The following is a 288358-nucleotide window of genomic DNA, read 5'->3' as shown; positions in this document are numbered from 1 at the left end:
TCTGTATGTGTCTGTATGTGTCTGTGTGGGGTCTGTGTGGGGTCTGTGTGCGCGGGTGTCAGCAGGCAGACATAGGCCGATGTGACACTACTACTCCCATCGGCCTATGTCTGTCCCCCGTCCACTCCTGCCAGCAGGATCAGCTCGATGGGAGCAGTAGTTCCCATCAGACTGATCCTGCTGTAAAATGTGCCCCAAAATTAAATTTAATAGCCCCCATATGTGCCTCCATATATTATTGACCCTATCCCCCCCCCCCTATTTTTTTTTTTGGGGGGGGGGTGCTATCATTATTAAAGTTTTTTGTTTATTGGCCCCAATAATATGTAATCTACTGCCCCCTTTTTTTTTCATTGGTGGCCAGTGGTTACCTAAAATAAATTAGTTCATACATTACCTGTCCCTGCCGATCGCCACCTAAAATAAAGTAAAAAATAAAAAAATACACCTATACTCACCTAGACACCTAATTCCCCGAAGCCATCGATCTCCTGTAATAAAATATAAAATAATAAACCACAACCTTATCCTTACCCCTCCATAGCAGTCCACGAGTGTCCCACGAAGATCTCCAGTTCAGAGCAGCCACATAGAATGTGACCGCTCTGAACCGCTGCCGCCGCTAGAATGAACGGGTTCGCCGGAGTTCAGGCAGCGCTGCTCCGGTGATCTGCTTTACGGCCCCGCTGTATCGTGAGAAATTCCCACGGTACAACAGGGCTGTAAAGGAGGTCACCGGAGCAGCGCTGACTGAATGCACTCCGGTGACCTCAGTCAGGGGCTCATGCTGCTGGGAGCGGACGTGTTCCCGGCAGTGTGAGCTTACAGCAGCCATGACAGCTGTCAGCGCAGGAACGTGGACAGGTAACTATTTTTTTTTTTTTAGTAAAATTAGAATTAAATAAAATTGTGTTTTATTTCAAATAAATTATTTTTTTCTGGGTGTTTGTCTTTTTTCTTTTTAACACTTTGTAGGTTAGTAATGGGGGTGTCTTATTGACGCCCATCATTACTAACCTGGGCTTCATGTCAGCTGGCGCTGACATGAACCCCACCACTATTACCCCCTGCCACCGCACCAGGGCAGCGTGGAAGAGCGAGGCTAAGTGCCAGATTTGGCGCACAAATATGATGCGCCAAATCTGGGGCAGCTGAGGGCTGATATTATAGCCTGGGAGGGGGCCTATAACCATGGCCCCTTTCTAGGCTATTAATATCAGGTCGCAGCTGTCCGCCTAGCCTTTGCTGGCTACAATTTATAGGGGGACCCCATGTCATTTTTTTTGGGGGGGTCTTCATAAATAGTAGCCAGAAAAGGCAAAGTGGCTAGCCTTTGCTGGCTACAATTTATAGGGGGACCCCATGTCATTTTTTTGGGGGGGGTCTTCTTATATAGTGGCCAGAAAAGGCAAAGCGGCTAGCCTTTGCTGGCTACAATTTATAGGGGGACCCCATGTCATTTTTTTTGGGGGGGGTCTTCATAAATAGTAGCCAGAAAAGGCAAAGTGGCTAGCCTTTGCTGGCTACAATTTATAGGGGGACCCCATGTCATTTTTTTTGGGGGGGTCTTCTTATATAGTGGCCAGAAAAGGCAAAGCGGCTAGCCTTTGCTGGCTACAATTTATAGGGGGACCCCATGTCACTTTTTTTTGGGGGGGGTCTTCATAAATAGTAGCCAGAAAAGGCAAAGTGGCTAGCCTTTGCTGGCTACAATTTATAGGGGGACCCCATGTCATTTTTTTGGGGGGGGTCTTCTTATATAGTGGCCAGAAAAGGCAAAGCGGCTAGCCTTTGCTGGCTACAATTTATAGGGGGACCCCATGTCACTTTTTTTTGGGGGGGGTCTTCATAAATAGTAGCCAGAAAAGGCAAAGTGGCTAGCCTTTGCTGGCTACAATTTATAGGGGGACCCCATGTCATTTTTTTGGGGGGGGGTCTTCTTATATAGTGGCCAGAAAAGGCAAAGCGGCTAGCCTTTGCTGGCTACAATTTATAGGGGGACCCCATGTCATTTTTTTGGGGGGGGGGTCTTCATAAATAGTAGCCAGAAAAGGCAAAGTGGCTAGCCTTTGCTGACTACAATTTATAGGGGGACCCCATGTCATTTTTTTGGGGGGGGTCTTCTTATATAGTGTCCAGAAAAGGCAAAGCGGCTAGCCTTTGCTGGCTACAATTTATAGGGGGACCCCATGTCATTTTTTTTGGGGGGGGTCTTCATAAATAGTAGCCAGAAAAGGCAAAGTGGCTAGCCTTTGCTGGCTACAATTTATAGGGGGACCCCATGTCATTTTTTTGGGGGGGGTCTTCTTATATAGTGGCCAGAAAAGGCAAAGCGGCTAGCCTTTGCTGGCTACAATTTATAGGGGGACCCCATGTCATTTTTTTTGGGGGGGTCTTCATAAATAGTAGCCAGAAAAGGCAAAGTGGCTAGCCTTTGCTGGCTACAATTTATAGGGGGACCCCATGTCATTTTTTTGGGGGGGGTCTTCTTATATAGTGGCCAGAAAAGGCAAAGCGGCTAGCCTTTGCTGGCTACAATTTATAGGGGGACCCCATGTCACTTTTTTTTTGGGGGGGTCTTCATAAATAGTAGCCAGAAAAGGCAAAGTGGCTAGCCTTTGCTGGCTACAATTTATAGGGGGACCCCATGTCATTTTTTTGGGGGGGGGTCTTCTTATATAGTGGCCAGAAAAGGCAAAGCGGCTAGCCTTTGCTGGCTACAATTTATAGGGGGACCCCATGTCACTTTTTTTTGGGGGGGGTCTTCATAAATAGTAGCCAGAAAAGGCAAAGTGGCTAGCCTTTGCTGGCTACAATTTATAGGGGGACCCCATGTCATTTTTTTGGGGGGGGGTCTTCTTATATAGTGGCCAGAAAAGGCAAAGCGGCTAGCCTTTGCTGGCTACAATTTATAGGGGGACCCCATGTCACTTTTTTTTGGGGGGGGGTCTTCATAAATAGTAGCCAGAAAAGGCAAAGTGGCTAGCCTTTGCTGGCTACAATTTATAGGGGGACCCTATGTCACTTTTTTTTGGGGGGGGGCTTCCTATATAGTAGCCAGTAAAGGCTAAGCTAACTGCTGCGGCCTGGTATTAATAGCAAAGGAAGGGTCCATGGTTATTGGCTACTTCACAGACTATAACATCAGCCAACAACCGTCTGCTTTCCCTTTGCTATTTATTAAAGCTATGCGTGAGCCCACTTATTTTTTTTGGTTAAAAGATTTTATTAAAGTGAAAGATTATTGTACAGTGTATGTAGGTTCATTAACTGAAAGCTCCTGCATACGCTGTAAGGTTGATTTCTCACGTCCATATATCCACGTTAGTACAGATAAGTGTGACCGAGCATGCTTTGCAATGGGTCTGTGTGTGGGTCTCCGCTGTGTGTGGAAAATGGCATCAACACTCGTCCCGGAGATTGACGTGTGAAAGAACCGTACAATATAGGTGAGGGGTTAGTGTTGGTGTGTGTGCGTACATATCTCCATATGTTTATTTAATTTTTTTTTTGGGGTTAATCTTTTATTCCTCCATTTTGTTTTTAAAATAATATTCACACACGTTATTATTCACTGTAGATTGAAAAATATCCCGAAATATGGGACCGAGCTAGTCCTGACTACAAAGACAAGCAGAAGAAAAAAGACGCCTGGGCCTCTGTGTTGAGCCAAATGTATCCCCAGTGGGTGAATGCGGAACGTGATGCCCAAGAGGAAATTAGTAAGTTTTGATTTTTACACTTATTTTTATATCTATTTATAATTGCACTTTTTGGTGTGAAAGCAGTTCATAAATTGTTTTGGTTGTGTCATTGCAGTGTATGATATTAAAAATCGGTGGAGATCGGTCACCGACCGGCTGGTGAAGTATCACCAGTCGGTGCAAAGTGGCTCATCACCCAAAAAAAGAAAATTTCCTTTTGCGGACGAGCTGGCCTTCATACTAACCAGTAGGAGTTTGCGGAGGTAAATTCCCAAAACATATTAATTGAAATGTTTCCAAAAATGTTGTATTTACATTGGGATTTACCTTTTATTATATACAGAACTGAAGGAAACATCATGGCCCCAACAGCAGAAGAGGACACAAACACAGAGCAAGCAGAGGAGGAATCCGAGGACTTTTTCCAGCTTTCCTCACCGGATCCATCTGCTTCGGCATCTTCAGCATCTGGTTGTCCCTCACATTCTTTGTCCAATCCAGCGGACATCGGGACGGGTTTGGTGACTGATTCTCCTGCTCCTGCTCCAAGTGACGCTGGAAGCTCTGCTGGTGATGTGTTGAGGCCCACTGGGAGGGGGTCTGGTTCTGCTCATCTCGTGGCATCGAGAAGGGCGGGCAAAAAAAAGGCCAAAAGCCACGGGGGTGGGACTATTGTGCTTGAAGCACTCACAAATCGAACCCTCAGCCTTGTGGAAAGGGCATCCCAGGAAGATGCCATCGATAAATTTTGCTCAGCCCAAGCTGCCCGCATCAGATCTCTGCCACGAGATAGGCAGAACATGTACATGACTGCAGCAGGCGCTATGGTCATGGCAATTGAAGAGGCAGCAGTTATGCCCTCGCCCCCAGCCGTAGTATGCGGAATATTTAATTGTTTCAAACCCAGTGTGCCTCCACCACGACCAACAGCTGCAACCCAGCGTTTTGGGCAGGTTGCTGCAGCATACCGTCCAGAAGATATGCAACCAAGTTATGGTCGGCAAATGGCTCATGGTGCATCATCATTTGTCAGAGGACCATCCCCCAACTCTACTTTTTCTCAAGAAATGTTTCCTGGGTACAGCTTTGAAGAAGACCTTCAAAACTTGTAGTTAAAAATTTTTACCCCTCCCTGTCAGCATTTTTGGACCCTAGCAAATACAGACAGCACCTGTAGGTCGATAGATACACAATGTTTTAGAGAATCAGACAATTAACAAAGACCTTTCCTTATGGTCACCTATACCAGGCATCAGGCGTAGGGGACTGTAAGAAAAGGTCTTTCTTTTTATATAATTAAACAACCTACAGGTGCTGCCCGTATTTTAGGGCCCAAAACTGATTACAGGACAGGTGTGCTGTACACAGTGTGTAATTTCTTCCCAAGTTTTGGGCAATGTTTGTCCGATTAAATTTTCTAGAAGTTTGTTGTTTTCTGTTTTTAAAAAGTTTTTTACAGTTATTCTATATTACGTATTAAAAAAATTATTTAAACTATCTGTTAATTTTTCTTTTCAAGTGTATATGTGGTTGGATTGGGTTGTAATGAAAAAGTGTTCCCCTGATCTGCGCTCACCATAGCGCAGGTCAGAGGAACTCTACATTTTTGAAATTTGTTCAAACTAATCTACGTATGTGGTCGGCTGTATACAGTGGTTTTTAAATTAGAAATATACTTTGATATTTTGGACCACAACTATTTTTTGGATGAATACTACTCTCAACACTGTTATTTGCTAGTTCTGTTCTTAGCGCAAGCAAATAACAATGGTGAGGGTTGACTTTAGCAGACAGTACTTGGGAATAGCGCTCTAGGTAGTAATGCCAATTTACAGGCTCTGGTCTTTGTGGGTTGTTCACTTTTGCGTTGACGTATTGTCGAAAAACAAAATGTAGAAGGTTGCAATTCAAGAAATATTTTAGACAAATTTAAGTTTAACCAAAATTTATTTTTTTTAAAAACATTTTTTTTTACATTTTTATTTAAAAAAAAAGGAGGAAGTTCTTCTTTTATTGTTCATCAGATCTTCTCTGCTGGTCAGGCTGCTCAACACCAGCACAGGAGTATTGCCAGTGCACGGCACCTTCAGGACTCATGAAGTAGTCAGCGAAGGTTTCTCGCACCCTGGCACCAGAGTTGGATGGCCTTCCCTGACCGGAGTTGACAACTGGAATTAATTCAGATAGCTGTGACTCCTCATCTTGCTCGGTGCTGTACTCACGAGCATAGTTGTGGAGTACACAGCATGCCTTAATTACAGTGTCAACGGTCTCCGTATCCAACTGGATGGCAGTGTGAAAGATCCTCCACTGACTACACATGATTCCGAAGGTGCATTCCACATATCTGCGTGCACGACTCAGCCGATAATTGAAAATCCTCCGCCGGGCATTCAGTGCCCTTCGTGGGTATGGGCGCAGCAGGTTGGTCTGTAGGGAAATGCCTCATCCGATACCATCACAAAAGGAACTGGGTGTGTGGAACCCGGCAAAGGTCTTGGGGCTGGGAGCGTTACGCCATCTTGAAGAATTTGCAGCCCAATCTGTGATGATCTAAACACCCGAGAGTCCCCAGTACTGCCATAAGCACCAACGTCAATGGCAACAAATTTGAAATGTGCATCAGCAACCGCCATCAGGACCACAGAAAAAAATTTCTTATAATTAAAGAAGCGTGATCCTGATCGTGGTGGCTGCTGAACTCTCACATGTTTGCCATCGACAGCACCAATGCAGTTTGGGAAATTGGCCACAGTTTGAAAGCCTGCTGCGACCTGCAGCCAAGTCTCCTCGGTTGGAGAAGGCATCACGATGGGCTGCAACTTCTGCCAGATGACGGTACATGTGCACCTCACAATTCTGGAAATGGTGGATTTACCAACCCTAAATTGGAGGTGCAGTGATGTATAGCTCTCTCCTGTGGCCAAAAATCTGAAAAGGAAAAATAGATAATTAGAAAAGCCATAAAAAGAAATACAAGCCAACAGTAATTATCCATTATTAATTCATCTTTTAAAAAATTAAGGTCTTTATTACAAAAAACTATTCCAACAATGGGCTCGTTTTTTTTGGGGGGGGGGGGGCTCCACATTTTCAATCTTTTTTGGTCATCTTTTGTTTTCTCTTGAGTTCACACATATCAATTTATAATGTGTTTTGACTTTGTGTCTGTGTTTGCCTACGATGTTTGCTCTAGAGTTTACACATCAGTGACCTTTTCAATCTGATCTCTGTGCATGGTGATCTCATGGTCAAGCCAAAAATATGTACACAAAGACAGACACAGTGGAGCCATCACCACAGGGTAACAAAACCAGGTACACCAGCCATCACCGCAGGGTGGCGAACAAAACCAGGTACATATAAATCAACATTCAACTTACCGCAAGGTGATGAGCAGCCTTTCCTCAGCAGAGATGGCCCTTCGCATTACAGTGTCTTGGAAGTCCAGGTCAGGAGACATAAGGCTCAGCAGCCGATCAAATGCAATAATGTTCAGACGGCAGAACTGTTTAAATTTTTCAGGAAAACTATAGTAAACAGAGAAAAAAAAATTATTAAAAGATAATTTTGTAACATAGTATACAAACAAAACCTTAAAAAAACAGCATAGACGGATGACATTATACTTTCTTCACATATATCTTACCTCCTTAAATCCTGGTAGAGAACATTAAAGTGGCCCTTGTCCGTCTGCTCCTGCAAGATAGGGTGCACCCAAATTTTTTTTGGTCGTCTTCTCCTCCTTAAACGCTCCTATAGAACAATAATAGGTTAGTACACACACTACATAAAAATAATGTACCCCAAAAAAACTTAGTTTATATTACCTGCTCAACGTTGTAGTGCAGGAGATTTAAGCAAGTCATTAGCAGAAGGTTTAGGCATGGTCTGCTGACCCGCAGGGGCTGCAATTCCTGTGGCATACTGTCTTTTGTAAAAAACAAAATGGTGAAGAGGGGTTGAACTAGGAAATGACATCAGGATTTCCATCTTTTTTTTTTTTTTTTTCAATAACTTTATTTGTGCTCAAAAACGTATGAAATAAGCTTACAAAAACGCATGTAAAATCCGCATACAAAAACGCGTCAAAAACGCGTCAAAAACGCGACCAAAAAACGCACGCGATTTTCTGGCAAGGGACATGCAGAAATGTTGCAGAAATTTTCTGCTTCATAAATGCAACGTGGGCACATAGCCTTATATATACTCCTGGCCAGAGCCCGTCAAGTGGGCGTGGCCTTGCTCATACACTTGTATTTAGCGAGTCCAGCCCACAAGACGGCCACGCCCAATGGACAGCCGTGTCTGTAGATGGCGTGCGGCCTCGCTCAATACAAGTGCATGGAGCGAGGCCACGTCCACTGGATGGGCTCTGGCCGGGAGCAGTGCATGCTAAGACTCAAATGAGTTGTCATCGAAAGTATGAAAAAAATCATAGGCAGGAAGTTAGATATAGAGGAAACAGTAGGGAATTATTAGTTCACGTACATCAGAAAAGTGGTTAGTTTGTTAAAGAACCTGCCTTTTCATGTAACAACGCTATAACCTGCAGATATGGAGTTAGGGCTTTTTCACACGTCAGTGTGTCCGGTATATGTGGTGACAGTTTCCATACGTACTGCAGACACTGACACACGTTCAAATAAATGGGTCTGTGTGTTTTTTTTACCCTCTGCACGGGCCGCAAAATGTCCCACGCTGATGACACACGAATGACATCCGTGTGTCATTAGTGTGACACATACCCGCGCCTGGGAATCATCGGTACAGTTAGCACTGTTCCCAAGCACCAGGTGCTGATCGCTGCCCTCATCATTGTCCCCTGCCGGAGCTGCGATCAGCACCAGCAGGGGATCATGATGAGGGTGGTAGTGTCTGCTCCCGCTGTCTCCAACTGTAAAAATAAGAATAAAATTAAAAATTCTTATATTCACCTGTCCTAAGAGTCCCCCGCTGTAGTCCACCCGATCGCTGCAGCGAGTAAGACCTGGAGCTGCACTCAGCGAGCGTGTCCTGTCACTCACTGAGCTCAGCGCAGCTTCGGCATTTGTTCACTGTTATTCCTCCTGGCAGCCTCGCTCTTTCAGTCATGGGGGCGCCACCGGCACTGTTTCAGTCACCGCTCAGTCAGTGAATAGAGAGCCGCGGCTATAACTGCACCTCCGGCACTGACTGACAGTGGCCTCTAGTACTGAGGTGCTGTCAGTCAGTGCAGGGGGCGCAGTTACAGCCACCGCTCTCTATGCTCTGACTGAGCAGGGACTGAAACAGTGCCAGTGGCGCCCCCATGACCGAAAGAGCGAGGCTTTCGGGAGGAATAGAGTTCATTAACCGGCGGATTAACCCCATATCTGCAGGTTAATAGCATTATTTTACATGACAGGTCCCTTTAAATTAGTTACACATATGGTATGAAATTCACTGTTAGTTCAGGACAACCCCTTTTAATGACTTTGTTCAGCCTACGTATGGAAATGATGAACATAAGAACCAGTTTGGCACCACCAGATAATTATCCCTGTCTTTGTGCAACTATATCTAGAAGAATTGATGTAATTTTGAAGGCAAAGAGAATCACACAAAATACTGATTTGATTTAGATTTCTCTTTTATTCATTTACATTGCATTTTGTTAACTGATAAAAATAGTTTTGAAATCTAACTTTGCAGCATTTTCCCTCACCTGTTTAAAACTTTTGCACAGTTCTGTTCTGTTCTACCTAGGAAGAGAGGAATTTATTTGGATGTATATAGCATACAAATATTAGTACACCACATATGCATTCTGTCTCTGTAGGAGTTTGTGAAATATTCATTTCAAAAATGCTATTCAGGAAGATTTCTGCGGATGTGTCTGGGGAGAGTCCAAAAGTGCGCCCTTTGTCCGGAGTACCCTGGACCGTGCCTGCATCATCACCAGTAAAGGTACTGAAGCTTACCCCCGTGTGAGTGTCCGTCTTTCCTCCGGGACCGTCCTGCTGTCTCTCCCCAGCATCCACCATCTACCGCTACACTGCCCTGGAACTAGCTCTACCTGTGGAGAGCCACACCATCCCTGCTGCCATAACACCAGCTCCAGAGGACTGCTCCGCAGCAGCGGCTCCCTTTAGCCGCATTCCAAAGGTGGAGTCACAAACTTTCCAAATCCCCTATAAATATCCCCCTTTTTACTGACCGCCCTGGGTCACGGACCGGGCCAGCCACAGTGATATCCCCCATCGGCATCCACAGAGGTCCGGCTGCCGAGTACCCCACGGCCCAGGGGGCGCGTCAGCTCTGGCGTCACGAACAGGATTCCAACCAGTTGCCACCGGATACTGTGCGCCTTAAAAAGGACTGTAATACTCACTGTGGTGAAGGTTTCCCGCCATTACAGAGATTTCCCGCCATTGTCCGCCATCTTCCTGTCGCCGCGCGGGAAGAAGAGGGGCGTAACCCCGGGAATCGGAGAGGCGTAACCGCTGGAAGCGCGTGAAGCCTAGGAAACGCCCCGCCCCGGACGCAGCACCAGGAAGCGTCAGGTCCTGGAAGGAGTCCAGAGGATGCTCTGACGTCAGACGCGAGCGACGCAAGGTCCTGGAAGAAGACTGTCGCCCGCTGAGCTGCAGCTTACCTGAAAAAGAAAGAGAAGAAGGTAGGCTCCGGTTCGCTAGGGGGGCGCAACCATGGCCGACGACCAGCAAGCCGCCGGAGCACCAGTTAACGCTCCTGATGCCCAACCTGCGCCCGGCGCTGCACAGGCCGGAGCGACCTCTCCACCAGCAGTGGTCGTGACTCCGTTGATACCCATGGCCCTGCCGTATATCCCTGGAGCGAAATGGCTTCCCCAGTATAATGGCAAACCAGACACCCTGTCCGGATTCAAGAGAAAAATATGTGGTGTGCTAGACATGTATTCTCTGACTGGCAAACAGAGAACTGCTGTTGTGCTGGGACAATTGACTGGTGCCGGAGAGCGGGAAGTTGAAACTTGGCCAGCCGCAGACCAGGAATCAGTATCCATCATCTTTAAGAGACTGCAAACTGTGTTTGAAAATCGCACTGAGACGGATCTCCGGATGAGGTTCTACCACTATGTCCAGAAACCTGAGGACAGTGTCCGGGACTACGCCTGGCGCGGACAGGAAGCCCTGCGGGCCCTGAAACAGGTTAGTCCAGCCAGCATACAAAATGAAAATAAAATGCTGACGGAACAGTTCATCCGGAGGTGGAGGTCCCAGGAGGAGAGCAGAACTGTACGGTGGTGGGCCTTAGACCATCCAGATGCCACCTTTGACACCCTTAAGGACATGGCTATAAAGGGCCTGCAGTCCCTGGAAACAACAGATACTGCTATCCAGCGTTACCAGGGTGGGGCCACCCCAGTGCCTGCAGCACCCACTTCTCCTTCATTAACGGCTGAAACAAAAATGCAAACAGTGCCTCCTAGCGAGCTGGACAGCCTACGCTCTGAAGTGCGCTAGTTAAGTAAAACCCTGGCCACTGTCCTGAGCACCCTGCAACTACAGACAGAGCCTGAGCCGGAAGGAAGGATCCTACTGGCTGACAGCCCTGAGGACGTCCCCTGGATGAGGAGAAAAAGGAGGACAACGCCACCCCGTAGGAGGACAACGCCGCCCCGGCGGAGGACACCGGCACACCCCGTGGGAGGACCAATGTCACCCTCCAGGAGAATTCATCTGCTACCGCTGCCAGAAGGCAGGCCACACAGCACGGAACTATCCTTTAAACGAGCAAACCCTGGGGCCGAGGGCCGACACCCAGGAGTAAATCAAGCAGGCCCATCAAGCTGGTACCATCGGTTCGTGGGAGGAAGACCTTTCCGGCCCATTGTGCTGGATGTCATCGCGACACCTGCCCTGCTGGACACTGGATCTCAGGTAACCATCATACCTGATGTCCTCTACAAAAGGTACTGGTCCATAGATGAACTCCAGCCGCCAGCCCCGAACCTCTCCATGTATGTCTCTAACGGCCTTCCTCTTAACCTAGTAGGGGTTAAGGATGTGACAGTGAAGGTGGGGAGAGCGGAACTAAAGGACCAAGGACTGATTGTAGTGGAGTCTAACCCTGGTGATACAGACTTGTATATAATACTTGGTACAAATATTGTCGGTAACTGTTTGGGAGAAGTGTTGTTTTTGCTCCAACAGATTGCTGACACCGCCAAACCAGGGCAGAGGAAGGTGCTCCAGAGGGAGATACGAGCCCTCCTGTACCAGCAACAGGTAAAGCTAACAGGTGGTGAAATTGGTAATGTACGGGTGACAGACCCGATACCCATTGTGATTCCCCGGATGAGTGAAATGCTGATTTGGTGTAGGGCAGCAATAGGTCTCAAGGGACAGAACTACCAGGTGGTAGTGGAGCCCATTAGCTCAGAGCACAGACCTACACTCTTAACTGCCGGAGGGGTGGTTGATGTAAGCAATGGGAGGGTACCCGTACGTCTCCTAAATTGTGGGGAGGATGAAGTTAAATTACCAAGATACACCTGAGATTTGTAAGGGACTACACCAAGAAGGCAGCGCCTTTGCAAGATCTCCTGGTAGGACAGTCCAACAGAGGCAAGAACCCCCCCTTCCAGTGGGGTAAAGAGCAGGCTGAATCCTTTGCAGTGATGAAAGAGATCCTGACTGGCGAAGATATCCTGGCCTACCCTGACTACAGCCAACTTTTCCTGCTGTACACTGATGCCAGCAACGAGGAACTAGGAGCTGTGTTGAGTCAGAAGCAGTATTGCAAAGAGAAGGTGCCTATGCTAGCAGGAAGCTTCGTCCTACCAGGAGGAATCCAGAAAATTATAGCTCCTTCAAGTTGGAGCTCCTGGCCTTGGTCTGGGCCATCACTGAACGATTCAAGCACTACTTGGCCTCCAGTAAGTTCACGGCTTACACTGACAACAACCCCTTGACACATCTAGAGACAGCCAAGTTGGGAGCCATAGAACAGCGTTGGATGGCCCGGCTGTCAAACTATCAGTTCACCATCAAGTACCGGGCAGGTCACAAGAATGCCAAAGCCGATGCCCTATCCAGAATGCCTCACCAGTCGGACACTGAAGAAGAAGTGGATGACCTGGAGGAGGTTGAGCTACCTGCCTTCCATAGAAATGGGATGGTCACGAGCAGCGCACCTCCAGGAGGTATCGTGGTAAGACACTAAACCCTTCACCTCACCACAGTTGGAAGGAGACCCAGGACAGCGACCCGGTTGTCAGCCGTATCAAAGAACTGATAACCCAGGAAGGTTCCTCCCTGGAGTAGGACGCTTCTCCACAAGCCAAGCAACTGTGGAATGAGAGAAGACGGCTGTTCATCTATAGAGAGAAGCTGTGCCGGAGGTATGTTAACCCCAGGACCCATGAGATGGTATGGCAGATCGTAGTGCCCAGAACAGACATCCAGATGGTATTGGAGGCCTACCACGATCAAGCAGGGCACTTGGCTGGAAGAAGCTGGAAACTCCTGAAGAATCGGTTTTATTGGGTTGGAATGCGGAGCTCCATAGAGAGGTGGTGCCGGGATTGTGGACCCTGTAGCCTCAGAAGAAAAGACTACAGCAGCCAGAAGGCACCCCTGCAGTCCATCAAGACAACCCAGCCCCTGGAGATCGTCGCTCTGGACCACGTCAAGCTGTCACCCAGCAGGTCAGACTACTCGTATGCCCTGACCATGGTGGATCACTACTCCCGGTTCCTGGTGGTAGCCCCCGTCAAGGATCTGACGGCAGAAACTGCAGCATGGACGTTGCAAGCCTACTTCTGCAGGCCCCATGGATACCCGGATAAGGTGCTGACGGATCAGGGCCCGGCCTTTGAAGCCGAGCTGTTCAAAGAGTTTTGCCATCTGTACGGGTGTAAGAAGATCCGGACTACACCGTACCACCCCCAAACCAATGGGTTATGTGAAAAGATGAATAACATAATCATCGACCGGTTGAAGACCTTACCCATAGAAGAAAGAAACCAGTGGCCAGACAAACTACCTGACCTGGTAGATCTGTACAATCACATACCTGTGAGTTCCACCAATTGTACTCCAGCGTACCTCATGAGAGCAAGACCCGGAAAGTTGCCCATGGACCTGGAGCTTGGAGTGGTAGAGCCAGAAGCAGATATGTCCACTGAAGACTGGGATACGACCCGACAGGAGCAATACAAAAGAGTACAGGCCTGTGTCGAAGACAGTCTAAATAGGATGAGAGATAAGCAGGAAGCACAGTACAACAAGAGTGCACCAGCCGAACCCTTGACACCTGGAGAAGTTGTGCTGAAACGAAAGAGAAGAAGCCACAAGCTTGACGACCAGTGGGAAAGGGAACCTTACACTGTGTTGAATTCCAGATTCGACAATAGGAAAACCTGTCTAATTAGCAAAGATGGAGGAAGAACAACTGCAACGGCATCAAGAGACCATCTGAAGTTGTGCCCAAGTCCGCTGAAGCCCCAGGAGGAAGTGCCTCTCACCGTACCGGAGGAGCCTAAAGAAGAAGTACTCCATACTGTCTTAGGAGATTTCCCGGCAGATTGGCCTCAACTGGATGGAGCGGTAATAATACCTGTGATACACTTCTACCAACAGCCAGAAGACTCTCCACTGCAAGTAAGACCTGTAAGTGCCCCAGAAGAGCCTGCTCAGGAAGAATCACCGGTAGAAGCAGAGTCAGTAGGCCCAGTAACCAGTGTACTTGCCAGTCCTGTACTTGCCAGTCCCGTAGAGAGGTTAAGGCAGTCTTGCAGTCCACCAACACATAGAGCGGAAAATAGCGCAAGCATCCACACTACACGCATCCCCACTACACGCACCCCCGTACTACGTAGGTCATCAGGTAGCACAAAAGGCCAGACCCCTGTCAGGTATAGAGAGTGAATAGAGAAACACTGACAGTATAAATAGTTACCTCGTAGGGTATATTCTTGCAATAATTTCATGTATTTATTTATTGATTTATTTTGCCTTGTTAATGGACAATTAATGTGACACGGACACTTCTCATTGCATTTAGTTACCCATAAGGGTATATATAAAGGACTCGGTGGCTGAAGACAGTGAGCAGCCCAAAAACTATCATGTACATAGTTGCACTCCCTGGAGTGCCCCTTAAGTGACCACGGAACAAAAACCCGTTTGGCGTGGCCGAAGACATGGTCCAGCACCTGGATCACCTATGCCCTGTAGCCACGCCCAGGGCCTATGTTGAGGGTTCTCAGGCGGGTCCCTCATATTCCTTCATCGGTGAAATGGACACCAGGTTACGGGACTTACTGTGACTTAATTAATGTTATTCATAATTGTTATTATTGTATTATAATGTTACCTGTAACGTTCAAGAAAAGTGCCTCCCAAAAAGGGAAGAAATGTTATTGTCTAACCTGTTTTGAAAAAAATGCTTCAGTCCAGGAGTACTGAGTTTTACTAGGGGGGGATGTGGCGCCCTGCTGCGCATTGGTGCCACAGAACCCAGAAGGGTGCATGGATGGACCTCTCCACAAAAAGGCCCTCACACATTCACACACCTCCACCCTACCAACTCAGACCAGCAGAGGGAGCCCGAAAGGGATATATATATATATATATATATATATATATATATAGAGGGTGGAGCCAGGCAGCTCAGTTAGAGTTTAGTGTTCAGTCAGAAGTGAGTTAAAGTTTAGAGTCAGACAGAGAGAGTCTGAGAGCGTGCTGACGCTCAGAGAGCAGCGAAGAGGTAGCACGCTGGCTGCTGTGCTTTGGCGAGCCAAGGCCTACAGCACGTGTGAGGGCCCTGAGTGTGGCCGAAGGTGAGACAAGAAGGAAGAAGTAGCGAGGGGGCAGAGGAGCATACCAGGCTCACCCCGAGCTATATACTGGACACCGGGTCCGCGCCTACAGGGACCCTTTATACCCAGTAGGGACCACCGGAACCCCTGGAGCATTACAGGTCCCAGGTTTACCAAATGCTGACTACAGTACCAGGGCTAGGAGTCATGGAGGCCCCAGCAACCAGTGAGAGTGATCTCCAAGAGAAGGCCCTACCACCAGGTCGGCAGGTGCAAGGAAGAGAGAGACAGTAACCAAGCTAGGTCTAGTTCCAGGCAGGCCAGAGCTTAACGAGTAAAGCCACGGATCAGGAGGCCCTATACCCGCTCACTGGGGAGAGTCCAAAAGTGTGCCCTTCGTCCGGAGTACCCTGGACCGTGCCTGCATCATCACCAGTAAAGGTACTGAAGCTTACCCCCGTGTGAGTGTCCGTCTTTCCTCCGGGACCATCCTGCCGTCTCTCCCCAGCATCCACCATCTACCCCTACACTGCCCTGGAGCTAGCTCTACCTGTGGAGAGCCACACCATCCCTGCTGGCGTAACACCAGCTCCAGAGGACTGCTCCGCAGCGGCGGCTCCCTTTAGCCGCATTCCACAGGTGGCGTCACGAACTTTCCAAATCCCCTATAAATATCCCCCTTTTTACTGACCGCCCTGGGTCACGGACCGGGCCAGCCACCGTGATATCCCCCACCGGCATCCACAGAGGCCCGGCTGCCGAGTACCCCACGGCCCAGGGGGCGCGTCAAGGGTACGTGCACACGATCAGTAAACGCTGCGGATTGGAAGCAGCGCACTTGCGCTGTGTGCTAACCGCAGCGTTCTACATTACAAGCAAAGTGGATGGGATTTCAAGAAATCCCATGCCCACTATGTGTCTCTGTGCTCCTGCAGAGCACCCGCGGACATGGACAAGCAGCGCGTCTTTCCAGGCCGTAACATGTCAATTTCTCTTGCGAAGTTGCTAGTCTCTGCAAGAGAAATTAGATCAGTGCAATGTATTGAATGCGGTGAATCCGCATGGTTCAATGAACACAATGCGGATTCACCTGCGTGCAGCGCTATAGACACAGCATAAAGTATACTGCGTTCAAAGCGTTGACAGTACGGATAGTCTGCACATATCCTCACTGTTGCCTAATTGTGCATTCAAAACCAGTATTCCCCAACTCCAGTCCTTAAGGCCCACCATCAGATAATTTTTTCAGGATTCCCTTAACGATGGCAGATATGCATTAACATGGCGGGCATTAAGGGCCTTAATTCTGATCGCCGTTTTAAAACCGAGATCAAGAATAAGTAAATAGCTCCCACACAGATGAAATTCCTGCAGGTGACAGCTGTATATGACATCTGACACCCTACAGCATTGGCCCCGACCAGTTTTGTAACCGATTGGGCCAATTAGCCCCTTAAATACAGCTGTCAATTGCGACAATGGCATCTAAGTGGTTAAAAGGGGGTTAAAAGACCCCCTGTGACAGGATTGACCCCCTGTTTTTGTGTAAATCCCCAAAACCACGATTCAGACAAAACCCCCGAAGGAACCATTCACTATCATGAAGCAGATGGAGACACTTTGGACTCGTTCTGGTCTCTGTTCCGGCGTTGTCCAATCATTTAAGACGTTTTTCTAGCGCACAAGTGTGGGCCACCACAGTTCTGTGCATACCTGAAAAGTTGGATATCACCAAAGCAGATGCCAAAGGGAGTCTAAAGAATCTCCATCTCCCTCATTATGGTGGGTGGTTCCGTCGGGGGGTTTGTCTGAATCGCATTTTTGTGAGATTTACACAGAAACCCCGATGTAGGAGCTCAGCGTAGAACACAAGAATGTGATCCCAGCCTTATAACGAAAGCTTTCAAAAAATGTTATGTACCCCAAAATGTTCCCAATAAAACCCTAATTTATCCCGCACAAAACCAGCCCCCACTCAGGCCCGTCATTGATTGCTGGAACTATAGGGTTTCCCACGTTACTGATAGAACAAAGGCTCTGGAAAAGCGACAGCTCTCACCCCCTCAAATAGAATCCAGTGAAATCTGCGCTCCCAAATTTAAATGCCCCTTTCCTTCTGAGCCCCGCTGTGCCTAAACCACAGTAAGTGGCCACATTTTTTCCATTATTGTAGCAGGGAGAGCCCAACTAAGAATTTACAGAGTGCTTGTCACCACAAGATCAAGCTGGGCACAATATACGGGGGTGCTACAATATATGGGGGCTCTACACTGTATAGAGGAACAATGTATGGGCACTAAACTGGCATATTTGCAATTATTAAGCCTGGCGTGGATGTTTCACAAAATAGTCGCTGCAGCTGTAGATGAATTCATTGAGAAGCGCAATTTCTACAATGTACAATAGGGTCACTTTTGGCTTTTTTTTGCTGTTTTGGCACTTTTAGGGGTCTGCAAATTTCGCCAGCAAACTATTCTACAAAATCTGTGCTCCAAAAGTCAAATAGCGCTCCTTCCTTCTCAGCTCTTATGTGTGGCCAAATAGTTTCTGACAACATATGGGGCATCACTGCGGTGAGGATAAATTGTGCAATAAATTGTGGTGTCCAGTTTCCCCTAGTAACCCTTGTGTAACTAGCAAATTTGCAGCTAATAAAAAAATTACATTTTACGACTAAAATGTTATATTTCCAGCTCCCATTGTTATAAAATTCTGCGAGGCAACGGTGGGTTTAAAATACTCACTACACTCCGAGATGAATTCCTTAAGCAGTGAAGTTTCCAGTATGGGGTCACATGGGGGGTTTCTGCTGATCTGGCACCTCAGGAGCTCGGCTAATGGAGCACAAAATCAATTCAAATGGAATCTGGGTTCTTAAAGCCAAGTAGAGCTCCTTCCCATCCAATCCCTGTCGTGTGCTCATACAGTAGTGAACAACTACATATGGGTTAATGCCATGTTCAGTAACAATTGCATAACGAATTATGGGGTCCATTTTCTACTATTACCCTTCATGTAAATTATAAATTTGGTGCTAAAACAGTATTTTAGTAGAAAAAATACATTTTATGTTTTCACATCTAAATGTTATAAAGTTTTGTGTATCACCTGCAGGTTAAAATGCTCAGTACACCAATAGATGAATTCCTTGAGAGGCTTAGTTTCCAAAATGGGGTCACTTGTGTTTCTGCTGTTTTGGAATGTCAGGGGCTCTTCAAATGTGACATGGCATTCAAAATCTATTTCAGACAAATTTACACTGCAAAAATTAAATAGCACTCTTTCCTTTCCGAGTCCTGCCATGCGCCCAAACAGCAGTTTTTGACCACATATGGGGTATTATCACATTCTGAAGAAATTTCGTAACAAATTATGGGGTCTGTTCTCTCCTATTATCCATCGTGAAAATGACAAATTTGGGGCTAAAACAACATTTTAGTGGAAAAAAAACTATTTTCTTTTCCACATCCACATGTTAAAAAGTTCCGTGAAGCACCTACGGGTTAAACAAGCTCAACACAGCCGTAGATGAATTCCTTGATGGGTCTAGTTTCCAAACTGTGGTCGCTTGTGGGGGTTTCTGCTGTTTTGGTATGTCAGGGGCTCTGCAAATGAGACATGGTATCTGCAATCTATTTCAGCCAAATTTACATTCCAAATTCCAAATATCGCTTCTTCCCTTGCCGAGCGTCCAAACAGAACTTTTTGACTACATGAGGTTTTGCCGCCATTAGAAGAAAGTGGACAACCAACTGTGGGGTCCACTTTTTCTTATTTTCTCTTGCAAAAGTTAAAAATTTGGGGATAAAGCAACATTTTCAATATGACTACCTAATGGTATCAAATTTTGTGTGGTACCTTTGGGTTCAAAATACTCACTATACCCCTGGATAAAATCCTTGAGAGATGTCGCTTCCTAAATGGGGTCACTTGTGGGGGGATTCTGCTCTATAGGCACTTTAGGGACTCTGCAAATGTGACATGGCACCCTTAATCAATTTCAGTCAAATTTGTATTCCAAAATCCAAATGGTGCTCCTTCCCTTACAAGCCCCGCTGGTTGTCCAAACAGGTTTTTGACCACATTTGGGGTATCAGCACATTCAGATCAAACTGGGTAACAAATTGTGGGTACAGTTTTCTCGTGTTATACCTTGTAAAAGTGAAAACATTTGGAATAAAGCAACATTTTTGAGGAAAAATCAAAATTAAATTTACCAATTTTTTTTCACTCCACATTGCAGTAATTATTGTGTAGCACATGAAGGGTTAAACATTTTCCTGACAGCGGTTTTGAATTATTTGAGTGGTGTAGTTTTTAAAATGGTATCATTTTTGGGTAGATTCTAATATATAGGCCCTTCAAAATCCATTTCAATCTGTATTTCATAGGTTTTGTAAATTTCTTGAAAAAAATGAGAAATTGCTGCTAAACTTTTAACCCTTCGAACATCCTAACAAAATAAAATGACATTTGAAAAATGATGCAAATATAAAGTAGACATATGGGAAATGTTATTTATTAATTATTTTGTACAGCATGACTCAATGATTTAACCTTTTTACCCCCCAAGCCTGTTTTCACCTTCAAGACCAGGCCAAATTTTACAATTCTGACCAGTGTCACTTTCTGAGGTAATAACTCTGGAACGCTTCAACAGATCCCAGTGATTCTGTGAATGTTTTTTCATAACATATTGTACTTCGTGATAGTGGTAAAATTTCTTCGATATGATTTGTGTTTATTTGTGAAAAAAACAGAAATTTGGGGAAAATTTTGAAAATTTTGCAATTTTCAAACTTTTCATTTTTATTACCTTAAATCACAGAGTTATGTCACACACATTAGTTAATAAATAACATTTCCCACATGTCTACTTTACATCAACACAATTTTTGAAACATAATTTTTTTGTTAGGAAGTTATAAGGTTTAAAAGTTGACCAGCGATTTCTCAGTTTTACAACAAAATTTACAATACCATTTTTTTAGGGACCACATCACATTTGAAGTGACTTTGAAGGGCCTATATGACAGAAAATACCCAAAAGTGACACCATTCTAAAAACTGCACCCTTCAAGGGGCTCAAAATCACATTCAAAAAGTTTATTAACCCTCCACGTGCTTCACAGGAATTTTTGAAATGTGGAAGGAAAAAATGAACATTTAACTTTTTTTTCACAAAAATTTTACTTTAGACCCAAACTATTTTATTTTTTTCAAAGGTAACAGGAAAAAATGGACCCCAAAATTTGTTGTGAAATTTCTCCTGACCCCATTTTGGAAACTGGACCCCTCAGGGAACTTATCTAGATGTGTGGTGAGCACCTTGAATCCCCAGGTGCTCCACAGAAGTTTATAACGTTGAGACGTGAAAATAAAAAAAATCAAATTTTTCCCACAAAAATGTTTTGAGCCCCAAATTTTGCATTTTCACAAGGGTAACAGAAGAATTTGCACCATACAATTTGTTGTGCAATTTCTCCTGAGTACGCCAATACTCCATATGCGGAAGAAAACAACTGTTTGGGCGCATGGCAGGATTCGGACGGTAAGGAGCGGCATTTGACTTTTTGAATGTAAAATTTGCTGGAATAATTAGACGTCATGTCGCGTTTGGAGGGCCCTTGATGTGCCTAAACATTGGAAACTGCCTAGAAATGACACCATTTTGGAAACTAGACCCCTCAGGGAATTTATCTATATGTGTGGTGAGTACTTTGAACCCCCAAGTGCTTCACAGAAGTTTATAACATTGAGCCATGAAAATAAAAAAAATCACATTTTTTCGCACCAAAATTTTAGCCCCAATTTTTTTATTTTCACAAGGGTAACAGGAGAAAATGAACCCAAAATTTGTTGTTCAACTTCTCCTGAGTAAGCAGATACCCTACATGTGGGGGTAAACTACTGTTGGGTACACGGTAAACCTTTAGAATGCAGACTTTGATGGAATGGTCTGCGGGCATCATGTAGTGTTTGGAAAGCCCCTGATGTGCCTAAACAGTGGAAAACCCTCAAGTGACCCCATTTTGGAAACTAGACCCTTCAGGGAATTTATCTAGATGTGTAGTGAGCACATTGAACCCACAGGTGCTTCACAGAATAGTACAACGCTGATCTGTGAAAATGAAAAAAAAAACTTTTCCCACAAAGATGTTGTTTTAGACCCAAATTTTTTCATTTTCGCAAGGATAGCAGGAGAAAATGGACCCCAAAATTTGTTGTGCAATTTCTCCTGACTATGCAGATACCCCATATGTGGTCAAAAACTACTTTTTAGACACAGGGGAAAGTTTAGAGGGAAGGAGCGCCATATTGGAGTTCAGATTTTGCTGGACTGGTTTGACGGTGCCATGTCACATTGGCAGAGTCCCTGAGGTGCCAGAACAGCAGAACACCCCATAAGTGACCTCATTTTACACACTACACCTGCCAATGAATTCATCTAGGGGTGCAGCGAGCATGTTGACACCACATGTGCCTCACAGAGTTTTATACTATTGGGTGGTGAAGAAAGAATAATTACATTTTTACCACCAAAATATTTTTTAGCCCCAGATTTTACATTTTCACACTGGGAAATGGGCAAAAATGGCACCAAAATTTTTGCTGAATGTAGAAATACCCAATATGTGGCTGTACAGTACTGTTTAGCCACACGGCAAGACTCAGAGGGGACGGAGCACTATTTTCCTCCTGGAGAGCAGATTTTCCTAGAATAGTTTGCGGACTCCATATACAGAGCCCCTAAGTGCTAGAAGTGACCCCATTTTGGAAACTATACCCCTTTGTGAATTTTTCGACAGGTGTAAAGATGATTTTGACTACATGGGTGGCTTCCAGAAACAAGCAGCAGTGGATATTGTTGAGTGAAAATTGCAAACTGCCTCTGTAGTGACCAGTACGTTGTAGTGTCCATACATTGTGCCCAGCTCATGCTTTTGGAGACACGCACCCGTGAATTAGGCGTGCTCTCATCGCTACAGACATGCCTAACATGTGGACGCTAAATGTGGTTTAGATACAGTGGAGCGCAGAAGGGAGGGGGGCATTTGGATTTGGGAGCACAGAATTTGATGAATTTCTTTTGGGGGTCAAGGGCCATTTTGCTTTTCCAAAGCCTTTGTGCTACCAGTAACGTGGAAGCCCCTATATTTCCATTGACAGATGATGGACCTGAGTGGAGACTTGCTTTTTTTGTGGATTGAGCTGAAGCTTTTATTGGGAACATTTTACATAACGTTTGAGATCACATTTATCCGTCACTCTAGCTAAACTCTTATATAGGGGTTTCCATCTAAATCTCAGAGTGCCATATTTCAGACAGCAAAGTTACTTTGGATTCCGTCTGGTCTCTGTTCAACGTTGTTCTTTTCAGAATTGCACAAAACTGTGGCAAACTGTGCTTTTATGAATATCTAAAAAGATGGACACCACCGGATCACAGGTCACAGTGGCCACAGTGCCTCCATCTGCCTCATTATAGGCCATGGTTTCCATCTGAATCACATATTTCAGAGATTTACACGGAAGTCCCAGTGTAAGCGCTCAGCGCAGAGTGCAGGACAAATGTGCGCCGATCCTTACTGCGATCTTTGGGAGGCTGAATAAACAAATCAACAGCAGGTGAAGAATTGATTTTATTTATTTTTTATGCCATTCCTCAAGTGGTATAAGTGATTAGGCGACTTTATTTTTCGGGTCGGTGCGATTACAGTGCGATACCAGATTTATATCAGGTTTTTATGTTTGGCTTCTGTCACACACTAAAAGATGCTTTTTTTTTCAAAAACAGTTTTTCGCATCACTGTTGAGTGCTATAATTTTTCCATATTTCGGCCGACAGAGTCGTGTGAGGGCTTGTTTTTTGCAGGACGAGTTGACCTTTTTATTGGTACATTTTTCGGGCACATGAAAATTTTTTATTGCTTGCTATTCCGATTTTTGGGAGGCAGAATGAACAAAAAATCAAAAATTCATGAATTGTTTTTATTTTTTTATATGTCGTTCCATGTTCAACGTTGTTCTTTTCATAATTGCACAAAACTGTGGCAAACTGTGCTTTTATGCATATCTAAAAAGATGGACACCACCGGATCACAGGTCACACAGTGGCCACAGTGCCTCCATCTGCCTCATTATAGGCCATGGTTTCCATCTGAATCACATATTTCAGAGATTTACACGGAAGTCCCAGTGTAAGCACTCAGCGCAGAGTGCAGGACAAATGTGCGCCGAGCCTTACTGCGATCTTTGGGAGGCTGAATAAACAAATCAACAGCAGGTGAAGAATTGATTTTATCTATTTTTTTTTCTATTCCTCAAGTGGTATAAGTGATTAGGCGACTTTATTTTTCGGGTCGGTGCGATTACAGTGCGATACCAGATTTATATCAGGTTTTTATGTTTGGCTTCTGTAAAATTAATAAGGCAGCGTTATTTTTTGAGTCAGTACAATTACAGCGATTCCACATTTATATAGTTTTTTTATGTTTTGGCGCTTTTACACAATTAATATATTTTATACAAGAATTATTTTTTTTGCATTGCTTTATTCTGAGAGTTTATTCTGAGAGTTATAACTTTTTTATTTTTCCGCTGATGGAGCAGTATGGCAGCTTGTTCTTTGTGGGACAAGATGGTGTTTTCAGAGATACCAATTTTTATTTACACTCGTCATTTGGATCGCATTTTATTTCACTTTTTGTTCAACGGTATGATGATAAAGCATAATTTTTTGCCTCATTTTTTTTAAGGTGTTCACTGAAGTGGTTAACTACTGGAACAGTTTTATAGTTCCGGCCGGAAGCAGCAATATCATACTTGTATTTTTGTGGGTTTTTTCATAAAAATATTTGTACAACTTTTTTCTACTTTTTTACTTAGTCCCACTATGGGACTTTCACTTTGTCAGCTCTGATCGCAGTTATGAAGCATGCTGCTATGCTTCACAACTGTCAGTGCTGCACTGACACAAGTTAGTTAGATAATGCACTGCGCATCATCTAAGCAACTAGCTAGTGCCTGGTGAGCCGGATGTCGTCATGATGACATCGGATCACCATGGCAACGATCGCCCCAACGGGCACTGATTGGAATGCAGAGGGGGCTTCATCCCTCTGTATGCCTGCTAAATGCTGATATCAATATAGATAGCAGCTTTTAGGGGGTGAAAGTGCCGGGAGTGTTGCAGGCACTTTCGCCCCTAGCAAAATTCTGCTATTTTCACAAATAAATGAAAAACATATCAACCTAAATTTATGACTACCATAAAGTACAATGTGTCACGAAAAAACTTTCTCAGAATCACTGCGATACGTTTAAGCGTTCCAGAGTCATTACCACATGAAGTGACACTGGTCAGATTTAAAAAATTTGGCCTGGTCATTAAGGTCAAAATTGGCTTGGTCACTAAGGGGTTAATATTGCACAGGTATAATTCCAATACCTGTGCAATACTAAGCAAATCCTGAAAACATGATCTGTTGTTGGTCCTGGAGGGCTTGAGTTGGGGCACCATGTTCTAAACCATTGACAGTGAGAATTCTCTCTCACTCACAGTAATTTTTATTCTTATGTTTTAGTGCCTCAAGGATTAAAGATCTTTCAATTCAATAAAATGGTGATCATTGTATGATTGTTGGCAGAATATTCTATATTTTATATGTTTATATCACTTTGTAAACAGCTGTGTTTATTTGTTAAAGAGAAGTTATCTTTCTGTTTAGATTTATAAAGTGCTATATTTTTTCAATGTTGTTTTTGACATAAAGTAAAGAAACAATTACATAGAATATAGATGCCAAACAGGCCTATTTTATCTCCAAACACCAGCTTTATGCTGTCAGCACCAGTCAGACAGCACCTCTGGAGACAAGCTCAGTGTGGGGCATAAGGAAGGTATAACAGTGTTTTAGTAGCGAGCTGCAGCCGCAGAGGCTCAGTGCTACATACTAAGCAAATCATCATCTTTACATTAATATTTGTGGCAGGAGAATGTATTTACACAGAATATTTAACAATTCCTATGTAAGCATATCCTTTTTACACATAGTATTTTTCTAATTAAGGGTATGTGCACACGATGCAGAAATGAAGCAGAAAATTTCTGCAGCATTTCTGCATCTCCCTGGCAGAAAAAACGCATGCAGATTGTGCATGCGTTTTTCCTGCAGAATACATGCGGATCCACATGCAGATTCACATGCGTTTCCGCATGCAGATTGACAAGCGCTTTCCAGGCGATAGCATCACTTGGAAAGTGCTTGATAACTAGGTCACACTATATAAATCCATGCAAACAGCATGGATTTATACAGTGTGAACCGAGAGCGTGTATATACTTACCTCTGATGGCCCGCGCTGTCCTGCTCACTCCGTTCTCCCGGCTGCCGGCAACTTTGAATTGAAAGACCTGCCGACGTCAGCGTCACGTGACCCGTCACATGACTCTGACGTCACCGCAGGTCCTACAACTCACTGCAAGTGCCGGGAACCAAGCGGGAGCGCTGCGCGGGCCGACAGAAGGTAAGAATACATTTATTTTTTATTTTATTCTTCTTTTTACAGCTTTTTTAATGGTACCTGGGTGTGGATGAGACTCTCCTCTCCTCCACACCCGGGTACCATCCGCACATTAGAACGCACCAATTACGCAAGTACAAATGCTGTCTTGCGGAATTGGCGCGTTCTAATGCAAGTCAATGGCGGCGAAATCGCCGCGTTTCCGCAAAATTAATTGACATGCTGCGGATTTTTGACCGCAGCGTTAACGCTGCGGAAAAATCCGCATCATGGGCACAGCACATGCGGATTTCCATTGGGGAACATTGCTGCCTTTCTACCATGCGTTTTTCATGCGTTTCCGCGGCGTTTACGCAACTGCAAAAACGCCGCGGAAACGCATGAAATACGCATCGTGTGAACACAGCCTAAGTCCATGTAATGTTACACATAGGGCTGCAGTGCTTAGCGCTGACATTTGGCATCACTGGAACATTGCGTTTCAATCTCACAGGACACATTTTGTATGAAGTTTGGAAATTCTTTCTAGGTTTCAATTTTCAGTTTATTATCATTTTCTCATACTTAACAAGGATTAAATAAAAATAAATAATACTTTCACCATTTCCTCCCCTACTGGAATTAATAGGGCTTGTACGCACATAGCAGTTTTGATACACTTTTTGATGTTTTTTGGGGGGAGGACCAGGATGGTGTATTAATTTCTTGTCATCTTCATACTTTACCTATGTAAAAAAAAAAAATTTGTGCTTATTCTTGATATAACCTGTTTTTCCTACTACCTTGCCCTTTTAACACTCTTTTTAGTGGCTTGCAATACTACATGCAGATTACAATTAGAAATCATTTCACTTACAGTGTCTTGAAAAAGTATTCATACCCCATGAACTTTTCTACATTTTTTTACATTACACCCACAAATGTAAATGCATTTTATTGGGATTTTATGTGATATACCAACACAAAGTAGTAAGTATTTGTGAATTGTAAAGGAAATGATACACGGTTTTCCAAATATTTTGAATCTAAATCTGAAAATTGTGACGTGCATTTGTATTCAGCCCTCTAGAGTCAATACTTTGTAGGACCAACTTTCGCTGCAATTACTGCTGCAAGACTTTTGGGGGTATGTCTCCACCTGGGCCGGCGTCAGCACCCGGCGCACCCGGGCAAGTGCCGGGGCCCTGAGCAGGCTGAGGGGCCCACTGCCATTGGGCACCCACCGCGCTATGGGACCCGTGAGCGGTGCGGTGCCGGTGTCAGCGCCCGCCACCCCCCCCCCCCCACTTGCTCAGGGCCCCGGCAGCCGGCACAATACTTACCACTCCCCGTGCCTCCGCAACGTCTTTCGCGTCCTCTGACTGTGACGTCTCAGGTCAGAGGGCGCGGTGATGTCTTTACACTGCTCGCGCTCTCTCCTGACCTGTCACAGTGCAGTGCGGGAAGACGCGGGTGACGCTGGAGTCCGGAGCAGCGCCAGCAGCAGGTAAGAAGTGAGGTGAGTATTGCATTTTTTTCATGTATGGGGGCATGGGCATTATATGGTGGGGGTATGTGTGACATCCTGCATGGAGCATTATAAGGGAGGGGGTGTGTGTGACATCCTGCATGGGGCATTATAAAGGAGGGGGTGTGTGTGACATCCTGCATGGGGCATTATAAGGTGTGGGGGGGGGTGACATCCTGCATGGGGCATTATAAGAGGGAGGAGAGGTGACATCCTGCATGGGGCATTATAAGGAGGGTGGGTATGTGACATACTGCATAGGGCATTATAAGAAGGGTGGGTGTGTGACATGCTGCATGGGGCATTATAAGGGAGGGGGTGATCTGACATCCTGCATGGGGCATTAAAGGGGGGGAAGTGACATCCTGCAAGGGGCATTATATGGGGGAGGGGGGGGGGAGAGGTGACATCCTGCATGGGACATTATATGGAGGGGGGAGAGGTGACATCCTGCATAGGGCATTAAAAGGGTGTGTGTGACATCTTGCATGGGGCATTATAAGGTTGGTGACATCCTGTATGGGGCATTATAAGGGGGGAACAGCCTGCATGGAGTGTTATATGGGGGCCAGTATTCTGTATGTAGGGTTATATGGGGGCCAGTATCCTGTATGGAGCGTTATATGGGGACCAGTATCCTGTATGGAGCGTTATATGGGGACCAGTATCCTGTATGGAGCGTTATATGGAGACCAGCATCCTGTATGGAGCATTTTATGGGGGCCAGTATTCTGTATGGAGCATTTTATGGGGGCCAGTATTCTGTATGGAGCATTTTATGGGGACCAGTATCCTGTATGGAGCATTTTATGGGGGTCAGTATCCTGTATGGAGCATTATATGGGGGCTAGTATCCTGTATGGAGCGTTATATGGAGACCAGCATCCTGTATGGAGCTTTATATGGGGACTAGTATCCTGTATGGAGCATTTTATGGGGGCCAGTATTCTGTATGGAGCATTATATGGGGACCAGTATCCTGTATGGAGCATTTTATGGGGGTCAGTATCCTGTATGGAGCATTATATGGGGGCTAGTATCCTGTATGGAGCATTATATGGGGACCAGTATCCTGTATGGAGCATTTTATGGGGGTCAGTATCCTGTATGGAGCATTATATGGGGTCCATTATACTGTATGGAGGACTATACTGTCCGGTCTGCACTGTGCGCTGCGAGGATTCGCCGGTTTCTGAGCTATTGTAGAATTTACAATAGATATCACTCATGTAATGTAGTAAGTGAAATCTTTGCATTGTACTATATATATATATATATATATATATATATATATATATATATATATATTTCTCTGTGGTATCTGTGCATCATGAATCATGGTATGTGCTAAAGGGGCCCACTGAAACTCTTTCGCCCAGGGCAAACTTGCTCAAGCTCAGTAAGAGTGGATCGAGAGCGTCTGTGAACAGCAATTTTCAAGTCTTGCCACAGATTGTCAATAAGATTAAGTCTGAACTGTGACTGAATATGTTTTGATCTAAGCCATTCTACTGTAGCTCTGGCAATATGTTTAGAGTCGTTGTCCTGCAGGAAGGTGAACCTACACCCTACACCCTAGTCTCAAGTCTTTTTCAGCCTCTAGCTGGTTTTCCTCCATGATTGCCCTGTATTTAGCTCCATCCTTCTTCCCATAAACTCTGACATCTCCACAGCATGATGCTGCTGCCACCACCATGTTTAACGGCGGGGATGGTGTTTTCATGGTGATGTGCAGTGTTAGTTTTCCATCACACATAGCACTTAAAATTTAATCCAAAAAATTCTACTTTGGTCTCATCTGACCAGAGCACCTTTTTCCACATACTATGTAGGGGACACAGCAGATGGGAGTCACTGGGTCACACTGGTTGTTGCCAGTTCTGAGCTAATTGTCTTACATTTTCTGCATTAACTTTTTTTTGGTCAACCACTGCATCTACAGTCCTCAACGTTGCCCATTTCTAGGAGCTTCTTCAAAAGAACTTGAAACCCCAGTCTGCTTTGTAATCTTTGTCTGGGGGAGACATTGCTGATGCAGAAAAACTACCTTGTGTCTTGTTGTTGTGCACAGTCTTGCCATGTTGAATGATCTGTTATATCAAACTGTCTTCCACATCCTAACCTTTGTAGCAGAGCTTGGCAGTTATTCACCCAGTTTTATGTCTCCAACTTTCTGTTTCTGTTAATGACGGTGTTTCAACCTACATATGAAAAGGATGATTATTATTCCCTGTTTGGTATAATTTGCTACTTATACACCTGACTATAATCCTACAAAATTCCTGACCTTGTGTAATTGTACCTAAAAGAATTGATGTTATTTTGACGGTAACGAGTGGTAACACCACAAATTGAATTGATTTAGATTTCTCTTTTATGCATTCACTTTGCATTTTGTTAAGTGATAAAAGTAAACCATAAAGGCTATGTGCCCACGTTGCGGACCTGAAGCATATTTTTTACGCTTCTCCCTGGCGGGAAAATCGCATGCGGATATTACATGCGGTTTTCCCGCCAGGTAGAAGCGTTTGTGAGGCGTCTTTGCATGCATTTCCGCATGCGGGTTATCAAGCACTTCTCCAAGCATCACTTGGAAAAGTGCTTGACAACTTGTTCAGAATGGTAAAAAATAAAAAAATAAACTTTATACTCACCTTCAGATGCATTCTCTGCCCCGTCCGGAGGCTTGAGCGGCTCACGCTGTTGTGTGCAGGAACTGCGGTGACGTCATTGAGTCATGTGGTGGGTCACATGACTCAATGACGTGGCAGGTCCTTCAGACAACAGCGCGACGGAGGGAAAACATCATAAGATAAGTATAAACTTTATTTTATTCTTTTTTTTACAGGTTCTTTGGTACCCAGGTCTGGAGGAGAGTCTCCTCTCCTCCAGACTTGGGTACCATCCGCACATTGATTCCGCTGCGCTTCCGCAAAATTAATGAACATGCTGCGGATTTTTGACTGCAGCATATACGCTGCGGAAAAATCCGCAGCATGGGCATTGACATTGCGGAATGCCATTGGGGACCATGGGGTGCGGATCTACATGCGTTTTTCAAGCGTTTACGCTGCGGAAATTCCGCAGCATATACGCTTGAAAAACGCTACGTGGGCACACAGCCTAACACTTCTGGTTTTGAATTTTGATTCCTTCTTTGAAGCATTTTTTCCACACCTGCCTTAAACTTTTGTAGAGTACTGTAAAATGAGCAATTAAACAAGCAGAAGTTCAAGTTCTCTACGGGGTCTGTAAATAAAGTGTAAAGTAAAAATAACGTTTTAAAAAATAAAAAACATATAAAAATTGAAATCAACTTGTTTGTTTTTCTCCAGTTAAAAATAAAGTACTGTAATTGAAAACAATGAGCATATACTGTATTCTCTATCTCTGTATCAATAAAAGTCAGATCTATCAAAATATATATATTTTTTAATGTTTAAAGTAAATACCATAAAGAAAATGAAATTGACACTCCAGCATTTCTGTTTTTCTGTTGCCACACCTCTGCTAAAAAATGCTATAAAAAGAGATCAAAACATTGTATGTACCCCTCCAAAAAAAAATGAAAAGCCACAGCTTGGCACACAAAAACAAGCTTTCTCATAGCTTCAGCAATGGAAAAAAATTATACGTTTTAGAAGATGGTGGTGACACAAACCAATTTTTTTTTACAAAGATTAGAATTTTTTTTTAACCAACTAAAATACTAAAGAAATTATACAAGTTTGGTGTCTCCATAATTATAGTGATTTTGAAAATGATGTTGATAGGTAAATTTTGCCACACAATTAACGTCATAAAAATGAAACCGAAAAACAATGACGGAATTCTGTCTTTTTCACCTTATGAAATTCATTCCTGTTTTTCAGTACATTACATGATAAAGTGAAAGGTGTAATTCAAACTACAACTCTTTCCACAAAAATAAGTCCCCATATGGTTATGTCGATGTAAAATGAAAAAAGGTATGTCTCTTACAAGAAGAGGAAGAAAAACTTAAGATGCAAAAAGGAAAGAGGCTGCATCATTACAACTTAAAGGGAACCTGCCATGTGAAAAAACGCTATTACCCTGCAGATATGGGGTTAATCTGCAGGTTAATAGTGCTTTGAAGCCATGTGGCCACCATGCTGAAAGCCCGGCTATTGGAAGGGAATTAACTTTATTCCTCCCGGAAGCCTCCGCATTGAGTTAAAGAGGCGCGACCAATGCAGCTTCAGTCACCACCCAGTGCATAGTGAGCAGCTGCTGTAACCACACCCCGGCACTGACTGACAGCAGCTCTACAGTGCATCAGTGCTAAGCCAGCTGTCAGTCAGTGTTGAGGTGTGGTTACAGCCGCCGCTCATTGTGCACTGTGACTGAAGCCGCGTTGGCAGCACTGCCATAACTGAAAGCCCGAGGATTAATTTTATTTTCTCCTGGCAGCCCAGCTTTCAGTGTGGCAGCTGCACAGCTTCAAAAGGCCATTAACTTGCAGATTAACCCCATTCCTGCAGGTTTATAGCATTTTTTCACATGACAGTTTCTCTTTAAAGGGTGCAGCACAAAATGACAGTTCAAACCAATCATACGTGCTAAGTCCACCCTTGTCATGGCTATGCAATTCAGTGCACCTTTTCACCTATTTTTTTTCTATCTCTTTCTGCATTTCTTTGGCTCTTGTGAGGCCAGAGCTGTCAATCAAGCAAGAGGAGGGCAGAGATACAGTGGGGAAATAGGTATTTGATACACTGCCAATTTTGCAAGTTTTCCCACCTACAAAGAATGGAGAGGTCTGTAATTTTTATCGTAGAGAGAGAAACTGGAGAGGAGACAAAGCGCAGATAGGGTCTTATCTAGGTAACAATATAGAAGGATATGCAGGATTGCGCTCACCTGGATGAGTTGTGTACACACAACCATTTATAAGGCTTAAGGCTGCTGCAGACCCACGGGGAGATAAATGCATAGAACTGGAGAAACAAATGGGTTATTCTGCACTGCCGTGGAGAAAATGAAGGATGCCAATCCAAATTGAGGTGGTTTTATTTAGCAACGTATTTCAAAGTATGTAGCTTCTTCATTAGGACAAACCACGATGGTTTGTCCTGATGAAGAAGCTATATACTTTGAAACACATTGACGAATAAACCACCTGAAATTGGATTGGCATCCTTCATTTTTACTCCACGGCAGTGCAGAATAACCCATTTGTTTCTCCAGTTCTATATAATTTTTTATCATACACTTCAACTGTGAGAGACAGAATCTAAAAAAATCCAGAAAATCACATTGTATGATTTTTAAATAATTAATTTGCATTTTATTGCATGAAATAAGTATTTGATGCAATAAAAAAACAGAACTTAATATTTGGTACAGGAACTTTTGTTTGCAATTACAGAGGTCAGATGTTTCTGGTAGTTTGCACACTCTACAGCAGGGATTTTGGACCACATCCCTATACAGATCTTCTCCGGATCTTTCAGGTTTCGGGGCTGTTGATGGGCAAAATTGAGTTTCAGCTCCCTCCAAAGATTTTCTATTGGGTTCAGGTCTGGAGGCTGGCTAGGCCACTCCTGGACCTTGAAATGCTTCTTACAGAGCCACTCCTTAGTTGCCCTGGCTGTGTGTTTTGGGTCATTGTCATGCTGGAAAACCCAGCCACGACCCATCTTTAATGCTTTTACTGAGGGAAGGAGGTTGTTGACCAAAATCTTGTGATACATGACTCATGCATCCTCCCTTCAATACGGTGCAGTCACTCTGTCCCCTTTGCAGAAAAGCACCCCCAAAGTATGATGTTTCCCCCACCATGCTTCACAGTTGGGATGGTATTCTTGGGGTCATACTCATCCTTCGTCTTCCTCCTAATACGGCGAGTGGAATTGATACCAAAAAGTTCTATTTGGTCTCATCTGACCCCATGAGCTTTTCACATGCCTCCTCTGGATCATCCAGATGGTCATTGCCAAACTTCAAATGGGTCTGGACATGTGCTGGAGTGAGCAGGGGGACCTTGCGTGCCCTGCAGGATTTTAATCCATGACGGCGTACTGTGTTACTAATGGTAATGTTTGAGATTGTGGTCCCAGCTCTCTACAGGTCATTGACTAGTTCCTCCCGTGTAGTTCTGGGCTGATTCCTGACCTTTCTCAGAATCTTCCTTACCTCACGAGGTGAGATCTTGCATGGAGCCCCAGACTGGGAAAGATTGACAGTCATCTTGTGTTTCTTCCATTTTCTAATAATTGTGGCAACAGTTGTTGCCTTCTCACCAAGCTGCTTGCTTATTGTCCTGTAGCCCATTCTAGCCTTGTGCAGGTCAACAATTTTGTCCCTGGTGTCCTTAGATAGCTCTTTGGTCTAGGCCATGGTGGAGAGGTTGGAGAGTGATAATTGAGTGTATGAACAGGTGTCTTTTATACAGGTAACGAGTTCAAACAGGTGCAATTAATACAGGTAATGAGTGCAGAGTAGGAAGGCTTCTTAAAGAAAAACCAACAGGGCTGTGAGAGCCAGAATTCTTGCTGGTTGGTAGATGATCAAATACTTATTTCATGCAATAAAATGCAATTTAATTATTTAAAAATCATACAATGTTATTTTCTGTTTTTTATTTTTAGATTCTGCTTCTCACAGGTGAAGTGTACCTACAATAAGAATTACAGACCTCTCCATTGTTTGTAGGTGTGAAAACTTGCAAAATCGGCAGTGTATAAAATACAGTACTACAATTGGGAAAATAACATGTACTTAGGAAGGTGCACTCGGTCATACCAGGAGTGCACCAAGCGCCTGCGATTGGTTTGAACAGTCATTTTGTGCTGTGTGACTCCCTTAGAATATGTGCATTTTGCACTTAGCACAATCTCTACCCCTTATAAGGTCAAATGATCAGAGATGTTTCGCACTGTGTCTTGCTACTGATGTGTTTGATACTTTTAAAAGGGAATCTGTCACCCCGGGCACTTATCTGACCTGTAATATGGGCATACAGGTGATAGAAATGAAAATCTATACCTAGCTGTATACCTAATATTAGAGGCCTGGTTGCTGTGAAATGTCTTTTTATTCCTACAAGTTTCTGATGTGTTCCAGTCCTGGGAACTGGAAGAAATCCCCCCTCCCCTGCATGTCACAGTGTCTTGTAATGTGCAGTTGCAGCAGCCAAATCCAGGCACTGTGACATGTAGGGGAGGGGGGCAACATTGTAATTCACACAGGAGGCTGGGATTTCTTCCAGTCCGGGGGCCCGGAAACATCAGAAACTTGATTGAATAAAAAGACATTTCACAGCAACCAGGCCTCTAATATTAGGTTTACAGCTAGGTATAGATTTACATTTCTATCACCTGTATGTCCATATTAGAGGTCAGATAAGTGCCAGGGGTGACAGATTCCCTTTAAGGAAGGAAAAGTAAGGAAGTTTAAAAGATAAGGACGTTTATGTAATTTCACAGAGTAAATACTTAACTGCAGTCTGGGTGCAAAGTCTATATTGCCTGGATAATGAAATATTGTATAATTGTAAAAGAATTTTACATGCAAAATTTAATTTGTTAAATTAAACTTTTTTTTTACATAATTATTAGCTTTTATGTGTTTTCAACTGTTATCCTATATAATATAAAGTATATTATAGCCTTTGCTTTTTTTCTTCATTGTCTATGACATTGCTTTGTATTAATCTGATACCACAGAAGTACAATCAGCAATGTACAGGGTAGTTTGTTGTCAATCAACCAAAGTCTCCCAAACTTGCAGCTGACCTTGCAAAGCTCATCAATGATGTTAAATTCTGAATGTAATGAAAGCATTTTGCTATATACATCCAAATCCATATTTTCTTCTTTTTTCTTCTGCCAGCTCATTTTGGTCATAAGAGCTCAATAAATTACTAATTCGAATAGGCTTAAGGGGAGTTCTTATGTCTATTCTTATTCATCAAAAGGGAAAAATGATCCCAGTCCAAGGTAGGAAGGAAATATTCACTTTTTTTAATATGAATTTTTTCTGTTATCCTTTTGTAAGCAGAAGATGAGTCTGACATACTGGTAGCATTAAAGAGCTTATGCCAGTTTTCTAGCTAATGATGTTTGATGTCAGCATGGTGGCAGCATCGCATCTGAGATATCATGGCAGTGCTTGCTAAATTAATATGTGGGTAGGTTATTTCATTGACATTCCAGATAAAAAGTATAAATGGACCAAAACAGATTGTATGCAGTGGACACATTATGTATTTAAAGATAATCTGTCACCAGGTTGTGTCACCTTATCTGAATGCAGCATAATGTAGGGAAAGAGATCCTGAATCCAATGATGTATCACTGGGTGTAGCAGTTCTGACACAATCAATGTTATGAGATGTAGCATAGCTCAGAAAGGTGACCCATCCCACACCACAACTTTCTGTATACACTGTCTATTGACAGTGAGCTGCTTATCAGAAGATGGGGCGTGGTCAGACCAGGGCTTATGGGAGCTGTAGTCCAGGCAGTGATAATCTCCTGGCGAGAAAACATTCATTGTATGGGCAGCACGGTGGCTCAGTGGTTAGCACTGCAGCTTTGCAGCGCTGGGGTCCTGGATTCAAATCCCACCAACGACAACATCTGCAAGGAGTTTCTATGTTCTCCCCATGTTTGTGTGGGTTTTCTCCGGGTTCTATGGTTTCCTCCCACACTCCAAAGACATACTGATAGGGAATGTAGATTGTGAGCCCCAACAGGGACAGTGCCGATATTGTGTGTGAAACGCTGTGGAATTAATGGCGTTATATAAGTGCAGCTCACATAATGAATAACAAATTTTCTACTGGTGACATATGTGAAGTTATAATTGTTCTACCTGTTTGTTAAATAGTTCCTGTCTGCTACATTTGCTTTAACCCCTTCATGACCTTGCGATTTTCTGTTTTTGCGCCATAGTTTTTTCCTCCTCTTATTCTAAAAGTCACAACTTTTCCATCGCCATAGCCGTATGAGGGCTTGTTTTTTTGCGGGACGAGTTATATTTTCTTTCTGCCCTGAGCTGATGTTTTTATTGATACGATGTTTTCGTTGCCTCTTGTTGCATTTTATTGCAATGTTGTGGCGGCAAAAAAACGTAATTTGGGCTTTTTTTACTTTTTTCTTGTTACTCCATTTACCAATCGGATGAATTTATTTTATATTTTGATAGATTGGACATTTTTGAATGCAGCAATAGCAAACATATATTGTTTTATTTTTAATGGGAAAAAAGTAGGTGATTTGAACTTTTGTGTTTATTTTTTTTTTTCATATTTTTTAAAACTTTTTTTACTTTTTACTTTATTTAATAGTCCCCTTAGGATACTTGAAGCTGCGATCAAACGATCGTCTGTGCTATATATCAGCGTTCACGGGAGTATCGTAATGACAGGCACGGGGTCATTAGCAGACCCTTGGCTGTCATGACAACCCATCGGTGCCCCGCGAACACGTGACAGGCTTCTGTCCGGCATGTGTTTAACTGGTTAACAGCCGCAGGCGGAGAGCCGCACCACCCTGATTAAATCAGTCATCATGTGTGGGGAAAGGCAGGGACACGACTTGACGGAATTATATGTCAAAGGTCGTGAAGGGGTTAAAGGATTATTTCTATTTTTATAGATGAATATGGTTGGATAGTGCTTGTAAAATAAATCACTTTTGCTATTTACTATTTATTAAAATTTGCAGCTGTTCATGAGATATTAACACATTTCTTTACAGGTTGTTGTAAGCACTGTGCTGAAGCTGGGTGGGATTAGGAGGTAACAGCGCGCTCCAGCAATCCTGACCAGCTTCAAAACTGTACATACTCAATAGAAAAGAGCTTGTAAGCGCTGCACATGTTCTGCTGTATAGCAGAGGTGGCCTGTTTCCAAGGTAACAAGCTGTAAACAAAAGAAAACATTGTTAATATCTTAAGAATGGCAGAAATATTTAATAATCAGTAAATAGTAAAATTGTTTTTTATAACCACTATCAGACTCACTCTTAGAATTCTATGAAAAAGAATGTTTTCCTTACAGAAAGTCATTTACTTATGTGTGTAGATCTATTTTCTAAAACATTTTTTGTCATACTTATCAGTCCGCCATCCCCCCCCTTCAATTTTGTTTAGCATGTGTACGGAATCTTGTGATGGGCTTAGAATTACTGAGGGTGATATGGTTGTCCTGTATAATTGCTGTGACTAGTTAAAGGGAAGTAGTCGGCAGGTGTTTTACCATGTAATCAGAGACCAGCATGATTTAGCGGTAGAGATCCCGATTCCAGTGATGTTTTACTTACAAGGTTGTGTGTTGTTGTTTTACTAAAATCAGTCTTTTATCAGCAGAAGATTATCACTACATGACTAGCTGTCTCTGCCATTTAGTCCTCCTGCTCTGCTCTGTGTAACCCTGTACCCACCACTGATTGGCAGCTTTCTGGCTTTGCACAGTGTACATATAAATATGCCAATCAGTGATTTGGGTGGGGTTATACAAAACTCAGCAGTCAGAGGACTAGTAGATCTGCAGCAGATAAAACAATGATTTTATCAAAATGACAGCAAGTAGCTCAGTAAGTCATACATCATTAGAATCAGAGTCTCTGCCCCTACATTATGCTGCTCTCAGATTACATAATAAAAACTTGGTGACAGATTCCCTTTAACGTGATATCTGTTAAATAAATGGTGAATTTTTCAAAAGTTGCAGTAAACTTTAGATTTTATTAATACATGACACAAGGGATTTCATATGTAGCACTTATTATTTCATTTAGATATTGAGTTTATAGAGTTAATCTCCCCGATTGATACATCTGAACTGCACTGACTGCATAATGTGATTACTACAGGACATCATTGATTATTTGATTTAATACCTCATGCTTTGGTCGTTATACCTTTCATAGCCTCCTAGATGAAATATTTTCATGTAAGTAGATTCTCCGCTGGCTGACGAGCCAACTCTCTCGCATGCTAAGTAACCAGCAATGTTTCTTAGCAACACTACTGTCATTTCCTCTAATTTAGAGTCGGGTTCTGGAAACCTGCAAGACTGAAAGGATAATGAAATTACCAGTTAAAATACATGGCATACTTTCCTTTTACAGAAGAAGTACAAATTACTTACCTTGTTCAGAGGTGTATCTAGGCCTTCTGGCACCCAGGGCAAGAGTTCAGTTTGGCGCCCCCTCCCCCAGGCACATATGAGATTTGTACACTTAGTCTCGTGCCCACGAGCTGCTCTTCCTAATTCTCTCAATGTTCAGTGAAAAACTGAGAGAAGCAGAAAGAGAATCTCGTTGTCAGATGACCGTCAGTATGAAAATCGCATATGAGTGAGGTATCCATGTGATGACTGCTGGAACCTGCAAGTGACGCGCCCCCTGGGGCTGTGGGGTACTCGGTAGCCGGGCTGGTCGGTTCCTTTTGGGGTAGTCACAGTGGCAGTGACCCGCTCCGTGGCCCAGGGCAGTCAATCAGAAAAGTCAATTGGGGAAATAATGTTTTGTGACGCTACCCGTGGTATGTGGCTATAGGTAGCCGCCGCTGGTGTTCAGATCCACTGGGGCTGTTGGTGACGCAGCAGAGATGGTTCAGCTCTCCACGGGTAGAGCTAGGCCCCAGGGCAGTTAAATAGGAGATGTTGGTGGTGTAGTGCAAAGCAGGTGACGCAGCAATTAAATCTAGGACACAGCAGGGTGCCGTCTTCAAGTGTTTACTCACAGTTCTTATGATGTTCCAGGTTACAACTGCCAGCAGGTTATAACAGCCCACCGAGTCCAGTGTCCTCCGGGGAAGTGATCCAGCCAACTCTCAGATAACTTGGGTGCACTTGATTGGGACCCCCTTCTTGTGTACCTTCCCGGGTCGTCTCTCGCCCTCCTGCCCTGCACCTCACACACAGTGTCCCCAGCCAGTGGCCGCGGGCCTTGTCGGGCGACGTCCTCTCTGTCCCCTTGGTCCTATATGGCCACCTTTTCAGCGAATGTATGTGGTTTTTGGCTACGGTACTTGAAGATACTGCAACCTCTGGTTTGCTACCTGAGTCTTGCAGTCCTCCACTAGTCTGGGGCCGGTCACCTATTGCGACCTGATCTCTTCACGGTCGGCGTGAACTAGGGCACACAGGTGGACTCTGCACTTCCCGTGTCCCTAAGATCCTTTCTCTCTCTGGAGCCCTTCTCACTGCTCCAGTTTTCTCTCCTCACTCTCCTACTGGGCCCCTCTGACTGGGCCCTCACTCCGCCTGGACCCTACTCCTCAACGGTCCTCACTTACTGGCTGCTTCTAGATCTTTCTACCTGTCTTTTATATTCTCTGTCATGTGACCTACGTCACTAACTGTCACTCTATGTGGTCCCTTCTACCTTCAGTCCTTCCTTTAGTGCTCCCCTAAACTACTTGCTCCACCCACCCCATCTACTTAGTTCCATCCTCCAGACAGGGATCGGGTCTGTGCTCTCCCTTAGGAGCAATCTTGCCCTTCCCTGAAGGAGTGGTGTAGTGTTGTATGTGAGTGTGTGGGTCCCGGGTAGTGCTCCCTCCTTACCCGAGAGTGGGGTACCACACCTGTGGCTGAGATGCAGTACCTCTGTGGCAACTGGACCCGCAGGGGTGCCACACAAGCAGAGCTGAATCCTGACAGCGAGTATATTGCACACTATTAGGATTGGCTACAATGCTTCATTTTATAATTAAAAGGCTTGTCCAGGCTTGAGATTAAAGTCTGCAGTCACTCTATATGACTGCAGGCTTCTGAATTCTCACAGCGCATGCACTGCACATTTTAGGATTCTCCATTGCACAAGTATGTGATTTGTATACTTCTGGCCACATTCCAAATAGACGTGTTCGGTCTCGCTCAATTTATTGCCATTGAGAGAGACCACGCATGTCTAGTCAGCATGTGACCGCAAGTATACAAATCGCTGGCACCCGAGAATCCTAACAGCGTGCAGTGCGCACTGTGAGAATTCAGAAGTCTGCAGTCACATAGAATGACTGCAGACGCATCACAAACTTAAACAACCCCTTTAACGCTCCTAACATAAATAAAAGTATGAGAATTAGTATCACAAAAAACATTTACATCCAGGTACCTGATAGATGATGTTGTCTCTGGAGTCGTTCTCTTTCTTTTCTTCATCTTGTCCAGATGCTATAATGACTTTTCTCATCCACAGCTCGTCTCTGCAGACTTCCATCTTCTCCGGTCTTCTGTAGCATATCCCCACACGATGCCCTTAAAGACAGCAGTGTCAGTATAATGCTCCTGAAAAAAAATATCTGCCCTACGCTGAGCCGCTAAATAAATAATTGCCTCTCACTATATTCCCTGCACAAAATATGACCCCCACACTGGACCCCATCTTCACACTGTCCTTTCACACTGTGTCCCCCCCTATAGGGCCCATTCTCTATACAGTGACTCCTCATCACACTCCCCCTCCTTGGCTTACTGTCCCCTCCTGGCTGTGCCCTTACACTGTCACCCCATGCCAACCCCCCCCCCCACCACACACACACACACACACTGCTCAGTCTCTATTCTGTGCCCACTTGCACTTTTCTCCCATCATTATTTCCCCCTCCCCTCCTCCTCCTCATACTGTCTCTTCTCACATCCCCCTTCTAACCATACTGTCTCCTCATATATTTACCCTCACACATCCCCCCCAATTACCCATACTGTGTCTGCACACATCACATCACCCTCACTCCCCATACTGTGTCCGGATACATTCCCCTCCTTCGCACCCCATATTGTATATGCACCCATTCTCCCCATTCTGTGTCCGCACCAATCACCCACACACAAAATCTCCCCATACAATAAATCTCCCCGCACACTAAATCTTCCCCCAACCATACAATAAATCTCCCCCAGCAATATAATAAATCTTCCTCAGCCATACAATAAATCCCCCCCATAGTAAATCTTCCCCAGCCATACCATAAATCACCCCCAGCCACACAATAAATCTCCCCCCATAAACACAATAAATCTCCCCCTATAGTAAATCACCCCCAGCCATACCATAAATCACCCCCGTAGTAAATCACCCTCTTGTCATAACATAAATCACCCCCCATAGTAAATCACCCCCAGCCACACAATAAATCTCCCCCCATAAACACAATAAATCTCCCCCTATAGTAAATCTCCTCCCAGCCATACCATAAATCACCCCCCGCATTACAATAAATCACCCCCTATAGTAAATCACCCCCAAACCATACCATAAATGACCCCAATAGTAAATAACCCCCCCAGCCATAGCATAAATCACCCCCACAGTAAATCACCCCCATCCCCCCAGCAATGCAATAAATCACCCCCCACAATGAATCTTCACCTCCATCTTCGGTGTCTTCAGCTCTGGAGCACAGAGCACTTTCCACCAATGTATGCCTCTGCAGCTGCAGCGCCGGTGAGTGACGTCAGCAGCGTGATCACATGACCCGATCACGCTGCTGGCGTCGCTTGAATGCTTCAGCTTGACACCCTGCTCAGAGAACTGCTTATTCCCAGTCCGGGGGGTGGCAGAACGCAGCCGCTGGGGGAGACACATCGGACCGCCGCATTAGGCAGCCCGACTGCCCCCCTCTAGATATGCCCCTGCTTTGTTTTTAATTCGCATTGTGTACTAAGTGTAAAGAGTACAGTTAAGCAAAAAGATTCATATTATCTTACTATCCTGCAGTTACTATTAGAGATGAGCGTTGTTCTACTCGAACTGTTCGCCAATCTCAAATTCGAGCTGTTTTGGGCGGTGTTCGAGCCGTTCGGCGAACACGAACAATTTGAGAAAAATTCGGCTGTTCGAGGTTATGTTCGATAACTGTTCGTGCACCAAAATCATAACTGGATTTTTTCTCAGTAATGATGAAAATTAATGTTAATACGCAGTTTGAGTGTACAGCGGGGTGGGGGGAGGGGCAGGGGATGGATCTCTGCAGGAACAATGAAGATCTCCATTTTTTTTTCTCTTTCCCGCATTTGCAGTGGGGAGGTGCAATCTGTCAGCCTATCAGCAGCGCACACACGGAGCGAAGTGCTTTTTTTCACACAAGCAAGGGCATGTGTCATTGGCAGTGTATGTCACATGTCCTTGCCCTAGAAGACCAAGCCATTTTCCCCGTCGCCACCATTTTCTCACTGCTGCAGCTGCGTGTTAGACGGCACCGCTGTTGCTGTGTGCGCTATACCTTGTTAATTTCAAGCCAATTTTCGCACAAATATACAGATAGCTTGGGAGTAGGGAATAGTTGTGATTGCAGTCCTTTTAAGGACTAGGTTACAGCATTTCCTACGACTTTTATCAGGGAGGTCTGTGCTCTTAAATAGATAGGTTGTGGGAGTAAAGACTAATTGTAATTGGAGTCCTTTTCAGGACTAGGTTACATGAGTTCCTATCAGTTTTTGCCAGGCAGGTCTGTGCCAGTGCTGTGCAAGTTTTTTTCACAGCATTTGGCTGAATCTAGCAAAGCTAATCCTTTTTGGCCTATTGCAGAGTGTGTTAGTCAGTGGAGTAGCCTATCTGTGTTGCAAGATATAACACCTGTGTATAGAATACCAATTTTTTTACTGCACCTAGTGAAGTAAAATCTTTTGGGCATAGCATCATTCTATTAGTCCATCTATACTGACCTCCATCAGGTTGCAAACTGAATATAATTTTTTTCTTCATTTAGCTCTGAAAAAATATTTGGGCTTCTAGCAGTGTGTGGGACTTGTTCTATTAGTCCTTCTATACTGACCTCCAGCAGGTTGCAAATTGAATATAATTTTTTTCTGCATCTAGCTCTGAAAAAATAGTTGGGCTTCTAGCGGTGTGTGGGACTTGGTCTATTAGTCCATCTATACTGACCTCCATCAGGTTGCAAATTAAAAATAATTTTTTTCTGCATCTAGCTCTGAAAAAATATTTGGGCTTCTAGCAGTGTGTGGGACTTGGTCTATTAGTCCATCTATACTGACCTCCATCAGGTTGCAAATTAAAAATAATTTTTTTCTTCATTTAGCTCTGAAAAAATATTTGGGCTTCTAGCAGTGTGTGGGACTTGTTCTATTAGTCCTTCTATACTGACCTCCAGCAGGTTGCAAATTGAATATAATTTTTTTCTGCATCTAACCCAGCCAATAGTTTTGGCCTAATACCACAGTTTGGCCACTCAGCTCTGCTCGGTTACCATCCATTGTTTTTTTGTGCAAACAACTCCAGAGTTGTGAATTAGTTAACCACCAAAATGAGTGGAAAAAGGCCTGCTGCTGGTGGAAAGGGGAATAGGCGTGTTGGGAAGGGGAAAAAAGGTTGTGTCCGTGGGGTAGGTGTTAAAGCAACAGTAACATCTGCAGAAGAAAGACCATCTTCCAGCCAAACTAAAATGTCTACTTCTTTTAGCGGACAATGTGATAAGATCCCTTTCTTACGGCCACGCCAATCGCTACAAATTCCAGATGAGGCACAAAAACAGCAGGTGCTTCAACGGATATCAAGTGCTCCTTTAAGTGGGCTCTCCTCCACATCAACTTCAACATCACAAATACTCCAGTCCTCAAAGGTGTCACCCAAATCGCACTTGCTTCCTCACAGCTCCCAAATCTCCAGCTGCCCGTCTGAGTATGAGGTAGAACAGATGGTTGAGTCTGCAGAGCTGTTTACTCATACTATAGACTGGGAATCAGAGGTCGAGTCCAGCGCTTCTGTGAATCCAGACGAGGAAATGATCTGCACTGATGCCCAGAATCTTTATGAGTCGGATCCAGGACCAGACGCAGAAGGTTCTGACCATAATGTAGACCCTCATTCGCAAACTGTAACTCCTGTTGGTGGAGACAATGAGGAAGACGATGATAAGACTCAAATACCTGATTGGAGCGACAACTTTAGTTTTTTGTCAGGGCAGGAACAGGTTGGCTCTGAGGACGACGGGTGTGATAACGCACAGGGTGATGATGATGAGGTCGGAGATCCCACTTACTGTCAACCCACAGTCAGCCAAGAGATGAGGTCAGCAGAGGAGGTGGAGGAAGATGCTAGTGACGACGAGGTCAGGTTGCGCCTTCCTGGACAGAGACGTAGTACTGGAAGCACGTCAACAACTGCATCCTCAAACACAACTCTGCCTCTCACCACAAGTCGTGGTGGCTCTTCAGGTCGCATGGGTGCTAAGCCTTGCATAGCCTGGGCATTTTTTCAGATCGATAAAGATGACCCAACTCGTGTTATCTGTAACATTTGTCAGCAAAAGCTAAGTAGAGGCCAAAAAATACATAGTTTGAGTACTTCATGCATGAACCGGCACATGGACATGAAGCATAAGTTGCAGTGGGAAGCTCAGTGTGCTACAATGCGGCCTAGCCGGCCGGGCCAATCACCGTCTGCCATATCTTGTGCATCCGCGGCCTCTTCATCCTCTGTGACTGGGGGGACAGCAGTCACACCTGTTTTGGGGCGCAGACCTGCCACCTCTTTACCCGCAACAGCCAGCGTGATTGGCAGGTCATCATTTTCTTTGGAGGTGGTAACACCAGCTGGTGTTGAGCGCTGTCCGACATCGATAGCACCACCTTTGGATCAAGGCAACCTAACATGTCCGCCTGCATCTTCCTCACAGACCGGCAGTTTGCCGGGGACACCCTTATCAACCCCGTCTAAGCACAATAGCCAGCCCTCGGTCCCTCAGATGTGGACAAGTAAAAGACCATTTCCTCCTAGCCATGAGAAAGCTAAGAGGTTGAATTTCACCATCTGCAAGCTCTTGGCTACAGAAATGCTGCCTTTCCGCCTGGTGGACACAGAGGATTTTCGAGACCTTATGTCCGTCGCAGTGCCCCTGTACCAGATGCCCAGTCGGCACTACTTCTCAAAGAAAGGTGTGCCTGCGCTCCACCAGCATGTCGCACACAACATCACCGCTTCTTTGAGAAACTCTGTGTGTGACAGGGTGCATTTCACCACAGACACTTGGACGAGTAGGCATGGACAGGGGCGTTACATGTCGCTGACTGGGCACTGGGTAACTATGGTGACAGCAGGACAAGGGGCTGCTGTCCAAGTCTTGCCGTCCCCACGAGTTGTGCGTCAATCCTCTTTATGTCAAAGTTCCTCCACTGCTTCTGCCTCCTCAACCTCCTCTCGGTCTTCCACCTGCACCCAAAGCCTGTCTGGTCATGCCACAAGCTTTCTAACTGCGCAGAAGGGATCCTGCACACCTCCTTACTATGCTGGCAGTAGGGCTCAACGTCATCAGGCGGTTTTTACATTGAAATGTCTGGGAAATGTGAGTCACACAGCTGAGGAGTTGTGGTCAGCTCTGGAGAACCAATTTCATGAATGGTTGTCTCCACTGGACCTGAAACCAGGGAAGGCCGTGTGCGACAATGCTGCAAACCTGGGTGCGGCCCTTCGCCGGGGCAATGTCACACACGTGCCTTGTATGGCTCACGTGTTGAACCTGGTTGTCCAGCAATTTTTAGCCCACTCTCCCAGACTAGATGGCCTTCTGCAGAGGGCACGGTCGCTGTGTGCTCACTTCCGCCGTTCGCATCCCGCAGCTCAGCGACTTACATCTCTACAGAAGTCGTTGGGCCTGCCACTTCACCGGCTAAAATGCGATGTGCCTACCCGGTGGAATTCAACTCTGCACATGTTGCAGCGACTGTGGCAGCACCGACAAGCCCTGGTGCAATACGTTCTGACGTATAGCCTGGGCCAACGAGATTCAGAGGTGGGGCAAATCACGCTGGAGGAGTGGTCTCAGATCAGGGACCTATGCACCCTTCTGCACAGTTTTGAAATGGCGACGAAGATGTTTAGTGCTGACGATGCCATTATCAGCATGACTATTTCGGTGATTTACATGCTGGAGCACATGTTAAACAGAATTCGGAGTCAGCTGGTGGCACAAGAGGAGGTGGAGGAAGTAGAGGAGGAGGAGTTGTATGCGGAAGGGCTAACATCTGCAAGGTCCAGACGGTCGGCAGCACCAAGGCGGCAGGCATGTGAGGGTGGGGGAGATGGTTTTACCAGGGCGCATGGTAGCAGCCAAACTAGTGAGGAAGGTGCAGGAGCCCAGGAAGAAGTGGAGGACGAACTGATGGAAGACTCATCAGATGAGGGAGACCTTGATCACATTTCTGTTGTGCGAGGTTGGGGGGAGAGGACAGAGGAAGGAAGCATGATTGTTACCTCGCCACCAACACAACAGGGACTTGGTGCTCCTGGATGCGCAACACACATGAGTGCCTTCTTGCTGCACTACCTGCAACATGACCCTCGAATTGTGAGAATTAGAAATAATCCTGACTACTGGGTTGCCACACTGTTAGATCCCCGGTACAAAAGTAAATTTGCAGAAATTATTCCTGCCATAGAAAGGGATGCACGCATGCAGGAGTATCAGCAGAGACTGTTGCAGAATCTTACATGTGCTTTTCCACAAAATACCAGTGGTGCACGTAGTGAATCTCACAGTTCCAACTTGCCAACCGTGGGACCGTCAAGTGTTCAGCACTCAAACCGTGACAGAACCACAGTATCTGCTGGTAACATCAATTTTGCGGAATCATTTCACCACTTTTTTAGCCCATCCTTTGCAAGGCCACAGGAGACAAGAAGTCTGACACATAGTCAACGCCTAGAGACGATGGTACAGGAGTATCTCCAAGTAAACATTGAAGCCACGACTGTGTCACTGGACCCTTGCTCTTTTTGGGCTTCCAATCTGGATAAATGGCCGGAGCTAGCCACTTACGCCTTGGAGATCTTGTCATGCCCCGCAGCCAGCGTTCTGTCTGAACGTGTGTTCAGCGCTGCTGGTGGTGTGCTGACAGATAAGCGCACGCGGCTCTCACGTTCATAAAGATGAACAAATCATGGATCCGAAACGACTTTTCTACCCCTGTGTCATCCTGGGGAGAGTAAAAGCTTGATGATTGGTTAAAATCACCCTACCAACCGTTTTAAGCTTTCAAATTACTAATCATGTTTATCTGTATCTTGACTGGAAAATAATTTGGGCTTTGTAGCAGTGTGCAGCACTGATCCTATTAGGCCATCTATAATAAGCTCCACCAGATTTAAAATTAAAAATAATTTTTAGCTGCATCTAGCCCGGAAAATAATTTTGGGGCTCCGAGATGCGCAAGGCACATAAGTGCCTTCTTGCTGCACTACCTGCAGCATGACCCTCATATTGTCAGAATTCGAAGTAATCATGACTACTGGGTTGCCACACTCATAGATCCCCCAAACTTTTCGATCAACCTTTTCATTTTAATAAAGACCAAAAAAATGGTCATTTTTGAAATTATAAGCATTAGCAGGTTGTTAGAAACTGAAATCAAACAGTTTTCAACTCAAAACTTTTTTCTAGGTGATGTTACATTTTCACATAGGACCCCTTGTTCGAAAGGAGCTTCTGAACTCTCTCGTCCATTGAATTTGTCAGGTTTTGGATGGTTTCTGCTTCAATTGTTTTGCATGAGGACAGAATACCCTCCCAGAGCTGTTGCTTAGATGTGAACTGCCTCCCGCCATCATAGACACTCCTTTTAATGATGCTCCAAAGGTTCTGAATGGGGTAGAGGTCAGGGGAGCATGGGGGTCACACCATAAGTTTGTCCCCTTTTATGCCCATATCAGCCAGAGATGCAGATGTTTTATGTGCAGCATGAGATGGTGCATTATCATGCAGAAAAATGATCTTGCTGTGAAATACACGGTTCTTCTTCTTGAACCATGGCAGGAAGTGCTGTTTGAGAAAATCCACATACATTATGGAGTTCATCTTTAGCGCCTTCAGGGATCCTAAAGGGGCCGACAATCTCTCTCCCCATGATTCCAGCCCAAAACATTACTCCACCTCCTCCTTGTTGGCGCTGTAGCCGTGTTTGCGTGGGGTGTCCATCAACCAGCCATCCTCCACTCCATCCATCTGGACCATCGAGCGCTGCACGGCACTCATCCGTGAACAAAACAGTTTTGAAATCAGTCTTCATGTAATGTTTGGCCCACTGGAGCCGTTTCTGCTTGTGTGAAGTGGATAGAGGAGGTCGACAGGATGGCGCATGCACAGCTGCAAACCTCTGAAGGACCCTGCATCTTGTTGTTCGGGGGACGTTGGAGGCACAAGCAGCTTCAAAAACTTGTCTGCTGCTATGACAAGGCTTTTTTGCCGCTGCTCTTTCAACCTGACGTAATTGCCTGTAGGAAAGAGTCCTCAATTTGCCCTTATCAGCACGCACACGTGTGTACTGTGAATCAGCTACATACTTCTTGATTGCCAAGACACTTCATCCTGATCATCGCACAATGTTGATTGTAGTCATGCCTTGACCTAAACACTCCACAATTTGTTGCTTCTCAGCAGCCGACACATCCTTTTTCTTTCCCATTTTGGCAGAAAATGTAGGCTGCTTAATAATGTGAGAGAGCCTTCTTAAGTAGTCTTGCCTTTCATTGGACACACCTGCCAAACTAATTAGCACAGGTGTCTGCAATTGCTTACAGTGATATAAAGAGCCCTGACACACATCACCATCAATGAGTTTAACTGACAAACAAACAAATTCTTCCCTTATCACTCCTAAACACTTTTTGCATAATAATTTGGAACGCAGTGTACATGTGCTTTTCCACAAAACACCAGTGGTTCACGTAGTGAATCTTACAGTTCTAACTTGCCAACCGTGGTCTGTATGGAGTTGTTCAATAAAGGGCCCAAAATTAAGATAACATAGATGGGAGAGGTCTCTATGAATAGGAATTCCTAAGTATTTGATACCCTGTGAGGGCCAGGCAAAGGGAAAGTTGGACTGGATGGAATCCTATATGGATTTGGGGAGGGAGACATCGAGGGCCTCAGACTTCGCTGCATTGATTTTAAAATTTTACCATGTAACAAAGTGATCTATTTCAGCCATAACAGCATGGATGGATATATGTGATTGAGTGATATATACTAGGACATCATCAGCAAATAGAGAGCACTTGTACTCGGTGCCTCCCACCTCAATCCACCTAATATTGGGGTTATGGCGAATTGATGAGAGCAGGTGCTCCGTCACTAGGATGTATAAGAGAGGGGACAGAGGACATCACTGCCTTGTCCCATTGGTGATTGTGAAAGGTGATGAAAATGTTCTGACGCACCCCCTGGGCCTTGGGACACCCGGAGCCGGACCCTTTTTGGTGGATGCTGGTGGTTGTAGTCTTCGTGGCGGCGACCCAGTTCCGTGGCTCAGGGCAGTCAAACCAGTGGCGGAACTATTTATGTGGTTTTCATGTTTAAATGTCCGACTACGCCACCCGTGGATTGCGGTCAGAGTGAACCGCCGCTACAGGGCAGACCACTGAGGCTGGTGTTGTGGGTGCAGCAGAGCGTAGCATAACTCCCCACGGGAGGAGTATAGCCTCAGGGCAGTGTATGCGGAGGATGGGGGTGATGGTGCAGGACAGCAGCAGTAACGACACGGAGTCAGTGATGCAGTCCAGGGCCTTTACTCACAGTTCTTATTATCCAGACCACGTCTGCAGGTAACGGCTGCCCACGTCGTACTGTGCTCACCAGGTGAGGGGCTCAGACAACTCCCAGATAACTTTGGAGCACTTCACAGGACCCCCTTTGTGTGTCCTTTGTCTGGCCTTTCTTACCAACACTTCTGTCCGGCTGCCTCGGGCCTCCTCTTGGTAAACTTGGCGCCAGTTTCCCTGACCCTATGTGGTGCCTTCCTAGCGGGTGTAGCGAGGGGCTGCGCCACATAAAATGTCAGAGCCTCCGGTTTCTAGCTGAGGGTCGTTTCCTGCCTCCACTAGTTCGGGGACCGGTCTCCCCCTTTGGCCTGACCCCTCCACGCAGGTGGATTCGGGCGTGCGGTGGCGACTCGCCCGTCCGCACCCCTGGGATCCCTTCATTCCTCGTTCCTGGAGCCTTCTCCGCTCCTCTTCCTTCCTTCTCCCTCTTCCAGGCCTGGGCCTCTGTTACTAGGCCCGCCTCCGGAGCAGAGCTCATGCAGAGCCCCTGCTCCCTGCCACTTCTGCTCAGACTTCTCTGCACTGAACTAAGATGGTGCCCACCTTTTATACTCCCTTCTCAATGCACCCAGGAACTGCTTCCTCCCTGCTCCTGCACTACAGGGTTCCCCTTCCTCAGTGTTCCCTCCCCCCACTCCAGCCAGGGACAGGGACTGTCGTGCCCATCTCAGGGGCATATTGGTCGCCCTGCCCCACGGCAATGTGGTGTAATGCATGCAGGTGTCGGGTCCTGATCCACACTCCATCCTTACCTGAGAGCGAGATATCACACCTCTGGGTGAGGTGCAATACGTCTGTAGCAACCGAGCCCTCAGGGTGCTACAGTTCCATTTATCTTCAGCCTAGGTGACGTATTGCGATACAGGGCCGTGATTTTGGCTATAAAAGGGTCCCCTAGACCCCTACCCCAAGCTTTTTAAGAGAATCATATATGGCGTGCCAGGAGACTCTATGGAATGCTTTCTCAGCATCCAACGAGAGTATCTAATTACAAATTTTTAACTGCATCTAGCCCAGGAAATACTTTGTGCCTAGTAGCAGTGTCTGCTAGTGAGCGGATTATCCCGGCTGTTAAGCAAGCTGCACCACCTGTAGTTTAGACACTTAATTTTTTCAAAGGAAATGCTTCGGGACCATGGGATACTTAGTGAAGAGCATCAGGAGGCACCCCAAGGCATAGGGGCTGGGACTGGCAGTAGGATGCCTTGCGGTGGACAGCCGAGCTCGATCCTTATAAAAGCTTTTTAACTGCAGCAGCTTTAGTGGACGCTACTGGAGCTGGAATTACCGCGGCTGCTGGCATGAGACTTGCCCTCCAATAGATCCTTGTAAATGGATTTAAAGTGTATTCATTCAAATTAGAGAGACAATTTAAATTAAAAAGCTTAGAGCTGCCTCCACCACAGGGGGGCTCGCTCGACCCACCAGCGGACAGGCACCAGTATTGGGAGAGGGGGGCTGGCCGTCAGGGTTCACCGCGGCTCTGGCACAAACCCGGCGACACGGAGGTGGCACGGGCAGGAGCGGACTGGCCGTGTCGGCTTCTCACTTTTTGGATTTTAGAAGGGCATGACATGCCTATATCTGTGTCTCCCCCTCCTTTTACTCCTCCACCTCTTTTATTTTCGCATGACTATATGTACTTGTCACTTTTCCATGTGTTAGTTATGTCTTCTGAGCAGTTTGTCAGCTTTTGGACACCTTTGAAGGTGTTTTCTATGTGTTTCTATGTGTTTTTGTTTGCCTGCCATTGGTTTTAACGATGTTCGAAGGTGTTCGACGAACAGTTCGGCGAACACACGGGTGTTCGACGAACCGAACCGAACTCGAACACTACGGGGGTGGCTCAACACTAGTTACTATGCCGGTATTCTGTAGCCACCAGACCAGAGCCCTGGAAGCCTCCTCCTACCTGCCGACATTCCCAGCACCTCTTCTTATTAGTAGACCTGGTGCAACATCATGCGTGCATCACGCTACGATGAGGATGGCCACAAACTGCTGACATGGCCTCTGGACCAGGGTTCTGAAAATCTTTTTGTTCATTTCAAGTAAGGAAGATACATGAAACACCGATTTGTTACCGATTATGGATTGATTATGTGTCTTTTTTGTTTCATGCTATTTTAAGGATTAAAGTAAACCTACACCTTTAAAAGTTTTAGTATATGTTGTTGTACATTAAATGTCTTGCAGATCAGTGGGGACTCCAGGTCCTAAGACCCCCAGTGATTGCTCTAAATACTATTGAGAAGCACTCACTCTGGCTTGAAGGCACTTTGTGGTGTACTGTCTCTAGTAAGTCTATGAGCCTATACACCATTCAGTGTTTGCGCTCATGCAGGACTCAGAGCACAGCACTTCAGAATAGCATTTTAAGTGATTGGTGTGGGAGTTTCAGGGCATGAACCCAGCTAATAGCTCAAACTACTATTCAGAAGCACTCACTTCAGAATGCAGATGCGCTCATCTCTTCCATGAATGCACACTTCATGATGTATGGTCTCTATCAAATCTACAAGCTCTTACATTGCACTATGTTTACACTCTTGCAGTAGCACAGTGCTTCAGAATAATATTTTGAGTGATTGGTGTGGGAGTTTCAGAAGGGAAGGTGGGGGGGGGGGCGACGGCGGTGGAGCGAGGTCACGGAAGGCAGGGTCGCTGCTGCAGGAAACCGGCGACAAGAATGGGGAGATGCTGTGGGCTCTGGGCTGCTAGGAGGGGGTGGTGTCTTGGCAATACAAGGCGGTGGGCTCTAGGCTTCAAGAAAATGTAGGCGGTGAGGCAGTAGCGTCGTCATTGAGCCAAGATCTAAATCTGTATGCGCCACCTGCGGCAGCCATTTTCCTCAAGTACACCACCGGGAAATCAATGTACAGAGCGGGGACTCCACTCCTGCCTCACAGTCGATATTTCCTTGAAGCCCAGGGCCCACAGCCTCGCACCGCCGGGACACCACCCTCCTACCAGCCCGCAGTCCAACTGCTGCCTCTGACGCGCCCCCAGGGCAATGGGGTACTCGGCAGCCGGGCCTATGGATGCTGGGGGGGGGGGTATGTCACAGTGGCTGGCCCACTCCGTGGCCCAGGGCGGTCAACCAAAAAGGGGGATTGTAGCTTGGATACAAATAAATAAATAGTTCATGACGCCACCTGTGGTACCTGGTAAGGATTATCAGCGCTGCTGCAGACCTCCGGGGGGTGATGGGATGGCAGCTGGGATGTTCTGCTCCCCACAGGTGGAGCGGGCCCCCGGGGCAGTGTGGAGTTTGGTGGGTGGTGATGCTGGGGCTTGTAGTGCAGACGGAGTGATGGCGCAGCTGAAATAATGGAAGGAGGCAGTGCAGTCATCCGAGTCCTTACTCACAGTTCTCATGTACGTTCCACTAATACACTGCGCGGGTGCCAGCCTCCCACATCGCGCTGCGTTCACCAGACCGGGGGTTCAGCTCTTCCTCAGGTAGGTTAGGAGCACCTGACGGAACCCCGCTTTCTTATGTTCCTCTCTAGACCGACTTCACGCTGGGTCTTCTCCCTCCTGCCTGGCGCTTCCCCACTCACAGTCCCTCTCGGGTGCTCTGAAGTCCCTCTGGGCAACTTGGAGTTCCCGGACCTGCTTGACCCTCACGGTGACTAGGATGAGGCTTTGGCAACTGCACTATAAAAGCCAGAAGCCTCTGGTTTTTCCAGCCGAGACCTGGAGTGTCACGGCTGGTCCAGGGGCCGGTCCCCTTCTTGCGGCCTGATCCCTCTGTCTTCTGACAGATTCGGGGCGTACGGGTGCCGTCCTGCACTCGCCGTACCCCCTGGGATCCCCTCAATAGAACGGAGCCTTCCTCCTCTGCTCCCCTCCTGGGCCTCTAGCACTAGGCCCTACTTGTGGTGCAGAGCTCCTAAAGAGACTCTTCTCCCAGACTGTCTTCACTCTCTCCTCTCACTGACTGCTCATTCTGTTCTGCCACCCTAAGATGGCTTCCCTTTATATACCTCCTTCTATGGTGCTCCCCTACTCTACTTTCTCCACCCACACCCACTACTGGTTCCCCCTACCTTTGGTTCCCCCCACTCCAGCCAGGGACGGGGCTCAGCAGGTACATAATGCATCTTGCCTTTCCAGCCGGCCTGGAGTAGTGTAGTGTTGAATGTGGGTGTTGGGGTTCCGGGCAGCACTCCCTCCTTACCTGAGAGAAGGAGATACCACACCTCTGGGTGAGGTGCAGTACCTCTGTGGCGACTGAACCCTCAGGGGCGCCACACCTCCATCGGCTTCCTGCAGCAGTGACCATGCCTCCTGTCACCTCGCTCTACTTCTGCCGTTCTCCCTCGGTAAGCTACATTCAGACTAAAAGACGCACCCCTATTTTCCTCCCAAACTTGGAGGGAAAATAAGTGCATCTTCTATTATGAAAAATACAGTAAATTTTTATTTATGATACGGACTATTTCTCATCAGTAATGTTGTTCCTGTATGGTCTGCAGTATGATAATGATTGATAACAACTCCCAGCATTTCCTTATGATTGTTAAAGACATGCTGAGAATTGAAGGTTCATGCGATACAATTGTATATGGGGCTGACCTGACATTACAATTAATCTCTGAAGTAATATTGCCGCTGTATTCATGTACTGATTGTATTTCTGGTGATGTATTAATGCACTCATGGTAGTTCTGGTGATGTATTCATGTATTGATGGTGGTTCTAGTGATGTATTCATGCACTAATGAGGGCTGTGATGTTGTGTTTCTCTACTGATGGTGGTTCTGGTGATGTATTCATGTACTGATGGTGATTTGGGTGATGCATTTCTGTACTGATGGTGGTTCTGGTGCGGTATTTCTACACTGATGGTGGTTATGGTGCTGAATTCCTGTCCTGATAGTGGTTCTGGTCATGTTCTTCTGTTTTAGTAATGTGTATTCCGGTGCTGTTATTGGTTCTGATCCTATACACATGTAACAATTGTTACACTTATAGGTGGTGCACGTAGTTCGTAAACCCACTGTGCCACGTACCGGGCTTACCCTGGAGGGGTGTAACTAATCAGCTATCTTGGTTTTCATGGGAGTCTCTAGTGGTGAGGTCAGGCTTGTGCGTCAGGTAGCTGCCATGTGCCAATCCAGAGCGGCGTCCAGCAGTAGCAGTTGACCCCAAGGGGCAGAGACGTCAATTCAGATTCCTAGACAGGGCAGGTTGGCCACTTGGGACCCTGGCCTGGATGCCACAAAATGTAATAAAGCTGTGTCTGAGAGCAAGGGGGAGGTTCTCTAGTCAGGGGAACATTAGCATGCAGTACCTCCTGTCTCAGGCCAGTAGGGGGAGCAGGCTGCCCCTATAAAAGCGGGTACTGGGGGCAGGGTTAGAGAGAGCTGGACGACCTGTCTCAGGATTCAGGTCCCAGAGCAGAGAGGGACAGTTGTATTGCACCTAAGAGGAAGTGTGGCAGTAGGAGAGCCACAAGCCAGAGACAAGAGGCGAAGAGAGCCTGTCTTGGCAGATAACGGACTTAGTTTACCAGACTTTGGTGTCTGAGGCTGGGAGGATTCCACATCCTACAGCAGATAACCAGTCCGCAGGGGACTGTATATTCCTTGGCCTAAGAAGCCTGGAGGCTCTGCCACAACAGAAGGGACAAGCACAGCCGTACCAGGCTGGGAGCAGAAAGGAACCCACGTCGCAGGCCATACAGGTGAGAATACACGGAAAGCTCGGAAACGTGGGCTGTTACCCTATAACGAGGAGATAGCCAGAAGGAGCGCAGAAAGCACGGTAGGCCTACACCCTCACCCTGACCAGGGCCAATTTCCCCGTTGCTCTCAGACATCCAGGTCCCCTCCTAGCTGGGACTGTTTATGGGTCAGTTTACCTGTTCTAGTAAAGACCCTGGACTGCAACCTGTTGTCTGCGTGCTCCTTGCTCCTCCAGCACTGGGACTCTCACTACCATCACTCCCACCATCCACTACACTGCCCTGGGGCCGCACTCTTCCCGTGGGGAGTCACACCATCCCAGCTGCATACATCATCAGCCCCAGCGGTCTGCCTTGCAGCGGCGGTTCCTAATGACCGCAAATCCACGGGTGGCGTAGTCGGACATAATCAACAGCACATAACGGACTACCACTGGCCTGACCACCCTGAGCCACGGAACCGGGTTGCCACTACTACTCCCATCGTTCCCCTACTGCCCGGATCCGAGTGCCCCACGGCCCAGGGGGCGAGTCACAGACAAGATGGCCACTGGGACAGGTTCAGACAGGATGGCCACTGGGACAGGTTCAGACAGGATGGCCTCTGGGACAGGTTCAGACAGTACAGACAGGGCGACCATTGGGACAGGTTCAGATTGTGCAGACATGACGGCCACTGGGACAGGTTCAGACTGTGCAGACAGGACGGCCACTAGGACAAGTTCAAACTGTGCAGACAGGATGGCTACTGGGACAGGTTCAGACAGGACGGCCACTGGGACAGGTTCAGACTGTGCAGACAGGACGGCCACTGGGACTGGTTCAGATTGTGCAGATAGCATGGCCACTGGTACAGGTTCAGATTGTGCAGACAGGATTGCCACTGGGACAGGTTCAGACACACTGGTTTCGGGATAGCAAACAGGCACCGCCGATGTGGTTTCAGGATTCGGACACCACCAAAGCAGTCACCGGAACATGGACAAACTATACTTGACTAACGGAACACAGGATACGGGAATTACTTTAACAGATTAGGGGCGGGGGATGTGGCAACATACAGTTGCACACACCAAACCACCTAACAGTAACTAGAGGGGTTGTTCAGACACCTTCCTATTGGGGAGGGTGCCTTATATACAAGATGCATCCCAGCTATTGGGTGGGAGACACCTTGCAGGTGAACACATTAACTAAATGCCTTCAATCTGTTAGCAGGGGGCATTTACCATGTGCTTGCGCTGCCCCTTTAAGAACAGGAGAGTGCACGCACGCATACACTAGGCACGCTGCGAAGACACAGTGCGGCGTGCACAGCAGAAGGCAGGAGCACGCCTGGGGTCACGCTAAGGACCGGGGCAGTGAGTAAGCCAGCGTCTCTGCCTGGAGGGAGAAGGGGACACCATGCAGTGCCACTGGCAGTAGCGCTAAAACAATCAATAACTTTTAAGATTATATGGTATATAACCATGTTAATAAAGTATTGTGCTGTCTGACAAGTTAAGGGTTACTATATGTGTATTTATGTTAGGAGCATTAAAGGAGTTGTCTAGGTTTGTGATGACAGTCTGCAGTCATTCTATGCGCACTGCACACTGTCAGGATTCTCTGGGGCCGGCAGTGGGGGCAGGAGGTAACGTAATCACAAGTATGTTCACAATTTACTCTTATTGAGCAAGGCCGCACACATCCAGTGGGAATGTGACCGGAAGTATCTGAATCCCATACTTGTGGTCACATGACCACCCGCGCCCTCATGGGAGAACCCTGACAGCTTCTAGTGAGCAAACTGAGAGAATTAAGAAGTCTGCAGTCACAGAGTGACTACAGACTTTAATCACAAACCGGGATGACCAATGAAGCAGGGGCTGTAGTTTTTCACTGAGCATTGAAAGAATCTTGAACAGTAGCTTGTTGGCACATGAGTAAGTGTGAAAATTGGATATGAACAGTCACATGACGACTACTCAAACAGCTTAAGCTGTGTATAGGAGAGGGTCGCCAAACTGAATTCTTGTCCAGGGTGCCAGAAAATCTAGATCCTCTGGAGTAAGATTAATTTAGGTCACCTAAATATTAGCAGTGGTCTGTGGGGAAATAAAAAAAAATCACAATCCAGTCGATTTTGCTTATAAAAGGTTGCTCAACGTGTTAGGGAGGTGCATGGAGGTAACACTATATAAGCAACGGTTCGGCAAACATACAACCCCAATTCCAAAAAAAGTTGGGATGCTGTGAAAAATCTAAAGAAAACAAGGATGCAATCATTTGAAAATCTTATAGTCAGATTGGTGAACATCTGACCATATTTGCTTCTGAGAGAGTCTGACTCCAACATGCTATTTTTATACTCAGTCAAGTGACTTAGCTACAAATTGACCCTCCAGATTTTTTACCATTTTCTTCTCCAGCCTTTTGTTAACAATGTCCTGACTTTTTTGAGATGTGTTGCTGCCATATATTTCTAAATTAGTTATTTTTTTCAAATGAAATGGAGAAATGTGTAACTTTCACCTTCTGATCTGTATTCTATGTTCTGTTGTGATTGAAATATAGTGGTAAGAGATTCCCAAATCATTCCATTCTTATTTCTTTACATTTTACACTGCGTCACAACTTTTGTGGAATCGTGGTTGTATGTGTCATACTTTAAAGCTACCAAGTTTTATTTAATCAAGTTTAAAACATGCTAATACAGTGCTGAGACATGCAATTCAAACCCAAAGTGGCAGAAACCATCACCCGTTTGAACCACTGTGATTGCAGTTGTGTTTAGCAAAACTGAACTGGTGGACTTCATTTGGTCTCCAATGGTCTTCTTCCCCAAAAAGGGTTGTCTGGGCTGAAATGAAAAGTCTACAGTTACTCGATGTGACTGAAGACTGAGAAATCGGGGCAGCATACAATGCATTCACTGTCACATGCTCCACGTATGCCCCGTACAACTTGGTGGTCACATCACCGCATATGTACGATTTGCATACTTGTGGGTACATGCTGACTAGACTCCTACAATTCTATCAATTCTCTTCTATTGAGAGAAGCTGAAGAGAATCTAGTTGGCATGTGACCACTGTGCTTGATTGGCCAGCAAACTCGCCTGACCTTAACCCCATAGAGAATCTACGGGGTATTGTCAAGAGGAAGATGAGAGACACCAGACCCAACAATGCAGACGAGCTGAAGGCTGCTATCAAAGCAACCTGGGCTTCCATAACACCTCAGCAGTGCCACAGGCTGAACGCCTCCATGCTACATCGCATTGATGCAGTAATGGATGCAAAAAGAGCCCCGACCAAGTATTGATTGCATTTTACTGAACGTACATTTCAGTAGGCCAACATTTCGGATTTTAAAATCATTTTTCAAGCTGTTGTTATAAAGTATTCTAATTTACTGAGATAGTGACTTTCGTGTTTTCATTGGCTGTAAGCCATAATGATCCAAATTAACAGAAATAAACACTTGAAAATAGATCACTCTGTTTGTAATGACTCTATATAATGTATGAATTTTACTTTTTGTATTGAAGAACTGAAATAAATTAACTTTTTGATGATATTCTAATTTAGTGCGATGCACGTGTGTGTATGTGTGTATATATATATATATATATATATATATTATATATATATATATATATACACACATACATATACACACACACAGTACAGACCAAAAGTTTGGACACACCCACAGACACGTGATAACCTGATTAGTGTGGAGAAAATTAGTCATCCACTAATTATCATATCGCCAACATAGTTATAAAATTGATTTTAGGCTTACAGTACAGACCAAAAGTTTGGACACACTTTCTCATTTAAAGATTTTTCTGTATTTTCATGACTATGAAAATTGTACATTCACACTGAAGGCATCAAAACTATGAATTAACACATGTGGAATTATATACTTAACAAAAAAGTGTGAAACAACTGAAAATATGTCTTCTATTCTAGGTTCTTCAAAGTAGCCACCTTTTGCTTTGATGACTGCTTTGCACACTCTTGGCATTCTCTTGATGAGCTTCAAGAGGTAGTCACCAGAAATGGTTTTCACTTCACAGGTGTGCCCTGTCAGGTTTAATAAGTGGGATTTCTTGCTTTATAAATGGGGTTGGGACCATCAGTTGTGTTGTGCAGAAGTCTGGTGGATACACAGCTGATAGTCCTACTGAATAGACTGTTAGAATTTGTATTATGGCAAGAAAAAAGCAGCTAAGTAAAGAAAAACGAGTGGTCATCATTACTTTAAGAAATAAAGGTTAGTCAGTCCGAAAAATTGGGAAAACTTTGAAAGTGTCCCCAAGTGCAGTTGCAAAAACCATCAAGCGCTACAAAGAAACTGGCTCACATGAGGACCGCCCCAGGAAAGGAAGACCAAGAGTCACCTCTGCTTCTGAGGATAAGTTTATCCGAGTCACCAGCCTCAGAAATCGCAGGTTAATAGCAGCTCAGATTAGAGACCAGGTCAATGCCACACAGAGTTCTAGCAGCAGACACATCTCTACAACAACTGTTAAGAGGAGACTTTGTGCAGCAGGCTTTCATGGTAAAATAGCTGTTAGGAAACCGCTGCTAAGGACAGGCAACAAGCAAAAGAGACTTGTTTGGGCTAAAGAACACAAGGAATGGACATTAGACCAGTGGAAATCTCTGCTTTGGTCTGATGAGTCCATATTTGAGATCTTTGGTTCCAACCACTGTGTCTTTGTGCGACGCAGAAAAGGTGAACTGATGGACTCTACATGCCTGGTTCCCACCGTGAAGTATGGAGGAGGAGGTGTGATGGTGTGGGGTGCTTTGCTGGTGACACTGTTGGGGATTTATTCAAAATTGAAGGCATACTGAACCAGCATGGCTACCACAGCATCTTGCAGCGGCATGCTATTCCATCCGGTTTGCGTTTAGTTGGACCATCATTTATTTTTCAACAGGATAATGACCCCAAACACACCTCCAGCCTGTGTAAGGGCTATTTAACCAAGGAAGATAGTGATGGGGTGCTATGCAAGATGACCTGGCCTCCACAGTCACCAGACCTGAACCCAATCGAGATGGTTTGGGTGAGCTGGACCACAGAGTGAAGGCAAAAGGGCCAACAAGTGCTAAGCATCTCTGGGAACTCCTTCAAGATTGTTGGAAGACCATTTCTGGTGACTACCTCTTGAAGCTCATCAAGAGAATGCCAAGAGTGCACAAAGCAGGCAAAGCAAAAGGTGGCTACTTTGAAGAACCTAGAATATAAGACATATTTTCAGTTGTTTCACACTTTTTTGTTAAGTATATAATTCCACATGTGTTAATTCATAGGTTTGATGCCTTCAGTGTGAACGTACAATTTTCAAAGTCATGAAAATACAGAAAAATCTTTAAATGAGAAGGTGTGTCCAAACTTTTGGTCTGAACTGTAATTATATATATATATATATATATTTTAGAACATCACAAGATATGCAATGATAAAACCTGATGGGCAAAGATAGCCCTACCACAATTGGATTCAGAACAGTCAGTCTCCAAAACATATCATGTAATGGAAAGCTGATAAATATATATATGATCCAATAGTAAACACTAGAAACACCGACAAAATTAATATTAAAAGCTACTTTATATATTTTTCAAAAATTGGTTCCTTAGTTTTCTTTATAGGTTTTGTATGTTTGTTTAGCAGCTATTGAATATATTGTGAGGTTTCTTTTTAGGTGTTTGTTATGACTACCCGAGTAGAAAACATAACAATTGCTACCCAGGGGTCCATTTAGAGCAGGGATGGGGAACCTCAGGCCTACGAGCCTCAATTACCTTTTAACCGGGCCCCAAGCAGATTCCCGGGGACCACAATGCTTGGTTCGGCAGCTGTATTATGACGGCCGCCGGCCCATTAATTTCTTCTTGCTCTGTGACCGGGTGTACGCATTGTTCACTACTAAACACTGAGGCGTGTGCAATGAAAGATTATATACTGACACCAGTGCCAGCGTCAGGACGCACTTTTTGGGCGGAGTTAATGCACAATTTGTACAGCCCCCGAAGGATGGTATAGATATCCAAATGGCCCTTGGCAGAAAAAAGATTCCCCACCTCTGATTTAGAGGTAAGGTATAGTGTTGAGCGAGCACTAAAATGCTCGGGTGCTCGAAGCTCGGGCCGAGCTCGTCTTGATACTCGGGTGCTCGACCCGAGCAACGAGCCCAATGTTAGTCTATGGGAGACTCGAGCATTTTTGCGGTGGCACCCACAGCAGTCTTTTAAAAGCCTAACAAGTGCCCAAAACGATAGTGACAGTGATCAAATGACATGGGGACAGCATGGGGATCGCCCCAGGAAGCATTTCTGACCCCCAGGTCACTGCTGTCAACAACGTGGTCAGAGGTATTAAGCCACTTTTACGGGCTCACAATAAAACGTTCAAAAACTAAAGTGAAACTTTTTTCCTGTGAAATATGTTAAGGAACATCCTTTCCAGGGAAAAGACTTGTGTATAAGTTAAAATAAATGACCAAAAACAAAAATACTCCTCCACACCTTCGGCTATGTTCACAAGTAGCATTTTTTATGCGTTTTTGCACTTTTGTATTGCTTTCAACTATGACAAATGCATTCACCGGGAAATGTCATTTTAACATTTTTCAACCTTATCTGGCCATGTGCTGTGTGACACATGCATAAAGTGCTGAAAAGACATGGGAACAGCATGGGGAAGACCCCTGGAAGCATCTCTGACTCCCAGGTCACTGTCTAAAAGTGTGCCCATCATAAGTGATCCTTGCCGCATCAGAAGATGCAGACTTGCAACTATCCCCATGCAAGTTCTAATCCCAGGGCAGTGTTCAATTGTACCTCCCCCATTCCTTGCAATGCAAGCGCAAGTATGCAGCCTGCCACCCACCCACCCCCAGGCTGCAATACCATACTGCTTGCTTGCTTGAACTTGAAATTGGGCCTTTTAGGCATGTGGAGGCGGAATCTGGCCACCACGTCATGGCTGTGTTGGCGGCCTGGAATCCATACTCAGTCCCCAGCTGCCCGGCGGCCGGGTGTCCATACTCGGTCCCCAGCCGCCCCGCGGCCGGGTGTCCACACACGGTCCCCAGCCGCCTGGGGGCAGCCGGGTGTCCATAAACGGTCCCCAGCCGCCCCTATTTCTCCTTGGAACATCCCCCCACACACTTTTCTTAGCCCGGCCTGCTTTAGGCAGCATTGGACGAGCCCACCAGAGAACCAGACTCCTCTGGTGGGCCCTGACTTCTCCATCGGTGGAGTTGAGAGTGCCAAGGTGAGGAGCATGATGATGATGACAGAAGTTAGCATCTGCTATGTTTTCTTTTAATGCAAGTGTAAGTGTGCAGCCTGCCACCCACCCACCCCCAGACTGCAATTCCATACTGCTAGCTTGCACTTGAAATGGGGCCTTTTAGTTTGGAGGAGGCCGAAGCTGGCCACTACCTCATGGCTGCTTCGGCAGCGAGGTATCCATACTCAGTCCCCAGCCGCCCCTATTTGTCCTGGTGTGCCTTATACATAAGATTAAGCGCGTATACCAAAACATTACCTGTGCCCTCCCCAGTGCATTTAATGGGAAGGAGAGCCTATTCTGCTGTAGTGTGTGCATGCCCAACCCCTGTTCATGGTACATGCGAAGATGCCTCCCACCTTGCACCTGTCGTTGCAGACTTGCAACTATCCCCATTCAAGTCCTTGTCCCAGGGCAGTGTTCAATTGTACCTCTCCCTTTCCTTGCAATGCAAGCGCAAGTATGCAGCCTGCCACCCACCCACCCCCAGGCTGCAATACCATACTGCTTGCTTGCACTTTAAATTGGGCCTTTTAGGCATGTGGAGGCGGAATATGACCACCACGCCATGGCTGTGTCGGCAGCCTGGTATCCATACTCAGTCCCCAGCCGCCTGGTGGCCGGGTGTCCCCGCTTGCTCCCCAGCTTCCAGGGGGTGGCCGGGTGTCCATACTCGGTCCCCAGCCACCCCTATTTGTCCCGGTAACCTTTCCCACACTTTTCTTAGCCTGGCCTGCTTTAGGGCAGCATTGGGCGAGCCCACCGGACTATCAGACTCCTCCGGTGGGCCCTGACTTCTCCATCAGGGGAGTTGAGAGTGCCAAGGTGAGGAGCATGATGAGGATGATAGAAGTTAGCATCTGCTTTGTTTTGTTGTAATGCAAGCGCATGTATGTAGTAGCGGCTAGGCCTGAGGTGGTCAGCGTTTTGGCGCATATCCTACCTCCTCCGAGGATTGCTGGATGTTTTCCTGCTACTATCCAAGTTCTATGACTCCCCTTAAAACAAAGCTTCAGGTGATAAATGATGGATGAGGTAGTGGCAAAGGAGAAAGAGCAGGAGGAACAGGGACCATTCACATCAATATCAGGCCAGTCAACCAGATATGTCTTGTAGGATATGTTTCTGTAACAAAAGGAGCGGTTCGGCTACACAGTTATAGGGCATACAGTGAGTGCAATGCCTACCAAAAGTTTCGAGGCACTCCAATGCCCCTTGGAAATGACATGGAGGTCAGAGGGCGTTAACTAAACCTTTTTTTCCATTTATAGCAACTGGGTCTCCTGTGCACTGTTGGCCTAAGCAGTGAATGGAAGGCTTTCCAAAAATTATGAGGAACTGCAATGCCCCTTACAAGAGCCATGTGTGGCACCCCAGGGGTCTGGTCACCACAGTAATAGAGATATTACGTCGGAGAGCAAGTGGGAGGTTTCCTGGTCAGGATCCCTTAAACATGCAACATCCTCCTGCCCCAATCCTGGGAGGGGAGAATTCTGCCCTTATAAACTGGATCTGGGGCGGGGTTGAGTGAGTCAGAGAACAGTCAGAGTCAGAGTGAGAGCAAGGGAAAGTAACAGCAAGGAGCTCTGTAGGAGCTAGGAGCTAAAGACCAGGGGCTGGAACTGAGCAGAGCTCGCCCTGGCAGAAGACAATAGGAACCGGACACAGGAGTCCGAGGCTGTGAGGACTTATATATCCAGCAGCAGAAACCAGCCGGCAGGGGATTTCAGGTCCTCTGGCCATAGAAGCCCGGAGGCTCAGTCACAAGCAAGGGACCAGCACCGCCGTCGTGGAGCGGAGGCTAACAGAAGGCCCCAAGTCACCAGCCATACGGGTGAGCACTACACGGTACACTCAGGGACATGGGCTACTTCTACCCGCTTACAGCAAGGTAGCCAGGAAGAGTGCAGACAGACGGGGAGGCCTACAACTCCACCTGGCCAGGGGAACTCCTGCTTGCTCACAGACTGACCAGGCCTCTTATGCTAGCCAGTACTCCCGGGAGGGTCTACCTTATAATCATCAGTAAAGACCCTGAACTGCACTGCAAAGACTCTGAGTCGTTCCTGCTGCGCTCGTGCACCATCACCCCCATCATCCACACTCACTGCCCTGAGGCTATACTCCTCCCATGGGGAGTTATCCCATTCTCTGCTGCGCACACAACACCAGCCTCAGCGGTCTGCCTCGCAGCAGTGGTACTCCCTGACCGCAATCCACGGGTGGCGCAGTCGGACAATTAACCTCAAAACCTAAGAAAGACTGCCACTGGTTTGACCAGCCTGAGTCACGGGACCGGGTCACCGCCACGGAGACTACAGACCCCAGAGACCCGGCACCGGGTATCCCACACACGTGTACACACGGCCCAGGGGGCGCGTCACATGCAGTACAGCATATTACAAACATAAGTCCCATTATTGGGGAGTGAGTGTCCCATAGTATTTGCTTATGCCTTGCAAGCAAAAGCTGCCAAAAATAAGGACGGAGGAACTTGCAATGCTGGCACCCTGGTGGTATAGTGGTGGTGGAGGCTGAGGATAAGGAGAAGAAGATTAAACAGCCGAAACGAGGAAGCGTATACCCATGTGTAGGTGTGAAGCGGTGCATGTGAATACACCTCCCGAAATAACACAGTGGATTTGACTTTATGTTACTCTGCTGTCATTTGGTGGTGATGAGAAGTCTGGCCCAATCCAGCCCTTGTTCATTTTGATAAGGGTCAGCTTGTCAGCATTGTCAGTTGACAGGCGAGTGCGCTTATCAGTTATAATTCCCCCAGCGGCACTAAAAACACGCTCCGATAACACGCTAGCGGCAGGGCAGGCCAGGACCTCCAAGGCGTACAGATCGAGTTTATTCCAAGTGTCCAGCTTGGATACCCAATAATTAAAAGGCACAGAGGAATCACGGAGGACGCTGGTATGGTCGGCAAGGTACTCCCTCACCATCTTTTGAAACTTTCCACTCCTTGTGAGAGTACCCCGCGCCTCAGGGCCTGTAAGCTGGGCGGGTGTCAGAAAACTGTCCCAGAACGTTGACAGTGTTCCCCTGCCTCTGCTGGATTGGAGTTGCATCTCTCTCGCCTGTACGCCTTGGTTGGGCAACGAACTGTGACCTCTGCCGCTAGCATGTTCAGATGGGAATTTTTTTAAGAGTTCTGCAGCAAGGGCCTTCTGGTACTTCCCCATTTTTGTAGACCTCTCCACCTCAGGAATAAGAGTGAATGTTCTCCTTGTAGCGGGGGTCTACAAGTGTCACCAACCAGTAATGACTGTCACCCAACATTTTGACAACGCGAGGGTCACGGTTAAGGCAGCGTAACATAAAGTCAGCCATGCGTGCCAGACTGGTAACGGGCAAGATGACGACTGACCATGCTCTCCTCCTCCTCCTCCTCCTCTTCCTCCTCCCCCCTGTCCTCAGGCCACCCACGCTGAACCGACGGTATGACACTTGTACAGGTACTACCGTCTACAACGCATGATAGCAGCTCCTGTTCTTCCTCCTCCTCCTCCTCTCCCTCGTTGTCCCCCAATGCACGTTGGGATGAGATGAGGCTGGGCTGTGTGTAATCGCCCGCTACGGCTTCTTGATCCATCTCATCATACTCTGGCTGCAATGCCTCCTCTTTAATTCTCTGCAGAGAGCGTTGCAAAAGACAGACAAGTGGGATGCTGACACTAATGATGGCGTCATCGTCACTCACCATCTTGGTGGCCTCCTCAAAGTTTGTCAGGATGGTACATATATGTCAGACATCCAGGTCCACTCCTGAGGTCTTATGTGTGGAGTCTGACCTGAATATCGACGGCCTTGTTGCTGCTGGTACTCCACAACTGCTCTCTTCTGCTCACAAATCCTTTGCAACATGTAGAGGGTAGAATTCCAATGTGTGGGGACATCACACACCAGTCGGTGTGCCGGAAGCTGCAAACGCTGCTGCAACACAGCAAGGGCGGCGGAAGCTGTAGCAGACTTGCGAAAATGAGCTGACAGGCGGCGTACTTTCACAAGCAGATCTGGCAACTCAGGGTACGATTTAAGAAACCGCTGAACCACGAGGTTAAGCACATGAGCCAGGCATGGTACGCGTGTGATCTCACCTCGCCTCAGAGCCACCACCAGGTTACGGCCATTGTCACACACGACCATGCCGGGATGTAGGTTCAGCGGTCTCAGCCACAGATCTGCCTGCTCTTTCACAGCTGTCCACAACTCACAAGCAGTGTGAGGTTTATCACCTAAGCTTATGAGTTTCAGCACAGCCCGTTGCCGCTTGGCGGAGGCAGTACTGCAATGCTTCCAGCTTGTAACTGATGTGGTGATATCTGAGATGGAGGCTGAACATGAGGAGGAGGAGGAGGAGGATGCGCAAGAGCTGTACACTGTGGGGGCAACTCTGACTGACATAGGGCCCGCAATCCTCGGTGTGGGGAGGATGTGTTCCGTCCCAAGGTCCGACTGGGTCCCGGCTTCCACTATGTTTACCCAGTGTGCCGTCAGAGAGATGTACCATCCCTGGCCACAAGCACTTGTCCACGTGTCCGTTGTCAGGTGGACTCTCCCAGTTACTGCGTTGTTGAGGGCACGGCAGATGCTTTGGGACACGTGCTTGTGTAGTGCGGGGATGGCACACCGGGCAAAATAGTGTCGGCTGGGGACCGAGTACCGAGGGACGGCCACCGCCATAAGATTGCGGAAGGATTCCGTCTCCACCAGCCTAAAAGGCAGCATTTCCAACGCAAGCAGTCGTGAAATGTGCGAATTTAGGACTGTGGCCTGTGGGGCGTTAGCTGCGAATTTCCGCTTTCGTTCAAAGGTCTGGGATATGGACAATTGAACGCTGCGGTGGGACGTGGACGTGGACGTTGATGCTGTTTCTTGAGAAACTGCCTTAACAAGTGAAGACTGAGAGGATGGGGCATCTTTACATGCAGTATGGACAGGGGATTGCCTTCCACACACAACAGGGGGTTCTATTGCACGCACAACAGTGGAAGAAGCAGTGGTGACACCCGCTGACACTGGTCGTGGACCCTGGGTTTCGCCCCACAATGTCGGGTGCTTTGCTGCCATGTGCCTGATCATGCTGGTGGTGGTCAGGCTGGTAGTTTTGTCACCCCTGCTGATGCTGGCATGGCAGATGGTACAAATGGCCTTTTTGGGGTTATCAGCAGAGTCTTTAAAAAAATTCCAGACTCTGGAAGACCTACCGCTTGTACAGGCAACGTCCCTCGTGTTGGTGTTACGGGGAATGGTTGCCTGCCTTCTGTCTGTGGCCACCACACTGCTTCTTCCTGCCTGTTGGGGTACTCTGCCTCCCTCCCCCTGAGTGCTGCTGGCCTCACTCTGCATGTCCTCCTTCCACGTTGGGTCAGTTACTAGATCATCCACCACCTCCTCCTCTTCCACTTGCGCACCACGATCCTCCTCCTCACTTCCTGGCAATTGTGTCTCATCGTCCACCTCTTGTGACAGATTGCCAACGTCGACTTCCTGTGGCCGTGGCTGTTCAAATATTTGGGCATCGCAACATGGGATCTCCTCTTCCACCACTTCAAGCGTATCAGGCGAGGGGCCCAAATATGGAAATGGACCAGTGAACAGCTCTTCAGAGTGTCCAAGTGTGGGAACACTTGCTGTCTGACGACACTCGGCATGGTGTGAGGAAGGAGCATCAGGGTGAGGAGGAGTATGCGGTCGAGACTCACGGCTACTAAGAGTTGACCGTGTGGAAGACAGACCGGAGGTGGTGGTGCCCAGGTAACTGGAAGTATTATCTGCTATCCAATTAATGACCTGTTCACACTGATCAGTTCTCAATACTGGTGTTGTTCTGTGCTTCCCTAGTAATTCGGTCAAGAAGTGGGAGCGAGAAGATGTGGCTGTTGGTTGTGGCACATTTTCACCTTGGCCACGGCCCCGTCCTCTGCACGAACCATCACCAGAACGTCCACTTCCACGTCCCTTGCCACGCGCCTTGCCCATTGTAAATGAAGTAAAATAGCTTACACTTGCACTATCAATGGAAAAAGGGTAATAAAGAGTAGATTAGAACCGTGGAAGAGGAAAACCACAGTTATTGGTTACTGGGGTATACCACACTTTTTTAAATAGAGATATTTGCGGCTGAACAGTGAGCGACACACTCAAACTGCTTTTTTTTTTTTAGATACCAAAGGCCCAAAACTGGATAGTACAGCGATTTGACCCGTGGAGCTGCGAAACCACACTGGGATGTCGGGCCTACACAAGACTATTTTCAACAGATATATTTTTGTGTCATAACAGTCAGGAGACACTACTGTTTTTCTTTACGGAAAAAACTACCAAAAGCTGAATAATAGAGATTTTTTACCGTGGGATGGCAAAACCACAGTTATTGTTTACTGGGGTATACCACACTTTTTTAAATAGAGATATTTGCGGCTGAACAGTGAGCGACACACTCAAACAGTTTGTTTTTTTTTTAGATGCAAATGGCCCAAAATGGATAATACAGAGGTTTGAACCGTGGAAGTGCAAAACAACACTTCTGTTTCTCTAGCCTACACCAGACTATTTTTAACAGTTATATTTGTGTCTGAAAAATCAGAGACACGCTTTTTTTTTGGGGGGGGGGGGGGGGGACACACCAAAACGTTAATAAGACGGGTATTTGTACAGTGTGAAGGAGGAAAAAAAAGGAGGATTTAGATGAAAAAAAAAGGATTTTTCCTGGCCCCCGACACCTGGTGCTAAGTCCAGCAATTTCAGCAACAGGAGCACACAGGACTGTAATGCAGCGTTTGCTGGTATAACCACTGTGTCTCCTATACAGCCTGCCTGCCTGTTATCTGGGATGGATATTAGTCCTGAAAAGGACTGTTTGTTTGTTCTGGCAGCCTTTACAGACCCTACACTAACTATTTTGCAGTTTATATCTCTCCCTAAATCAGCAGCGCTGTCCCTACACTGTCTAATCCGGAGCGACTGTGTCCAAGATGGCGGCGCCCGGTTTTAAATACTCGAGGTGACGCTGTGCGGCCAGCCAATCACTGTAATGCCCACAACCAACATGGCTGCAGCATTACAGTGACTGGCTGGCAATCCCTGCATGTTCATTGGCTCTGTAAAGAGCGCCAAACATGCAGGGCGGAGACCCGAGCTCCCGCTCGAGTAACCCGGAAATGCTCGGTGCTCGCCGAACATCCCGAGTAGCGTGATGCTCGGGCGAGTACCGAGAAGTGTCGAGCATGTTCGAAACTGGCGACACACATTAGGTGGATGTCAGTCAAGTGTTGAGTCGACAGTCATCTTGGCTGTCTTTTCCATACACAGGAACACTCGCTTGTCCGACGCTCCTGTGTTCTCTGTGATAAAGCTGCCCGCTGACATGTCATCCGGGGGCTTAACTCTGGGAGAACAAAGCAGTTTAAAATTAGACATGCCCAATCGACATCTCGACTGATAAATCAGTTGGCTGACACCCCCATACGCGCTAGCCTGGCAGCTGCACCAATTCTTATCGTTGGGTTTAATGTGTTTGAGGGCCTTTAGTCATCAGTGATAATGATTAAAGTAGGGAGTTAAAAGAGGGCCGAGCAAAATCAAAATAAAGCGGAGATTGATGTGAGATAATGTGAAGGAGTGCAAGACATACTGTACAAGTGTCACGGGTGTGTCGCCACGAAGATAGTCACGATTACACAGTCTGACTTCTCGCAGCTGACTTTTTGGTGCTTTGTGTTTTTCGGCAGTGAGGGAGTTAATTCTCTCTCTCTCTGTGCTAGACGAGGTCCAGCCTCGCCCAGCTGCAATCAATGCTGCTGTAGTGAGACTCCTTCAAATGCCTGCTGGTCTGTTAGGGAAGTGTCGGTGAAAGCATTTCATGCAGACTAACAGAGCGGATCGTGCTATTTGGAGTTTCAGAGATAAGTGTATTCGGAGAGTTTTTTCCCTTCCTCGCTTTATCATTTATCTCCTTTCCCGTTGGTGTTCCCTCTGTTGTAGTTGTGTAGTTTTTGTATGCAAGGTGGTTTTGGTTTTTCCCTTGTACTGTCTCGTTCGTCTAAATACTGTGTGTGGACATATTATTACTTGTCCCCTTTTGTTGTGATCGGGGTCCTTCTCAGGACTAGATTACTTAGGTGCAGGGATCCTCAGGAGGTAGGGGTTACGCTGGCGGCCTGGACCTCTGTACCTTTAACAGTACCTCCAGGTTGAGGGATTAGTCAGGGCCCCAGCTTAGGGTCAGTTTAGGCCCCCTACCTCCAGTATACAGAGACAGCGTGACAACAAGACAACAAAGACATTATAAAATTCATTTGCATTTTAGAGTATAAAATGTCATTAATGTAACCGCAAAAATGACAAGAACATTAGTCTGGATTAGTTACTGTAATGTACCATTCAAAATAAATTTGCACACTTCAGTCCTCATTAAAAAAAAATCAATAATTACAAGAGACATGGGGCATTCTGATGTATTCTTTGTTACGCTATTTGCATTACTGCTCATTCTATGTTTTTCTGTATATCCGTATTAGTTCTTACATGTATTGTATTTTTGTCTTTTAAAGTGTTTCTTTATTCTATGTTTTATTTAAAACTTTCAATAAAATGGATTAAACATAGAATAGATAATTGAAAAGTGAATGTGTTACCATGTCATTTGGATTGATGATTTTGTTCAGCTATTTACACTCAATTATGTGTCAATTACAGACCTGGCATTTATAGATAGTGGGCCTGCCATCATCTGGGATTAGAACAGGGTCATTTCCCTCAGGAAATTTACTACAGACATTTTCCCATTATTGATACATAGTCTGCCTGATAATGATGTGCCTTATGTGTTTGTCTGTTACCCTGGTTGAAAACTATTCAGAATAATCAATCACACTAGCAGTCTGTAAAGTAAGACTTGGATAACAAATGACAGATATTTAAGTCTAATTCCTGATGCTTCAGTCTTCTGGTTCTGGAACAGCCATGCACAGTTGTGAGATACGGATTCCTATTACATGCAGTGCACTCTACAACCTTGGTACATTTGTTTTTTTTCTTGTTTGTGATCCAACCACATCAAAGCATCAGCTGGTGTAACGGTCCATTGTTATCATTTCAAGCCTTTCCATATAACAGAAATATAGATGCCACTTTCTGCAGACACACTTAAAGGGAAGCTGTAATGTAAAAAAACACTATTAACCTGCGGATATGGAGTTAATTTGCAGGTTAATAGTGTTCTAAAGCCAAGCAGCCACCATACTAACAGCCTGGCTACCAAGAGGAAATTAACTTTTATGCTTTCAGTCATAGAGATGTGGCCGGTGTGGCTTTAGTTAAAGGAAAGGTGCCACAATTTTTAATTTTCTATTAATAATTATTGATTATATAATCACTTATTTTTAATACAAAATTAAATGTACAACTTTAATTATTCTTTATTTATTCATTTTTACTTTAGCCACTAGGGGCTGCCATTTTTATTTGGGGGGGGTGTGTCTGAGCATGCCACTTATACACCTCACTACCGGCAGCCCTGGGCATAAGAGGCTGCGGTCGGACGGTGACCGCATCTCTTGCAAATAGGCCCCTTCTCCTGCCTCTTAGCTGTGACCTGGGCACACCCCCTTGGCTGTCTGGGTCACAGCTGTGGGAGGAGTTCGCGGCCATCTTTGTGGAGACCGCAGTGTATGCTGTGAACTCCCCTTCCCCCCTGTTATTGCACGCAATGCTCAGTGCGTGCGATGACAGAAGCTGCCGGTCAGGGAGAGGAAGTGCCGGGGAGCTGAGGCCGGTGTGAGGCGAGTATCTGCGGGGAGCGGTGATCACAGTCTCTACAGTACAGGCTGCGGTCACCGCTTACCACCGACCTTAACACGCAGAACAAGACCCAGCGCTGTGTGGAAGCGCAGGGAAGGTAAGTAGGAGCGTTTATTGAAGCCAAAACGAAGGAGAAAGAACCCTGCTCACCAACCATAGAAAATAGGCGCATGGAACTCCATCCTGATGAGACATAATAAACAATAGAAAAAGGGTTGAGATGCTCCAGCTCCTTGAAGATAAAATCCGAAGTTTATTCAGTCTGTGTCACCCTGGCCTGGATGCCACAAATGTATAATAAAGCTGTGTCTGAGAGCAAGGGGGAGGTTCTCTGGTCAGGGACCATTAGCATGCAGCACCTCCTGTCCCAGGCCAGTATAGGGAGCAGGCTGCCCCTATAAAAGCTGGAACTAGGGGCAGGGTTAGAGAGTTCTGGACGACCTGTCTCTGAAGTGAGAGGTGTCCCAGAGAAGGGAGAGCCAGTTCAGCTGAGGCTGAGGAGGACGAGTGGCAGTAGAGGAGCCACGAGCCAGGGACGGAAGGCGAGGTGAGCCTGTCCTGGCTGAGAGAGAAACAACTACCGGACTTTGGTGTCCGAGGCTGTTAGGATTCCAAGTCCTACAGCAAATAACCAGTCCGCAGGGGATTGTATGTCCCTTGGCCTAAGAAGCCTGGAGGTTCCGCCACAGCAGAAGGGACCAGCAAAGCTGCACCAGGCCAAGAATAGAAAGGAACCCAAGTTGCAAGCCATACGGGCAAGAAGGCACGCCGAGCTCAGGAACGTGGGCTGTTACACCACCAGGAGGGAAATAGCCAGAAAGAGCGCAGAGAATACGGTAGGCCTTCATCCTCACCCTGACCAAGGCCAGCTTCCCACTTGTTCTCAGACATCCAGGCCCCCTCCTAGCCGGGACTGTTTTCGGGTCGTCTCATCTGTTCTAATAAAGACCCTGAACTGTTTAAAAGGCCTCCGTCTCCTGGCTATTGCGACCGGAATCATCCCCTCCATCATCCATCTATATACTGCCCTGGGGCCATACTCCTCCCGTGGGGAGTTATACTGCTTAGTGCTGCACACCTAAAATACATCTGCCCCAGCGGTCTGCACTGCAGCGGCGGTTAACCCTGACTGCAATCCACGGGTGGCGTAGTCGGACATTTAAAACCCTACAAATAGACTGCCACAACGTTTGGTCTGACCACCCTGAGCCACGGACCGGGTTGCCACTATTACCCCCAATATTGCCCTGTTGCCCGGCTCCGAGTGCCCCACGGCCCAGGGGGCGAGTCAAGTCCATATTAAAACATGTACAATTGCTCCAAGACATCATTCATATGCACAAAGAAGCAGCGATCTTTGTCACAGCTTGTAAACCCCCATGCAATATTTTAAAACGATTCCAGACCAATCATGTGATCAACATCAATCACATGACATAATGATAGGTCCTAGGACCAAACAACTCGATTGACCTAAAACAATTACATGACATAATGACAGGTCCTGAGAGAGAACAAGCAGATTTTAAAATAGACACAAAATGATAAAACATGCAAAATACAAAAGATAGGCGGCGTCTCCTCACTTGTGAAGCCTTTTGGATCTACAGCCTAGATACTAGATTTTCGCATGGTCTCAACAAACGCAATGAGAGCATGTTCCATTATTAATGTATTCACATTGATTTTTAGGTTTTTTATGTTTCCATGTCTTTTGCATTTTGCATGTTTTATCATTTTGTTTCTATTTTAAGGCTGTGTGCCCACGTAGCATTTTTCAAGCGTATATGCTGCGGAATTTCCGCAGCGTAAACGCTTGAAAAACGCATGTATATCCGCACCCCATGGTCCCCAATGGCATTCCGCAATGTCAATGCCCATGCTGCGGATTTTTCCGCAGCGTTTATGCTGCATTCAAAAATCCGCAGCATGTCATTTAATTTTGCGTTTCCGCATGCAGAATTGCCTTTGTCCAATGCATAAAAAACGCAAGGCAATTCCGTATGTGGAAAACGCGTGATAAACGTGCGAAAAATGCGCGATAAACGCGTGTGGAATTCCGCATGCGTTTTTCCGGGAGAGGACTTACAGAAATGAAGCAGAAATTTTCTGCTTCATAAATGCAACGTGGGCACATAGCCTTAAATATTTTTCAGAAGCATTTATTGTTTTTTTGTGCATTGAATATATGGGGGCCATATGGGGCCATATATACCAGCATGGGGCCATATATACCAGCATGGGGCCATATAGGGATATATACTAGGATGGGGGACAAATACCAGAATGGAGGGGCCATATACCAGGATAAACTACATGGGGCCCATTAGACTGTGGGGCACTATATGGCGCCATTATACTGTGGGGCATTATATGGGGCCATTATACTGTGGAGCACTACATGGGGCCACTATATAGAAGGCTCGGCGACTCTGAGGAGCGATGTACTTACTGATGTCATCGCTCATTACAGCCGCCGAGTCTCGCGGAGCACAGCGGGACCCGGAGTAGCTGTTGCTACAGCCTATGGAGCTTCGTTCTCGCCTTTGGACATCGGATTCAGGGATTGTGGTGGGAACGCCACGGATTACGTCGGAACTGTGTGGGACCTTTTTTTTTTTTAAATAAATTGGTGAACGAGGGACAGTGTCTTGTCTTTATTTCTCTTGTTTTATGTTTTTCAGGTTTCCATTTGTGGACTACGGCGGATTCCATGGACTACAGCAGACCTGCATATTTTTTTATTTTTTTTTCCAAAATAAATTGGTGAACCAGGGAAAGTGTCTGGGAGTGTTTTTTTTTTATAAAATGTATTTTTCTGCCTGTGTTTTTTTCATTATTAGGTTAGTAAGGGGGGTGTCTGATAGACCCCTAACCATTACTAACCCCAGGGCTTTATGCCAGATGTGATTTTTGACAATTCACAGCTGTCATCAACCCCAACTACCATTACCCTGCCTGCCACTGCACCAGGACAATCTGGAAGAGCGAAGCTGAAGCGTCAGGAATTGGCACATCTAATGTGATTCGCCAATTCTGGGGTGGCTGCGGACTGCTATTTTTAGGCTGGGAAGGTCGCAATAACCAGGGACCTTCCCAGCCTCATAATATAAGCCCCCAGCTGTCTGCTTTACCTTAGGTGGTGACCAGTAGTAGGGGGGACCCCACATCGTTTTTTTTCATTTATTAGGGTAAACAAGGCTAAACACTCTTTAGTGCCGCATGAAAGGCACTAAATGGTGCAAGTTTATTATATGTAGAGGACTTGTGAGATATATCTACAGGACATCTATCTATTCTATCAAATTACACCACTGCTCCCATAGAAGTGGACAAAGCAGGGTTAAACATTTCTAGGGGAGCAGTGGTGTAATGTGTGACACCACTCCGCTCACTTCTGTGGGAGCAATGGTGTAATGTGTGACCCCGCTGTCTACTTCTATGGGAGTAATATAGTGGACAGAGCGGGGTCACACATTAAACCACTGCTCCCATAGAAGTGGACAGAGCTGTGTCATATAGTATTATGTACTCCCCGTAGGCCTCCATATAGTATAATGCACTCCCCATAGACCTCCATATAGTATAATGCACTCCCCATAGACCTCCATATACTGTAATGCACTCCCCATGGTCCTCCGTATAGTATAATGCACTCCCCATAGGCATCTATATAGTATAATGCACTCCCCATAGACCTCTATATAGTATAATGCTCTTCCCTTAGGCCTCTATATAGTATAATGCACTACCCATAGTCCTCCATATAGTATAATGCACTCTCCATAGTCCTCCATATAGTATAATGCACTCTCTATAGGCCTCCATACAGTATAATGCACTCTCTATAGGCCTCCATACAGTATAATGCACTCTCTATAGGCCTCCATACAGTATAATGCACTCCCCATAAAAAATATATACAATACTCACCTCTCCTCCTTGTTCCCAGCTGCTCCATTCTCTGCAGCGAGCACCCGCACATCTCAGCACAACGGGAGCTATGTAGTGACGCCATCGCTCCCGCTGTCAGTGTCTGTGACGTCCGATGCAGAGGGGTATTGATGGGAGAGGGAGCGTGGCGCTCCCTCACTTATCTTTGCTTTTAACTTGCAATGGCAGGGGCAGGGGACTGGTGCTGGGCCCCCTGCCCAGCTCACGGGACCCACAGCGACCACATGGCAGTGCAGGGAGATCATGTCTCCCTGTTTTGCTGCAGAGTTTAACTGTATCAGCGCATGCCGATACAGTTTACAGTTGTGTACCTCCGTGTGCCCCTCAGAGCATGGGGCCCAGGGCAACCGCCCCCTCAGCCATCACCCGGTAGCTACAGGGTGTCACACATTACACCACTGCTCCCATAGAAGTGGACGGAGCAGTGTCACACATTACATACATTGGATACTGAGTAAATGAAAAAGTCTTTTTCAGCTCACCTGTCCTCTTTGTGCATGGCTGCCATCCCAGGGTAATCCAATCAGTAGTAAAATATCCAGCACCGAAAAGTTACACTCCAACAAACTTTATTCCAAAACCTTCATTAAAAGCTTATACAACCGTCAGTAGAAGAAATGGCAGAGATAGCAGAGGTCCCAGACATCGGTTTACGGGTTTCAGGGCCAAATATGCCCCTTTGTCATAACCTAGTGTTATGTCACTGAGTCAGGGTTTTAAATAGACCAAGGATTCAAAAACCCCGCCCCCGTCACATGATTCAGATTTTTCCACACCCACAAACATTTAAAAATCTTTTACCAGTACAAAAATACAAAATTAAAAACCAACAATATGATGCTGACATTATCCACAGTTAGAAGGTAAGTGAACAACATTAATAAAACAAGATTCCGTCTGTACGCTTATTTAAACCATGGGATGGGCGGTCTCCATCATCAAGATTCAATGGGTTTCTCGGCTAAGAAGTTTCTGTCGCCAAGCTCCGCCCTTTCTGGGCTTACTGACCCTTTCCATGCCGAAAAACTGGAAACCACTCAAATCACCACCGTGCATTTGGTAAAAATGTTTCGATACATTAGAAGGATTAGGTGCATCTCTGTTCACTGAATCCCTTAGATGTTCACTGATGCGCTGCCGGAGTTTTCGTGTTGTGCAGCCTATATAGGAGAGATCGCAAGTATTGCAGGTAACCATATATATAACATATAACACATTTCTCTGATAATAATCCATTTCAGTCTAGTATATTCAGCTAGATATATGGATGATTTGATTGTCATTTGGTCTGCCGACGTTTCTGATATACCTAAATTTATGAGTTACCTGAATAATAATAATTGTAACCTTTTTTTTACCCACACCTATAAGGAAACCAACATCAGATTTTGGACTTATTGATCTCTGTGGATGACAGGAACAAGGTAAATACTACAACTTTCCGCAAGGAAACTATCTTGTGAGCGGATTCCTGTCATCCCAGATATGTGAGGGTTAATATTCCAAGGGGAGAATTATATATATATCTAAAAGAAACTGCAGTGATCATGAATCCTATATTAAAGAGAGAGGAGAAATCTGTGCACATTTAAGGGAAAGAGGTTATCAGAGTTGGTCTTTAGAAAGAGCAAAAAAAACTGTGGAAAAAATCCCCGGAACAGACATGGCAAAATTCCATAAAAAAAAGTCCAAAGAAACAGGAGACTCAAAAACCCATTTTTGTCACCACCTATAGCAGAGAATACAACCAGATAAAGATGATTATAAATAAATACTTACCAATGCTTAAAAGTGATTCTGCTTTGGAAAGTATCCTTCAGGAAGGGTGTTTATTTTCCACAAGGAAAGCTCCCACCCTTTCCAATCTCCTAACACCCAGTATGGTAATAGATAATCCTGTTAAAACGTCCTGGCTGTCTACTAAAGGTTTCTTTAGTTGTGGGGGTGGCAGATGTGGAGCATGCAAATATGCAGTAAATACTAAGCAATTTGTAAGGAAAGTGAGGTCTGAAACTATCGTTATCCGTGACTTTATAAATTGCAATAGTTCATATGTTATATATATGGTTACCCGCAATACTTGCAATCTCTCCTATATAGGCTGCACAACATGAAAACTCCGGCAGCGCATCAGTGAACATCTAAGGGATTCAGTGAACAGAGAAGCACCTAATGCTTCTAATGTATCAAAACATTTTTACCAAATGCACGGTGGTGATTTGAACGGTTTCCAGTTTTTCGGCATGGAAAGGGTCAGTAAGCCCAGAAGGGGCGGAGCTTGGCGACAGAAACTTCTTAGCGAGAAACCCATTGGATCCTGATGATGGAGACCGCCCATCCCATGGTTTAAATAAGCGTACAGACGTAATTTTGTTTTATTAATGTTGTTCACTTACCTTCTAACTGTGGATAATGTCAGCATCATATTGTTGGTTTTTAATTTTGTATTTTTGTACTGGTAAAAGATTTTTAAATGTTTGTGGGTGTGGAAAAATCTGAATCATGTGACGGGGGCGGGGTTTTTGAATTCTTGGTCTATTTAAATCCTTGACTCACTGACATAACACTAGGTTATGACTAAGGGGCATATTTGGCCCTGAAACGCATAAGCCAGTGTCTAGGACCTCTACTATCTCTGCCATTTCTTCTACTGTCGGTTGTCTATGCTTTTGATGAAGGTTTTAGAATAAAGTTTGTTGGGCTATACTTTGGATACTGCATATCTAATCCCATCCTGTGTGATACACTCCACTGAGCTCAATATCTAATCCCATCATGTGATAAACTACACTGAGCCCTGTATCTAATCCCAGCGTGTGTTATTCTGAGCGTATCTAATCGCGCACGTGATACACTCCACGTATCTAACCCCAGCTTATGATACAGTGAGCAGCACTAACTAGCAGAATCAGTGCTGCCGGCCATCCTCAGTGACACTGTACTTGTCAGTATCACTGGCAGTCACCAACAAAATGGCTCTGCACTGTCATCCTAAACTTCATCCTTTCTTATCTTTTTACAAACACCCAGAAGGGGAGGAGAGGAGAGACATCACATACATGTGAGCAGACACCGCCCACATTTACTGCAGTTGTAATGTGCGCTGTTTGTACACTAGGTTTTCATGGCAAATTTCAGCATCTGCTACCCCTAGTGTTTAAAAGTGGAAATACCAAACCTTTTCAAATTATTTTTCATATTTTAATTCATTAAAACAAATGATAATATATTTTTTAAAAAATAAGACATTAATTCTTAACATTCAATTATTGAAAAAAAATTTTTTTTTGATGGCACCTTCCCTTTTAATGCTCAGTACATAGTGAGCGGCTACTGTAACTACGCCCCCCAGCACTGACTGACAACTGGCTCAGCAGTGCATCATATGTTTAGATGTTAGGGCCGTATCTGGAGTTCATGGTGCCCATGGCATTTTAAATTGTCACCCCCTACTAGTAAGTCTAACTGACAAATTGACCATACCCTTTAAAAAGTCTAATATGTATTTGAGCTTAGACTATTAATATCAATTGAACCAGCCAACATCAACGGGTTGAGCAGACAGTCTAATGTGTTTAGGGACTCCTGACAGGTGATTGTCCAGGAAGAGAAAGATTCAGCATGTCTGATTTCAGACTGCAGATTCTTTTGTTCTCTAAGGCACAGTTGGATGAGATAGCAGTCGGCCAAACCATGGTTTGGCCAATAGCTTTCTGTTCCCTTACACTGTCGATTCCTCTATACTCTATATTATACTCTCACGCTATCCTTCCCTTGGAATACAGCCCCCAATATGGTTCCCTCACATCTCTCAGTCTGCATACCCCCACTTCAATACTGAGCACTCACATAAAACTTCTTTCTCAATACTGCCCACAATACTGTGCCCTTACATTATCCCTCAGTCTGTATACTCTCCCCCAGACTGTGTCCTCACACTATCCCTTATTTTGTATACTTCACCAATAATGTGCCCTCACACTATCCATTTTTCTGTATGCTGCCCCCACATACTGTGCCGTTACAATATCCCTCACTCTGTATATTGTCCCTCATAATATCCCTCCTACTGATTACTACCCCCTTACTGTGCTCTCACACTGTTCATCACTCTTTATAGTGCCCCAATACTGTGCCCTTAAACTATACCTTACACTATATACTTCTCTGCATACTGTGCATGCACACTACATACAGCCCCTCAAACTGTGCTCTCACACTGCTGGCCCACTCCCATACTGAGCCCTTACACTGTCTCTCCTGTATACTGCCTCCAGTCCATACTATGCCCTCACACTATCTCACCTTTTGAGTTGTCATGCTCCTGGGTTTGAACCCTTGAGGCTGTGTTTTGTGGTCTGCTTCTCTGTCCGCTGAGCCACAGTAGATACACCTTTTTCCAGGTGTTTAGATTCCGCTATGGCTGCAGTCTGTTTAGCATAACACAGGTTTTCATTTGTCTGCCCTATCACCTTTTGGGTGCGGCTTTATATTCTTTCTCTCTGCTGGCATTTCCTGCTGATGATATTCTCATTTGGATGTTCAGCTATTCTGCTGTAGTTTAAAGCCAGTCAGTGAATTTCCAGCTAGAGTTTATCTGTTTGCTTTTTATGTTCTGTACCCTGCATCTATCTTCTGTTTCTTGTTAGGAAGTAGGCGGCATATTATCTAACAGTACATACTGTATACTTTATTTTGCATTTTGTGGTTTATTTTACTCACTCTGGTAGTATCTTTCCTTTTTTTCAGCACACTTTCTCTTTTGTAGGTAATTCACACTCTGTTCTGCCCTCCGGTTCTTTAGGAGGAACATGAAGTGCTCAACAGCCTTTTAGGCAGCATAGGTTCGAGTTGCCATCTTCTAGTCTGTGGTGAGGGCTATCTCTGCTCACGCAGGAACCACTAGGGACTGCGGGGTTAGGATCTCTAGTCTGTATAGGAACCTTCAGGGTCAGTTGCAGTATTTAGCTTTACCTGTTATCCCGAGTGAGTAGCTACACTATCATAACATATACTTTCCAATACCATGCCCTCGCACTATCCCTCTCTTTGTATACTGACCCTCCATACAGTACCCTCACACTAAATACTGCTCACCATATTGTGTTGTGACAATATCTGTTACTCTAAATACTGCCCAATACTGTGCCCTCACACTATCTATCCCTCCTTCTGTAGTATACTGCCTTCAATACTGTACCCTCACACTGTCACTCACTTTGCATACTACCCCCTAATAATGTGCCATTACACTACATATTGCCTGTCAAACTGTGCCCTCACACCATATACTAACACCATCCTTTGCCCTCACAATATATACTGTCCCTGATACTGTGACCTCACACTATATACTACCATTATTCTGTGCCCTCACACTATATACTGTCCCTGATACTGTGCCATCACACTATATACTGTCCCCCATACTGTACCTTGCACTATCCTTCACTCTGAATAGTGCCCGCATACTGTGCCCTAACGCTATCCCTCTTTGTGCACATTGCCTCCCCATAATGCCCATCACACTGTTCCTCACTCTGTATACTCCCCTGTACAGTTCCCTCAGATTATCCCTCACACTTTATACTACTCTCAATACTGTGCCCTGAAACTATATACTGTCCCATTACAGTGGCCTCATACTATATACCGCCCTCATACTGTGCACTCGCACATTTTTCTGCCCTGCATACTTTGGTCACATACTATATACTACCACTCAGATTGGGATATATACTGTCCCTACTGTTCCCTCACACTATATACTGCCCCCTTTATGTGCCCCTCACACTATATACTGTCCCCATACTCTGTCCTCATACGATACACTTCCCCCCATACTCTGCCCTCACACAATACATGCCTTCCCACCCAAACTCTGCCCGGTGCTGTCATACAATAAATTACCTCCATACTTTGCACATACTTTTGTGAGGCAACACCTTTGATATCAATTTTTCCAGACGTTTGTACGACAGTTTAAAGAGCAATTTGCAACCTGACGACAAGTTTTGTTCACAGCACTTCTTTCTTTTGGATATATTTTTCATGATTTTTTTCATGAAAATCCTCATAACTATTACTTAAAGAAGTTGTCCACTACTTTTACATTGATGCCCTATCCGTATGATAGGGCATCAATGTATGATCGGCCGGGGTCCCGCACGCGGCACCCCCGCCGATCAGCTGTCATCGGTGCAGGCGGCGGCGGCCGCCGGCCAGAAATGCTCACCTGCGGGGCTCCGCTGTCAAGTGGTAGTGGTCGCCGCGGTGTACTGCACATCCGCCTCCTATTTAATAGGAGGCCACTACCACTCGATGGCGGAGCCCCGCAGGTGATCACTTCCGGCCGGCGGCGGCCGCCGCCGATGACAGCTGATCGGCAGGGGTGCCGCATGCGAGACCCCGGCCGATCATACATTGGTGCCCTATCCTAGGGATAGGGCATCAATGTAAAAGTAGTGGACAACCCCTTAAATTTATTTTCATGTGTTGCTCCTTTATTATTACAAATTGTAGTTCCATCTATGAATATATCAGCAGTTAGCACAAACATCTATAGAGCTGTACTGTTTCTGCAAAAAGCCAGGAAACATTGCAAGGACTGTAAGAGGATTTTTTGTATTTTTTTCGGTCAAACAACGCACAACTCCCTAAGCTCCACTGGGAACTTTTTGTGTTTCTTTTAATAATCCACAATAGCTTTGGCTGTGGGAGTGCCACATTATTATTGCACCTTTATTCTAAACTAGATTCACAAAATGGCATTGTTAAACACGTTATGCCATAGCACATCCGTGGTGTTCAGAAATGTCCCCATAGATTTGTGCTGCTCACAATCTGTAAACTGAAGGAGATTTTATGTAGCAATAACCAAAGTACTGAATTCTCAAATTTTATCAGACTTGGGCTATGACAGGCACAGACATTAGCACTGTTTGGCTTTCAGATGTGTCCACAATAAACCGACTGTTTTCCCTACATAAGAAAACAGAAGATTTTTAATGGTGTTTATTCTTAGCAAGATGATATATGAGGTCATCCCAGCTGAGTCTGATTAATAGCAGGGCTGTCTGTAATACATGCTCGATATCACAGAATATGAACAGATTCCTTGTTATAGCTATCTTTAATAATAGGGCAACAAATTGATGTATACATTGGATAGCAATTTATTCAGATATACCCGCATATAGTTCTTGAGATAGGCTCCACCACTATCTTACTGTAAATTAAAGTACCACTTTAGCGTTTTATTTGGGGGGTTTTTGTTGCTTTTTTACTATTTATTTTATTTTCTTTTTTGTTAACAATAACTGACACATGAAAGGGGTTGCCTGACCTTGGGGTATAATCTACAATCACTCAATGTGACTGCATACTTGTGAATCCTCACAGCACACGCACTCCGTACTGTAAGAAATCTCTTGTGCTGGCGTGGGCATGGGCAGTTTTGTGACCGCAATTATGTGATTTGCATACTTCCAGCCACATTCCGACTAGACGTCAAGTCGGTATGTGACTATATGTATACAAATCACATACTTGCAGTCATGTGCTCGCTGCTCACAGCACTGGCATCGGAGAATCCTGACAGTGAGCACTGTACGTGCTGTGAGGTATCACAAGTCTGCAGACACATGGAGTGACTGCAGACTTGTATCCCAAGGCCAGGCAACCCCTTTAAAGGGAATCTATCAGTAGGATCGTCCCTCTAAGCCGTCTATATGAGCATGTAGGTCATAAGAAGCTGAATAAAATGATACCTTGTTATCTGCATGACGATCTGCCTCCAGAGCTTCTTAGTAAATAAAAGGGGCATTACCAGAGTGAGACATGTAACTAACAAAGAACAGTAGAACTGAACTTTGTTAGTAGCTGTAGCTCTTACAGCCAGGGGCGTACATAGAAATCATGGGGCCCCATAGCAGAAGCTCTAATTGCCCCCCCACACACAAAAAATAAATACATATCTGTCTGTGTCACAGAAGAGCAGATCTCACAACTTTCCAGCCTTTACATAGTAATTTTCCTCCTGCTGAAGTCCTAGATTCTTCTTTCATTGCCCCCATAAAGTATGATGCCAATAAAAGTTCCCCCCAAACACAGTATGATTCCCCCCTGTTGCATTCCTCCACATTAGCCTCCACATGCACAGTATAATGACCCTATTGTACCCCACTTCAACTCCGAAGACAAAATATGGTGACCCCAACACAGTATGATCCCCCAACTGTGACTCCCACACAGCCCTCCAAACAGTATATTGGCCCCTACACAGTATGAATGACCCCACACAAACCTTCACACTGTATAATGGCCATCACTAGCCCTCCAAACAGTATAATGGCCCCACACAGCCCTCCAAACAGTATGATGGATCCCAAACAGCCCTCCAAACAGTATGATGGATCCCGCACAAACCTTCACACCGTATAATTGATTTCATACAGTATAATGGCCCCCCACATAGCCCTCAAAATATTATAATGGCCCCACATAGCCTTCCATATAGTATAATACACCACCGATAATCCTCCATATAGTATAATGTGCCCCCCATAATCCTCCATATAGTATAATGCGCCCCCCCCCGTAATCCTCCATATAGTATAATGAACTTCCCATGGTCCACCATAGAATATAATGCACTCCCTATAGTCCTCCATACAGTATATTACACACCCCATAGGGTAAAATGCAGCCCCCATATAGTATAATGCACCCCACAGTCCTGCAGTATTATGGGCACCACGTACTCACTGATTTTAAAATACCGTATATTTTAAATAAACCGACCCAAGTATAAGCAGAGGCCCCTAATTTTACCACAAAAAATTGGGAAAACGTATTGACTCGAGTATAAGCCTAGGGTGGGACATGCAGCTGCTACTGGTAAATTTACCCATCCTGGTACGCATTGCTCTCTCATCAACAATCCTGGTATGTTAGCACCCCTCATCCTCCAATCCTGGTACGTATGGCACCCCTCATCCCCCAATCCTGGTACGTATGGCACCCCTCATACCCCAATCCTGGTACGCATTGCTCCCTCATCCCCCAATCCTGGTATGCATGGCCTCCTCATCCCCCAATCCTGGTATGCATTGCCCCCTCATTCCCCAATCCTGGCATGCATGACACCCCTCACCCCCAATCCTGTTATGCATGGCACCCCTCACCCCCAATCCTGGTATGCATGATCCCCTCATCCCCCAATCCTGGTGTGCATGGCCCCCTTATCCCCCAATCCTGGTATGCATGGCCTCCTCATCCCAAATCCTAGTATGCATGGCCCCCTCATCCCCCAATCCTGGTATGCATGGCCACCTCATCCCCCAATCCTAGTATGTATGACCCACTCATCCCCAATCCTGGTATGTATGGCCCCCTCATCCCCCAATCATGGTATGTGTGACCCCCTCACCCCCCAATCCTGGTATGTATGGCCTCCTCAACCCCAATCCTGGTATGTATGGCCCCCTCATCCCACAATCCTGGTATGCATGGCCTCTTTATCAACCAATCCTGGTATGTATGACCCCCTAATTCCCCAATCCTGGTATGTATGGCCCCCTCATCCCCCAATCCTGGTAAGTATGACCCCCTCATCCCCAATCCTGGTATGTATGGCCCCCTCACCCCCCAATCCTGGTATGTGTGACCCCCTCATCCCCCTATCCTGGTATGCATGGCCGCCTCATCCCCCAATCCTGGTATGTATGGCCCCCTCATCCCCCAATCCTGGTATGCACGGCCTCTTCATCAACCAATCCTGGTTTATATGACCCCCTTATTCCCCAATCCTGTTATGTGTGGCCCCCTCATCCCCCAATCCTGGTATGCATGGCCTCTTCATCCCCCAATCCTGGTATGTGTGGCCCCTTCATCCCCCAATCCTGGTATGTATGGCCCCCTCCTCCCCCAATCCTGGTATGCGTGGCCCCCTCCTCCCCCAATCCTGGTATGTATGGCCCCCTCATCCCCCAATCCTTGTATGTGTGGCCTATTCATCCCCCAATCCTGGTATGTGTGGCCCCCTCATAACCCAATCCTGGTATGCATGGCCCCCTCATCCCCCAATTCTGGTATGTGTGGCCCCCTCATCCCACAATCCTGGTATGCATGGCCCAATCACAGCACACATAAAACTAATAAACATTTATACTCACCTTCCTTCCTCACCTCTGCTCCAGTGCTGCATCGTGTCTGTCAGCAGCTCATATTAGCATCTGAGCAACGCACGCTCTTATACACTGATGTCAGCTGCTGCCGCCATATTCACTCCTCTCAACGCCGGGACTATGGACTTGGAGAAGACTGAATACACTTTCTCTTTAGTAGCGGGTACTGTCAGCAGGAGCTGCAGCTCAGCGCTCCTCCGTGCCCGCTACTAAAGAGAATGAATATTCATTCTTCTCCATGCCCATGGGCATGGATAAGAGGGAATATTCATTCCTCTTTAGCAGCGGGCACACGTGGCAGCTGCAGCAGCTGGCTACTGCGTGTGCCCGCTCCTCCACCACTGCAACCTCCCCTCCCCCCAGGAAAATAGAATACTCACCTATCCTCCTTGTTCGCCCACTGCTTCGGGGCCCCCTGGCTCATGGGCCCCATAGCAGTGGCGTGGCCTGCCGCCATTGGCGGTACGCCACTGCTTACAGCTCTGCTGTACTGCAACAATATTGCAACCCTGTCTGCCTGTGAGATGGAAGCTGAGAGGAACCTGTAGATGTGTCAGGTATAATCACACACAGCTCTGCAGTGAGATGAGGAGAGCAGAGCACTGCCAATACACATCAGACTAGTAACGCCTCCTTTTATTTGCAATAATCTCTGAAGGCAGATTCTCAGGGAGATCTGTGTTCGGCCCATAGATCTTAATAGCTTATTTACAAATAATAAAAAAATGTTTTTCTCTGTTGTGCAATAAGAGATCGTATCGCAGAAATCAAGGTATTATTTTATTCAGCTTCCTTTTACCTACATGCCCATATAGACAACTTAGGAGGGTTGATCCTACTCACAGATTCTCTTCAATTTGTCCTTAATGTGTATTGACCCCAATTGCATGCTGTGGAGACACGAGGGTCAGTCGGTGCTCTTGTCCGCTGGCCTGGATATCTTTAGAAAGACCGCATGGACCCGGGCTTATCCCACTGAAAGCCAGCACCCCTTCTCTGTTGGCATAATACTACTCAGACAACAAAGGGTGAGTGTAAAACAGTGTGGTAATACTTTGCTGAACCACCAACAGACAATAACATATATAACAGTCCCAGCAAAATGGTGAAAATTACAGAGTCTCACCCGTCCGCTTACTTGCTGGGATTAGAGCAGCTGCAACTTTGGGGCTTCCAGGGACGAGTACCCCCACTAGTTGCAACCCGCTTTCGGTGGGCACCCACAGAGAGGAGGTAACGACAAGCTTAGGAAGCTGACAGTCCATTGAGGTATGTGACCAGGTGACCGGAGGGGCCCAACCTGACTACTCCGAATGTCTCCATGGGGTCAAGTGACGGGAGGGTCCCAGCCTGGCTTCCCCAAATGTCTCCAAAGGTTCAGTCATGGTCAGTGGAGCAGATCTGTATTCTTCCAGCTAGGGCCGTGGTCCCTTAGGCTGGCATCCTGTAGGATGTCAAATCTGTGTCCCTCTTGATGGGTGTCCTGGTGTCCTGGCTGCTGTTCTTTAGAGTCTCTTTTTGTAGAAGGATAGAGATCCCCTTTTATACCCGCATCTGTGGTTCAGGCCATCATCCATAGGTCAGGGGGAAGGAGGGATGAGATTAACTCTCATTGAGTATTTAATCAATCTGCATAGTTTGGATTTCACTGTTTTGCAGGTCAACAAGCTACATGTACTTATACAATGTGTAATCAACATATTTGCAAACGTCAATTGTTCAATAACCCTGCGTCCCTATCCTCCAAAGGTAGCAACACAATCACCTGTAAGAGCTGATATAATAGGTAAACCACAGTCATTCAACAATTCACAAACATCATTTCAAGAGTCAACGTTCAGACTCATATGAACAATTGTTTATGTCTGCCGGCCTACAGAATATATACGTCTGGCATAATTAAGATATAAATGCTGTGTCTTCACATTGCTTCCTCATCTTAATTAGCCAAACGTGATAGGATTCCGATCATCCTTCTCCTGGTCCTCGGCTTGACCTGGGTAACTCCTCACGTAATCAAAGAGAACTGACTTGTATCCATTGTGTCCACACATGACATCCTCCGCATCCCGTGGTTTCTAGATCAAATCCAACCAAGTGTGGGTGGCCTGGCTTTGAATCTGTCGAATCTGGCACAGCTCCAGTAGTTGCCGTTCCTTGTTTTGGTTATACATCCACTCCGGTCCTCTTCCAAAGGCTGAGCTGGTGGGGTTGGACATAGTGGCGTCCGAAACCTGCTGTGCATGCCTCACCTATGGTCTGCTGGGTCTGTCTATATTCCTTCCTGCTTGTGAACCCCTTGGACGGTATCTACGAGCACCAGTCCCCTGCAGCTCCCCCGGATTCCCGGGCTGAGCAGTGTCCCACAAGTGTGGAGACACAAGGGTCAGTGGGTGCTCTTGTCCGCTGGCCTATACCATAGCTAAATTCATAGTTCTGCAGGCTTGAAAGGAACCTGTCAGTATGATTTCTACCCTTAAATTGACACTGCATGCTTTTACTGTTGGTATTTAGCTTTTGAAAAACTTGAAAATAAGTTGACTCATTATGGAAAAGAAGCTTGTTGCAGCTACTAATATTAAGAGTAAGTATTGTTTGATTTTTTTTGTAAATCAACAGTTCAAGTGAAGATAATATATCTTATTAGAGAAAAAATGCCTCTTTTTCCACTAGTAACTCCTTTCCTGAATCAATAATTTACTTTCAATAACTGCTCAAATGTGTCTTCCTTTCTGTCTTTACTGAGAGATCAGATTATAGCAGATGCCTATAGAAGTCTATGAAGAGGTGGAGGGAGAAGGTGCTACAGAGAGATAGATGCAGAGAGAGACGCAGAGATGATTTAGCTTCTTGTTACTAGAGCCTACAGAGGGGAAACCTGTAAAATATGCAGGATACAAGTATATAATAGACAGAAATAATGTTATTTCTCATGTACATACTCATTATTCTATAAAATCATCAGAAATGCCAATTCCCATTTTTATGAAAGCTAAAGAGCTACAGGAAGTTTTTTTTTTACTAGTGACAGGTTACCTTTAAGAGCTTACAAATAAATTCTCTTAGTGATTTGCCTAGCCAGTTATATAAAGCTTCATGGTGTGAAAAAAGTTGCAAATTATGCTGCACACTATATCGGCACAATGATATGCGACTTTTTTCTGCTACTTACACCACTTTTCTTTAAAAAAACAACAAAACTTAGCATGGGCATCTCACCCAGTTTAACAAATTTAGTATAAATTACACCAGAAATTATGATGTAAAATCTGGATAGCTTAGGTTTGATATTGATACACCTTATTTACTTTAAAAAGCCTTTTTTAACAGAAATGTATCAAATGCAGTTCTTAACAAATCCTTCCCCCCTCCCGTATCTATATGTAGATTGCACAATGTTATTTTTATAAACACAAGTTCCGCATAAGGTTTTTATGAAGCACAGTAGGACTATTTTAGAAAACAAGGCAGTATTATATAAAATAATCAAAGAATTCACTACCCTCCAAATTCATTGTATAGAATAACCAGCACGTCACCTTGTGAACTGTATATTGAAAAGAAGAGAAGGTACAAATAAGCTTTGTTCCAGATCAGATTTGATATTTTACCTTCGCCCACTTATTTGTTATTCTAAAGAAAAGTAACACATAAAACACAGAATCCAGTTTTTGTCATCTTGCTTTACCTTAGACAAGAATGCTCATCACAGAAACTTTCCCCAACACTGGTATGTCCATGTTTGCTTTGAAGTGACTGCTGAGAATGTTAAAAATGTTTTTTTTTTTATTTAAAGGGCAAAAAACAGGGAGCTAATATTAAGTCTGTATTTCCACAGGGCCCCACACAATGTAGATATGTAGATGGTTTCACTTAGGCTAACTTAGTTAGAACATAGGACAAGAAAATATAATAGGATTGTACAGCTATTGAAACCTTGTCTGGATGTGACCCTCTAAATCTGGGGGCAAACAGCCGCGCAAGAAGATGGAGGCCTCAGCTGAATTAAGGGAAATAATATGCAGAAAGTCTTTGTGTTTATACAGGTGTTTTCAGTTTCTCATTCGAAACAAAAAAACTTGTCTTCTTGTTTCTTTCTAAGTAGCCTGTTCTTCTCATTAAGCATTGACCCATGCTGTGAAGCCAGACAAGGAAAAGCATAGAAAATCATATTAGTTACACGGCACTATGAAACAACCCAGAAACCGTGCACCAGGCGTCTTCACAGACTACACAATGATATTTCACTGTGCTGCTGACATAATAAATCCTTTCACAGTTGTGATAATAATGATTATGATGTAAATCTAGAAGTAATCTCTTCGTTGATTATGAGCAGCCGAGAATTGCTGCAAAGGCAGAAAAGTTCAAGATATCATTTATGATAAATTAGATATCTTAGCTAGTTCATGCTTCAACAGAAAATACCCGTGATTGTCTTATTCTCGGTGATTGAATAGCACAAAGTCTGCTGGAAGTGATGGATCATAGGTTGGGACTATTTCATTGAAAATTGGACCTGGGAAATTAAATTAGGGATGTTCTGTGTAAAACACTGATAAACACTTTTACACTTTTTAGAGAATGTTTTAACTCGAGGGCTATCATACAATGCCAACACAATACTTCTATTTAATACAATTCCTAATAAAAGAATTAAAAATAGCTTCAGATAATGAAAGTTGACATGTTCCACTTTTAGTTTGGTGCTGGGGGTCCACCATCAAATAAGCAGGGGGATCCTAGGAAATTGTCATTCCCTGATGTGGGCAGAAATAGAACCATCTCTCTTAACCCCTTCTTGACCTGTGACATACAATCATGGCCAAAAGTGTTGGAACCTTGAAATTGTTCCTGAAAATGAAGTACGGTATTTCTCCCAGAAAATTATTGCAATCACACATGTTTTGTTATACACATGTTTATTTCCTTTGTGTGTATTGGAGCAACACAAAAAAACGGAGGATAAAAAAGGCAAATTAAACATAATTTCACGCAAACCCCCAAAATGGGTCGGACAAAATTGTTGGCACCTTTCTAAAATTGTGTATAAACAACTTTGTTTCAAGCGTGTGATGCTTGTTCAAACTCACCTGTGGAAAGTAACAAGGTGTGGGCAATATGAAAATCACACCTGAAACCAGAAAAAAAGGGGAGAAGTTGACTCAATCTTTGCATTGTGTGTCTGTGTGTGCCATACTAAGCATGGAGAACAGACTGAGGAGAAGATAAATGTCAGAGGACTTGAGAACCAAAATTCTTGAAAGATATCAACAATCTCAAGGTTACAAATCCATCTCCAGAGATCTTGAAGTTCCTTTGTCCAGTGTGTGCAACATAATTAAGAAGTTTACAACCCATGGCACTGTAGCTAATCTCCCTGGACGTGGATAGCAGGGAGATACTTTCAATGGGTGAAAAACGCTGAAAGAACGCTGAAAGAAGTGACATGCTCTATTGTGAAAAAAAAACATGCAAAGCACAAAATACTGATGACACAAAAACTAATATGTGTGCATGAGATGTCTGAAATCTCATAGACTTTGCTGGTAATGTGAAATGCAGCTGAAAATTTGCATAAAAAAAACGCAACGCCTAGTGTGAACATACCTTAAGGGTATGTGCACAGGTTAATTATTTGTTGCAGAAATTTCTTCACCATTTCAGCATTCGTTGGCAGGAAAAATTCTACGTGAAAAAGCACGTGTTTTTATTGCAGATTTATCCCCAGTTGTTAGTATGGGTGAAATCTGCAGCCAAAGTGCTCAACAATCTCAAGGTTACAAGTCCATCTCCAGAGATCTTGATGTTCCTTTGTCCATGGTGTGCAACATAATTAAGAAGTTTACAACCCATGCCACTGTAGCTAATCTCCCTGGACGTGGATAGCAGAGAAAAATGTATGAAAGGTTGTAACATAGGATAGTCCAGATGATGGATAAGAAGCCCCATTCAAGTTCCAAAGAAATTCAAGCTATCCTGCAGGCTCAGTATGCATCAGTGTCAGCGCAAACTATCAGTCAACATTTGAATGAAATGAAACACTATGGCAGGAGACCCAGGAGGACCCTACTGCTGACACAGAGACATAAAAAAGCTAGACTACAATTTGCCAAAATGTACGTAAGCCAAAATCCTTCTGGGAAAGTGTCTTGTGGACAGATGAGACCAAGATAGAGCTTTTTGGTAAAGCACATCATTCTACTATTTACCGAAAACGTTTGAGGCCTACAAAGGAAAGAACACAATACCTACAGTCAAATATGGTGGAGGTTCAAAGATGTTTTGGGGTTGTTTTGCTGCCTCTGGCACTGGGTGCCTTGACTGTGTGCAACGCATCATGAAATCTGAAGATTACCAAAGGATTTTGGGTCGCAATGTAGTGCCCAGTGTTAGAAAGCTAGGTTTGTGTCATAGGTCATGGGTCTTGCAGCAGGACAATGACCTCAAACATATTTCAAGAAGTACCCAGAAATGGCTAGAAACAAAGTGCTGAAGGGTTCTGAAGTGGCCAGCAATGAGTCCGGATCTAGATCCCATTGAACACTTGTGAAGAAGGCACCCTTCAAATATGAGAGACCTGGAGCACTTTGCAAAAGAAGAGTGGTCCAAAATTCTGATTGAGAGGTGTAAGAAGCTTGTTGATGATTATAGGAAGTGATTGTTTGCAGTTATTTATTCCATAGGGTGTGCAACCAAATATTAAGTTGAGGGTGCCAAGAATTTTGTCCAGCGCATTTTTAGGGTTTTGTGTGAAATTATGTCCAATTTGACTAATGTTATAAGTGAAGTACTCCAGGCTTCTGCTCACAGGCATTATTCTGTAACCCGTTTCCAATCAGAAACTAGTACTTTACAGTACCTTCCCCGCGTAACACCAGACTCTGCCATGTTATTGATGGAGCCAGTCAGTAGGAGAGGAATTGCTTCTGAGTAGCTCAGCTCACAGCCATGCTTTGGTAGAACAAGAACACTGTTGATGGTCTTGTGTTCACTGTACAATATTAAAGACTACATTATTTTATATAGAATACTGTAACCTGATTTCTAAAGCCAGCGGTGACATTCTGGTAGAACATTCAGTGACTGTTTGTTGATTGCATTCATGTAGCTATTGACAGTCAAAACTGAAAATTTAAGCTGGCCATACACATGAGACAGCTGTTGGCCAAACATTTGAAGTAACTATTTCTTTTGACGCATGAACCCTTGACTCAGTTGAGTGTTCATGTGTTTTCAATGAAAAGGGAGGAGAAAGCCACTGCAAACACTTTTGACTACGACTTATTGCCCCTGAAAACAAAAGGATCATCTGATTAAATTGTAACTGTCCAATTCTTTCCTACCCCCACCATCATCTGTGCGGGTAGAGTCAGGAGGCCCAAATACACATCGGATGGTCAGTCGGTTTTACAAAAATTACTAATATGTATGGGAGTTTTTAGACCAAAGAGTCTAATAGCCTTCATTGACTCCAGTAATAAATATAGTATTTACCTGAGATAAGAGGTATGTTTACATATTGGAGAATAAAATCTCCATTTAGGGGAAATGTTTCTACTGTCAAATTCAATGACTGCAAAATTACAGCTACATTATAAAGAGAGATGATAAGGAATGCTATCTGCAGTAAAGGTATTACAGAAAGAAATATAAGGGTATGTTCACACTATGAGTTTTTTCAGCGATTTCTGCACCATTTTGGCATTTGTTGGCAGGAAAAATGCTACGTGAAAACTATGTGTTTTTATTGCAGATTTTTCCCTAGTCATTAGTATGGGTGGAAATCTGCAGCCAAACCGCTGAAAGAATTGACATGGGGCAGATTTAAATCTGCACCAAATCTGCAAGTCACAAATAAGTAAAGTGTGCATGAGATTTCAGGATTCTCATTCACTTTGCTGGTACTAGGAAACCATTCAGGTTTTGTGACAAATCTGCACAGAAAAAAAGAGACAAATGTATTTATTTTTATGTTCATCCAAAAGCAAAGACTAGATAAAATAGCAAAGTATTAGTTTTTTATTTATATATTTGGGTAAAGTCACAGAATTGGCTGCAGGAAAAAAAGGGTATAATAGTGCTGCATGCTTTGGGGTATTTGCACATGTTTTAAGTATTTGGTGCATCTCTTGGCAGGAAAAACGCAGCGGCAAATATGTGCATTTTTGCTGTGTTTTGTACTTGCGTTTTTTGTGCAGATTTTTCCCCACTCATTAGGTTGGTTGCAAAAAATGGCAAATGCATAAAAAACTAGTTAAAACATCCGGAGGTAAATGTTGAGTTTCCTGCAATCTTACTTGTTAGTGATGCCACAAGATGGCGGTGTGCCCATGTCAGCTTAAAATGTCATAAAAATAAACAAATTTGGACACCAGGAGCAATAGATTTTAGATCATTGCTTGTATAAATCCTTTTCTCAGGTTCTATGTGCATACACCATGTCATCAGGAAACCTGCCATTAGTTTCATGCTATCTGAACCACAAGCAGCATGAAATTCTGACAGGTTCTCTCATTACAGTTTTAAAAAAGAGAAGGGCACAGAAAGAAAGGGACACTACTACTTTTCTTGCATAGCTTGAGGGCAGAGTCAGGCGTCCGTATAAATCGGAGCAAGATCAGAACGCTGTGCATAGACTGGCAGGTGGCTCTCCCGACCCAAGCATGACAGCTACATAGAAATTCATGCACCTTTTACTCTCGGTTCAGGAGAGCCGCTGGCCAGTCCGTGCACTGAGTTCCAATCTCGTTCAGATATATACGGCCGCCTGACTCTGCCCTGATTGACAGATCTATTCCTAAATGCAAATAGGAGAGACATGTTGTGAGGAGCTGCCCACTTACTAAAGACTATGATACTCTTCCAGCTACGGACCACCATTTTTGTCAATATTATTATTGTGTTTTATTAGTGATTTACTTGTTATGTTTTATGTAGTTCTGCTAACTTGTCAGTATGTGCACTAGATTCACTTGTAAAATGTCCAGCATTCCACTAATCTGTATCTCAGGATATCTGTATCTCAGGAGTATCTAACCATTGTTCCAACAGCCAATAATCTCATTATGTGTGTGTAGATTGTAGACACAGTGGAGCCGTCACCGCAGAGGGTCTTACATGCAGTCTCAGATGAAGGCTTCCAGAATATTCTTCATTGTTTTAGCTAACAGTGAATGTTTAAGGGGGAGGGCGTGATCACTTCTGACCTGAGAGGGGACTGATCCCAGTGGAATAAAGGAGAGACATGTTTTAGAAAAAGTGGTGTGGAAGGATTGAAGGAAGAGGATGGAGACCGTGGACTTGGAAGGATGGATGGATAAACATGTTACCATTATGGATTATGTCAGTTGGATTTAAACTTTATTAAAAGAATTGTTGCTACTGGATACCTGTGCTTTCATCTTTTTTATCTGCCGTCTAGAGGATCATGGACTGTGGCTACAGACTATACTGGCTGGAGATACGAAATCTGTGGGCCAATCAAAAGTTGGGAGACAGTGAGTATGGCCTTATACAAAGCCAGTGGAACTACTGAACCCAGATTGGGAATTTGAGGACTGAGAGAAATGTATTTTGGCCATTTACCTGGAATTGCTTTATTACCATGGCTGTGATCAATAAAATATTGTTGCATTGTTAACCTGCCTAGGTGATTACTTACAACCCACAACCTCAGATCTTTACACATGTCAATCAAGCTAAGCCAGACAGGAGAAGCCGAACAGCTGACTCTTCTCCCTGCGCCCAGACTCTTCTCTCTAAACCCAGCGCATATTTAAAACTATGTTTTCTGAAAAAATGGGTCAAATTAATGACAAAAGGGGAAGATAGTGCTGTTCCTCCTACCAAATGTGAAGGAATTTGCAATGGAAGTTTTGAACAGGGAAAATGTGTACAGAGCCTACAGCCATTTATTCATGTTTGTTCATGTTTTCTTAACAAGAGGAAATACTGTGTGAAAAACAGCACATGTTAACATAGCATTACTCACACTCCACTATAATATGTGAACGGATATAAAAAGGGATATGGCAGGATGGATTATTCCAGTCTCTTCATTATTAACTCAATAGCAAGACTGTAGGTACAATGTCTAAAGTGCGTCTACCCTTATTTTTTTCTTTTCTGAGAAACGAGAAGCTTAACTTCTTAGTACTGGTCCATTTTGGGCCCTTAGAACAAAGCAATGTTTTACCCTTTTTTTATTCACAGCCTATGAGCCATAGTATTTTTATTTGTTCATAGCCATAGCTGTATCACAACCTGTTTTTTTCAGGATGAGTTGTATATATCAACGGCAGCATTTTGGGGTACATGTAAATTATTAACTAACTTTTGTTACATTTTATGGGGGAAAAAATTAGAAAGACCGTTCTGTTATTGTTTCTTGATGTTTTAAAAGTGTGAACGTGCTTTTACACTTTACATGGATATCAGCTTATACTCCGGCTCATTTCTTTGGTTTTGCTGTAATCTCTTGTACTTTGTACACATAGGGGCTTGGCTGCCCTTTCTGAGCTAAGTATTTCATCTGTATAGCTTACCATTCATATCCTGCTGTGCCCTCATTCACATTGAAGGCGCTTGATAAGGTTTAATACTAGAGACAGGTTAGGACCGTCCGGATTGGACCTTGTCGTGGTGGGATGGCTTTTATGCTTTTTTGATCAAAACAGCGTTAACTAATTGCGCTATGTTATTTACATGTACTATTACTATTTACTTATTTACTTGCTGTAGGGTATGTCTTTATTTTGTTTTTTTCTTGGGTTTTCTCTGTGAAATGGCCAGTGTGAATGTGCTCTTACACTTTGCACAGATACCAGTTTATACTCCAACTCATTTCTTTGGTTTTACCAAATTTATATAGTTATAACTTTTATACCATAAATATACTGTTTGAAAGAAAATTTGTTTGCCTTTGTGTCTCCATGTTCTGAGAGCCATACGCAGTGGTGTAATGGTTGGACCTGAAGGATCAGGGGCCCGGCGGGTGAGGGCCTTACGCACATACAGTTGAAGTGTATTGCGGAGCTCAGATCCACGCACCACAATGCACGCTGCTGGCCAATCAGAGGCCAGCAGCTGACGTCATGTGCACGTGATGGGGCGCATGGCAGTGACGTCACATGCTCCCATCATACACTGGAGTCAGCTGCTGGCCTCACAAGAGAAAGCGCGCAGCGCAGGAGTGAAGGAGCTGTGAGTGTTTATTTATTTTTTAATATGGGGTGCATTATACTACTATGGATGACAATGGGGGTGCATTATACTATATGGATGACAATGGGGGTGAATTATACTTTATAGAATGACTATGGGGTGCATTATACTTTATGGATGATTATGGGGGTGCATTATACTACTATGGATGATTATGGGGTGCATTACACTTTATGGATGACTATGGGGGTGCATTATGACTATTGGGGTACATTATACTACTATAGATGACTATGGGGTGCATTATACTACTATGGATGACAATGGTTTGCATTATACATTATAGGATGACTATGGGGGTGCATTATACTTTATAGGATGACTTTGGGGGTACATTATACTTTATAGGATGACTATGGGGTGCATTATACTACTATGAATGATTATGGGGGTGCATTATACTTTATAGGATGACTATGGGGTGAATTATACTACTATGGATGACTATGGGGGTGCATTATACTTTATAGGATGACTGGGGTGCATTATACTACTATATAGGACAATGGGGGTGCATTATACTACTATGAATGACAATGGGGTGCATTATACTTTATGGATGACTATGGGCTGTGCATTATACTTTATGGAGGACTATGGGCTGTGCGTTATACTTTATGGAGGATTATGGGCTGTGCATTATACTACATGGATGACTGAGCTGTGCAGTATATTATATGGAGGACTATGGGATGCTGTGGGGACCCTCATACTGAGCGAGGGGCTGTGGGGAACCTCATGCTGAATGGGGACTTTAGGAACCTTTACACTGAGTTGGGAACTGGAATTGAGACTCACCATACTGAGTGGGGGACGGGCATTGGAGGTCACCATACTGGGTGGGGCATCATATTGAGGGAGCAACATACTTTGTGGGGGCTGTGGTGTCAATTATACTGTGTGGGGTCATTATACTGAGTGAGGGCCATCATACTTAATGATGGCTGTGGGGGAATAATATTGAGGAGTCATCAAACTGTGTGTGGGCATTATACTGAGTGGGAGCCATCATACTTAATGGGCACTGTGGAAACATCATACTGGGGTGCAATCATACTTTGTGGGGGCAATGATACTGTGTGGGTGGCATCATACTGAGTAGGGCTCAACATACTGAGTGATGGCTGTGGGGGAATCATACTGAGTGATGAATGTAGGAGCATCATACTGTGTGGTGGCTATCATACTGTGTGGGGGCATATTGACTGAAGGCTGCCACAAGAGCTTATTTTAAATGAAAGGGGGTGTTACCAGTGTGAGACATGTAAACCAAGAGAGCAGACTGTCAGTCATTACATGTCTCACACAGGTAACGCCCCCTTTCATTTAAAATAAGCTCTGGAGGCAGGTTTTCAGGAAGAGCTATGTTCGGCTTAAAGATTTTAACAGCTCAATCAATGAGGATTTCTTTGGAATAAGATATCAGATTGCAGATATCAAGATATCATTTTATTCAGCTTCCTATGACCTACATGCCCATATGGATGGCTTAGGAGGGTTAATCCTACTGGCAGATTCCCTTTAAGTTTAGTTACTATTTTTTTTTATTAAAACTTTTTTTGGGGGGGAAACTGGGATTTTGGGGAGAGTGTTTTTACTTATTTTTTAAACACTTAAAGGGAACCTGTCAGCTTCCCCAGAGCCCCAAACGCCACCATGCATTTATTGATCCCTTTATAGCATTCCTAACAAGTCTCTTTTAGTGGCTTATTAATTTTGACATACAGTACAGACCAAAAGTTTGGACACACCTTCTCATTTAAAGATTTTTCTGCATTTTCATGACTATGAAAATTGTACATTCACACTGAATGCGTCAAAACTATGAATTAACGCATGTGGAATTATATACTTAACAAAAAAGTGTGAAACAACTGAAGATATGTCTTATATTCTAGGTTCTTCAAAGTAGCCACCTTTCGCTTTGATGACTGCTTTGCACACTCTTGGCATTCTCTTGATGAGCTTCAAGAGGTAGTCACCGGAAATGGTCTTCCAACAATCTTGAAGGAGTTCCCAGAGATGCTTAGCACTTGTTGGCCCTTTTGTCTTCACTCTGCGGTCCAGCTCACCCCAAACCATCTCGATTGGGTTCAGGTCTGGTGACTGTGAAGACCAGGTCATCTGGCGTAGCACCCCATCACTCTCCTTCTTGGTCAAATAGCCCTTACACAGCCTGGAGGTGTGTTTGGGGTCATTGTCCTGTTGAAAAATAAATGATGGTCCAACTAAACGCAAACCGGATGGAATAGCATGCCGCTGCAAGATGCTGTGGTAGCCATGCTGGTTCAGTATGCCTTCAATTTTGAATAAATCCCCAACAGTGTCACCAGCAAAGCACCCCCACACCATCACACCTCCTCCTCCATGCTTCACGGTGGGAGCCAGGCATGTAGAGTCCATCCGTTCACCTTTTCTGCGTCGCACAAAGACACGGTGGTTGGAACCAAAGATCTCAAATTTGGACTCATCAGACCAAAGCACAGATTTCCACTGGTCTAATGTCCATTCCTTGTGTTCTTTAGCCCAAACAAGTCTCTTCTGCTTGTTGCCTGTCCTTAGCAGTGGTTTCCTAGCAGCTATTTTACCATGAAGGCCTGCTGCACAAAGTCTCCTCTTAACAGCTGTTGTAGAGATGTGTCTGCTGCTAGAACTCTGTGTGGCATTGACCTGGTCTCTAATCTGAGCTGCTGTTAACCTGCGATTTCTGAGGCTGGTGACTCGGATAAATTTATCCTCAGAAGCAGAGGTCACTCTTGGTCTTCCTTTCCTGCGGCAGTCCTCATGTGAGCCAGTTTCTTTGTAGCGCTTGATGGTTTTTGCAACTGCAATTGGGGAAACTTTCAAAGTTTTCCCAATTTTTCAGACTAACTGACCTTCATTTCTTAAAGTAATGATGGCCACTCGTTTTTCTTTACTTAGCTGCTTTTTATTGCCATAATACAAATTCTAACAGTCTATTCAGTAGGACTATCAGCTGTGTATCCAACAGACTTCTGCACAACACAACTGATGGTCCCAACCCCATTTATAAGGCAAGAAATCCCACTTATTAAACCTGACAGGGCACACCTGTGAAGTGAAAACCATTTCCGGTGACTACCTCTTGAAGCTCATCAAGAGAATGCCAACAGTGTGCAAAGCAGTCATCAAAGCAAAAGGTGGCTACTTTGAAGAACCTAGAATATAAGACATATTTTCAGTTGTTTCACACTTTTTTGTTAAGTATATAATTCCACATGTGTTAATTCATAGTTTTGATGCCTTCAGTGTGAATGTACAATTTTCATAGTCATGAAAATACAGAAAAATCTTTAAATGAGAAAGTGTGTCCAAACTTTTGGTCTGTACTTTAAGCCTAAAATCAATTTTATAACTATGTTGGCGATATGATAATTAGTGGATGACTAATTTTCTCCACACTAATCAGGTTATCACGTGTCTGTGGGCGTGAGTGACATGATTTGCAAGAGGGACGTTACGAATGGCTTTTTGCAAATCTCTGACTTCTTGCCAATGCATAGTGAAGCCGATTGCATGCTCCCTGGCTTCATCGGCTCATTGTGGGTGCAAATCATATCACTGGCACCCACGGAGGTGTGCTAACATGATTAGTGGGACAATTAGTCTGGGGAAAACAATGCCCGCACAACTAGTTTGCTAATTAGCAAATTGTCACCAAAGTTATGAAAGTGAGTTGAGGCATATGCAGCAATCAATAAGCCTCTCAATGGGGGTGATGGATTGGGGAAACTGATAGGTTCCATTGAAACATTTTTTTTTAACATTGCTTTTTATAAAATGAATTAGTTCCCAGCTCCTGGGCAGGAGAGGGAGCAAAAGACAATACAGACATTACAGCAGGAGATCGCAGAGGCAAGAATACAAGGTAATGGTGATGCCTAATGGAAAAGTAAAGGTAATCCATACATATAGAGCATAGATATTATAGAGTATAGATATTATAGAGTATAGATATTAGTAATTGGACATTGTCACGTAGGAAGGAATTAGCACCATTCATTTTCACCTGCATATATTTACTTTCAGAAAAAAAAAATGTTGAACCCACTATATTAATATTAATTGTTACAATTGTTTGCATCTTGCTATGTTCTCAGATTCTTGTTTACTTGTGATAGGTGTACTTTAAGTAACACTAATTGTTTGATACTGGGGTGATGTGAGATATCGAGATGAAGCACACACATTTTCTTTGTTTTGTCAAGGACAATTCCAGCAGTGTTTCTTACGCATCTATTGTCCCTGGCATTCTTCATTTGATAATTCAGTTGTTTTTAGTCTGCTCAGTACTATACTGTGCCCTGCTCCTTTGTTACTGGCCTGAAATATAACATCATAATTCAGTTATGCACAATGCCAGTAAACAATACTTTGTTTGTTTATCTGAAGGACATTCCCTCAGTCTACTCAATATAATATTTCAAGAAACAATTATAAAGTGTGGAAATCTTAAAATACTGCATAGAGTATTGTCAGACATTGAGGACTTCTTGAAGTGTTACAGTGCAGAATTGGCACTACAAATCTGTAGCAATTTAAACTACAATACAGATATGTCCGTCTTTACTTCCTATCTTGTCTCGACACATCCTGAGATCTGTGGGATGAGATGACAGGTTTTAAAAAAAAACATGATTTTGTAATATTCTGTAGGGCAATATTTATGTGATATACAGTATATTTAATTTGTATGTGGCCCCTAGTGGATCGGATGTGAATTGCAACCTGTCAAAGGTTTTGCTAGCATGTTATGATAATGTTGCCATGTGTCTTTTTATGTTCTCTTGCATGTGAGCCTGCAATAAAGAAATCAGGAGAAAATTTACACTGTGGTTAGTGCCACTTACTGACCTTTTGACTAGTGCTGGTAATTAATTCATGCTTGGGCGTGATTAATGTGTCTGCTATTACACTGTATGATACAGAGCAATGCCTGAATTTATTTCTGTCTTTTCTTTTGAAGTCATGTCATGATAGATAGAATCGTCAAATTTTATTCCATAACTATCAAACAACTAAAATCAAAAATCCACAAGCTGGTGGTAGAAAAAACACACTGGCATGTTTCTGGCGCTGTGTGCGCCTTTAGCCATAGAAAATCATTCTCTATGACTAGGGGCGCACACAGCGCCAGAGTCTCGTTTGAGTGTTCTTTCTATCATCAGCATGTGAATTTTAATTGTTTGATAATTATGGAATAAAATTTGAAGATTCTATCTATTTCTTGGATATGCCAATCAATTTTTACTTTTCTCGGACTAATTTCCTGACGGTCAGCAGTATTTGAAACGGTACCCATTGCATACAAAGGACAGATTTGGTCATTCACTTCACGGTGAGTGATTTATTCACTCCTTTTTTAAGCATGTCATGATAATATATTTTTTATTTATTTATTTATTTTACTCAAATATATAGCTCCATTATTCTACAGTCCTTTACAGACATTATCATCACTGTCCCCATTGGGGCTCATAATCTACATTTCCTATCAGTATTTCTTTGGAGTGTGGGAGGAAACCAGAGAACCCGGAGGAAACCCACGTAAACATGGGGAGAACATACAAACTCCTTGCAGATGTTGTCCTTGGTGGGATTTGAGCCCAGGATTCTAGCGCTGCAAGGCTGCAGTGCTAACCACTGAGCCACAATGCTGCCCTAATTTGTATAGCTAGAAGTTGGAGTCCATAGCAAAATTTTTGAATTTTTAAGATTGGACACATCTGTACTTACATACTGCCTCTAGCAATAAACAGAAATACCTCTTTGCAGCAGAAGGGGGAGATTCACTATGTCAAATGCATCAGAATTCTGGTGCAACTTGAGTCACAAAACTGTACGGCTGATTCATCAAGACTGGTTTAGCGCACACTAATGCTACACCAAGGGCTGCCACTCGGAATTTCAGGTCCCCATACTGTCAAAATTTCTGGGTCCCCCTTGAGACTCCACCCAGTCTCTACCCCTGCTCCGCCTCCATCCCTTGAACCTTCCACAGTCCCACCGCCCACTCTTGGAAAAACATTTCTGCATCATGTCCTCACCGATAACACATTAAGGTTAAGTGCACACATAGCGTTTTTGATGCATTTTCCTGGCGGTTTTCCCACGCGAAAACGCATCAAAAATGCTCTGCCAGCTATTGCAATGGTAATCCTGATGTGCTGTGCACATGATGAAATTTCAGCTCAGGATTACCATTGCGGTAAAAACCGCAGCATGTCCATTGTGCGGGTATTTCCGCCGTGAATTCACGCACATTGACTTTAATTGAACCGCAGCAAATCCGCAGGTACAGTGGTGGCCAAAAGTATTGGCACCCCTGCAATTCTGTCAGATAATACTCAGTTTCTTCCTGAAAATGATTGCAATCACAAATTCTTTGGTATTATCTTCATTTAATTTGTCTTCAATGAAAAAACACAAAAAGAATTGTCCTAAAGCCAAATTGGATTCAATTCCACACCAAACCTAAAAAAGGGGGTGGACAAACGTATTGGCACTGTTTGAAAAATCATGTGATGCTTCTCTAATTCGTGTAATTAACAGCACCTGTAACTTACCTGTGGCACCTAACAGGTGTTGGCAATAACTAAATCACACTTGCAGCCAGTTAACATGGATTAAAGTTGACTCAACCTCTGTCCTGTGTCCTTGTGTGTACCACATTGAGCATTCAGAAAAGAAAGAAGACCAAAGAACTGTCTGAGGACTTGAGAAACCAAATTGTGAGGAAGCATGAGCAATCTCAAGGCTACAAGTCCATCTCCAAAGACCTGAATGTTCCTGTGTCTTCTGTGCGCAGTGTCATCAAGAAGTTTAAAGCCCATGGCCCTGTGGCTAACCTCCCTAGATGTGGACGGAAAAGAAAAATTGACGAGATTTCAACGCAAGATTGTGCGGATGGTGGATAAAGAACCTCGACTAACATCCAAACAAGTTCAAGCTGCCCTGCAGTCCAAGGGTACAACAGTGTCAACCCGTACTATCCGTCGGCGTCTGAATGAAAAGGGACTGTATGGTAGGATACCCAGGAAGACCCCACTTCTTACCCTGAGACATAAAAAAGCCATAAAAAAGCCAGGCTGGAGTTTGCCAAAACTTACCTGAGAAAGCCTAAAACGTTTTGGAAGAATGTTCTCTGGTCAGATGAGACAAAAGTAGAGCTTTTTGGGAAAAAGCATCAACATAGAGTGTACAGGAAAAAAAAGAGGCATTCAAAGTAAAGAACACGGTCCCTAAAGTCAAACATGGCGGAGGTTCCCTGATGTTTTGGGGTTGCTTTGCTGCCTCTGGCACTGGACTGCTTGACTGTGTGCATGGCATTATGAAGTCTGAAGACTACCAACAAATTTTGCAGCATAATGTAGGGCCCAGTGTGAGAAAGCTGGGTCTCCCTCAGAGGTCATGGGTCTTCCAGCAGGACAATGACCCAAAACACACTTCCAAAAGCACTATAAAATGGTTTGAGAGAAAGCACTGGAGACTTCTAAGGTGGCCAGCACTGAGTCCAGACCTGAATCCCATAGAACACCTGTGGAGAGATCTCAAAATGGCAGTTTGGAGAAGGCACGCTTCAAATATCAGGGACCTGGAGCAGTTTGCCAAAGAAGAATGGTCTACAATTCCAGCAGAGCATTGTAAGAAACTTATTGATGGTTACCGGAAGGTGCCAATACTTTTGTCCGGCCCATTTTTGGAGTTTTGTGTGAAATGATCAATGATTTGATTTTTGCGTCATTCTCTTTTGTGTTTTTTCCTTGCAAGCAAATTAAATGAAGATAATAATACCAAAGAATTTGTGATTGCAATCATTTTCAGGAAGAAACTGAGTATTATCTGACAGAATTGCAGGGGTGCCAATACTTTTGGCCACCACTCTATAAGATTTATAGCTGCAGATTTGCTGCGTTTCAATTAATGCCAATAGGCGTGAAACGCGGTGCGGGTGGTACCCGGGTTGGGAGAGGAGGACTACTACTCCTCTCATCCGACCGCCGTTCCCACTGATAACAGCGAGAGCGGTGCGGCTAGGGGGAGTAGTAGTCTCCTCAGCCAAGCTGGTGTGCCCGTGGTGGTAAAAAAAAAGAAAAAATTAAAAAAAAAACACTATGCTCACCTGTCTGGCGCCCCCAGGTGTCCTCCTGGTCCTCGGTCCCCAGCGATGTTCTCCCTGCAGCCGGCGGTACACTGGAGGGAGCGCGCTCGCTCCCAGCAATGTACTGCGCTGCCAGGACCTGCAGTCACGTGAGCGATCAGCTGATCGCTCACGTGACCTCATCTTGGGAACATTCTGAAGAATGTTCCCATGGTGGTGAGCTCACTGGGGCTAATCAGCTGATCTTCAGCTGATGAACCCCAGTGACCTCACTCCTGCAGCAGCATGTACACTGACAGGAGTGATTTTACACTCCTGTCAGTATACATTGCTGTATTCTACAGCAGTGACATCAGTGATTGCTGATGTCATTGCTGTAAAAGTGACTCGGATCGTTGAGGGACAATCGTGGGTGATAATCGTGGACTGTGTCTTGACGGCGGACAGGTGAGGGATATGGTTGTTTGTTTTTTACTTTTTTTTTCAGAAGATCAATGGCTTCACGGACAGAGTACAATAAAAAAAAAATTTAAAACCATGTTTTTTTTATTTCATTAAAATACTTTATTTTGGCCGTGTCTTTTATTGAAAAGGTGGCGATAACTTTACTACGCAGTTAGTAATGGGGGCGTCTTATAGACGCCCTCCATTACTAACCTGGCCTCATGTCAGCTGCCAATACAAGGCTGACGTGAACCCCAACCCCATTACCCCACTCACCACCGCTACAGGGCAGTGGGAAGAGCGGAGGCTGAGCGCCAGATTTGGCGCATCTCATGGATGCATCATTTATGGGACTGATGAGGGGTGATATTAATAGCCGCGGCGGGGTCTAGCATTCATGGCCCCTTCCCTGGCTATTAATTTCAGCCCACAGCTGTCTGTTTAGCCTTTTCTGGTTAGATTTTATAGGAGAACCCTACACCAATTTTTTTCTGGGGTCCCCCTGTAATCTAGCCAGTAAAGGCTAAACAAACAGCTGTGGGCTGATATTAATAGTCAGGGAACATTTTTGGCTAATGACCCTTTCCCCGGCTACTAATATCAACCCCCAGTGGTCGGCTTTCCCTCTGCTGGTTATAAAAATGACCGGGAGCCCACGCTTTTTTTTTTTAATCTTAGGCACTGTGCCCACGATCCGGACGTAGCAACGCTTTGGAAGCATATTTTTTGCTGCGTCCAAAACATTGCATTCTATTGAACACAGGTAAATCCACATGTGCTCACTGAACCATGTGCATTTACCGCATTCAATGCATTCTAGTGGTCAAATTTCTGTTGCAGAGACTAGCAACTCCGCAAGAGAATTTGACATGTCAGTGTCCATGGGTGATTCCCAGCCTCAGATGAACGCATAGTGGACATGGGATTTCTAGAAATCCCATCCACTATGCTGTACCATCTGGACGCTGTGGGTTTGACGCTGTATAAACACGCAACATCAAACCTGCAGCAGCTCCTGATCGTGACGACGTACCCAAACTCACCCACAGCATGTCAATTTCTGTGCCGGATACGCTAGTCTCCTCTGCAGATTTTGACTGATTGAAGTGTCATTATATGCGGTGGATTCACAAGTACCGACAACAAAAGTACGGCATTAGAACACTGCGTTTTGAACGCAGCAAAAATACGCTGCATCCAAAGTGCTGCTGAGTGCTGATCAGGGGGACATAGGGGCTAACGAAACAGCTGTGAGCTATTAATAATGGTCAGGGACCATGTTTGCAAATGGCACCTTCCTAGGCTAAAAATAGCAGCTCACAGCTGCCGCATAAATTACATGAATGGAAATGCTAATGAGATTAAGCGAATTGGATTAGCTGACACCTAGCTCTTTTGTTTGGTGATGACAAGGTGTCAATCAGACCCTTTCATCACCAAACCTAATTAATGTAAAGTAAAGAGTTAAATAAACACACAGACACAGAGCAAACACTTTATTTGAAATACAACAGACTCATTCTTTGATCATTTAAATTAACCAATATACTCACCCCATTTCTGATGGTAATCCAAGGGTTTAAGCAATGTCCCACCAAATAACTTTATTTAGCTCCAAAAAGCATTCATTGATGTACAAAAACGCTTCAAAAAATGGGTCAAAAACATTTTTCCACAGCGTTTTTCTTGCCAAGGAGATGCAGAAACGCTCTGCTTCAAATCCTGAACGTGCACACATAGCCTAACAGTTCCCATCGAAAACCAGATCACATACAGTGCATTGTGAAAGTATTTGGCCCCCTTGAACCTTTCTACCTTTTGCCACATTTCTAGCTTCAAAAATAAAGATATAAAATTCAAATTTTTGGGGGAAGAATCAACAACAAGTGGGACACAATTGTGAAGTGGAACGCAATTTATTGGATATTTTAAACTTTTTTAACAAATTAAAAGCTGAAAAGTGGGGCATGCAATATTATTCGCCCCCCTTGAGTTAATACTTTGTAGTGCCACCTTTTGCTGCGATTACAGCTGCAAGTCGCTTGGGGTATGTCTCTATCAGTTTTGCACATCGAGAGGCTGAAATTCTTGCCCACTCTTCCTTGCAAAACAGCTCGAGCTCATTGAGGTTGGATGGAGGGCATTTGTGAACAGCAGTTTTCAGCTCTTTCCACAGATTCTCGATTGGATTCAGGTCTGGACTTTGACTTGGCCATTCAAACACCTGGATACGTTTATTTTTGAACCATTCCATTGTAGATTTTGCTTTATGTTTGGGATCATTGTCTTGTTGGAAGATAAATCTCCGTCCCAGTCTCAGGTCTTTTGCAGACTCCAACAGGTTTTCTTCCAGAATGGTCCTGTATATGGCTCCGTCCATCTTCGCATCAATTTTAACCATCTTCCCTGTCCCTGCTGAAGAAAAGCAGGCCCAAACCATGATGCTGCCACCACCATGTTTGACAGTGGGAATGGTGTTTTGAGGGTGATGAGTTGTGTTGCTTTTGTGCCAAACATATACTTTTGCATTGTGGTCAAAAAGTTCGATTTTGGTTTCATCTGACCAGAGCACCTTATTCCACATGTTTGGTGTGTCTCCCAGGTGGCTTGTGGCAAACTTCAAAGGAGACTTTTTATGGATATCTTTGAGAAATGTCTTTCTTCTTGCCACTCTTCCATAAAGGCCAGATTTGTGCAGTGTACGACTGATTGTTGTCCTATGGACAGACTCTCCCTCCTTAGCTGTAGATCGCTGCAGCTCATCCAGAGTGATCATGGGCCTTTTGGCTTCATCTCTGATCAGTCTTCTCCTTGTTCGAGATGAAAGTTTAGAGGGACGGCCGGGTCTTGGTAGATTTGCAGAGGTCTGATACGCCTTCCATTTCAATATGATCGCTTGCACAGTGCTCCTTGAGATGTTTAAAACTTGGGAAATCTTTTTGTATCCAAATCCGGCTTTAAACTTCGCCACAACAGTATCTCGGACCTGCCTGGTGTGTTCCTTGGTCTTCATGATGCTTTCTGCACTTGAAACAGAACCCTGAGACTATCACAGAGCAGGTGCATTTATAAGGAGACTTGATTACACACAGGTGGATTCTATTTATCATTACCAGTCATTTAGGACAACATTATATCATTCAGAGATCCTCACTGAACTTCTGGAGTGAGTTTGCTGCACTGAAAGTAAAGGGGCCGAATAATATTGCACACCCCACTTTTCAGTTTTTAATTTGTTAAAAAAGTTTAATATATCCAATAAATTTTGATCCACTTCACAATTGTGTCCCACTTGTTGATTCTTCCCCCAAAAATTAGAATTTTATATCTTTATGTTTGAAGCCAGAAATGTGGCAAAAGGTAGAAAAGTTCAAGGGGGCCAAATACTTTCACAATGCACTGTACATAGCCAGCAGCTTTTGTTTTGGCCAAAAGATTTCTTAAGCAGCCACCACAACAAGGTAGACTCTTCTGGCTGGGCCCTACTCTACTCTAACCTATTAAACATTTCTTAAAAATATCCAATACTCTTTTTTAGGTATATTTTATTTATTTTTCTTTAAGAGAATGTGTCACATACATTTTTTTGAACTAATTGTAGCCATATCCAGATTGTGCCTTTTTTATAATCTGTATTTCTGATTGCAGATTCCATCAATCATTCCCTCCCCTCCCCAACCAAAATGTATAAGCTCCTGGAGAATCCTGAGCGCTGCCGCCTGATGTTGTAATTCGGCACTTGGTTTTGCAGCATCGCTCAGGGTCATCCAGTAGCTTATAAATTTTGGTTGTGGGTTGGAAGGGGGAAGGGGAGGGAATGATTGTATCATACAATCACGTACTGACATGATGGACAAATTAATACATGGACTTAAGTTAGCTACTCACATAGCCAGTGGCACCTCCGCGCCCGCTGCCCTGACAAGAAGAATCTAATGGTCGCCTCAGCATGCCCACTGCCACCGCAGCCTGCTCACTGCCTCAGCCTGCCCACCGCCGCCACCTGCCCACCGCCACAGCCTACGATCACCAAATTAATAAATCTAAACAGGGTATATTATTGCATATATAGTCACCTATTATACACTACTAAAAATATCTTTATAGGTATTCATTAAAAACCTATAAATTTAGCATATAAATACACCTCAAAACATGATAACTCAAAGTGATAATATAAAAAAAATTATCAAGTAGTCAAGAGTAAATGGGTGAGGGGCGGCAACCCATTTAGCAACTACTCGTCCCCACCTGTCTGCGGAGGTTGGCACCCTCTTGAAACAAAATTGGCGCCCCCACTCACCAGAGTCCCCTCAGCAGCCTCCCCCTCACCAGCATCTACCTCACCAGCCTCCCCTCAGTAGAATCCCCTCAGCAGCCTCCCCTCAGCAGCCTCCCCTCGGCAGAATCCCCTCAGCAGCCTCCCCTCAGTAGCCTCCCTCTCATCAGCCTCCCCTCAGCAACATCTCCTCAGTAGCCTCCCTCTGATCAGCCTCCCCTCAGCAACATCCCCTCAGTAGTTTCCCTCTCGTCAGCCTCCCCTCAGCAGCATCCCCTCAGTAGCCTCCCTCTCATCAACCTCCTCTCAACAGCATCCCCTCAGTAGTTTCCCTCTCATCAGCCTCCCCTCAGCAGCATCCCATCAGTAGCCTCCCTCTCATCAACCTCTTCTCAGCAGCATCCCTCAGTAGCCTCCCTCTCATCAGCCTCCCCTCAGCAGTCTCCTTCTCATCAGCATGACCTCAGTAGCATCCCCTCCGTAGCCTCCCTCTCATCAGCCTCCCCTCAGTAGCCTCCCTCTCAGCAGCCTCCCCTCAATAACCTCCCTCTTAGCAGCATCCCCTTCACTATCACACACAGACAGACCACCTCCTCACTAACACACACACAATGCCTTGCCTAACACACACACAAACTTGCATGACCGTCTGCCCCTGTCCCCGCAACAGATTGAAGATGAGAGCGTACAGCCACACAGCCTGTCACAGGACCATGATGCACCCGGCCGTGGATTAAAGGTACAGCACTCATTTCCGTCCACCTGGTGCATCATGTGCCGAACTGTTGTCCCTAAGAGGCCCGGTAAGCAGAAGCAAAGAGAGGGGGGGTCTGGGCTGGTGGAACCCCCCTTTTTGGCTTCTGGTCACCGGGCCCCATACAGTAGTAAGGGCAGTAATGCCCTGATGGCGGCCCTGGCTACACCAGTCTTATTGGAGAAGAAGATGCCGGATTCATTAAGAGGCGCATGCCACATAATGAATTTTGCACCTGTTGTGAATGCGACTCTGTGTGTTGTGCCAGAAATGCTACTGCATAATGATACTACAGCAGACATCGCTGTTCACAGAGCCCTATACAGCTCTTGGGAGACGGGCCCAGGGGGCATATGGCCCTCTATCCCCTGGCCTAGTAAGCCCCTGCACTTAGGTCCATCATTAAAGGCATTGTTTTTATTGTTTTTATTTTATACTATTTTAATTCAGTGGCACTGTCATGCGTATTTGACATTTTCAAAATGAAAGCTGAAGGGGCAAGATTGAATGTCATGGAACGGTTCCATACGGCTACTATTTTTTGGGATATCACAGTGGAAGTCTAAGGATGTATCCAGAAATCAAAGTCCCATAATAAAACTGAAAATGACCATAAACCCCTAATTCCATATGCCTGAACCAAATGTAGCATGTATTTTTATTAAAATTAAGACCCACCATAATTCTGTCTTTATAGAGAAAGAGGTTTCAACATCTACTTCCGTCTAATCCCACTTTTCTTCACATAGCTAGAGCTGGAAAATAAATATAGTTACAGGCAGCGACCACTAGGGGCAGACAGCTCCATATGGATTTCAGCTAGACAAAAAACATAACCACAGTGCTGCTTTTCCAATTATAAATCTATTTTATCATTAACAATTCATATAATAGCTTTACAGTTATTTGTGATGTCTCGACCAATAACGTACCTTTTTAGACTAGCTAGAATATGAGACAAAATAAATAACATCTTTAGAAATGTAAAGAAACGACAGCTATATAGAAACAATTAAAACAGTAAAGCAAACTCTGCATCTTTATCACCATGGTCCACAAAATAGTGTTATTATGTGTAAAGTGAGGGCGATACATTGTGTGCAGATGCAGAAAGCTAACCAAGAATAATGGTCGAACACATATCCATACAAAAATAAAGGAATAAATCTATCGCGCTAGGAAGAAGGAGAGGAGGATGGGATGGAGGAAGGGAAAGAGGGTGGGCATAAATGTAATATTAAGCCAAAACTATATGCCAAGGATATCAATGAAGGGTCCAATAAGGAAAAAAGAAAAATCAATGGTAAAATGACTTAATAGTCCTTAAAAGTGTAAAAGTAGTCCAAAGTCCATGATGCCAAACTAATCCTTATTTGGCAGATAAAATGGAGTGTCCTGATCTAATCAATCTGCAGCTATCCCCCCCCACACTGTTGTTCCCCTTCTTGGGATCTTCATCTATAGGGCGCTTGTGGTACAGATATCTTGTTTAACATATTCATAGATATTCACGCTGAGTTCAGATACTTTACATATAAAGTTATGAATAATAGTACAGGAGTTACAGTAATACAAACACAAAACATAGAAGTTAAATCATTCGATGTCACTGTTGCATAATTGTCACTATGTGGCGTACATGCAAATCATGGGGCCCCATAGCAAAAGTTCGATTGCCCCCCCTCCCACCCCCCAAAAAATATATATATATTTGTCTGGGTCACAGAAGAGCATGTCTCACAACTTTGCAGCCTTTACAAAGTAATTTTACTCCTGCTGAAATCCTAGATTCCTCTTTCATTGCCCCCATAAAGTATGATGCCAACAAAAGTGCCCCCCAAACACAGTATGATACCCTCGTGGTGAATTCCTCCACAATAGCCTCCACATGCACATTATGATGACCCTACTGTGCCCCACCTCAATTCCCAAGGCAAATTATGGTGACCCCAACAGAGTATAATCCCCCAACTGTGACCCCCACACAGCCCTCCATGCAGTATAATGGGCCTAAATACAGTATAACGGCCCCACACCTCTCCACACTGTATAATGGCCCGAACTAGCCTTCCATGCAGTATAATGGCCCCCACACAGCCCTCCACACAGTATGATGGACCCCACACAGACCTTCACACTGTATAATTTCTTGCATACAGTATAATGGCCCCCACATAGCTCTCCAGATATTATAATGGACCCACATAGCTTTTCATATAGTATAATGGGCCTTTTATAGTCCTCCATATAGTATAATGTGCCCCCATAATCCTCCATATAGTATAATGCACTCCTCATAGTCCTCCATATATTATAATGCACTCCCCATAGTCCTCCATATAGTATAATGAACTCCCCATAGATCTCCATACAGTATAATGCACTCTCCTTGGTCCTCTATATAATATAATGCTCTCCACAGGGTCTTCCATATAATATAATGCTCTCCCCATGGTCCTCAATATAATATAAAGCTCTCCTCCTGGTCCTCCATATAATATAATGCACTCCCCATTCCCTCCGTATAATATAATGTCCCCTATGGTCCTCCATATAATATAATGCTCTCCCCATGGTCCTTCATAGAATACAATGCACTCCCCATGGTCCTCAATAGAATATAATGCACTCCCCATTGTCCTCCATAGAATACAATGCACTACCCATGGTCCTCCATAAAATACAGTGAGCTCCCCATTGTCCTCCATAGAATATAATTCACTCCCCATGGTCATCGATAGAATATAATGCACTCCCCATGTGCCTGCAGACTTGTGAATCCTTGCGCACTGCACACTGTGAGGATTCTCTGGTGCCTGCGTCCGGAGTGATGGGCAAGTGACTGCAAGTATGTGATTTGCATACATGCGGTCATGAGTTGACTAGATGGGTGCGGCCTCGCTCAATACAAGTGAAGTGCATTGAGCAAGGCCAGAACAGTCTAGTTGGAATGTAGCAGGAAGTATGCAAATTACATACTTGCGGTCACATGACCATCCACTCCCAGCGACAGCATCAGAAAATCCTCACAGTGCGCATGTACCTGATGTGAGGATTCACAAGTCTGCAGTCACTTGTAGCTTATGACCGGACAACCCTATTAAACTTTTTACCTCCGAGCCTGTTTTCTAACTTCCCGAATAGGCCACATTTTACAATTCTGACCAGTGTCACTTTAGGTGATAGTAACTTCAATGGATCCTAGTGATTCTGATACTGTTTATTCGTGACACAGTCTACTTTGTCTTAGTGGTAAATTTTGTTCCATATTTTTTATTTGTGAAAATATCAGAATTTTGGCAGAAATATAGAAAATTTCACAATTTTCAAACTTTGAATTTTTATGCCCTTAAACCAGATAGTTATATCACACAAAATAGTTAATAAATTACATTTGCCACACGGCTAAGCTAAATCAGCATCATTTTATACATATTTTTTTTGTTAGGAAGTTAGAAGCATTAAAAGTTAATCTGCAATTTCTCATTTTTCCAACAAAATATACAAAACCAATTTTTTAAGGGACCACAGCACACACATTTGACTTTGAGGTCCTATATGACTGACAATACCTGAAAGTGACACCATTTTAAAAACTGCACCACTCAAAATGTGCAAATTAAAGCAAAGTGGAAGAAAAAAAATGAAACTTTTACTTATTCCCACAAAAATGTTGCTTTAGTCCCAAGTGAGTACACTAATACCCCATAAGTGGTGGAAAACTACTGTTAGGGCACACGGCAGGCTCAGAAGGAAAGGAGCGGCAAATGAATTCCGGAGTGCAATTTTGGCTGGAACAGATTGAGGATGGCATGTCACAGTTGAAGAGCCCCTAACAAACAAAGTAGCACCCTGCAACGCTAAGTATGCAAACATGAAATATCTGAAATTTGAATAGCATTACAGCTCTAGAAAATAGAAATAAATGAGAAATCTTAGCGCATAAATTGGCCAATTCATATGTACCTGGTAGCCACGATAAAGTGCTTCTCGTTATACCAGGACCCTGCCAATGTGAACTCCTCTCTAAGAGACAAAAGTCTGCTTGTGTGTGGGAAGGCAAGTTCCTGCTGCAATTAAAACCGCCTGTGGCCTAGAGGCGGAGTGCTCAGTCAAAGCCTATACATAAACAGAAAAAAATGACCAGCACTTCCAAAACAAGAAATAGGTGTGTACAGGTGCTTACTAGGCACAGCTACCTCCATATATAACTAACAAACAAATTAGCATTCTGCAACGCTAAGTTATATATATGGAGGTAGCTGCTCCCAGTAAGCACCTGTACACACCTATTTCTTGTTTTGGAAGTGCTGGTCAGTTTTTTCTGTTTCAGTTGAAGAGCCCCTGACATGCCAAAACAGCAGAACCCCCCACAAGTGACCCCATTTTGGAAACTACACCTCCTGAGGAATTCTTCAAATGGGTGTAGTGAGCATCGCACCATCAACCTAACACTCAACTACTCCTTTACTGAAATTAACTTTTTGGACAGCATCATCAAGCTACAGAACAATGAAATAGAGACATCCCTGTACTGGAAGCCAATTGACCATCCAACATACCTTAAATGGGACAGTTTCCATGCAAAACACATAAAAAACTCCATTGTCTACAGCCAAGCCATCAGATACAATCGGATATGTTCCAACTCTATGGATAGAGACGAACAACTTGGTGGCCTCAGAAAGACCATTTTGAATTAGGGCTACCATCCAAGAACAATTGAGAACCAGATTACAAGAGCCACCAGAATATCAAGGAATCAACTACATTACAAAACTAAACAAGAAAGCAACCTACAATCCAAATCTGGAGGTTCTAAGGAGAGCTACATGGAAACTACAACCCTTACTACAAAAAGATGCCCGACTACAATCCATATTTCCACACCCCCCACTTCTGTGTTTCAGACAGCCCCCAAATTTAAGAAGCATCGTTGTCAGAAGCTCCCTGTCATCTCCACCAGCTACAGGTATCTTTCCATTCTACCAGAAAAAATGTAAAACCTGTCCACTTATAATGACCACAGACAAGATTAAGTTCCCCAATTCACATCAGGACTACAAGATCCCAGGTACTTTCAGCTGTATCACATCTAATTTGGTATACTTAATTATATGCACCAAATGTCCATCTGGGGGTCTGTATATAGGGGAGACAGGGCAAAAACTTAGGTCAAGGATGAATTCTCATTGCCACACAATAAAAGAAAAAAGAAAAGATCTACCTGTGGCCAAGCATTTTTGTTTCAATGATCACAGCATCACAGACATGAAATTATTGGTATTAAGAGGTAATTTCAAATCTCAGAGAGACAGAAAAGTTTGGGAATATAAGCTCATGCTGACCTTTGATACCTTCAGAGCAGGAATGAATGTGTCGCATGAATTTATGTCATTCTACATCAACTAAGGAATGTGCTCCTCAAACCTGTGGGGTCATCACAACCCTGGGCCAAACCTCATTCACCGGATAATAAAACTTTCACAATCCTTATCTATGAACTAATCCAATATTTACAGCCAGAACTGCTTATCTTTCTCCCACAGTAATAGCTCTGCTTTACGTCACCTGTCTCATCTATTGTATTATTTCTGTGTCCTATTGTGTATAAATATGTGACTCTTCCGATTTTGTGTTATACTATGCCTGATGAAGAGGCCTGAGTAGTCTCGAAAGCTTGCAACTTGTTACCATCTTTTCAGTTAGCCATTAAAAGGTATCAACCACTGAGGACTCTCAAATCTAACTTTTACCGGAAATGTATCCAAAATTATTCAGTAATTGTGAAACCCCTTACTGACATGACAAGAAAGGGGTCTGATTTTTCTAAATGGTCGAATGCCGCCCAGCAAGCCTTTTCCTCCTTAAAGAGCTGTTTTGCTACAGCACCTATACTTGGTCAACCCGATGTTTCTCAATCTTTTATCATAGAAGTTGATGTGTCGGAGGTGAGGGTTGGGGCTGTGTTGTCTCAGGGTCTGTCTCCTGGTAAATGGCGTCCATGCGCTTTCTTTTCCAAAAATTATCTTTGGCTGAGAGAAATTATGACGTGGGTAATAGGGAACTTTTGGCGATTAAATTGTTGTTTGAAGAATGGTGACATTGGTAGGAGGGGGCAGTCCATCCTATTACTGTTATCACGGACCATAAGAACCTGTCATATCTCCAGTCTGCTAAGCGTCTCAACCCTACGCAGGCTAGATGGTCCCTGTTTTTTACTAGGTTCAATTTTGTTGTCACTTTCCGTCCAGGGGTTAAAAACATCAAGGCTGATGCTTTGTCCCGGAGCTTCCCTGGTGGTAGTGAGCATGAGAACCATGTTGCAATTTTGCAGAAGGGGGTAGTCATTTCGGCTTTGTCCCTGACCTGGAGGGAGAGGTGTTGTAGGCTCAGGGGGATGCCCCTGCCTCCTGCCCTTCTGGAAGTTTATTTGTACCATCTAATCCTCACCATAAAGTAATTGCGAAACATCACAACTCTGTGCTTGCTTATCATCCAGGTGGTAAGTCAACTGCGGACCTCCTTTCTTGTGGTTTTTGGTGGCCGGGGTTGCATCAGGATGTGGTTGAACATGTGTCTGCTTGCAGTATTTGCGCGCCTTTTAAAGTATTGCATACCCATACGTCTGGTCGTCTTCTGCCGCTGCCTACTCCTAGCAGGCCATGGACACACTTGTCCATGGATTTTATTACTGACCTACCGGTATCTGCAGGCAAGACTGTGGTCCTGGTTGTTGTAGATAGGTTCAGTAAGATGGTTCATTTTATCGCATTACCGGCACTTCCGAATGCCAAAACTCTTGCTCAGGTATTCATTAATGAGACAATGAATCTTCACGGGGTTCCTTCTGATGTGGTGTCAGATCAAGGAACCCAATTTGTTTGTGGAAATCTTTCTGCACTCGACTGGGGGTGCAGTTGTCTTTTTCTTCTGCCTTCCATCCTCAGTTGAAAGGTCAGACCGAGCGCATTAATCAGAATTTGGAGGTGTTTTGTCTCCGAAAACCAGGAGGATTGGGCATCTTACTTATCGTTGGCCGAGTTTGCTATTAATAACCATCACCAAGAGTTTACTGGCTGGTCACCTTTCTTTGGTGCATATGGTTTTCATCCACAGTTTGGTACCTTTCGTGGGAGAGGGGCTTCGGGAGTTCCTGAGGAGGAACGTTTTGCTTTGTCGCTCTCTTCTATATGGTGGGGGGTTCAGAGTAATTTGAAGATCATGGGAGACAGATACAAATGTATGGCTGACAGGAAACGCTTGCCAGGTCCGGATCTATGTGTGAATGAGTTTGTGTGGTTGTCTACCAGGAATATCAAGTTGAAGGTTCCTTCCTGGAAGTTGGGACCTAGATTTATTGGTCCCTATAAAATAACCGCCGTCATTAACCCAGCCCCATTTCGTCTTGAGTTACCTTAGGCTCTTAAGATCCACAATGAGTTTCACAGGTCTCTGCTCAAGAAATATGTGGTACCTCTTGAGTCCTCCCCCCCTGCCGCTGGCCACAATCATGTTTGATGGCAATTTGGAGTTTGAAATGTAGATGATTGTGGATTCTAGTCTTCAGCGTCGTTCCCTTCAGTACTTGGTGCACTGGAGGGGTTATGGTCCAGAGGAAAGAATGTGGGATTCAGCATCGGAGGCAAATGCCCCTAGAATGGTTCGTTCTTTCCATGCCTCTCATCCATAGAAACCTGGTCCTGAGTGTCCGGAGGCCTCTCATAGAAGGGAGGGTACTGTCACAGGTGTATCAGGTTTGACAGACAGTCATTCTGGATCCGGCTGTAGAAGGTCTCGGCGCTTGGCTTTGCAGACACCTTCTTGATCTTTTCATCTCTGGAGTGTAATGGTATCCTTCTTTCGATAGGACTCAGCAGTGATCTCTACCTTCTGCTGCTAATTGACACACCCTTGCTTGATATATAAAATCTCTCAGTGTCTCCAGAGAGTCGCTGGTCATAGAACTATTTTCCCCTGCTCAGGCCTGGAGTACTAGCAGTCGGCTAGTTTCTTCTTGGAGTTTCTTGGTGGATTCTTCTTGGAGTTTCTTGGTGGATTATTGTCGTCTTCTCTCTGGTGTCTTCTCAAGCTAAGTGTATTCCCTTGTCTGTTTTCCTTGTATGTCTTTAGGTGCAGTGGGGGCTGAAAAGTGTTTTCCCCTTCCCCCTCCCTCCCTAGGGCCTAGCTCTAGGGACAGTTAGGGATTAGATATCCTGCCCGGCGATAGGTGCGGAACCTATTTAGGGAAGGTAGGGGAGTCGGGTTGTTGTAAGATCTGCCTAGGGGTCTCCACTCTCCTTTTCCCTAGTTGTTGGGCTTCCCCCCTTTTCACATCGCCATACACTTGGTCCTTCCCTCATCTAGCGTGACACTGTGTCATCACACTCCTGTTGCACCTCTGCCGCAATCCAGCTCCATCCATTTTGGCAGAGTTGGGTGAAACTGGTGTGAAAATGCCAAAAGACAAAACATTTTTACTCAACTCCGAATTGTACATAAATCTTGCAACTTTTCAAAGTGATTAACTCCAGAATTCTGGCTAATTGCTTTGATGAATCGGGACCAAACAGTTGAATTTTTTACTTGGTGCTGGATTTTACTTCAGTTCTTGGATGAACATGTTTTGTATAGCATGAGATAGCCTCTCAATATCAGTATTTTGGTGAGCCCAAGGTACTTCAGTACATCTGTATTCCGATCAGTACAAAAGTCAACACAAACCTGCTTCTGCTCACTTCTCCCCGCCGCCCCTGAATGTTGCTGACGGCTGGATTTCTGATACCGAGTAAAGCACCGTTGCGTTAGAACAAAACCCTGACTACATAGTTACATAGCGTGGTTAACAAAACATGTACATCAAGTTTAACCCAGTGATAGAGAGAATGTGAATGAAGGGAAGGGGTTTAGGGGCAATCAGAATGAATTAGCTGATGTGCCCTAAAATGACACATTTCTGCTCCTGATCCCATGTGTCAATCAACTGCTTGAAGCATGAAGCAGAATGATGCGGTTATTAAGGAGTTAAAATAGAAACCCTAATAAGAATTACTGGAAATACCTGGTGTCAGGCAACAAGAACAGCCCATCAATATACATTGTCACATTAGCAGCTGTGTGGTAACATTACAGTTAAAGTGTAAAAAGCACAAGTGGTCCGCTGGTGTTTATTTTAATTAATAGGAGTGCAGCGGCATCCCTATCTGTGAGCTGGCGGATCCCTGCACCCCGGCACGGGGGAGCGTTGCTATGGAAGCGATAACCTATAGTGAGATTGTAACAGAGGTTCATGAACAAACAGGAAATCAATGCAATGTCTGGGCTATTACTGGGATATGTGTCTTTCATATTAGAGAATACTGGTTTTATCATACAGGGAACTTAACACCTTCATTGCACTGAGAACACATTAGACTTTCAATATAAATTTTAATAACATGTTAATCACATGTGCTCTGGATTAATTAGCTTTTTTCTGTGCAGTCACATCATTAATGCAATTAGTTTCTATTATGGAAATTGAAGATGATGATCTATAGCAAATATTTTGCTTCTGTTTTCCCAAAAAGTTAATTTCATAAAACTCTAAATAGATATATACTGTACCACGGGTGTACAGAAATCATTGATTCTTGTAAGGCTAGTGACTCCACTCTCCATCTGCTTACTCACCACTTTTCTTTTCTTTACAGGTTGTTGTAAGCACTGTGCTGAAGCTGGGTGGGATTAGGAGGTAACAGCGCGCTCCAGCAATCCTGACCAGCTTCAAAACTGTACATACTCAATAGAAAAGAGCTTGTAGGCGCTGCACATGTTCTGCTGTCTAGCAGAGGTGGCCTGTCTCCAAGGTAACAAGCTGTTAAAGAAGCACTCCCATCAAAGATTTTATCCTCTTAATATATTGCAGTCATCATATTATATAGCACTGTGTACTTACAATTGCTCATTTGCCCTTCTACCCAGTAAATTCTTCTCTTTTCTATGTAGAAACAGGAAGTCTCTTTTCCCTACCTAAAGCATTCCCCTTTTCAACTCCTGACCCAGCTGATTCGCTCCTCCCCCTGTCAGGAACTTTTGCAGTGATTCATGAGCCATACAGGGAAAATTGACTTCCTGTTACTACATAGAGCTTAGAAGAATTCATCTAATCACGTGATGTCATAGACTAATGGAAAACAGAAGAATTAACTGGGTAGAAAGGCAAAATAAGCAATTGTAAGTACACATTGCTATATAATATGATGACTGCAATATAATAAGAGGACAAACATTTTGATGGGAGGAGTGCTTCTTTTACTAAAGAAAATAATATTGTTAATATCATAAAGTGGTTGTCCACTACTATTTAAATATGTCAAAGTGTTTTTATGATGAAAAGCAGCTTCTTTGTAATTACCTCCCTCTGCCTTTTCTGCCTGTGAGCGGCCATTCCCTGACCGCTCACAGGCATCACGTGACCCCCGGCTGCAGCCGGCGCTGACATCCGCTGACGTCACGACAAGTCCAGGCTGCAGCCGGGGGTCTCTCTTTTCCATGTTCCATGGTGGCTGCTGGGTTGTGGGCGGGGTTATCCCCATGCATCATACCCGGCATCCATCGTGCACTCTCCCTCTCCCCATTCATTGGGAAAGCGCGTGGTGCATGGTGGATGCTGGGGGTAACGCGGTGGGCTAACCCTGCCCCCAACCCAGCAGCCACCGCGGGGACCCCAGCACTGAGTCACGCTTCAATAGATGGGACATCAGCGGGGGGGTCACGTGCTGCCTGTGACTAGCCAGTGATAGCGCCGCTCACAGGCAGAAAAGGCAGAGGGAGGTAATTACAAAGAAGTTGCTTTTCATCATAAAAACGCTTTGACATATTTTAATAGTAGTGTACAACCCCTTTAAGAATGGTAGAAATTTTTAATAATCAGTAAATAAAAAAATTGCTTGTATTTACATGCACTATCCAACTCACTCCCTGGGCAGGTACAGACAACCGTTTTCTCTCCATCTGAGTAAATCGGTCTGATTATGCTAATCAGACTCTGATCAGAGTGGATCCGATTTTCTCGCAGGTGGAGAGGAAAAAAATGCTTCTCCACCTTCCCCATACATTCAGTCCATGAAAATCAGACCTCACTTGGATGTCATCCAAGTAAGGTACAATTTTTTTCACGGACCCATAGCCTTCAATGGGCAACTGCTATTCGATTCTCTGAGGCAAGTAGTTCATGCCGCAATTTTTTTAGACCAACTCAGTCCAAGGAAAAAAATTTAACATGAGCACAACCCCATAGAATAGCATGGATATGAGAGCTATCCATCAAAACCATGGATAGCACTCCTCCAATTTAAAAAGTCATGTGCACAAGCCCTAATAGTCATTTTGCCTGTCCACAAAGAAGGCAGCTGATGGATGTTATAATGGTACAATGATGTATCTTTCTGCAGTTATTTCTGTAGGCGAGTGCTATTATATGTCCTCATAGGCGGATTATAATGAGGGCAATCTGGGCTACTGCACGGGGTCCGAGGCTCCAGGGGGGGCCATGGCCAGATTGCCCTCATTATAATGTTGTGTGCACCGCCGTCGCGGTGCATATATCCCGGCAGGGGCGGACTGTGCTGGGGAGCCCCGGGTCACTCCCCCTGCAGCTGTACAGGGCCCCTGCTTCTTCTTCAGCCGGGCCTGCACTGCACCTTTAAACTTGCTTATGTACTGGCCTGGCCATGTCACAGCTAGCAGACACTGCCCTGTGCGCGGCCATGTCTGATGAAGTGACGTCACACAGTGGGCCTTGCGCTGCTGCACCGAGAGGAGCTGGAAGGGAGTCGAGCAGGGGGAAGTGAGTGACGTGTACGTGTGTGACACAGTGTGTCTGTGTGTGCATATATGATTGTGTTTATCTATGTATGTCTGTGATATGCATGTTTATATGTATTTTTGTGTATGTCTTCAAATGTGTTTATGCCTGAATGTGTATTTGTACATGCCTGTATATATTTGTGTGTGTAAATTTTTGCAATCTGTATATGTGCAAGTCTGCATGTGTATACATGACTGCGTGTGCGTATGTGCGTGACTGCATGTGTATGACTGTGTATGTGCGTGACTACGTGTGTGACTGCATTTGTGTGTGTGTATATGGGCAGCACGGTGGCTCAGTGGTTAGCACTGCAGCCTTGCAGCGCTGGGGTCCTGGGTTCAAATCACACCAAGGACAACATCTGCAAGGAGTTTGTATGTTCTCCTCGTGTGTGAGTGGGTTTCCTCCGGGTTCTCTGGTTTCCTCCCACACTCCAAAGACATACTGACAGGGAATTTAGATTGTGAGCCCCAATGGGCACAGTGCCGATAATGTCTGTAAAGTGCTGTGGAATTAATAGCACTATATAAGTGAGTAAAATAAATAAATATATGCATGTGTGTGTAGAAGACTGCGTGTGTGTACTGTATCTAGGGAGGCTATGTGGGGGCTCATACTGTATCTAAGGAGCTACGTGCAGCCTTATATTGAATATCAGAGGCAACATGCGGCTTCATAATGTATATAGGCAGCTATATGGGGACTCATATTGTACATAGGGGAATTATGTGGGGTGATCATTCTGTATGTAGAGGGCTATATGGGGCCTCATATTGTATGTAGGGGGCTATTTGGGGGCTCATACTGTATATAGGGGGATGTCAGCATATTTAATTGTGCTCAATATTAAGTCATACAATTAATGTAAAAATATAATTAATATGTTAATATTAATATTTGAGCAGAATTAATTTCAGCCTATTGGGTCGGCCTCCACAACAGTCACAGTCTCGCATGTGGCGCCTTGGGAAAATTAATCTCCCACCCGGGCTCTATTATGTATAGCGCTATGTTATGTATAGTGCTGTACACAAGGGAAAAATTTGCGCGCCGGGCTGTGCGCGCCACTATCCCTTTCTTTTTCCATCTACAGATGTGCACCAGAGCACCTGTATGTTACTCATATGACCTATCACATGATTTATCAAAGGGGATCATGTGACATGTCACGTGATACATTAGGTACTGGGGGGCCCATACCTTCTCAATTGTCCAGGGCCTTGGCTACTCTTAATCCACCCCTGTATGTCCTCATATTTAGCAATACTTGCACCTCTGAGCTCTGACATAAATAATTTAGCTCTGTTGTACTGAATGGCATTTTTTGAGATTAACATTCCATGTAAATCTTATTAGATACAGTATTTTTCCTGAATTCATAGCAAGTAACAGAATGAGCGGCCTAATCCCTCATGGAACTTATCTAACAGCTTGGTCTTCATCTAAGCTTCATTGTGATCAAATCAGTATCTCAGTTTTAATTTAATCCACGTGATATTGAAATCTTCACAAATCTAAGATTTAAGAAAGTTTCACAAATTTAAGCTTTCTCCGCAAATCTGAGTTTCGTGAAACTTCTCTGGTTTCCTGAATATGTAATTTGATAAAGAACAAAAGTGGGAGGCAGAAACCATAATTGCCAAAAAATGGAGAGGTCTTAAAGGGGTTATGCACTACTAGGACAACCCTTTCTTGATCTAAATCTTTGGCCATCATAAATTAATAAAGCCTATATTCACCTCCCATGCCGGCGCCGTTCCAGCATTGTTGGCATTCGCTCTCCCAGGGCTCATGTGCGGTTGTTATGCCAAGTGAGCCCGGCACCCAATCAGTGCTGGCGTCACCGTCTCCATCTTCTGTTGAATTGAACATGTAGAGGAAGTCCAGGCTGCATCTGATCTCTGACTTCCGCTTCATGTTCAATTTGGCAGGAGGCAGGCACAGTGACGCCAGCACTGTTTGGGCACCAGGGTCATGTGTCACAACAACTGCACAGGAGCCCTGGGGAGAGCGAGTGCCAGCACCGCGGGGACGGCGCCAGCAATGGAAGTGAGTATAAGCTTTGGGGTGTGACAAGGAGTTGTCCAAGTAGTGGACAACTTCTTTGTTTTAAAATATTTTTATTAAGTTTTCAATTAACAAAACTGTGAATACTTTATCTATTATATTATACAGAGTGGTTATTGTAGATATAACATTTGTGAGTTATTATCATATAATGCAGATATAGCTATGCAATATGTTTTAATCACAGATTTACAAGGAAAGAACATAAATTTGGGGAAAGGGGAAAAACAGACAACATAAAAGGAACTTACAGCATAATCATACAAATTGGTTAACCAAAAGTGTAATACATTACTTTTAACATCCCGAATTCTTACAAAGAGCATTATAGCCTAAGTTTCGGAACTACATTCAGTTAGTAAATTAAGCAAAATTATATAAATACACCGTTATTGAATCAGAATTCAAAAATCGTAGTTTCACAATGTTAATGGAGTGTCAAGAAATTAAGTTTGGCATAAAGTTTTGCGACCAAATATCCCATTTAAATTTATATTTATTCAAGTCCTTCTGTCTAAGGGCTATATTGTATTCATAGATATTGTGGATAGAAGCTCTGTCTATTACATCTGCTATGGTTGGAACTTCAACTTGTTTCCAACGTGAAGCTATCAACAATTTAGTAGTTATTAAAATGTGACAAATTATGTGCCTTAGATTGTTGGGGAAAGTATCTATACCCAGCAGCAGAAGAACCAATTGTGGATTAAGGGAAATTCGTAAGCTAGTGAGGTTTTTAATAAGGTTTCTAACCTCTGTCCAAAGATTATTGAGCTTAGGACAACCTCAGAAAATATGTGAGAGGGTCCCCATCTTCCCGCAACCCCTTCAACAGTCGGATGATGTCGATGGTTAGATTTGATAAATTCTCTCCGGTGTCCAGTACCATCTAGACAAGATCTTATAGTGGGACTCATGTAGAGAAGCACACAGAGTGTTCAAGTAAATGATGTCTAGAGATGAAGAGAGTTGTGATATGTCTATTTGAACTTGGAGTTCTTTTTCCCAAGTTATTATGTTTTTAGTCTTTAGTAGTTCAATGTCATCATTGTAAATCCTATACAGACGGTTTGTCACCCATTTGGGGCTATCAAAGGGTTTAGATAAAAGGTCAATAATGAATTTCGGGAAGAGAAAAGAGAATGTTTTTTGAAGTCAGGAATAATTGTAATTTTAACCATGTCGAAATTTCTTTTTTAGGTAAAGTATATTTATCCTGGAGGGATTGAAAAGTAATAAGATTATTATCCAGAATTATATCTTGAATTACTGAGATAACCAATTCCAACCATGTACTCAATTTCAGCTTTGCGATTAAAATTTCTAAAATTTGGATTGGAAGAGAATTAAGCTGCAAATCTTTAAATTTTGACTTTGCTTTTTTTGAGCAGATTTCTCCAGACAGTGATAACTGCCTTGAGTGTCTGAAAATTTGGTTGAGGTTTACTAGGGTCTATAAAATAAGCTGTGATAACTAGCTTCAAGTCACTGTAATTTATTTGGGCCTTTTCCAAGGATACCCAGGGAATAGGATTGTTTTTTAGTAACCAACCATTTGAGAGTTTCAGTATCGTTGCTTGATAATAACTAAAAAGATTTGGGAGACCCAATCCACCTCGTCTCTTATGTTTTTCTAAAAGAGTGATTGATATTCGTGGCTTGTTTTTGTTCCAAATAAACATTCTGAGTTGTGTTTGAAATTTATTGAACTATTTTCCAGGTATAGGCAATGGGATACATCTAATTACATATAAAAATTTAGGAAGGGCCATCATCTTGTAGGTAATGATTCTCCCCAGCCACGATAGGTCTATTTTACTCAGACGGAATAATTCGGTTTGGAGGGATTTATGAAGGACCGACAGGTTGTCATTGACCACAGATGATGGAGATTTTGTCAGAATTATACCCAAGTACGAAATCTGCTGCGGTTGCCAGTTAAAGTCGAATTGTACCTTCAAGGCAGTGGCCAAGTTGTCTTCTAAGTTGAAAGTCATACATTTAGTTTTTGAAAAGTTAATTTTATAAAACGAAACATTAGCATTAACATTTTACCAGGGAATTTAAACGCTGAAGTGACAAAAGGGGGTTTGAGATAGTAAGCAGAATATCGTCTGCAAAAAGAGTGACTTTCGTGCATGTTTGTTTAAAGTTTATGCCTTCTATAAATGGGTCAGACCTAATTTTTGCAGCTAGGGGTTCAATAAATAGGGCAAAAAGTATAGGCGAGAGGGGACATCCCTGTCTGGTGCCATTAGATAAAGGAAACTTAACTGAAAGAAAATTATTTGTGTACACCCGGGCTGATGGATTCGAATACATAGCCTTAATGCTGTTGAATATCCTGCCTTGAAATCCAAATTTTTCAAGTGTTTTAAACATATAAGACAAGTTCACCCGGTCAAAAGCTTTCTCCGCATCTAGGGCCAACAATACTGCTGGAGATTTATTTTTGATTATAATCGAGATAATATTAAGGGCTCGTCTTGTGGCATCTGATGTCAATCTTCCCTGAATAAAACCCACCTGGTCTGGGTTAATTAGTTTGTGAACAAAATTTTGAAGTCTTTGAACCGCTAATTTAGCCAATAATTTGGTGTCACTGTTCTAAAGAGAAATAGGCCTCTAATTTTTTGTGTCGTTCGGATCACCTTTGGGTTTGGGGTGACGATCACCAAAGCCTCCAGCATCTCAGCAGGCAAGTGGCCCTCAATATGGACAACTTCTTTAAAGATCTGATAATAGTTATTTAATACAAACTCTGCCAAAGGAAGATAAAGTGTACAGTGAGATGTTTGCGGCGGAGTCCAGTGGCACAAAGGCTGGTTCCAGCCAGCTTCAAAGTTCGCTTACAAGTTCTTACAAGTTCTATTGGAAAAAGCTTATATGCACTGTTCACCTTGCCAAGGGCTGAGGGATTTATATTTTTATTGGTTACTGCTCATTGCCTAGTTTACCGTTCATTGATGCAGTCTATCAGCGGTGATCAGTCACTAAGGCAACAAGCAATAAACAATAAAATAAAGAATCCCTCAGTTCTTGAGAATGACATAGATTTTTAATAACAAATATATTTCAAAGTTTGTTTTTATCATTTACCATGATGAAATGAACCCTTAAGGCAGAAAAAAAAAGATAAATCTACTTGTATAATAGTAAAGAAAGCTCTCCGGAACTTGGGAACAAATTATGTTGATCAACAATATGTTCTGGAAGTAAAGTGAGGATGATTACTGAAATGATCCACAACTACCCATATCACCGTTGTACAATAGAGCATGGGTAGTTCTATGATAAAGTCAGGATGGTGTTCTGAACGGTTATAAAAGCTTTATCTCACAGTGGTTGACATCGTGGGAATGCAATGGGCTAAGAATGTTACAATATTCAACTAACCTGTGCTTTAGCAAAGTATAAGGTTGTTTAGAATATACACAGATTTCACATGTTATATTGTGTTACGTAGGTATGGAGGCCACCTAAAATAATGCAAAAGTAATCTACAGATTCCTCAGATTTCCTGGTGTCCGACTGTAACTGAACTCCAGTGCCACCTACAGGAAGTAGCAATCCTAAAAGTCAAAGTCAAGGGGCAGTACCCCGAAACACAGTATCTGCAAATCGAATGATAAGTTTTGTAAAGCAGCACTAAGTTGTTAAGAACACAGATGTATATTACACTGCAGGTCTCCTCACAATGGGAAATTGATCACTGCTCACGTTACATTTATAGAACACAAGCAGCAGGAGATGTGCAGCATATACAGTACAGACCAAAAGTTTGGACACACCTTCTCATTTAAAGATTTTTCTGTATTTTCATGACTTTGAAAATTGTACATTCACACTGAAGGCATCAAAACTATGAATTAACACATAGTTTGGACACACCTTCTCATTTAAAGATTTTTCTGTATTTTCATGACTATGAAAATTGTACATTCACACTGAAGGCATCAAAACTATGAATTAACACATGTGGAATTATATACTTAACAAAAAAGTGCGAAACAACTGAAAATATGTCTTATATTCTAGGTACTTCAAAGTAGCCACCTTTTGCTTTGATGACTGCTTTGCACACTCTTGGCATTCTCTTGATGAGCTTCAAGAGGTAGTCACCGGAAATGGTTTTCACTTCACAGGTGTGCCCTGTCAGGTTTAATAAGTGGGATTTCTTGCCTTATAAATGGGGTTGGGACCATCAGTTGTGTTGTGCAGAAGTCTGGTGGATATACAGCTGATAGTCCTATTGAATAGACTGTTAGAATTTGTATAATGGAGAGAAAAAAGCAGCTAAGTAAAGAAAAACGAGTGGCCATCATTACTTTAAGAAATGAAGGTCAGTCAGTGCGAAAAATTGGGAAAACTTTGAAAGTGTCCCCAAGTGCAGTTGCAAAAACCATCAAGCGCTACAAAGAAACTGGCTCACACGAGGATCGCCCCAGGAAAGGAAGACCAAGAGTCATCTCTGCTTCTGAGGATAAGTTTATCCGAGTCACCAGCCTTAGAAATCGCAGGTTAACAGTAGCTCAGATTAGAGACCAGGTCAATGCCACACAGAGTTCTAGCAGCAGACACATCTCTACAACAACTGTTAAGAGGAGACTTTGTGCAGCAGGCCTTCATGGTAAAATAGCTGCTAGGAAACCACTGCTAAGGACAGGCAACAGGCAGAAGAGACTTGTTTGGGCTAAAGAACACAAGGAATGGACATTAGACCAGTGGAAATTTGTGCTTTGGTCTGATGAGTCCAAATTTGAGATCTTTGGTTCCAACCACCGTGTCTTTGTGCGACGCAGAAAAGGTGAATGGATGGACTCTACTTGCCTGGTTCCCACCATGAAGCATAGAGGAGGAGGTGTGATGGAGTGGGGTGCTTTGCTGGTGACACTGTTGGGGATTTATTCAAAATTCAAGGCACACTGAACCAGCATGGCTACCACAACATCTTGCAGTGGCATGCTATTCCATCCGGTTTGCGTTTAGTTGGACCATCATTTATTTTTCAACAGGACAATGACCCCAAACACACCTCCAGGCTGTGTAAGGACTATTTGACCAAAAAGGAGAGTGATGGGGTGCTACGCCAGATGACCTGGCCTCCACAGTCACCAGACCTGAACCCAAATCGAGATGGTTTGGGGTGAGCTGGACCGCAGAGTGAAGGCAAAAGGGTCAACAAGTGTTAAGCATCTCTGGGAACTCCTTCAAGATTGTTGGAAGACCATTTCCGGTGACTACCTCTTGAAGCTCATCAAGAGAATGCCAAGAGTGTGCAAAGCAGTCATCAAAGCAAAAGGTGGCTACTTTGAAGAACTTAGAATATAAGACATATTTTCAGTAGTTTCACACTTTTTTGTTAAGTATATAATTCCACATGTGTTAATTCATAGTTTTGATGCCTTCAGTGTGAATGTACAATTTTCAAAGTCATGAAAATACAGAAAAATCTTTAAATGACAAGGTGTGTCCAAACCTTTGGTCTGTACTTTTCATCACATAGTAGATGCTGAGACTGCTGTATATACATCACATAGGAGATGCTGGGGCAGAAGCATATGCATCACACAGGAGATGCTTGGGCTGGAGCATATACATCACAGAAGATGCTGGGGCTGGAGAACATACATCACAAAAGATGCTAAGGCTGGAGCATATACTTCAAAAGAGACATTGGTGCTGGAGTACATCACAGGAGACATGGTGCTGGTGTTGGAGCACATCACTAGAGACATGGGGCTGGAGCACATCACAGGAGACATTGGGATTGGGGATGGAGTACATCACAGGAGACATTGAGCTGGAGATGGAGCACATCACAACAGACATGGAACTGAGGCTGGAGGACATCACAGGAGACATTGGGGCTGGAGAACATCACAGGAAACATTGGGGTAGAGCTTAAAAACATCACAGGAAACATTGGGGCTGGAGCACATCACAGGAGACATGGGGCTGGAGCTGAAGCATGTCTGACAGGAGACATGGGGCCTAGGCTCGAGCACATCACAGGAGACATGGAGCTGGAGCTTGTATGACAGGAGGCATGTGTCACGCAAGGTGTGGGAAAGTGCAACACAAAGGGAAGAGGGAAAGGGAGCCCAAACTCTAGGGAACGGGGGAAGTGGAGACCTCCTAGGCTGATCTAATATCACCCTGTCTCCACTAAGGTCCCTGTATTAATGTAAAAATACTGGAAGGAAATGAGAGAGCAAAATAGGGCTTTAACTGATACAACCAGTGTCGATAAGAAAGGTTTTAAACTCACCTTTACTGGTTGCCTCCTGCAACCTTATGTATGCTCATACCAGCCGCTGCACACCGCAGATCAAAGGACCAAAGGAAAAAGACAAGTGGGTTTCAAACGGCTTTCCTGCGCTGCTGGTACACCATGTGGAGAGAACATCTCAAGAGTCCAAAGTTTCCATTAAGGATTTTATTTCTGTTTATCACACGGTAAAATCAACGCATTTCAAGGTCTTACTGACTTCTTCATCAGGACATGAATATAACAAATCTAACCATATATCGTACACCTCCATTTATGTACTCTCTTAAAAGAGATAGAAAACACAAGCAAGGGGATGGAGGATCAGAGGAACCACATCATAGGGCAAGTGTTAGAGTTCACCACTTGTCATATAGTACACTCAAAAAGCATTTGGAGCACTAATGAAATATCATTTGAAACCAGTATCATAAGCATTTAACATCAGTCTTCATGACTAAACACAAAAAAATCACTAGATAAGGAAAGGGAACAAAAGGAAAAAAAATTCCAATGATGATTGTCAAACATCTACTCTAAAATTCTCTATTAGACCCTATTCACCAAACTAGATATACACCTTTTATCAGAGAGGTTCATGCTTAGTCTGTAGCACCACTGATAATCTTTGTCAGTCTCATTTATTAGGGAAAAAAGAAAGGAAAGAGGGTGAAGAAATGAAAACCATTATACAACATTTCCAACAAATCCACTTGCTGGTGAGTGCTGATGAGTCACGATCCCATGGATTAGTGAATACTGACCTGTCGGTCATATTAAGGCTGTGTGCCCACGATGCGGTTTTAATGCGTTTCCCCAGCGTTTTTGCAGCTGCGGAAACGCTGCAGAAACGCATTAAAAACGCATGGTAGAAGGGCAGCAATGTTCCCCAATGATAATCCGCAAGTGCTGTGCCCATGCTGCGGAAATTTCCGCTGCGGACTATCATTGCGGAAACAAACGCAGCACTACCAATTATTTTGCGGAAGCGCTGTGTTTTCGCCACCATTGACTTGCATTAGAACGCGCCAATTCCGCAAGACTGCATCTGTACTTGCGCAATTGGCGCGTTCTAATGTTCCTCTGTGCTGGCTGCCGGCAATCGCGCAGGACTGAAGGACCTGCGGTGACGTCACAGTCTTGTGACGGCATGTCTTTTCAGTACCGCGATCTGACGGCAGCCAGCACAGGAGCGCTGCAAGTCTTGGGGGCCATCGGAAGGTAAGTATTCGTTTATTTTTTTATTTTTAACCACTCTCTCGGGTCACACTATATAAATCCATGCCGTTTGCATGGATTTACCGTATTTTTCGGACCATAAGACGCACATTTTTACTCCAAAATTTTGGAGGAAAATGGGGGGTGCGTCTTATGGTCCGAATGTTGGGGGGCGGGTGTATATTTATGTGTGGTGTGGGGGGAGCGGTATCGGTGGAGGAGCGGGGCACAGGAGGCAGCAGCCGCCCGCTGCAGCCTACACTGTCCCCGCTGCTAAAGAAAATGAATATTCACTGCTCCCCACGCCCATGCACTGAATATTCATTCTACTTAATAGCGGTATACAGTGTAGCCGCGCTGCGGCTGCTGCCGGCTATCTCCTGTGCCCGCTCATTAAAGGGCATGAATATTCATGGACGTGGGGAGAGGGTGAATATTAATGCCCTTTAATGAGCGGGCACAGGAGATAGCCGGCAGCAGCCGCAGCACGGCTCCGCTGTGTGCCGGCTATGAAGGAGAGTGAAGTCGCTGCTCCCCGCGCACACAGACCCGGCGTGAGGAGCAGTGACTTCCGGCAGCTGATCTCTTCTTGTGAGCCGCGCATGACAGTGACATCATGCGCGGCTCACATGGAGAGATCAGTGCAGGCAGACCAGACGCAGTGCTGGAGGAGAGAGGAGAGAGAAGAAAGGTGAGTATGAGTGTTTATTTTTTTTAATGTGCAGCCTGATGGGGATTAGGGGTGCCATGCATACCAGGTCAGGGATTAGGGGTGCCATGCATACCAGGACAGGGATTAGGGATGCCATGCATACCAGGACAGGGATTAGGGGTACCATGCATACCAGGACAGGGATTAGGGGTGCCATGCATACCAGGACAGGGATTAGGGGTGCCTGCATACCAGGACAGGGATGAGGGGTGCCATGCATACCAGGACAGGGATTAGGGGTGCCACGCATACCAGGACAGGGATTAGGGATGCCATGCATACCAGGACAGGGATTAGGGGTACCATGCATACCAGGACAGGGATTAGGGGTGCCATGCATACCAGGACAGGGATTAGGGGTGCCATGCATACTAGGACAGGGATGAGGGGTACCATGCATACCAGGACAGGGATGAGGGGTGCCATGCATACCAGGATAGGGATGATGGGTGCCATGCATACTGGGATAGGGATTAGGGGTGCCTGCATACCAGGACAGGGATGAGGGGTGCCATGCATACCAGGACAGGGATTAGGGGTGCCATGCATACCAGGACAGAGATTAGGGGTACCATGCATACCAGGATAGGGATGAGGGGTGCCATGCATACCAGGACAGGGATTAGGGGTGCCATGCATACCAGGACAGGGATTAGGGGTGCCATGCATACCAGGACAGGGATTAGGGGTGCCAAGCATACCAGGACAGGGATGAGGGGTGCCATGCATACCAGGACAGGGATGAGGGGTGCCATGCATACCAAGACAGGGATGAGGGTGCCATGCATACCAGGACAGGGATGAGGGGTGTCATGCATACCAGGACAGGGATGATGGGTGCCATGCATACCAGGACAGGGATAATGGGTGCCATGCATATCAGGATAGGTATGAGGGGTGCCATGCATACCAGGATAAGGATTAGGGGTGCCATGCATACCAGGACAGGGATGATGGGTGCCATGCATACCAGGACAGGGATGATGGGTGCCATGCATATCAGGATAGGTATAAGGGGTGCCATGCATACCAGGATAAGGATGAGGGGTGCCATGCATACCAGGATAGGGATGATGGGTGCCATGCATACCAGGATAGGGATTAGGGGTGCCTGCATACCAGGACAGGGATGAGGGGTGCCATGCATACCAGGACAGGGATTAGGGATGCCATGCATACCAGGACAGGGATAAGGCGTGCCATGCGTACCAGGATAGGGATTAGGGGTGCCATGCATACCAGGACAGGGATGAGGGGTGCCATGCATACCAGGACAGGAATGAGGGGTGCCATGCATACCAGGACAGGGATTAGGGGTGCCATGCATACCAGGACAGGGATTAGGGGTACCATGCATACCAGGACAGGGATTAGGGGTTCCAAGCATACCAGGACAGGGATGTGGGTTGCCATGCATACCAGGACAGGGATGAGGGGTGCCATGCACACCAGGACAGGGATGAGGGTGCCATGCATACCAGGACAGGGATGAGGGGTGTCATGCATACCAGGACAGGGATGATGGGTGCCATGCATACCAGGACAGGGATGATGGGTGCCATGCATATCAGGATAGGTATGAGGGGTGCCATGCATACCAGGATAAGGATGAGGGGTGCCATGCATACCAGGACAGGGATGAGGGGTGCCATGCATACCAGGACAGGGATTAGGGGTGCCATGCATACCAGGACAGGGATTAGGGGTGCCATGCATACCAGGACAGTGACTAGGGGTGCCATGCATACCAGGACAGGGATGAGGGGTGCCATGCATACCAGGACAGGGATGAGGGGTGCCATGCATACCAGGACAGGGATTAGGGGTGCCATGCATACCAGGACAGGGATTAGGGGTGCCATGCATACTAGGAAAGGGATTAGGGGTGCCAAGCATACCAGGACAGGGATGAGGGGTGCCATGCATACCAGGACAGGGATGAGGGGTGCCATGCATACCAGGACAGGGATGAGGGGTGCCATGCATACCAGGACAGGGATGAGGGTGCCATGCATACCAGGATAGGGATGATGGGTGCCATGCATATCAGGATAGGTATGAGGGGTGCCATGCATACCAGGATAAGGATTAGGGGTGCAATGCATACCAGGACAGGGATGATGGGTGCCATGCATACCAGGACAGGGATGATGGGTCCCATGCATATCAGGATAGGTATGAGGGGTGCCATACATACCAGGATAAGGATGAGGGGTGCCATGCATACCAGGACAGGGATGAGGGGTGCCATGCATATCAGGACAGGGATGATGGGTGCCATGCATATCAGGATAGGTATGAGGGGTACCATGCATACCAGGATAAGGATGAGGGATGCCATGCATACCAGGATGGAGGGATGCCAGGTATACCAGGATGGGGATGACGACCACATATGAAAGGAAGGGGGGCGGCATATATACCAGGATGGGGAATAATGTCAGAATTGGGGGACATTACCCTTATACCAGTGTCAGCAGGAGACCCCCTCCCCCTTAAAAGTGCATCATGACCACATTTTTTGCTTAAATTTTTATTTTTTTATTTTCCTCCTCTAAAACCTAGGTGCGTCTTATGGTCTGGTGCGTCTTATAGTCCGAAAAATAAGGTATATAGTGTGACCTAGTTGTCACAAGCACTTTCCAAGTGATGCTAATCGCTTGGAAAGCGCTTGTAAATCCGCACGCGGAAATGTCAGTGTAAATCCGCATGCGGAAATGTAGAGATCTCCTGAAACTAACTGCAAGGTAACTGTCTGTCACTTCTGACACACTCGTGACAGTACCCCCTCCTCTACGAGTGGCCTCCGGACACTCAGGACCGGGTTTCTCAGGATCAGAGGAATGGAATGAATGAACCAACCTGAGAGCGTTCACCTCTGATGCTGAAACCCGCATCCTCTCCTCTGGACCATAACCCTTCCAGTGCACCAAGTATTGTAGAGAACGATATTGGAGAAGAGAATCTACAATCCTTGAAATCTGGAACTCCAGATTACCATCAACCATTACTGGGGGTGGTGGTAGATGTGAGGGCTCAAGAGGTTCCACATACTTCTTGAGTAAGGACCTGTGGAACATGCTGTGGACCTTAAGGGCCTGAGGTAGCTCAAGACGAAACACTGCTGGGTTAATGACGGCGGTTATGTTATAGGGACCAATAAACCTAGGTCCAAGCTTCCAAGAAGGAACTTTCAATCTTATATTCCTGGCAAGCGTTTTCTGTCAGCCATATGTTTATACCTGCCTCCCATGATCTTTAAATTACTCAGAACACCCTGCCATACCGAGGAAAGCGACGAAGCAAACCATTCCTCCTTAGGAACTCCCGAAGCTCCTCATTTCCGAGGAGTAAGGACGAAGTCTAAAATACAGTTTGCAGGCCTCCATGAATACAAAAAACTTGTCTCTACCTTCTGAAAACCTGTCCGGGAGGGCAACCTTGGGTTCAGGCTGGACAGACCTACCTGCAGAGACCCCCACATTGGCGACCTGTAGCCGCTGATGCTGCTGCTGAACCTCACAGCGGAGGTCATTCATCTCCAGAGACAGACTGCGCAGCCACTCTGCATGCTCTGCAACTGAACCCATACCTAGGAGAAAGGTAAAAAAAAACACGGCCAAAAAACACACACACCAAAAAGAAACCAATGTGTCAGTTTTTTTTTTTCCTTTACAAAATGTGCTTGGCCGGCGATAATGTCACGCAAGGTGTGGGAAAGACTTAGTGCAACACAAAGGGAAGAGGGAAAGAGAGCCCAGACTCTAGGGAAAGGGGGAGTGGAGACCTCCTAGGCTGATCTAATATCACCCTTTCTCCACTAACGTCCCTGTATTGGCTCTTCACCAATCATTGCATGAGAACCTCACCCTGTTTTTCCCTGGCGTTGGGTCCTGGCTAAGCTAAGGGAGGGAGTGAGCGCTAGTCGATCCCCACTGACCACTAAAGACGACAAGGGGGAACAAAGAAGGGAAGATAGCTTAGCTTTAGTCGACTTCAGAGAGATTAACACCCACCCTCATAGCTCCAGAGAGGATGAAGTAATGCACTTGCTCTGAGCCTTCACAAAGGGTAATGTGAGTATTGCCGGCACCTCCCTCTAGCAGACAGCAGGTATTTATTCACCCAGGCCAGGGTGTTAATTAGCCAGAGAAAGGAAGCCGCTGGGTCCTAGAGATACAGCCTCTAAGTAGGTGTCTGCAATGCCAAACGTAGAGATCTCCTGCAGCCAACTGCAGGGCGACTGTCTGTCACTTCCGACACACCCGTGACTGCATGGGGCTGGGACTGGAGAATGTATGACAGGAGACAGTTGGGGCTGCTGCTTCTGTCTTTATCTGCGGAACAGGAGCGCATTGCGCACTAGCTCTGCCCACAATGTACGTTCTGGCGCTGGCTAGCATCAGAACGTAATCCTTTAATGCATGTATGCACAGTGTTCAGTAGTGAACGCTGCGTGCGCTTGCTCACAGTGCAAGAAGGTTTTAAAAGGCCTGCCTGCCCAAGCACAGTGTTCCCCGGGAATTTGCTCAAAGGCCACAGAAAGGGCCGAAGGTTCCCCACCCCTGTATTAGAGCATAACTCACAATTTATTAAGAATTTTAGTTAAATATTAGGATTCCGGTCAGTCTCTTTGCTGTGTATTGCAGAACAATAAAGGAAAATGTTAACATATCACAAGAAGGGAAGATGAACTGTATGCAGGATTAGTAAAGTGAGATGTTCATTAGTGAGCTCAGTCACACAGGAGGTAGAATTTGCTGAGATCAACATTATGTGGAATATTATTTGTTATGCTAGAAATCCTGTCCTTCAGAAAATGAGTTGTATGTGTCTGGAGCTGTGTTTCCTGGACACATTCTATTTCTGCTGACTTCATGTTTTTCTTTATTGTTCTGCTGGAAGTTTTATTTTATTTTGAATTAACAAAAGATGAAAATTGTTCATTTCTAATGATCGCTGTGTATTGGAAAAATAAGGCAATAAAATAATATTACCTTCTAGGGTAAGTTGGCTCATCAAGAGAATGCCAAGAGTGTGCAAAGCAATCATCAAAGCAAAAGGTGGCTACTTTGAAGAACCTAGAATATAAGACATATTTTCAGTTGTTTCACACTTTTTTGTTAAGTATATAATTCCACTTGTGTTAATTCATAGTTTTGATGCCTTCAGTGTGAATGCACAATTTTCATAGTCATGAAAATACAGAAAAATCTTTAAATGAGGTGTGCAAACTTTTGGTCTGTACTGTATATCCATCTCAACAAACAGCCCTTCTGAGGACTAATCCATCTGCAGAGATATCAGGCAGGCAGTGTATGTAGGCAGGCAGGCAGTGTATATAGCAGACTGCTGTGCATATAGCACAAGAGGCTCTATTCCAGTTTTGTCTGCTGCTGCTGCTGCTGTTAGACATTTCTAGAAATAGGCCTAGGTCTCAGGGGCCAGGAATAATTTTGTTTTGGATCTTAATCCTCATTATTTGCTTAAAAAGCAATCCAGAGAACACAGTTTTTCTGTGCCATTTGCTTGTTGACACTGCAGATTTCTGGCCTCCATTAAAAAAAATTTCAGTGTGTCAGTGAAGCAATTGACACCAGTTTGCTGTTCAAAACAGTTACCTACAGGCCAGGTATTTAAAACTGCGTTTTCTCCATCACACGGATCACATATACGTTTTCAGAAAATACTGCCATTTCTGACCTCCATTAAAAATTTGTTTCAGTGTGTCAGTGAAGCAATTGACACCAGTTTGCTGTTCAAAATAGTTACCTACAGGCCGGCTATTTAAAACTGTGGTTTGTCCGTCACACGGATCACATATAAGTTCACTCCAAATTCAGTCATTTGTAGTGAGCGTGGAGGATATTGTCCTCCATTTAAAATGGGCAAGGCACGTGGCAAGGGACGGGGAACTAGACGAGATGGTGATGATGGTGCATGCAGAGGCCGAGGCCGTGGGCAAGCTGAAATTGTGCCACAACAAACACATCTTCTCGCTTGACCTTCCTGTCCCAATTAATAGAGGACCGCAGAACACCACTATTGAACACATAGCAGTGTGAAAAGGTTATTGGTTGGATTGCAGATAATGCTTCCAGTCACTTAGCCACCATCACCACCACTTTGTCTTCCACACGGTCAAGTCTCAGTAGCTGTGAGTCTGGACCGCATATTCCTCACCCTGAATCTCCTTTCTCCCACCATGCTGAGTGCCTAGAGACAACTGATCCCACATTTGGACACTCCGAAGAGCTGTTCACTTTTTCCATTTATAGATTCGGGCCTCTCGCCCTGTCTACTTGAAGAGGAGCAACAGGAGATCGCATGTAGCGATGCCCAAATGTTTGAGCTGCCACGGTCACACGAAGGCGACGGTGGGAAAGTGTCACAAGAGGTGGACGAAGATGAGACACAGTTGCCAGAAAGTCAGGAGGAGGACCAGAGTGCGGAAGTGAAAGACGAGGTGGTGGATGATATAGTAACTGACCCAACCTGGCAGGAGGACATGCAGAGCGAGGACAGCAGCACACAGGGGGAGGGAGGCAGAGCACCCCAACATGCAGAAAGAAGCAGTGTGGTGGCCACAGAAAGAAGGCAGGTAACCGTTCCCAGTAACACCAACACGAAGGAAGTTGCCAGTACAGCTGTTAGGTTGCCGATAACCCCAAAAATACCATTTGCACCACCTGTCAGGCCAGCATCAGCAGGGGTGGCAAAACGACCAGCCTGACCACCACCAGCATGATCAGGCACATGGCAGCAAAGCACCCGACTTTGTGGGCCGAACCCCAGGGTCCAGAAACAGTGTTTGCGGGTGGCACCACTGCTTCTTCCGCTGTTGTGCATACAAGCCAATACCCTGTCCATGGTGCATGCGAAGATGCCTCCTGCCTTGCACCTGTCATTGCACACTCTAAAGTAGCAGCATCAGCAAGCACATCGACGTCCTTGTCCCAGTGCAGCGTTCAGTTGTCCATACACCAGTCCTTGGAACGCAAGCACAAATATGCAGCCAACGCCCCACAGGCCACACTACTAAATTCCCACATTTCGCGACTGCTTGCGCTCGAAATGTTGCCTTTTAGGCTCGTGGAGACGGAAGCATTCCGCAACCTGACGGCGGCGGCCGTTGCTCGGTACTCGGTCCCCAGCCACCACTATTTCTGTGCTTGTGGGCAGGGATGGTACATCTCGCTGACCGCACACTGGGTTAACATAGTGGAAGCTGGGACCCAGTCGGACCTTGGGACGGAACACGTCCTCCCGATGCCAAAGATTGCGGGCCCTAGGTCAATCAGAGTTGCCTCCACAGTCTACAGCGCCTCCATCTCCAAAATGACCACATCAGTCACAAGGTGAAAGCACTGCAGCACGACCTCGGCCAAGCGGCAACAGGCTGTGCTGAAGCTAATATGCTTAGGTGACAAACTGCACAATGCTGAAGAGTTGTGGACAGCTCTGAAAGAGCAGGCAAATCTGTGGCTCACACCACTGAACCTACAGCCAGGCATGGTCATGTGTGACAATGGCTGGAACCTGGTGGGGGCTCTGAGGCGAGCTCACACACATACCATGCCTGGCCCATGTGCTTAACCTCGTGGTTCAGCGGTTTCTCAAATCCTACCCGGAGTTGCCGGATCTGCTTGTTAAAATACGCCACCTGTGTGCCCATTTAGAAAGTCACCTACAGCTTCCGCCACCCTTGCCGTGTTTCAGCAGCGTTTGCAGCTTCCGGCTCACAGACTGGTGTGTGATGTCCCCACGCATTGGAACTCTACACTGCAGATGTTGGGAAGGATCTGTGAGCAGAAAAGTGCAGTTGTTGAGTACCAGCATCAACAAGGCCGTCGGTATTCAGTTCAGACTCCACACATAAGACCTCAGGAGTGGACATGGATGTCAGACATATGTACCATCCTCCAAAACTTTAAGGACTCCACCAAGATGGTGAGCGGCAATGACGGCATAATTAGCGTCACCATCCTGCTTCTCTGTCTTCTGAAACGCTCTCTGCTCACAATCAAAGGGGATGCATTGCAGGCGGAGCACGATGAGATGGAGCAAGGAACCATACAGGGTGATTACACACAGCCCAGCCTCATCTCATCCCAACGTGGATTGGGTGAAAATGAGGAAGAGGAGGCGGAAGAACTGGAGCTAGTTTCATGCGCTATAGATGGTACTACCTGCACAACTGTCATACCGTCTGTTCAGCGTGGATGGCCGGAGGACAGAGAGGAGGAGGAGGAGAGCATGGTCAGTCATCCTCTTGGTGAGGACACGGAAGTCTTGCCTGTTAGCAGTCTGGCACGCATGGCTGAGTTTATGTTACGCTGCCTTTCCCATGACCCTCAAATTTTTGGGTGACAGTCATTACTGGTTGGTGACACTTCTAGACCCACGCTACAAGGAGAACTTTGTATCTCTTATTCCTGAGGCGAACAGGTCCACAAAAATGGGGCAGTACCAGAAGGCCCTTGTTGCGGAACTATTAAAAAAATTCCCATCTGAAAACGCTGGTGGCAGAGGTCACAGTTCGTTGGACAGCCAAGGAGTACAGACGAGAGAGACACAACTTGAATCCAGCAGGGGAATGCTGTCAAAGTTCTGGGAGAATTTTCTCAGCCCCTCCCATCGCACAGGCCCTGAGGTGTGGGGTACTCTCACAAGGAGTGCAAAGTTTGGGAAGATGCTGAGGGAGTACCTTGCCGACCGTACCAACGTCCTCCGTGATTCCTCTGTGCCTTATAATTATTGGGTATCCAAGCTGGATACGTGGAATGAACTGGCTCTCTATGTCTTGGAGGTCCTGCGCTGCCCTGCCGCTAGCGTTTTATCAGAGTCGGTTTTTAGTGCCGCTGGTGGAATTATAACTGATAAGCGCATCCGCCTGTCAACTGAAAATGCTGACAGGCTGACTCTTATAAAAATGAACAAGGGCTGGATTGGGCCAGACTTCTCAACACCACCGAATGATAGCAGCATAACATAAACTCAAATCCAGTGTCTTTTTTTGGGAGGTGTATTCCCATGCACCTCTACACACCCACACATGGGTATACGCTTCCTGATTTTGGCTATTTGCTCTTGTCCTCCTCCTTCCCCTCATCCTTATCCACCACCACCTTATCACCAGGGTGACCATGGTCTGTGATGCAACACCCACATAATTTTTTTAAAGGGTGTTTATGATGCCCGAAAAAAAAATGTATACAGTATGTTCATGTAAACCCCCCAGGGGTAAATGTTTGTCAGCCCATACACTTAGTGCATGGGCATTACAAGTATAGGAGATCCACTCCTTTCTAATGGGAACATTTTTTATGAGGCCCTCTAAGTCTCTTCCAAGGGGCATTGGAGTGCCTCCCAATTTTTGGCAGCCCTTGCATTCACTGCATAGGCCAACACTATGGGAGACCCTCTCCCTTCTAATGGGAATTTGTCATTACTGTGGCCCTGCTCTATGTGTCTCTAAACTGTTAGTGGGGTTTTCCTAAATTTGGTCAGCCGTTGGACTCACTGCACACCTATAACTGTGCTTTAGTGCATATAAAAGGGTGTTGCCGCCCTGTGTCTGAGCTGAATAGCTCATTCTGCCCCGGGTCTATGCTTATAATAGGGATCCAGTCTCTCTGCCCTTGTCCATATGTATGTCACTTGACAAATGGTAAGGTTTTTAATATTAGAGTTAGGACTGTCCCATGAGGGTTGCCTTGACGCGGCGGGATAGCTTTTACATCATTTTGATCAAAATTATGTTAACTAAATACCCTTTATTATTCATTATTGATTTTTATTTTTGCACTGTGCGATCTATCCATTTACTTCCAGTTATTTTGGGTATTTTTTATTTTTCTTGTCTTTGGTTTATCTCTGTCTAATGGCCTTGTGTGAACATGCATTTACATTTTGCATGCACGTCAATTTTCGTTTCAGTTCAGACCTTCAGGTTTTTTTCTTTGTACCTCAGTGTGCTCTAGTGCATATAAAAGGGTGTGGCCGCCCTCTGTCTGAGCTGAAGAGCTCATTCTGCCCCGGGTCTATGCTTATAATAGGGATCTAGTCTCTCTGCCCTTGTCCATATGTATGTCACTTGACAAATGGTAAGGTTTTAAATATTAGAGTTAGGACTGTCCCATGAGGGTTGCCTTGACGCAGCGGGATAGCTTTTACATTATTTTTATCAAAATTTTGTTAACTAAATACCCTTTATTATTCATTATTTATTATTATGTTTGCACTGTGCGATCTATCCATTTACTTCCAGTTATTTGGGTATTTTTATTTTTCTTGTCTTTGGTTTATCTCTGTCTAATGGCCTTGTGTGAACATGCATTTACATTTTGCATGCACGTCAATTTACGTTTCAGTTCAGACCTTCAGGTTTTTTTCTTTATACCTATAACTGTATAGCAGACTCTCTCCTTTCTAATGGGAATTTGTCATTACTGTGGCCCTGCTCTATGTGTCTTTAAATTCTTAGTGGGTTTTTTCCTCAATTTGGTTAGCCGTTGGACTCACTGCATACACTATAACTGTATAGCAGACCCTCTCCTTTCTAATAGGAACATGTCGTACTCGTTACTGTGGCCCTGCTCTATGTGTCTTTAATTTGTTAGTGGGGTTTTTCCGAAATTTTGGCAGCCCTTGCAGTCACAGTATGGGCATTACCACTATGGGAGACCTGAACATTTATAATGGGAACATTTTTTTTTACTGAGACCCTCCTCTATGTCTCTTCAAAGAGGTATTGGGTTGCGTCCAAATTTTTGGCAGCCCTTGCAGTCACTGCATACGCAATAACAGTATAGGAGACCCACTCGTTAATAATGGGAACAACAAAGCATAGCCGGCTGATGGCTGTCTAACAATAGCGAGGGCCGACTGCTGGCCTTTTAAGAATAGTAAAGCCCGCCTGATGGCCCTATAAAAATAGGCTTTGTGATTTTCAGAGTCCCTCCATCATAAATGAAACAGGATGTGTCTGATGATGTGTCACACACCACATTGCCAGATAAGGTTGTAAAATGTTAAAATGACATTTCCCGGTGAATGCATTTGTCTTAAAAAATAACATAAAACAAACCAGTAGGATCTTTCTTTAGTATGAAAAACAGAGTCGCCAATGTAACCTCAATGTAATCACATTGTTCAGCTCCTGCACCTCCTCCTCCATCTCCGAAATGACCACATCAGTCACAAGCTGAAAGCACTGCAGCACTGCCTTGGCCAAGCGGCAACAGGCTGTGCTGAAGATAACATGCTTAATGCTTAGGCGACAAACCGCCCAGCACTGCAGAGTTGTTGAAAGCTGTAACACAGCAGCCTGATATGTGCCTCTCACTGCTGAACATACAGCCAGGCATGGTCGTGTGTGACAATGGGCGGAACCTGGTGACGGAGAAATGACAGCCGGAGTAGATACGGTATCCCTCTATGCCAGTCCTTTCACCGAGCTAAAGAATATGGCTCCCCCACTCAAGAGCCCTCATGAACCCTCCTGATGTAGAAGCCAGGGCACACCAGAGGATTCTCTGGTGGGACCGTCCAACCCTGCCGAGAAGCAGTCCTGGCTAAGAAAAGTGTGTGGGAAGGTTCCCAGACACTCTATGGCTGCTTTTTTACTGAGGTGGAAACCCACGCAAACATGGAGAGAACATACAAAATCCTTGCAGATGTTGTCCTTGCTTGGATTTGAACCCAGGATCCCAGCGCTGCAAGGCTTCAGTGCTAACCACTGATCCAATGTGCTGCCGTTCACCCTCTAATATTTAACAGGCTGGAGAAACTTGCACCTACTGCCACTCTATCTTCAGCTCCTTTGTGAGAAACTAATGTATTTCAGCAGCCACTCAGTCTACCAAATAAAATTCCTGAGAAGGAAATTGGGGATGGCTTCTCTACTGGTACTGAGGGCAGTGCTGATACCATGGCGTTTTACCATAGTTTACTGGAAATATTCCAGGCTCGTAGGAGGCAGGCAAATTCCCACAGAAAAGTACCAGCAGTAATGTCCAGGGACCCACGCTTGTAGAAGGCGGAGACAACACCAGGAGGAATTGTGACGGCCAGAGTAGATGCGGTATCCCTCTATACCAGTCCTTTCACCGAGCTAAAGAATATGGCTGTTGTGAAATACAACTCCCACTGAGAAGCTGTTTCAGATTGAAAAACATTGTGCCCACCAGAGGATTTGATTCTGAGGGCTCACCTTTCTCCCCCGCTCAAGAGCCCCATAGCAGCTGCAAAGTTAGCGCTATCATAAACTCTCCTGAAGTAGAAGCCAAGGCAAACCAGAGGATTCTCTGGTGGGACCGTCCAACCCTGCCGAGAAGCAGTCCTGGCTAAGAAAAGTGTGTGGGAAGGTTCCCGGACACTCTATGGCTGCTTTTTTACTGAGGTGGAAACCCACGCAAACACGGGGAGAACATACAAAATCCTTGCAGATGTTGTCCTTGCTGGGATTTGAACCCAGGATCCCAGCGTTGCAAGGCTTCAGTGCTAACTAGAGATGAGTGGTGTTCGACTCGAACTGTTCGCCAATCTCAAATTTGAGCTGTTTTGAGCGGTGTTCGAGCCGTTCGGCGAACACGAACGATTTGAAAAAAATCCGGCTGTTCGAGGTTATGTTCGATAACTGTTCGTGCACCAAAATCATAGCTGGATTTTTTCACAGTAATGCTGATAATCAATGTTAATACGCAGTTTGAGTGTACAGCGGGGCGGGGGGGAGGGGCAGGGGATGGATCTCTGCATAAATAATGAAGATCTCCATTTTTTTTTTCTTTCCCGCATTTACAGTGGGGAGGTGCAATCTGTCAGCCTATCAGCAGTGCACACACGGAGCGAACTGCTTTTTTTCACACAAGGGCATGTGTCATTGGCTGTGTATGTCACATGTCCTTGCCCTATAAGACCCACTGTGTTAGTCAGTGGAGTAGCGTATCTGTGTTGCAAGCTACACCACCTGTGTATAGAATACAATTTTTTTTACTGCACCTAGCCAAGTAAAACCTCATTCTATTTGGCCATCTATACTAAGCTCCACCAGCTTGCAAATTACTAATAATTTTTATCTGCAACTAGCTCGGAAAATAATTTTGGGCTTGTAGCAGTGTGTGGGACTCATTCTATTAGGCCATCTATACTAAGCTCCACCAGCTTGCAAATTACAAATAATTTTTAGCTGCATCTTGTCTGGAAAATAATTTTGGGCATAGTAGCAGTGTGTGGTACTCATTCTATTAGACCATCTATACTAAGCTCCACCAGCTTGCAAATTACAAATAATTTTTAGCTGCATCTAGCTTGGAAAAATTTTTTGGGCTTGTAGCAGTGTGTGGGACTTATTCTATTAGTCCATCTATACTAAGCTCCACCAGCTTGCAAATTAGAAATAATTTTAAGCTGCATTTTGTCTGGAAAATAATTTTGGGCATAGTAGCAGTGTGTGGTACTCATTCTATTAGGCCATCTATACTAAGCTCCACCAGCTTGCAATTTACAAATAATTTTTAGCTGCATCTTGTCTGGAAAATAATTTTGGGCATAGTAGCAGTGTGTGGTACTCATTCTATTAGGCCATCTATACTAAGCTCCACCTGCTTGCAAATTACAAATAATTTTTAGCTGCATCTTGTCAGGAAAATAATTTTGGGCATAGTAGCAGTGTGTGGTACTCATTCTATTAGGCCATCTATACTAAGCTCCACCAGCTTGCAAATTACTAATAATTTTTATCTGCATCTAGCTCGGAAAATAATTTTGGGCTTGTAGCAGTGTGTGGGACTCATTCTATTAGTCCATCTATACTAAGCTCCACCAGCTTGCGAATTACAAATAATTTTCATCTGCATCTAGCTCGGAAAATAATTTTGGGCTTGTAGCAGTGTGTGGGACTCATTCTATTAGTCCATCTGTACTAAGCTCCACCAGCTTGCAAATTACAAATAATTTTTATCTGCATCTAGCTCGGAAAATAATTTTGGGCTTGTAGCAGTGTGTGGGACTCATTGTATTAGTCCATCTATACTAAGCTCCACCACCTGTGTATGTAATAAAATTATTTTACTGCATCTAACCCAGCCAATCCTTTTGGGCTAATACCACAGTTTGGCCACTCAGCTCTGCTCGGTTCCCATCCATTGTTTTTTGTGCAAGCAACTCCAGAGTTGTCAATTAGTTAACCACCAAAATGAGTGGAAAAAGGCCTGCTGCTGGTGGAAAGTGGAATAGGCGTGTTGGGAAGGGAAAAAAAGGTTGTGTCCGTGGGGTAGGTGTTAAAGCAACAGTAACATCTGCAGAAGAAAGACCATCTTCCAGTCAAACTAAGATGTCTACTTCTTTTAGCGGACAATGTGATACGATCCCTTTCTTACGGCCACTCCAATCGCTACAAATTCCAGATGAGGCAGAAAAACAGCAGGTGCTTCAACGGATATCAAGTGCTCCTTTAAGTGGGCTCTCCCCCACCTCAACTTCAACATCACAAATACTCCAGTCCTCAGAGGTGTCACCCCAATCGCACTTGCTTCCTCACAGCTCCCAAGTCTCCAGCTGCCCGTCTGAGTATGGGGTAGAACAGATGGTTGAGTCTGCAGAGCTGTTTACTCATACTATAGCCTGGGAATCAGAGGTCGGCTCCAGAGCTTCTGTGAATCCAGACGAGGAAATGATCTGCACTGATGCCCAGAATCTTTATGAGTCAGATCCAGGACCAGACGCCGAAGGTTCTGACCATAATGTAGACCCTCGTTCCCAAACTGTAACTCCTGTTGGTGGAGACAATGAGGAAGATGATGATGAGACTCAAATACCTGATTGGAGCGACAACTTGAGTTTTTTGTCAGGGCAGGAAGAGGTTGGCTCTGAGGACGATGGGTGTGAGAACACACAGGGTGAGGATGACGAGGTTGCAGATCCCACTTACTGTCAACCCACAGTCAGCCAGTCGATGAGGTCAGCTGAGGAGGTGGAGGAGGATGCTAGTGACGACGAGGTCAGGTTGCGCCTTCCTGGACAGAGACGTAGTACTGGAAGCACGTCAACAACTGCATCCTCAAACACAACTCTGCCTCTGACCACAAGTCGTGGTGGCTCTTCAGGTCGCATGGGTGCTAAGCCTTGCATAGCCTGGGCATTTTTTCAATCGATAAGGATGACCCAACTCGTGTTATCTGTAACATTTGTCACCAAAAGCTAAGTAGAAGCCAAAAAATCCATAGTTTGAGTACTTCATGCATGAACCGTCACATGGATATGAAGCATAAGTTGCAGTGGGAAGCTCACTGTGCTACAATGCGGCCTAGCGGACCGGGCCAACCACCGTCTGCCCCATCTTGTGCATCCGTGGCCTCTTCATCCTCTGTGACTGGGGGGACAGCAGTCACACCTGTTTTGGGACGCAGACCTGCCACCTCTTTACCCGCAACAGCCAGCGTGATTGGCAGGTCATCATTTTCTTTGGAGGTGGTAACACCAGCTGGTGTTGAGCGCTCTCCAACATCGAGAGCACCACCTTTGGATCAAGGCAACCTAACATGTCCACCTGCATCTTCCTCACAGACCGGCAGTTTGCCGGGGACATCCTTCTCAACCCCGTCTAAGCACAACAGCCAGCCCTCGGTCCCTCAGATGTGGACAAGTAAAAGACCATTTCCTCCTAGCCATGAGAAAGCTAAGAGGTTGAATTTCACCATCTGCAAGCTCTTGGCTACAGAAATGCTGCCTTTCCGCCTGGTGGACACAGAGGATTTTTGAGACCTTATGTCTGTCGCAGTGCCCCAGTGCCAGATGCCCAGTTGGCACTACTTCTCAAAGAAAGGTGTGCCTGCGCTCCACCAGCATGTCGCACACAACATCACCGCTTCTTTGAGAAACTCTGTGTGTGACAGGGTGCATTTCACCACAGACACTTGGACGAGTAGGCATGGACAGGGGCGTCACATGTCGCTGACTGGGCACTGGGTAACTATGGTGACAGCAGGACAAGGGGCTGCTGTCCAAGTCTTGCCGTCCCCACGAGTTGTGCGTCAATCCTCTTTTTCTCGAAGTTCCTCCACTGCTTCTGCCTCCTCAACCTCCTCTCAGTCCTCCACCTGCACCCAAAACCTGTCTGGTCATGCCACACGCTTTCTAACTGCGCAGAAGGGATCCTGCACACCTCCTTACTATGCTGGCAGCAGGGCTCAATGTCATCAGGCGGTTTTTACTTTGAAATGTCTGGGAAATGTGAGTCACACAGCTGAGGAGTTGTGGTCAGCTCTGGAGAACCAGTTTCATGAATGGTTGTCTCCACTGGACCTGAAACCAGGGAAGACCGTGTGCGACAATGCTGCAAACCTCGGTGCGGCCCTTCGCCGGGGCAATGTCACACACGTGCCTTGTATGGCTCACATGTTGAACCTGGTTGTCCAGCAATTTTTAGGCCACTATCCCGGACTAGATGGCCTTCTGCAGAGGGCACGGTCGCTGTGTGCTCACTTCCGCCGTTCGCATCCCGCAGCTCAGCGACTTACATCTCTACAGAAGTCGTTGGGCCTGCCACTTCACCGGCTAAAATGCAATGTGTCTACCCGGTGGAATTCAACTCTGCACATGTTGCAGCGACTGTGGCAGCACCGACAAGCCCTGGTGCATTACGTTCTGACGTATAGCCTGGGCCAACGAGATCCAGAGGTGGGGCAAATCACGCTGGAGGAGTGGTCTCAGATCAGGGACCTATGCACCCTTCTGCACAGTTTTGAAATGGCGACGAAGATGTTTAGTGCTGACGATGCCATTATCAGCATGACTATTCCAGTGATTTACATGCTGGAGCACATGTTAAACAGAATTCGGAGTCAGGTGGTGCGACAAGAGGAGGTGGAGGAAGTAGAGGAGGAGGAGTTGTATGCGGAAGGGCTAACATCTGCAAGGTCCAGACGCTTGGCAGCACCAAGGCGGCAGGCATGTGAGGGTGGGGGAGATGGATTTACCAGGGCACATGGTTGCAGCCAAACTAGTGAGGAAGGTGCAGGAGCCCAGGAAAAGGTGGAGGACGAACTGATGGAAGACTCATCAGATGAGGGAGACCTTGATCACATTTCTGTTGTGCGAGGTTGGGGGGAGAGGGCAGAGGAAGGAAGCATGATTGTTACCTCGCCACCAACACAACAGGGACTTGGTGCTCCTGGATGCGCAAGACACATGAGTGCCTTCTTGCTGCACTACCTGCAACATGACCCCCGAATTGTCAGAATTCGAAATAATCCTGACTACTGGGTTGCCACACTGTTAGATCCCCGGTACAAAAGTAAATTTGCCGAAATTATTCCTGCCATAGAAAGGGATTCACGCATGCAGGAGTATCAGCAGAGACTGTTGCAGAATCTTACATGTGGTTTTCCACAAAACACCAGTGGTGCACATAGTGAATCTCACAGTTCTAACTTGCCAACCGTGGGACTGTCGAGTGTTCAGCACTCAAACCGTAACAGAAACACAGTATCTGCTGGTAACAGCAATTTTGCGGAATAATTTCACAGCTTTTTTAGCCCATCCTTTGCAAGGCCTAAAGGAGACAAGAAGTCTGACACATAGTCAACGCCTAGAGAAGATGGTACAGGAGTATCTCCAAGTAAACATCGAAGCCATGACTGTGTCACTGGACCCTTGCTCTTTTTGGGCTTCCAATCTGGATAAATGGCCAGAGCTCGCCACTTACGCCTTGGAGATCTTGTCATGCCCCGCAGCCAGCGTTCTCTCTGAACGTGTGTTCAGCGCTGCTGGTGGTGTGCTGACAGATAAGCGCACGCAGCTGTCCACTGAGAATGTAGACAGACTCACGTTCATAAAGATGAACAAATCATGGATCCGCAAGGATTTTTCTACCCCTGTGTCAACCTGGGGAGAGTAAAAGCTTGAGGATTTCGTAAAATCACCTCACCAACCGTTTTAAGCTTTCAAATTACTAATAATTTTTAGCTGCATCTTGTCTGGAAAATAATTTTGGGCCTGTAGCAGTGTGTGGTACTCATTCTATTATGCCATCTATATTAAGCTCCACCAGCTTGCAAATTACTAATAATTTTTAGCTGCATCTTGTCTGGAAAATAATTTTGGGCCTGTAGCAGTGTGCGGTACTCATTCTATTATGCCATCTATACTTAGCTCCACCAGCTTGCAAATTACTAATAATTTTTAGCTGCATCTTGTCTGGAAAATAAGTTTGGGCCTGTAGCAGTGTGTGGTACTCATTCTATTATGCCATCTATACTAAGCTCCACCAGCTTGCAAATTACCAATAATTTTTATCTGCATCTTGTCTGGAAAATAATTTTGGGCATAGTAGCAGTGTGTGGTACTCATTCTAACCAACCGTTTTAAGCAACTCTGGGGCAATTGATGCCACTTAAGTGGTGTTTGTGCCACAAATTTTTGGAAAAAATGGAGACTCTTTTTGGAGTCCCCTTGCTTTGTTTTACGTGACGTTGCCATCGTCAATTAGAGCTGGGTTGGGTCCCCCCCCCTTAAACCGCAAGAAAATACATACACTATGGCTTGGGCTAACACAGATGGTTGAGTCTGAAGATCTGTTTACTCAGAGGTCTGCTCCAAAGCTTCAGTGTCTGCTAGTCAGGGTAGTAACCCAGCTGCGAAGCAAGCTGCACCGCCAGTGTATCTAATAATGATTTTTAAATGCATCTAGCCTAGGCAGACTGTGGGGACCCCTAACCAAACCCAGACGCTCAGCCCCCTAACGCCCCCCTTTCATTGACAATACAATCATGTAACTCTTACAACTGGATGGGTGAGGATCGATCACAGCTTTATTAACTGTTTATACTCATTCCATTAGAAATGCATTTTATTTCTAAAATAATTCAGCTTGTTGCAGCATGCCCTGTGTCTCCAGTCTCCACAACGGCAAGTTGGCCAATAAGTGTAACTCTCCAACATGTCCTTTCTATTTCCAGGCCACGGAGGATCCTGCTTACTCGTATGCAGGACTCCGACCCCCATCCATCACTCTTAACGATTGTTCCACTCCGTCCTGGAGTCCTGACAGGAATATGTCCAGTCCAATATCCATTAAGTGAACACCGTCGGGCCGTATGAGGCCTGCTTTATCTCCTTCCAGTTGTCGGTGTCGTATCACTACACAGCCTCTGTCTCTTATAAATTTTGCCATCCGAATATTTATTACCTGCCTTGTCCGTTCGATGGCCGAGATGTCTCACGCACCTTGCCATACCGTTCTCGGCACAATCTCTGACCATACTATAGTTAGTTTTGTGAAAAATTTTCTGAAGCGCTCAGTGTCTAGTTTCATTATTGCCATTAGTTATGCGCTCTTGTGATAAGCTATGTCGTTTCCCCCGACCTGTATAACTAAGATATATCGGATATATCGGATAATATTGGACCGATAAAAAGTGAGGAAGGCAAAATCATAGAGAAAGATGAGGATAAAGCTAATCTATTAAATTATTTTTTTTCGACAACTTTCACAAAGGAAATAGAACTAACAGGAGAAATGAGAAGTGACAAGCTTAATCCTCCACTAAGTATGACAAATCTAACCCAAGTTGAGGTACAGAAACGCCTCAGTAACATTAAAATAAACAAATCACCAGGACCTGATGGCATACACCCACGGGTACTAAGGGAACTAAGTAATGTGATAGACAGACCGTTATATCTTATATTTAAGGACTCTGTTGAGACTGGGTCTGTGCCACTTGATTGGCGACAGGCGAATGTAGTGCCAATATTCAAAAAGGGAGCAAAAAGTGACGCTGGAAACTATCGGCCGGTGAGTCTGACGTCCGTTGTGGGCAAAATTTTTGAAAGCTACATTAAAGAGGCAATTACGGAGCATCTTGATGCTAATAATCTTTTAATCCCGAACCAACATGGATTCATGAGGAATCGCTCCTGCCAAACAAACCTGATTGACTTCTATGAGGAGGTTAGCTCTCGAGTAGATCAGGGGGAACCAGTGGATGTCGTGTATCTCGACTTCTCAAAAGCGTTCGATAGCGTGCCACATAATAGGTTGGTATACAAAATGAGAATGATGGGGCTGGGGGAAAATGTCTGCAAGTGGGTAGCTAACTGGCTAAAGGATAGAAGGCAGAGGGTGGTTATAAATGGAATATACTCAGATTGGGTAAGCGTCACTAGTGGGGTACCACAGGGGTCTGTACTAGGCCCAATGTTATTTAACATCTTTATTAACGACATAGTCAACGGGATAAATAGTAAAATATCAATATTTGCAGATGACACAAAGTTATGTAAAACAATTAATACAAAAGAGGACAGTGCAGACCTACAGAGGGATTTGGATAAGCTGGGTATGTGGAGCATTAAATGGCAAATGAGGTTTAACGAGGAGAAATGTAAGGTCATACATATGGGAAGGAAAAATGGAAGTCACCAGTACTCACTGAATGGGAAATCATTGGGGAATTCAGAGATGGAGAAGGACTTGGGCATCTTGATTGATAGCAAACTAAATTGGAGTGCCCAAAGTCAGGCCGCTGCTGTAAGGGCAAACAGGGTAATGGGATGTATCAGAAGAGGTATAGCTGCAAAGGATGAGAACATTGTTCTTCCACTGTACAAAGCACTGGTCAGACCACACTTGGAATACTGTGCTCAGTTATGGGCCCCAATATATAGAAAGGATATAAATGAGCTTGAAAAGGTACAAAGGAGGGCAACAAAATTAATAAAGGGAATGGAGGGACTGCAATACCCAGAGAGGTTGGCAAAACTAGGACTATTCAGCCTGGAAAAGAGAAGGTTGAGGGGGGACATAATAAATGTGTACAAATATGTTAGGGGACAGTATAGAGATCTTGCCCGGGATTTGTTCAAAAGGAGGGATATTACGGTAACAAGAGGGCATTCACTAAGACTGGAAGAGAAAAGGTTTCAGCACCAGCATAGGAAGGGGTTCTTTACGGTAAGAGCAGTGAGAATATGGAATTCACTGAGTGAGGAGACGGTAATGTCAGATTCACTACACCAGTTCAAGCGGGGACTGGATGCATTTCTAGATACCAGGCAGATTTCAGCATATACTTAAAAATAAAATAGTAGGTTGATACAGGGATTTATTCTGACTGCTGGTTTCAGAGTCGGGAGGGAATTTTTCCTCAGGTGAAGATTGGCTAAATCATTTGGGGTTTTTGCCCTCCTCTGGATCAACTTTAGCAATTACAGAACTAACAGGTCGAACTTGATGGACGCAAGTCTTTATTCGGCTTTACAAACTATGTTACTATGTTACTATGTTACTATGTTAAGATGACCGGACCTCTTGCCTCTCTCCCTACCTTGATTACCTCCATTAGTACCTGTGGCCATTGCAGGCCTCTAATACCTCTCCAGTTCAAATATGTGTTATGAAACTCCAATTTCCTCCCGCCTGGGCGGACTTTCACCCTTCTTTCTGCACAATATATATACGAGTTCTTAATCATTGCATAGCAAAAAAACAGCAAGGAAGTGGTATTTATATGTCATGTCCTGCTATGCACCTGTTCAAGGCTGAGTTAATCAGAAATTTAAACACACATACCATGTTAAAATCGTATAGCATAGAAACAATGCATATACCGTATATTCCGGCATATAAGACGACTTTTGAAGACTGAAAAATATTCTGTCTAGTCTGGGGTCGCCTTATACGCCGGTAATGTTTTTGAACTTTCAGAAATTGACATGCGGGGATACTCTGGGGGTGTTAATAAGCTGCCGTGGCCGTATCCCTGCCATGTGGGAGTTAATATAAGGTGGAGGGAGTTAAAATACGGCGGCGGTAGGTCCAGACAGTCAGCGCTTCTGTGCTGAAACTGACACATCGCTGCGCTGTGTCTTCTCAGGCCTGGGACACAGCGCAGCGTATTCCCAGCAGCGGAGACAGACAGAACCTAGCGAACTTTTCTGACACATCGCAGTGTCTTCCCAGCTCCGGACACAGCGCAGGGCTTCTGTGCCGACAGCTTTCACTTGTCACAGAAGCCCTGCGCTGTGTCTGGAGCTGGGAAGTTTTAAACAATCACACAGCCCCATACTGCTTCCCCGCAGCCTCCCACCCCGCAGCCTCCGCTCCCCTCGCCACCTCCCATCCCGATCGTAAGTTAGGACCGGGCGGGGAGCGCAGCACCAAGGAGCGGGGAGCGAAGGACCCGGGCGGGGAAGCCGGCAGTGAAAAGACTTCACCGCCGGCTTTCCCGTTCTGTGCTGCGCTTTCCCGCCGGTTATTTCAAATGAACTGCTGAGGTATCAGGTGATGCCGATCAGCTGTTCATTTGAAGTCGCCGCGGTGCCCTCAGAGGGTTCATGTGAGTTCATGCTTGACTGCATTGCATGAACTCACATGAACTTTCCCACGGTCTCACAGGTCAGCCTCACCTCCCAGACCCGTCATGATTGGTGTGTGCGGGTGTCTGTGCGTGTGTCTGCGAGTGTGTGTGGGGTGTCTGTGCGATGTCTGCGGGTGTGTGCGGTGTCTGTGAGATGTGTGCGGGTGTGCGCGGTGTCTGTGCGATGTCTGGGGGTGTGTGCGGTGTCTGTGCGATGTCTGGGGGGGTGTGCGGTGTCTGTGCGATGTGTGCGGTGTCTGTGCGATGTGTGCGGGTGTGTGCGTGCAGGCAGACATAGGCCGATGTGACACTACTACTCCCATCGGCCTATGTCTGTCCCCCGTCCACTCCTGCCAGCAGGATCAGCTCGGTGGGAGCAGTAGTTCCCATCAGCCTGATCCTGCTATATAAATTGCCCTACTGTGTCCCCAATAAATGTTAAATACATGTCATTGGTGGCCAGTGGTTACCTACAATAAATTAGTTCATACATTACCTGTCCCCGCCGATCGCCACCTAAAATAAAGTAAAAAATAAAAAACTACACCTATACTCACCTAGACACCTAATTCCCCGAAGCCATCGATCTCCTGTAATAAAATGTAAAATAATAAACCACAACCTTATCCTTACCCCTCCGTAGTAGTCCACGAGTGTCCCATGAAGATTTCAGTTCAGAGCAGCCACATAGAATGTGACCGCTCTGAACCGCTGCGGCCGCTAGAATGACGGGGCCGTAAAGCAGCCCCGTCATTGCATAAGCGGGTTCGCCGGAGTTCAGGCAGCGCTGCTCCGGTTAGCTGCTTTACGGCCCTGCTGTATCGTGAGAAATTCCCACGGTACAGCAGTGCCGTAAAGGGGGTCTCCGGAGCTGCGCTGACTGAATGCACTCCGGTGACCTCAGTCAGTGGCTCCCGCTGCCGGGAGCGGACGTGTTCCCGGCAGCGTGAGCTTACAGCAGCCATGCACAGCTGTCACCATCTCCAGATGTGACAGCTGTGCATGGGAGATCAGCGCAGGAACGTGGACAGGTAACTATTTTTTTTTTTAGTAAACTAAGAATTAAATAAAATGGTGTGGTTTATTTCAAATAAATTATTTTTTTCTGGGTGTAGTGTGTTTTTTCTTTTTAACACTTTGTAGGTTAGTAATGGGGGTGTTTTATAGACGCCCATCATTACTAACCTGGGCTTCATGGCAGCTGGCGCTGACATGAACCCCAGCCCTATTACCCCCTGCCACCGCACCAGGGTAGCGTGGAAGAGCAAGTCTAAGTGCCAGAATTGGCGCATCCTATGGATGCGCCATTTCTGGGGCGGCTGACGGCTGGTGTTTCTAGCCTGGGAGGGGGCCAATATTCATGGCACCCTGCCTGGGCTATTAATATCAGCCCCCAGCTGTCTGCCTAGCCTTTGCTAGCTATTAAAATAGGGGGGACCCCCATTTTAATAGCTAGTAAAGGCTAGGTATTCAGCTGGGGGCTGATATTAGTAGTCTGGGAAGCTCCGTGGGTATTACCCCCTTCCCAGGCTTCAAACATCTGCCCCAGCTGTCTGCTTAACCTCCGCTAGAGACTAAAATTAAGGGGAACCCCACGCCAATTTTTTTTAAAATAAATCCTTTATTTTAACACTAAATGACAAGTACAGTAATCAACACTGTCACTGTACTTCATATATATGTGACTGACATGTTTCTATCTATCTAATCTATGTATGATTCTCTATTCCTTCTATTCTAAATTGTCGGGTACAGATGCTGAATTGCCGGCCGGCTTTTTTAAAGAGACGGTGCATGAAAACACTATTATTTTTTTAAATAAATCCTTTACACTAAATGACAAGTACAGTAAGCAACAATGTCACTGTACTTCATATATATGTGACTGACATATTTCTATCTATCTAATCTATGTGTGAAGCTCTATTCTTTCTGTTGTAAATTGTCGGGTACCGGTGTATGCCGCTGATGAAAATGGATGATAGTAATGTTGTTGTTGTATGCCTTATGTTTATGAGTGACAGTTTTCCTGCTATATACCTGCATGTCATAAGAATTTAAATTAAAAAAGGACCATGTTAAATTCAAATCTGTTTTTTTTTAATTTTTACCGGTGTTTGGTATGCGTTGGAAAAGGGGTAGTCTTATACAGTGAATATATCCTAAACTCTATATTTTAACAGGAAAGTAGAGGGGTCGTCTTATACACCATGTCGTCTTATATGCCGGAATATACGGTAAATGTAAATAATCAAAAAGAAAAGAAGAAAAAAGGAACATATATATAATAATAATCTATAAATGATCACTCATAATGATACATCAAATCATGTCTGATGTTTAAACCCGCTGGTACACGTGTATTTAAAGTATAAATCCACCAACTTTCTCTATTAAGGAGATTTCTCCTATAATCATCCACCAAATCTCCACCAATCGCCACTGCCCACGGAGGGGCCACCACAGTCAGTGAATCCTTCCTTATTTAGTATAGAGTCTACCAATACTTTGGGCGTATTAGCCCAGCTGCGAAGCAAGCTGCACCGCCTGTGTATCTAATGAGAATTTTTAACTGCATCTAGCCTAGGCAGACTGTGGGGACCCACAACCAAACCCAGACGCTCTGCATCTAACCCAGCCAATCATTTGATAGTATTGCTAGTAACAGAGTCGCATGGGCTCTAAACCTTGCATAGCCTGGGCATTTTTTCAGATCGCTAAGGATGACCCAACTCGTGTTATCTGTAACATTTGTCACCAAAAGCTAAGTAGAGGCCAAAAAATACATAGTTTGAGTACTTCATGCATGAACCGTCACATGGATATGAAGCATAAGTTGCAGTGCGAAGCTCACTGTGCTATAATGCAGCCTAGCGGGCCGGGACAACCACCATCTGCCCCACCTGTGTCATCCTGGGGAGACTAAAAGCTACTGCGTAGTCTTTTCCAAAAATTTGAGGGAATTACCACGGGAATGGTTTGGAAGAGGTATAAGAGTTTAGGTAGGACGTTCATTTTTAGTATACTTATTCTGCCGAACCAGGAAAAATCCTTCACCGTCCAAGAAGTAAGATCTTTATGGAGTTGTTCAATAAAGGGCCCAAAATTAAGATAAAATAGACGGGAGAGGTCTCTATGAATACGAATTCCTAAGCATTTGATACCCTGTGAGGGCCAGGCAAAGGGAAGGTTGGACTGCATGGAATCCTGTATGGATTTGGGGAGGGAGACATCGAGGGCCTCAGACTTCGCTGCATTGATTTTAAAATTTGACCATGTAACAAAGTGATCTATTTCAGCCATAACAGCAGGGATGGATATATTTGATTGAGTGATATATACTAGGACATCATCAGCAAATGCAGAGCAGTTGTACTCGGTGCCTCCCACCTCAATCCACCTAATATTGGGGTTATCGCGAATTGATGAGAGCAGGTGCTCCATCACTAGGATGTATAAGAGAGGGGACAGAGGACATCCCTGCCTTGTCCCATTGGTGATTATGAAAGGTGATGAAAATGTTCCATTTATCTTCAGCCTAGCTGACGGATTGCGATACAGGGCCATGATTTTGGCTATAAAAGGGTCCCCTAGACCCCTACCCCAAGTTTTTTAAGAGAATAATATATGACGTGCCAGGAGACTCTATGGAATGCTTTCTCAGCATCCAACGAGAGTATCTAATTACAAATTTTTAACTGCATCTAGCCCAGGCAATACTTTGGGCCTAGTAGCAGTGTCTGCTAGTCAGCGGAGTAGCCACTGCCTGTAGATGTAATTACAAATTTTTAACTGCATCTAGCCCAGGAAATACTTTGGACCTAGTATCAGTGTCTGCTAGTCAGCGGATTATCCCACCTGTTAAGCAAGCTACACCACCTGTAGTTTGGACACTTAATTTTTTCAAAGGAAATGCTTCGGGCCCCCGGGACACTCAGTGAAGAGCATCGGGGAGGCACCCCAAGGCACAGGGGCTGGGACTGGCGGTAGGACGCCTTGCGGTGGACCGCCAAGCTCGATCCTTATAAAAGCTTTTTAACTGCAGCAGCTTTAGTGGACGCTACTGGAGCTGGAATTCCTGCGGCTGCTGGCATCAGACTTGCCCTCCAATAGATCCTTGTAAAAGGATTTAAAGTGTACTCATTCAAATTACAGAGACAATTTAAATTAAAAAGCTTAGACCTGCCTCCACCGCAGGGGGGCTCGCTCGACCCACCAGTGGACAGGCACCAGTATTGGGAGAGGGGGGCTGGCCGTCAGGGTCCACCGCAGCTCTGGCACAAACCCGGCGACACAGAGGTCGCACGGGCAGGAACGGACTGGCCGTGTCAGCTTCGCACTTTTTTGGTTTTAGAAGGGCATGACATGCCTATATCTGTGTCTCCCCCTCCTTTTACTCCTCCACCTCTTTTCTTTTCGCATGACTATATGTACTTGTCACTTTTCCATGTGTTAGTTGTGTCTTCTGAGCAGTTTGTAAGGTTTTGGACGAACCGAAGCGAACTCGAACACTACGGTGGTGGCTCAACTCTAGTGCTAACCACTGATCCAATGTGCTGCCGTTCACCCTCTAATATCTAACAGGCTGGAGAAACTTGCACCTACTGCCACTCTATCTTCAGCTCCTTTGTGAGAAACTAATGTATTTGGGCCGCCACTCAGTCTACCAAATAAAATTCATGAGAAGGAAATTGGGAATGGCTTCGCTACTGGTACTGGGGGCAGTGCTAATACCATGGCGTTGTACCATAGTTTACTGGAAATATTCCAGGCTGGTAGGAGGCAAGAAAATTCCCACAGAAAAGTACCAGCAGTAACGTTCAGGGACCCGCGCTTGTAGAAGGCGGAGACAACACCGGGAGAAATAGTGACGGCTGGGGACCGAGTATGGACACGAGGCATGAGGTTGTGAAAAGCTTCCGCCTCCACGAGCATAAAAGCCACATTTCAAGTGCAAGCAGCTGCCAAGAAATCTGTCAGTTTAGCATTGCGGCCTGCTTGGCTGGCTGCATACTTGAACATACATTCCAAGTAACAGAAAACTAAGCAGATGGTGGCTTTTATCATCATCATGGCCTCACCTCGGCACTATGAACTCTCCTGAAGGAGAAGCCAGGGCCCACCGGAGGTGTCTCCGGTTTTCTGTTGCGTCCGTCCAACCCTGCCGAAAAGCCGCCCTGGCTAAGAAAAGTGTGGGGGAATGTTCCCGGACCCTCTATGGCTGCTTTTTTAATGAGGATCGGATGTGCTTATACATGTTATTTCTCAAACCGCAATGCAGATTAGGCCATTGCCCAACTCTGTAGTCATGAAATTAAATGCGCAAAGAAAGATGTTTGTGTGTCAAAGCACCACCGACAAGTGCGAGTTGAGGTTGGACGGGCTGCCATTGCTTCTGCAACAAGCTGCATTAGAGGGCTTCCTGGGAGAAATTACACCCAGGGTAGATACGGTTTCCCCCTATGCCAGGCCTTTCACCGAGCTAAAGAATATGACTGAGTATAGACACCCGGCCTCCACCGGCATGAGGTTATGAAAAGCTTCCGCCTCCACGAACCTAAAAGGCCACATTTCAAGTGAAAGCAGCTTTAGAGGACTTCCTGGGAGAAATGACAGCTGGGTAGATATGCTTCCCCAAGTCCTTTCACCAAGCTAAAGAATATGGCTGTGGTGAAATACAACTCAGCAAAAAAAGCTGTGGACTGGCTCCGTACCATCCCTGGCCACATTCACTTGATGTGTTTGTTGTTTGGCGGTCCTTCCCAGTAAGTGCACTGGGGAGGGCACGGGTAATGTTGTGGGACCCGTGCTTGTGGAAGGCAGAGACGATAACAGGAGAAATAGTGGCGGCTGTGGACCGAGTACGGACACCCCGCCACCGCCGGCATGAGGTTATGAAAAGCTTCCGCCTCCACGAGCCTAAAAGGCCACATTTCAAGTGAAAGCAGCTTTAGAGGACTTCCTCAGAGAAATGACAGCTGAGTAGATATGGTTTCCCAAGTCCTTTCACCAAGCTAAAGAATATGGCTGTGGTGAAATACAACTCTCAGCAAAAAAAGCTGTGGACTGGCTCCGTACGGTCCCTGGCCACATTCACTTGACCACATGTTTGTGGTTAGGCGGTCCTTCCCAGTAAGTGCACTGGTGAGGGCACAGGTAATGTTGTGGGATCCGTGCTTGTGGAAGGCGGAGACGATGCCAGGAGAAATAGTGGCGGCTGGGGACCGAGTATGGACACCCGGCCGCTGCCGGCATGAGGTTATGAAAAGCTTCCGCCTCCACGAGCCTAAAAGGCCACATTGTGCAAAACCGCATCAAAAACACTACGTGTGAACATAGCCCAAGGTGTGGAGGAGTATTTTTGTTTTGGTTATTTATTTCGCTTTACATACAAGTCATTACTCTGGAAAGTATGTTCCTTAACATATTTCCCAGGAAAATCCATTTTGTTTTTGTTTTTGTATGTTTTATTGTGAGTCCGAAGAAAAGTGGCGTAATACTCTGACAACGTTGTTGACTGCAGTGACCTGGGAGTCAGAAATGCTTCCAGGAGTCTTCCCCATGCTGTTCCCATGTCATTTGAGCACTGTTCCCATCGATTTGGGCAATTTTTAGGCCCTCTGCAGACCACCTGGGGGAGCCGCATGAAAAATGCTCAAGTTTCCCATAGACTTACATTGGGCTCGTTGCTCAGGTCGAGCACCCGAGTATTCCAATTTGCTCGACCCGAGCATCGAGCACCCGAGCATTTTAGTGCTCGCTCATCACTAGTCCTGGCTTGTCCATGTATTACACTGATGGAACCTTTCTGCAAGGGAAATATATGAAGCTAGGGATTCTCCCGTTATATTTTCTGAGGATTTATTCTGTAATCAGATTGATAAGCCAATGTTTATAAGCCAATGTGTATATAATTTGAGGCATCATGTTCAGTCAATCACTTTAATTACCTTTATGCTTTTAGGCACATAATATAGTATAGTGACAACAGGAGACTTGGTGCTGTGCATAGTTATATCAATAAATATCATATCTTATGCGTCTTAACAACCCATTTAAATGTTTGTATTTCTCCATCTTTCAACTCTATATGCATGTCATAGAGAAAAATTAAAATCCATCAGACATCTCCGGAGAGGGGACATATCGCCCTCACATTGAACATATGAGATTAATTGTAGCTGGGGAAGAGAGAAATTAATTATAACTGGGGAAGAAAGAGAGAACTAACACTTCATTGCAAAAAGGGATCTGAGGAGAGCCAACCAAAAATGCTTGGATTCGTATACACAGAGGCGGAGAAGTATAGGGGCTTCCTCTGATCAAACCATGGCTTCCCAGACCTTTTGGAGCCAGTGATCAGTGATGAATATTGGGGTTTGCACCGATCCAATATTTATGGGAGATATATTTTAGGAGTTGTAGTAAAGGGACGAACATAACGCATTCACTCACATCACTGTAAGGCCGACATAACCTTTCCAATTTGATATTGGTCTGATGGATGGTGCTATTCATGCCATGTTTCATCTCTAGGTAAAATCGCGATAAGAAACATGATAACAATATCTACCACCTGGGACCACCAGGGGTGAAGATATCCTGTAAGTTGGGGATCTCATATAATTGTAAAGGACCTGGCAAATGCCTCAACTAGCCCCCACATGAGCTCATCGAGGGGAAGTATGTGGGCATAACCTTGATCTAATAAAAAGCAAAATTTGGGTTTGGCCATTTGTCAGTCCTGGAAGTTACAGCTTGCTGTGGGTTCTGTCCGTTTTCCTGAGGAGTACTTCCCTCCGCTAAGCTCTGAGCCATTTCCGTGGCATCAAGTTTAGTAATTCTCTTTTGTTATACCTTTTATTTTATGTAATTGTATATACCATATTGTTTTGTTCCCATTTTGTAACATCTTTGTTTATTTCTTTTATATAAACACTGCCTACCTTTCTGCATTAAATATATAAAATTGAATAGCTCTGTTCCTCTTGCTCTGTAAACCGTACCACTGAAACCATATGCTATCTGTAACAGGTGTCCAATCAGCCTGTATAAACGATTGGCGGTGGCAGCTAGTAGTCCATTTTTTTTTGTGGATTTGGCTGTGACCAAACCGGGGTATATATAGATTTATATATTCCATGCTTTGGAATCGTAGATGTATATACCATACACTCACTGGGAGTTCCCCAATAGCCGGCCTAGTAATGGAAGCAGCCGCAGCCTCGTCCGTCTCGTCAGTCAATTGCGGAACTGTCCTGACGATTGGAGGCAGCGGGGTTGCGGCCCCTAACAAACTGGTGATAGCGGTGATATCTATGCAACATTCCTCCCTGGCAGTTATCCTTGACAATGCATTTTAGGTATTTTTCCCGATACCTGCTGTGACAGAGTCACTGGTATTATATGCAAGGGGAGGTATGTGTCACGCAGGTTGCTGGCCTGTGTGAATTGAAACCAATAGATTTTCTGCCAGCATATTATATGCTGGGAGTTACCTCTTTAAAAGGGTGTGGTTTTATGGAAATGATAAAGATATGGAAGGGAAGTTATTCCCCATACCTCCCCTGAGGGTGTGGCTGAACAGGGTATAAGTGTTCAGTCAGTTTGTTTCCTGGGTGGAGTGTGTGGTCTAGAGAATTAAGGTCTCTAGGCTGTGTGTGGCTGACACCAGAGAGCAACACCGGAGGACTGGTGTTGCGGACACTTCACAGGACTACCTGCAGCTGGCAAAGGCCTTGCTAGCTAAGAGGACTCTGTTATATTTTCATCTTTTGTTTCCCCGTTAACCCCAAGAGGGACTGTTTATTTTATTGGGACGCTGCTGGAGTTTATGACGCACAATAAACCCGCAGGAAGCTTACCCAAACCGCGTGTCCTGTGTCTGCCTCCGGAGAGCCGAGGGAGTCATTTTGCCACACTGCCTTTGCTGCCTCTAGCAACCAATCACAGTGCAGCTTTCATTTTGCCAGAGCTGTTCAAAAAATTAATGCTATTTATAGGTAGGAGGCATCCATTATAACAAATATGGACATAAATATTTGTTCTTTTAATGAGAAAAAACTGAGTGGGTTAGTTATTAGCATTTCTGCTCTGCTTTCTCTCTCACACAGTCAAGCAGCGCAGTCAGAGAGGAGGGGAACTGTTACTCCTTTCACAGGAGGCAGTGACCACCCTGTGCAGTGTGGACAGTGCAATTACGCATCCACTGACTTACTGCTCAGTAGGAGAAGGATACCCGCTATAAAACAATAGGAGATATGTACTGAGCCTGTGTGACCTGTTATGGAGGAACTATAGGGTGTATGCACATGGTCAACCAGATAGGCAAAAGTCTCTTGACATGCAGATTTTCAGGGCACTTTTAAAAATTGCAGTTGACAAGTTTATTTTATAATTTTAAGCACCTGAACCGTGATTGATATAATGGAAATAAGCCTTTAAATGCTGCTTAGTAGCAACATTGTTACTGCCATCACTTGGGACAGCCAAGAGAAAGAACATTAGAGTGAACTGTGCTTTCAATAAACTTTCCATATATCAATAGTACAGGCAGGCAGATATAAGAAACTTTATAATAAATCTTTTCAGAGAAATCAGCTTTCTTCCCCATTTATTATGTTTAATCATTTTTATTGAGAGAATATTTTCGAGAGCAAAAAGAATATACAAAGAGTATACAAAGAACAATAATCAAAGTATTGCCACGCAGGACTTGTTGGAACAGATTGGTAAATTACTGTATGTCAATTTAAAGGTAATATAAAGGGATTAAGAACTCAAAAACGTATTTAAAGGTCAATTATGATGCTACCTTACAATTTTCTAAATAATCAGCTTTTATCTTATGTTAAATACAGTCTTTACCCTGCGTTGAGGTCTCAACAACTAGTTTTAAGACCTTATAAAGTGTTTTTTAACGTTTAATAACTCATTTACCGTATTTTTCGGACTATAAGACGCACCTTTTTCCTCCAAAATTTTGGAGGAAAGTGGGGGGTGCGTCTTATAGTCCGAATACTATATACATGGCTGTGCGTGGTGGTGGGTGTGGGGGAGCAGCAGCGGGGGATCAGCGTGGCACAGTAGGCAGTAGCTGTCTGCTGTAGCCTACGCTGTGCCCGCTACTAAAGAAAATGAATATTCCCTGCTCCCCACGCCCATGGGCATGAAGAGCAATGAATATTCATTTTTCTTAATAGCCGGCCCACTGGAGTCGCAGGGCTGCTCCTACTGCCGCTCTGCGGTCTGTGTGCCCGCTATTAAAGCTCATGAATATTCCCTACAACCCACTCCCATGGGTTGTAGCGAATATCCATGGTCTTCAATAGCAGGCACACTGACCGCAGAGCGGCAGCAGGAGCCGCGCTAAGGTACAGTGTGCCGGCTATTGAACAGACTGAATGGTCACTGCTCCCCACGCACAGATTCTCGGCATGGGGAGCAGTGACTACTCCAGCACAGCGAACAAATAAAGTAGCACACTGTAACACTGAGTATATAGATGTGAAATATGAAATATGAATAGCATAACTGCTGTAAAAAATAGAAATAAATGAAAAATTTTTTGAAAATTTTTTTTAGCGCATGAAATATGAAGTATGGAAAATGAATAGCATTACTGCAGTAAATAAATGAGAAATCTTAGCGCATAAATTGGCCAATTCATGTGTACCTGACAGCTGCGGTAAGGCGTTTCTCAATGTCAGGACCTACCAATGTGAATACCTCTCTAAGAGACCTCCGTCTGCTTATGTGTGGGAAAGACAGATCCTGATGCATTTAAAACCACCTGCGGCATGGGGGTGGGGGTGGAGTGCTCAGTCAACGCTAAATCTAGTAACAAAGAGAATGACGGCACTTCCACTACAAAAGGTATTCACATTGGTAGGTCCTGACATCGAGAAACGCCTTACCGCGGCTGTCAGGTACACATGAATTGGCCAATTTATGCGCTAAGATTTCTCATTTATTTACAGCAGTAATGCTATTCATTTTCCATACTTCATATTTCATGCGCTAAAAAAATTTTTCAAAAAATTTTTCATTTATTTCTATTTTTTACAGCAGTTATGCTATTCATATTTCATATTTCACATCTATATACTCAGTGTTACAGTGTGCTACTTTATTTGTTCATTATATATGGAGGTAGCTGCTCTTAGTAAGCACCTGTTCACACCTAGTTTTTGTAGTGGAAGTGCCGTCATTCTCTTTGTTACTAGATTTAGCGTTGACTGAGCACTCCACCCCCACCCCCATGCCGCAGGTGGTTTTAAATGCATCAGGATCTGTCTTTCCCACACATAAGCAGATGGAGGTCTCTTAGAGAGGTATTCACATTGGTAGGACCTGACATCGAGAAACGCCTTACCGCGGCTGTCAGGTACACATGAATTGGCCAATTTATGCGCTAAGATTTCTCATTTATTTACAGCAGTAATGCTATTCATTTTCCATACTTCATATTTCATGCGCTAAAAAAAATTTTCAAAAAATTTTTCATTTATTTCTATTTTTTACAGCAGTTATGCTATTCATATTTCATATTTCACATCTATATACTCAGTGTTACAGTGTGCTACTTTATTTGTTCATTATATATGGAGGTAGCTGCTCTTAGTAAGCACCTGTTCACACCTAGTTTTTGTAGTGGAAGTGCCGTCATTCTCTTTGTTACTAGATTTAGCGTTGACTGAGCACTCCACCCCCACCCCCATGCCGCAGGTGGTTTTAAATGCATCAGGATCTGTCTTTCCCACACATAAGCAGACGGAGGTCTCTTAGAGAGGTATTCACATTGGTAGGTCCTGACATCGAGAAACGCCTTACCGCGGCTGTCAGGTACACATGAATTGGCCAATTTATGCGCTAAGATTTCTCATTTATTTACAGCAGTAATGCTATTCATTTTCCATACTTCATATTCCATGCGCTAAAAAAATTTTTCAAAATTTTTTTTATTTATTTCTATTTTTTACAGCAGTTATGCTATTCATATTTCATATTTCACATCTATATACTCAGTGTTACAGTGTGCTACTTTATTTGTTCATTATATATGGAGGCAGCTGCTCTTAGTAAGCACCTGTTCACACCTAGTTTTTGTAGTGGAAGTGCCGTCATTCTCTTTGTTACTAGATTTAGCGTTGACTGAGCACTCCACCCCCACCCCCATGCCGCAGGTGGTTTTAAATGCATCAGGATCTGTCTTTCCCACACATAAGCAGACGGAGGTCTCTTAGAGAGGTATTCACATTGGTAGGTCCTGACATCGAGAAACGCCTTACCGCGGCTGTCAGGTACACATGAATTGGCCAATTTATGCGCTAAGATTTCTCATTTATTTACAGCAGTAATGCTATTCATTTTCCATACTTCATATTTCATGCGCTAAAAAAAATTTTCAAAAAATTTTTCATTTATTTCTATTTTTTACAGCAGTAATGCTATTCATATTTCATATTTCACATCTATATACTCAGTGTTACAGTGTGCTACTTTATTTGTTCATTATATATGGAGGTAGCTGCTCTTAGTAAGCACCTGTTCACACCTAGTTTTTGTAGTGGAAGTGCCGTCATTCTCTTTGTTACTCCAGCACAGCGTCTCACACAGTGAGAGCTTCGGCAGCAGAGCGGGACAGCGCTGGAAGAGAGAGGAGGTGAGCATGATTGTTTATTTTTTTTTTGTAGGCAGCGTGATGGGAGCTCAAGGTGTGCCATGCATACCAGGATGGGGGCTCAGAGGGTGCCATGCATACCAGGATGGGGGCTCAAGGTGTGCCATGCATACCAGGATGGGAGCTCAGAGGGTGCCATGCATATCAGGATGGGGGCTCAAGGGGTGCCATGCATACCAGGATGGGGGCTCAAGGGGTGCCATGCATACCAGGATGAGGGCTCAAGGGGTGCCATGCTTACCAGGATGGGGGCTCAAGAGGTGCCATATATACCAGGATGGGGTATCAAGGGGTGCCATACATACCAGGATGGGGGCTCAGAGGGTGCCATGCATACCAGGATGGGGGCTCAAGGGGTGCCATGCATACCAGGATGGGGGCTCTAGGGGTGCCATGCATACCAGGATGGGGGCCCAAGGGGTGCCATGCATACCAGGATGGGGGCTCAAGGGGTGCCATGCTTACCAGGATGGGGGCTCAAGAGGTGCCATGCATACCAGGATGGGGGCTCAAGGGGTGCCGTGCATACCAGGATGGGGGCTCAAGGGGTGCCGTGCATACCAGGATGGGGGCTCAAGGGGTGCCGTGCATACCAAGATGGGGGCTCAAGGGGTGCCATGCATACCAGGATGGGGGCTCAAGGGGTGCCATGCATACCAGGATGGGGGCTAAAGGGGTGCCATGCATACCAGGATGGGGGCTAAAGGGGTGCCATGCATACCAGGATGGGGGCTCAGAGGGTGCCATGCATACCAGAATGGGGGATAAAGGGGTGCCATGAATAACAAGATGGGGTATAAAGGAGTGCCATGCATACCGGGATGGGGGATAAAGGGGTGCCATGCATACCAGGATGGGGGATCAAGAGGGTACCATGCATACCAGGATGGGTATGAGGGCCAGGTATACCAGGATGGTATGGGGGCCACTTATACCAGGAAGGAGGGGCCATAAATACCAGGATGGAGGATATTAACACAATTGGGGGACATTACCCTAATACCAGTGTCAGCAGCAGACCCCCTCCCCCATAACAGGGCATCATGACCACAGTTTTTGCTTACATTTTTTTTCCTATTTTCCTCCTTTAAAACCTAGGTGCGTCTTATGGTCTGGTGCGTCTTATGTAAGGCCGTCAAAAGAGACATGAGTCAGGAGAGAGAGATTATAGAGGGGACAGAGTGAAAAGGAAAGCGCAAGGGAAAGGGGGGGCGGGTGATCTAAGTATATGTGGTAACATGGTGTCATTTTTATCTGAATACATGCTTCATAAGCAGACCCTCTAAACTAGTTCAGTTCTTTTATTCAGAGATCAAATTCGGGAAATCTGGAGATTTTTTGAATAAGATCCACTGGCACCAAGTTTGAATGAATTTGGAATTATCTCCCAAAGATTCAACAGTTAGTTCCCCCATATGATGGAGGGAACTAAACTGTTTTAACCACTTCGTCCTCAGTGGGGGTCACAGTTGTACACCAATGCCTGGGGATCAGCGTTCGGGCAGCCGAAAGACAAAAGCGTAAGATACTCTTCTTCTGGGTTGAAATGGCACCTGGGAGCATGGAAAGAAGTGCTATTTGAGGAGTTTGGGCAATTCTGTTTCTGGTAATCCTACAATAGGCCTTGAATACCCCCTGCCAGAAGGGTTTTATCTTTTCGCACTCCCACCATATATGTAACATTGTCCCTTTTTCGTTTCAACAGCGCCAGCATAGGTCTGAAACCGAGGGGAATATAGAGTGCAGTTTTACTGGGCAACGATACCATCCTGCTAATATCTTGTAATTTTTTTTCTTGAGCTCGCAGGGGAAAATTTAAAAGAAAACAGGTATGCCCTCTGTATTTCAGTCTCGGTGAAGGAGCAGCCTATTTCAGACTCCCAAGCTTGAAGGAAATAGGGAGTTGTTGTTGATATTGGTTGAGAAAGGAGACCGTATATATACGATATCATGTGGGGTAGTGGTTCTTTCTACATAAATAGTTTCTCAAAGGGAGTTGCCCTAGATGTCAAGAGTCGCCTTCTCTCTCTCCCTTCCCCCAATGTGAACGATCTCAATTTTCTATATTCCATCCAGGATAGTATTTGTGAGGGGTTTTGGGTTTGTAGGTCAGCAAACGAGGGCAGTCTTGTCTCTGTTATAATATTGTGTATCCTTACATCTGCGTCAGAGCTCCATCTGAGAAATCTCTGTCTATCAAGACCCGGTATGAAGTCCGGGTTTGAAAATACAGGAGCTAAGAGGTTGTTCTCACTTATCAGGTCTTTTTTTTTTTTAATGAATCCTATGTTTTCAATGTGTCTTTGACCAAGAGCCCCGGAGGAGCTATCTTAATTCTGTCTTTGTTTATAATCCAAGGCAGGTTTCTCATGGGGAACTCAGCGCTGTCTTGTTCAATAGCAAGCCATCGTTTAGAATTATAGTGGAAGTGCAAGTCAAGCAGTCTGGTTATTATAACAGCCTGATGATATAATTGTAAATTTGGCAGACCAGCACCCCCAATGTCTTTGACCTTGTTAGTATCTGATGTTTTAGTCTAGGTCTAGTTTGTTTCTGGACAAATTTAATCATGGCAGTTTTGATTGATTTAAAAAAAATTGAAGGGGGTATTATTGGGACAGTTTGGAAAACGTATAAAAATTTGGGAACAATATCCATTTTAAAAGTATTAATTCATCCAAACCATGAGATAGGTTTCTTATCGAATCTTGCAAGATCTTTCAAGGTTTTGTCGAGCAGTGGTTGGTAATTTAAAGGATACAGATCCTTCACCTATGGTGAAACACAGATCCCAAGGTATTTAGGTGTATTGGATTGCCATTTAAAGGGGAAATTATTTTTGGCCTGTTCAATCTCCTTTGGGTCTAGGGTAATGTTTAAGGCTTCTGTCTTTGAGTTATAGACTTTAGAATTGCTTAAATCTCCATATCATTCAAACGCCATCATCAAAGCCGGGAACGTAATATGAGGTTGAGATATGTATAATAATAGGCCATCAGCGTATAAAGCGGTTTTATATTGTGTTTGCCCGATCTGTAGACCATGTACACTGGGGTTATTTCTGGTCGCTCTTCTCCACTTATTAGACACTTCTTCTCAACCCCCCCCCCCTTCCTCAAGAACTTGACATCTATTTTGAAAAACTTCTCAAATATGGCATGTTCAGACAAGACGGACTACAGGCTCAATGTGATGTCATGTGGCACAGCCCATTGTACTCTACTGAGAGGGCAGGGGGAGGAAAAGTAAGTATCAGGGAGAAGAAACAGACATAGGCAGAAATAGAAAGATGGAGGTAAACTTTCAAACAAGTCAAATAATTTATTCCAGAGCTGATTGACATCCAGACAGCTCAGTACTTCTGTATAATATCCTCCATGTTGCTGTTGCTTGTCTCTGTGTGTGCTAGAAAATGAAGAGCAGGAATCCTTCTCTGTGTGCTGTGCTGTATATGGGAGATCATTGCAGATAGTCTCTCTCCCCCTCCCCCATCCAGTTCCCAGTGGATTGAAAATTAGATGTAGCGCATGCAGAGGGTAAAATTGGTGAAAATGCAAGATGCAAGTCATATAATTATCAAAAGACTGACATTCACTTCCAAAACAGAAAACTGGTGTGTACTGGTGCTTACTAAGAATAGTCATCTCCATATATAACTAACAAATAAAATAGCACTCTGTAGCGCTATAGCATGCAAACATAAAATATATGAAATTTGAATTGCATTACTGCTCTAGAAAATAGGAATAACTGAGACTACTTAGCGCATAAATTGGCCAATTCATGTGAACCCAGAAGCCATGGTAAGGCGACTCTCGTTGCTGGGAACCTATCTAGTGTGAATCCTCTCTTAGACTGAAGCCTACATGTAGTACTGCAGTTCAAATTTCATATATTTCATGATGGCGTACTATAGCGCTACAGAGTGCTACTTTATTTGTTAGTTATATATGGAGATGGGTATTCTTAGTAAGCACCTGTACACATCAGTTTTCTGTTTTGGAAGAGATGGTCAGTCTTTTGATATTTGTATAATAGGCTTTCTGACTGAGCAGCACTCCACCCCTAAGCCTCAGGCAGTTTTAATTATAGCAGGATACTACCTTCCCATATACATGTAGGCTTCAGTCTAAGAGAGGATTCACACTAGATAGGTTCCCAGCAGCGAGAATTGCCTTACCGTGGCTACCAGGTACACATGAATTGGCTAATTTATGTGCTAAGTATTCTCAGTTATTCCTATTTTCTAGAGCAGTAATGCAATTCAAATTTTATATATTTCATGTTTGCCTGCTATAGCGCTACAGAGTGCTACTTTATTTGTTATAAGAAAAATATATAGCTGTGTTGCTAGTGCTACATTATGTACATATGGAATTTTGGAAAAATGGAACCGCAATATTGCTCTAAAAAAATTTATAGTAGAAGGAAGATACTTAGCACATAAATTGGCCAATGTATATGAGCCCAACAGCTATCGTCAAAGCGTACCTTATTGTTGGATCCCTGTCCTGATAAGAAACCTCTCATGGACTAAACAGCCTACAATTTATGGGGCAGGAAGGAACCAGCTAATTAAAACCACCTACAGGTGATGGGAGTAGGAGTGCACATGTCACAGGAGTTTGCTACAAATAGAAAAACTGACCAGCACCCCCAGACTAGTGTGTCAGGTGCCAGCTAAGAGAACAGTTATAAGAAAAATATAGTATATAGCTGAATTCTAGGTTTCTAGAATGGTAAATTTAGAAAATTGGAACTACATTACTGCCTTGAAAAATAGATATGTGCTACATTATGTACATAGAAAATGTAGACATGCAGAGATACCAATTATGTGTAGCTTTTTTTAAATTGTTCTATTTTTAACCCCTTCCCGACTTGCGCCGCATATATACTGTTCGGCGGGAGCTGCATTCTCACAAAGAGCAGTGTATATATACAGTGCTCTGAGAGCTGACACCCAGCAGCTATGCCCACGATCGGTGCTACCACTGATCCCGGGCGTTTAACCCCTGTGATGCTGCTGTCAATAGTGACAACGACATCTCTGGATATCCCAGAGGGAGTGAGCTCCCTGTCTCCTTCCATCCGTGCAACGCAATGCGATCACCTTGTGCTGATGGTTTTCATGGTGACCCCCGGTCCCAAGATGTCCGTGGGGTTCTTCAGGAAGGTAGGCGGTCAACTCCTGCTCAGAGAGCAGGAGCTGAGACGCCTCCTTCCTGCCTGTCAGACGCTCATCAGTGCGGACACATTGCAGAGTATTAGATCAGCGATCAGGGAAGGGAAAGTTGATTTCCCATATTGGGACAATGTAAAAAAGTTAAAAAAAAAAGTTAATAAAAATTATAAAAGTATTTAAAAAAAATCACAAGATAAAGAACAAAAAAAGAGAAAAAATATGAATCAAATAAATAAATGTATCTGTGTAAAAAATAAGAAACAAATAAAGTACACATATTTGGTATCAGTGCATCTGGAACAGTCCAACCTATAAAACTGTTCCACTAGTTAACCCCTTCAGTGAACACCATAAAAAAATAAATGAAAAACGAGCCAAAAAACAATGCTTTATCATCATACCGCCAGTCAAAAAGTGGAATAAAACACGATCAAAAAGACAAATGTAAATAAAAATGGTACCGCTGAAAACGTCATCTTGTCCCGCAATAAACAAGCTGCCATACAGTTCCATCAGCGGAAAAATAAAAAAGATACAGCTCCCAGAATAAAGCGATGCAAAAATAATTATTTTTTCTATAAAATAGTTTTTATTGTGTAAAAGCACCAAAACATAAAAAAAGATGTAAATGTGGTATTGCTGTAATTGTACTGACCCGAAGTATAAACCAGCCCGTCTAATTCTTTGTGAGCTATTTACATCATCAGCAGCACAAACCTCTCTAATAAACTGCAACAATGTTTCAGGCAGGACAAGTGTATCAGGCTGGACAGCAGTGTATTAGGCTGGACAGCAGTGTATTAGGCTGGGCAACAGTGTATCAGGCTGGGCAGCAGTGTATTAGGCTGGATAGCAATGTATCAGGCTAGATAGCAGTGTATTAGGCTGGACAGCAGTGTATTAGGCTGGGCAGCAGTGTATTAGGCTGGGCAGCAGTGTATCAGGCTGGATAGCAATGTATCAGGCTAGATAGCAGTGTATCAGTCTGGACAACAGTGTATCAGACTGTCAACAGTGTATCAGACTGGACAACAGTGTATCAGGCTAGAAAACAGTGTATCAGTCTGGACAGCAGTGTATCAGTCTGGACAGCAGTGTATCATAGAATCATAGAATCATAGAATCATAGAATCATAGAATGGTAGAGTTGGAAGGGACCTCCTGGGTCATCTGGTCCAACCCCCTGCTCAAAGCAGGATTCACTAGATCATCTCAGACAGATGTCTGTCCAGCCTCTGTTTGAAGACGTCCATTGAAGGGGAACTCACCACCTCTCGTGGCAGCCTGTTCCACTCATTAATCACCCTAACTGTCAAAAAGTTTTTTCTAATATCTAATCTGTGTCTCCTCCCATTTAGTTTCATCCCATTGCTTCTAGTCTTTCCTTGTGCAAATGAGAATAAAGATGATCCTTCTACAATGTGACAGCCCTTGACATATTTGTAGACAGCTATTAAGTCTCCTCTCAGTCTTCTTTTTTGCAAGCTAAACATTCCCAAATCCTGCAACCGTTCCTCATAGGACAGGGTTTGCAGACCAGTCACCATTCTGGTCGCTCTTCTCTGAACTTGCTCCAGTTTGTCTATGTCTTTTTTAAAATGTGGTGCCCAAAACTGTACACAGTATTCCAGATGAGGTCTGACCAAAGAGGAGTAAAGACCGATAATGACTTCACGTGATCTAGACTGTATGCTTCTGTTAATGCATCCCAGAATTGTATTTGCCTTTTTTGCTGCTGCATCACACTGTTGACTCATGTTTAGTCTATGATCTATTAGTATACCTAAGTCTTTTTCACATGTACTGTTGCTTAGTCCTATTCCTCCCATTCTGTATATGCTTTTTTCATTTTTATTGCCCAGATGTAGTACTTTGCATTTTTCCCTGTTAAAAACCATTCTGTTGGTTGCTGCCCACTGCTCCAGTTTATTTAGGTCTTTTTGTATCCTCTCTCTCTCTTCTCTAGTATTAGCTATACCTCCTAGCTTTGTGTCATCAGCAAATTTAATCAGTTTACCCTCAATTCCTTCATCTAAATCATTGATAAAGATGTTGAACAATACAGGTCCCAGGACGGAGCCCTGTGGTACCCCACTTGAGACATTCATCCAGCTGGATGTGAAGCCATTTACAACCACCCTTTGAGTCCGATCACTAAGCCAGTTATGAATCCACCTAACAGTTGCCTGGTCCATTGCATACTTGGTCATTTTTTCAATAAGGATGGTGTGAGATACTTTGTCAAATGCTTTGCTGAAGTCAAGATATACTATATCTACAGCATTTCCCTGATCCACCCAGTCAGTGATTCTGTCATAGAAGGAAATTAAGTTAGTCTGACATGACTTGTTAGTTACAAACCCATGCTGACTCTGGTTAATCACTTCATTCTTATCCATGTACTTACATACATGTTGTTTAATAATTTGTTCAAAGATCTTTCCTGGTATAGAAGTCAGACTCACCGGCCTATAGTTCCCTGGGTCCACCTTCTTCCCCTTTTTGAAGATAGGAACAACATTTGCTCTTCTCCAGTCTTCTGGGACTTCTCCTGTTCTCCAAGAATTTTCAAAGATTATGGAGAGTGGCTCTAAAATTTCTTCTACGATCTCCTTCAGTACTCTGGGGTGTAATTCATCTGGACCTGGAGACTTGAACTCATTTATGTTAGCTAAATATTCCCTCACAATCTTTCTGTTTACAGATAACTTGGATTCCTCTATTCCTTTAAAAGGACAGTGAAGATCAGTTGATGTTACATTTTCTTTCTGAGAGAAAACAGATGCAAAATAGGAATTAAAAAGTTCGGCCTTCTCAACATCCTCTCTTACCATTTCTCCATTTTCATCCTGTAAAAATCCTATAGCATCTTTGACTTTTCTTTTACTTTTGACATACCCCCAAAATCCTTTTTTATTGCTTTTGACATCTCTTGCAAGCCTTAATTCATTGTCAGCTTTAGCTACCCTGATACGTGCCCTGCAGGAACTGCAGACTGCATTATAATCTTCTTTAGATATGCCTCCCTCTTTCCATTTAATAAACATTTCTTTCTTTCTTTTTAGCATGTGTTTAAGTTCTGTGTTCATCCATCCTGGTTTCCTTAAATGCTTCCCATTCTTCCTACTTTTCGGGATTGTTAACGATTGTGCTTTGAGAATCTCATTTTTAAAAATTTCCCATCCTTCCTGGACATTTTTGTCCTTAAGGACATCCAGCCATTGGATCCCTCCTATTCTCTTTCTGAGTCTCTTAAAATCTGCCTTTCTAAAATCTAACCTTGAAGTTTGAGTCTTCACATGTCTTCCTCCTCTAGTTATCCAAAATTCTATAATAGCATGATCGCTGCCTCCTAGGGTCCCAGCCACCTTTACCTCCTCAACCATTTCCTCCCTGTTTATAAGGATTAGATCCAAAGTAGCAGATCCCCTTGTTTTCTCCCCTACCTTTTGGAAGATAAAGTTGTCAGCAAGAGAGGATAAGAATTTGCTTGACTTGTTAGTTTTACTTGAGAGAGATTCCCAACAAATGTCTGGATAGTTGAAATCTCCCATGACCACTACGTCATATTTTTTGGAGAACTTGGTCATTTGATACATAAAGAGTTCATCCATATCTTCAGCTTGCCCAGGTGGCCTGTAGTAAATGCCTACAATGGTGTCCTTTCCGTTGTTCTCTCCTTGTATTCTTACCCAAACAGTTTCCACAGAACTCCCAGTCTCTGAAGCTTCAATCTCTGTGCAGATATACGCTTTTCTAACATACAATGCAACACCTCCTCCTCGTTTATCAAGTCTGTTTCTTGCAAATAAGTTGTATCCTTTTAGCCTTTTATTCCAATCATGTGTATCGTCCCACCAAGTTTCAGTGATTCCAATGACATCATATTCCTTTTCCTGCATTAGTAGTTCCAATTCTCCTTGTTTGTTGCCCATGCTTTGTGCATTTGTATAAAAACATTTTAGTTTGTGATTGGTTTCTCTTCCTCCCATATTTTTATTATTTAAATTGTTTTGTCTTTGTTCTTCCTTTCCACTTCCAGTAGCAGAGATCTCAGTAGTATTTGTCAGCTGTATGGCTTTTTCTGGCCTTTTGCTTCCCTTCCCACATTGTTCTAGTTTAAAGCTCTTCTGATGAGTGTAGCAAGGCGACTTCCAAATACATGTTTTCCAGTCTTTGTAAGGTGCACCCCATCTCTAGCAAGTAGTCCATCGTATAGGTAATTCATTCCGTGATCCAGAAATCCAAATCCTTGTTGACGGCACCATCGACGTAGCCAGTTGTTCACCTGTAGAATCTTATTCCACCTCATTGTTCCATGGCCATCCACTGGGAGGATGGATGAGAAGACCACCTGCGCTCCCAATTCTTTCACTTTCTTGCCTAAGTCTTCAAAGTCACTGCAGATGGTTTCCAGGTCCTTTCTTGCGGTGTCATTTGTCCCCACATGTATTAGCAGGAATGGGTAGTGATCTGTAGGTCTGAAAAGTCTTGATATCCTGTCCGACACATCTTTAATTTTTGCTCCTGGAAGACAGCACATTTCTCTTGAGGTTATGTCTGGTCTGCAGATAGCGGCCTCTGTTCCTCTTAACAGGGAATCCCCCATGACCACCACTCTCCGTTTTTTCTTCACAACATCAGTCTGAACAGCAGTGTATCAGTCTGGACAGCAGTGTATCAGGCTGGACAGCAGTGTATCAGGCTAGACAGCAGTGTATCAGGCTGGACAGCAGTGTATCAGGCTGGACAGCAGTGTATCAGGCTGGACATCAGTGTATCAGGCTGGAAATCAGTGTATCAGACTGGAAATCAGTGTATCAGACTGGAAATCAGTGTATCAGGCTGGGCAGCAGTGTATCAGGCTAAACAACAATGTATCAGGCTGGACAGCAGTGTATAAGGCTAGACAGCAATGTATCAGGCTGAACAGCAGTGTATCAGGCTAAACAGCAGTGTATCAGGCTGGACAGCAGTGTATCAGGCTGGACAGCAGTGTATCAGGCTGGACAGCAGTGTATCAGGCTGGACAGCAGTGTATCAGGCTGGGCAGCAGTGTATCAGGCTGGGCAGCAGTGTATCAGGCTGAACAACAGTGTATCAGGCTAGACAGCAGTGTATCAGGCTAGACAGCAGTGTATCAGGCTGGACAGCAGTGTATCAGGCTGGACAGCAGTGTATCAGGCTGGACAGCAGTGTATCAGGCTGGACAGCAGTGTATCAGGCTGGACAGCAGTGTATCAGGCTGGACAGCAGTGTATCAGACTGGAAATCAGTGTATCAGGCTGAACAACAATGTATCAGGCTGGACATCAGCTCACACAGTCAGACTCTACCGGCCCTTCACCCTGCGAGTGGCGGCTGTCTATCGCCCTCCAGGTCCCCCCGTCAATTCCTGGATCACTTTGCTGCCTGGCTTCCAAATTTTCTATCCTGCGACATCCCCACGATAATCATGGGATATTTTAACATCCCAATTGGCGATCCTCTTTGCCCATCTGCCACTCTCCTTTTATCACTAACCTCCTCCTTCTGCCTTTCACAGCTTGCTAATTCTCTTACACATGAGGACGGGAACACATTGGACCTGATCTTCTCCCGGCTTTGCTCAGTACATGACTTTACTAACTCTCCCCTTCCACTCTCTGACCATAATCTTCTTTCATTCTCTGTCAAGAACTGTGACTCTACTCAAGACCCCCCCCACTTTCCACACTTATAGAAATATACGCGCCATTAACACCCAGAAATTTATGAAAAAGTTGCAATCATCATTGGCCCCAATTTCCTCCCTCTCATGTCCCGACTCTGCATTGAAGCATTATAACGAAATAATGCTATGCGCCCTGGATGAAGCTGCACCTCCTACACAAAGAACAATTCGGCATAGATGGCGACAACCCTGGCACACACCTCAAACACGTCTTCTCCAGCGGTGTTCCAGGTGCGCTGAAAGGCTGTGGAGAAAATCTAATCTGCCCGAAGATTTCCTCCATTATAAATTTATGCTGAAAACATATAACTCTGCGCTTCACCTCTCCAAACTCCTCATCATCTCACTTTCCAATAATCCTAAACGACTCTTTGACACGTTTCATTCTCTCCTCAATCAAACAGCACAGGCCCCGACCACCGACCTCGGCGCTGACGATCTGGCCAATTATTTCAAAGAAAAAATTGACCATATCCGACAGGAAATTTTCTCCCAATCCCCAAACGTAATGCATGCTCCCCCCCCCCACACACTTTGTATCTTGCTCACTTTCTGACTTCGAACCAGTCACGGAAGATGAAGTGATCAGCCTCCTTGCATCTTCTCGCCCTACCACCTGCACCAGTGACTCTATTCCCTCACATCTCCTTCAGTCCCTTGCTCCAGCTGTCACCACTCACCTAACTAAAATTTTCAACCTCTCCCTCTCATCTGGTATCTTTCCCTCTTCCTTTAAACATGCCAGCATACATCCATTACTTAAAAAAACATCCCTTGACCAGAACTGCACGGCCAACTGCAGACCTATTTCCAATCTTCTCTTTATCTCTAAACTCCTGGAACGACTGGTCCATTCCCGTCTAATCCGCTATCTTTCAGACAACTCTCTTCTTGACCCTTTACAATCTGGTTTCCGCTCTTTACATTCTACTGAAACTGCCCTCACTAAAGTCTCTAATGATCTACTAACAGCTAAATCTAATGGTCACTATTCCCTGCTGATTCTCCTGGATCTCTCTGCAGCATTCGACACTGTGGATCACCAGCTCCTCCTCACTATGCTCCGCACTATTGGCCTCAAGGACACTGTTCTCTCCTGGCTCTCCTCTTATCTCTCTGACCCGCTCCTTCTCTGTGTCTTTTGCTGGCTCCTCCTCCTCTCTCCTTCCCCTTACTGTCGGGGTTCCTCAAGGATCAGTCCTAGGCCCCCTTCTTTTCTCCTTATACACCGCTCCCATTGGACAAACAATCAGCAGATTCGGTTTTCAGTACCATCTCTATGCTGATGACACCCAATTATACACCTCTGCTCCGGACATCACCCCTGCATTACTACAAAAGACCAGTGATTGTCTTTCTGCTGTGTCTAACACTATGTCCTCCCTCTGCCTAAAACTGAATCTGTCAAAAACTGAATTACTCGTATTTCCTCCCTCCACTAACCTACCTGTGCCCGATATTGCCATTTCCGTTTGTGGCTCAACTATTACTCCCCAGCAACAAGCCCGCTGTCTTGGGGTCATTTTTGACTCAGATCTTTCCTTCGCTCCTCACATCAAATCACTCGCTCGTTCATGTCATCCACACCTCAAAAACATCTCAAGAATCAGGACTTTTCTCACCTTTGACTCGGCAAAAACCCTTACCGTAGCTCTCTACTGATCGTGCTCCCTCTTACTAAACTCTCCCCTCTCCAATCCGTCCTTAACGCAGCAGCCAGGACCATATTCCTCGCCAACCGCTACACTGATGCCTCTTCCCTGTGCCAGTCATTGCATTGGTTACCCATCCAATATAGAGTTCAATTTAAACTTATCACGCTTACCATAAAGCGCTCCATGCTTCAGTACCCCCCTATATCTCCTCTCTTGTCTCAGTCTACCACCCCACACGTGCCCTCCGTTCTGCCAGTGACTTAAAACTAAAATCCTCCATAATCCGAACTTCCCACTCCCGTCTCCAAGATTTCTCGCGTGTTGCGCCAATTCTTTGGAATGCAGTACCCAGGACAATTCCATTAATTCCCAATACCCACAGTTTCAAGCGGACCCTAAAAACCCATTTCTTTAGACTGGCGTATCGCCTCCACACACTATCTGTCCATCCCAATTGTCAGTCCCAGTTTTCCCCCATATTAAAATCTTCTTCAATTTGAGGTTCATACCAATCAAGATATTAAGGCTGAATTATACAATATATATATGTGACACCCCAGGGGTCTGGTTGCCACAGTGATAGAGATATTACGTCTGAGAGCAGGTGGGAGGTCCTTTGGTCAGGGATCCTGTGCATGCCACACCTCCTGCCCAGTCTTGGGAGGGGAAGGACTTCCCCTATATAAACCTGGGGCTGAGGCAGGGTAAGGAGTTCTGAGAGGAGAAGACAGGGAGCAGAGCTGCTCTATAGGCTCTGCTCCACAGGCAGGCCCTGTCCAGGGGCCTGAGCCTGGAGACAAGGAGAGTGGAGAAGAGAAGCAGCATAGGAAACAGCAGAGTTACAAGGAGTCAGGGGCTGGCAGCTACAGAGCTCGCCCTGACTAAGAAGATTCTTTACCGGACCCGGAGTCCGAGGCTGTGGGGACTAACTCCTACCCAGCAGCAGAATCCGTCGGGCAGGGGATTTCAGGTCCTCTGGCCCAGAAGCCCGAAGGCACGGTCACACGCGTGGGACCAGCACCGCCATCGTGGAGCGGAAGCCATTAGAAGGCCCCGAGTCACCGGCCATACGGGTGAGCACCACACGGTACACTCAGGGACGTGGGCTACTTATATCCGCTTCTAGCAAGGTAGCCAGAAGAGTACAGTCAGTTTGGGAGGCCTACAACTACGCCTGGCCAGGGGAGATCCCATCTGCTCAAAGACTGACCAGGCCCCGTTTGCTAGCAAGTACTCCGGGAGGGTCTGTCGTTGTTACCAGTAAAGACCCTGAACTACACCGTACCGTCTCTGAGTGGTTCCTGCTACCCCCATCATCCACGTCGGCTGCCCTGAGGCCATACCCCTCCCGTTGGGGGTTATACTATCACGCTGCACAATCCTACCACCGGCCTCAGCGGTCTGCCCTGCAGCAGCAGCTTCCTGGCTGCACTCAACGGGTGGCGTAGTCATCAACTATTTACTACTAATAGACTGCCGTCTAGTTTGACTCCCTGGGCACGGACCGGGTCACCGCCACGAGATTACAACCCTCCACGGATCCGGCTCCGGGTAAGCTCCCGCGTGCGCACCGAAGCGCGACACAGGCCCAGGGGCGCGTCAACTTTGGCGTAGTCGGCAGGATTTCGTGCCCGCAACCACCGGGTACTGCGTGCCTGAAAAGCAAAGACTGTTCAAACTTACCAGTGGTGAAGATTCCCGCTATCCGTGGAGGTTTCCCGCCATCCGGCGCCATCTTCTACCTTCTTCCCGCCATCCGCGAAGTTTTCCCGCCATCCGGCGCCATCTTCGACCTTCTTCCCGCCATCCGTGGAGTTTTCCCGCCATTGGACGCCATCTTGAGGATGCCGCGCGGGAAGAAGAGGGGCGTGGACTCCGAAAGCGCGCGAGAACTGAAGCCCCGCCTCACGTCCGGACGTTGCGTAAGGTCCTGGAAGGAGCCCAGCAGACGCCGACGTCACAGGAGCGCGACGCCAGGTCCTCTACCCCGACGATTGACTGCGGAGCCGCGGCCTACGGAAGAGGATCTCCGGAAGGTAGGCCACGGTCCACTAGGGGGGAGGAGGACACCAGGAACGGACAGCAAGATGGCGGACCGGCAGCAGACTAAGCTGCCCAGCATCGGCAGTGCCCCAGTCGTCGCCGGCCCCGACCAGCGCCGGGAGAAGACGCGTGACGCAGGAGCGGTCGCGGGAGCAGGTAAGAGGAGTCTCCCTGTCCCGGACGCTGCCAGCGTCAGCCTGCTCCCGGGCCCCCTGGTGGAGCCGCCGATTCCGGGCGCTGCAGACACCGACCTGCTCAAGCCCTGCGGCCAAGCCCTCCAGCCCTGGGCACTACCACCACCAGCCCGCGCCCAGGCCCAAAGTTGCACCCTCTGACCCCGGGCGTCATCAACGGCGACCCTCTCCACGCCTGGTCGCAAGGCCTGAACTCCCCAGGTGCAAAAGGACTGTACGCCCTCCACGTTAACCAAGGAGGAGCTGCAGTACTACCAATACGAGGAAAGCCAAGAGGACCCGGACGGGTCTGAAGCCTACACACAAGAAGGAGCAGGAGGATGCCGTTACTGAAGTACGGTAAAGTGGAACTGTACATAGTTACCCGTAGGGGTACTTGTGTTGCTAATTAAAATATGGTCCCCGTTGGGACAAGTGTGAACTGTTCCCGTGTGTCCCCTATACTTAACCAGGCTGAGGACTGTGAGCAGCCATCCCATCTCCCCACAGGCTGAGGACTGTGAGCAGCCAATCCTTATCCCCACTGGCCGAGGACTGAGAGCGGCCATATCTTGTAAATATTATGTGTTTCCAGTTATTTATAGGAGTCCTTGGTGGATTTACCGGGAATCCTTTGTACAGTTAGTGGAGCGTAACCCAGGATGGACTAAAAGACTGTTAAGGACTCGGGGTAGGACAGACCCCTACCTGGTTACGTCTCCCTGTTTTGGTGAAATGGACACCTTGCTTTTCAAAACTGCACCCGGTTGCGGACACGCCGTAACCATCTTATGTGTTTTTCTTATTGTATTGTTATTGTTATACCTTGTTATGTTTTTCTAAAAAAATATGTTTAGTCCCGGAGTACTAAATTTCACTAGGGGGGAATGTGACACCCCAGGGGTCTGGTTGCCACAGTGATAGAGATATTACGTCTGAGAGCAGGTGGGAGGTCCTTTGGTCAGGGATCCTGTGCATGCCACACCTCCTGCCCAGTCTTGGGAGGGGAAGGACTTCCCCTATATAAACCTGGGGCTGAGGCAGGGTAAGGAGTTCTGAGAGGAGAAGACAGGGAGCAGAGCTGCTCTATAGGCTCTGCTCCACAGGCAGGCCCTGTCCAGGGGCCTGAGCCTGGAGACAAGGAGAGTGGAGAAGAGAAGCAGCATAGGAAACAGCAGAGTTACAAGGAGTCAGGGGCTGGCAGCTACAGAGCTCGCCCTGACTAAGAAGATTCTTTACCGGACCCGGAGTCCGAGGCTGTGGGGACTAACTCCTACCCAGCAGCAGAATCCGTCGGGCAGGGGATTTCAGGTCCTCTGGCCCAGAAGCCCGAAGGCACGGTCACACGCGTGGGACCAGCACCGCCATCGTGGAGCGGAAGCCATTAGAAGGCCCCGAGTCACCGGCCATACGGGTGAGCACCACACGGTACACTCAGGGACGTGGGCTACTTATATCCGCTTCTAGCAAGGTAGCCAGAAGAGTACAGTCAGTTTGGGAGGCCTACAACTACGCCTGGCCAGGGGAGATCCCATCTGCTCAAAGACTGACCAGGCCCCGTTTGCTAGCAAGTACTCCGGGAGGGTCTGTCGTTGTTACCAGTAAAGACCCTGAACTACACCGTACCGTCTCTGAGTGGTTCCTGCTACCCCCATCATCCACGTCGGCTGCCCTGAGGCCATACCCCTCCCGTTGGGGGTTATACTATCACGCTGCACAATCCTACCACCGGCCTCAGCGGTCTGCCCTGCAGCAGCAGCTTCCTGGCTGCACTCAACGGGTGGCGTAGTCATCAACTATTTACTACTAATAGACTGCCGTCTAGTTTGACTCCCTGGGCACGGACCGGGTCACCGCCACGAGATTACAACCCTCCACGGATCCGGCTCCGGGTAAGCTCCCGCGTGCGCACCGTAGCGCGACACAGGCCCAGGGGCGCGTCATATACATTCTACCTTTTGTGTCTCCCCCATTTCCTCATAGACTGTAAGCTTGCGAGCAGGGCCCTCACTCCTTTCGATATGAGATATGCTTATTCTGTATTGTCTTTATAAGTCCCCTCTAAAATTTGTAAAGTGCTGCGGAATATGTTGGCGCTATAAAAAATAAACATTATTATTATTATTATAAGGTTGGACAGCAGTGTATAAGGCTAGACAGCAGTGTATCAGGCTGAACAACAGTGTATCAGGCTGAACAACAGTGTATCAGGCTGAACAACAGTGTATCAGGCTAGACAGCAGTGTATCAGGCTAGACAGCAGTGTATCAGGCTAGACAGCAGTGTATCAGGCTGGACAGCAGTGTATCAGGCTGAACAGCAGTGTATCAGGCTGGACAGCAGTGTATCAGGCTGAACAGCAGTGTATCAGGCTAGACAGCAATGTATCAGGCTGGACAGCAGTGTATCAGGCTGAACAGCAGTGTATCAGGCTGGACAGCGGTGTATCAGGCTAGACAGCGGAGTATCAGGCTGAACAGCAGTGTATCAGGCTAGACAGCAGAGTATCAGGCTCGACAGCAGTGTATCAGGCTGGACAGCAGTGTATCAGGCTGGACAGCAGTGTATCAGGCTGGGCAGCAGTGTATCAGGCTGGGCAGCAGTGTATCAGGCTGGACAGCAGTGTATCAGGTTTAACAGCAGTGTATCAGGCTGGGCAGCAGTGTATCAGGCTGGGCAGCAGTGTATCAGGCTGGGCAGCAGTGTATCAGGCTGAACAGCAGTGTATCAGGCTAAACAGCAGTGTATAAGGCTGGACAGCAATGTATCAGGCTGAACAGCAGTGTTTCAGGCTGAACAGCAGCGTTTCAGGCTGGACAGCAGCGTTTCAGGCTGGACAGCAGCGTATCAGGCTGGACAGCAGCGTATCAGGCTGGACAGCAGCGTATCAGGCTGGACAGCAGCGTATCAGGCTGGACAGCAGCGTATCAGGCTGGACAGCAGTGATTCAGGCTGTTGACGTTAGGGCATGTTTATCTCTGTGTTGGGTCTTGACAAATATGTCAGACAAAACAGAACAGCTTACCAAGCAATGTGAACTGAGGTCTAAGATGGTACACATGCAAGAAATAGGAGCATGTTCACACTAGCAAAAAGAAGCAAAACCTACAAAAGACAAAAAATATATCTCAAACCCTACCATCATTATATATAAATGTAAAGCAAAGTTGCATATTAAATATAGGGTACTTAGTGAACTATTTTTGATCAAAAAAAGTATACAAGCCGTCCCACCAGCGACAAGGTGACCCTAAATTGGGACGGTACCTACACTGTCTATATTAAAAACCTTACTGTATATCAAAGTTAAAGTAATGCATATAAAAGGGTAGACAAATAGGACCGGGTCCCAACTCCAGACCACCTAGGCCCGTGGTAAGCTACATATATACTAATCAGCTCAACAAAGGGGATGCCACACCCTTAATTTGCACAGAATGCAAACAAGACAAAAAACCAAGCAATGTGAACTGAGGTCTAAGATGGTACACATGCAAGAAATAGGAGCATGTTCACACTAGCAAAAAGAAGCAAAACCTACAAAAGACAAAAAATATATCTCATACCCTACCATCATTATATATAAATGTAAAGCAAAGTTGCATATTAAATATAGGGTACTTAGTGAACTATTTTTGATCAAAAAAAGTATACAAGCCGTCCCACCAGCGACAAGGTGACCCTAAATTGGGACGGTACCTACACTGTCTATATTAAAAACCTTACTGTATATCAAAGTTGAACAGCTTGATGTATTTTTTGTCAAGTAAATGACAATCGCTATAACAGAAATCCACCGGACCTTATAGCCAACAGAGACTGTCCACAAGTAAAAATAAAAAAAAATTTTTTTTAGCTATTGACCAATTGAAAATAATAAACAGTGGCCTACTCCTCTTCCAGGGCTTTCACGGATCCTGCACAAGTTAATTTGGAGGTGGTGTTTGTCCTGTTCAGAAGTCCCAACAGCACTGCAGAATCGGCTGCAGAAGTCATGTGACAAGAGCGCATCATCGGATGTTTTTTCAATGACGTGCTCTTCTAGTCACCTGACCTCTGCATCTCATTACAGGCTGCAGTGGTGATGACTTCCAACTAGAGTAGACACACTTCCGGAGCAGCCTGCGCTAGATCCATAGTTCAACCTATGCTGTACCTGCAATGGAAGGTGAGTATTCAAGTTTATTTATTAATTTCATTCATTTCATGGCTAAATGTATTTATTTTTTTAATATTTGACAACCCCTTTAAAAGGCTTTGATGTCCATCATATGCTTTTAACATATGGTTCATCCACTTCTGTTTATTTTTATTTTTCTATTACTCTTACGGAAGAAAATTACAAAAGCAATAGTGCATATGTGTACTAAGCCAGGTTTTATTAGCAGATTATCACTAGACGACTATCAAACCTGCTGTCATGTAGTCATCTATATTCATGAGCTCTGTATAACCACATCAAAACCATTGATTGGTAGCTTTCTGCTTATGCCCAGTGTACACAGAAAGCTGCCAATCGTTGGTGTGGGCGAGGTTACATAGAGCTCAGCATTCAGAGAACTGGTAGATCTACAGCTGATTTTTATTAAAATGCAGCAACAAGTAACGTAAGTCACACATTGCTGGAATCAGGGTATCTGCCCCTACAACACGTTGCTCTCACATGGGGCAGCAAAAACCTGGTGACAAGTTTCATTTAAAGTACTATTTCAGATTTTTGCTTTTCGATGCAGTTTGGCATAAAGGACAGATACTTATTTTCTTATTTGAATTCACTTATTTTAGCTTTAAAAACTGCATAAAAAAAACTGAAAACTTGAAATGGATAATAGCACGTAAGAGTTTGTTCAGGGCTGCGATATTCATCAATATCAGATTGGTGGGGTCCTAACTTACGACACGCTACCAGTCAGCTGTTACCGGGTCCTGAGGCCGCTGGAAGTACATAGTGCAGACAGCTAGAACACCACAGCACCGCACACTGTGCAGTGTCCATATTTCAGCACTGTAGCTCATCTATAAGTGAATTTACATCTACCGATTTTTGGCCAGTAGATAGAACTATAATATCATTCAGCCTCATTTTTAAGACTTAACATTAAACTAATAGGACAGTGCTAAGTGCACCTGCTGCTGGATGACATCAGCACTGATGAGGGAAACTTGCAGCTGGCAACAGAAAATTTAAAATGCAGTTATAGTCAATTAGTAGACCAATTATAATAATTATGAAGAGCAATTTCCTGTTTGTAAAAACATCAATATCATTAAGAAATGTAAAAATAAAGTGATTCTAAACCTCATGCTTCTTTCATCCCTTGTAATTTCATCTGCTTCATGCGTCAATATTTACAACTCACAAGAAAACATAGAAAAGTCACCCAAGTCAGCAATTGGGCTGTGTACAGGAATATAAATTAATGCAGACAAAAAAAACACTTTGATTCATAAGATTGATAAATTTTAGTTTTACTAATGGCTGAACTGAATTCCGACCATTTGATTTTTAATTGTTCTTGTATATCATAAGCAGGAGGTTGTGTCTGCATTTGGCTGTACGTGTATATGGTACTCAATATGTAACCTTTATTAATAATAGAATAGAAATTAGGCAATTATGGTCTCATTCACACTATGTCAATTTGTATGTTTACTCTCCAAGCTATACAGTACAAATATAGGTAGGTGGTATAGGTAGGTTGAGGCTAAACAATACACAATAAATGACTGGGACACAATCTGCCCCTGCTTACTTGACCTAGAAACCATGTAAGAATACCAGAATGATTGCTTTTGACATCAAACTATAATTTCCTTTAATAATTTGGTTCCTGCAATACCCAGGAAAAGGACAAACCAGAAGTCACAGTCTCACATATAACACATCCTTTCCCCCGACTTTCCCCCAGAAAGCAATAGCAATGTACTAGCTACATTAACCATGAAAAAAAAAACTATAAGGCTATGTGCCCACGTTGCATTTATGAAGCAGAAAATTTCTGCTGCATAAATGCAAGTTCTCTCCCGGAAAAACGCATGCGGAATTCCGCACGCGTTTATCGCGCATTTTTCGCGCGTTTATCACGCGTTTTCCACATGCGGAATTGCCTTGCGTTTTTTATGCAGTGGACAAAGGCAATTCCGCTTGCGGAAACGCAAAATTAAATGACATGCTGCGGATTTTTGAACGCGGCATAAACGCTGCGGAAAAATCCGCAGCATGTGCATAGAACTTGCGGAATCCCATTGGGGACCATGGGGTGCGGATATACATGCGTTTTTCAAGCGTTTACGCTGCGGAAATTCCGCAGCATATACGCTTGAAAAATGCTACGTGGGCACACAGCCTAACTGGCACTGAGGCCATTGTGTTGCTGCCTCAAATATGGTGACCTAGCTATTTGGGTGCGTAGCCATGCTCTATATGAATATGCCACCCAGCATGCCTGCAAATCCCTCTGCGGGAATCACTACGGCACCTGGAAAGACTGACGGGCGACACTACAAAGCTGAAAAGTGAGTGCATTTCACTTACCAACTTCTATGCTAAGATAATGTCTATTTCTAATGTCCCAATGCGTATTTCCATTTTAGAATTGGTTCAGCAAGGGACAATAGGGAAAAGGAGATCATGTCAATGATTCTCATTTGTTATATAAAAAATACATATCTATAAGGGGATGGAGGAGTGAAGAGACACACACAATAGTGTTTAAGCTGGGTGTCTGCCAGCAAACATTGCCATCTGCTAACCAAAAATGGTAAGAATAGCGAAAGTGGAGAGAATGACAATAGTAGGAACTAAAGAGCGGAAAACACATCCCTGAGGGAAAATATTAGTGGAGACACCAGATCAGCTGGGCGCAGTTAATAATTATAAGAAGCCCAGGAAGACAAAGAAGGGGAGGAGTTGGGGCCTGGACCTGTAGTAGGACAAATGTGTGAGCAGCGGAGTTGACTTACAGTCGCCATTGTAAGACGTCAAACTAGAGGGAAAGTCAAGCGACCCAAGGGAAGAGTCGAGAGACCAGACCAAATAGAAGATTCAAGTAAAGACCCAGAGACTGGAGTTGGGAGAACTAAACAGAGTGAGCGGGGTCAAATCCGAGAGGGAGAGAGAAAAGACCAGGCCGTTACAGAGAGACCGTCATGTGAGCTGTTACCTCCAGCGTAGACTTATGGTACAGAGTGTGGACCGGGGCTATGTTTCAGAGGACGAAGGCGGCCAGTTTGATGAGTGTACCGGGTACCTAGTAACTTAACAATCTGGGACTTGCGGCCTAGCAGATAGCATTGTTGATTGTAAGCTCTTACGAGCAGGGTCGTCATTATTTTTGCTGTAATTATTATATTATCTTTAGCTATGTTACTTATGATTGTTGTATATGAACCTGTGAATTGTAAAGCGCTGCGGAATATGTTGGCGCTATATAAATAAAGATTATTATTATTATAGCAACATCGATTCCTGTTAGGGCCTGTGTGATGTTTTGAGCAGCTTAGAGAAAAGACAACGTTGACAGACCTCGTAGTGACAGCGATGCCCGTTAGGTCGGTGCATCAGAAATAGACATTACTGACGATAATAGCACCTTAACTGTAAACTTAAAGAACAGTGTGCATATATATACATATATATACAAGACAGACCAAAAGTTTGGACACTCCTTCTCATTTAAAGATTTTTCTGTATTTTCATGACTATGAAAATTGTACATTCACACTGAAGGCATCAAAACTGTGAATTAACACATGTGGAATTATATACTTAACAAAAAAGTGTGAAACAACTGAAAATATGTCTTATATTCTAGGTTCTTCAAAGTAGCCACCTTTTGCTTTGATGACTGCTTTGCACACTCTTGGCATTCTCTTGATGAGCTTCAAGAGGTAGTCACCGGAAATGGTCTTCCAACAATCTTGAAGGAGTTCCCAGAGATGCTTAGCACTTGTTGGCCCTTTTGCCTTCACTCTGCGGTCCAGCTCACCCCAAACCATCTCGATTGGGTTCAGGTCTGGTGACTGTGGAGGCCATGTCATCTGGAGTAGCACCCCATCACTCTCCATCTTGGTCAAATAGCCCTTACACAGCCTGGAGGTGTGTTTGGGGTCATTGTCCTGTTGAAAAATAAATGATGGTCCAACTAAACGCAAACCGGATGGAATAGCATGCCGCTGCAAGATGCTGTGGTAGCCACGCTGGTTCAGTATGCCTTCAATTTTGAATAAATCCCCAACAGTGTCACCAGAAAAGCACCCCCACACCATCACACCTCCTCCTCCATGCTTCACGGTGGGAACCAGGCATGTAGAGTCCATCCGTTCACCTTTTCTGCGTCGCACAAAGACACGGTGGTTGAAACCAAAGATCTCAAATTTGGACTCATCAGACCAAAGCACAGATTTCCACTGGTCTAATGTCCATTCCTTGTGTTCTTTAGCCCAAACAAGTCTCTTCTGCTTGTTGCCTGTCCTTAGCAGTGGTTTCCTAGCAGCTATTTTACCATGAAGGCCTGCTGCACAAAGTCTCCTCTTAACAGCAGTTGTAGAGATGTGTCTGCTGCTAGAACTCTGTGTGGCATTGACCTGGTCTCTAATCTGAGCTGCTGTTAACCTGCGATTTCTGAGGCTGGTGACTCGAATAAACTTATCCTCAGAAGCAGAGGTGACTTTTGGTCTTCCTTTTCTGGGGTGGTCCTCATGTGAGTCAGTTTCTTTGTAGCGCTTGATGGTTTTTGCAACTGCACTTGGGGACACATTCAAAGTTTTCCCAATTTTTCGCACTGACTGACCTTCATTTCTTAAAGTAATGATGGCCACTCGTTTTTCTTTACTTAGCTGCTTTTTTCTTCCCATAATACAAATTCTAACTGTCTATTCAGTAGGACTATCAGCTGTGTATCCACCAGACTTCTGCACAACACAACTGATGGTCCCAACCCTATTTATAAGGCAAGAAATCCCACTTATTAAACCTGACAGGGCACACCTGTGAAGTGAAAACCATTTCCGGTGACTACCTCTTGAAGCTCATCAAGAGACTGCCAAGAGTGTGCAAAGCAGCCATCAAAGCAAAAGGTGGCTACTTTGAAGAACCTAGAATATAAGACATATTTTCAGTTCTTTCACACTTTTTTGTTAAGTATATAATTCCACATGTGTTAATTCATAGTTTTGATGCCTTCAGTGTGAATGTACAATTTTCATAGTCATGAAAATACAGAAAAATGTTTAAATGAGAAGGTGTGTCCAAACTTTTGGTCTGTACTGTGTATAAAAATTTGGTTCTTTCAGTCATATATATACATCCCAGTTTTCACAAGAATGGCTGTAAATAACACAATCTCATACTTACCTCTTTAAAATAAAACATAAAAACGCTGATAATTCTTAATAACTCTGCTCTTACATATGTCAATATGTCATACAAATCATATTGTGCTCCCTTGGAAAAAAAGCCCCCTCTATACACGTGAACTGACCCATATTAGCCTACCCACTTACACTATTATTAACTACATATTTATGTCCAAAATGCTCTTTTCTTATCTTTTCTTTAAACTTAGTGTTCCTTATTATTGTCCTTAGAAACCCTCTTATTGTCCTCAAGTAATCAGATATAAGGGGTAATTGCACAGAAATGGATCGTGTCACTTAAGGTTACTGAAAAATGGTTTTGGAATACGGACTTAGCTTTAACAAGGGACGTGCAATGCACTCAGTGACTCTGCCAAATATGTCAAAGATGTCCCTGTAAATATGTGGCAGAGACAACAATGTGTCAGCCTTAGAAGCCCCATTAGTACTATTCACCAGCTGCAGAGTTCTAGTTTACCGCCTGTACAGATGTGGGCATGGTGTGTGGTAGTAGACAGTGTGTTATACCATGACCTCTATGTTAATTAGATTACATGTATGACCAGAATAAGATTACATGTAGAGTAGACAGTGGCCCTTTTTTAATTTGCAGGAGAAAATTAGTAACTTGAAACAAGCTATTAATTTATGGATGTCTCATCTCATCAATGTTTGATGAGCGGGGATACAACTTCCAGGACCCACCGATCAGCACCGTGAAGGAGCAGCAGTGTTCAATGAATGGGACGAGGTGCCACAGCTACATCTCTGCAAACAATGAAAGTGACATGGCGCTGCCATAACTGCTGTGACCACTGTCACCATGCTGACTAGAGGGGTCCCAGTGGTCGAACACTCACTAATCAAACATTAATTGCTTATCTTAAGTCCTAGAGAAACCATGTACAGTAATATATCACCATTATTATTTTGTATCATTTTTTATTTATTGATTAGTTTTCAAACTTTTATCTAAAATTAAAAATATTTTTAAAAAATTAAAACATTTTAAAAAAGGAAAAGTCCAAACCTCCCCCCATTTTTCCCAATCCTAATATATGTATTGCAGAACTGAATTAAATTAACGTTTTGATGATATTCTAATTTTGTGAGATGAACCTATATATATATAAAATAAAGGAAACACTCAAATAACACATCCTAGATCTGAATGAATGAAATATTCTCATTGAATTCTTTGTTCTGTACAAAGTTGAATGTGCTGACAACAAAATCACACAAAAATCATCAATGGAAATCAAATTTATTAACCAATGGAGGCCTGGATTTGGAGTCACCCCCAAAATTAAAGTGGAAAAACACACTACAGGCTGATCCAACTTTGATGTAATGTTCTTAAAACAAGTCAAAATGAGGCTCAGTATTGTGTGTGGCCTCCATGTGCCTGTATGACCTCCCTACAATGCCTGGGCATGCTCCTGATGAGGTTGCGGATGGTCTTCTGTGGGATCTCCTCCCAGGCCTGGACTAAAGCATCCGCCAACTCCTGGACAGTCTGTGGTGCAACGTGATGTTGGTGGATGGAGCGAGACATGATGTCCCAGATGTGCTCAATCGGATTCAGGTCTGGGAAACGGGAGGGCCAGTCCATAGCTTCAATGCCTTCATCTTGCAGGAACTGCTGACACACTCCAGCCACATGAGGTCTGGCATTGTCCTGCATTAGGAAGAACCCAGGGCCAACCGCACCAGCATATGGTCTCACAAGGGGTCTGAGGATCTCATCTCGGTACCTAATGGCAGTGAGGCTACCTCTGGCGAGCACATGGAGGGCTGTGCGGCCCTCCAAAGAAATGCCACCCCACACCATTACTGACCCACTGCCATACCAGTCATGCTGAATGATGTTGCAGGCAGCAGATCGCTCTCCACGGCGTCTCCAGACTCTGTCACGTCTGTCACATGTGCTCAGTGTGAACCTGCTTTCATCTGTGAAGAGCACAGGGCGCCAGTGGCGACTTTGCCAATCCTGGTGTTCTGTGGCAAATGCCAAGCCTCCTGCACGGTGTTGGTCTGTGAGCACAACCCCCATCTGTGGACCTCGGGCCCTCATACCACCCTCATGGAGTCGGTTTCTAACCGTTTGTGCAGACACATGGCCTGCTGGAGGTCATTTTGCAGGGCTCTGGCAGTGCTCCTCCTGTTCCTCCTTGCACAAAGGCGGAGGTAGCGGTCCTGCTGCTGGGTTGTTGCCCTCCTACGGCCCCCTCCACATCTCCTGGTGTACTGGCCTGTCTCCTGGTAGCGCCTCAAGCCTCTGGACACTACGCTGACAGACACAGCAAACCTTCTTGCTACAGCTCGCATTGATGTGCCATCCTGGATGAGCTGCACTACCTGAGCAACTTCTGTGGGTTGTAGAGTCCATCTCATGCTACCACGAGTGTGAAAGCACAACCAACATTCAAAAGTGACCAAAACATCAGCCAGAAAGCATTGGTACTGAGATGTGGTCTGTGGTCCCCACCTGCAGAACCACTCCTTTATTGAGGGTGTCTTGATAATTGCCAATAATTTCCATCTATTGTCTATTCCATTTGCACAACAGCATGTGAAATTGATTGTCAATCAGTGTTGCTTCCTAAGTGGACAGTTGGATTTCACAGAAGTTTGATTTATTTATATTCTGTTGTTTAAGTGTTCCCTTTATTTTTTTGAGCAGTGTATATATATATAAAGAAAGACGTAATATATAGTTATATGTAACAAAGGTAACAACAGCAATGTAACAAATTCCATGTAATGCTTTTGTCTCCATGGATACTGCACATTTATTAGTAAAATCATGGCTGCAGTAATACCATGTAGTGTCCTTGTAATCTCTAGCCGCAGCCCGCTGTGAGGGTGTAATTGTTTTCTCTTGACTAATTCTTCTCCTAACATGAAATCAGCACCATGAAATTTCAGATATGTTTCTCACACTTATTTGTAGAAATCTGAATGATTTAAGTGAGGCTGGAAAGAAAAGCATGAAAGGTGTGTTAACATATAATGACACTTACTGCCGCTCATAATTACGGAGGGATTACAACGAGTAGTTTTCCATTTCCAGTTGACAGGAAATAATAACCACCAGCAGTAGTAGGTGTAATGAATATAAATAAAAGGGATCGTCAGGCCACGCTTATGACGCGCCCCCTGGGCCAGTGTTGTTGGGGATACCCGGAGCCGGATCAGATGGGGGTTGTAGTCTCCGAGTGGCTGTGACCCGGTCCGTGCCCAGGGTGTCAAGCTCAGTGTGTGGCAGTCCTAAGATGTTTCTAGATGTTCTTTTGTGTCGACTACGCCACCCGTTGAATTGCGGTCACTACGGCCGCCGCTGCAGCAGGGTCCGCTGAGGCTGATGGTGTTTGTGCAGCTTCGGTAGTATAACCCCCAACGGGAGGGGTATAGCCTCAGGGGGTCAGGTGCAGAGGATGGTGGTTGTGGAAGTGCAGGGATGATGGTAATGAGAGTCAGAGTCGGGTTGTGCAGTTCAGGGTTCTTTACTTACTGCAGATGTTCCGGTCACTCCGGCCTTGAGTGACCACCCGAGCCGCGCTGCGTCCACCAGGTCCTGGACTCGGCCAACCCCCAAGTAGTTCTGGAGCGTGGTTCTGAGCTCCCGTTCTGACCTGTCCTCGTCTCTGGCCTTCCCCACCAGGGATCCACCTATGTCCGGCTCCCTCGGGCCTCTTGTTGGCGAACCCTTGCCTCTGGGTTCCCTGACCCTACGCGTGGTCTGCCTTCCGGGTGGATTTGGTGGGTGGCCGTGGCAGATGCTGCCCACGGCCTCCGGTCTCTGGCTGAGGTATGCTGTAGCCCCCACCAGTTTGGGATCCGGTACCCTGTTGCCAACTCTTCACCCTCTGGTCTAATTTGGGTTCTCAGAGTTCCTTCTTTCTCCCCCTCTGGGTCTTTCTTTCTCCTCTCTCACTCTTGCTCTGGGGCTGCTCTGCTCCTCTGCTCTCTTCCACTCCTCTGCAAAGACTGATGTCTCTCTGTCTTCTCACAGACTGACTGTGGCTGACTGACTGACTGACCCTGATCTTAGATGGTGCCCACCTTAAATACTCCCTCTATGTGTGAGCTCAGGTGACCAGCACCCAATGAGCTCCTATCTTTACCCAGGCTGCTCCCCCTATCTGCCCCTACACTACTGGGATGTACCACCCCCCTCCCACTCCAGCCAGGAACAGACTCGGTCGTACCTGCACATTTCTAAGTGGGAGTACCGTTGGTCTGTTCCTCGGAAATGGGATGTGTGTAGTGCATGCAGCTTTCTGAGCTCAGCTCCACACTCCATCCTTACCCGGGAGTGGAATACCACACCTCTGGCTGAGGTGCAATACCCCTGTAGCAGCCGAATCCTCAGGGTGCTACATTCCCCCCTGGTAAATCACAGCACGTCCTCGGGCTGTAAGATATAAACATCCATAACATACAATTTTTTTATGAACATAAACATATAAAACATATAAAACATCACATATATTATCAGCAATAAACTTTTCATATAAAACTTTTCATAAATAACACTCTTGTCTCTGGTACCTCCGGTCACGGTGCAACTTGTGACCGGGTAAAATGCGACAGTCTCTTGAAGAAAATGGTTTTCCCATAAAACCAGTAGGGGGCGCTTTTAGGAAGCGCAACTATTTACAAGGGGAGGTATGGCCGCTCTCAGTCCTCGGCCAGGTATTAGGGAGGATTGACCGCTCTCAGTCCTCGGTCAGTGGGGAAATGGGACACACTGGAACAGTTCAATTTGCTGGTCCCTACGGGGACTATATTTTAACTAGCAGCAGTAACAGTTCTTATACCCTGACGGGTAACTATGTACAGTCTCTTCACTACCGTACTCAACGACGGCGTCCTCCTGCTCTTTCTTTGTGGACAGTTTCAGTTTCAGACCCGTCCGGGTCCTCTTGCTCCTCCTCACACCGCAGCTCCTCCTCCGTCAGGCGATGCACATGGAGGGCGTAGGGTCCTTTGGCACACTTGTGCCGGGTGAAGGTGACCTCGTCCCCTATATAAAAGTCACGACCTCTGTGTCCCTCCGGTAGGTGGGACTCAACGTCTCTTCTGGTCACGAAGACGTCACCTGGGGTGCGGTGATCTCGGATGAAGCCCCACCCGTGCTGCATATTAAACTTGATCACAGTCCCGGTGGAAGGGGGACCATGAGCTGCACGGGGACTCCTCCTGGCCCGGCTCTTCTGCTCCGCACTCTTTATTTGGGCTTGTTGTTCCCGGACCCGCCTCTCTCTCCGCTCCCTCTCAAAGACCTCGAGCTGCTGGCGGCAGCACTCTGCACGCTCCGCTGCGGCTGCCCGAGTCTCCTGAGTGAACCCCATGAGATCTTCTCCGGTGGGGTCCCACTCAAACTGTGCCTCCTCTAGCGGGGGCGAGATCCTCTTTATGGGCTTTGGAACTGGGATCAGGGGTTCGTCTAGGGGTCTCTCTTTCCGGAGTCGGGGATGGTGAAACTCCGGTGGCCATATGAAGGGCTGCCCATCCGGGCACGTATGTTGGGCGAACAGATCTTCTCCCAGATGCGGCACTCTTGGTTTTATGGGCGCGGTGGTGGTGGCGCCCGGGTTGCCCAGGCCTTGCGGCCAGGCCTGGGGCACCTGGAAAGTGAAGGGCACCGTAAGGACGCCGGCACCCTGGGCTACTTGGCCCTGCGACCAGGCCGGTGGCTCCGCGGAGGTAGGGGGCGCTGTTGGTATTGCGGCGCCCGGGGGTACTAGGCCCTGCGACCAGGCTGGTGGTACTTCCTGCTTGGTCACGCTCGGGGTCGAGGCGTGTGACGTCACAGGGGTCGCGGCTGCGGCTTCCGGTTGAGGCCTAGTCGGTGGCGGTGACGTTGCGGTTACGGGCACGGCAGGGGGTACTTCGGGCTCTGCGACGGGGAGCTGGGGCAGGTACGCGGTTTCCCGGTTTGGGGTAGAGACGTCCCCTTTACCTGCCTCCTTTCGTTCGGCTCCCTTCTCGGCGCCGTCTCCGGCCTTCAGTCCTCCTGCGCCATCCTCAGAGGCGGTCTGTCTCCTCGTCTCGGGTGGCGTGCTCCGCTGACGGGTTCTTGTCTGCTGGGCCATCTCTCGGCTCCACTCCGCTAACGTCTCTCGCTGCACCCGGGCCATCCTCCGTGCGAGGCCCTCCAGCGCGGTCTGTGCACACTCCCGATCTTGGGGGAGTTGTGCCAGGACCTCCACTAAGCCTAGTGGGGTCGTTGCTTCTAGCAGGCTCCTGACCAACGGGTCGGTGCTGCTCTGCTCTCCTCTCGTTGTCTCCAGCAGGCCTTCTGGAGTGGCGACCGGCAACAGGCTCCTGACCACTGGGTCGGTGCTGCCTGGAGTGGCGGCCCGCATCAGGCTCCTGACCACTGGGTCGGTGCTGCCTGGTTCTCCCTCCATCTCCGGGTAGGCTCTTTCTGGACCCTGCTCCAGACGTCTTGTCTCCGGGTGCGCTCTCTCCAGACTGCTCCAGGCGACACCCATCTTTGTTCTCTTCTTCTGTCTCCGCCCACATCGAGGGTGGTCCCGGGGCAACTTCAGTTCCAGGGGCAGTTCTCTTACGCTGATGGACACTTCCAGCATCACAGTCTCTGTTGGTGGGGGCGGTTTCCGCTTTTGGCGCCATTCTTCGACCTGGCCCACGATGGGAGGTGGCCTCTTGCCACCCTCTGGCACGCCCATAATGGCGTCCGCTCCCCCAAGGCGGGAAATCTTCGGAAATGGCGGGAATCGTCTCCCAGTGGCGGGAAACTCCATGGATGGCGGGAAAAAGCTGCAAATGGCGGACAACCGGCGGGAAACGACCTGTGATGGGGCCCGATGGCGGGGACCCTCCGGAACCGGCAGGAGACTTCTTTTTAAGGTAACGATGTACTTTTCTTCAGGCACGCAGTACCCGGTTGTTGCGGGCACGTTATCCTGCCGACTACGCCAAAGTTGACGCGTCCCCTGGGCCAGTGTTGTTGGGGATACCCGGAGCCGGATCAGATGGGGGTTGTAGTCTCCGAGTGGCTGTGACCCGGTCCGTGCCCAGGGTGTCAAGCTCAGTGTGTGGCAGTCCTAAGATGTTTCTAGATGTTCTTTTGTGTCGACTACGCCACCCGTTGAATTGCGGTCACTACGGCCGCCGCTGCAGCAGGGTCCGCTGAGGCTGATGGTGTTTGTGCAGCTTCGGTAGTATAACCCCCAACGGGAGGGGTATAGCCTCAGGGGGTCAGGTGCAGAGGATGGTGGTTGTGGAAGTGCAGGGATGATGGTAATGAGAGTCAGAGTCGGGTTGTGCAGTTCAGGGTTCTTTACTTACTGCAGATGTTCCGGTCACTCCGGCCTTGAGTGACCACCCGAGCCGCGCTGCGTCCACCAGGTCCTGGACTCGGCCAACCCCCAAGTAGTTCTGGAGCGTGGTTCTGAGCTCCCGTTCTGACCTGTCCTCGTCTCTGGCCTTCCCCACCAGGGATCCACCTATGTCCGGCTCCCTCGGGCCTCTTGTTGGCGAACCCTTGCCTCTGGGTTCCCTGACCCTACGCGTGGTCTGCCTTCCGGGTGGATTTGGTGGGTGGCCGTGGCAGATGCTGCCCACGGCCTCCGGTCTCTGGCTGAGGTATGCTGTAGCCCCCACCAGTTTGGGATCCGGTACCCTGTTGCCAACTCTTCACCCTCTGGTCTAATTTGGGTTCTCAGAGTTCCTTCTTTCTCCCCCTCTGGGTCTTTCTTTCTCCTCTCTCACTCTTGCTCTGGGGCTGCTCTGCTCCTCTGCTCTCTTCCACTCCTCTGCAAAGACTGATGTCTCTCTGTCTTCTCACAGACTGACTGTGGCTGACTGACTGACTGACCCTGATCTTAGATGGTGCCCACCTTAAATACTCCCTCTATGTGTGAGCTCAGGTGACCAGCACCCAATGAGCTCCTATCTTTACCCAGGCTGCTCCCCCTATCTGCCCCTACACTACTGGGATGTACCACCCCCCTCCCACTCCAGCCAGGAACAGACTCGGTCGTACCTGCACATTTCTAAGTGGGAGTACCGTTGGTCTGTTCCTCGGAAATGGGATGTGTGTAGTGCATGCAGCTTTCTGAGCTCAGCTCCACACTCCATCCTTACCCGGGAGTGGAATACCACACCTCTGGCTGAGGTGCAATACCCCTGTAGCAGCCGAATCCTCAGGGTGCTACATTTACACTCCCATGTCTCCAATCACTGGTTCGCTAAACATTTCCAGAAAACAGTAAGCTCTGCGGATGTCTCTTAACCTCACACGGAGCACTGCAGAGGTTTTATTCCTCAGTGGCAGAGATCCAGAGGTCCAAAGCTAAAAATATTATTGGTACCAAATGCTTTAAACAGTCAGAAAGCGGCAGGATTTTCTGCAGGTTGTTCTGTAAGCCTGCAGCACTTCTAGGTATAAAAGCTAAAAAGCTGTCAGGAGATTTCTAACAGTCTACTGAGATATTTACAGTAACCAGCTAATGTGAATTGAAGCATAACACCCAAAGGTTTATCCACACATATGAGTCTGAATATGTAAAGTGTCTCAACACTAAACCAATTGGGTGACCTCTACAGATTTTTTTTAAACTTCAGCCGGGATGTGTGTAATGAGTGTATAGGAGGCGTGTCCCCTTCAAAGACCATAAAATCATTAAAACTTCATTTGGCCATGTTCACACTTTGCTTTTTTGCTGCATTTTTTTTCTGCAGCCAGAACCTGATCAGTTGGCAGTAAAAAAAAAACTATGCAGCCAAAAAGAAGGTTTTGCTGCATAGTTTTTTGCTGCTATAGTTTTGTGTGTGCTTTAATCATTTAACCCTCGGCTCTTTCTAGGATTTTTGGCCCAGTAGGCGGTCCTATCAGTGACTGACAGCTTTCTTTGACAGCTATGCTTATATACACCCTTATACAATCAGTGATAGGACCGCCAACTGGACCAAAAATCCCAGAAAGATTAGAGGATAAAAGATTAAATTAAAGGTTATCCTGAATCATTATTCACAAAACTATACATCAATCTACTCTGCTCCTCCAGCTCTATAACAAGATGTCTGTGGATTAGACTACATTTTCATAATGACAGGTTACCTTTAACACATTGGCAGGGAATTATTTAATAACGATAATGTCTGTAAAGTGCTGTGGAATTAATGGCGCTATATAAGTGAGTAAAATAAATAAATAAATAAATAAATAACACATAATACTAATTTAATTACCACTAATTTAATTAAACTACACTTGGAGTCAGGAGAAACGAAAGGATTGCTTTTAAAAAAAAACAAAATGCGCATAATTAGTGTTGAGCATTCCAATACTGAAATATCGGGTATCGACCGATATTCGCGATATCGGAGTTCCGATACTGAGTTCCGATACTTTTAGAATATCGAATACCGGAATTGGAAGTTCCCATAATGCAATGAGCCAGTTTGATTTTATTCAGCCAATGAGGATCCTAAGAAGTGTGGGCACATCCTGTTAGCCATGTTAACTAATGGCATGACTGTGATTGGCTGCTGAAATGATGTCATGATGCACTATAAAAGCCGCCGCCGCCATTTTGGGTTCACTCTGCTGTGAATTCAGTTAGGGACAGGACGCTGCTGTTCTGAGGGACAGTTTTAGCTACCTATTTGCTTTATTGTGCTTTACCCAGGCTACTTTATAAAGCTTTCTTTTGCCTTGCAGCGCTAGTGCACAGTTCTCTGCACTGTTCATGGCTGTCTGCGAGGTCTCTGTGTGTGAGTGCAGCTCACGCTGTAGTGTGTGCTGCAGCCACGTCCGGTTGTAGTCCGCTCAGCGTGCGTCACTGCCTCATACATTGTGCTTTTTTGCATTAGTGCTGCTCATTTTTCCTGATTTCTCCTATTAGTGTGGTTCCATCCGTATCCAGATAGATTGCTTCCAAACACACTATATAGGAGTAGATAGAGGAGCCTTTCTGCTGCCTTTTGCCCTGCAGCCCCAGCCAGATTAGTATTAGCCTATTTTTTGTAGCCTCATCTATTGCATTGTAGGTTACCTTCCTGCATTGTAATAGCTACAAAAAGTTTGTGATACTATCGGTTTTACATCTTTGGGCACATCCAGTGTCTTTTTGTGAAAAAAAAAACCTAAATAAAGTTCACCAAACACTCCACTTTACAGTTGTGTAGGCCACATTAGCTCATATTAAAGTCTAGTCCACACTTTATAAAATTAGTGTTTCTTATACCTGTTAGCAGCTGTTCAGGAATAAGCACACTAAACCATTAGTACTTTTCTGCCTATCTTTATCAGTCTACCAAGATGAAGAAGGCAGGGAGTAAGGCATGTGGTCGTGTCGTGGGCGTGGGCGTGGAGTTTCTGCAGGGAGAGGACGTGGGGATTCTGTGCCTGCAGGGAGAGGACGTGGGGATTCTGTGCCTGCTGCGGGCACCAGTGACTCAGCATCCCCCAGTTTTACCAGGGAACAGTCCTTTATGCGCAGCTTTGTAGGAGCTCGCCATACCCCACTGTTGTGGGAGGACCAAATTGAAGCCGTTGTCGGATGGATGCCAGCTAACGCATCGACTTCAATTAGTTCCAGATCCTCTCACGTCTTGAGCACTGAAGAGCACCCATCTGTCTCTTCACCACCTGACAGATTGCCCAGGCAGAGAGCCCTGGACAGGAGCCATCTCTATTTCTGTTCTCTGAATCTCTTGGCTTGGAAAGAGGAGGCCAGTCAAGCAGAATTCTAGAATTTGAAGAAGAGGTAGTATGCAGTGATGCACAACCGCTTTGTCTCTCTGAATCTGAAGAGGCGGGTGGGCCAGTGCCTATGGTCAGCACACCTCAGTACGCATCTGATGATGAGACTCAGGTGCCACTTTCTGGTGCGTACTGTGCTCTCGAGACTACCCAGGAGAAGTAGTTGTTTGAAGAGGGTAGTGTAGATGATGAGGTCCTTGACCCTCATGGCGTGAGGTACAGGAAGGTGGTCGGAGCAGCTCTGAGGAAGAGATTCCCCGAACGGCCCAAAAAGGAGGGAGAGGGAGGGGGCAGACTTGGTTGCCTGTAGCCTCCACTTCGGCACCCATTAGGAGCTTGCCTCTTCCAAAACCCAAAACGGGCGCTCCCAAGATTTGCAGTGCCTGGTCCTTTTTTGACACAGTTGCAGATGACATTTGCTTTGTCAAATGCAAGCTGTGTAATCAGAAAGTGAAAAGAGGGAAAAGTGTCAGCAACCTCAATACCACAAATATGTGGAAACATGTGCGGACCAAGCACGTGGTGGAGTTACAAAGACACACTGAAGACCTAGGCCAACCTACAGCGCCACCTACCACCTCTTTAGCTTGTGTTGTAGCCTCTTCCTCCAGCTGACACACAGATGGTTCGGCTTCCTCACAGGATCACCATGGAAGAACCGATGGCACTGTTGTACAGAGACACAGTGTCATTCCACCCACAGCACCACATTCCCTGTCATCCTCACACTCCCAGGCCAGTCTACAGCCATCGTTAGCACAGGCATGGGAGAAAAGGCGCCCATACTCGGCAAACCACCCCTGAGCACAGGCTCTGAATGCTGGCATTGCAAAACTACTGGCCCTTGAATTGCTATCATTCAGGCTGGTGGAGACTGACACCTTCCGTAACTTGATGGCATTGGCAGTCCCACAATACAACGTGCCCAGCCGCTTTTATTTCAGCAGGCAAGCCGTCCCTGCCCTGCAACAGCATGTGGAGGGAAAAATTAAACATGCACTACAAAACGCCGTCAGTAGCAAGGTCCACCTGACCACTGATGCGTGGACCAGTAAGCATGGACAGGGACGATACCTTTCCCTCACTGCCCATTGGGTAAATGTTGTGGAGCCGGGTACAGATCTTGAGAGTGGCGCTGTACATGCTCTGCCAACTCCAAGGATCGCAGAAATCCAGTCTGTACACATTGACTCCTCTTCATACTCCAGTTCCTCTGAATCAGCGCTGCAGGAGCCTTCACGGTCTACCTCCACATCGACCCGTGAACGGTTACCTGTTACGACCGATATGAGCACAGCCATCGCCAAATGTCAACAGGCCGTATTGAAATTAATTTATTTGGGGAATTGAAGCCACACAGCGCAGGAGCTCTGTGTTAGAACTCTCCAGTTAGGTTTTTTCTATCTTGCTGGTCACATGACCTTGTTTGCCTATTTAATCCTGTTCCGCCCTCCTGGCCTTGCTGGACTTCATTGTAATTTCTACTCTTAAGTTAGCCTGGTGCTTAGTTACCTTTCTCAGTCTGTTTAGCTTGGTCTTCGGACCTTTATGTTCTATGTTGTGTGTTTGTCTTTTGCTGCTACAATTTCTGCTAGGAGGTGCCCAACTTTATCCCAGTCCCTAGTTCTTGTAGGGATCCCTCCCTTGCATCTATAGGTCTTCGTACAGACTAGCCGAGGACTTTAGCGGGTCTGATCGCAGGATCAGGTTCCCCGTTACATCGTAGGGATCTAGCTTAGTTTTATTGTAGGGACAGATCTCCTTTCTTTCCTTAGTGCTTGTAGCAGATCATAACAGTAAGTACAGCCCAAAAAATATCTCTAAGGAAAGACTTCCAGTTTCCATCATGGTGTCGGTTCAGGATTTGGCTCAACGCCTGCAGGGACTCTCTCTGGAGTTGGCCGAGCTCCAACAACACGTGAGTAGCTGTTCTGGAGCACATTTTGTGGAGCCAAAGGTACGTTTGCCTGATTTATTCTTTGGTGATCAACAGGAATTTTTTTCCTTTAAAAATGCTTGTTTATTGTATTTTCGTTTGAGACCCAGATCCTCTGGTGATGAATCACAGCGCATAGGGTTCATAATGTCACTTTTGCGCAAAGAACCTCAGGGATGGGCCTTTTCTCTCCAACCTAGTGATCCATGCTTTAGATCAGTGGATAGTTCTTTTTTTGCTTTGGGTTTGTTGTATGATGATCCTGATCGTGTCTCATCAGCTGAGACTGAATTAAGACATTTGAGGCAGGGATCAAGTAATGTGGAAAAATATTGTTCTCACTTACGTCGGTGGTCTGCCCAGGTGGGGTGGAACGATTCAGCTTTGAAAAGTTTGTTTCTTGCGGGGCTAGCTGAAAGGGTTAAGGATTTGCTGATTGCTTATCCCACACCTGGAAACTTGCAGGAGGCTATGCAATTAGCTATACGGGTGGACAGGAGACTGCGTGCAAGGGTTAATGAAAGTAAATCCTCTGCCATGTCAGCTCCGAGTCTTGAGAGGGCCTGTACTGACATTGGAGAGCCAATGGAGATCGGGGCGATGGCACCCCGCTCTCAGGAAAAAGACCGCAGATTTTCTGAAGGTTTGTGCTTTTATTGCGGAAAATCTGATCATTTTATTAAGAACTGTGTACTTCGTATGAACAAAGAAAAAAAAAAGGTCAGTTACGCCCATATTGCCTGTTTAAATTCTAAGGGGGTATTTCTTTCTGCTACTACCACTGCTCAGGAAGAATTAATTGAATTTCGGATATTTGTGGATTGTGGTTCTACTCTGAATGTGATTGATGGGGGATTCTTGGAAAAACTTAAATTAAAACCCAAACCTTTGTCATCCCCTATTGCTGTGGTTTCTGTCGATGGCTCCCCCTTGAAGAGTGTTACTCACAAGGTCTGTGAATTTCCCCTCACTATTAATGGTGTTCATCAAGAAAATTTGGATTTGGTGGTATTAAATAATTTGCCTTCTCCAGTAATTTTGGGGTTACCCTGGTTAAAATTGCACAATCCTGTACTGGATTGGTCTACCAATGAAATTAAGTCCTGGAGTCCTAAGTGTTATGACAAGTGTTGTAACGGACGTATTGCTGCGGTGGAAAAAGGGGAATTACCTGTACCTATTCAGGATTTTTGGAGAGTTTTTTCTGAGGAGGAGTCACAAATATTGCCTCCCCATAGAGACTATGATTGTACCATTGAATTTGTCCCTGGAGCGACTCTTCCTAAAAGTCGTTTATTTAATCTTACTATTCCTGAGAGAAAGGCTTTGGAGGAATACATACAGACAAGCTTGGCCGCCGGTCACATTAGGCCTTCCAAGTCTCCTGTGGCTGTTGGATTTTTTTTTGTTAAAAAAAGGACGGCGGTTTACGTCCTTGTCTGGACTTTCGCGAGATTAATAAAATTACTGTACGCAATCCTTACCCACTGCCATTGATTCCTGATTTGTTTAACCAGTTAGTGGGGGCCAAGTGGTTCTCTAAAATTGATCTCCGGGGGGCATACAATTTGTTGCGCATGAAGGAGGGTGATGAATGGAAGACTGCTTTTAACACTCCTGTGGGTCATTTTGAGAACCTGATTATGCCTTTTGGTCTTACCAATGCTCCAGCATTTTTTCAGAATCTTATTAATGACATCCTTAGACCTTTGATCGGCAAAAATGTGGTTGTGTATTTGGATGACATTTTGATTTATTCGCCTGATCTGGAGTCTCATTGGCGGAGCGTACGTGAGGTATTACAGTTATTAATTGACAATTCGCTTTTTGCTAAACTTGAGAAATTGAGTTTGCTGTACAGAGAATTAGTTTTTTTGGCTACATTATCTCCAGCGAAGGCTTTGAGATGGACCCTGTGAAGGTTCAGGCGGTTCAGGAATGGCCTAGGCCTATTGGTTTGAAATCGATACAGAGGTTTTTGGGTTTCGCCAATTATTACAGAAAATTCATTAAAAATGTTTCTATTATTGTCAAACCACTGACCGATCTCATCAGGAAAGGTGCTAATGCGGTTCAGTGGACTACTGAGGCCATTGAAGCTTTTGTGTTTCTAAAGGAGAGGTTCAGCTCTGCTCCTATCCTTATACAGCCTGATGTGACTGAGCCGTTTTTGGTTGAGGTTGATGCTTCTTCGGTGGGGGTCGGTGCGGTGTTGTCTCAGGAAATCAAGGATGGAGTACATCCCTGTGCTTTTTTTTCAAAAAAATTTTCTGAGACTGAACTTAATTACGATATTGGTAATCGGGAATTGCTGGCTATTAAACTCGCATTTGAACACTGGCGTCATCTCTTGGAAGGTGCTGAATTTCCCATTCAGGTTTTCACTGATCATAAAAATCTGATCTATCTTGATGCTGCCAAGCGCTTGAATGCCCGTCAGGCTAGGTGGGCACTTTTTTTCTCGCGGTTTAATTTTTCCGTTACTTACATCCCGGGTACCAAGAATGTTAAAGCTGATGCTTTGTCTCGCAGCTTTTCTCCCATGGTCGGTGCTGAGGAGGAGGGGAGCATTTTACCAGAAGGTGTTGTGATTGCTGCATTGGACTCCGTTTTGGAAGATGAGATTCTTAAAGCACAGGAGAATGCCCCATCTAGCACTCCCCATGGAAGGTTGTTTGTGCCTAGGACATTTAGGAGAGATTTGTTTGTTGAGTGTCATGAGTCTCGGTTGGCAGGTCATCCAGGAATTTCTGAGACCAAGAGACTTGTGGGTCGCAGTTTTTGGTGGCCTGGATGGCAGAAGGAAGTCATTAATTGGGTGCGTCAATGTATGGTGTGTGCTAGATCTAAGTCTTCACATACTCCTGCAGCGGGGTTGCTTTGCCCTCTGGAGGTTCCTAGTGCACCTTGGACACATCTGGCTATGGACTTTATTACTGACCTTCCCCCCTCTGAGGGTTTCACAGTCATCTGGGTGGTCGTGGACCGTTTTAGCAAGATGTGTCACTTGGTTCCTTTCATCAAACTGCCCTGCGCTAAGACACTCGCTAAGGCCTTTGTCAAGGAAATTGTCAGACTACATGGCGTTCCTACTGACATTGTTTCTGATAGGGGACCTCAGTTCATGGCTCATTTTTGGTGTGCTTTTTGTGACAGGTTGGGAGTTCATTTGTCGTTTTCATCCGGATATCATCCTGAGTCTAATGGCCAGACAGAAAGGAAGAATCAGGATGTTGAGCAGTTCTTGCGTTGTTTTGTGGCAGACAATCAGGAGGGGTGGTCTGAGTTTCTGCCACTTGCTGAGTTTGCTCTTAACAACCATACATCCTCTTCTGCTGGTTGTTCGCCTTTTTTTTGTTGTTCTGGGAGACATCCGTCTTTTGGGTCATTCTCTAAATTGGTATCGGCTGTGCCTGAGGCGGAGAGTTTTTCCGGTGACTTGGAGAGAGTTTGGATGGATGTGCGTGGTAATCTTCAGGAGGCTAACAAAAAATCTAAGAGGTACTTTGATAGGAAACGGCAAGAGGTTTTGTTTGCTATTGGTGACATGGTTTGGTTGTCCTCTAAGAATCTGCGGTTGAGGATTCCTTCTAAAAAATTGGGTCCCAAGTTTGTAGGGCCCTTTAAGGTGCTTCAGGTAGTTAACCAATCTGCTGTTAGGTTGGAGGTTCCTACCTCCTGGAAGATTAATCCGGTGTTTCATGTTTCTCTGTTGAAAAGAGCTTGTGTGTCGGATGGAGACGTCTCTGCCACTGTTCCTCCGGTGGTGGAGGACGGGGAATACGAAATTTCCCACATCCTAAATTTTAGACGGTATAGGGGGAGTTTGCAGTATCTCGTCGCTTGGAAAGGTTTCGGACCCGAGGATAACTCATGGGTGAGGGCGGATGATGTTTCTGCTTCCAGACTTCTCAGAGCGTTTCACAAGAGGTTTCCTGATAAGCCTGGGCCTAGGGGAACTGGAGGATCCTCATAGAAGAGGGGGTACTGTTAGAACTCTCCTGTTAGGTTTTTTCTATCTTGCTGGTCACATGACCTTGTTTGCCTATTTAATCCGGCTCTGCCCTCCTGGCCTTGCTGGACTTCATTGTAATTTCTACTCTTAAGTTAGCCTGGTGCTTAGTTACCTTTCTCAGTCTGTTTAGCTTGGTCTTCGGACCTTTATGTTCTATGTTGTGTGTTTGTCTTTTGCTGCTACAATTTCTGCTAGGAGGTGGCCAACTTTATCCCAGTCCCTAGTTCTTGTAGGGATCCCTCCTTTGCATCTATAGGTCTTCGTACAGACTAGCCGAGGACTTTAGCGGGTCTGATCGCAGGATCAGGTTCCCCGTTACATCGTAGGGATCTAGCTTAGTTTTATTGTAGGGACAGATCTCCTTTCTTTCCTTAGTGCTTGTAGCAGATCATAACACTCTGGAATGCCATCAAGCAGCAGAGCGACGTGTGGTTTGTGCCAGCGAATCTCCAGCCAGGCATGGTAGTGTGTGACAATGGCTGAAATCTGGTGGCAGCTCTGGACCTAGGCAACCTCACTCACATCCCATGTCTGGCACATGTGCTCAACTTGGTCGTGCAGAGTTTTTTGAGGGACTATCCAGATCTTGATGCACTGCTGCACAAGGTCCGCATAGAGTGCGCTCACTTGCTGTGTTCCAGCATCGCAAGATCGCACATTGCAGCTCTGCAGCGCCGATTACGCCTTCCGGAACATCGCATCATATGTGACCTACCCACCAGGTGGAATTCAACGTTACATATGTTGGAGAGGTTGTGTGAGCAGCAGGCAGCAGTAATGGAATACCAGCTGCAGCAGGCGCAAACAAGTCGCACTGTGCGCCGTTCACACTTCACCACAACTGAGTGGGCCTCTATGAAGGACATCTGCCACGTTTTGCGTGCCTTCGATTATTCCACGCGGATGGCGAGTGCAGATGATGCACTAGTCAGCATGACTATCCCCCTTATCTGCCTGCTTGAAAAAACAGTGCAAGCACTAAGGGAGGAGGTTTTCAAAGAGGTGGAGGATGAGGAGTCACAAATGCCATCTGCTTCTGTTCAGTCTGCGCAACGTGGTTCCTCACAAAGGCCTAGGCAGGGGACACTTTGTGAGGAGGATGAGGAGGAGTCAATGAAGGAGGAAGACATCTGTCCAAAGGAGGGAGGTACACAATGCTCTAGTAGTCAGTATCTAGAGCGAGGGTGGGGTGATGCAGAGCAGGCAGAGATCACTCCTCAAGCAGGGGACAGCGTTTCTTGGCCAGTTGGCAGTCTGCAGCACATGGTTGATTTCATGCTGCAGTGCCTGAGAAACGACGGCCGCATCGTCCACATTCTCAACACGGCTGATTATTGGGTGTCCACCCTCCTAGATCCTCGCTACCGGGACAACTTACAAAGCCTCATAACACCGTTGAACCGGGAGCTTAAAATGTGGGAGTACCAAGACACACTGGTGCATTCCATCATGTTCTCCATTCCACCCGAGAGCAGTGCTGCTAGTGCTTTACAAAGCAGCTCAGTGCGTCGAGGCAGTGGAGGAAGCTCTGCACAAAGAGGGAGCAGAAACAGCGCCTCAGCATAAGGCAAGACCAGTATGGCCCAAATGTGGCAAAGTTTTGTGTCCCCGCCACAAATGTCTACACCATCACAGACGGCTCCAGTCAGCAGGAGGCAACGTTTCCGGCAGATGGTGACAGACTACATGTCTTGCCCTGTCAGTGTACTCCCAGATGGCTCTTCCCCTTTCAAGGTTTGGGTCTCTAAGCTGGATACATGGCCAGAGCTTAGCCAGTATGCATTGGAGGTGCTGGCTTGCCCTGCTGCTAGTGTATTATCGGAACGCGTCTTTAGTGCCGCAGGTGGTGTACCAACAGACCGTCGCATCCAACTATCCTCCGATAACGTTGACCGGCTTACTTTTCTGAAAATGAACAAGGCCTGGATCTCGCATGAATTTGCCAGTCCTCTTCCAGATTAAATAATTGGTTGGCAACAGTATCCAGGTCTCCTGTTGTGTTCATGTTTCTACCACCTGAACTGTAATCCCTGGGCTCCAACATCGCCAGTTGCTGCTCAGAAGTGCCGTCTGCACAGCCAACATTTGCTCCAGTGTTATTGGGGTTCAGTAACATCAGCTGATCCCCTGCTGTGTGCCCGGCAATTTCTCCTGCTCTGTCCACATTCACACTACTACTGATTTTAAACGTGCTCCAATTAGATCTCTGGCTCCTCTCTGTTTTCACTATTTACCCTTGGCTCCAACACCGCCAGTTGCTGCTCAGTAGTGCCGTCTGCACAGTCAATACTTGCTCCAGTGTTATTGGGGTTCAGTAACGTCAGCTGATCCCCTGCTGTGTGCCCAGCAATTTCTCCTGCTCTGTCCACATTCACACTACTACTGATTTTAAACGTGCTCCAATTAGGCCTCTGGCTCCTCTCTGTTTTCACTATTTACCCTGGGCTCCAACACCGCCAATTGCTGCTCAGAAGTGCCATCTGCACAGTCAACACTTGCTCCAGTGTTATTGGAGTTCAGTAACGTCCGCTGATCCCCTGCTGTGTGCCCGGCAATTTCTCCTGCTCTGTCCACATTCACACTACTACTGATTTTAAACTAGCTTCAATTAGATTGGAATAATGCAAATAAAGAGGCGCTGGCAGGCTAGTCAATCTACAGCAGCGAATTTGGGAGACACAAACCACTATGTGTCAGTGAGTAGGGATATCAATATATCAAGTGGTAATTCGCGCTTAAGGAACGGGATACAGACGCAAAGGGAGGTATTGGAAGTAAAAAGTGGGTCTTTATTAGAATATCAAGACATAAAATGTAAAAGGTATAAAAAGGTATAAAATATATAAGGAAGGGGGGGTTTTGGAGTAAGAGTTAAAAGAAGGGGGGTCTAGAATCTAAAAAACACACACTGAGGTGTGTATAGTGAAACAATGGTCCTGAGGAACAATAATGGCTGGGTACAGATAGATCCTCTGTGGAGCTCAGAGTGCGAGGACCTGTAAGGAAGAGGAGTGGGTGGTTAGGATATTTAAGATTTTTTAAAGATATTTTAAAATCATTTAATTTAAAATTGGTCCTGGAAGAGTAGTAGGGGTGGTATGAATGGATAAATACCTGATCAGATGAGTAGGGATGATCAGGTGGGTCGTCTCGGGCGATCCTCAGGTTAATACCTATGGTATCATAGATAATGAGTAACTGGTATGATGCGGTATTATGGTACAATATGGGGGTCTTAGTACCTGTTTATGGGGTCGTGCTCCTGAGTCCAATCTGTTGATCACGTAGTAGGGATGCGGCTTATTGGGGTGTATGGTAACCTGCTCAGTGGCTGGGTTCCATTGCAGGTGGTACCTCTGAATGGTAGCAAAAATAAGTAGGGCTAGTAAGAGGGTGCTGGGTTGGGTGTGCTGATCTAAGATGGGGGGGGGGGGAATGGAGGTTACCTGGCTTTCATCATACTCAGATATGTTGTGGTAGGTATCTAAATGGTCAAGAGAAATCTGGTATATAAGTAGCCGTGGGGATCCACAAGTGGTATTTGATATCACCTGTAAATGAGAATACAATATTATAGTATTGGGCAGAGATAGAGACCAGGAGGAGTAAGTGGTTGTAGGTTACCTGAGTCACTAGATATTTGAGTGCTATCCTATAATATTCCTGGTGGGATGATAATGAACTGTTGGTGGCCTATAGCCTCTGATCCAATATGTCCAGTGGTAAATAATATTACCTGTAGACGGAAATACAGGATTATGGTATTGGGCAGAGATAAGGACCAGGAGAAGTAAGTGGTTATTGATTGATTACCTGAGTCGCTGGGTTTTTCTTCCAACGCGTTTCGAAAGGCTCGGCTTTCTTCTTCAGGGATAGCCTCACACAGCGCTATGGCACCTATATATGGTCTGATGGGGGTGTGGTCCTGTGAGTACCTGTCAATCTGTCAGTCAGCAAATGCAAATAATTCAATTTCGCTGTTAAGTCCTCTGGGTTTGAGGGTGTTTAATTGAAAGATCCATTTGCTTTCTGTTCTGGACATAGTTTTGATGAAGTCACCCAATCTCCAATGTTTTGGCACAATTTGGATCCCTGTGACCTGGGTCCCATTAGGGCATCCTTTGTGTTTTTCCATATAGTGTTTAGATAGTGGGTGTCCGATATACTTATTTTTTATATTTCTTAGATGTTCATTAATTCTGACGTTCATAGGCCGTTTCGTTCTCCCCACATACATTTTTTTACATGGGCATAGTATACCGTATATCACCCCTGTAGTGGTGCATGTGATAAAGTCCTCAATAGGGTATATCTCAGGTCCATGGCTGACAGTACACTGTTTAGGTATTTTTAATGTTTTGCACATTTTACATTTTTTGCACGGAAAAAAACCTTTAATTTTTTGTTGAAAGGGGGTGTGTGGTTGGTTGTGTTGTTGGTAATTGTTTATTGTTGGGGCTATGATGTTTCCTAGGTTCCGTGCTCTTTTGTATATGAATTTTGGTTTGTCAGTAAGTAGTTCTCCGATTATTTTATCATCCCTAAGTGTGTGCCAGTGTTCTATACCCCCCTTCTTTTAACTCTTACTCCAAAACCCCCCCCTTCCTTATATATTTTATACCTTTTTATACCTTTTACATTTTATGTCTTGATATTCTAATAAAGACCCACTTTTTACTTCCAATACCTCCCTTTGCGTCTGTATCCCGTTCCTTAAGCGCGAATTACCACTTGATGTATTGATAGCTTCAATTAGATCTCTGGCTCCTCTCTGTTTTCACTATTTACCCTGGGCTCCAACACCGCCAGTTGCTGCTCAGAAGTGCCATCTGCACAGTTAACACTTGCTCCAGTGTTATTGGGGTTCAGTAACGTCAGCTGTTCCCCTGCTGTGTGTCCGGCAATTTCTCCTGCTCTGTCCGCATTCACACTACTACTGATTTTAAACTTGCTCCAATTAGGCCTTTGGCTCCACTCTGTTTTTAGTATTTACCCTGGGTTCCAGCACCGCCAGCTGTTTCTTGGCAGTGTCTTTGGCACGGGTACTCCCTCCTGCCCAGCCTGGTTCCAGCACGCCAGCTGTTTCCGGGTAGTGTCAACGTCACTTTGCCTCCAATACGTTGTCCTGTCATGTTGCGGTCGGGTTAGCCGACTCTATGGTGCCTGCAGTTTAGGTGACTCCTATGTGGGCTGCGGGATCTGGCAATGAAGGCTGGTTCCATAGTGCCAATAGGACACCCCCTGTAGGACTGTGGGTTTCGGTAACTCCGGCCGGCTCGCGGCCTTGCAACTTTTTTTTTCATGTGTACCTTCTGCTACCCATCCGGGTTCCAGTATCGTCAGCTGGTTCTCGGCAGTGCCTTTGGCTTAGGTGCCTCCTTCTCGATATCCAAGTTCCACCAACGTCTGCTGGTCCTTGGTAGTGCTTTCTAGCACGGGTACCTCCTGCTTAGTAACCGGGTTCCAGTACCATCAGCTGGTCCTCAGTAGTTCCATTGGCTCTTGTACCTTCTGCTACCCATCCGGGTTCCAGCACCGCCAGCTATTTCCCGGCAGTGTCTTTGGCACGGGTACTCCCTCCTGCCCAGCCTGATTCCAGCACGCCAGCTGTTTCCGGGTAGTGTCAATGTCACTTTGCCTTCAATACATTGTCCTGTCGTGTTGCAGTCGGGTTAGCCGACTCTATGGTGCCTGCAGTTTAGGTGACTCCTATGTGGGCTGCGGGATCTGGCAATGAAGGTTGGTTCCATAGTGCCAATAGGACAAGCACCCCCTGTAGGACTGTGAGTTTCGGTAACTCCGGCCGGCTCGTGGCCTTGCAACTTTTCTTTTCATGTGTACTTTCTGCTACCCATCCAGGTTCCAGTACCGTCAGCTGGTTCTCGGCAGTGCCTTTGGCTTAGGTGCCTCCTTCTCGGTATCTGAGTTACACCAACGTCTGCTGGTCCTTGGTAGTGCTTTCTGGCACAGGTACCTCCTGCTTAGTAACTGGGTTCCAGTACCATCAGCTGGTCCTAGGTAGTTCCATTGGATTTTTTATTTTATTCTTATTTTTACACAGGGACACTGTGGGACCAAACACTACTACCCGGGAGCAAACACTACTACCCTCATCATTGTCCCTGCTGGTGCTGATCTCAGCGCCAGCAGGGAACCATGATGAGGGCAGTATTCAGCACCCAACGCTTGGGAACAGAGCTAACTGTAGCGCTAATTCCCAGGCACCGTGCATCCACAAAAAAACGGAAATGTCAGCGTGTGGAGCACACGGACACACGGTCTGTGGAAACACACTGACATATGCACAGAACCATAGATTTGAATGGGTCTGCATGTGTCAGTGTCTCCAGTACGTGTGGAAACTGTCACCACATGTACTGGAAACACGGACGTGTAAAAGAGCCCAAAGACTTACTCAGTGGGTTTGTGTGCTGTCCGATAAAGACTCTGCCAGCACAACGACATTCACACAGATATATGAATGCATACTTTCTCTCTGGCCTGGTGCTCTGACAGCCCACACTGTTCCAACTGTAGCTCCCAAGTTCAAACAGTTTTCTACAGGGTTTCTCTTTACAGCTCAGTAGCTTATCCTCTGTGACACTAGCTGACAGAGACAGAAAAGGGCCCCTGTGAAAGAACAATATATGGGCCCTCTCTAGAACAATAGCTTATCACAATGCTAAATTACACCTGTTTTATAGGTGGAAATGGGTCCCCTTACCTCTTGGGTCTCTGCACAGCTGCACTGGTGGCACCAATGTTATATCAGCCCCTGCTCTGTGACAACACTTAGACCTGACTATTCAGTACTACTTTAGCAATATAGATCCTCTTGTCTTTTAGCCATCTCACACCAACAGTCCCATGTCAGCTATGCTTATACCTCACTGCACAGTTCCTTCAATGGCTTCAGTCATATAATTTTTCTTTTAGTATGCTCTTTACTGGCTGGATTCAAACCTACTTCAAAGATACTCTCTGAGTAAACTCCTCATGTACTTCATGCAGTCACACTATACAATCACACTATCCATAGCTCCCACTCGATCCAGATTCAGCGGGACTGTTCTGATTTGAGGGCTCAGTCCGCCATGTCAGAGCTTTGTCCCGACTTCTAATACTCACCTCTCTCTGATGTCTTCATTGCTCCATAGCTCCTCCTCCTCGGGGGGCATCTCTCTGCACTGACATAAATTAAATTGTATTATTCACACACTTCGTCTCCTGTGATCAGATCACCCCCTGGACTCTTGTCTCCAGGTTCTCAGGCAGCAGCTTTAGCTATGAACCACAGCTCATAATGATAAATATAGGAGAATTTGGTAATCTTGAGATATATTGCAGACAGTGACCCCAGAAGCAAATTGTGACAACACAGCTTATAATATTAATCAGCCAGATGATTAGATTTCTTAAGCTAAGAGAAATACACTATTGTGCTTGTGTTGGCTTGTAAATGTAAGTGTATTTTTCTGGCTGGTCAAGAAGGGCAGACCAGTATTTGTATAACCCTGAATGTTGTCTTCTATTGGTCTGTGAACAATGATGTTTGTTACTATGCTAATTGTATATTATACTAAGCTAGCTAGTTTATTTACAAGTCCCCCCTTCTATACCAACTAAGTAAATTGATTAAATGCACAAACAATGAGACCTGAGACCTGTAGAATAATATCATCCCTAACCCTTGACCTGTGGATGTGTACTTAAAAGGACATGTGCCTCTGTAACAGGCAGACTTTACAAGGAGAATCAAAGATCAGATACTCTCTTAGACCATCAGCTTGGTAGGATGGCTTTAACCAAAAAGACACAGATTTGGATTTTACATGATTCCAGCCTAAGGGTACCTGGCCATGACTGGAAGGATACGGATCTGCTCCATTGACCAGCAGAGAACCTATGGATACATTTGGGGAGACCAGGTTGGGATGATGAAGTCACCTAGCCCCATGGATATGTTGTTTGGGGTTGCCAGGTGGGACCCTTCGGTCACCTGGAACCCATGGAGACATTCAGAGAAGCCAGATTAGGATCAGTCGGTCATCTGGCCCCATGGAAACTCTTGGAGAAGCCAGGGTGGGACACTTGGGTCTCCAGGCCTTGTACCTCGATGGACTGTCAGCTTCCTAAGCATACCGCAACATTCTCTCTGTTGGGGCCCGCCAGAATTGGGGGGACTCTGGTTGAGGTAGTTGGCTCTGAAAGTCCCAAAGTCACAGCTGTTCTATTCCCAGGCGGGCCAGCGGAAACGTGAGATTATGTAATGTTGTACCATCTTGGTTATTTGCTGAGACTTTTCTATGTGTTTATTGTCCGATTTGTGGATCAATAAAGTATTGCCAAACTGTTTTACCTGCTCCATGTGTTGTCTGAGTAGTATTACGCCCACGGAAGACCCAGGGTCTTCACACCCACCATAACTTTTCAGCCTCATTTGCATATCAATTCAAACGCTGATTTCTCAATAATAGTTTGTGAATATGTGAGTTGTTGCTTTGCAGCATCCCACCAGGGATAACATCTACAAGGAGTTTGTATGTTCTCCCCGTGTTTGCGTGGATTTCCTTCTGGGTTCTCTGGTTTCCTCCCACACTCCAAACACATACTGATAGGGAATGTAGATTGTGATTCCCGTTTTAGACAGCAATTCTGATGTCTGTAAAACGCTGTGGAATTAATGGCACTATATAAGTGAGTAAAGGAAATATATATGTATATATATATATATATATATATATACATACTGTATATACTGTGTATTACTTACAAATCTATTTTATTAAATGAACTCTCACATTGCAATCATGAACATGGGCTATGTGCCCACGTTGCATTTATGAAGCAGAAAATTTCTGCTGCATAAATGCAAGTTCTCTCCCGGAAAAACGCATGCGGAATTCCGCACGCGTTTATCGCGCATTTTTCGCGCGTTTATCACGCGTTTTCCACATGCAGAATTGCCTTGCGTTTTTTATGCATTGGACAAAGGCAATTCCGCTTGCGGAAACGCAAAATTAAATGACATGCTGCGGATTTTTGAACGCGGCATAAACGCTGCGGAAAAATCCGCAGCATGTGCATATGTAGCACCCTGAGGATTCGGCTGCTACAGGGGTATTGCACCTCAACCCAGAGGTGTGATATTCCACTCCCGGGTAAGGATGGAGTGTGGAACTGAGCTCAGATAGACTGCATGCACTACATACATCCCATTCCAGAGGAGCAGGCCGACGGCACTCCCACTTAGAAATGTGCAGGTGCGACCGAGCCTGTTCCTGGCTGGAGTGGGAGGGGGGAGGAACATCCCATGTAGTGTAGGGGCAGATAGGGGGAGCAGTCTGGGTAGTGGTAGGAGCTCATTGGGTGCTGGTCACCTGAGCTCACACATAGAGGGATATATAAGGAGGGCACCAACTAGGATCAGGGTCAGACGCAGAGAGTAAGTCAGATGCAGAGGACAAGCCTGCAGAAAGAAACAACAGCCCTGGAGAGAGAGTGGAGTAAAGAAGGAGACCCAGAGGGGGACAAAGAAGGGACCCAAGAACCCAAATAAGAACACCGGGTGAGGAGTCAGCAGAAGGGTACCGGAACCCAAGCTGGTGGGGGTAAAGACATTCCCCAGCCAGAGACCGGAGACCGTGGGCAGAGTCTGTCACGGTCACCCACTACATTCACCCTGAAGGCACACCACATGGAGGGTCAGGGAACCTGAGGCCAAAGGTTGCCCAACAGAAGGCCCGAGGGAGCTGGATTTAGGTGAATCACTGGTGGGGACGGCTGAAGGAAGGACAGAGGGAGAGCTCAGGGCCACGCTCCGGACTTGTTTGGGGGTTGGCCGGATCCAGGACCTGGTGGACGCAGCACGGCTCGGGAGGTCACTTGGAGCTAGAGTGACCAGGAACATCTGCAGTAAGTAAAGACCCTTAACTGCACTACCCGAGTCTGTCATCATTACCGGCTGCACCGCACCACCACAACCCCCATCCTCTGCGCCTGTCCCCTCTGAGGCTATACCCCTCCCGTTGGGGGTTATCCCACCAAGCTGCGCATTTACCATCAGCCTCAGCGGACCCTGCTGCAGCGGCGGCCACAGTGACCGCATCACAACGGGTGGCGTAGTCGACACAACGAACTTTAATAACATCAGTAAAGACTGCCACATAACCCTGAGCTTGACGCCCTGGGCACGGGACCGGGTCACAGCCGCTCGGAGACTACAAACCCCCCCATCTGATCCGGTGCCGGGTATTCCCCTCAAAACGGAATATGTCCCAGGGGGCGCGTCAACTTTGGCGTAGTCGGCAGGATTACGTGCCCGCAACACCCGGGTACTGCGTGCCTGAAGAAAAGTGCAAGTTTACCTCAGAAAGAAGACTCCTGCCGGTTCCGGAGGGTCCACGCCATCGGACTCCATCACCAGTCGTTTCCCGCCGATTGTCCGCCATTTCCAGCTTGTTCCCGCCATCTGCAGAGTTTCCCGCCACTGGGAAGCGATTCCCGCCAAAACCGCAGATTTCCCGCCTTGGAAGAGCAGCGGACGCCATTATGGGCGTGCCAAAGGAGGGCAAGAGGCCACATCCCATCGTGGGCCGGGACAGAAAATGGCGCCAAAAGTGGAAACCGCCCCCACCAACAGAGACTGTGATGCTGGAGGTGTCTGTCAGCGTGAAAGAACTCCCCCTGGAGCTGACAGTCACCGAGTTGCCCCGGGACCGCCCTCGAAGTAGGAGGAGACGAAAGAAAAGAGCAAAGATGGGTGTCGCTTGGAGCAGTCTAGAACGAGCGCACCCGGAGGCAAGGTGTCCAGAGCAAGAGCACCCGGAGTCGAGGAGAGAAAGAGTAGACCCGGGAATGGAGCGGCAGCAGAGCAGCACCGGCCCGCTGGCCAGGAGCCTGCAGAAGGAAGAAGGAGGAGAGCAGAGCAGCACCGGCCCGCTGGCCAGGAGCCTGCCGGAAGAAGAGCAGAGCAGCACCGACCCGATGGTCAGGAGCCTGCTAGAGTCAACAACCCCGCTAGGCTTAGCGGAGATCCTGGCGCAGCTTCCCCGAGATCGGGAGTGCGCGCGGAGTGCCCTGGAGGGCCTCGCGGGAAGGATGGCCCGAGTGCAGAGGGAGATCCTGGCGGAGTGGGGCCGGGAGATGGCCCAGCAAGCTGGAATCCGCCCACGGAACCCGCTCCCTTGGAAGAAGACACCGACTACCTCTGCGGATGACGCGGGAGGACCCAAGGCCGGAGACGGCGCAGAAGAGGGAGCGAGACGTATGGCAGCAGGTAAGGGGGACGCCTATACCCCATACCGGAAGACCACCCACCTGCCCCAGCTCCCCGTCGCAGAGCCCGAAAGTCCCCCTGCCGTACCCGAGACCGCCATGACACCGCCACCGACTAGGCCCCGACCGGAAGCCGCCGTCGCGACCCCAGTGACGTCACGCGTCGTGACCCGGAGCGTGGCGCAGGAAGAAGAGCCTCCGGCCTGGTCACAGGGCCTAGCGTTTCCGGGCGCCGCATCCAAAGCAGAGCCATCTACCTCCGCGGAGCCTCCGGCCTGGTCGCAAGGCCAGGTAACCCAGGGCGCCGCCGTCCTAACGGTGCCCTTCACCTTCCAGGTGCCCCAGGCCTGGCCGCAAGGCCTGGGCAACCCGGGCGCCATCACCACCGCGCCCGCGCCCGTAATACCAAGGGTGCCACACCTGGGGGAGGACCTCTTCGGCCAGCTCACATGGCCGGACGGGCGGCCCTTCATCTGGCCCGAAGGGTACCCTGAGCTAGAGCGGCAGCAAAGACTAGGGCCCTTGTGTGAGCCCCTGATCCCGGCTCCAAAGCCCGTGACTCGGGTCTCGCCTCCACTCGAGGAAGCCCAGTTCGTGTGGGACCCCACGGGAGAAGATTTGATGGGGTTCACCGGAGAGACTCGGGCAGCTGCAGCAGAGCGTACCGAGTGTTGCCGTCAACAGCTGGCAGAGTTCAAGAGAGAGCGGGAGGAGAGGCGGGCCAGAGAGCAATGGGCCCGGACCCGCAGCGCGGAGCAAAAGAGCCGGACCAGAAGGGACCCCCGTGCAGCAGATCGTCCCCGTACCATCGGGACGGTAATAAAGTTTAATGCGCAACATGGGTGGGGCTTCATAAAGGACCAGAACACCATGGGTGACGTCTTCGTTACCCGACGGGATGTCGAGTCTCACCTGCCAGAGGGTCACAAAGGCCGTGACCTCTACGTCGGTGACGAGGTAACGTTCACCCGGCACAAGTGTGCCAAGGGACCTTACGCCCTCCACGTGCATCGCCTGACAGAGGAGGAGTTGCGGTGTAGGGAGGAAGAGCCAGAAGACCCGGACGGGTTCAAGGCTAGGAGGTACTACGATTAAGAACAGTAGTAAAGAAAAACTGTATATAGTTACCCGTCGGGGTACACAAGTAACCGTGGCTGCTTTAACGTTTAGTCCCCGTTGGGACCAGTGAACAGTTTAACCCGTGTGTCCCTTACCCAAACCAGGCTGAGGACTGTGAGCAGCCATCCCTTTCCCTTACCTGGCCGGGGACTGAGAACGGCCAAAACTTCCCTGTACATAGTTGCGCTTCTTAAGGCGCCCCCTACTGGTTTTATAAGGAACTGCTTTTCAAAAGACTGTCGCACTTTACCTGGTCACGAGTTGCACGGTGACCAGAGGAGGAAGAAAGAAAGAGACGACGAGAATGTTATGATGATGTTTATATGAAAAAGTTTATATATATATAATATTTTATATGTTTTATATGTTTATAAAAATTTGTATGTTTGGTGTTTTTGTCTTTGCAGCCCGAGGACGTGCTGTGATTTACCAGGGGGGAATGTAGCACCCTGAGGATTCGGCTGCTACAGGGGTATTGCACCTCAACCCAGAGGTGTGATATTCCACTCCCGGGTAAGGATGGAGTGTGGAACTGAGCTCAGATAGACTGCATGCACTACATACATCCCATTCCAGAGGAGCAGGCCGACGGCACTCCCACTTAGAAATGTGCAGGTGCGACCGAGCCTGTTCCTGGCTGGAGTGGGAGGGGGGAGGAACATCCCATGTAGTGTAGGGGCAGATAGGGGGAGCAGTCTGGGTAGTGGTAGGAGCTCATTGGGTGCTGGTCACCTGAGCTCACACATAGAGGGATATATAAGGAGGGCACCAACTAGGATCAGGGTCAGACGCAGAGAGTAAGTCAGATGCAGAGGACAAGCCTGCAGAAAGAAACAACAGCCCTGGAGAGAGAGTGGAGTAAAGAAGGAGACCCAGAGGGGGACAAAGAAGGGACCCAAGAACCCAAATAAGAACACCGGGTGAGGAGTCAGCAGAAGGGTACCGGAACCCAAGCTGGTGGGGGTAAAGACATTCCCCAGCCAGAGACCGGAGACCGTGGGCAGAGTCTGTCACGGTCACCCACTACATTCACCCTGAAGGCACACCACATGGAGGGTCAGGGAACCTGAGGCCAAAGGTTGCCCAACAGAAGGCCCGAGGGAGCTGGATTTAGGTGAATCACTGGTGGGGACGGCTGAAGGAAGGACAGAGGGAGAGCTCAGGGCCACGCTCCGGACTTGTTTGGGGGTTGGCCGGATCCAGGACCTGGTGGACGCAGCACGGCTCGGGAGGTCACTTGGAGCTAGAGTGACCAGGAACATCTGCAGTAAGTAAAGACCCTTAACTGCACTACCCGAGTCTGTCATCATTACCGGCTGCACCGCACCACCACAACCCCCATCCTCTGCGCCTGTCCCCTCTGAGGCTATACCCCTCCCGTTGGGGGTTATCCCACCAAGCTGCGCATTTACCATCAGCCTCAGCGGACCCTGCTGCAGCGGCGGCCACAGTGACCGCATCACAACGGGTGGCGTAGTCGACACAACGAACTTTAATAACATCAGTAAAGACTGCCACATAACCCTGAGCTTGACGCCCTGGGCACGGGACCGGGTCACAGCCGCTCGGAGACTACAAACCCCCCCATCTGATCCGGTGCCGGGTATTCCCCTCAAAACGGAATATGTCCCAGGGGGCGCGTCACATAGAACTTGCGGAATCCCATTGGGGACCATGGGGTGCGGATATACATGCGTTTTTCAAGCGTTTACGCTGCGGAAATTCCGCAGCATATACGCTTGAAAAATGCTACGTGGGCACACAGCCTTAGTCTAAAACAGTAAACTTACAAGTGATTATATGAACATTATATGAACATGGCTTCTAAAACATCTGAGTACTCCCTTCCATAGCATTCATTTTCAATTTTTAATAACCCCTGAGTCTTCAAACTGTCTGAAAATACTGGATTAGCATGGACAATAGTGCTGCTTACCTCATTCCCTCTGTAAATTGCCTAAGGCCTGCATATTTGTTAATATTTTAAATGGAAAAAAGAAATACGTTCTGAACATAAAATATTTTGACTACAAAGTAAAAGCTGTCGCAGAACATGTCTGCAGTATTTAAGAACACAAAAATACAATACATATAGAAGGACATTATATATTGTTTCATTTTATAATATAGTACATAACATTAAAGGTATTTGTTATTTTTACTAGCAGAAATCTAATAACAAATAATAATTTTCTTTTCTAGTAGACAAATTATCTGTAAGACATTAGTATGTACCTCTCATTTTATTGTACTTACCACACCAAGCTGAACATATTGGTGTAGAGAGGGAACATTTATTTTAATTGAATGTTATCAATCTTATATGTAAAGGCCTCAATACTTTTTTTTTAATGGCCTTCGGCTCGATCTTGAGTCATGGTGACTTGATGGGTGAACGATCTGTAGGAAAATCAATCTTGTGCAAGCCTAGATAGGTCCACCAGGGTCTTCTCTTCCCTTATCTTGATAGTATCAAGCAATCAGGGTTGCTGGTCCTCTTCTTCACCTTGTTCTATTCTTCCAACCTTGATGTCCTTCTCCAGTGATTGCTGTCTTCGTATGATGTGTCCAAAGTAGGCAAGTCATAGGTTGGTGATAGCTTGACCCCAATACACATTACAGTAAGTAAGTCAGCTCAACCATCAATGGCAGGATTGAAGACTCTCTTATGTGTATGGGGTCTCCCAACTGTCCCCAAATGAGGTTGTCAGGGAAAAGAAGGATTGGAATGCTGAAATTCAATTCCCGACCTTTTGTGTTCTGAGGGAAGATAAGATGTCTGGCAGGGGGTTACTCAGCTTAGCTCTTTCCATTGAAGACAAGCTAATAGCCTCCTCAGAGAGGAAGAAGACTTAATCTCTAGTGCCACCTATTGGATGTAGCAATCCTAAAAGTCAATATCAACCCTGTAATGAGCCTTGCCACATGACTAAGGGCCCCGTCACACTAAGCGATGCAGCAGCGATCCCGACAACGATACGACCTGTCAGGGATCGTTGCTGCATCGCTAATACATCGCTGGTGAGCTGTCAAACAGGCAGGCTCACCAGCGATCAGGGGAGCAGCGATATCGTGGAAAGGATCGTTCCACGATGTCCTGCTCCCGTTACCAGCCTGCTGCAAGCAGGAGCAGGCTGGTAACTATGGTAAACATTGCGTTACTAAGTGCGCGTGTGCCCCTAGTAACCCGCTGTTTACCATGGATACCACTCTGCTACGGTGCGCGGGAGCTTCCGCTTACCGTAGGAGAGTGGTATCCATGGTAAACAGCGGGTTACTAAGTGCGCGCGTGCCCCTAGTAACCCGATGTTTACCATAGTTACCAGCCAGATCGTTGGTCCCGCTGGCCACACACAGCGATGTGTGCTGGCCAGCGGGAGGCCAACGACCAAAAAATGGTCCAGGACACTTTGCAGCGATCAGCGACCTCACAGCAGGGGCCTGATCGTTGCAAAGTGTCACACACGGCGACATCGCTGGTGAGGTCGCTGGTGAGTCACCAAAACCGTGACTCAGCAGCGATATCGCTAGCGATATCGATATGTGAGACAGGGGCTTTAGGATAAGAAGCCAAACCAGAAACTCCATTTGCACACATGTGTTTAGTGGTGTTGCCCCTCCCCCATTGAAAACATATGCTTAGATTTTGAAACAAGCTTACAAGTGTATGTCAGGGGGTGGTGGTGATCGGCAGCAGGAATAGAGTAGCTGTTGACTGAACATGTATGGACAATATTATAAGATATAGTATAGGCGCATGCAAATACAGTGAAAACACTAATAGTGACAATAGGGGCACAAAAAGTAATCCTAATTATAGGTCCACTTAAGTGTTACTTTGGGAAAAAGGGATATTTACTAATTATAATTTACTAATTCTAATTATAGCTAAGAGAATGATTGCAAAGGAGTATGTTATACATGGTATACCGTTACAGTATATGCATTCATTAGAATCGTGGTATATGTATTGTGTGGGTATTTGACTTCTGAGTCATTCACGGACTATCCAGTGGCATACCTCCAATGGCAGCAGTACACATGGCTGCTATGGCGCCCGTGAGTTCGGGAGGTCTTGTGCCGGCACCGGCAATGGCACTGGCCCCCCTCACACGTCATAGCACGTTCAACTGTATCGACATCCTGGCAATGTGGGGTACATTATACTATATGGAAGGCTATGTGGGGGGCCATTATAATATTTGGAAGGCTATGTGGGGGCCATTATAATATTTGGAAGGCTATGTGGGGGCCATTATAATATTTGGAGTGCTATGTGGGGGCCATTATAATATTTGGAGGGCTATGTGGCTGCCATTATAATATTTGAAGGGCTATGTGGGGGTCATTATAATATTTGGAGGGCTATGTGGGGGTCATTATAATATTTGGAGGGCTATGTGGGGGCCATTATAATATTTGAAGGGCTATGTGCGGGCCATTATAATATTTGGAAGGCTATGTGGGGGCCATTATAATATTTGGAAGGCTATGTGGGGGCCATTATAATATTTGGAAGGCTATGTGGGGGCCATTATAATATTTGGAGTGCTATGTGGGGGCCATTATAATATTTGGAGGGCTATGTGGCTGCCATTATAATATTTGAAGGGCTATGTGGGGGTCATTATAATATTTGGAGGGCTATGTGGGGGTCATTATAATATTTGGAGGGCTATGTGGGGGCCATTATAATATTTGAAGGGCTATGTGCGGGCCATTATAATGTTTGGAGGGCTATGTGGGGGCCATTATAATATTTGGAGGGCTATGTGGATGCCTTTATACTTTATGGAGGTCTAGGTGGGGGCGATTATACTGTATGCAAGCAATTATACAGTGTAAAGGTTTGTGTGGGGTCCATCATATTGTGTGGAGGGCTGTGTGGAAGCGTTTGGAGGGATAGTGGGGGCCATTATACAGTGTGAAGAGGTGTTGGGCCTTTATACTGTATGTAGGCCCATTATACTTCATGGAGGGCTGTGTGAGGGTCACAGTCGGGGGATCATACTATGTTTGGGGTCACCATACTTTGCTGGGGTAGTTAAGGTGGAGTACAGTAGGGACTTCATACTGTGCATGTGGAGGGTATTGTGGAGGATGTCACTGTGGAGGTATCATATAGTGATTGTGGGGCACTTTTGTTGGTATCATACTTTATGGGCGCAATTAAAAGCGAATCTAGGGCTTCAGTAGGAGGAAAATAACTTTGTAAAGGTTGCAAAGTTGTGAGATATGCTTTCCTGTGACCCCACTGAATATTTTTATTTATTTATTCTTTTTTTGGGGGGGGGGGGCGGTCCAAATTAAAACTTCTGCTATGGGGCCTCATGATTTCTATGTTCGCCCCTGACTATATCAATTGAATACAGTGTCTGGCTAGGTTTAAATAAATATTGACAAACACCTATAACAGTAATGTTTGTGTTAAGGATTTGACAGTCTGAATCTCCTTTAATTTACTGTATATGTTACACTTCCCTGCTGCAATGTTTGCTTCCATCAGACTGTAACAACATGCTATATATAGGACATGTTCTCATTTTACAATCTCTTGTGCCAGATTTAAAAAAAAAAAAAAAAACACAGTTCTGCAAAGATTAGGAAAAAATCTCAATTTTCTTTAAATGAAGATTTGTCATCCAGGAATAGTTTGGCTCGGGTAATTGATGTTTTTATTTATATACAGCTCAACCACATGGAAGTGTTTGAATTCTTCATGATGCATTTTTGGTAAACACTGAATCAACTACCGTCTATTTACTGTCAATATTTATCACTTTGTCAATCCGATTCTCCGTTGCTACCAATGTGGCTTATTATTCTCTACGAAGATCAACATCTGTCCAATTGTTATCAATGCAGAAATCATTCAGTGGAGTTACTGAATTTTGCAATGTCGCTCGTGTATCACAGTTATCAAAATAAATGACTTCTGTCATTTTGTATATTCAACAAGATTTGGTTATGGAGAATAAGAAAAAGGTGCCCTAAAATAAATAAATATATGGTTAAAAGATAGATAGATAGATAGATAGATAGATAGATAGATAGATAGATAGATAGATAGATACATAATACGTACATAGAAGGACGGACAGATAGACAGAGGGACTGATGGAAAGACAGATACATATTCCACGTATGTGAAATCCAGTAGTGTAAAAATATTATTTTGTCTTTGATATTGAAGAGTGGAACTAATGACCTTCTATGTGGCTTACTCACCCTCTCCAGAAATGTGATGGGAAGTTATGAAAGTAATTTGTAGAAAATTAGATAAAAAGTGACTGGAAATAGCTTTGGGGTAAAATGAATTGCAGTCATATTTCATCCAATCCATACCTTTTTGCCTTGCAGTTAAGCTAATCATAAGGTAATAAAATAGTCCAGCTTCTACAGACTAAATAGTCCCAATCAGTTTCCTCAACGTCAAGTAAAGAGAAGGTGTGTGAGACACATACAGGGAAAGCAACAGGTATAAACATTTGTCTGCATTGTGCAAATTGTTGTTCTATTACTCATATAATACACTTATGCTATATACTGTGCAATAAATAGGTTTGCGGATTAATTAAATACTTAAATGTAGCCAAGCAAGTAATAAATGTACCATGTAATCTAAATGTACATTTTTTTCTTCTATTTAGCACTTAATTACATGCTATAAAACAAGTCATCATTATGCCCTATTAAGGATCTTGTATGCTATACAACAGTAATCATTAATAACTTACTCCTGATCATTAAGTTTATTAATGACCATGCAGACTAAAACTAGAAATTAAGGTTAATGTCAGGATTGAAAGTAGCAACCTGTGATATGGAAGACAAAAGCTACTGTATTACACATTTGTGTCATTTTAAAGGAAATCTGTCAGTAGGATCAACCCTACTAAGCTGTCTATATGGGCATGTAGAACAGCGGAAGCTGAATAAAATGATACCTTGTTATCTGTGATCCGATGTCTTATTCCAGAAAAATCCACATTTTTCTTAGTATGTAAATGAGCTGTTAAGATCTATAGGCTGAACATAGATCTCCCTGAAAATCTTCCTCCAGAGCTTATTTTAAATGTATGGGGGTGTTACCAGTGTGAGACATGTAATGACTGACCTTCTGGTCTCCTGATCTACATATCTCACACTGGTAACTCCCGCTTGTCATAACGCTCCTTGTCATCCAACATCCAAGCGCAAATATGAGAATGAAAAATTTGAGGCTAAAGCAACATTTTCGTGGAAAGAAAATCATTTTTTCATTTTCATGGCCAAATCATGAAATGTCAATAAAGAATAAAAAAAGTCATTATTTGAACATACTTTTTACTTGGACGCTTGTCAAGTGGAAATGGTAAATTATGCTATCCATGTCAAACCTTGCCAGCTTGGAAGTTAAATAATTTGCTCCGTTTCTTGCACAAAATATTACCGAAAAGTAGTCATAAATATGTTTAAAACTTACAGACTACTAAACCACATCCACTTTCAAGCTTTCAGGAGCAAAATGTAGAGCATGTGAAAAAATACTAATCCTTCTGGAGTAAATAGTTTATAAATACAGTCATGGCCGAAAGTGTTGAAACCCTTGAAATTGTTCCAGAGAATGAAGTATTTCTCCCAGAAAATGAATGCAATTACACATGTTTTACTATACACATGTTTATTTCCTTTCTGTGTCTTGGAACAACACAAAAAAACAGAGAAGAAAGCTGGATCTCCGTGGGCGTATAACCTGGTACGTATCCATCGGGGGGATGAATGGAAGACGGCATTCAACACCTGGGACAGCCACTATAAAGACCTCGTAATGCCGATCGGCCTCTGTAATGCTCCCGCCGTCTTTCAAGAGTTGGTCAATGACATCTTCCGTGACCTTCTCTACTCCTGCGTGGTGGTGTACCTGGACGACATCTTGATCTTCTCTCCGGATCTTCCCACACACCGGAGGGACGTTCGTCAAGTCCTGCTCAGGCTCAGACAGAACCACCTCTACGCAAAATTTGAGAAGTGCCTCTTTGAGCAGACCTCGCTTCCATTTCTGGGCTACGTCATCTCCCAGACCGGCCTACGAATGGATCCTGAGAAACTTTCTGCCATCCTGAAGTGGCCCCGACCGGAGGGGTTGAAGGCTATTCAGCGGTTCCTGGGCTTCGGCAACTACTACCGCCTCTTCATTCCGCACTTCTCTTCCCGGACTGTCCCTATCTCCGCGCTCACCCGTAAGGGCGCTAGTCCCAAAGAATGGCCGCCCGAGGCAGAGGAGGCCTTCCTTTCTTTGAAACAAGCTTTATCCTCCGCTTCTGTGCTGCACCGTCCGGACTGCAACAAACAATTCTTCTTAGAAGTAGATGCTTCCTCCTCCGGAGCCGGAGCGGTACTCACCCAAAAGTCGTCATCCGGGAGAATGGTAACCTGCGGCTTCTTCTCCAAACTCTTCTCCTCGTCTGAGCGCAATTATTCTATAGGAGACCGAGAATTGTTAGCCGTTAAGTTGGCACTGGAGGAGTGGCGTTACTTGCTCGAGGGGGCTCTTCATCCGGTAATAATTTATACGGACCACAAAAACTTGGCTTACCTCCAGAGTGCCCAAAGACTTAACCCGCGCCAGGCCCGGTGGTCCTTGTTCTTCGCCCGCTTTGATTTCATTCTTCATTTCCGCCCGGCAGACAAAAATATCAAAGCCGATGCCTTGTCCCGATCTTTTCTGTCCTCCGATCTTGAGGAGGAGCCAAAGAACATCATCGACCCCGCCAAGGTAATGCAGGTGGCCCCCGTGGATCTGAATCGTCTTCCACCCGGTAAGACGTTCGTGACAGTACCTGATCGTGAGAAGGTTCTGCACTGGGGACATTCGTCTAAGCTAGCCGGCCATGCTGGCCAAAAGAAGACCCTCCAGCTTATTACCCGGCATTACTGGTGGCCTACCCTGCGCAAGGAGGTAATAGACTTTGTCTCAGCCTGGGCGGCCTGCGCTCGCAACAAGGTTCCTAGACATCTGCCAGCCGGCCGCCTTCTGCCTCTTCCCGTACCCGCTGCCCCGTGGCAGCATATAGCCATGGACTTTATAATGGATCTCCCTGTCTCTGCTGGTTGTACGGTCATTTGGGTGGTCGCTGACCGCTTCTCAAAGATGGCTCACTTCATTCCCCTGCCGGGTCTTCTGTCTGCATCTGAGTTGGCTAAGGACTTTATTCATCATATTTTCCATCTCCATGGTCTTCCTCTCCACATCGTGTCCGATCGAGGGGTTCAGTTCACCTCTCGCTTCTGGAGAGCCACGTGAAAACTGCTGGGGGTCACCTTGGACTTCCCTTCTGCTTATCACCCACAGTCCAATGGTCAAGTAGAGCGGATCAACCAAATTTTAACCAGTTACCTCCGGCACTTTGTTAATGCCCACCAATCCGACTGGGTGGATCTTTTACCGTGGGCCGAATTCTCCTATAATAATCACGAGAGTGAATCCTCTTCCAAATCCCCGTTTTTTACAGTCTACGGTCAAAATCCCCGGATCCCGTTTCCCGTCTCCACCTCCGTGGACAACCCAGCCGCGGAGTCTCTTGTTAGCAAATTCTCCTCCATTTGGGAGAGTACCAGATCCGCACTTCTTCAGTCCTCTGAGCGGATGAAGAAACAGGCTGACAAAAGACGTCTGGATCCGCCCCAATTCCGTCCTGGAGATAAAGTCTGGCTCTCATCCAAATATGTCCGGCTCAAGATTCCTTCCTACAAGTCAGGGCCCCAGTTCATCGGCCCACTGGAAGTTATCAAGCAAATCAACCCGGTGGCCTATAAATTGAAAATCACGGCCAACTTGCGGATCCCCAACTCCTTCCATGTATCTCTCCTCAAACCAGTGGTACTTAACTCTTTTTCCAAGTCTACAGGTACGCCTCCTGCTCTGGTCTCCGCTGAAGACGAGTTTGAGGTAGAGAGCATTCTGGCCATCAAGAGGGTAAGAGGAAAGACCTTTTTTCTAGTGGATTGGAAGGGGTTTGGTCCTGAGGAGAGAACATGGGAGCCCCGGGAGAACATCCATGCCCCGCGCATCCTTGATAAATTTCTCTTTGGCCTAAGAAAAGGGGGGCCTAAAGGGGGGGTACTGTAGCATCGGCATCTCTGTCCCCTGCTAGGCAGAGACGCCGTTCCCCTCACCTCTCTGCTCCGTGCTCGGCGTCCTCCTCCCGTGCTGCTGTCAGCGCGTGCTGCTTCCCAGGCACTGTGCTTAGGGCGCTCGCACGCTCCCTCTCTCTTAAAGGGGCCGCGCGCGCCGTCCTAAGGAGTCCCCGGCCAATTGCCGGAGGATCTCCCATATATAAGGCACCTCCTCCAAAATGGAGGTGCCCGAGCAAAGTTGTTTGCACTGTGTCTTCCTGTGCTTCAGCCCTCAGGTCCCGCTGCTAGCCTGACTTCTCGTCCTGCCTGCCAGCCTGTTATCCACCAGTTACCTGCCTGTTACCTGCCTTGGCTATCTGTCCGCTCACCTGGGAGTGTCCACCAGTTACCTGCCTGTTACCTGCCTTGTCTGTTAGACCGCTCACCTGGGAGCGTCCACCAGTTACCTGCCTGTCACCTGCCTCGTCTGTCAGACCGCTCACCTGGGAGCGTCCACCAGTTACCTGCCTGTTACCTGCTGTCTCCGTCATCCCGCTCACCTGGGAGCTCCCGCCAGTTACCTGTCAGTTATCCGCCTCGTCTGTCTGCCCGCTCACCTGGGAGCACCTGCTTGCTTTCTGCCAGCCTGCCTGGAGATCCTGCCATCACTTGCCGTGACCTCCTGCTTGTCTACCCGGAGACTGTCCCTGTCACTTGCCGTGACCACCTGCCTGTCTACTCAGAGACTGTCCTCGTCACTTGCCGTGACCACCTGCCTGTCTACCCAGAGACTGTCCCCGTCACTTGCCGTGACCACCTGCCTGCTTACCCAGAGACTGTCCCCGTCACTTGCTGTGACTACCTGCTTGCCTTCCCTGGGAGTCACCCGCTTTCTTACAAGGACTTCCCCTTTGTATTGCAGCTCAGAGGTTCCACCTCCCGGTCCCGTTACAGTCTGGATGTTGGATAAGTAGCCCCAAAGAAGTTCAAGCTGTACTGTAGGGTCAGGGTGCATCAGCGTCAGTGCAAACTATCTATCGACATTTGAATGAAATTAAACGCTATGGTAGGAGACCCAGGAGGATCGCACTGCTGACACAGAGACATAAAAAAGCTAGACTGCAGTTTGCCAAAATGTATGTGAGTAAGCCAAAATCCTTCTGGGATAGTATCTTGGGGACAGATGAGACCAAGATAGAGCTTTTTGGTAAAGCACATTATTCTACTCTTTACCGAAAACGGAATGAGGCCTACAAAAAAAGAACATAGTACTTAGAGTCAAATATGGTGGAGATTCAAAGATATTTTGGGGTTGTTTTGCTAGCTTTTGGCACTGGGTGCCTTGACTGTGTGTAAGGCATCATGAAATCTGAAGATTACCAAAGAATTTTGGGTCGCAATGTAGTGCCCAATTTCAGAAAGCTGGGTTTGCGTCCAAGGTCATGGGTCTTCCAACAAGACAATGACCCCAAACATGCTTCAAGAAACATCCACAAATCGATGGAAACAAAAAGCTGGAGACTTCTGAAGTGACCAGCAATGATCCGGATCTAAATCCCATTGAACACCTGTGGAGAGATCTTAATATTTCTGTTGGGAGAAGGCACCCTTCAAATATTAGAGACCTGGAGCAGTTTGTAAAAGAAGAGTGGTCCAAAATTCAAGTTGAGAGGTGTAAGAAGCTTGTTGATGGTTATAGGAAGTGATTGATTTATTCCAAATGGTATTTAACCAATTATTAAGTTGAGGGTGCAAACAACTTTGTCCTGCACATTTTTGGGGTTTTGTGTGACATTATGTCCAATTTGCCATTTTTGCTTTGTGTTTTTGTGTTGTTCCAATACACACAAAGGAAATAAACTTGTGTATAACAAAACATGTGTAATTGCAATAATATTCTGGAAGAAATAATTAATTTTCTGGAACAATTTCAAGGGTGCCAACACCTTGGCAATGTCTGTATGTCTAATTTGAAATGCACCCATTGTTTTCTGCATTTTTGTTCATAAATATGCCCCAGTGTAGTCATGTGCAAGTTGTCATTTTGTTTCAGAGGTTCATGTGCCTGAAAAACCATTTAGACATTCTTGAGCAAAACTAAAATTATTGGGAAAGAATAACCTACTGTTTAAATCTGTTTTTTTTTTTTTTGCATATGCCGTTTTTTTAAAGGTTTTATTAATTTTAAATATCACTATCTATATTTACAAAGCAAGGAATCTCACAATTTTTACACTGGCCACTATGAATAATATTAGGCTCATATTTCCTGATCTGTGTAGATCAATTTTTAGTGCCAAGTGAACATGTGGTGCTATAGTTTAACTCTCATTCACTGGCTTCCATATGAGAATTTTCTTGACATGCTCTGATCTGGTCAATGGCCATTGTGAAAGGAGGAGTTGATTTGTGACCATCACCTTTTGTAAATGGTGGATCATCTACTGTATATCTATCATGTGTTATCTGTTATTGTTATCCAGCATGTATTGATAATGACACTGCTGAAAAGTTTTCTGTCCAGAACAGGGAGTCAGTGTCTAGTACTATGCTTAGCAGTCAGTGTGAAAATTGCAAGATTTTGTTTTCATACTGTATAAAGATAGTGATGTGGAAAATAAAATAAAATGTAAAAATGTTTTACATAAAAACCTTATTTAAAATAGGTAGCTGACTGTCATTCTCAGATCATTAGTTAAAGGGTTATTCTCAATTTGTCTCCTCAGCAGCACACAGCTTTCCAGTCTCTTTCACTTCCAGGTTTCTGGTGGTGCAGGCTCTCCTCCTGGAATGACAGTTCTGGTGAGTAGCAAATTATTAGTAGAACTATAAAGATCAGTACAAGTTCTGCTGTAACACATTCAGCTATCAGTGTCTTGTTCTGGATTGTACACTGCTCTCTCTATATTTACGTAAGATTCGATTCGCGGCTCGCAAAAAAAATAAAATAACCAGTCCGGCACCATTTCCCACAATGCTAAAGCATCAGAGAGCAAACATAATTTTGCATTGCTGTGCAGGCTTTCCCATAATGTCCTGCAGCTATGACATCTTAAAGATTGTCATACCTTGTACAGTGGTGGTTAGTACCTGGGTTATCTGAGATCAGCGGTTCCCAGTGGAATGCAGTTTGTACGGCAGATTCAATTTCCATCTCCAGAGTCACTGGGTAAGTCTCTTTTTCTGTGGTGTGTGAGCATTCTCTCTCTCCTGTAGAATGTAAGCTCTTATTGTCATGGGGGTTTTCTCTTTCTCTCTAGCCTGTAAATTGTAAGCTCTTATGCTCAGTGAGGTTTTCTCTCCTCTCCCCCACATGTATTTTACTAGCAATAACAAGCTTTAAAGTATTGAGATTCAGGCAAATTTAAAATTCGACAAAGTTGTCAAATTTGAATTTCAAAGATTCGCTCATCTCTAATTTGGAGACCTGGTTTGGGAAAAGCTGATGCTGCGGGCTAGTGATTTTGCAAGATTTATAACAGCAGTTTGTCAGGAGCTGAGAGGGAGGTGAACAGATAACTGCAGTATAGAAATCAACTTGCTCAAGAAAGCTGACTGGTATGTCAGGTTAACCTCTCTCCTGGAATGTACCTACTGGGAACTCTTAGTCCTGGCAGGCACTGGTGGCTGTGTTCCATAGAAACCAGCCGTACACTATAAAAAATTCTAAATAGTTGGATGAAAATGGTGCCGATGAAAAACCGCGCTCCTCCGTAAAGTCAATGTTGCCAAAGATGTATAATAATAACAATATTTTATTGAGACAAATAAAAAGCTATAATTACTACGCGTTTTGTGGACGTCCCGTCCACTTCCTCAGGTGTATAGCTGCCTATAGCAGCTATAGGCAGCTACAGGCAGCTATATACCTGAGGAAGTGGACGGGACGTCCACGAAATGCATAGTAATTATAGATTTTTATTTGTCTCAGTAAAATACTGTTAATATTATACATCTTTGGCAACATTGTCTTCACAGAGGAGTGCGGTTTTTCATCGGCACCATCTTCATCCAACTATTGAGAATTACTAAGATCCCAAGTGGATTTGTGCCTGCTGCAGCCCTTCGTCACATTTTATCCATGAGTTGTGCATTACACAACTCATAAAGGTGAGCGTATTTTCTTTTACCTTCATGGTTGTTAGGCTATGTGCCCACGATGCAGAAATTAAGCAGAAAATTTCTGCAGCATTTCTGCACCTCCCTGGCAGAAAAAACGCATGCAGATTGTGCATGCGTTTTTCCTGCAGAATACATGCGGATCCACATGCGGATTCACATGCGTTTCCGCATGCGGATTGACAAGCGCTTTCCAGGCGATAGCATCACTTGGAAAGTGCTTGACAACTAGGTCACACTGTATAAATCCATGCAAACGGCATGGATTTATACAGTGTGAACCGTAAAAATGAAAACAAATAAAGCTATACTCACCCCCGAGGCCCCGGTGTGTGCAGCAGCGCTGCTTCCTGGCTGGTTCCTGGCTGCCGGCATATCGCGAGACAGAGCGGTGAAGGGCCTGCGGTCACATGACTGTGACGTCACCGCAGGTCCTCAAGCGATGCCGGCATTCAGAGAGAAGCCGCCGGACAGGTGAATATAACTTTATTTGTTATTTTATTCGTTTTTTACAGGTACAATGGTACCCAGGTCTAGATGAGAGTCTCCTCTCCTCCAGAACTGGGTACCATCCGCACATAGAGACGCATAGAAGCCGCTTGTACAAATGTACAGTCGCGGTTTCTATGCGTTTCAATGCAACTCAATGGCGGGAGTTCCGCTGAGCTTCCGCAAAATTAAATGACATGCTGCGGATTTTTGTACGCAGCATAAACGCTGGGGAAAAATCCGCAGCATGTGCATAGAACATGCGGAATCCCCTTGGGGACCATGGGGTGCGGATTACCTAGCGTTTCACAAGCGTTTACGCTGCGGAAATTCCGCAGCATAAACGCTTGAAAAACGCTACGTGGGCACCCAGCCTTATTGGATAACAGAGCTATTTGCGCCCCTTTCTTCACCTTTTTCACTATGAAAAATAAAAGATGTCATTACAGGAGAATGACAGCAGATTGAAAATGCAAGTTGTCATAGGAAACAATAAAGTCCATAACACATCTCCAGTGAGGGGGCATTCACCTCCCTCCTCTCTCACACAGAATTGCAGTAGGAGAAAGAACTTACAATCTACAAGCCTCCTTGAAGTAGAACCACGTGTTAACATAGGGAAGTGAGGAAATTACATATGGCTGAGATGTGACAAAACTAATTAAAATCCCCTTTGAGAAGGGCGTGGCCTGGCCGAACATGTGAGTGGAAGTGTGCTAGGACAGCTCCTGGTATAACTAGCCTGCCGGAGGATCCACTGGGCCCCTAACTTCATAAAAAGCGGTATTACCCTTTCTATACGCGTCCTAGCACTTACCGGTGTGCATAGGAAGAACGATCATGGCCGGAGGAGCAGCAGCGAGACGACAGGGAGCAGCAGCAGGAGGGAACAGAGGCATCCAAGATGGCGCAGGCTCCTCTACAGCAGGTGCCAGAACAGGGAAGACAGCACTGAGGCTGGCTGGATTTGCTAGAAATCCAGACCTAGGGGCCAGCCCTGGCAATGAGGCCCATATACAGATCATGGAGGTGTCTAATCCTTTCTCTGTGCTGTCAAAGGAATTCAATAACACTGCTGATAAGGTATCTGCAAGTTACTGTGCCCCGCAGCCTCAGCCAGAAATCACTGCTTCCCACCATAATACAGCTCAGCATAATGAGCCCACGATAAAAGATGTGTTTATGGCTGTAACACAGTATGGATCTGCTTTAGCCTCACTTAGCAGTCAGATGGGAGAGATTAAAGAGGAACTTTCTTTTATGAGGCAAGGGCTACAACAGGGTTAACAACCGCACTACAGCAGCAGAGGGCAGAATCAGTGATCTGGAGGATAAACAGTCTCAGATATCACAGGACAGCCACAGACATGGTCAACAGATCATAGCTCGATTAGCTAAAACCGGTGATTTGGAGAACAGACTCAGGCGAAATAATATAAGAGTGATTGGTGTCCTTGAAAAAACTGAGAGCAATAATCCGAACGAGTACTTTGAGACATGGTTACGTTCTTTGTTTGGGACTGATTGTCTGTCTGCCCTCTTTGCTGTGGAAAGGGCACACAGGGTGCCAACCCAGCCACTGCCACCAGGGGCCCCTCCACGTCCAGTATTAATAAAGCTGCTGCAGTACAAAGACAAAGATGCCATCCTTAAGGCTGCCCTTGATAAAGGGGACATCTCTTAACGGCCAAAGAATTTCCTTTTTTCCGGATTACTCCATTGAAGTTTCAAAATGTAGGGCGCAGTTTCTCGATGTAAAACGAAGGCTGTGCAGTCTGCAAACCTCATACTCCATGATTTACCCTGCCAAACTTAGAGTGGGAGAGATTTTCTTTTTTGAACATCCGAGAGACGCACTCCGTTGGATTGATCTGAATGAGCAGAGGATCCATTAAAATCAGTAACTTTGAACCTGGATAATTAAAGATATATACCATTGGATTTTCCGAATATTGCAGGCCCCCAGGAAGTGTTTAACCCTTTTCGTTTTAGGTTGATTGTTCGCTTGCCTTGTATGCGGCTATAGGATAGACTGGTGCCTTTCTTCATCCAGATTGAATGGATGGATTAATGTTTACTTGTTTAAATGTGTTTGTGTGGTTTTTGTTTCTATAACTTGTTGTTCTGCAAATACCAGCTGTCAAGCCAACTAAGTGGAAATACTGTAAAAAGAGTTGTAAGAGGGAGGAGAAAGGCGAGATACCTTACATGTCACCTGTATTTTTCAACCCCTATATAACTAGATATAATGGCTGATAAAGTAAAATTCCTTTCATGGAATGTTAGAGGTCTGGGGGACTCTTTAAAGAGAGCCGCTGTCATGGAACATATCCGGGATCACATGCCTGCAGTGGTGTGTCTGCAGGAAACGCACTTTGGGAAAAACAGTGTTATGGGCATGAAATATTCATGGATAGGCCACAGCTTCCACTCTACATTCTGCACATATTCTAGGGAGGTTAGCATCTGATTACATAGGACTATATGTTTTGAATTAATTGATTCCAAGATAGATGGAGAAGGCAGATTTGTGGGCATCCACTGTAAAATATTCACAAAAGAAATTCTACTTGTGGCAGTCTATGTTCCTCCTCCATATAACAACATTACTCTGAAAAATATTGCTTCACTAATGAATAAGATACCGGGAGTTCCAGTCCTTTGCATGGGAGATTTCAATAAATATAAATCAGACACTGCTACAAAACTTCCCATATAACTAAGTTTGGAGAAATACTATCAGAACTATCATTAGTGGACATATGGCGTCTCAAATATCCTAACACCAGACAATTTTCTTGCTATTCTAAGACGCATAAAACATTATTGTGTATTGATATGGTAATGGGCACAGAACATATTTCCCCCTTGGTAAGAACAGTGGAATATTTGCCCAGAGCGCTATCAGATCATTCAACCTTGCTGACTACTTTGTTTTTTACCTAGGCCGCTAGATTCTCTGACTATGTGGGCCATGAATCCCTTCTGGCTTCAAATTATAGATATTACATTGATCACATCTACCTTAGAACATAATTTTAAAGAAAATGACAAACGAGTGTCGGAAAACACATTATCGGATGCCATGAAAGGGTGCTTACGAGAAGTCTTAATACAGGCCATTAACAGATCCAAAAACAAAACAGTTTGGGGAGTTTTTACGGGATAGAGTTAGATCTACAGGAGAGAAATTTGTACTAACCGGTGTAAAAGAGGACCTGATGGAGTGGGGAGAGGCACAAGAAACATACACATATATCAAGGAAAAAGCTAAAAATAAACTAATGTTTGCCCGGACACACTTCTTTGAGGAGGGGGAGAAGGCAGGACACTTACTGGCCGTGATAGCAAGAGCCCAGATGGGGAGTTCTTTTATTGGTGCTTTGAAGGACAAAGAAGGAGTGGTAGTAGACCAGACTGACCAGATCTCAAACACTCTGTTGGGATTTTATAAAGATTTATATACATCCAAATTGCAATTTAATAGAGAACAGATCTTATCCTACTTGAGGGAAATCAAACTACCAACATTCAGCGGTAAAGATCAAGAATTCTTAAATAGACCACTACAGCTGGAGGAGTTACAAATGGCAGTAGCCTCTATGGCTAATAACAAATCACCAGGACTAGACGGTCTTCCCATAGAAATATATAATACATTTGGAAATATTCTACTTTCCCACTTACTGGCTACCTTCGAGGAAGCGGTAAGGGAGGGAACCCTACCCCATTCAATGCAAGATGCGGTGATAGTAGTCATACCTCAGCCAGGTAAAGACTCTTTAATCCAACTCATATAAGCCCATATCTTTATTGTCAACTGATGTTAAAATTATTGCAAAGGTTCTGGTGTCTAGATTGAATACAGTAATTTCTACAGTTATCCATACTGAAAAAAAAGAAAAGAGAAAAGAACAACTGAACATACGGAACCCAAATCAATAGAAAACAATTGAATAGTGGCTAAGGATAAATAAAAAACCTTTATTAAATATGTAGAAACAATGGTACACCATACAAGAGAAGAGTACGTGCGCAGCACGTGACATGTGCTGCATTAATAATTAATAATGCATATTCAACATTATGATAATAATGTGTGCTTGGTATGAATCCGGATTAGTGTCACCAGCCACAGAAAAAAGAGGGGACAGGTAAATGCACCACAGGCTAATAGGATTTGAATGACCTCTAAATAAAGGACAAACTATATAAACCATTGTATGTATGTGTAGCACCCTGAGGATTCGGCTGCTACAGGGGTATTGCACCTCAATCCAGAGGTGTGATATTCCACTCCCGGGTAAGGATGGAGTGTGGAACTGAGCTCGGTAGGCTGCATGCACTACACACATCCCATTTCCGAGGAACAGGCCGACGGTACTCCCACTTAGAAATGTGCAGGTACGACCGAGTCTGTTCCTGGCTGGAGTGGGAGGGGGGTGGTACATCCCAAGTAGTGTAGGGGCAGATAGGGGGAGCAGCCTGGGTAAAGATAGGAGCTCATTGGGTGCTGGTCACCTGAGCTCACACATAGAGGGTGTATATAAGGTGGGCACCATCAGAGAACAGGGTCAGTCTGTCAGAGTAAGAAGCAGAGGAGCAGAGAAGCCCCAGAGAGAGAGAGAGGAGAAAGCAAGAGAGACCCAGAGGGGGAAGCAGAAGAGAGGACTCTAAGACCCCAAATCCAATCCACGGGTGAAGAGTCGGCATCAGGGTACCGGAACCCAAGCTGGTGGGGGCAAAAACACACCCCAGCCAGAGACCGGAGGCCGTGGGCAGCGTCTGCCACGGCCACCCACCACATCCACCACGAAGGCATACCACGTGGAGGGTCAGGGAACCCAAGGCCAAGGGTCACCCAACAGAAGGCCCGAGGGAGCTGGACCTGGGTGGATCACTAGTGGGGACGGCCAGAGAAAGGACAGAAGGAGAGCTCAGGGTCACGCTCCGGACTCGCTTGGGGGTTGGCTGGATCCGGGACCTGGTGGATGCAGCACGGCTCGGGAGGTCACTTGAAGCTGGAGTGACCGGAACATCAGCAGTGAGTAAATACCCTAAACTGCACAACCCAACTCTGTCTTCATTTTACATCTACGCTGCACCACCACAACCCCCATCCTCTGCACCTGACCCCCTGAGGCTATACCCCACCCGTTGGGGGTTATACCACCAAAAGCTGCACCTACACCATCAGCCTCAGCGGACCCTGCTGCAGCGGCGGCCATAGTGACCGCAACACAACGGGTGGCGTAGTCGACAATAAAGAACTTATAACATCTGTAGGACTGCCACATACAACTGAGTTTGACACCCTGGGCACGGACCGGGTCACAGCCACTCGGAAGACTACAACCCCCATCTGATCCGGCTCCGGATATTCCCACTAAAGAATATGGCCCAGGGGGCGCGTCAACTTTTCCAAAGCTCACACATAGAGGGTGTATATAAGGTGGGCACCATCAGAGAACAGGGTCAGTCTGTCAGAGTAAGAAGCAGAGGAGCAGAGAAGCCCCAGAGAGAGAGAGAGGAGAAAGCAAGAGAGACCCAGAGGGGGAAGCAGAAGAGAGGACTCTAAGACCCCAAATCCAATCCACGGGTGAAGAGTCGGCATCAGGGTACCGGAACCCAAGCTGGTGGGGGCAAAAACACACCCCAGCCAGAGACCGGAGGCCGTGGGCAGCGTCTGCCACGGCCACCCACCACATCCACCACGAAAGCATACCACGTGGAGGGTCAGGGAACCCAAGGCCAAGGGTCACCCAACAGAAGGCCCGAGGGAGCTGGACCTGGGTGGATCACTAGTGGGGACGGCCAGAGAAAGGACAGAAGGAGAGCTCAGGGTCACGCTCCGGACTCGCTTGGGGGTTGGCTGGATCCGGGACCTGGTGGATGCAGCACGGCTCGGGAGGTCACTTGAAGCTGGAGGGTTGTGGTGGTGCAGCGTAGATGTAAAATGAAGACAGAGTCGGGTTGTGCAGTTTAGGGTATTTACTCACTGCTGATGTTCCGGTCACTCCAGCTTCAAGTGACCTCCCGAGCCGTGCTGCATCCACCAGGTCCCGGATCCAGCCAACCCCCAAGCGAGTCCGGAGCGTGACCCTGAGCTCTCCTTCTGTCCTTTCTCTGGCCGTCCCCACTAGTGATCCACCCAGGTCCAGCTCCCTCGGGCCTTCTGTTGGGTGACCCTTGGCCTTGGGTTCCCTGACCCTCCACGTGGTATGCTTTCGTGGTGGATGTGGTGGGTGGCCGTGGCAGACGCTGCCCACGGCCTCCGGTCTCTGGCTGGGGTGTGTTTTTGCCCCCACCAGCTTGGGTTCCGGTACCCTGATGCCGACTCTTCACCCGTGGATTGGATTTGGGGTCTTAGAGTCCTCTCTTCTGCTTCCCCCTCTGGGTCTCTCTTGCTTTCTCCTCTCTCTCTCTCTGGGGCTTCTCTGCTCCTCTGCTTCTTACTCTGACAGACTGACCCTATTCTCTGATGGTGCCCACCTTATATACACCCTCTATGTGTGAGCTCAGGTGACCAGCACCCAATGAGCTCCTATCTTTACCCAGGCTGCTCCCCCTATCTGCCCCTACACTACTTGGGATGTACCACCCCCCTCCCACTCCAGCCAGGAACAGACTCGGTCGTACCTGCACATTTCTAAGTGGGAGTACCGTCGGCCTGTTCCTCGGAAATGGGATGTGTGTAGTGCATGCAGCCTACCGAGCTCAGTTCCACACTCCATCCTTACCCGGGAGTGGAATATCACACCTCTGGATTGAGGTGCAATACCCCTGTAGCAGCCGAATCCTCAGGGTGCTACATTCCCCCCTGGTAAATCACAGCACGTCCTCGGGCTGTAAGACATAAACAACACCAAAACATACATTTTTTTTTTTCATAAACATATAAAACATATTAAACAACATATCTTAGCAGATAAAACATCCTCGTCGCCTCAGGCTCCTCCTCCGGTCACTGTGCAACGTGTGACCGGGTAAAGCGCGACAGTCTCTCTGGAAAACTGGTTTTCCCTATAAAACCGGTAGGGGGCGCTTTAGGACGCGCAACTATTTACAGGGATATGGCCGCTCTCAGTCCTCGGCCAGGTATTTAGGAAAGGGATGACCGCTCTCAGTCCTCGGTCAGTGGGATTTAAGGAAATACGGGTAACAGTTCACACTCACTGGTCCCAACGGGGACTATTTTTAGCAACAGCAACAGTTTCAGTTTCAGTTTATGGTGCCCCGACGGGCAACTATATACAGCTCCTGCTTCGCTGTACTTAACGACGGCGTCCTCCTGCTCTTGCTTTATGGTTACCTTTGGCTCTAGTTTCAGACCCGTCCGGGTCCTCTTGTTCTTCCTCCTCACACCGCAGCTCTTCCTCCGTCAGGCGATGCACATGAAGGGCGTAGGGTCCTTTGGCACACTTGTGCCGGGTGAAGGTGACCTCGTCCCCGATGTAAAGGTCACGACCTCTGTGTCCCTCCGGTAGGTGGGACTCAACGTCTCTCCTCGTCACGAAGACGTCGCCTAGGGTGCGGTGGTCTCGGATGAAGCCCCACCCATGCTGCATGTTAAACTTTATCACAGTCCCGGTGGTGCGGGGACTATGCGCTGCACGGGGGTCTCTCCTGGCCCGGCTCTTCTGCTCCGCGCTCCTTACTTGAGCTTGCTGTTCCCGGACCCGCCTCTCTCTCCGCTCCCTCTCGAAGTCCTCGAGCTGTTGGCGGCAGCACTCAGCACGCTCCGCTGCAGCTGCCCGAGTCTCTTGAGTGAACCCCATGAGATCTTCTCCGGTGGGGTCCCACTCGAACTGCGCTTCCGCTAGCGGGGGCGAGATCCTCTTTACGGGCTTTGGAGCCGGGATCAGGGGTTCATCCAGGGGTCTCTCTCTCCGGAGTCGGGGATGGTGGAACTCCGGTGGCCATATAAATGGCTGCCCATCCGGGCACGTATGCTGGGCGTACAGGTCCTCTCCCAGATGCGGCACTTTAGGTCTTATGGGCGCGGTGGTGTTAGCGCCCGGGTTGCCCGGGCCTTGCGGCCAGGCCTGGGGTATCTGGAAGGTGAAGGGCACCGTAAGGACGGCGGCGCCCTGGGCTACTTGGCCCTGCGACCAGGCCGGGGGCTCCGCGGAGGTAGGGGGCGCTGTTGGTATTGCGGCGCCCGGGGGTACTAGGCCTTGCGACCAGGCTGGTGGTACTTCCTGCTTGGTCACGCTCGGGGTCAAGGCGTGTGACGTCACAGGGGTCGCGGCTCCCGTTTGAGGCCTAGTCTGCGGCGGTGACGTTGCAGCGACGGGCACGGCAGGATAGACTTCGGGCTCTGCGACGGGGAGCTGGGGCAGGTACGCGGTTTCCCGGTTTGGGGTATAGACGTCCCCTTTACCTGCCTCCACTCGTTCGGCTCCCTTCTCGGCGCCGTCTCCGGCCTTGAGTCCTCCCGCGCCATCCTCAGAGGCGGTCGGTCTCCTCGTCTTGGGTGGCGTGCTCCGCTGACGGGTCTCGGTCTGCTGGGCCATCTCTCGGCTCCACTCCGCCAACGTCTCTCGCTGCACCCGGGCCATCCTCCTTGCGAGGCCCTCCAGAGCGGTCTGCGCACACTCCCGGTCTCGGGGGAGCTGTGCTAGGACCTCCACTAGGCCTAGTGGGGTCGTTGTTTCCAGCAGGCTCCTGACCAACGGGTCGGTGCTGCTCTGCTCTCCTTCAGTTGTCTCCAGCAGGCTCCTGGCCAACGGGCCGGTGCTGCTCTGCTTTCTCGCCATCTCCGGGTAAGCTCCTCCGATATTCTTCTCCAGGCTTCTTGCCTCCGGGTGCGCTCGCTCTAGACTGCTCCAGGCGGCACCCATCTTTGTTCTCTCCTTTCGTCTCCTCCCCCTTTGAGGGCGGTCCCGGGGCCACTTGGTGACTGTCAGCTCCAGGGGCTGTTCTTTCACGCTGACAGACACCTCTAGCATCACAGTCTCTGTTGGTGGGGGCGGTTTCCACTTTTGGCGCCATTTTCGGTCCTGGCCCACGATGGGAGGTGGCCTCTTGCCACCCTCTGGCACGCCCATAATGGCGTCCACTCTTCCAAGGCGGGAAACCTTTGGAAATGGCGGGAATCGCTTCCCAGTGGCGGGAAACTCTGCAGATGGCGGGAAAGCGCTGTTAATGGCGGACAACCGGCGGGAATCGACTGGTGATGGGGTCCGATGGCGGGGACCCTCCGGAACCGGCAGGAGACTTCTTTTTGAGGTAAACTTGCACTTTTCTTCAGGCACGCAGTACCCGGGTGTTGCGGGCACGTAATCCTGCCGACTACGCCAAAGTTGACGCGCCCCCTGGGCCATATTCTTTAGTGGGAATATCCGGAGCCGGATCAGATGGGGGTTGTAGTCTTCCGAGTGGCTGTGACCCGGTCCGTGCCCAGGGTGTCAAACTCAGTTGTATGTGGCAGTCCTACAGATGTTATAAGTTCTTTATTGTCGACTACGCCACCCGTTGTGTTGCGGTCACTATGGCCGCCGCTGCAGCAGGGTCCGCCGAGGCTGATGGTGTAGGTGCAGCTTTTGGTGGTATAACCCCCAACGGGTGGGGTATAGCCTCAGGGGGTCAGGTGCAGAGGATGGGGGTTGTGGTGGTGCAGCGTAGATGTAAAATGAAGACAGAGTCGGGTTGTGCAGTTTAGGGTATTTACTCACTGCTGATGTTCCGGTCACTCCAGCTTCAAGTGACCTCCCGAGCCGTGCTGCATCCACCAGGTCCCGGATCCAGCCAACCCCCAAGCGAGTCCGGAGCGTGACCCTGAGCTCTCCTTCTGTCCTTTCTCTGGCCGTCCCCACTAGTGATCCACCCAGGTCCAGCTCCCTCGGGCCTTCTGTTGGGTGACCCTTGGCCTTGGGTTCCCTGACCCTCCACGTGGTATGCCTTCGTGGTGGATGTGGTGGGTGGCCGTGGCAGACGCTGCCCACGGCCTCCGGTCTCTGGCTGGGGTGTGTTTTTGCCCCCACCAGCTTGGGTTCCGGTACCCTGATGCCGACTCTTCACCCGTGGATTGGATTTGGGGTCTTAGAGTCCTCTCTTCTGCTTCCCCCTCTGGGTCTCTCTTGCTTTCTCCTCTCTCTCTCTCTGGGGCTTCTCTGCTCCTCTGCTTCTTACTCTGACAGACTGACCCTGTTCTCTGATGGTGCCCACCTTATATACACCCTCTATGTGTGAGCTCAGGTGACCAGCACCCAATGAGCTCCTATCTTTACCCAGGCTGCTCCCCCTATCTGCCCCTACACTACTTGGGATGTACCACCCCCCTCCCACTCCAGCCAGGAACAGACTCGGTCGTACCTGCACATTTCTAAGTGGGAGTACCGTCGGCCTGTTCCTCGGAAATGGGATGTGTGTAGTGCATGCAGCCTACCGAGCTCAGTTCCACACTCCATCCTTACCCGGGAGTGGAATATCACACCTCTGGATTGAGGTGCAATACCCCTGTAGCAGCCGAATCCTCAGGGTGCTACATATGCCTAACAGATGTGTGCATAGCCCTTTCTCCAATTACATCCATGCCGGATCACCAGTCTAATGAGTCTAAGAAAAAAGAGAGGGAATGGAATCAATAGTAACCAGTGTATCTAAATGTACAATGACATACCGTATTTTTCGGACTATAAGACGCACTTTTTTCCTCCAAAATTTTGGAGGAAAATCGGGGGTGCGTCTTATAGTCCGAATGTTGGGGGGTGTATATTTATGTGTGGTGTGGGGGGAGCGGTATCAGTGGAGGAGCGGGGCACAGGAGGCAGCAGCTGCCTACTGCAGCCTACACTGTCCCCGCTGCTAAAGAAAATGAATATTCACTGCTCCCCATGCCCTTGAGGCGTGGGAAGCACTGAATATTCATGCTCCTTAATAGCGGTATACAGTGTAACTGCGCTGCGGCTCCTGCTGCTGCCGGCTATCTCCTGTGCCTCCTGTTAAAGGGCATGAATATTCAACCTCTCTCCACGCCCATGGGCGTGGGGAGGGGGTGAATATTTGAGTCGGTCGACAGGGGTAGGGGTACTCGGATACTGGGATGGATGGGTTACTTCTGTGGGGATCACAGTTGGTCGCTTCCCGGTTCCATGCCCTGGACCATCAGTAAAGGGATGAGGGTGAGGATGATGGGAGTATTGTGTCCTGACGCCTCCTGTGGTAACTGGTAAAATCGGTCACCAGCGCTGTGTATGGTTGCTGAGGTGATCGGCATACGGCTTGTACGAACGCTATAGGCAGTAATGTCAAAGTAGGCACACACACACATTAAGTCTTTGTTTCAGTACCTTTATTTTACCTATGTCCGGTAACAGGTACAGTTCAGGAGGGTAACCAGGTTTTCGGTGCAGGTAGAGATATTCACTCTGGAGATTTGTGAGGCCTCCTCTAACAATGTGTGCGTTGTTTGGGATCAGTCCTGCCTTAAGCTGAACCTGCCACCTTTTACTTTCTTTGGGGTCCTTCTCCACAACTGACAATGAGGACCTTTCCTTGGGGCTACCAATTCTCTTTCTGGGCCCCTGGTCCTATACTTGGTCAAGTTTTGCAACTCTTTCCCCTTCTTCATCAGGGGGAGTAAATCCTCCTGATCTGTCCGGGTTTTCTATGCTATTCCTGAATTAATAGCAATCTCGAACTCCGGTGTCCGGGTGAGCTAAAGGGATAATAGTTTTATCTCTTTTCTTTCTAATTCTAGCCTCCGTCCCTCTCTCTAGGGCACTTCACAACACAGACCTGTTTCCTAGTTCAGGGCTTAACTGGTCCCCGGCCAACAGCTCTCCGTCTCTCTCCTCCTTCACCCATCTCTAGACTAACTGCCGCTTTTTCTGTCTCCCTGGAAACTGACTCCTCCCCTCAGACCTGGGGTGGAAGGTGTTGTGTGTGCCCAAGTGTACATCTCCCCCTGCACCTATGGATCCTGTGGTAATCCCCCGCAGGGGTGCAACATTCCCCCCTAGTTAATTTCAGTCCTCCGGGACTGAAACATTTTTTTTTTAACAAAGATAACATAACATTAACATTTATATTTGTAATTTGAACAGAGTCTCAAAAATAAAATTTACAACAACCATGGATAATGGGAAAGATGGATAACCAGTCCATACAACGCTAGTCAATCTGCTGCAGGCATTTTTAAAAATTTGCAAAAAGTTTCAGACGTCCAAACAGGTAAAGTCTCCGTAGGCTTAAAGATTCAAATAGACTTAATAATTCACAATACACAACAAAACATTTACTACGTGTGCCTCAGCGCAAGGGTCCTAGGTACTGCAGGGGCCTCTCCCGTTCATAAGCACTGTAGGCCCTTTGGCCCTGGGGTCACCTATTGGCCAAGATTTTGCTCTCCCTAGACCGATTCTTACGCCAACTCTACTCACCTCTTTTTTTATGTTGTGTACCTGGTGTAACCTGCTTTGGTCTACTCGTCACCCTTCTATATACTGACTTTAACTACATATTTACATTTTTGAACCTATTTACATTTCCCTTTTGTTATGGTTTACTCCCTGTATCTGAGTGGTGGGTGTCCAAAATTAATACGTGATGACCTCCGTAAAACTGGTATCCCACTGGTGCGTAAGCCTGGTGTGGAGCGAACACTACTTACTGACTCTTGTATTGGTCTATGTAGCACAGGTATGCCGGAGTGTCTTCCCACTCCCCTAGTGGGAATGGCAGGTGCTCGGCTGCAGCAGGTGGTTCTTCTGCTCTTGATCCTTCTACTGGTTGTGGGAATGTCAACATGGGAATTAAATATGCTCCTTCTATTTGGGGCCAATCTGCGGGTAACTCTCCTAAGATTGTCTTAATTGTCCTTGTCGTCTCTTCTTCTGGTATGGGACAAGGGATATATTCTTTTTGTTGTAAGGGTTGAGGACACTTCTTTAAGTGGTCTCGGGACACTGTTGCTGTTGTTTTTCCGTTATCCTTGCTGATTAGACAGGTTTTCTGGTTATCAAAATTGGATGGTAATACAGTGTATGGTTCTTCTTCCCTTTGATTATCTAGCTTATGAAGTCTCTTTTTCCTTTTCAAAACCAATTCTCCGGGGGTTAACGGGATTCCTTGTGCGTTTTTATTGAAATTGGTTTCTTGTCTTTCTCTGGATTTTGCTAGACTTTTCTCAACACACTCCTGTATTTTCTTGTATTGTTCTGTTCTTCTAGTATCCCAATCTGCACTTGAGTGGTCTTCCTCAGGAACTACAATGCCCATTTCAAAGTCCACTGGCAATTTTCCTGGCCTCGCTCTCATCAAGTATGCCGGGGTGCAATTAGTTGAACTTACTGGGATGTTGTTATAGATGTCAGTAAGATCTGGTAATTTCTCTGGCCATCTGTTTCTGTCTTCCAAGGGCAGAGTCTTCAGCAGTTCTATTACCACGTGATTCATTTTTTCGCACATTCCGTTAGTTTGGGGATGGTAAGGCGTGGTACGAATTTTCTTGCATCCATACAAGCTACAGAACTCTTGAAATATTTCCGCTTCAAAGGCAGTACCCTGATCTGTCAATACCTGTTCTGGATATCCATGTGGCCTGCAGAAATAACCTTGAAAGGTTCTTGCTGCTGTCTGAGCTGTCATGTCCTTCACAGGAGCTACCACTAGGAATCTGGAATAGTGGTCCACCATGGTAAGAGCATAAGTATAGCCTGATCTACTGGGTGCGAGTTTGACATGATCCAAGGTTACTAGTTCCAAGGGCTGTTTGGTTATGATAGGCTGGAGTGGTGCTTTCTGGTTGTTACGATCTCCTCTTCTTAATGAGCATGGGCCATAATTTTTACACCATTTTTCTATGGAAGACCTCATGCCAATCTAATAAAACCTCTCACGTAACAGTATTTCCAGTTTTCTCCATCCAAAGTGTCCTGCTCCATTATTGTACGCTTCCAATACCATTTGGACGTCTCTCTTTGGAACCACAACTTGCCATACCATTTCATGTGTCCTTGGATTGATATACCGTCGGCACAATTGGTTTTTATAGATAAATAACCTGCTTCTTTCTTTCCACAGGTATTGGGCCTCTGGGGGAGCATTCCTCTCAATTTTGGAATCCGGTTGGGTTACCAGACTCTTCACTAGGCTCACTGCGAGATCGCTGTCTTGGGTTTCTTCCCATCCATAATGAGGCAGCGGGTTTAGTGCAACATCCTGACGGTTCTGGTAGATATGGGTTTCTGTCATTTTCCATTTTCTACTTTTATGGAAAGCTGGAAGCTCTATTTCCTCCAAGTCATCTGTTTCTTCTTCAAGCCCTTGCAAATGTACTTGAGGGTTTCTGGAGAGGGCATCAGCATTTGCATTTCCACGGCCTGTTCTGTACTTGATGGTAAAGTCGTAGTTCGATAGCCGGGCCATCCAGCGCTGCTCCAATGCACCAAGCTTTGCAGTATCCAAGTGTGTTAGCGGATTATTGTCCATAAAGATGGTAAATTTTGAAGCTGCTAAGTAATGCTTGAACCTCTCCGTGACTGCCCAGACCAAGGCCAGGAACTCCAACTTAAAGGAACTGTAATTTTCCGGGTTCCTCTCGGTAGGTCGAAGTCTTCTACTGGCATAGGCAACTACTCTTTCCTTGCCTTCTTGTATTTGGGACAGTACTGCTCCCAGGCCTACATTACTTGCATCCGTGTAGAGGACAAATGGTAGGTTATAATCTGGGTGCGCCAAGAATTCCTCACCGGTCAGGGCCTGTTTCATTTGTTGGAAGGAGTCTTCTTGTTTCTTTCCCCATTCCAACGGCGGCTCTGCAGACCTTCTCTTCTTAGCTTGGCCTACTAGAAGATCTTGTAGGGGCACTGCCATCTTCGTGTAGCCCTTAATAAATCTTCTGTAATACCCAACCAAACCTAAGAACTGACGTACCTCTCTGACGGTGGTCGGCCTCTGCCAGTCCTGGATAACTGTCACTTTTTCCGGATCTGGTGCTACGCCATCTGCGCTGACCACATGCCCTAGGTATTGGACTTTTGGCTTCAGCAGGTAACATTTAGATGGTTTGAGCTTCATTCCATACTTTGTTAGAGCTGTAAATACCTCCACCAGGTGTTCCAGATGTTCTTCATAGGTTTTGGAATACACTATGACGTCATCCAGGTATAAAAGTACCGTCTCAAAATTCCGGTGTCCCAGGCAGCACTCCATGAGTCTTTGAAACATCCCCGGTGCATTGCATAACCCAAATGGCATGCTATTGAATTCGCATAGGCCCATTGGTGTTGTGAATGCTGTTTTCTCCCAGTCTTCTTCTGCAACGGAGACCTGCCAATACCCACTAGTGAGATCTAATGTGGAGAAATACTTAGCAGTTTTTAATGCAGCAAGAGACTCCTCTATCCGGGGTAACGGGTAAGCATCTTTGTGAGTGATCTTATTGACCTCCCTGTAATCCACACACATCCTCATAGTGCCATCCTTTTTTCTGACTAAGACTAATGGGGCCGCCCAGGGACTACAGCTATCTCTTATAACCCCCGCCTCCTTCATGTCCTGCAGCATCTCTTTAGCACACTGGTAGTGGTTTGGTGGGATGGGTCTATGTCTCACTTTAATCGGGGGATGATCTCCTGTGGGTATGTGATGGCGTACCCCTTTTATCCTCCCAAAATCTAATGGATGCTTACTGAATACTTGGCTAAACTCTTGTACTACCCGGTAAACTCCTTGCTTCTGGTGGTCGGGAGTGGCATCAGTCCCTATGTGCAACTGCTGACACCACTCCTCCAGCTGTCCCTTGGGGTTGTTGTCCTCCGCCTGACTTGACGGGGGCAAGGGCTCTAATGTCTGTATGTTGTTATTACTGACAGTGTACAGCTTTGCTACAGTAGCATACCGGGGTAATTTCACTTCTACCTCACCACAATTCAACACACGGATTGGTACTCTTCCCCTGCGTACATCCACCACCCCTCTAGCTGTCAGCAGTGTAGGTCTATGCTCTGAATATATTGGTTCTACAATTGCCTGGTATTCCTTTCTTCTGATACCCATAGCTGCTCGACACCATATTATCATTTCACTGTTTGGTGGTAATACAATGGGAAAGGGGTCTGTTACCCGCGCACTGCCAATCTCCCCCCCGGACAGATTTACCTGTTGCTTGTGAATTAAGGCACGGATTTCTCTTTGAAGGACTCTCCTCCGCCCAATGCCAGCAGTCTCTGTAATCTGTTGGAGTAAAAACATCACTTCTTCAAGGCAGTTTTCAATCACATTAGTACCAAGCACCATGTAAGGATATTTGTTATTGGGGTCATCTTCTACCACACATAACCCTTGGTCTCTCAACTCCACCCTCCCCAGCTTTATTGTCACCTATCTAAACCCCACCTGATTCAGTGGTTGACCATTAGCTGCTAAAATGACAAGACTAGAGTCTGGGGGCTAAGATCAGCATCAGACCAAAACTGCTTGTAAAGGATATGTGGGATGGTGGTGACTTGTGACCCAGTGTCTAATAGGGCCGATGTAGGGATTCCTTCTAGCGTAATGTTGAGGTACGGGCGGCCTACCACATACCGACTACGCCAGTCATATGGGCCCTGCCGTTTTATTCCTGGGGGTTGGCCCGCGGACCGAGGAATCTTGGGTTTAAACGACATCCTCTTGCAAAGTGGCCCGGTTTGCTGCAACGAAGGCAAACAGGTTGTCCTGAAGAATCCGTGTGGTCGGTGGCTCTGCGTCGGAATGGTGCGCTGGTCCCCTGAACGGGCGACTTGTTGATCCCCTCCACGGGCGACATGGCTCTGCGTCGGAATGGTGCGTTGGTCCCCTGCACTGGCGACATGAGCTTTCTCCTCATCCACGGAACATCCTCAGGGGATTCAGCTAACTGGATTTTGCTTGGTGGTTGTGCCTTCGGTCTGGCTTGCAAGAGTTTTAGCACGTAGTCCATGTTTTTGGTTAGTTGTAACACTTGATTACGTAGGTCATCAGCAGATTCGGGTGCGACATCTTGTCCTATCGCTTTTACAGAGTCTTTAGGGGTAAGCTCTAAGTTCATGTGAGAGGTATTAACCTGCCAGGATGGGATTGCAGGTTTTGCAGGTAATGGGTCTCGTAGTATAGTTATAGCACGGTCCTTTAAGGTATTAAAATCCACATCTGGATGATCTAGGACCCACATGTGCACCTGCTGACGGTGAAAGTCTGATCTCAACCCATTCATAAACTGTTCTGCAAGCAATTTATCTTCGTCTTGCACACTTGCTGGATCTACCTGTTTTATGGACCGGAGTGCCGCTTGTAAACGTAGGGCAAAGTCTCTGATGGTATCTTGCGGTCTCTGCTTGCATTGGTAGAATAGCATCCTTAGTTCAGACTGTGTGCGTTTTTCAAAAGCAGCTTTGAGCTTATCAAACACATTTTCTATAGAGTCTCAATCTGCATCACTCCAAGTCTCAGCTTCTAGCTCCACTGCACCTATTAATTGTCCCTGCACAACGGAGGCTCGCTGCTTTCCTGTCATCGCATACATGTGCAGCACCGCACACATTTTACGTTTGAAAGCTGCTAAGGTACCGGGTTTACCTTCATACATTGGTAACCATTTGGCCCCCGGTACATACGGCAAGGCAATTGGCATTATCGGGGCCATCGCTCCAGATGCTGCGGCTCCTTCACCAGCTGAGGAACCAGCTGCTGCCGCGTCTTGGGCATCCCCTCCCTCAAGGTCTCGGATATTGTTTGCTTCACTCATGACAGTGCCCCCCTAGTTAACCGTTGCCAGCCGCTACGATCAACTCCTTCAGTAACCGGTGACTCTAAAAAAAAACGGCGGGGCTATCCTCGTGCTCCTTTAGCCGCGCCCCCGCGACTCTCTCCGCTCTGTGACGGAGTTTAATTTTGCAGTAATGACGGCCTTTTTTTTACAGTACACAAACTTTCAATAAAGTCCAATTTAAGCACACAGTACCCGGTTCTACCGGGCCCGGTATCCTGTTCGTGACGCCAAACTGAGTCGGTCGACAGGGGTAGGGGTACTCGGATACTGGGATGGATGGGTTACTTCTGTGGGGATCACGGTTGGTCGTTTCCCGGTTCCGTGCCCTGGACCGTCAGTAAAGGGATGGGGGTGAGGATGATGGGAGTATTGTGTCCTGACGTCTCCTGTGGTAACTGGTAAAATCGGTTACCAGCGCTGTGTATGGTTGCTGAGGTGATCAGCATACGGCTTGTACGAACGCTATAGGCAGTAATGTCAAAGTAGGCACACCCACACATTAAGTCTTTGTTTCAGTACCTTTCTTTTACTGATGTCCGGTAACAGGTACAGTTCAGGAGGGTAACCAGGTTTTCGGAGCAGGTAGAGATATTCACTCTGGAGATTTGTGAGGCCTCCTCTAACAATGTGTGCGTTGTTTGGGATCAGTCCTGCCTTAAGCTGAACCTGCCACCTTTTACTTTCTTTGGGGTCCTTCTCCACAACTGACAATGAGGACCTTTCCTTGGGGCTACCAATTCTCTTTCTGGGCCCCTGGTCCTATACTTGGTCAAGTTTTGCAACTCTTTCCCCTTCTTCTTCAGGGGGAGTAAATCCTCCTGATCTGTCCGGATTTTCTATGCTATTCCTGAATTAATAGCAATCTCGGACTCCGGTGTCCGGGTGAGCTAAAGGGATAATAGTTTTATCTCTTTCTTTCTCCTTCTAGCCTCCGTCCCTCTCTCCAGGGCGCTTCACAACACAGACCTGTTTCCTAGTTCAGGGCTTCACTGGTCCTCAGCCAACAGCTCTCTGTCTCTCTCCTCCTTCACCCGTCTCTAGACTAACTGCCGCTTTTTCTGTCTCTCTGGAAACTGGCTCCTCCCCTCAGACCTGGGGTGGAAGGTGTTGTGTGTGCCCAAGTGTACATCTGTCCCTGCACCTATGGATCCTGTGGTAATCCCCCCGCAGAGGTGCCACATTTTCATGCCCTTTAATGAGCGGGCACAGGAGATAGCCGGCAGCAGCAGCCACAGCGCGGCTCCGCTGTGTGCCGGCTATGAAGGAGAGTGAAGTCACTGCTCCCCGCGCACACAGACCCGGCATGGGGAGTAGTGACTTCCGGCAGCTCAGCTCCTTGTGAGCCGCGCATGGCAGTGACGTCATGCGCGGCTCACATGGAGAGACCAGTGCAGGCTGACCGGACGCAGCGCTGGAGGAGAGAAGAAAGGTGAGTAGGAGTGTTTATTTTTTTTTAATGTGCAGCATGATGGGGATTAGGGGGACCATGCATACTAGGACAGGGATTAGGGGTGCCATGCATACCAAGATAGGGATTAGGGGTGCCATGCATACCAGGACAGGGATTAGGGGTGCCAAGCATACCAGGACAGGGATTAGGGGTGCCATGCATACCAGGATAGGGATTAGAGGTGCCATGCATACCAGGACAGGGATGAGGGGTGCCATGAATACCAGGACAGGGATTAGGGGTGCCATGCATACCAGGATAGGGATTAGGGGTGCCATGCATACCAATACAGGAATTAGGGGTGCCATGCATACCAGGATAGGGATTAGGGGTGCCATGCATACCAATACAGGGATGAGGGGTGCCATGCATACCAGGACAGGGATGAGGGGTGCCATGCATACCAGGACAGGGATGATGGGTGCCATGCATACCAGGATAGGGATTAGGGGTGCCATGCATACCAGGACAGGGATGAGGGGTACCATGTATACTAGGACAGGGATGAGGGGTGCCATGCATATCAAGATAGGTATGAGGGGTGTCATGCATGCCAGGATAAGGATGAGGGGTGCCATGCATACCAGGATGGAGGGATGCCAGGCATACCAGGATGGGGATGGGGACCACATATAAAAGGAAGGGGGGCAGCATATATACCAGGATGGGGGATATTGTCAGAATTGGGGGACATTACCCCTATACCAGTGTCAGCAGAAGACCCCCTCCCCCTTAAAAGTGCATCATGACCACATATTTTGCTTAAATTTTTATTTTTTTATTTTCCTCCTCTAAAACCTAGGTGCGTCTTATGGTCCGGTGCGTCTTATAGTCCGAAAAATACGGTACCTGTGTATCAGCAACCCACTGTGCAAAGTACACCCCAATTATCCATACTGACCAGTCAGGCTTCATGTCTGCTAGATCCACAGCTGTTAGTATCCGGAGATTGTTTCTTAATCTTCAATTGCCGGTGGATGGTGATGGGGACAGGGCTGTATGTTCTCTGGACACCGCTAAGGCGTTAGATTCTGTTGAGTGGGAATATTTATGGGCAGTGTTGGAAAAGTTTGCTATAGTACCTAGTTTTATTTCATGGGTTAAATTGCTGTATGGTAGGCCGATGGCTAGAATACGGGTAAATGGACACCTCTCCCCGGCTTTGGACTGAGTAGAGGTACGTGGCAGAGGTGCCCGTTGTCCCCCCTGCTCTTTGCACTGGCCATTGAACCCATCAGTTATCAGGGAGCATCCAGGAATAGTTGGGTTTCGTAGGGGGAATAGTGAAGAGACGGTCGCTTTATATGCTGACAACACTTTATTATTTCTGGCTAAAACTTCCTATAGCAATGGAAACGATAGAAACATTAGGAAAATACTCCGGTCTGAAGATAAACTGGAGCAAATTGGTCATACTTCCATTGGGTAATACAGATGAGAATGCTTCCCACTACATTAATTTGGGTTTACAAGTGGTATCTGAGTTTAAATATTTAGACATCAATATATCGGCAAAAATAAATGATTATGAGAAGTTGAATCTTGATCCAGTCTTAATTAAATTTAGAGGTAAACTAGGCGCCTGGTCTAAATTACCGTTGTCGGTTGTGAGCCGTGCTAACCTGGTCAAAATTATCTGGATGCCACAATTGCTGTATGTTCTACACAACTCCCCAACATGGATAAATCTGAGATTTTTCTTTAAAGTCAGTCAGGAGTTTAGAAAATTAATATGGGGCAAACAGACTCCGAGAATTAAACTGGAAACATTGCAAAGAAACAAAACAATGGGAGGGCTTGTGGTTCCTAACCCATGGGTATATTATGTGGCATCTCAGCTTCAACATATTCGGGGATGGGACGACCCTTGGGGACGGGGAGCTCAGCGTATGTTGCTATAGCACTATTTCCAATCAGATAAAGTCTATGAGGTATTGGAGGCGCATAAATTTGGGACACTTTGAGGCAAAATACCGACTATGCTGTTATGTCACAAACTTTGCGGGACGGTGAAAAAATTACAAGGAATAAAAGGTGTTTTACAATTTACTTCATTATGGAACACTCCATGGCTTCCAAATCTATACCAACTGGTGGGATTTGGCTCCTGGAGCTCCAAGGGTTTAAATAGACTTAATCAATTGCTGATAGGTGATGTGATTAATGAATTCTCACAGCTGCACAACGAATATGGGTTACATCACTCTGAATTCTATAAATACTTACAATTTAGGCACGCATATCGGGCGGAAGGCATTGTTCTGGAAAGCGGGGTACCCCGAAACTCAATAATACAGAGAATAGCTAATCTACACAGTTCTCGAGGACTGATCTCATTACTTTATAACATTGTCTTAGACATTATATTGACAAACCAGCCTATACGAGCAAAAGAGAAATGGGAGAGAGTAATGGGACCCATAGAGGAAAATCACTGGTCAGATATACTGGAAAGAGTTCCACAGCTATCTTTAAGTGAATCCCATAGACTGTCCCATATATACAGTACAGACCAAAAGTTTGGACACACCTTCTCATTTAAAGATTTTTCTGTATTTTCATGACTTTGAAAATTGTACATTCACACTGAAGGCATCAAAACTATGAATTAACACATGTGGAATTATATACTTAACAAAAAAGTGTGAAACAACTGAAAATATGTCTTATATTATAGGTTCTTCAAAGTAGCCACCTTTTGCTTTGATGACTGCTTTGCATACTCTTGGCATTCTCTTGATGAGCTTCAAGAGGTAGTCACCGGAAATGGTCTTCCAACTATCTTCGAAGGAGTTCCCAGAGATGCTTAGCACTTGTTGGCCCTTTTGCCTTCACTCTGCGGTCCAGCTCACCCCAAACCATCTCGATTGGGTTCAGGTCTGGTGACTGTGGAGGCCAGGTCATCTGGCGTAGCACCCTATCACTCTCCTCCTTGGTCAAATAGCCCTTACACAGGCTGGAGGTGTGTTTGGGGTCATTGTCTTGTTGAAAAATAAATGATGGTCCAACTAAACGCAAACCGGATGGAATAGCATGCCGCTGCAAGATGCTGTGGTAGCCATGCTGGTTCAGTATGCCTTCAATTTTGAATAAATCCCCAACAGTGTCACCAGCAAAGCACCCCCACACCATCACACCTCCTCCTCCATGCTTCACGGTAGGAGCCAGGCATGTAGAGTCCATCCGTTCACCTTTTCTGCGTCGCACAAAGACACGGTGGTTGGAACCAAAGATCTCAAATTTGGATTCATCAGACCAAACCACAGATTTCCACTGGTCTAATGTCCATTCCTTGTGTTCTTTAGCCCAAACAAATCTCTTCTGCTTCTTGCCTGTCCTTAGCCGTGGTTTCCTAGCAGCTATTTTACCATGAAGGCCTGCTGCACAAAGTCTCCTCTTAACAGTTGTTGTAGAGATGTGTCTCCTAGTGTTGAGCGAGTATGTTCTGTTCCGAGTATGCTCGGGCCAAGCTCCCAGTATTTACAGCTGTACGGTGATGTGTATGAATCGCTCCCATGTGCATGATTTGCAACTGTTTGACAGCTTTATTACATGTGAGGAATGTGTAAGAAATAGACATTCCTCACATGTAGTAAAACTGTCAAACAGTCGCAAATCATGCACACGGGAGCAATTCAAACACATCACCGAGTTGCTGTAAAAACTCGGAGCTCGGCCCGAGCATACTCGGCGAAAGGGTTAATAGAACATACTCGCTCAACACTAGTGTCTGCTACTAGAACTCTGTGTGGCATTGACCTGGTCTCTAATCTGAGCTGCTGTTAACCTGAGATTTCTGAGGCTGGTGACTCGGATAAACTTATCCTCAGAAGCAGAGGTGACTCTTGGTCTTCCTTTCCTGGGGTGGTCCTCATGTGAGCCAGTTTCTTTGTAGCGCTTGATGGTTTTTGCAACTGCACTTGGGGACACATTCAAAGTTTTCCCAATTTTTCGGACTGACTGACCTTCATTTCTTAAAGTAATGATGGCCACTCGTTTTTCTTTACTTAGCTGCTTTTTTCTTGCCATAATACAAATTCTAACAGTCTATTCAGTAGGACGATCAGCTGTGTATCCACCTGACTTCTGAACAACACGACTGATGGTCCCAACCCCATTTATAAGGCAAGAAATCCCACTTATTAAACCTGACAGGGCACACCTGTGAAGTGAAAACCATTTCCGGTGACTACCTCTTGAAGCTCATCAAGAGAATGCCAAGAGTGTGCAAAGCAGTCATCAAAGCAAAAGGTGGCTACTTTGAAGAACCTAGAATATAAGACATATTTTCAATTGTTTCACACTTTTTTGTTAAGTATATAATTCCACATGTGTTAATTCATAGTTCTGATGCATAGTGTGAATGTACAATTTTCAAAGTCATGAAAATACAGAAAAATCTTTAAATGAGAAGGTGTGTCCAAACTTTTGGTCTGTACTGGATGTGACACACCAGGTATACAGGACACCTCAATTCTTATTTAACATAGGATTTCGTTCAAGTCCCCACTGTCCTAGATGCAAAACTAACGTAGCAGATATGCTTCATATAATGTGGAACTGTCCTAACCTGATGTCCTTTTGGGAGAGTGTTGTAGCAGTGATTAACAGGTTTTATTCAATTGACGTAGAGCTTTCACCATTAGTATGTACAGTACACTGGGATATGTTGAAGATCTAACTATGGATGAGTATGGCAAAATTGCAGCGGCACGTATGTTATATATGGCAAGAAAATTGATAGCCCAGAAATGGATAGCAGATCAGGAGCCTATGATATCAGAATTTATTGATAAAGTTAACTGGCTAGTAAATTTGGAAAAGGCCTATACCTAAAAAGAGATGCTATCTCTAAATTTGACAAGATATGGGGTCTATTGATTGATGGCTCTAGTTTGACATCGAGAGAACTGAGGAGATTTCGCCTCGGCTTGCTTTGAGTTACGTTTATATGATTTCTCAAATTAAACTTCTTTGAAAATTAATAAAAATGTTATAAGCACTTCCACAAGTTATATGTAATTGGATTGACTATTGTTGCTATGTTTAAATATTTGTTCATCTAATTATGCTGGTTTTGCAGAGCCAGGATGTATAAATAACTCATGTTTAATGCTTCTTAAGGTTGGGGGGTGGAGAACTGTGTTTCTCCAATGTTTGTCTGGTTGTTGTTGTTTTTTTATTTTTACCTTTGTGAAAATCTTTATAAAAATTACTGAAAAATATCTGATTTAAAAAAAATTCCCTTTGAGGACAGGATTGCCTGTGGTGACCCAAATAAGTAAGGCAGGATACCTATTGTGGAAATGGATATGAAGTCCGGTATTTGTTTGATCAGAGGAGGGGAAATAGGCTCTTCTCCAGGATGAACTGCTATGATGAAAGAACTTCCCCAGAATTTGTGTCTCCAATGTGCAGTTACGAATATTGGGGTTTTTATAGATCAGATATTGATGTGACATACATTTTCAACTTCAGTACTAATCAGGGAAGAATCTGCATATTTTTTCATTACTGTGATACATGCTTATAAGCCCCAAATCGATAATGTACATATCACTGACACCAGGGGTGGATTAAGAGTAGCAAGGGCCCCGGGCAGTTTAGAAGGCGCGGGCCCTCCCCCCCCCACACACACGCACACCTGATGTATCACAAGTCACATGATCCCCTGTGATAGATCATGTGATAGTTCACATTAAATTAATTTGGCACAATATTAATTATAATAATTTTTTTTAGGCTGTGTGCCCACTATGCGTTTTTTAAGCGTTTCCGCAGCGGCAATTCCGCTGCAGAAACGCTTAAAAAACGCTTGGTAGAAGGTCTCCCATGTTCCCCAATGATAATCCGCATGTGCTGTGCACATGCTGCGGAAATTTCCGCTGCGGATTATCATTGCGGAAAAATCCGCAGCATTACCAATTATTTTGCGGAAGCGTGGCGTTTTCGCCACCATTGACTTGCATTGGAACGCATGGATTACGCATCACTGCATCTGTACATGCGGATTCCATGCATTTCAATGTGCGGATGGTACCCGGGTGTGGAGGACCGGAGACTCTCCTCTGGACCCAGGTACCATAGAACCTGTAAAAAAAGAATAAAATAAAAAATAAATATTATATTTACCTTCTGATGGCCCCCGGTGTCTTTATCCGATGCGTCCTGGCTTGCCAGCAGCTCACGATGGTCTGAAAAGGACCTGCCATGAAGTAATTTAGTCATGTGACATCGGCAGGCCATCAGAAGGTAAGTATATATTTATTTTTAATTTTTTACCATTCTTTTACGGTCACACTATATAAATCCATGCTGGTTGCATGGATTTATATAGTGTGACCAAGTTGTCAAGCACTTTCCAAGTGATGATAAAATCGCTTGGAAAGCGCTTGTCAAGCTGCATGCAGAAATGCATGTGAAGAACGCTTCGTTTTCGCATGTCCCTGGCATGAAAAACGCATGTACAATCCGCATGCGTTTTTTCTGCCAGGGAGATGCAGAAACGCTCAAAAAAAATCCGGAGCATCGTGGGCACATAGCCTTACATTAATTGTATGACTCAATATTGAGCACACGTAGCCATCTATATGCAGCGGGAGGCCACACGTAGCCATCTATACACAGCGGGAGGCCGCACGTAGCCATCTATACACAGCGGGAGGCCGCACGTAGCCATCTATACACAGCAGGAGGCCGCATGTAGCCATCTATACACAGCAGGGGGCCGCACGTAGCCATCTATACAGAACGGGAGGCCACACGTAGCCATCTATACACAGCAGGAAGCCGCACGTAGCCATCTATACATAGCAGGAGGCCGCACGTAGTCATCTATACACAGCAGGGGGCCGCACGGTGCCATATATATACAGCAGGGGACAGCATGGTGCCATCTATACACAGCAGGGGGCCGCACGGTGCCATCTATACACAGCAGGGGGCCACACGGAGCCATCTATACACAGCAGGGGGCCGCAAGTAGCAATCTATACACAGCGTGAGGCCGCACGTAGCCATCTATATACAGCAGAAGGCCGCACATAGCCATCTATACACAGCAGGAGGCCGCACAGCGCCATCTATACACAGCAGGAAGCTGCACGGTGCCATCTATATACAGCAGGGGACAGCATGGTGCCATCTATACACAGCAGGGGGCCACACGGTGCCATCTATACACAGCAGGGGGCCACACAGAGCCATCTATACACAGCAGGGGGCCGCAAGTAGCAATCTATACACAGCGGGAGGCCGCACGTAGCCATCTATATACAGCAGAAGGCCGCACATAGCCATCTATACACAGCAGGAGGCCGCACAGCGCCATCTATACACAGCAGGAGGCCGCACGGCGCCATCTATACACAGCAGGAGGCCGCACGGTGCCATCTATACACAGCGGGAGGCCGCACGGCGCCATCTATACACAGCGGGAGGCCACACGGCTCCATCTATACACAGCGGGAGGCCGCGGGGAGCCCCCCCCAGAGACAGCAGGAGGCCGCACGGCGCCATCTATACTCAGTAGGAGGCCGCACGCAGTCACGCACACACACAAACATATACAGATATATACATACATACACGTATAAACACATTTGAAACACAAAAATACATATAAACAGACATCACACAATGATATCTGCCTGCACACACACACACACTCAATCTCACACACTCTCACACACTCACACACACTCACCATCTCCCGGCTCGGCTCCAGTCCTTCTGCTCCTCTCCGGTGCAGCAGTGCAGGCAGGGCGCGCACTTGCGTGATGTCACAGCTAGGAGACACGGCCGCGCACAGGGCCGTGTCTGCTAGCGGTGACGCGGCCGGGCCAGCACAGGGAAGTTAACTGCTGCAGTGCTGGCCCGGCCAAAGAAGTAGCAGCCGTGCGCCGCTGCTGGAGGAGCGGTCCGGGGGCCCCCCCGCCACTGTCTGCCGCTATGTGCCGGGGCGCCGCACATATAATGAGGGCAATCTGGCCATAGACACCCCGGAGCCCCGGGCCCCCTGGACGCACGGGGCCCCGGGCGGTAGCCCAGATTGCCCTCATTATAATCCGCCTATGACTGACACCAGCCATGTCTTGTTTCCTATCTGTGAAAACTTAAAAGATAGCTAAAAAATATGACGGCAATATCGAATGCCTGTGATCGTCAGGAGTGAAGATATCATGAATGTTGGGAATATCATAATTTTTGGAAACTGAAGCCACATCACATGACCAGCCTTGTGAGTCATCAAGGGGAGGTGTGTGGGTGTTGATAAAAGGACAAGTCGAATTATGATCTCAGTGTATGCACGATCCCCGTTTACTGGACATTTCCAATCGAAGTGCTCTCCTTCGCTAAGCTGAACCATCTCTGTGACCAGTGTAGTAAGTTTCTTTTGTTTATGCTTTTATTTTATGTAATTGTATATGCTGTATTATTTTGTCCCCTTTATAAAATCGTTTATATTTTTGATAAACACTGTCTATCGTTCTGGATTAAACATCAAATTTAATAGTTTTGTTCCTTTTGTTCTGTAAACCACACTCCTCAAAGCCATACACTGCGAGAAATCAGGCGTCTAGTCGGCCTGTATAAATGACTGGTGGTAGCAGTGAGTAGTTCTTGGGTTATCGTGGAGATAGCAGTGACTGTACTGGGTTATATATGTATTCCAGTTTGGAATCGGAGGTGTCCAGTGGGGAAAATAAGTATTTGATACACTGTCAATTTTGCAAGTTTTCCCACTTACAAAGAATGGAGAGGTCTGTAATTTTTATCGTAGGTAGACTTCAACTGTGAGAGACAAAATTGAAAAAAATTCAGATAATCACTTTGTATGACATTTACATAATTCATTTGCATTTTATTTCATGAAATAAGAATTTGATCACCTACCAACCAGCAACAATTCTGACTCTCATAGACCTGTTAGTTTTTCTTTAAGAATCCCTCCTACTCTGCACTCATTACCTGTATAAAAGACACCTGTCCACACACTCAATCAATCACACTCCAACCTCTCCACCATGGCCAAGAATATAGAGCTGTCTAAGGACAGCAGGGACAAAATTATAGTCCTGCACAAGGCTGGGATGGGCTACAGGTCAATAGGCATGCAGCTTGGTGAGAAGGCAACAACTGTTGGCACAATTATTAGAAAATGGAAGAAACACAAGATGACTGTCAATCTTCTTCGGTCTGGAGCTCCATGCAAGATGTCGCCTCGTAGGGTAAGGATGATTCTAAGAATCAGGAATCAGCCCAGAACTACATGGGAGGACCTGGTCAATGACCTGAAAAGAGCTGGGACCACAGTCTTAAACATTACCATTAGTAACACACTATGCCGTCATGGATTAAAATCCTGCTGGGCAAGTAATGTCCACCTGCTCACGCCAACACACTTCCAGGCCTGTTTGAAGTTCGGCAATGACCATCTGGATGATCCAGAGGAGGCATGGGAGAAGGTCATGTGGTCAGATGAGACCAAAATAGAACTTTTTCGTATCAACTCCACTCGCGGTGTTTGGAGGAAGAAGAAGGATGAGTGCAACACTAAGAACACCATCCCAACTATGAACCATGGTGGGGGAAACATCATACTTTGGGGGTGCTTCTCTGCAGGACGACTGCACCGCATTAAAGGGAGGATGGATGGGGTCATGTATCGCAAGATTTCCCTCAGTAAGAGCATTGAAGATGGGTTGTGGCTGGGTTTTCCAGCATGACAATGACCCAAAACACAAAGCCAGCGCAACTAAGGAGTGGCTCCGTAAGAAGCATTTCAAGGTCCTGGTGCGGCCAAGCCAATCTCCAGACCTGAACTCAATAGAAAATCTTTGGAGAGAGCTGAAACTCAAAGTTGCCCAGCGACAGCCCCGAAACCTGAAAGATCTAGAAAAGATCTGTATGGAGGAGTGGGCCAAAATCCCTGCTGCAGTGTGTACAAACTTAGTCAAGGAAACGTCTGACCTCAGTAATTGCAAACAAAAGTTTCTGTACCAAATATTAAGTTCTGTTTTTCTATTGTATCCAATACTTGTTTCACGGAATAAAATGCAAATTAATTATGTGAAAATCATACGATGTGATTTTCTGGATTTTATTTTACATTCTGACTTTCACAGTTGAAGTGTACCTACGATAAAAGTTGCAGACATCTCCATTCTTTGTAGGTGGGAAAACTTGCAAAATCAGCAGTGTATCCAACACTTATTTCCCCACTGTATATACCATACACTCACAGTTAGTTCTCCAATAACTGGCCTATTAGTGGTAACAGCCACAGCCTCATCCGTTAATCGTCGCCCAATTGCGTAATTGTCCTGATGATAGTGGGCAGCAGAAGGCTTTTTGTGACAAAAAGATAACAGTGTGGTGGGTTGAGCGTGACACCCCAGGCAGTGATCTTTGACACAAGTCAATAGCAGACTTGCTTATTTTCATGCTGTCTATCTAACTATATCAATTTAATAACTTCAGAAAAACCCTTTAAGACAGTCTGCTCATTTGTCTCATAATTATCTGTGATGCAGAAGGGGACTGGGTTATCTAATACATTGTGCCAGTACAACAGCTCCCTTACAGCATGTCATTATTCACATACAGTGGCATATTGACAGTGGCTGCAAATCATGCGGCCGCTATGGGGCCTGTGAGTCGGGGGGGCCTGGTGCCAGGACCAGGATCCCCCCCGCATCATAATTTCAACTGTTTCGGCATTCTGGATGCTGATACAGTTGAAAGCAATGATGGGAGAGGGAGCCGTCAGCTGACACTGCCTCTCCCATCATTCCCCTTCTGCGTTTGAGCACTGATGTCTCAGCGCAGAGGGCGCGATGATGTCACTACATCGTGCCCTCTGTGCTGAGCAGTGCAGAGGGTCAGAAGACGCTGAGGAGACCGGAGCAGTGGGGGAACAGGGAGAGGTGAGCATTTGTTTATTGATTTTTTCTCTATGGAGCATTATATGGGGTCCATTATACTATATGGAGCAATATATGAGGCCCATCATACTGTATGGAGCATTATAGGGGGCCCATTATACTGTATGGAGCTATATATAGGGTCCATTATACTGTATGAGAAAATATATGGGACTCATCATACCGTATGGAGCACTATATGGGGCCCAATATACTGTATGGAGCAGTATATGTGGCCCATTATACTGTATAGAGCAATATATAGGGCCCATTATACTGTATGAGAAAATATATGGGACTCATCATACTGTATGGAGCACTATATGGGGTCCATTACACTGTATTGAGCAATATATGGGGCTCAGGAAAATTGATAGTAAATTACTACGTGCTATCAATTTGCGTTTCAAACATATTTGAACAACGTTATCTGTTTTGACAACCACTTCAATGATATGAGATGTTTTTCATAATAAATTTTGCTCCAACATCCATTATAGTCAGTCATTAAGAAATAATGATGCATAAATCGATATTAAGGATCCTCTGATATTATGTACAATACTCATTTCAATAATCTCCACAGGTGGTTTTCTTTCTTCTATTTACATGTATAATAATTTCTTATTTTACATTCCTATGTCCAATACTTTCCTAGAAATTGACTGCGTTGCTTAGCTTAATTGGTGAGAATCTGTGCATGTTGCCTACACTTTAGCACTTAAGGAAAAAAAAATTGGCTCCAAAAAATGGCGCTGCCTGCGGCGAATGCACAGTAGCATCTATCGGCAAGCGATGTTCTCAATCTGCGCAAGTGACGCCCACCAGTGTGCGATGCTTGTGCAGTTTGAGAGTGTCGCTTGCCGATAGAAGCTACTGCGCATGCACCATGCTCTGCGTCATTTTGTTGAAGCCAATTTTTTTTTAAGACCGCAATATTAAATGAGCAGGCACAGTATTTAAAATAGGAGGCTGGTTACTGAAGGTTCACTGACCTGTCATTTAAACCCAGAATGATGGCGATGAGGCCAGAGCACCAAATAAAGCCCTGCCCAAAGGTCGCCCCAGAGCACGAGGTTCTCATTATCTCAGAACTGCAAACACAGATTAAACAACAACCACAGAATGGATTTCATCAACCCAGGTATCATTTTAATCAGTGTAACAACGCCAACCTGACACTGCCTGTTGTTTACTTAGCAAAATCCTGATGACAGGTTTCCTTTAACAAGTGTGTGAGGAATTATCCTAACATTAGAACCCAGATGGAGTCACAAACAAGCACCAAGTCCTCCAGTCTCAGAAGGTTATCAATGTGGAGGTTTTAAGAAGCACTACACTGGAGCCCCATTTTAATATCTTCTATGGTGCCCCCTTGGTTTTATGTAAGTGACGTGCCCCCTGGGCCGTGGGGTACCCGGTGCCGAGACGGTAAATGCTGGGGGATGTCACAGTGGCGGTGACCCGGTCCTTGACCCAGGGCGGTCAATAAAAAGGGGTTATTGATAGAGGATTTATAGTGATTGTATAAAGTTCGTGACGCCACCTGTGGAATGCGGCTAAAGGGAGCCGCCGCTGCGGAGCAGTCCTCTGAAGCTGATGTTACTGCAGCAGGGATGGTGTGGCTCTCCACCGGAAGAGCTAGCTCCAGGGCAGTGTAGATGTTGTAGGTTATGCTGGGCATTGTAGTGCAGGGGTTGATGGCGCAGCAAGAAACACAGAGACCAGGAAGTGCAGTCCCAGGGTCTTTACTCACAGTTGTTGCAGTCCAGATTACAGGGATCCATGTAACTGCCCTCGTCGTCCTGTGTTTACTCACAGAGGGGTTCGGTCTACCCCCAGGTAGCTCCGGAGTACTTAGCAGGACCCCCTTCTGTGTGTCCTCGCTCTCTGGCCTACTCCCTGCACCTCACACCTAGTATCTCCAATCCAGTACCCACGGGCCTTGGCGGGCGACGTCTGTTCCGTCCCCTGGGTTCTATATGGCTACCTTCTCGGTGAGACTGGCGTGGACTTGTGGCTACAGGACATAAAGTTCTGCAGCCTCCGGTTTCTAGTTGGGCATAGAGTCCTCCGCTAGTGTTGAGGGACCGGTTCCCTTTAGATGGCCTGACCCCTCCACCGCCTGGCAGATGCGGGCGTACGGGTGGCCTTCTGCATGGCCCATACCCCTGTGGTCCTTTCCTGATTCCTGGAGCCTTTCCGCTCCTCTCTCTCCTCTCCTTTCAGTCCTGGGCCTCTCACCAGGCCCTCCTGCTGAGCAGAGCTCCTGCAGAGCCTCTGCTCCTCCACTTCTCCTCCTCTGACTGAACTCTCTGACTGGACTGTCTTTCTAAGATGGCTTCCCATTTTATATCTTCCTCTCATGTGCTCCCCTAAGCTACTTCCTCCACCCACACCCACTACATGGTTCCCCCCTCTCTGGGTTCCCCCCACTCCAGCCAGGAAAAGGGCTCAGCAAGAACCAGAGACATCTTGCCCCTCCTGCTGGCCTGGAGTGGTGTGTTGGATGCAGGTGTTAGGGTCCTGAGCTGTACTCCTTCCTTACCTGACAGTGAGATGCCACATCTCTGGCTGAGATGCAACACCTCTGTGGCGATCGAACCCTCAGGGGCGCCACATACCCCTCTGGTAAAACACAGCACGTCCGCGGGCTGGAACAGAGTAAAAACAATTTTAAAGACATGCAAAATTTTTGAATGCATTCGCATAGAAGATTATGAACTTAACATCTTTTCTTCCCTTTATGGGAGGCACATTTTCTTGAACGTTTCAGGTTACTATATCAAAACATTATAAGACTTGTTAAATAACATTTTCCTTCACATATAAAACATTTTTCATCTAAACTGTTCCTTAAGAGGTTACAGCACGATCTGCAACAGGGTGTCCTTTTTCTTCATCAAGGTGCAAACTAGCAAACATGAGTATGAGGGACCCGTCCAAAAACCCTCAACATAGGCCCTGGGCGTGGCTGCAGGGCATAGGTGATCCAGGTGTTGGACCACATCTTTTGCCACGCCAAACGGGTTTTTGTTCTGAGGTCATTGTTGTATAGATATAAAACTAATAAGGGGCACTTTAAGAAGTGCAACTATTTACAAGTTCAGTTCTTGGCTGCTCACAGTTCTCAGCCTGTCAGTCTTTGGTACCCTTACCAGGTAACTGGGTAACACACTTTTTAACTTTTTCTTCTGTACCCTTCCGGGTAACTATTTACAGAGTTCAGTTCAGTTCCATCTATTGCGCTCAGTAGTGGTGCTCCCTCCGAGGAAGCTCTTGTTCACTGTAGGCTGGCCCAGCCGGGTCTTCAGCGCTGTAGGGTGAGGAACTGCTCCCTTTCCCCACTCGGTGGACATTCAGGGCATACCAGCCCCTCTCGCCTCTGTGCTTGGTGTAGGTGACATAATCACCCGGGTACAGAATCCGGTCCGGGTGACCTTCTTTTAGGTGGGACTCCACGTCCCTCTGGTTTACAAAAAGATCTGTCTCGGACTGCGGGTCCCGGATGAAGCCCCAACCTTTCTCCAGGTTGAACTTCACTATGGTCCCTTCGGCACGGGGACCGTATGTTGCCCTCCTGTCTTTGCGGGTCCGGGCCTTCTCCTCCATGTTCCGGGCCTCCAGCTTCTCCCAACGCACCCGTCGGATGTGCCGCTCCCTCTCGAGCTGCTCCAGCTCCCTCCTGCAGTGCTCTTTCCTGCGGGCCGCCTCTGCTTTTGTTTCTTGGGGAAACCCCATAAGGTCTCCCCCAGGGTTGTCCCACTCAAACTGATCCTCCTCACCTCGGGAGATGGCAGGGGGCAGGAGAGCTGGTAGGAGTGGGGGCTGCTGGTCCTCCACCTCTGCGGACCAATCCCATGGACAGCGTCTACACACCCAGTCGAGTATTGAGGGAGGCAGTTCCCGTAAGGGGCCCAGGAGCGGGCCGGTGTCGCTCGTGCCCGGAGGTGACGGTTCCAGGGCTTGGAGGACGTCTAGGGAGGGCGCTCCCGGGGTCAGATGTCCTGGGAGGAGGGTCCGGAATGGGTCCGCGTCTTCCACGCCCGGGGGCAGAGGGCCTTGCTGGGGTGTCAGGAGCGGGCCGGTGTCAGTAGCGCCCGGGATCGGCGGTTCCACCAGGGAGCCCAGGAGCAGGTCAGTGGCTCTAGCGCCCGGGACAGGGAGACTCCTCTTACCTGCTCCCGTGGCCGCTCTTGCGCTGCACTCTGCTTCCTGGCACTGGTCCGGATCCGCCAAGGCTGGGGCGCTGCCTGTGCTTGGTAGCGTTGTCTGCTGCCAGCTTGCCATCCTTTCCACCATCTCCTTTTTCCAGCTTGTGATGGCATCTTGCTGGGCCCTCTACATTCTCCGGTTTAGGTCATCCATCCCGGCGTAGAGGAACTCTGAATCCTCCCGGGACAGGCTGGCAACTAACCCCTCCAGGGTGAGGGGCGCCTCCGGTTGTAGCAGGCGACTGGCAGGGATTCCGGTTTCTCTTCCTTCCATGTTCCCTGCCGGGTGTGGTCTGTCTAGATTGGCCCAGACCACACCCTGTCTCCCAGTTTTATTCTTCCCTCTCCCCTTTCTGGGGCGGTCCCATGTCTGCTTGCTGTCGGTCACACCTGGGGGCGTCTCTTCCAGACCGATGGACAGGTCCAGGGTTATGGCCACAGTTGCAGTGGGTGGGCCGCGCTTTTGGCGCCATTCTGGGACCTGGCCCACGATTGGAGGCGATCTCTTGTTGTCGTTTGGCTCGCACATAATGGCGCCCGTTCTTCTGGGGCGGGCGCCACATTCAGTATTTAAACACAGTCTCTAGGCGCACAATACCCGGTGATAACGGGTGGGTTACATATCCTGTTCGTGACGCCAAAGATGACGCGCCCCCTGGGCCGTGGGGTACCCGGTGCCGGGCCGGTAAATGCTGGGGGATGTCACAGTGGCAGTGACCCGGTCCGTGACCCAGGGCGGTCAATAAAAACGGGTTATTGATAGGGGATTTATAGTGATTGTATAAAGTTTGTGACGCCACCTGTGGAATGCGGCTAAAGGGAGCCGCCGCTGCGGAGCAGTCCTCTGAAGCTGATGTTACTGCAGCAGGGATGGTGTGGCTCTCCACTGGAAGAGCTAACTCCAGGGCAGTGTAGATGTTGTAGGTTATGCTGGGCGTTGTAGTGCAGGGGTTGATGGCGCAGCAAGAAACACAGAGACCAGGAAGTGCAGTCCCAGGGTCTTTACTCACAGTTGTTGCAGTCCAGATTACAGGGATCCATGTAACTGCCCTCGTCGTCCTGTGTTTACTCACGGAGGGGTTCGGTCTACCCCCAGGTAGTTCCGGAGTACTTAGCAGGACCCCCTTCTGTGTGTCCTTGCTCTCTGGCCTTCTCCCTGCACCTCACACCTAGTATCTCCAATCCGGTACCCGCGGGCCTTGGCGGGCGACGTCTGTTCTGTCCCCTGGGTCCTATATGGCTACCTTCTCGGTGAGACTGGCGTGGACTTGTAGCTACAGGACATAAAGTTCTGCAGCCTCCGGTTTCTAGTTGGGCATAGAGTCCTCCGCTAGATGAAGGACCGGTTCCCTTTAGATGGCCTGACCTCTCCACCGTCTGGCAGATGCGGGCGTACGGGTGGCCTTCTGCACGGCCCATTCCCCTGGGGTCCTTTCCTGATTCCTGGAGCCTTTCTGCTCCTCTCTCTCCTCTCTTTTCAGTCCTGGGCCTCTCACCAGGCCCTCCTGCTGAGCAGAGCTCCTGCAGAGCCTCTGCTCCTCCACTTCTCCTCCTCTGACTGAACTCTCTGACTGGACTGTCTTTCTAAGATGGCTTCCCATTTTATATATTCCTCTCATGTGCTCCCCTAAGCTACTTCCTCAACCCACACCCACTACATGGTTCCCCCCTCTCTGCGTTCCCCCCACTCCAGCCAGGAAAGGGGCTCAGCAAGAACCAGAGACATCTTGCCCCTCCTGCTGGCCTGGAGTGGTGTGTTGGATGCAGGTGTTAGGGTCCTGAGCTGTACTCCTTCCTTACTTGAGAGTGAGATGCCACATCTCAGGCTGAGATGCAACACCTCTGTGGCGACCGAATCCTCAGGGGCGCCACATAAGCTCATGGCAACATGTTTGCTTTTGTTGAGTTAAAGAATAAGCTAGCTTCCACAGGAGCATTTACACCATCAATCTCGTTTCAGTATACATTGCATTAATCAATAGTACAAGCATATATAAAAAACTGTGTAATTTGTGTTTTAAGAAATATCCTTGTTTCTGCACTTACGAGCCACTTTTTCTACTCAACCCTGGTTCCCAACTTCATCATTCACTTTGAAAATCAGCTAAATTCAATCTTAGTCCAAAGAAGACGGACTGAGGTGTCATATTGCAGCTGCAAATCAAAGTGAACAGTGAGGGGAGGGATGAGAAGGAGGTAGGAGCAGAGTGAAAAAGACACAGCTACACATAGGCCTGTGCTGCTTCTTTTAGTGTTTATATCTTCACATAGCTGAATTCACTGCTACGCTGCTCAGTACTGCTTTATATATTCTGTACAGTACTGCAGTACATCAGTGAAGTCCCTCATTGGCTTTACTGGTTATATATAACAGCTACCTAGTAAAATTAACTCATTCAGAAGCGGTTGTTATGACTATTTAATAAGTAATTACAATGATAAATTCCAGTTTATACTAATATTTTTAATAATAATTTAAACCTCAGATAACACACAGATCAAAATCACCAAGTCATATTTTTTTCACACAAACAGCCAATAGATCTGTATCTTGAGCTATGTTCACAGAACCTTATTTTGGTCTGAGTGTTTTATGTGGAAAAAAAACGACAGCACCCAGACCAATGTTATTCAATAGGTGTCACGCACTGTGCCACAACCCGGGCTTACCTAGGAGGGGCGAAGCTAAGCGACTACCTGGTTTTTGCTAGAGCTCCTGATGGTGGAGTTAGGCTGAAGCTGCAGATAGCCGCCAGGTACAACTCCAGGGCAGTCCACGGTACTGCAGCAGCTGACCCCAAGGGTCAGGATCACCAACACGAACAGGGCTCAGAGTCACAAGCAGGACAGGATTCGAACTCTGTTCAGGCAATACACATTCTGGATCATCGGGCAGAACGGATACGAGTCACTAGCAGGGCTGGATTCGGACTATGTTCAGACAACACAGGTTCTGGGTCATCGGGCAGAACAGATACTAACACAGAGTCACAAGCAGAGCTGGATTCAGATACTGTAACAGATTCGGACTCTAGAATGCCAACCATAGGAGACACTGATGCTGGTTCAAGTACCATCGGAACAGTTTCAAGTTCAGGTACAGCGGGTGCGGCTTCAGGGTTTAGGCACCACGGGTGAGGCTTCATGGTTCAGGTACCGCGAATATGACTTCAGGGTTCAGGTACCGCGAGTGCAGTGTCAGGGTTCAAGTGCCGCCTGTGCGGCTACAGGCTCAGGTACCGCAGGGAGCAGTGTCAGGGTTCAGGTGGCGCCGGTGCTGCTTCAGGCTCAGGTACCACAGAGAGCGGTGTCAGGGATCACGTATTGCTGGTCCGGTTTCAGGGTTTATGTAACACAGGCAAAGAAAAAGGTTCTGGGTTAAACAACAAGGGTCACGGACACAGGTTCAGGTACTAACAAAATAGGTACGGGAATAGGTTGAGGGACCTGACAACTAACATAACAGGAAAGACAAAACTATCACTAAGGAGGGTGTTGTACAGGCACCTCCCTACAGGGAAGTGTGCCTTATATACTATATGCCTCCCAGCTATGGACTGGGGGCATTTCCAAAGTGCACGCTCTGCCCCTTTAGGAATCAGGGAGCATGCGAGCACACTAGGCACGCGGTGTGCGCAGACCCCAGGAGGCCAGGAAGTTGTGCAGGGCACAAGGAGGTTGCAGAGCAGCCGGGACAGTGAGTATGTCAGCGTCCCTGCTGGGAGGAGGGAGAGAGATCATGCAGGGAAGCCAGCATAGCGGTACAATAGGGCTGTTCAGATGACCAAATGTTCACTTGAAAAAAAATAGTTTCCTTCTTATTTTGGATAAGACTCTCCTATTGCAGCTTATGGTGAGCAATTGTATCCCATATGGAACAATCATATAGCATCCGATTTTTATGGCTACATTGCCATTATTAACATAGAAAACTGTTTTTGTTTTTTTTAAATGTTATTCCTCTTGAGAAAAGCAGAGTATGAAATATGCACCAGAGTGCAGTCATTTATTGAGAGGTTCAGGTGACTACTATTGTATTTTGGATATTGTCTTTGCTTATAAATCATCATGTAAGATATACACAATTGCATATGCGTAATAATACTTTGACTGGGCTGATCAAGCTATCTAGATGATATATTATATAACAACATAATTAACATTGATTTAACATATCCACTGTGTGATAAGATACTTTACTGTGCTCTTACCCGTATATGTCCGCTTATGTGTTATGCATTTTCCAAGTACACATATACTTTAACATGATGTAATATGTTTTGATATTTCTAATAAATAAATATTTAATTAATTGGAGTGTGGTGCGTACATTACTTGCAGGATTACTAGATTATTTGTACAAGCCTACTTTTTTGCATTGTGAATCGGATTTCAAATCATCTTGGCTATAAAATTCATCATGACAACTTCTATATCTGTCTCATTCATCATTGTAACAAGGCTCTTGTCAACCTTTACTTTGTGTTTTATAAAAAAACAAAAATACATCTGGCCTGTGTGAATGGCTTCAATCTTTATTTTTATGACACCTGTTAAAAAAATGTACATAAACACAGAATTTCTTTTTAGAAAATAAATAATTCCAAACATTTGGTAACCTTTGACTACTTGTTCTATATAACAGCATGTCTGCTCTTTCCCTACACTCCCTGCTGATCTATTAGTATTATTGTTTGTGAGTACATGACTACTTTTCCATTGTCTCTTATCTGCCTTGCACTGCAGGAGACTTTACAGCTATAATATATTTCTTACTTTCTTGAGTTTTCTCAAACAGTAGATTTTTTGTACTTAGTAATGCATGCAATCAATATGATGGCCTTTGTCGCAATACTATTTAGTATAGAGAAATTTCATGGAGCAGATGTGTATGTAGTTTTCCGGCACCTGGGGCAAGAATTCAGTTTGGCGCCCCCCGTCATGCAGTTTCAGTAGTCGTCATGTGACCACTCATTCATGTGCTATTTGCTTACTGACAGTCACGTGCCGATGAGCTGCTTTTTATATTTCTCTCAATGCTCAGTGAAAAACTGAGAGAACCAAGAAGAATAGCTCGTTGTCACGTGACCGTAAGTATGAAAATCGCATATGAGTGAAGTGGCCATGTGATAACTGCTGGAACTAGTAAGCAGAGCTAAGTATATTAAACGCTGTTAGGATCAGCATACTACAGGGCTCAATTTAAGGCTGTGTGCACAAGATGCAGATTTAATTCATTTTTTCTGCGGACTTTCACAGCGAAAACGCATTAAAATCGATTGTAATAGGTCTGCCATGTACTGCAATGCAAATCCGCATGTGCTGTGCACATCATGCGGAAATTTCCGCTGCGAAATCGCCGCCATTGACTTGCATTGGACCGCATAAGATCCACATGACTACATGTAGTCATGCGGATCTTATGCGATTTAATGCGTGGATGGTACCCAGGTCTGGAGAAGAGGAGACTCTCATCCGACCCGGGTACCATCGTACCTACAAGTTAAAAAAGAAATATAAAGTTAAAAATAAAAAAAAATAATCATACTCACCTCTCCGGCGCCCCCGGTGTCCTCCCGACGACGATGCGCTCTCCTCGGCTCCCAGCGGTGATCTGCAAGGAACTTCGGTGACGTCATTTAGTCAGCTGATGGTCACACGACCGCTGACGTCAGCGGTCAGGTGATAGTCGTGTGACCATCAGCTGACTAAATTACGTCACCGACGGTCCTTACAGATCACCTCTGGGAGCCAAGGAGAGCGCATCGTCACCAGGAGGACACCGGTGGGCGGTGGAAGTGAGTATGAATATTTTTTACTTTGTAATTCCTTTTTTTAAACTATTTTATGGTCACACAATATAAATGCATGCCACTTGTCAAGCCCTTTACCAAGTTATGCTCAAAATCACTTGAAAAAGTGCTTGAAAATACGCATGCTTAAAACGCATGTAAAAAAGCTAAAATGCTATTTTTTCTGCCAGGGAGAGGAAAAAACGCACGTGGATTTTGGCGGGAATTTCCTCATCGTGTGCACATAGCCTTATAATTAAATGGCTTGTCCAGGTTTGTGATGAAAGTCTGTAGTTATTCTAGGTGACTGCAGGCTTCTGAATTCTCACATAGTTTGCACTGTACACTTTTAGGATTCTCCCATGACGGCGGCATTTTCATTGAGCGAGGCCATGCATGTCTAGTTGGCACGTGACCGCATATATGTAAATCGCATACATGCGGTTTCGTGACGTCCTGCTCTCACTGCCGACACCAGAGAAGAAACGCCATGTTTTAGTTCAGATGTTGCTTGAATGGTTGCGGGTGTCATATCACATTGGCAGAGCACCTGAGGTGCAAGAACAGCTAAATCCCCCGTAAGTGACCGCATTTCACAAACTACAGCCCCCAGTGAATTAATCTAGGGGTACAGTAAGCATGCTAACACTACATGTGCCTCACAGAATTTTAGGCATGCTTAAAAAGACGTAAGTTGAATAATCCGATCCCATCAGACAGTATTCACACAGTGGACACCACCAAAACATAGTAGTAGAAAGGGAAAAGGGAGAAAAGAAGGGGGGAGGTGTGAATAAAAAATAACTTTTATTAAATAATTAAATAAAGATTGAAATTAATGCTTATAACATAGACCGAAATCGGATGTATATTGAGTCACAGTGAAATTATATAACTGTGGCTCATTAGGGTCCCGAAATGAAAAGAACAGCCAGAATGTGAAATTACCCTAACCAGTGTCCCTAAAATTTATGGTTGGGTTACATAGGTCTGTATCATATTCCCACAAGAATACCCCACTTATTTGTAAAGAGCGGTATATAGTCTCAAATAATTATATATAGACCGCTGTTTCAATTACAGTACCGACCAAAAGTTTGGACACACCTTCTCATTTAACCCCTTTACCCCCGAGGGTGGTTTTCACGTTAATGACCAGGCCAATTTTTACAATTCTGACCACTGTGACTTTATGACGTAATTACTCAGGAACACTTCAACGAATCCCCCTGATTCTGAGATTGTTTTTTCGTGACATATTGTAATTCATGATTGTGGTAAAATTTCTTCGATATCACTTGCGTTTATTTGTGAAAAAAATGGAAATTTGGTGAAAATTTTGAAAATTTTGCAATTTTCAAAATTTGAATTTTTATGCCCTTAAATCAGAGAGATATGTCACACAAAAGAGTTAATAAATAACATTTTCCACATATCTACTTTACATCAGCACAATTTTGGAACCAAAATTTTTTTTTGTTAGGGAGCTATAAGGGTTAAAAGTTGACCAGCGATTTCTCAATTTTCCAACAAAATTTACAAAACCATATTTTTAGGGACCACATCACATTTGAAGTCACTTTGAGAGTGTCTTTATGACAGAAAATACCCAAAAGTGATACCATTCTAAAAACTGCACCCCTCAAGGTGCTCAAAACCACATTCAAGAACTTTATTAACCCTTCAGGTGCTTCACAGGAAATTTTGGAATGTGGAAGAAAAAAATGAACATTTAACTTTTTTCACAAAAATGTTACTTTAGACCAATTTTTTTTATTTTCGCAGGGGTAACAAGAAAAAATGGACCTAAAATTTGTTGTGCAATTTCCCCTGGGCATGCAGATACCCCATATGTGGGGAAAAACCACTGTTTGGGCGCACAGCAGGGCTCGGAAGGGAAGGAGCGCCATTTGACTTTTTGATTGTAAAATTTGCTTGAATAATTAGCGGACGCCATGTTGCGTTTGGAGAGCCCCTGATGTGCCTAAACAGTGGAAACCCCCTACAAGTGACCCCATTTTGGAAACTAGACCCCCCAAGGCACCTATCTAGATGCATAGTGAGAACTTGGAACCACTAGGTGCTTCACAAATTGATTTGTAAAAATGAAAAAGTATTTTTTTTTCCACTTTTTCATTTTTACGAATCAATTTGTGAAGCACCTGAGGGTTCCAAGTGCTCACTATGCATCTAGATAGGTGCCTTGGGGGGTCTAGTTTCCAAAATTGGGTCACTTGTGGGGGAGCTCCAATGTTTACGCACACAGGGGCTCTCCAAACGCAACATGGTGTCCGCTAACAATTTGAGCCGATAATGGTGTCCGCTAATACTTTTATTGTTTGTTTGTTTTTTTTTCTTAATAATATTTATTGATGGGTACATTATATTTTTATTTTTAGTGGATTATTTTTTTTTTTTTTTCACTTTCTGGGAGGATTTTTTTACTTTTTTACTTTGTCCCACTATGGGACTTTCACTTTTTTTATTCTGATCGCCTGCATGGCACAGGAATGCAGCACCTTCCCTGTGCCATGCAGGCAGTCAGCGCTGGACAGGGAGAAGATAGTTTGGAGATGCACTGCGCATGTTCAAACAATCTTTCTGCTGTCTGGTGACCCAGATGTTGTCATGACGACATCGGGTCGTCATGGCAACACCCGGGAAGCCGCGGCAGACAGCGCTGGAGGCCGGAAGAGGAGGTGAGTATACCGATCACCTCCCCTTGCCACCGCAATGCTGCGATCGCCTTCGATCGCAGCATTGCGGGGGTTCATGTGCTGGGAACGGTGTGGGACCGCTCCCTGCACATAGTACCGGGTGTCAGCTGTGACAATCAGCTGACACCCGGCGGCGATCGCGCCCGCACAGCCTGTGTGCGTGCACAATCGCGATGACGTACTAATACGGGTCAGGCTCTTAAAGCCCAGGGCACTGACATGGGCTGTAAAGGGGTTAAAGATTTTTCTGTATTTTCATGACTATGAAAATTGTACATTCACACTGAAGGCATCAAAACTGTGAATTAACGATGAGCTTCAAGAGGTAGTCACCGGAAATGGTCTTCCAACAATCTTGAAGGAGTTCCCAGAGATGTTTAGCACTTGTTGGCCCTTTTGCCTTCACTCTGTGGTCCAGCTCACCCCAAACCATCTCGATTGGGTTCAGGTCTGGTGACTGTGGAGGCTAGGTCATCTGGCGTAGCACCCCATCACTCTCCTTCTTGGTCAAATAGCCCTTACACAGCCTGGAAGTGTGTTTGGGGTCATTGTCCTGTTCAAAAATAAATGATGGTCCAACTAAACGCAAACTGGATGGAATAGCATGCAAGATGCTGTGGTAGCCATGCTGGTTCAGTATGCCTTCAATTTTGAATAAATCCCCAACAGTGTCACCAGCAAAGCACCCCCACACCATCACACCTCCTCCTCCATGCTTCACGGTGGGAACCAGGCATGTAGAGTCCATCCGTTCACCTTTTCTGTGTCGCACAAAGACACGGTGGTTGGAACCAAAGATCTCAAATTTGGACTCATCAGAACAAAGCACAGATTTCAACTGGTCTAATGTCCATTCCTTGTGTTCTTTAGCCCAAACACGTCTCTTCTGCTTGTTGCCTGTCCTTAGCAGTGGTTTCCTAGCAGCTATTTTACCATGAAGGCCTGCTGCACAAAGTCTCCTCTTAACAGTTCTTGAAGAGATGTGTCTGCTGCTAGAACTTTGTGTGGCATTGACCTGGTCTCTAATCTGAGCTGCTGTTAACCTGCTATTTCTGAGGCTGGTGACTCGGATAAACTTATCCTCAGAAGCAGAGGTGACTCTTGGTCTTCCTTTCCTGGGGCGGTCCTCATGTGAGCCAGTTTCTTTGTAGCGCTTGATGGTTTTTGCAACTGCACTTGGGGACACTTTCAAAGTTTTCCCAATTTTTCAGACTGACTGACCTTCATTTCTTAAAGTAATGATGGCCACTCGTTTTTCTTTACTTAGCTGCTTTTTTATTGCCATAATACAAATTCTAACAGTCTATTCAGTAGGACGATCAGCTGTGTATCCACTTGACTTCTGCACAACACAACTGATGGTCCCAACCCCATTTATAAGGCAAGAAATCCCACTTATTAAACCTGACAGGGCACACCTGTGAAGTGAAAATCATTTCCGGTGACTACCTCTTGAAGCTCATCAAGAGAATGCCAAGAGTGTGCAAAGCAGTCATCAAAGCAAAAGGTGGCTACTTTGAAGAACCTAGAATATAAGACATATTTTCAGTTGTTTCACACTTTTTTGTTAAGTATATAATTCCACATGTGTTAAATACAGAAAAATCTTTAAATGAGGTGTGTCCAAACTTTTGGTCTGTACTGTATGTCACTGTTAGATAGTATACGGACAGTGGGGTCTGTAGCCGCAATGTAGTTAAATGATATTTGAGACAAATAGAGTTACATGTCAATCACAATGCTGTGCATTTCCTAATTAGAACTGACGATAGTCTCTCATATGATTCGAACACTAAGGTGCGTAACCAATACGGGAACAAATGCCGGTGTGCTGCAATATATAGTGTCGTGGAGCTCAGATGTAAGGCTGCCGACACTCTCCAACGCGCCGCCTTCACGTATTATGTGCGGCTAGCGGGGGACTATGTGCTGGTATGCACAGTGTCATGCAGCTCATACTGCACAAGAAACGGCATAAAAAATAAATAGGACAAACGTCCCTGACATGCGTTTCGCCGGGGGTACCGGCTTTTTAAAAGGGCGGAGTCGGCCGCATTTGCAGGCTATTTATGCAACCTGTCTTGATTGACATGTGCATGAGCCAATGATACCAGTGGCCCCGGCGAAACACGCGTCAGGGACGTTTGTCCTATTTATTTTTTATGCCGTTTCTCGAGCAGTATAAGTGATTAGATGACTTTATTATTTGGGTAGGTGAAATTACAGTGATACCAGATTTATATAGTTTTTTTATGTTTGACTGCTATCACACACTACAAGACGCTTTTTTTTTTTGCAAAAACTTGGCATCGCCATATTTTAAGAACTATAATTTTTTTTATATTTCTGCCGACAGAGCCATGTGAGGGCTTGTTTTTTGCTGGATGAATTGACATTTTTATTGCTATTATTTTTGGGGACCTACGAGGGGCGTTCATAAAAGATTTCCCCTGACCCACTTCTATTTATCACAGGACGCTGAAACTTCACATGTATAATGATATAAGCCTCTATAGGTTATGTTAGAATTTGCAACTCAGAACCGATAACGGTCTTGATTTTACAGGTGCTGAAGTGGTGTGATGTTTGATGATGGACCCAGTGGAATACAGAGCAGTCATCAAGTTCCTTTACTTGAAAGGCCACACAGCTAAGGAGACTTTCGATGAGATGAAAGAGGTTTATGGTGATGATTCGCCATCATATGATGTAGTCCAGAACTGGCATCGTCGATTGAAATGTGATCGGACTTTGGTGAAAACACTCTTAAAATTGATGAACACACCTTCCAGCAAGTGGAGGTCGCCATTTTGGAAAATCGCCGCGTAACCATTTGCCGCCCAGCCCAAAATGTCAAGATTAGTGTGGAGTCCATGGAAAAAAATCATCCAAGACCATCTTCACATGCATAAGGTATCCGCTCGCTGGGTTCCCCGGCTCCTCACACCTTTCCAGAAACAGGAATGAGTCGAATGCTCTCAGGCTCTATTGACGATGTGCCATGGAAGCCAGGAGGACTTTTTCTAGATAACTGTAGAAACAGTATTGATAAATCTGGATCAATGTGTTTATTGTAGAGATATAACAATAGGGAATTAAGAGCTAATGTAAAACATACAAAGGTGCCCAGACCGACTTTCCCTTAAAGAATAACTGTCGTTTTATTTATTTCTTTTTTTCATAAATTAATAGAACATGTAAAAGTAAGAAACTTTGTAATGTATCTTATCAGATATGTTTCTCTTCCAGGACTAATCTTTCATAATCAAAATTCTTAATTTAGGGGTAAAATCTGTCTACAGTGAACTCAGATTCTCCGATTACTGATATAGGAGATGACAGTTGGTGCTCATAAAGTTCTGTGGAGAACTGTAATTGAGTTTTCAGGAGAAATTGCAGCAGAATGTCTGTGTCTGCCTCTATCTTCATCCTCTTTCATCCTACCTCCCGCTCCATAAAATTTTAAAAAATGCCAGCTGTCATCCAGTATCTCTGCAATGGGAAAATCTGCCTTCACGTCACATAGATCTTCATACAGATTTTACCCATGAATTGAAAAATCGATTCAGGAGGTAAAAAGGCAAATTTCTCTGATAAGATATATTACACAGTTTCTTATTTTCATGTGTACTATTGATTTATGAAATAAAAATTAAAACAACGGTTACACTTTAACACATTTTTGCTTCTTGACCATTCTTCATCTTCCCAAAAAGGAGTAGAAACATTTATTTTTACATTGCAACAAGAGTTGTTCAAGTAATAGTTTGCATATATAATTGTGCTTAAGGCTAAGTGCCCACGTAGCGTTTTTCAAGCGTATATCTTCGGAATTTCCGCAGCATAAACGCTTGTTAAACGCTAGGTAATCCGCCCCCCATGGTCCCAAAGGGGATTCCGCAAGTTCTATGCACATGCTGCGGATTTTTCCGCAGCGTTTATGCTGCGCTCAAAAATCCGCAGCATGTCCATTAATTTTGCAGAAGCGCGGCGTAATCGCTGCCATTGACTTGCATTGAGACGCATATAATCCGTGTCAGTACATTTGTACTCACGGATTATATGTGTTTCAATGTGCGGATGGTACCCAGTTCTGGAGGAGAGGAGACTCTCATCCAGACCTGGGTACCATTGTACCTGTAAAAAAATGAATAAAATAAAAAATAAAGTTTATATTCACCTTCCGATGGCCCCCGGTCTCCTTCCCTTTGCTTGCGGGCAGGACTGTAGGACCTGCGGTGACGTCACAGTCATGTGACCGCAGGCCCTTCAGAGCAGTGTCCCGCGATCAGCTGGCAGACAGAAGCGAGCGCAGCGACACACGCCGGGCCATCGGAGGGTAAGTATAGATTTATTTTTTTATTTTTAAACATGGATTTATATAGTGTGACCTAGTTGTCAAGCACTTTCCAAGTGATGCTAAAATCGCCTGGAAAGCGCTTGTCAATCCGCATACAAAAACGCATGTGAAAACGCTTCAAATCTGCATGTATTTGGCAGGAAAAACGCATGTGTAGCACCCCGAGGACTCGGCTGCTACAGGGGTATTGCACCTCGAACCAGAGGTGTGGTATTCCACTCCCGGGTAAGGATGGAGAATGGAACAGAGCTCAGTTAGCTGCATGCGCTACACTCACCCCATTTCCGGGGGACAGAACAACAGTACTCCCACCAGATAGTTGTGCAGGTACGACAGCGTCTGTCCCTGGCTGGAGTGGGGGGAGGGAGGAACATCCCAGTGGTGTAGGAGCAGACAGGGGAGGGACTCTGGGCATAGGTAGGAGCCCATTGGTTGCATTGTCACCAGGGCTCGGGTGTCAGAGGGAGTATAAAAGGTGGGCACCATCTAGGAACAGGGGAGTTCAGTCTGAGGAGAAGCTGAGAGAGGGTTCAGCCAGAGAGGGCTGACAGGGAGCTGTGGCTCCGTCTGGGCCCAGCTCCAGAGCTAGGCCTGAAGCAGAGAGGAGAGAGAAGGAAGAGGAGAAACACAAAGAAAGGCCCAGAGACGCAAGCATAGAGGGAACCCTGAGATCCCACAAGAGAACGAAAACGGGTGAAGGGTTGGCAGAACAGGGTACCGGATCCCAAACTGGTGGAGGCCAATTATCCTCAGCCAGGAACCGGAGGTCGTGGACAAGTTTTGGCGCGATCCCTCGCCACATCCACCAGGAAGGCAAACCACGTATAGGGTCAGGGAAGCCGGGAAAGGTTTCACCACCAGAAGGCCCAAGGGAGCCGGACAAAGGTGGATCCCTGGTGGGGAAGGCCAGTAGGAAGGAAGAGAGGGGAGCTCTGGACCACGCTCTGGAATTGCCTGGGAGTTGGCCGAGTCCCTGACCTGGTGAACACAGCATGACTCGGGTGGTCCTACTGTGCACAAGCGACCTGATAAATAACCGTGAGTAAAGCTTTTGAAACTGCACTACCAGACTCCGTGTTTCATCGTCGTACCTGCACCACCAGTACTGGGACATCCGCACCATCACCCCCATCATCAACTCTACAATAGCTGCCCTGAGGCAATACTCCTCCCGTGGGGAGTCGTTCCATTCTCAGCTGCACCAACAACACCAGCCTCGGCGGTCTGCCCTGCAGCGGCGGTCTCATGACCGCAATCCACGGGTGGCGTAGTCGAACATTCTAACATCTACTGCTAAATACTGCCACTCAGTTTGACTCCCTGGGCACGGACCGGGTCACCGCCACGAGACTACTACCCCTATCTGATCCGGCTCTGGGTAAGCCCCCGTGCGCGCGATGCCGCACGACTCAGGCCCAGGGGCGCGTCACATGCACAATCTGCATGCGTTTTTTCTGCCAGGGAGATGCAGAAATGATGCAGAAATTTTCTGCTTAATTTCTGCATCGTGGACACATAGCCTTAAAGAGGCTGTCTAATCGTCTTCATTCAGGAGTTCACTGCTCCCCAGCCTCCAGGCTTTCTGCTTGCCGTGGAGTGGGCGTTAGGTTTCTGATTGATAGTTCAGATCAGGGAATAGTTGTGCTGCTTTCCCTATCTGTAAATGCTCTAATGCTGTGAGCAGAGACAGCTTTGTCTCTGCACTACTGGAGGAGAGAAGGGGCATTGAAGCCGGCCAGAGCAATGCTACTTGCCTAGGAGACCGGTTAATGCAGAAAACTACAGCATTTTTTTACAAACACTTTGTAATTTTACCCATTTAATATCATTAGAATAACCCTTTAATTGCATGACATGATGAACACTATTGCTGATATGAATAGACTCTCTCAAACAAGCTGATAGAGGACCTTTCACTGGATTTTTCTGTTTAAATCAAGTACTTCCTCTTATTGCTGCTGATCTGCTGTTTCTGGAAGTTTTTCTTTTTTTTAAAGTGCACCTTCATTGTAAATTTTTCTTCTAACCACTTGGGCAAGTGCCATGGAACTTCTGTCATAGAGGAGAAAAGCAAACTCCCACAGAGAAGTTCTGTGCTATACGCCCAGTTGGTTAAAAGTAAAATTGGTATCTTTATAACCAGGGGGCATATCTTGGGAATGGAGGAGCACAGAAGAAAAAGAAACTGTGCAACGAATCAGTGGAACAATGAAAGGTCGTCTTTAAAGTGGTTTTTCGGGCATCAGCTACATTTCTGCAGTAATTCTATCCTGCTGATAGCCCAATGCTGAGCTGCTGCTGCCATATGTGTCCATATTACTGCACATACTATGTGGTACTGTGTGCTCTATGGATGGTCAACAAACCTAGAATATATTAATGCCCTGTGCAATTGCCCTAGAAAAGTGCCCACATTTTGCCCCCTAGAAAGTAATAATGCCTCTGTATGCCGCTTTGACAGTCACAATAACCTTAGTGCCCACTTAACATTTAATAATGTCCCGAGTCTCCCCCTTGCACAGCTCCCCTCTACACAGTATGATGCTCTCCTATACAGTGTATAACGCCTCCACACTGTATAGTACCCCCCACACAGTATACTGACCCCTTAGTAGCCCTCAAAATGTTTGATGGCCCCAACACTGTATTATGGCCCCAACACTGTACAAAGGCCCCACATTATTTCCCACACTATATAATGGTCCCTCACTGTATGATGGCTCTCACAATAGTCCCCACACTGTATGATGACCCCCTCAGTAGCCCTGACACTGTATGATGGCCCCCTAAGTAGCCCCCACTCTGTGTCATGGCCCCCTATGTAGCACCCACTCTGTATCATAGCCCCTTTAGTAGCCCCCACTCTGCATTATAGCCCATTAATAGCCCCCACACTGTCATGGTCCCCTTAGTAGCCCTCACACTGTATCATGGCCCCCTCAGTAGTTCCCACACTGTATGACTCACGTCCTGTGCAAGTCACGGCGCGATGACTTCATCGCATTGCTCTGTTCTGGACCTGCTGTGCTGTAGGCTGCAGGACTAAAGCGATCTAGAGCCTACAGAACAGAGAGTGTCAGTCAAGGGCATACATAGAAATCATGGGATAGAAGTTCTAATTGGCCCCCCCAAGAGAAAAAAATAATAACATTCGGTGGGGTCACAGATGAGCATACCTCACAACTTTGCAGTCTTTACAAAGTAATTTTCCTCCGACTGAAGCCCTAGATGCCCCTTTCATTGCACCCACAAAGTATGGTGTCAACAAAAGTGCCCCACAAACACTGCAAGATACCGCCACAGTGAATTCCTCCCTATAGTCCTCCATATAGTATAATGCACTCCCCATAGACCTCCATATAGTATAATGCACCTCATAGTCCTCCATGTAGTATAATGCACCCCATAGTCCTCCTTATAGTATAATGTACTCCTCATGGTCCTCCATATAGTATAATGTACTACCCATAATATTCCATAGAGTCTAGTGGACCCCATAATCCATAATACACGCCCCATAGTCCTCCATATGGAATAATGCACCCCATAGTCCTCCATATAGAATAGTTCACCCCCACAGTCCTCCATATAGTATAATGCACTCAATAGATCTCCATACAGCATGCTGCAGTCCCTATTATCTTCCAAAAAAATTGTCTATATATACAGCTAAACAAACACCTGCTTCATGAATTCAGCTGGTACGCTAGTGTCGAAAAGATGTCATGTGCACATACTCTTATAAGATCTGGCTGGGGACGGGACTAGTTCGGCTCTGTACGCGGCCGCCTCTTCCCTGCGCCATTACAGGTGATTGGCAGGTCTCTCCCTCTAGTTCCCAGCTGGATCTTCAAAGTATGTTCTTGTCTGCAATGGCTCAGGCAGGCTGTGATTCATGCTGCCCACGGTTTGGGCTTCATGCCTCAGATGACAGGTTCCCTTTAGGTGCGGTGCGTTATTAGGGAGGTGAAGGCCAGTTTTAGGCTGCGTGCCCACTATACGTTTTTCAAGCATTTTTGCCGCGGAATTTCCACAGCGAAAACGCTTAAAAAACGCTTGGTAATACGTGCCCCATGGTCCTCAATGATGATCTGCATGTGCTGTGCACATGCTGCGGAAATTTCCGCTGCGGATTATCATTGCGGAAAAATATGCAACATGTTCATTAATTTTGCGATGGTCTAAAAGGACCTTCCATGACGTCATTTAGTCATGTGACAGGTCACGCGACCGCTGACGTCAGCAGTTGTGTGACCTGTCACATGACT

The 288358-nt window shown here is 45.8% G+C and overlaps 1 long non-coding RNA gene across 1 annotated transcript; it reads left to right on the top strand.

Moving 5' to 3' along the window:
* Positions 1–101711: 101711 nt before the first annotated feature.
* Positions 101712–285124, top strand: LOC141259245 (uncharacterized). Its single transcript, XR_012318382.1, has 3 exons — positions 101712–102100; positions 235014–235089; positions 282297–285124. It is a non-coding gene; the product is annotated as an uncharacterized lncRNA (long non-coding RNA).
* Positions 285125–288358: the final 3234 nt, after the last annotated feature.

The sequence above is a fragment of the Phyllobates terribilis genome, unplaced genomic scaffold (genome assembly GCF_046119375.1).
Source record: "Phyllobates terribilis strain yellow unplaced genomic scaffold, ASM4611937v1 Scaffold_3__8_contigs__length_932513732, whole genome shotgun sequence".
NCBI classification, from domain to species: domain Eukaryota; kingdom Metazoa; phylum Chordata; class Amphibia; order Anura; family Dendrobatidae; genus Phyllobates; species Phyllobates terribilis.
This window is presented reverse-complemented; position numbering and strand designations above follow the sequence as displayed.